The sequence below is a fragment of the Prionailurus bengalensis genome, chromosome C1 (assembly GCF_016509475.1).
Source record: "Prionailurus bengalensis isolate Pbe53 chromosome C1, Fcat_Pben_1.1_paternal_pri, whole genome shotgun sequence".
Taxonomy (NCBI): Eukaryota; Metazoa; Chordata; class Mammalia; order Carnivora; family Felidae; genus Prionailurus; species Prionailurus bengalensis.
Genome location: NC_057345.1, coordinates 222,529,057 through 222,795,065, shown reverse-complemented (window position 1 = coordinate 222,795,065; position 266,009 = coordinate 222,529,057). Strand labels below are relative to the sequence as shown.

Sequence of the window (266,009 nt, the reverse complement as noted above, 5' to 3'; positions counted from 1 at the left end):
TCTAAGAATCTTCCAGGATCTTCCCATTTGGGAGAATTATCCATAGTAAGCATGTCCAATCAATAGTCCACACTGGATTCACCAGCACTTAACCAAGAAAGTCAGCTACTTATTACCAAAAAGGCACATAAATGAATATTTATGTTTGTTGGATAGAGAGGTGGATGGATGGTTGGATTGGTGGATGGATGAGTGGATGGATGGATGGATGGATGGATGGACATGTGGGTAGATGGGTGGATAGATGGGTGGATGGATGACAAGATGGATGAACGGATGAATGGATACACGAGTGAATGGATAAATAGATGGGTGGCAAGTCGAAGTATGGATGGGTGAATGGACAGATGAATAGATACATGGCTGGGCAGAAGAATAGGTGGGTAGATGGATAATCAGAATGGTGAAAGAACTTGCCTCATAGTTCCAGAGCATACATGGGAATGGATGGCTCATTTAGAAGGTGTCTTGACCTGTGTCTAAATCCCCTCTATCTTCTGCACCCTGACAGGCTGGACGGCGTTACTCTTTACCCTGAAACCACCCCAGAAACCCCCATCGCCAAAGCTGGACTCTCTCTGTTCACTGCCATGAGGAGCAGACTGGTCATTAATAGTTTGCACACCCTTGGCCTCCAGCCCTATTAAACTATCCTCCATACCTGGTAAAAGAAATTGGAGAAACCAGAAGACAATACGTAAGGAGGCAAAAAACATTAGTAAGGGACTGGGCTTTGGGGAAAGTTCAAGTTCCCGACAGAGGGTGGAAGACAAAGCGGACCCGGGTGGCAGTTTCCAGGGAATGGCCCACGGAGATCTCAGTTGACAAGGTGGACAGACAGGCTGGCCAGATCAGTAGTGGTGGCCCACGTGGAAACACACCTCCCTCCACAACAGTGTGCGCCTGGGAGAGCAGGACTGACCCCAGAGAGGGAGGGTCTGAGCAGCCCGTCTAAAAAGGCCGGACGAGGGGTCCAGGGCTGTGGGAAGCTGTGTGCCCGCGGGAGGAGGAGAGAACCCGGCTTGCCCGCAGCATGACCCAGGACTCGGGTGATGACCCGTCGAGTCCGCTGTCACCCCCTCTGAGCCCTCCCTCACAGAAACGTGGCGCAGTGAACTCCTGATTGCCAAGTCTGGATTTCTTAGTTAAGCTGGGGAAACTGAGGCAGTTCAACTGCTCTGTGTGTACCTGCACCTTCCTGGCCTTTTGCTGTTTCCTCTGTTCCTCTGTCTCTACATGGGTCCTGATCTTCGTCAGGTTAGGTGGTAGGGGTGCTGTCTCACTCACGAGAAAGTTTTATACATTTTTTTCCATTTCTTTCGTTGAGGTGTAATTCACATAACAAAAGTTAACCATTTCCCAGCGAACAATTCGGTGCGTTCACAGCACTGTGTAGCCTCCACTCCTGTCTCGCTCGAGGACATCCCCATGCAGGGCGACTGCTCAGCCCCAGTACAGCCTCACTCCTCTGGGTCTTCTAGGCTTTGAGGCTTCTGGAACACACTTCTAGAAGCTTCTAGAACACGCTTGTAGGAGCAATTATGGCACCACGTAGCCCCACCTGCACAGGGAAAGCTGGTTATAGCAGAGACCCCACAGCAAGTGTCTACAGAAACGACCCTGAACACCCATCATTGTGCAGAGTAGTGTGCAGGCAGAAAGCTGCAGAGTCCCCTAATGGTGCAGTCTACAGTGCAGTGAACTGGGTACTAAACGCAAAAGAAAAGCCCCAAAGCCCCATAGCTGGACCTAGAAGCCCACCGGGCACTGGCAGGAGCCCCTCTGGGAGCCAGAACGGCAGGAGAGGTCTGCTGGGGCACAGACAAGGTCTGAGAGGGGCAGGGCAGGGTGGAGGGACACCCCGACGTGACGTGGGCCTCCCGTACCATCAGGGGTCATCGGGCCATTGATGAGCTCCTGGCCCCTGCTAATCACAGCTGGGGCTACTGGCTTAAGGGGATGCTGCAGACACAGAAGGGGAAGGGTGATGCTGCAAGCAGGGGGAGGAGGGGAGGGGTGATGTTACAAACAGGGGGAAGAGGGGGAGGGGTAATGCTGCAAACAGAGGGCGGAGGGGAGGGGAGGGGGTGATGCTGCAAGCAGGGGGAGGAAGGGAGGGGAGGGAGGGGCACGGAGACTCCCTGCCTTCTGAGCAACTCAGGCATCCACCTCGGTGCTTCAGCTCAAGGAAACACACATAGCACATGAGGCAGATGCTTCCCAGACCGGATCTGCACTGAACCGAAGGTCAAAGGTCAGGAGCGAGGCTGGTGTTTAGGTAAATACCCGTGAAAAGGAGTCATTAAGCAAATGAACCTAACAGTGTGTGGTGTTGCCCCCCCCACCCACCTCGTTGGGAGGTGGGAATCTGGCTTATGTCCCCAGCGGATCGACCTAAAGAGTGAGAACAGACCTTTGGGGCACAGCCTCCTTAAACTGAGGCTCACTGCGTTAATACAGAGCAGATCGGTTAAATGTTGGGAACTGGGATTCTCAGCGCGGACAAAAGGAGCCACGATGAAGACCAACGAGGCTGAGAAAAGCCTGTGACCTTGATCTGAGTTGGAAACTTCGCCATGAACTCACTATGTGCTCGGGTCACGGGGAAAACAGGTGCCCGCTCTGCCCACCGGCAAGGCTCAGAACAGCGGCCACCGAGGAGCACAGGCTCCACGCCCGGACTGTGGCCTCTAAGTTTCCCACTCGGAAGAACCGGAGTTGTGCAGAAATGACAGAGGTCTGGGGTCTGTGGCCAGAAACCTGCAGGAGGGTCCTGGACATGTCCTGTCACCGCAGTAGCAGGCAGCTCAGGGACAGGACGGGAAGCCAGCCCGGCTGGGACACCAGAGGGTGCAGCCCGGGAGAACGCCACATCCACAACTTCGCCGTCAGAGGGAGCGAGGGGAGCGCCAGTATCGTGGCAAGTGGGTAAATCCGTGGCAAGAAAGGAGCTTTTCCAGGCCTTTGGAACGCCAACCACCCCAAGGAAACCAAACCACTGAGAAGGAGACGTTTCTCCTCCTAAAAGAGAAACTAGTAAATGGTGGGCTGTAGAGCCCGCTGACTCAGGTCATGATCTCGGGGTTCATGAGTTCAAGCCCCCCTGTCAGTCTCTGTGCTGACAGCTCGGAGCCTGGAGCCTGTTTCTGATTCTGTGTCTCCCTCTCTCTGCCCCTCCCCTGCTCTCTCTCTCTCTCTCTCTCCCAAAAATAAACATTTTTTTTTTTTCAACGTTTATTTATTTTTGGGACAGAGAGAGACAGAGCATGAACGGGGGAGGGGCAGAGAGAGAGGGAGTCACAGAATCGGAAACAGGCTCCAGGCTCTGAGCCATCAGCCCAGAGCCCGACGCGGGGCTCGAACTCACGGACCGCGAGATCGTGACCTGGCTGAAGTCGGACGCTTAACCGACTGCGCCACCCAGGCGCCCCAAATAAACATTTTTTAAAAGTTTAAAAAAGAAAGAAAGAAAGAAACCCGGGTGAATGGACATTCCTGAGACTGGATGGAAAGGTCAGTCAACTGGAGTTGAGGTTGAAATGCTACCACAGGTGACTGTTCATTTTCAGGTGTGACCGTGGCATTGTGGTCTGGTCTGTCAAAGAGCTCTGCCCACAAGCTGTCTTGCTTTTCTGACGCTCACCACGCCCTGCACACACGCCCTGTGCTGCATGGTGGCCGTGGTCCCTGCCCCAGAGATGGCTCGCCCACCCCTGCCCCTTCGACGGAGGGCTTGACCTTGTGAGCCAGCCTGGCTAGTGAACTTTCCGAGCGGCTGGGCCCGTCTCTCGCGCGCTGTCCTTCCGCCCTTGGCAAAGGAGCTGCGGATCTGAGAAGGTAGTGCAGGCCTAGGGCAGGGTCCCGTCGCGCTGACGGCCCAGAGCCACGTCCCGAAGACGCTCACACCTTCCAAACCGACTCACAAACGGGCAATGAGCCTTTCTTGTTTTAATCCCCGGTGCGGGATGTTTTGTGATGCAGCGTCTTATTTTTCCATGTTTCTGATTATGAGTAGTTTGATAGTAATTTTCATTCAGGAAATTGTTGAATATTTTATTTATTTTCTCCTGGTTTTTAACTCTTCCTAAAACATTTTGTTCTCAGCTTTTACCAGCTTCACAGTTTGAGTGTTTTTTGAAGTTCAAAGAAATACAGAACGACAGACAGAAATCAGCAGTCTCAGAGAAAACCCAGCAAGCACACCGCACGCGCCCTCTGCTCTCAGAGGCAAACGCCGCATCCTCCAGACTTTGGGTCAGAAAAATCTGGAACTGAGACACAGGTAATGAGGCTCTGTCATGAGCTTCAAAAGGCAAACTGAAGGAGAGAGATCTCAGAGAACGGTGGCCTCTTTTCTTCTCCTGGAAAGGTTTCACAGAGAAAACACTTTTAAAAGATGAAGACAGGGGCACCTGGATGGCTCAATCGGTTTAGCGTCCAACTTCGGCCCAGGTCATGATCTCACAATTCGTGAGTTCGAACCCAAGCTGTTTCCGGTGAGAGGCTACTGTGAAGACGGCCAGTCTGGGCATCTTGTTCTCGTGTCCCCAGGCGGACACCGCGGCTGGAACTGCCGAGTCGTATGGGAGGGCACCTTTACACATATTTCGCACACATCACCAGGGGCGAGCCGAGCAGGGACAGGTGCTGCCCTGACCACCTCACCCTCCCGGCTCTACGATCCGAAGCAGGAGGCTGAGACGCTTCTCGGGCCGAGGGCGTCCTCCTCGCACTGGAGACGGGCAGGCAGGGCGGCAGGGCCCCTCGGGCGGGTCTCCACTTGGCCTCTGGGCGCCGTTGGGTTGGCTGTCTTCTGACCCTCACGGGAGAGGCCGCACGCACGGCCTCCTGGGACGGCCGAATGGCAGCCTCATTCTGTCCAAGGGCCGAGGAGCCCCTGACGAGTCTCTTTCCACCCGTGAGACATCCGCTGAACACCGACACCGGGCCCCAGATGGGGGACACGCGGAACAGCGGAACTGGAGGAATCACAGGCTTGTTTCTCAGCGGGGAGGGGTCTCAGGACCCCGTCAGCAAAGTAGCTTTCAGGGACAAAAACACAGCCAGCTGGACCAGGCCCCGGTCCCACGTTCGGTTCACTGCGCTCCTGGAGCAGAAAAAGGAGTTAAACACCGAGAACAAAGTGCGTTTTATTTCTGTCTGTGTCCTACCCTCCCTGCCGGCTGTAACGTTTGTCAGCATAAGCACTAAAGGTAAAATGAATGTATATTTTTAAATACATGTCTGTGGTTTCAACCCTGGCTTTGGGACGGTTCTCATGAGTCGTGTTCTCTGTAGAATGTTCCCTTGGTGAGCCCTGCTTCTAAATGCACTTCCCTCACTCCCCTACCCCGCCACACGGTGACCGGTGCCCTGCCGCACCACAACCCCTGCCCCACCACATGGTGACCCCCGCCCCGCCACGCCACGCCCCCTGCTCTTGGCTGCAGACCTGGGCTGACGGCCCACACCACAGAACAGAGAGAAGATGTCTCCATGGTGGAGACTGAGGCTGTGCGATGTGCCCTCCTCAGCCAAAACTCTCGCATCAGTAGCTCCTTGGACCTGCCTGCCTGGGCTTCCTGTGACCCACCGTGGGCCAGCACAGCCCGTCCTGGGTCAGAGTGTCCACGCACGTGATCCCAGCATCTTCAGATAAAGCCCATCTGGTGGACCAGGCATCTGACACGGTCACTTGGCCCAAGAAGAGGCCATGATGTTCTGGTCCAGCTGCCAATGTGGCTCGACCAGCCCAACGTCTGGGAGTTTCTGGAATCCCCCACTCCAGACATAAGGGCTGGGACCTTCCTGGCACCAGGGTCTGGGGGAGGTAACTGGTCGGGCCCTCAGCTCCCAGCACGCTCCACCTGGGGACCAAGGACGGCCCAGCTGGGGCATCAGGCATCTGCCCCCGGAGGACACCCGTCCCTTAACCCTCCTGTCCCTTAACACCTGCCCCATGCTAGCCCAGAGGCAAGGACAGACGTCCTGTATCCCTGACTTATCTGCCGCAGCCACGCATGAAGAGACCACGTGATGTGTTTGGAAAGGCAGCTCCATAAACCCCTGGCCCGGCTCTGGAAACGGCATGTGATGTGCCCCTGCCCAGTGGTCACTGACAGGAGCTGCCCCGAGGGACGGATTCCCAGGTGCTTCCTGTCCACCAGGCACATGGGCCCGGGGGTTCAGAGATCCGACATGGACCCAATGCCGGCCTCCCCGGGTCAGACTGCGGCACAGGGAGCTGGAAGGGACCAGGGGTCAGCACCAAGGCCACGGCCTCCCTCCTTCCGCCCTCAAGCACGTGGTGAAGACAGTGGGGCCTTCTGCCCTACAGATTCAGCCCGACTCTGCCTGGTTGGCGGCCACCTCCCCCATCCTCTGCCCTGTATCTCCTGTGGTCGGGGCTCGGGGCTCAGTCAGCTCCGGGGCTCCCCTCCCCGGACACGTGCCGAGTTGCACACCCTCGTCCAGGCCCACAACCACAGGGTTCCAGAAGGCGGGTTTCTGAGGCCGTGCTGGTGTCTGAGGCTTCCAGCTCGAACCCAGGACTGTGGGTTTTTCTTAACCTGATCAGCTGTGTGTGGGGACCGCCCTTGTCCCGCCCCTCAACATCCGGTCTCACGGACCAGGAGCCCTTCTCTGATTTCTCCAGGACTGGATGTCCAGCACTCTGCTGGGAGGACCCCTGATGTCGTGGGCGTAAATTCTGGGGACCGAGATCCCTGTCTTCTCTGGAGAAGCCCACGGCCGGGGTCAGGGAGGAAGGCCTCCAGGGGGCGTGGTCTGTGCGCCATCCCAAAGAGAAAAGTTGGTTCGCAGAAACAAAGCTCACTGTGTCGCGATCCTGCGGCATTCTGCTGGCACCTGGGCACCAGCTACTGTTTGAGCTGTAACAGAAGAGACAGAGTTTTGGGAAAACAAAATCCAATTGAACGCATGTTAAAGATCCCGTTAGCGTCATTCAGTGAATCACCAATCAGGCGGTGACCCGTCCAGCAGAATGCAAGGGCTCAGGGAGCCGCACAAGATGAAGGGGTCAGGACACTGAAGCTCTACTGGGCAGGTCACTTCCTTGAGGGGACGGCAGAGCCCCGGCAGGCAGAGGAGCTGAGGGGCACTGATCAGGGCGTTCCTGCCCGACTGGGCTAAGAGGCCAGCTGCAAGGGGGCCGAGACTGAACGGTGATGAGGGGCTTCCGGGCCTATTGCCTTGTTTTTCACAAGAGAGAGGAAAACGGAAAGGAAACATAGTCCTGACGTCTGCGACTCATGAACACCAGGGTCCCCCCCGCCCCGCCCCCGCCATCACGGCTGCAACCCCAGCACTGGGGGGGGTCACGGCCAGGACTGCTGGGCCGGCAAGGAGCACAGATCTCCTGCCCCCAACGGGAACCAGCAGGCCCCGTGGAGCTCGGAAGGCGGGAGCAATGAATCAAGCGATCTCTGTCTGAAGTGAGGCCGGACCCGTCGTCTAAAGGAAAGCCGTGGTCGGGGAGCCACGCCACTGGGTTGACTCTGCGCCCGTCAGTGAGCCCCGAGTGCCTCCTCTGTCCTCACCACTAAAAACGGCAATGACCTTAAGCTCGTATTTACACATCGGCTCACGGAGCACAAGGCCAGAGGCAGCGGTCCCGTGCTAACAGAAATGAGCCAGCAGATGGCTGTGAGGGGGCCAGTTTGCACAGCGCAGGGCGGGGAGGGCCAGTGGGAGCGCGCTCTGTGGGCCACGGGCCCTTCCCGCCAGTGGGGCCCACGAGTGCCCACGGGGCGGGTCAGACACAGAGCTCCTCTGAGGTCCTGGAGCCCGGGGTCTGACACGGCAGCCCTGCACCAGGCCAAAGAGGACGTCACTGAATTAACAGACGGTCCCGTAGGGAGCGGAAGGGTCCCCTCCGCCAGAGACGCAGGCCGGGTTCAGAACCAGCACCCAGTCCCTGCTGCCTCCTGCCTTCCCTGTGCCTGTGAGTCAGGCAGAACATGTTTATTTTACTGATTTTAAACATGTATTTATTTATTTTTGAGAGAGACAGCACAAGCCGGGGAGGGGCAGAGTGAGAGGGAGGGAGAGAATCCCAAGCAGGTCCTGCACTGTCAGCGCAGAGCTCCATGCAGGGCTCAAACCCACGACTCGGGGATCGTGACCTGAGCCAAAATCAAGAGTCGGACGCTTAGCCGACTGAGCCCCCTCCAGGCGCCCCTGTTTTACTGTTTTCTCACCTTGGGGTGCACTGAACGACGGCCAGCACCTCAACCAGTCATTCCAAAGTCCCGTGTTCTTCCCCCAGGGCCAAGGTCCCCCTCCTCCCCCTGGGGTCCGGCACAGCCTCCAAGCCGCCCCACCCCCACGCCGGGCTCAACTGACAAGTGAATAAATACAACAGCCTGGGGCGCAGGAAGAGTACGAAGTGTGGACAGGGCGAAACACTGAAACCGGCCTGGACAGCCAACGGCGACTGGCAGAGTCCAAAGCAGGTGACGTCAAACACGGAGCAGCTGATGTGTGTGAGGGTCTGAGACAGCGCGGGGGGCACACTCCAGACGGGGGAAAGTGACACGCGGGGTGACGCGGCTGTCCTCAGTGAGAAGAGAGTTGAGGGACACGGGGCCAGGGACGCTTGAGGGGCTGCCCCTCCTCCCCCCACCTCCCCCACCATCCCCACCCCTTCCCCACCCTCTACCCTCCTTCTCAACCTCTCCTCCCCTGCCCCTTCCCCATACCCTCCTCCTCACCCTCCCCTCCCCCACCCTCCCCACCCCTTCCCCACACCCTCCTCCTCACCCTCCCCTCCCCCACCCTCCCCACCCCTTCCCCACACCCTCCTCCTCACCCTCCCCTCCCCCACCCTCCCCACCCCTTCCCCACACCCTCCTCCTCACCCTCCCCTCCCCCACCCTCCCCATCTCTTACCCCACCCTCCACCCTCTTTCTCAACCTCCCTTCCCCACTCCTCCCCCCACCTCCTCCACCATCCCCACCCCTTCCCCCACCCTCTACCCTCCTTCTCAACCTCCCCTCCCCACCCCTTCCCCACACCCTCCTCCTCACCCTCCCTTCCCCCACCCTCCCCACCCCTTCCCCACACCCTCCTCCTCACCCTCCCCTCCCCCACCCTCCCCACTTCTTCCCCCACCCTCTGCCCTCCTTCTCAACCTCCCCTCCCCACCCCTTCCTCACACCCTCCTCCTCACCCTCCCTTCCCCCACCCTCCACCTCTTCCCCCACCCTCTGCCCTCCTCCTCACCCTCCCCCCACCCTCTATCCGCCTTCTCAACCTCCCTTCCCCACTCCTCCCCCACCCTCCACCTCTTCCCCCACCCTCTGCCCTCCTCCTCACCCTCCCCCCCACCCTCTACCCTCCTTCTCAACCTCCCCTCCCCACTCCCTCCCCACCTCTTCCCCCACCCTCCCCACCCCTTCCCCACACCCTCCTCCTCACCCTCCCCTCCCCGGCCCTCCCCTGACCCTCCCTTCCCCTCCCCCCCAGAGTCTCCATTTTGTTCACCCTGGAGCCCAGCTGGAGGAGAGATGAGCATCTCTCATCTGTGTATGGGACCTGGGACGGAGCCTCACACCCAGACCTGGGTCTCACCATATGACCTACAGTTGCCACTGAGTCCGAATCTCTTTTCCGATAAAACCGGGATTCCATAAAAATATGTGACAAGTACTTACACCCCACAGCTCAGGGCTCCAATCCTGACACAGAGCGATGAAATCAAAACATTACATCCGCTTGGGCAGCCCTGGCCGGCACCAGAGCTCAGAGCAGCACCTGAAGTCATTCAGCAAACCCTTTCCAGAAGCCAGATCGACCTGGTCACCGACACAACTCCGATGAAAAGAAACTAACTCTGCAATGGCCCCCGAGAAGGAGGAAAGTGAAAGAGTTCCTGCCACCTGGACCAGCTGTGGCCTCAGGGGTGTGGGACCAGCCCTGGTTCCCTGTTACTGCCCGCGTGACCTCGGGCAGGTGGCTGGCACTCTCACTGCCTCCCCTTCAGTAGCTGGAGAACCGAGAGGTCAGATTGTGTCCACCTCCCAAACGGTGGGCAATCCAACAGCACACGAGGCAGAAATCCAGCAGCCGTGTGCCCGGCCTACGAGGAGGCCTGAGGACCAAAGGAAACAGTGGCCCCAGCCCCCCGACACACACAATAGGGCGATTCAGCTCCCCTCGTCAAGAAGTGGAGTCTGTCTCCCGGCCCCTACAGCAGACCGGGGTGGGCCTGGCCTCAGCAGTCCTCCCATTCTCGCTTGCTTTTCTGTGACCACCACAAGGATGCGCTGGGACGACTCGCAGCAATCCCAGGCTGGCCTGCTGAGGACGAGGACACAGGACGGCCAGCCCAAACCAGCCTGCCCTCATGCGACTGCCCGCCGACCTCAGAAGCACGGTCAAGCCCTTCCAGGTCAGCCCAGCCTAGATCAGACCAGCAGACCCCCCTGGCCTATCTGTAAGCTTGTGAGAAATGAACAGTTTTGTGGGTGGTTTGTTACGCAGCCGTAGCTGACTGATGCATGCCTGGTGAACATCAACTGCTTCTCTCTTGCTGAGACCCGGTCAGAGGTGGCTGTCTGACAGAATGTCCTTGTCATCTCTAAACTCATCAGAATGGACACGGCTGGACTTCCGACCAGATGAGAACACCACTCAGCCCTCTGGCTTCTTGCCGCCCACAGTACATCATCAGCCCAGCGTCGACGCACCAGCACCCAGCCTGTAGCTCTGCTCCCACATACAAGCCCTTCAGTTCCTGGCCATGGAGGGCATGCACTCATCTGCAGGGCTTCTCTGGGAGGTCACACGAGGGGCACCACCATGTGAGGACCCTGACTCCTTGTTGCTGAATCTCAGAACATCCCCCACCCGCTAATTAATGGGCCCTTGAAACTATCAGCTGTGTTGCATTTGCTTAAAGTAATAAATAATAAAATCACGGCCTGACTCTTAGACACCCAGAAGATTTGTTTTGATGTTGTCAGTGCTTCCTCGACATCTTAACAGAAGCTCTCAGCGGTCTGATGCACCGGCTCCCGTTGGCCAGTCTCCTTCCCTGGATCCAGCCCTTTCAGGGGACGGACGTCGGTGGTCCGGCCAAAGGAGGCACGTCTGTGGATCTGCGCTGCGTTCCGCCCCGCGGGAAGGACAAGGACAGCACATCCCACCAGCATGTCCTGCTAAGATCTGCAGAATCAGGACAAGGCAAGAGCCAGTTTCATGGTTTCTGAGCAGCAAACACTCCTCAAAACCCCAGAAGCGCATCTTCAGTGTGGGGACCTGATTCCAGGCTCACTTCCTCTGGGATGCCACACGGCCTTTCCAATAGAGAGAGAGATGTGCCGTTCAGACCTGCGATTTGTCGGGCCAGTCCACCCGTCCAACAGTCACTGTCTGCCAAGGGTTCGGTGGGCCAGGCATGGGGTGACCACCTGGGACAGAAGCACCCCTGCTCTAGGCAGCCCTGGTAAATACGGGCAAGTGGAGAGGTTGAGTGACCCAGGGGAGTGGGCCTGGGTTTTCAAAATCCACCCCTCACAGGGTGGGGGAGCCCTGTGGTTTGCCTCCCAATATCCAAGCCCTGTTTTTTCTGGCTGCCAGCTAGGCTAGGGACACACTTCTCCCCTGCCAGTGGTGTGCTCCTGGTGAGACAGCCAGGCAGCAAGACCCATCTGGGTCTGCTGGGACACAACGGCTCTCTTCTCTGCTGGGTCTGGACAAGGAGAGGTTGGCTGAGAGCCAAAAATACCTGAGAATGTTCACCGAAAGAGGCAGAACAAATAGACCAGAAAGAAGAAAGCTGCTGTCCATGGCATTGAGCCCCTGGATCCAGCCGTTCCTGAAGGCAGCCCATGCCTACCTAGACTTTTCAGCTTGGTGACCCAACAAATTCTTTATCACTTGATTTTTTTTTTTTGAGTTGGTTTTATGTAACTTATTATCCTGACTTCTATTCCATTCTAAACAGACTCTATTTCTTTGATTCCAGCAATGTGGTAATTTGGAAATACAGTGACACCAGCACTTCCCGTTCTGAGGTTGGGACATCTGAGGATGTATTTTCAGGGGTCAGGGAGTCTGGCCGTGTGTTGATCTTGGTGATGATCTGAAGCCATAAATAACATCCTGGCTCATGCATTCTGGCTCAGTGACATTCAGTGTGGAACCTTGCCAGCTGGTTCCAGGGCTAAGTCTGGGAGGGCTTACCATCACGTCCTCACCAGTGGGGGTGGGAGGGGTTTAAACAACACACATCTACTGCTCACGGTTCTGGGGCTGGCCGCCCACGATCTAGGTGCCCACAGGGCTGCCTTCTGGCCAGGGCCAGCGTGCAGTCTACAGCCACCGGCTTCTCGCTGCGCCCTCCTGGCGGGGACGGGGTGAGGGAGCTCTGTGGGGCCCCTGGAAGGGCTCTAACCCCATCCCAGGGGCCCCACCTGCACCTGCCATCACTCTGGGGGTTAGGAGGGTGGGGGTGGGGGGCGCCCGAGCAGGGGCATCGGGGGCAGGCCGTGCACACGTGTGATTCCCGTCCGCGGTTCACCGGGCTGTGCCCCAGGCGCCGAGCTGGTCACCGGTGCTGGAGGCGGCCTCCCGCCAACACTCCACGTTCCCCACTGCTCCCCATTCGCCACGTGCCGGCTCGCGGGTCGTGGGGTCCGGCCGTGGCCGAGCCGGCATGAGGCGAGCGCTCTGCCCTGTGCCCGCTTGTCCATCCGCATCGTCTGCTTGATTTGCTCCAGGTCTCGTGCGTCCTGCGCCGGGGTGGGGGTCCTTGCAGCCGGCGGCGTGGAACGTCCTCTCCCATCCGGCTCGCCTACAGTTCGGGCGCTGTTCAACCTTGGTGCGGGGCTGCTCACCTGTCCGCGGCAGCCGGCGGTCGCGAGTCCGTGGGGTCTGTCCCTTCAGCAATGCTTCCCGCCCTCACAGCGTGAGCGCCGGCCCGCCACGCGCCCCTCCCTGCAAGCGCATTGCCGCGTGGAGACGGCGTCCGCGGGAAGGAGCCACTTGTGTGCTTCTGCAGCGAGCCTGCCCCGGCTCCCTGGACAACTGACATCACCTAGCTCTGCGGAACGTTCCAGTTTCTCTACAGCCTGAGTCGTAGCAAGTAGCATTTCTATTTCTTCCCCCAGAAAGTCGTTGGTGTCTGTACTTACAGCCACTAACTGCTTTGGAGGGGGTGCCTTGAAAGATTTATGCTGAATCAGAACAAAAACCTGATATATGAAAACAGGGGGTAAAGGGAAAATAAAGGCAGAAACGGGCAGCAGTTTGGAGCGGATGGGACCAGCCCGAAATGCAGATTTTGTAGGATGACGTCAGCATCAAAGCCTGTTCCAGCATGTTGGTGGGGTTTCCACAAGAGCAGAGGTGGGTCCTTTATCCAATACAGTGGCTGCCCAGCCCCAAACACTTCCAGACAAAGGATCATGACCAGAGCAATAAACTCCAGCATCACCACACGCGGAGCCCCCTCCTGCATCCTGTGCGTTGCACAGATGGGGAAACCGAGGCCAGGAATGCCACCAGGTTCCAAGCGCTGCATTCCCGGGGCAGCACCGGCCAGGAGTCCCGGTCAGATTTTGTGACGGAACCCAGAGGGCAGGGCTCCCTCACGGTCACCCAGCGAGAGCGGGGCCAGAAGGGGTGTCCTGGGGGCCCGCTGCCTGTCACAGCTGAGCGCCCTCCCGCATCCACTGGGCAGAGTTAAAGGAACCAGCAAAGGGCTGCCTGGGTAGTTCAGTCAGTTAAGCGTCCGACTTTGGCTCGGGTCATCATCCCCCAGTTTGTGGGTTCGAGCCCCACATTGGACTCTGTGCTGGCTGCTGGGAGCCTGGAGCTGCTTTGGATTCTGTATCTCCCTCTCTCTCTGCCCCTCCCCTGCTCTCTCTCTCTCTCTCTCAAAAATAAATAAACATTAAACATAAAATAAAATAAAATAAAAAGTAGCTATCGGAAAGTACTGGAAAATTGCCAAAAGCAGACAGGAACTGACGAGGCAGTGGTACTGGCAGAAGGCATATGTGGGTGTGTTTTCTCTTTTTCAGGGCATTGTGCCTGAGAGCATCGGCCCCGCACGGGGAGACAAAATCCTCGGTAGAAAACCCACATCCAGCTGGTGTGAAGAACCAGAGAAGGGTTGGGGGGCCGAGCGGTGGGGGGTCCCAGAAAGAGGAGCCAGAGAGGGGGCCGCGGATCTGCCGCGGCCCCCAAACACACGGTGGGGACGACAGGGAGACAGAACTCACTTGAGTCAACAAAACCCCGACACTCAGGGCAGGCCACGTGGTGCCCGTCTCCACACATGGTCCGCCCGCCCGGCTGCGATCCCAGAGGCCGCAGGAAGGGGAACCGCCAGCCGTCACCCTCAGCAAAGGAGCGAGGGGAACCCACCCCTGGCCCAGGGCTCGTCCCGAATGAGAAGAAAGGAAACTCAGCGGCAGTGAAAAGTAGAGGCAGCAATCAAGTAGAACCCAGACGCCAGGATCCACTGGGGTTGGGGGAGGGGGGCGTCACAGGTGACGGAAGAGACAGGAAGAGAGCTGCACGGTGAGTCATCAGAAGCCACCCCCAGCGAAAGTGCTGGCCCAGTGGTTGGAGTCGGAGAAGGAGGAGGGGCACGCCAGAACGCACGGCTCACACGCTGTCCCGGTGCACAGACAGCCGGCAGAGCGGTGGGCAGGGGGGTGGGGGGGTCTCGGCCCCATGCGTGGGGTCCCGGAGGAGAAGGCGGGAGGGCCCAGCATTCCCAGCAGGAATCAGCAGGGGCTTGGCCGGAAGGTGAGCACATGCTCCCAGGTAAGTTCCCCTCATGATAAAATGCCTCCTGCACCAGTTCTGTCTTGAAAACTCTCCCGGGCACACCATGTCCTCGAACCCACGACCGGTGCTGTGGGGAGAAAGTCAGTGCCCAGCTGGGCATCTGCATCAGCATGGAGCCCTCCGGGGAAGGGGTGCAGACAGACAGCCTCCGAGGGACCCGGAGATGCCGCCTGAGCACCCCACACGCCCGTCAGCCCCGGCCCAGGCCACACCTGTGCTCGGCACCCCATCTGTCCGGCCGCCCTGACCCCCTGGCCCTGGGCACAGCCCGAGCTTCGGGGAGAGCCACTGTCCTCGGGTGTCCGCCTGGGCCCTGCTCTCCACCCCCCGGGGGCCCCCTGCCGGCCCTCCCTCTATGGAGGACACCGGCCTTCACCCGGCCCCAAGAGCTCAGCCCGAATCTGGACCCCTCTCCCTCTCTAGCCCCTCTCCTGCCCTCTGCCCTGTGCAGGCGGCCCCACGGCGTCTGGAAGGTGGCCCTCAGGTGGCCCCCTGGGGGGCATCACAGCATCACAGGCACCTGGGACGGATTCTGTCTATTTACGTGGGCCCTGCCTACCCTCAGAGAGAGCAGGAAGCCTCCGGTGTGGGCTGGGGGCTGGGATGAGCCGCTCACATCCTGCAGACCCACTGACAGACCAGGAGGCCTCCCCGGGGCTGAGCGGCTTTCCTGTGGTTACACACGGGCGGCTGAAAACACCAGAAGTTCATTCTCTCAGGGTCAGGACCCCAGAATCCCGAAAGCAGGTGTGAGCAGGCCGGGCTCCCTGTGAGGCCGTGAGGGAGCTTCTGTCCCAGGCACCCCGGCAGCAGGTGCCTGTCCCTCCCCTGCGGTACAGAAATGCCTGCGGGACACTTAGTCTGTATCTGCCTTTCATCTGAACCCGCGGTCCTTACTGTCCTGTCCCCTTGTCCCCAGACCTGCCTCTCGGTCCGTCTATGGGGAGGCAGGACGCTCGGGGAGTGAGGAGGGCCTGACCACGGTCCCCACCCCTGAGGATTTCAGGGTGTGGCCCCAACAGCCCTGTGCTGGCCGTGACTGCCCCCCTACTCCAGGGAGGGAAACGGGAGTCTGAACACAAGGCGCCCCACAGAAGACCCAGGCCACTGGCATGATGTTGGTGCGGATGAGTTCCGCCCCGGCGGGCTCCCGCAGCGAGATTTGGGCGGACGAATAAGTGTGGGGGATCATAACTAGATTTAAAGAGAAACTGACATCAGGCAAACCCACGTTTCTCGGTAAGACTTTGGGGAGCTCCGGGCCTGCGGAACAAGGGCCTCTGGCGCCCGGGATCAGGACGACAGTGAGCAGGACCTGGGCCACACCGGGGGGAGCCTCTGGATGCCAGCTCCGGTCCAAGAAAAGATGAAAAATACAGAAAGAAGATCCCTAAATGGACGTGTGACCCTGTACGTTCAAGAGTGAGGCTCCTGGCCCCACTTTGAGTTACAGGCAAACACACACGTGTGCACACACACACAGACACACACCCCCTTCTTCCTCTTGGGTTGATGTCGGCCCACACTCAGCACACGTTCAGTGCTGTAACAAGGCCAGTGGTCCATGGGGTGAGGAAGCAAGCTGGCCGTTCAGACAGTACGACGTGTCCCCTGGGGGCTGACCCCTGACCGTGTCCCCCGGGGGCTGACCCCTGACCGTGTCCCCCGGGGGCTGACCCCTGACCGTATCCCCTGGGGCTGACCCCGACCTTGGCCTCTGACACCAAGCTGAGGACAGTCCCTGCGCCTGGTGGGGGGGGGGGGTGCTCAGAGTCCACCCAGGGAAGATTCCAGAAGGAGGGTCTCGCAGACCAGCACCTCAGAGCGTGAAAGCTGCCCGGAGGCAAGGAACGAGAAGAAAGGAGGGGGCTGGGTGGCGCTCATGGGGTCCCGGGCACGTGCTTGGCCACCGTGCAGCCGTAAGTTCTTGCTAAACTCCATTCATAATGGTCTAGAAAAAAATAAAGCATTTAGGAAAAAATCCCTTTCGGGTGGTTCTGGTCAGGAAATTGATAATAAAAACTCACTTTCCCACTCAAGGCCACATAATCTGCCAACTGCCCGGCCCAGCACAGCTGGAGGGGAGGCACTCGTGGGCTCTTCCTCTGTGAGCATCTCCAGGCAGGGGTTTTGTCCCCTCACCTCTCCGCGAAGCCTTGAGAAGGTCAGGAGCCTGGCGCCTGGAGCTCCCCAGGCCTGCTGTGTCCCCCATGAGGCTGGCCGGCTCAGACTTAAGTCATATAGTCTATACTGAAAATCCAGGCACATCACCTAAAAAATCCAGACTTGGGGCTTCTGTGGCCAAGGGGTCCCCAGAGCAGCAGCGAGCCTGGGCTGACCGTCCACTGCCCCTTTCCACACGGCTGGGTCTCCGTTGGCCACCAGCACTCCCAACGCTGAGCCAGGTCAGTAAAGGGGGCGTCCTGCCCACCCCCCACCACCCTTCCTTCTCAGCTCCTCCCCCAGATTCCCTCGCCTTGTCCTCCTCCTTCCACCCCTGAAATCCCCCTTGTCTGTCAAGCTCACTGTGGATGCCGCCTCCTCCATGGGGCCTCCTGGGATTTCTCTCCCCACCTCGCGCTACCACGGCTTGGAGATTTGCTTCCGTGGGGGCAAATACATCCGCACACTCATTCATTCGATGACCAATGACTGTGGCAGCCTGGAGGCCACTCTGATGAACAGGAAAACCCCGGCCCCTGGGAGCTGCGCTCCAGTGGGACAGTGGGGTGGGGTCAGAGGGACAGTTTGCTGCTTCAAATAGGGGGCCACGAAGGACCCGTATGCCTGCCCAAAGTCGGGACACCCTGAACAAGGATGCCTGCCATTGGTCCCTTAAGAAACCACAGCCTTAGCCCAAAAAAACGGCACCTGTAAGGGGACAGCACTCGGGGATGGACAGGCACCCCGCCCCACCCTGGGACTCTGTCTGCTGGTGACCACACCGCACTGTCCAAGGCACTTCTTCCCAGATGACTTTCTGACCAACAGTGGCTTCCCTTTGAGAGTCCTCTGTTTTATGTATTTTCCTGCATTTGCTGATTCACCAGGGAGGGTGTCTGGCTGGGGTCCTGGGACCCTCCATCCAGGCGGGGGTAGCTGATGCAAACACAGCAGATCACGCAGCTGAGGCTCCCGGCTGTGAGGGAGGGCCTGAGGGGGTGGGGGACACAGCTGTTTCCAGGCCCCCTACCACCATCTGTCGGCGGAGGTTCCAGAACCAAGAGGAGACGTGAGCCTTTGTGGACGTGACCCGGCAGCCACAGGGCCCCCTGCCCCACAGGCCACCACGTCCGGTGCCTTCGCCAACCACAAACACTCCAGAATGTTCGGGGCGAGAGGCCTTTCTCCTAACAAAGCGCCGCGTCGCTGCCATTCTTTGACCGTCCTGAGTGCCGCCCAGCTTCCCAGGACGGCAGCTCGCGGAGGCCTGGTCCTCACGGTTGCCGGGAGTACCCAGGGCCCTGTCTCTGGCGCTCGTCCGCCATCGCCTTGCTCCTCTATGAGCCTCCCGTCCTTTCCTCCTTTGTGTGCAAGTGGATTTTACCTTATTTGCCTGCGAACGCTCTTTGCGTATTGTAGACATCCGCCATGTTCCTGGCATTCGTTTTGCAAGTTTTTGCCGAATCCATCACTGGCCGACCGTCTCTGCCCCTGCCTCCCTGCAGCTGAAAACTGCAACTTGTTTTCACTTGACCCCCTCATCTGATTGGGGGGCGGGGGCGGGTTTGCAGGGAAGGTCTACTCAGCATGTCACAGACTGGACCTCTGGGTCATCCTGAGCCGTACGCTGCACTTGGGAAGGTCAGGGAAGAAGCAAGGGAAGCTAAGGCGTCCTCCTGGGGCAGAACGTGTTCTCCCCAAAGCCTCCCCGTAGCTCTGGCCTCCGATGACGCAAATAACACACGCTCCACACAAACACTTCACAACACGCTAAAAAAAAGAGAAAGAAAACTGCACCTGCTGACCTCGACCTTGACCTTGGCGCCTTCGTGCACCGTGTGGAGACCATGGTTGCGTAGATACCACCACATCCTCGTTAAAACAAGGGAGGCTCACACTTGTCTGCTTTTAACCTCGGACGGGCACCTCCACGTCCCCTGCGTCTCCTCCACGACGAGCACCCGGCCTGGGACACTGGGGCCTTCCCGCCCTCGCAGGCTCGGCGCAGACGGAGGCACCGGTGAGGGCTCCCGCCACCGCTCGCTTTACAAGAACACGGTCGTGGCCCAGGCACTCCTGGTCGGTCCCTCGTCGTCTCAAGCCCTGTCCCCGCTCCTGCTATTTAGTGATGCTCCAAACCAGGCTGGGTCCCCGTCCGTGTCTGTCACCCTGTGCGCCTGAGCAGCGTCTGCCTCTCCGTGTGTCTGTGTTCTGCGTGTGGTGGGCTGGGTGGCCGTACGTCCCGATACCGTCCTGGGGCCAGCCTCCTGCTCAGCGTCCCCAAGAAGCCAGGCGTGCTGTGCAAAGGCGCTGGCCACTGCAGGACACAGGACCCGAAGGAAAGCTCTCCACCTCCACGTCGGACACGCACGCAGCTTGAATTTTTTAAAACCAGCCTATTCATGAGAATATGAAAAATGACCTTGTGGGAACCCTTCGTCCTGAACATGTGGACCACTTGGGGGCATACAGAACAGCTCAGCTGATTTCTTCAGAAAGGACACTCTGTCCCTTAAATGGAGGGCACTCTGATGTCCCTTAAATGGAGGACACTCTGAGTGTCCCTTAAGAGGAGGACACTCTGTCCTTTAAACAGAGGACAATCTGACTGTCCCTTAAACAGAGGGCACTCTGTCCCTTAAACGGATATTAAATCTGACTCTGGGTCACACAGGAGCTGTGAGGATGGCCGTCCAGGGAGAGAACAACACACGGGTATATTCTTACTGTCATGTGTATGATTTTTTAAATTTTTTTTAATGTTTATTTAATTTTGAGAAAGAGACAGAGCGTGAGAGCAGGGGAGGGGCAGAGAGAGGGAGACACAGAATCCGAAGCAGCTCCAGGCTCTGAGCTGTTAGTACAGAGACCAACGCAGGGCTCGAACTCACAGACTGTGAGATCATGACCTGAGCCAAAGTCGGACGCTGATCCGACTGAGCCCCCCAGGCGCCCTCCTCCGTGTATGATTTTTAAATGAGATGCATTACAAAGAGATGGACGGACGTTTGAGATAATTATATGCACACACAGAGTTGATTAGGTACCTATGTCTGTATTTGTACGTGTAGCTATCTTGTTACAGATGCTGCTGAATCTTATTTTTAAACAACATCTGTAGGATATATAAAGTCAGCACACACAAAAAGGCTTCTTACAGAATCTTGTGTAAAACAGTGTGAGGAGCTTTTTTAAAAGAGAAAAAAAAAAGGCATACTTGTAACCATCTTACACCCAGAAAGTTGCGTATTCCTGGTCTTTCTGGGACAGTTTTTTATATCGGTTTTCAGTAACTTTCTACCTATGATTGTGCAAAAATACATGTGTGTATATACACAAAATATATATCTACAACTAAGTAGACCAGCAAAGGCTGCAAACAAATGCACACGCACACCACACGTGCACACACACATATGCACACACACGCACGCACCACACACATGCACGTGTGCACACACACACACACACATACCTCACACACACACCCCATACATACCCACACCGCACACACGCACGGCCCCCCAAGGCGTGGCCGCCCAGTGGGCTCTTGCAAGTGTCCTGATGACAGGCTGACGGCGTGTCGGCTCAGAAAGGCCCGGGTGTGGTTCCGGGAAGAACAACGGGGCCGGAACAACACGAAGCTCGACCGGTGCCCTATCACATGTGTCCTGGCTGGCGTCCAGTGTCTATCTCGCAGCGTGTTAAACGCAAACGTGTGCTGCATGGATTCCCTGAAGGGAAGGACACAGACGTCCTGCAGAATTCCACTCTCAGGTGTAGCCAGTCTCCTGGGGTGCTTCTTACCCCCCCGACAGGAGATCAGAGGTGGAGAAGGGACTGGGTTCTCGCTGGAGCCTGTTCTCTCCTGCAGTGAAGAACTTTGGTCCTCGAGGTGCCTATTTGCCTTTTCTTGTTCGCTGTTCAAACCAGGTACCACCTGGGAGCAAGAGCCTCAGAAGGAAGTCCTCTGTTTAAACTAGAACATTCCAGGATGCATGGGTCTGTGTCGGGTACACAGCCGGGGTCCACACACAGGTGTGGAGTTTCCGTTCGGTTCCTGAGCCAGTCGACAGTTCTCAGTGTCTGCCGTCCCCAGGGAAGGCAGGCCCCTCCGTCCCGGGGGCTTGGTGCTTCGTCAGCTAGAGTCACCGCGGGGATGCATGGCCAGCCGGCCCCCCTCCCCCGGCTGACACAGGGGCCTTCATCCCACAGAGTCAATGGGTCATGCACGTGCGCTCTGCTCCAGGCCCTGGTCAGGGCCCGAGGGGACGTCGAAGGGACTACTGGGCTGGGCCCGGTTCTAACCACTTGACCATCAGCCGGGAGCCCCCGCTGAATCGCTGCTGCCCTGTGTACTAGTGGGAAGGGCAGGAAACACCCGGGTCCAGGGCTTTCCCTGCCTTTCTGAGGGAAGAACGCGGGACCCCCGCTGACGGGGGCTCCCTTCACCAGCGCCCACGGGTCTCGTGTCTTCCCGAGGCAGCCCACTCGCTCAGCACGGCACCAGTCCCTCATTCTCCACGTGATCCCCTTCTCAGTCCCTAGTGAAGAACTCTCGCCCCCTGGGGGTCTGTATCACCCCTTTGCTCCGTTTCCAAACTAGGTCCTCTCTGGGGTCAGAATAAACACTACATTACATACAAAAACACAAAGGTGAAACAGCCAACTCATGGAAAGAGCCCAAATGTCCATCACCTGACGAATGGATAAAGAAGATGTGGTTTGTACACACCACGGAACACTACTTGGCAACGAGAGAGAATGAAACCCTGCCATTTGCAGCAACGTGGATGGAACTGGAGGGTATGATTATGCTGAGTGAAATAAGTCAGCCAGAGAAGGACAGATACTTTCACTCATATGTGGATCCTGGGAAACGGAACAGAAGACCATGGGGGAGGGGAAGGGGGAAATAGTTACCAACAGAGACGGAAAGCAAAACACAAGAGACTAAAATACAGAGAACACACTGAGGGCTGATGGGGGGAGGGGGGGAGGGCAAAGGGGTGAGGGGCATTGAGGAGGCACCTCTTGGGATGAGCGCTGGGTGCTGTATGAAGCGATGAACCACGGGGATCTACTCCCAAAGCCAAGAGCACCATGTACACGCTGTATGCTAGTCAACTCGACAACAAATTATATTAAAAAATAAAATAATAATAAAGTTAGCTTGTAACATAAATGCACATGAGGATCCAGTAAAGCTAAATAAATACAAATCAAAGTAAATGCAAAGGCAGAGCGTCCGGGTGGCTCAGTCGGTTAAGCATCGGACTCTTGATTTCAGCTCAGGTCACGACTCCGGGATCATGAGATCGAGCCCCACGTCGGGCCCTGTGCTGACGGTGCAGAGCCTACTTGGGATTCTGTCTCTCCCTCTCTCTTTGCCCCTCCCACGCTGTCTCTCTCGGTCTCTCTCAGAATAAATAAATAAACTTTAAAAAATAAACAAAAAATACCGCAAAGGCCACCACTCCTCACACCAGGCCCATGACCCTGCGCGATGCCCAGGCAGCCCACACTCTCGGGGGACGGCGACACCTGGGTGCCACTGTCTCCTTGCCCTCCGGCTCCCTGTCAACCCCCCGGGCTCCTCGGGAGCAGCGTCTCAAGAAAACCAAGCTGTCGGCCTCTAGTAACGCCATCCGGCAGGGAGGCAGGGAGCGAGGCCAGCAGACTCCACATTTCTGGACGGAGGACTGAGGGACACGTGTGCGCCAACAGCTACGTGCCAGGGGCCAAATTACGTCTCGGGATCTGCAGCCAGACAGAAGACAGCTCGCTGTCCCAGCAACTGACCTGAGGCCAAGTGCGCGTCACAAAGCCCATATAAGTGAGTGACGGGAGAGACCAGCGGATGAGCTCTGGAGAGACAGAGGGCGCCCACCACGGGGAAGACACCCCAGGACGCCCAGTGACTGGGCCGAGAGTCACCTGCAAAGTAAGCTCTGATGTGCCGGGCGAGCTCGCTGGCGGGAGGCAGGGCGGCATCTGGGGGCCCCTAATACGTGAGCACCACGGAGGGGGGTTGGGGTGCACACGAGAATTCAACTTCGTGGTGACTGTTTCCAGGCGGGTTTCTGGTGGCGACGCCCCGGTGCAGGGCCAGCTAGCGTTGAGTTCATCCCGCGTCCGGCTCCGGGATCTGTGTTCGCTCCGGGTCCTCCACCTGCTTTCTGGATTTCCCGCTGTCTGTCTGTCTGTCTCTCCCCCACGAGAGTCGGCAGGGCAGAGCCTCCTCGGGAGCCCTGCAGAGGAGCGCAGGGGAGAGCAGCCAGGGCTGGGCCTCCCGCTTGTACTGATGTGAACGAACGCGCCTCCGAGGGGGGTTCCTGTGGGGGGTTCCAGCCAGAAGCACGAGCAGGCGCGCTGCCCCCCCACGGACCGCCGGGGGTGGGTGCGCTCAGGTGCGTGGGCTCAGCACGACTCCCGGCTGCCGGCTCGGCTGTTCGCAGCCCTTCCGGTAAACCGCGCGTTGGTAGGTTTCCGGAACATCACAGAGGGCGCCCACGGCTGACTTTTTGCATCTGTACGGAAGCCTCGAGAAAAGCATTAAAGTGCTCACAACACCCCTCCTGACGGTCTGCGCGGCCCCACGGTCACTGTACCTGCGTCCACGGCTGGACGGTCACGGCGGCGGCCGCCACGTGATACGGCACGGTGCCCGCCGAAGGGGGTGACGTGCTGGGGGCACACGAGCCCTTCGCTTTCCCCCAACTGGGAAGACGCTGGTGTGTCTGTTCCCCGTCAGGGTGCAAGTCACGCAGTAAAGAGAGGGCCTGTCCCGAGACGTGAGTGGGGACGCAGGGCCTCGTGTTCCCGAGTTCCGACAGCTGGGACGTTCCCAGGGCCGTGTGGGGCTCAGGCAGCTGCAGGCTGGGATGCACCCTCGTTCAGAGAACCCCGGGCCCTGGACCGTCACCCCGGCTCCTCCTATAACCTGGGGCTGCAGCACGGGGCCGGCCGCCTGCGGAGACCCGGGACTGGGCGTGGCGGGCACGCCCACAGGACCCAGGCTCCGTGTGCCCTCACGGCTGACCTGAGAGCAGGAGCCAATCCAAAAGGATTGGCTGCAAGTGACATCAGTCAGCCTGCCTAGACCACTTTCTCTCAAATAGCAGGACTGACTTCTTTGCCATGTTCTGGCACATTCGGCCCCAAGTCAGGGCGATTTCAGACCAAAGGTTACCCCTTCTGGAAGTCCAGTGAGGTGGTCTGTGCCAGGCTGGCCTGGGTGGCCTCGGGGGCAGTGCAGTAACCAGGGACCGTCTGCTCCGCAGCCCAGGACACTAAGTCCGCCAGGCAACCAATGCTACAGGCTTGTCCACCACGTATCAGCTCATCATGGCCACACTCCACGGCCACCCTGTCCTGAGACCAGAGACCTCCTGGAAGCTGAGCATCAGCAACATCACAAACCCAGAAGGCAGGCTCCCTCCTGGGACCCTGCCGCTCCTCCCTCCCAGGACCCCTGACCCTCCTCCCTCTTGGGACCCCTGCCCCTCCTCCCTCCTGGGACCCTGCCCCTCCTCCCTCCTGGGACCCTGCCGCTCCTCCCTCCCAGGACCCCTGACCCTCCTCCCTCTTGGGACCCCTGCCCCTCCTCCCTCCTGGGACCCCTGCCCTCCCCCCATTGACCTCTACCCCCCTCCTCCCAGGAACCCCTGACCCCTCCTCCCCCACAGAACCCCTGCCCCATCCTGGGGACCCCTGCCCTCCACCCTCCCGGGACTCTGCCCCTCCTCCTTCCCAGGAACCCTGCCCCTCCTCCCTCCCAGGACCCTGCCCCTCCTCCCTCCCAGGGACCCCTGCCCTTCACCCTCCCAGGACCCCTGCCCCTCCTCCCTCCCGGGACCCTGCCCCTCCTCCTTCCCAGGACCCCTGCCCCTCCTCCCTCCCAGGACCCTGCCCCTCCTCCCTCTTGGGACCCCTGCCCCGCCTCCCTCCCGGGACCCTGCCCCTCCTCCCTCCCAGGGACCCCTGCCCCTCTACTCCCAGGGACCCTTGCCCTCTTCCTTCCCAGGGACCTCTAATCCCCTCCTCCCAGGAACCCCTGACCCCTCATCCCAGGAACTGCTGACTCCTCCTGGGGACTCCTGCCCTCCCCCCCATTGACCTCTACCCCACTCCTTCCAGGAACCCCTGACCCCTCCTCCCCCACAGAACCCCTGCCCCATCCTGGGGACCCCTGCTCCTCTTCCCCAGGACCCCTGTCCTCCCAGGTCCCCACCCTTGTTGGAGGCCAGCACTGAGTCACTCTCCAGAGCACAGGGGCCCTCCTCTTGGGTCCCCTACTTTCTGTTGCCAGCACAGAAGTCTCAACTTTTAATGAGACTCCCCGTCTCCTCCTGACCTTGGTTAATGGGGGCGGGGTGGGGGGGGACACAGGTCTTGATTTGCTTTCAGAAGCCCCAGTGAACACAATTGGGGCAGCCCTGCCGGGCTGAGGCAGGAGCCCCCCAGCTGACCTCCACCCACCTCTGGGCTCATGTCCCGGGGCAGGCTCTGCTGCCTGTGCCCCCAGGGCCTGCCCCAGGAGCCGGGCCCTGCCCACCTGCAGCGTGAGCCCAGAGGCCCTGGGGGTGGGGAGGGGGCTTCTCCCTCAACTTCACACCCCTGAACTCAGCCAGCAGCAGGTCAGGGAAGGAAACTCCCTCACTGCCTTCACCCCAAAGGTCACAGGGTCCCCAGGGATCCTGCCACACACCGGCTGCAGGAGGGGCTGAGGGCCAATGATCACCCTGAGGTCTGGCCAAGGCCCCCCACCTTCACAATGCTAATTCATTCGTGTCCTGCTCACTTAAATGTTTGCACACACCCACGGGCCCCAACTGTGCAGGTGTTTTACGTGCCATCCTGGGTGCTGCGGATGCTTCCAAGAGAGATCCCAACAGTGAGAGAGGAAAGGACTGGGTCCCCAGGAGAGGTCAGGCAGGCTTCTGGAAGCTTCTGGAAGGAGTGGCCAGCTGGAGCCTTGCTGGCACTCTGGTAAAGCACAACAAAATCAATTGTAGGAAGTGACATTTAAAAGATATAAAGCCCATTTTCTTTTTATGGGACCCACACAAAATTCCAGCCAAACAGCCATGGAAGCTCCTAGCCTCTTCCCTGTGATTGTCCCCAAGGTGCCACCACGGGGCCCGAAGGGAGGGCCAGGCAGAGGAGGCATCGAAGCCCGGTCCGCAAAGGTCCTGATGGCAGGGGCATCACCTGGTCCATCTCACTGTTTTCAGTCTGCGCCCTGCTCCCGCAGGTCCCCCAGCGCGTCCCGGATGTGTCCAGGTGTCCCTCCCCCTGGGCACAGTGGCCTCTGGTTCCTAGGAGGGTTCACTCCCGGAACTCGGTGCCTCCAGCTTCGAAACAAGCGTGTGTGAAGCATGATGTCAGGAGATGAGTTTTGCTAAATGTCAACTTCAAGTTCCTTCTTGTAATTTTTTAACTTGAGTGTAGTTGACAGAAGACGTCACGTCACTCTCAGGTGTACAACGCGGTGACCAGACGGCGTGGGCAGGACACCGTGCTCCCACGAGCGTAGCTCCAGGCGGTCACCGCGCGACGCTCCTCCAGCGCCACTGGCTGGGGTCCCCGCGCTGGGCCTCCCGCACCGGGACTCCTTTGCCCGGTAACCGGAAGCCTGGCCCTCCCTCTCCCCTGCGCCCGTCTCTCCAGCCCCACCCCTCCCCTCTGGCAACCACCAGGGCGTTCTCTGCATTTATGGGTCTCTTCCTGCTTTTTTTGCTTATTTGTTTTGTTTTTTAGATAACAAGTATAAGTGAAATTCTATGGTTTTTGTCTTTCTCTGGCTGATTTGTTTCACTCAGCATAATATATTCTAGGCCCACCCAGGTTGTCACAAATGACGAGGTTTCATCCCTTTTTTCTGGCTGAGTGATATTCCACTGTATATTATACACCACATCCTCTTTATCCATCGTCAGTCAATGGGCAGTTGGGCTGCTTCCATATCTTGGCCATTGTAGATAGTGCTGCTATAAACATGGGGGTGTATATATCAAATTAGTGGGTTTTGTTTTGGGGGGGGGGGGTTGTAAATACCCAATCATGGAACTTTGAGGTCATAAGGTAGTTCTATTTTCAATTTTTTGAAGAATCTCCATACTGTTTTTGGCTGTGGCTGCACCAGTTTGCATTCCCACCAACAGTGTAAGAGGGTTGCCCTTTCTCTGTGTCCCCCCCAAAACCTGCTGTTTTCTGTGCTGTTGATTTTAGCCATTCTGACAGGTGTGAGGTGACATCTCATTGTGGTTTTGATTTGTATTTCCCTGAAGATGAGTGATGTTGAGCATTTTTTCATGTGTCTATTGGCCATCTGGATGTCTTCTTTGGGGAAAGTGTTCATATCTTTTGCCCATTTTTAATGGAATTGTTTGGTTTTTGTTTTGTTTTGTGTGCTGAATTGTGTGAGTTCTTTACAGATTTTGTTTTTGTGTGTGTTTTTTTATTTTTTAATATTTTTTTATTTTTGAGAGAGAGAGAGAAAGAAAGAGATCACGAGGGGGGGGGGGGGGAGACACAGAATCCAAAGCAGTCTCCAGGCTCTGAGCTGTCAGCACAGAGCCCAACATACAGCTCAAACTCAGAACGGGGAGATCATGACCTGAGCCAAAGTCAGATGCTTAACTGACTGAGCCACGCAGGCACCCCTGCCTTAGATTTGGGATACTAACCCTTATTAGGTCAGACCCCGGAGGCTGCTCTCAGGCGTGCCTACCGACTACCTCCCTGACAGATTCGGTGTGGGGGTCCCCACGTGGGTGTTCTGAGAACCACCCTGCTCCGAGAATCAGGGATTTGAGGCTGAATCCTCCTCATGGTTAACACGCCCACTCCCTGTGCAGTCCAACCAACACAGCACAAAACGGCTAAGTGTCATCAATTTTCCCTTTGACAGAAGATGAGCAAAAGCTACACTCTGAAGCAGCCTGGAAGAATAGCCTACGATGCTGGTGTGATCAAGAAGTTTTGGGAGGAAAAGATCGAGCTGCACACAAAACAGCTGCAGAGCGAGGACATGAGGACCCGCAGGAGCGCCCTGGACAGGTGAGCTCGCTGCAGAGCACGGCCTGGGGCCGCTCGGCCATCACCATCCAGACACCGGCACTGCCCTCAGATTCAGTCACAGGAGGAGCAGCTGCAACCACGGAACACCACTCACATTGACTCAGCTTAGAACCTTGATCACTGGGCTGGGGAGGAGAATGCCCCATCCCTGCAACCCCACCCGCTAACACCTACCAGCCCACCTGCCACCACCCAGCCCTCCACTCCCCATCCCTGCAACCCTTCCTCCCTCCCCCTACCCCCTGCCCCCCATCCCCCACTCCGGAAGGTCTTACTAGAAGTTATCAAAGAAGCCTTGTCTGGCGCAGACTGATTTTCTGACCGTTCCCCACCCCCCACCAGAGCGCAGGCTAAATCATCACACTCCTTCCCACACGTTTGCAGACCCAAAGCCCCTCTTCCCTGAGATGAGGCGAGGGTTCTGTGGGTGCAGAAGAGGGTCTCCTAGGTGACCCCGAGCAGACTCAGAGGTGCCTGGTCTCAGGGACAGCTAAAAGGGCAGGTTAGCACATAATTCGCTCGTAGACAAGGGCTCAGATGGCCAGATATTCCAGAGTGACCACAGCTTTCATCCTCAAATACCCCAGCAGCTGCTGCCCTGGGCGCCCAGTTGGAAAGGAGGGTTCCCGGAGGGGCAGTGGGACCAGGTCTGGTGCTGACCTTGCCGGAGGCCCGGCTGCCATCATCCAGGACACCTCACCTGTCATCCAGCACACGTGTCCCCGACAGGCTCAGTACGGGAGGCCAGGGTGTCCCTCCTCTCTGCGTGGCTCAGCCCCCCACCTCACACACAGCCCGAACACGGGAAGAGGGAACCTCCCACTAATGCCTCCTGCCAGCCCTCGGCTCCCGCGTGAGGGCACCAACGGCCTCAGCCTGTCCTACGTGCACCTTCAGACCCTGGAAACTTCTGGGTCTTCTGCCCACAGACCCGGGTCCCCAGAATGGGCGCCGGGTCAGACAGTGAGAGTGTGGTCGGCAGTGGCTGGGTTTGTCACTGAGGGTCCGGGCTGCTCAGGGACAGACTGTGGAGTGTGACCTTCTGTGGGGGATATGGGGCTAGTTATTAGGCCGCAGACCTGGCCGGGAAGATTGTTCCCCGTCTGCTGGACAACAGCAATCCCCACAGCATCCCCATAGCCATCCTACGTGCTCCCGGGAGCCGTGTCTGGCCCTGGGCCCAGCCAGTCAGCAGCTGCGCCCTGGTGAGGGGACAGGAACATGGCCCTCACGTGACACCAGCCTAACGGCCTGCTGCTTCGAGGCACCTTCCTCATTCACGTCTCCAGCTGCTGGAACAGCATCTATGTGCACGACTCCTACCAGTTTGTCCTCCAGACCCAGAGGCGTTCGGGAGCTGGGCTCCCAGCCCACACCGCGCCCTCCAAACCCAAACCACACAGCAGGGCCAAGCCTACACACGGATATTCAGGTCTGTTCCCACCCAGTCACCCCGTGTGTCATGCTGTGGTCACAGCAATGCACCACCAGCGGGCAGGCGGGCTGGACAGGCAGCTGGGAGTACCCCGGCCGGAGCCCGTGCGAGGGCGCTGGTGAGAGGGCCCCGGCCGACCGTGGGGACTCTGTCCGGTCCCCCTGAACACATCTCCTACACAACAAACCAGGCCCACTGACAAAGGAGGAATTCAGGACATGGCTCAGTCTCTCCCAGCCTCAGAAGTTTCCAGAAGCTGCTTCCTGGACAGAGCATTTTCCCTCTCCGGGCTGGGGACCGGAGTGAGCCCCTCCGTGTTGGGCCATCGCCCCCGCCCGGGACCGGCCAGGCCTCCAAGGTGGCAGGGCTCTCTGGGACCCACAAGGTCACGGCCGCTGGCCGCCTGGAAGGGGACGGCTGCACGGGAACATGTGCGGAGGTGCCGACAGAGGCCTGGCTGCCGCCGGCCCACGGCTGACTCACAGGCCGAAATTATCATTGTCCTAGGCTCCGCGGCGAGTGGGCTCGGATGCTGGAGGGCAGGAACAAGATGCTGCAGGGCCCCCCCGAGGCCCCCACGCAGCCGTGCCTGCTGGGCCCCCAGCCTTCCCACGCACGAGACACGACGGCAGCCTGAGGCTGCGGGGCCTGAGCGCAAGCGGGAGTCGGAGGCGTTGCTCATCCCCCGTCCCCGCGGCCATGGGTCCCATCACGGCGTCATCCTCCCCCCAGCACATGGCAGGTACCCAATAAAGCCCAACATTATCAGATTACATGTTTTGTGCAAACTTTTCTTCATACCTTTAACATTTACACACATTGGAAGCTCCCGTGGTGTTTTTAGCCCCTAAGAAGCCGCAGGCACCTGTCCTGGGCTCTGGCCTCCTGCCTGCAGCCTGGAACTCAGCTCTTTCTTGCCTTTGACCAAAATACACGCGTAAACTCAACCCCAGGATGTGGCCTCGTGTGATGCTGAGTAGAGCTCTGCGCTTGTGCAGAATTCTCTTAAATACTTCATACATTAGCCACAACATCTCAGGAAACTAAAAATCCTTATTTTTATAGTTGGAAAGTTCAGGATTGGAAACTTGTGTATTCAGGGCGCCTGGGTGGCTCAGTGGGTTGAGGGTCTGACTCCTTGATTTCAGCTCAGGTCATGATCCCGGGTCATGGGGTTGAGCTCCACGTCAGGCTCACAGTTGAACATGGAGTCTGCTTAGGATTCTCTCTCTCTCTCTCTCTCTCTCTCTCACTCACTCTCTCTCTCTCTCTCTTTCTCTAAAATAAATTTGTTTTAATTTTTTTAAAAAGGAAAGGCATGTGTTTCCAAAGCCACGAAGGTTGTTAGGGTCGGGGTTCAGTGCTTGGCCGCACTTGTCCTGTCCCTTGGCACCCCAGCTATGGCTGTGACCACCCTGAGTCCTGGGGCAAGAAAACCGAGCACACGGCGGAGGCCAGGCCACCAGAGGACCTGGGCCACATCAACTGACGGGGACCCAGACTGCAGCCAGCACCCGTCCCGACGTGTGAGCCCAAAGCCCACCACCCCCGTTCTCACTGCGTCCGCCCTGCTGTCACCACTGCACTTCATCCTCAGTGACACAGGACCCCCGTTCAGAGGACGGGATCCGGTCTGTGTCCTCTCTCCAGATGTAACTGCTTACAGGGTTTGGGTTTTGTTTCGTTTGACCCTCTGATCCAGTTGGCAGGGAGACAGGATGAGCAGGACTTCACAGGTCATGGGAGACTCCCCAGAGAAAACACTGACACCTACAGCTAAGTGACACTCGGAGCCACGCAGGTTCCTCGTAGGGCACCCCCAGAGCGGAGCACAGACCAGACAGACGAGCATGAACATCCAGGAAGAAAGGTCCAGAACCTGACACCGAGCAGGGGTGTCTGGCCAAATGAACAAGTGGACAGAACCCAGCGAGTGTGCCTTTACGACACCAGCCATGTCCCTCCGGCCGTCCCCAGACTGTCTGTCATCACTTGTGACTCAGGAGATTCCACTGATAACACACTGGGGAGCGTGGGTATTAATACCCAAAATAGTTCCTGAACAGAAGTCACTCGCTGATGCTTGCAGAGCCCAGAGCTGCTGAGGGTAACTTTATCTGATGGTAAACTTAGAACGCATTTACTGTCAACGCTAGGGAGCTGGGTGTCCAGTTAGACCATTGTGGGGTGGAAGAGCCTTTTCACACAGCAGCCCTTGCTGTGAGGCTGTGCGGAACCTTCCAGAACAGCCACACCCTCCTTGCTGTCCATCACGAGCCCGTTACCCCTCCCACTAACATAGAAGCCAAGGGACACCAGGCAGTTGACCGGCCACGTCTTTGGGGTCCCCACCACTAATCACCTGGGCAAAGCTGAGCAGGTTCTGACACAGGAGGCATGGGGGGAGGTGAGCTGACCCCAGCCCCAAGGGCTTTGAGGGGTTCGGGATGGGTGGGGGCGGGGAGGGAGCAGCCACAGCCCCAAGGACCCCCCCCCAGGGGCTCAGGACAGGTCTGGTGGGGGGGCAGGTGAGCAGCCCCCAGTGGCTCAGCGTGGGTGGGGTGAGCTTGCGTGTAGAGCGAAGGAGGCGGAGCCACCCACCCTGCAGGCCCCCAGCCGGCCACTCTGCCTCCAGGCGGGTGGGGAACTGGCTGTGGGGACAGATGGTCTGCACCTTTTTGGGGTGGAGCCTCCCCGCATTCACAGTTGTCCCAGCGCCCCGAGCTGAGCTCTGGAGTTCAGTGCTAGCTACTGTACAGAAGTTTCATAGAACAGAAAAGGTTTTAAAATGAAATGCAAGGCTCACACACACCGTCCTCTGCCGCTGGCCCCGTGGCCGGGAGGGCGGTTGCCTCCCGACAGGGAGGGGCCCTGCTCCCAGGGGGGCCCCAAGGCTTGCCTGCCCCCCGTCAGGTCCCCACCCCACCCCACACGCACACCTGCCGTCGTAGGAACAGGCCCCACTCGGGGGGTGGCTGAGCAGGCCCTGGGTTTCTCTGCTCAGGCTGGAGGAGGGGAGGGGGTCCTCAGGCTTCACACTCAGGGTGTTCTCTCCCTCCAGGCGTCGCTGTCCCCACACCAGCCACCAAGCCTACCGTCCCTATATTCATTCCCTCTCCTCTCCCAGCGGTGACGAGTCACGTGGGAGGGGACGGAGGTGTTAGCTAACCTTACTGTGGTGGCTACATCACATCGTAACCGTGCATCAGATCATCGCCGGACACCCTAACTTTACAGGGTGTCACTCGCCAATGACCCGTCCGTCAATGGTGCTAGGGAAGGAGGGAGGCAGGGGGCCAGGGTCCGAGGCTGGAGGTGCCCCAGCCCCCAGGGAGGCACCAGCCCTCCTGACCCCTTGATTTTATTTTCTGTCTTTAATGTTTACTTATGTATTTTGAGAGAGAGAAGGAGAGGGAGACAGACAGAGCAAGCGAGAGTGTAGGGGAGGGGGAGAGAGAGACAGAGACAGAGACAGAGAGACAGAGAGAGAATCCCAAGCAGGTTCCAGCTGTCAGCACAGAGTCCAACGGGGGACTCGGCCCCATGACCTGAGCTGAAATCAAGAGCCAGACACTCAACCGCCTGAGCCCCAGGACACAGCTGCAGGGCAGGGGATGGGGGAGGGCAGTCAAGGGGGCCCCTCAACCCAGGGTCTGGACCGGGGTCCACAGCACACACACCTGCTGCAGAGCCGCTCACTTAGACCAGGGGGCCCTGGCCCCTCCCCCTGCGCCCACCCCTCCCCCACAGGCTGAACTCCAAGTGCCACCCCCCAGGGGCCGGGGGGGACCGGAGGAGAATGCCTCTCTGACCGGCTTCCATACCCCACGTCCTTCTCTCTGGTCTCTCTGGAAGACGCCCCGCACCGCCTGCCAGATTGGCTCACTGCCATGGCTCACGGCTCGGGGGTAACAGAATCAGAAGCACATTCAGGAAACCCTTGTGCACGGAGGGAAGCCTACTGTCCACTGTCCTCTGCAGTGACCCCCCCACAGCCCGGCCTCGAAGGGCTTGCCCCTCCCCAACACAAGCGTGGTGAACCATGCGTTTCTTCCCTACAAACTTCCAAGTGTTCCTTCTCCATTTGAGAGAGAAGACCCAGGCCACGTCTGCTGTGAGCTCAGCCAACCCTCCAGTCGCCCCTGTGTAGACCCCTCCTCTGCCCCCCCACCCGCCCGCAGCCCCACCCCAGGAGGAGGCCTGGCTCGTGCTCAGACCGGGACAAGACAGTGCAAAGGGACAAGACCGGGAGCTTGAACTTCAGCGGGTGGCCCGGGGTCAAGGGTGAGTCTCACTGTCGCGACGGGGACCGGACTGCTGGGCGAGTTCTCCCGGAACAGGTGCACCAGAGCCCGTGGATTGTGAACACACCTCCACGTGCGACCAGGTCGGTGGGGCGAGAAGTCAGCTCACCACGTGGCCCAAACAGCGGACCAACGACCTAAGTCCAGACCCTCCGGAATGTTCGGGGCGGCGGCAAGACAGACACTCCTCTTCCGCATCCACCAGGGAAGGGCCTGACTTCTTCACCTGCCCCGGTGAGGTTCCACATCTCCGAGGGTCTGTTCATGGAGGATGAGCCCGTTCGAACCCACCAGCGTTCCGCACGGCCCACAGCCCTGCCCCGACGCCCTGCCCTGCGCCCGCCCCCCCCCCCCAGGACGTGTGTCCCCGCCTCCACGGGGTTTCTGCCATCACCCAGGCCTTGCTGCCTGCCGCCGCGGCTCTGAGACCCACACTCAGAATTCTTGCCCAAGAAGGCCGGGCGTCGCTGGAAAAGGCAGCCGGGCTGACCCAGGTCCCCCCAAGCCACAGGCAGGGCCCGTGGAGGGAGCACACTGAGGGTGTCTGCGTTCCTGTCCCTGGTGAGCTCTGTCGTGGGGGGCGGCGTGGCACTGGGCTCTCACTCCCCGCGCCCGCTGTTGGCTCTCCCGTCCGGCACTCAGGCGACCTGTGCCCTTGAGCTGCTAGGATGCTCGGAACCTCCCCTCTGGCCGTGGCGAGTGACCACAAACGCCCTCCCACCGCAAACAGGTAGAAAATCAGGCAAACACAGGGCGGTTGCTTGCAGGCGCTGGGTGGCAGGCAGAAGCTGACTGTAGGCCACAGGCGGGCGGCCTGCCCTCGGGGGTGGGGCCTGGGGAAGCAGGACCCACAGGAAGACCCAGACACACCTGACTCCGCGGCCCAGTCCCAGAGCCTGGGGCCCCCGCATCCCTGTCCGAGGCTGCCTGCCCTGTGTGCGGGGCAAGCCACCGTGTCCCTGCCCTGTCCAAACGGGGGTCTCCTGGGGGTCACAGTCTGGGGATACCTGAGAAGGCCAGGCCTTAAGAATAAGAAACGTGTCCTGGAGGAAGGGCCACAGACAAAAGGACTCAGAACGGGCCCAAGGGGTGTGGGGCCAGGCCCTTATCCGTGGGGCAACACCCCGTCCCAAGGGGATCACTTCTTCCTCACTGGCCTCGTACCTACCCTGCAGGCTGGCCGTCATGTAATGTCATGGAGTGACCTCTCACACAACACGGGCAACAACAGAGCAGAGCGGAGACCAGGAAAGTACAGTGCTCCCACTGGAGCCAGAGAAAGGAACAAGTTAGGGGCAGCCCCCAGATGCCGCCCTCTCCCTCCTGGCCAGGAGGACAGAGTCTTGGGAAAGAGCTCAGTGTCTGAAATGAAAATACGCTGGTGACTCAGGAGCAGGAAAGAGGCAAATGAGCAAGAAAAGAAGGGGAGAGGGGAGGGGAGGGGAGGGGAGGGAAGGGAGGAGGAGAGGAGAGGGAGAGGAGGAGGGAGAGTAGAGGGGAGGGAGAGGGGAGGGAGAGGGGAGGGAGAGGGGAGGAGAGAGAGAGAGGAGGGAGGAGGAGAGGAGAGGAAGAGGAGGAGGGAGAGGTGAGGGGAGGGAGAGGAGAGGGAGAGGGGAGGGGAGGGAGAGGGGAGAGGGGAGGGAGGAGGAGAGGAGAGGGAGAGGAGGAGGGAGAGTAGAGGGGAAGGAGAGGGGAGGGAGAAGAGAGGAAGGAGGAGAAGGGAGGGAGAGGGGGAGAGGGGAGGGAGGGAGAGAAGAGGGAGGAGGAGGGAGAGGGAGAGGAGGAGGGAGAGTAAAGGGGAGGGGAGGGAGAGGAGAGGGGATGGAGAGGAGAGGAAGGAGGAGAGAGGAGGGAGAGGAAGGAGGAGAGGGGAGGGAGAGGAAGGAGGAGAGGGGAGGGAGAGGAAGGAAGAGAGGGGGAGAGGGGGAGAGGAGAGGGGAGGGAGAGGGGGAGAGGGGAGGGGAAGTAGGGAGGGAGGAGGAGAAGAGAGGGAGAGGAGGAGGGAGAGGAGGAGGGAGAGGAGGAGGGAGAGGAGAGGGGAGGGAAAAGGGCAGGGAGAGGGGGAGAAGAGAGGGAGAGGGGAGGGGGAGGAAGAGGGGGAGTGGGGAGAGGGGGAAAGGGGAGATGGGAGGGAGGGAGAGGGGGAGAGGGGAGGGGAGGGAGGGAGGCAGGAAGAGAAGAGAGGGAGAGGAGGAGGGAGAGGGGAGAGAGGGGGAGAGGGGAGAAGGGAGGGAGGGAGGAGGAGAGGAGAGGGGAGAGGGGAGAGAGGGAAGAAGGGAGGGATCGGCCTGAAGAGGCCGCCGGCTCCCGGGGGCAGTGCCCGGGCAGTGGCTGAGCACCCATCCACGGCGGCCCCCTCGCCATTCTCAGCTCCTGTCTGCGGTGACAGGTCTGTGCCCACAACTCCCAGCCAGCCGCGGCCTCCCAAGGAGCCTGACCTGTGGCGCACACTCATGAAGCAGAAAGCATGCGATTACGGTTCGAGTGTGTGCGGAAGGGAGCACGGTGGCCAGAAGAGTGTGGGTTCGTGCTCCCGCTGGGATCTCACACCCGCTGAGGGGCCGACAGCCTGTGGCACGCCACGGGCCCAGTCATGATCCCCAGAACGACTACAAAAGGCAGAGCACGAAGAGGCACGACTAAGAGGCCAGCAGAGGAAGTAAATTAAGGTGAAATACTAGGGGCGCCTGGGTGGCTCCTTCGGTGGAGCGTCTGACTCTTGCTTTCAGCTCAGGTCATGATCCCCGCGTCACGAGATCGAGCCCTGAGCCAGGCTCTGCGCTGACGGCTCGAGCCTGGAGGCGGCTTCGGATTCTGTCTCCCTCTCTCTGCCCCTCCCCGCTCACTGGCACACATTCTCTCTCGCTCTCTCTCTCCCTCTCTCTAAATGAATAAATAAATAAACATTTTAGAAAATGAAGTGCCAAAAAAATTCTGAAAAAAGGTAGGAGTGGAGGAACCGAGGAAGAAAAAGCAGAACAGATACAAAACAAATGCCAAGATAAGACTGTTAAGAAACAAACAAGAAAGGGGGATTCCGAGCCAACTGTATGGAAAAGTGCACACAACACAAAGGCAGAAACAAAGACGGAGGTCATCAGACTGAGATGCACGCCAGGACCCAACTCCACTTCAAGCATGGGGACCCAGGCCGCATGTCTCCGGGACAGGGGTGCGCCCGGCCGGCCAGCGTCAGAGAGCCGAGGTGCCCACGTCAGACCACGCGGCGTCCCAGGGGAAACGAGGGGCTCCGGATCGTGACAAAGGAATCATCGTGACAAAGGAATCAGCCGCCAGGAAGACCTAAAAATCCTAAATCCTGGTGAACCTGATACCCGAGTTTCAAAATGTAACAGGAAACCGGGCAGAACTGAAGGGCGGGGCTCGGACGCTTCAGCAACAGGTAAGGACTTAGAAGCACCGGCGGCCCGGCGGACAGGATGCACGTTTACAGAACTTTGCACACAACAATTGCCGAAAACACATCATTGTCGAGTGTGTGAGGCACACTTACCACGGATGTCTGCCACCATGAGTCACGAAGGAGATGCAAACCGAGGCCACACGGACATGCCACTACCCCTGCGTCGGGTCACAGAGGCGGTGACGGGCCCGGCACCCGCCGGAGGCTCCGAAATAGGGTCAGGAAGAGGGTCCGGGTCGTGGCAGCTGCGGCTAGGTGCGCAGTGCCCGCTGAGGGTGGCCCTTCTTTCTTAAAAAGCTCCGTTCTAACGCCGCTCGCCGAAGGAAAATCAGAGAGCTTCTCTTGGTTACGCTAAGGCTGTGCTTGGCGGGACCAGGCCCCTGTCAAAACCTAGCTGAAAATTAGTGGAAACGGCAAGCTTCCCGTGGGCAGCAGGGGGTGAGTAACGCCCAGGCAGCGGAGGAGAGAGGCCTGGGGATCCAGGAAGCTCAGAGTCAACGTTGGAGGAAAGGACTCGCAGCCATTTTGCTCTGAGGCCCACGGTCAGCGTCCAGTGCCTCCCCGACCCTCGGGGGAGCCCAGAGGTGGCCAGGAGCCCAGGGCGGCCGTCGCTGGAAAAGTCAAAACTCCCGGGCAGGCAGAGAAGTAACAGCTGCAGCAGAGAGGAGGGGGAGGGGGATCGCTGGGCCGCCAGGGAGGGATCAGCTGTTTGTCACACACATCGTGTTACGTATAGAATTATTTTGACTTTTACACACCACAGAAAGTCCCACTTTGCCGTGATCTAAGGAAAATGATACTGCAGCCCCAGTGCCACCAGGAAGCAGGGAGAAGAAGCGGCTCCTGAACCCTGCGTTTCTGGGAGTTAGAATGTTTCCTATCACTTTCCTAATAAAAACGGAGGGGGTGGGGCGCCTGGGTGGCTCAGTCGGTTAAGCGGCCGACTTCAGCTCAGGTCACGATCTCACGGTCCGTGAGTTCGAGCCCCGCGTCGGGCTCTGGGCTGATGGCTCGGAGCCTGGAGCCTGCTTCCGATTCTGTGTCTCCCTCTCTCTCTGCCCCTCCCCCGTTCATGCTCTGTCTCTCTCTGTCTCAAAAATAAAATAAACGTTAAGAAAGGTTTTAAAAAAAAAAAAAAACGGAGGGGGAGGTTCAGGTCACAAGTGGTAAGTGTGCGCTCTTGTGGGCGCCTGGGGACAAGCTCTTCCAGGAGGCAGGCCCACCCCTTCCCTGGTGCTTGAAGGAGGACCTAAGATCTGCCCTGGCTCTGACCCCACACTCACCCAGCCCCTTTGTGATTACAATGGTAGAGCCTTCCAGAATTTTCTGGAAAACAATGCCAGACTACATTTGCTGATGAGAAGGGCTGGAGTATAGGATAGATGTGTTTTCTGATCAAAATCAACAAATTGTCCTGACTTTTCAACTCAGAAGAAAGATGATAGAAAAGCATTTCAGATGGGACAGTTCGAAGTCAGGATTCCAGCTGATAGAGTTTGCAGAGTGGGATCGAAGCCACCTGCCAGGGCCTCGGGCAAGGGCATCTGGTACCTACAGGAGGCCAGCCGTGGCAGGGATGTGCTGGGACTGACGGTGCACTGTGGCTGCCCTCAGGGAGAGGGCCTGGGAAAGTGCCCATCCACCGCCTGCGTCCCAGTGCAGGGCATGAACTAATCAGGGTCTGTCTGGTGCAGCCCTGTCACCCCCTGCCCTGCAGGAGGTCTCCTTGAAGCCCCCCTCCGCACACACAGGGCCCTTCCTTCTTCCCCCAGCTTGAGAAGCTCACATCGCTGTGCTCAGTCCCTGGCACGCAGGAAGTGTGACTCATTCCTTCACTAGAACATTTACCAAAAATCAGGAAATTGTTCACACTTTGAGACCCCCCCACCCCCCGGCTCTGGCTGAACTAACAGTACTTGCATTTAAAATGTGTCTGCCTTTGGTTCTCTTCGAGATGTTTTAGACATTCAGTGTCTCTATTATTGATTGAGTTCCCAAAAATAGTTATTGCTACATCATACTGAATTGGGCCCAACCTGGACATTCAGGCTGTACAAGAGACAGGTGTGGAATCAGGTGGAGACTCAAGTACAGGGTCAGGTGTGGGCCCAGGTGTGGGTCAGGCGTGAACTCAGGTGCAGACTCAGTGTGGGCTCAGGTGTGGGCTCAGGTGTGAGCCCAGGTGCGGGTCAGGCATGAGCTCAGGTGCAGACTCAATGTGCGCCCAGGTGTGGGTCAGGCATGAACTCAGGGGCAGACTCAGTGTGGGCTCAGGTGTGGGTCAGGTGTGGGTCAGGTGTGGGTCAGGTGCAGACTCAATGTGGGCCCAGGTGTGGGTCAGGTGTGGGCTCAGGTGCAGTCTCAGGTGCAGACTCAGGTGTAGGCTGTCCTAGATTTGCGTCCCAGGCACGCCTTGGCATTTTAGCCGGTGTCTGTGAGCCTGCAGTCTCCCGTGATTACGAAGGTAAACAGGCGCTCAAAGGAGCTGGTGTGCCCGGATGCGGATGCCAGGATGAGGATCTGTCACAGAGCGAGTGCGTTTGCTCTCCGCATTTGCTATCGGTCTTATTAATGAAACTTAATTCTTAATGAGTTAATTATTAATAATTTAATGAAATTTAGCTATTCATAAAGACTAATGTTAATGATGTCGATGACGGATGGAGTTTGCTGGGTTTTAACAAACCGTCTGATTAAACAAATATTTAAACAGCTGCCATCAGTCGCGCCATCGCGGGGCTGCGTGTCCCGCCAGCGGCCACACGGGGGCGCCTCAGGACAGCGCGGGCGGCCAGGAGCTGGAGGCGGGGCCGGAGAAGGGGCGGGGCTGGGGTGAGGGGAGGGGAGGGGAGGGGCTGGAAGAGGGGCAGGCGTCTGGAGAAGAGGAAGGGACTGAGGGGGGTTGGGCTGGGGGCCAGGGGTCGGGGCGGTTTAGGGTGTCAGGGGCTCGAGAAGGGGCCGGGAGCTGGAGGAGGGAGCGGGAATGGAAAGGGCCCATCGCGGCCAACCGGCAGAGGGACCAGGTGGACCCTTACCTCCTGACTCTCACCAGGGCTCCCCCAGTGGGGTGGGAGGCTTCCATCCCTCAATCAATCAGAAGAGACCCTGGTTTCAGATATTAAGCTCCTCCCCAGGGCAGCCCTGGTGAGCAGGGTCCCTGAGCTGAGGGAGGTGCTCCCCAGGGGGTCCTCTGGGAAGGACAGGCCCCTCTGGCCAGCCCCTGGCAGGGTTCCCGACCCCCACCCTCGTGGGGCAGGAGGGTCTCCAGCGCCCATCCCAAAGGGACGCTGGTCCTGCCCTGGGACCCCCGCGACTGTGGGCAGAGTGTCCCTCCCTGGAGAGAGTCCAGCGGCAGATCCCACGGTGGGCACTGCCACCCCCCAGTCATTTCCAGGGAAGCCAGTGAGCTGGGCGAGGACCCATGTGTGGGGACAGGACAGGGAACCTGCCCATGTCGGACCTCCCTAACAGACTCCCGGGTAGGTGTCCACACCCAGTGTAGATGGGATGCTGGGGGGCGGGGCGGGGGGGGGGGGGTAGGGTTGGGGGGGGAGGGGGAGGGGGCGGGGTGGCAGCTGCCCCAGGACAGAGGGCTCTCACCTGGTGTGGGTCCTGCCCTCCCAGTGAGGCTCTCACCCAGTGTAGACGGGACTTGGAGGGTCTGTGTTTAGGTCTGCCCCAGGTCCCAGTGGCATCAGGTGAGGGCTCCTGTTCAGGCTGGCTGAGGTCTGTAGACCCTGTGTCCCACACAGGTTTGGCCTTCAGGGCAGGGCAGAACCTTCTGGGTTTGCTGGTATTTGAAGCCTCACCTGCACCTCTTCTCTCCCATCCAACAACGTAGTCGGTGCAGGAGCACCCTGTCCCCGTGCCTCCCCCAACATGCACCTGTAGGATCCAGGTCAGGCCAGAGGGCAACTGGGCAGAGCCCTGGACGAAGGTTACCATACACTCAGCACCCCCCCACACAAGGCAAGGCTTCCCCAGACCCTCTCATCTGACCCCCCGCTGCCCAAATCTCAGACCTCGGGGTCCCTGCAGACAACTCCCCACCTCCCTGGGGCCCCGCCTGGAGAAGGAGGGCATGGGGGCCTGACATGGTCATGCCCAATGTCATGCCTCCACCTGGCTGGGAACTGCACAGCCCAATACCCCTGCCCCTTAGAAGTGGGCCCTGTGGCCTCTGAAGACAGAAATCCAGAGTGTGGCTGACGGGAGGGTTCTGATTTCTGGCATGGATGGCCCTTCTCCCACCACAGCAGTGCTGTCACGCACGGGGTCCTGGGGCAGGTCGGGGGGCAGGGAGTTCACCACGGCTCAAGGGGGCTTTTACCTTTTCCCAGAGCGGCAGGGGTGTGGCAAGTGGTCTGCTCCAGGAGGGTCCCAGGGGTCCACACAGGAACGCGGCTCGTGCACGGCCCGCGTCCCCGTGCTCAAAGGGCAGAGCGTCCCGGCCCAGCACACCCGGCAGGGAGTCCAGAAGCCATCAGGGGAACAAGTGCTGGGCACGACCGGGTCCCTGCAGGGAGGTGCCCGCCACACCCGCCCACCTCCAACCCTTCCGGGTGCTGGCTTCCACTCAGCCCAAGAGCACTGTGGGTTTTTTTCCGTTTAACTTTTATTTTACTGGATTGTAACACTCACACAGACAAGTGCCTGGAGCACGCGTGGGCAGCTTGGCGGACAATCACGGCGTGGACATCCACGAAGCCACGACTCACATCAAGAGACAGAACACACACGGAAGTGGGAAGGGGAGGGAAGGGTAAGGACCAGCTGTCAGAGGACTCAGCTCAGGGAGGGCAGGGAGGGGGGGCAGGGGGCCCGGGGGTGCAGACAGGGGCGGGGGTCCCATTGCTCTGCGGCCTGGGCGGCCCTGCTGGAGGGGCGCAGCGGGGACTGGACGGGGGGCGTCGGCCTCACCCTGGCCGTCAGGGGCTGAACTTGTACAGGTACATAATCCACAGGATGCAGACGGTCATGGACACCCAGATCCACACTTCTTCGTAGGGGTCGAAGCAGGGCCTGCAGCAGCCGTCCTCGGGGCACAAGTCCTCCTCCCAGCCGGGCTCGGGGCAGGACCTGCCCAGCCTGGCCCGCGGCCGCCTCCTCTTCTGGGACTGGCCACGGGGGGCCAGGCCACCCCTCGGGGAGCCGCTGGCGGTGGAGCTGGGGCCCACACACTTTATGATGTTGAAGACCGAGAAGGGGATGGTGACGGAGCCCTCGCTGATGGTGACGGGTCTGCGGGCGTGGGGCCCCTGCGGGGGCTCCCGGCCAGCGACGGCGGGGCCCTGGCCGCCGCCCCCCTCCTCTTTGCCTTGGGTGACGCCCGCAGAAGCACCCTTGCCTGTGCCTTCGTCAGTAAAGATGAAGGGGAAGGTGACGGAGCCGTTGACGATGGGGAAGGAGTCCTCCTCTATGACGATGTTGGCCAAAGACGAGGGGAAAGTGACGGAGCCCTCTCCGTCATCCGTGAGGCCGACGATGTAGGACACTGGCAACCGGCTGCTCCCCGCAGGGCCCCGGTCACCCGGGTCGGTGTCAGTGGGGCTGGGGATGGAGCCCCGGCCCTTGAAGATGAAGCCTTTGAGCTGGAAGGGCCTGATGCTGTTGATGAGGAGGCCTCGGCCGTGGAAGATGGGGCTCTTGAAGTTCACCGGGAGCCCTTTGCCCTTGGGCGGGGCCGTGGGCTTGGCAGGCAAGTAGATGGAGCCCCTACCAATGACGAGCGGCCCGCGGGGGTCAGCCGCCGGGAGGGAGCCCCCCCTGGGGCCGACACCGCCCCTGGCATCGGCACCGGGCCCCCTGTCCCTGCCCGCATCCACAAGGGAGAAAGGAACCGTGACTATGTCGTCGTCGCGCTCGAAGAAGTTGCTGCTCTCGGACACGGGGTTCCTGATGAAGTCGGACACGGACAGGGGGATGCTGATAGAGTTGGGGGTGTAGCCCCGGGAGCGGTCGACCACGGGCCCGCTGCCAAGGCTGAGCAGCTGCTTGCCGGCAGCGGCCGAGGTCACGCCGTCACCCCCGTACAAGGTGTACCTGCCCTTAATGGAGCCGGGGCTCTGGACCTCAGGCCCCCAGGCCGGGTCTGGGGGCTTCTGGAAGAAGCAGACCCCCAGGTCGCAGGCCTCGCAGCGCTCGCCGAAGCAGATCTCGGGGCACTGGTCCGCGCTGAGGCCCTCCCCGTAGCACTTCTGCAGGATGAACAGAACCAGCTTGTTGAGGAAGAGCCGCACGTTCAGGAGACTCACCTGGCAGGCCCCCTGGGAGCCCGGCGGGCACAGTCGGCAGCGCTGGCCCCAGAGGCGCATCTTCACCAGCCCCAGGCAGCTGGCCGGGTGGAACCACACGTGGAAGAGGATGTGCACGTGCGCTGAGGACCAGCCCCACTGGCAGCGGCCACACTGCAGCCTGAGGAGGACAGAGGGGCCGTGAGCGGCGGGCAGGGCCGAGCGCCCGCGCCCCCTCTGGGAAGGGACAGCGGGCAGGTACACACCCCTGACCTGCAGCCCGCAGTCTGAAAAGCCAAAGGGCAAATTCTTTTCCACCAGTCTGGCGGGAAAACCCGCTCAGGGACGAAGCCCGGCCCGACACCCGTGAGGGGTCACTGCACTGCCTGCTGCGTCCTGCTGCTTTTGTTTTGGGACTCAAGACCCAGGCTTAACAGCCCTGAGGAAATGTCACCAGGAGCCAAGCACCCTGTGAGTACCTGGTGGGGGGGAGCATCGCTGTGGGTACCTGGTGGGGGGAGCACCCATGTGGGTACCTGGTGGGAGGGAGCATCCCTGTGGGTACCTGGTGGGGGGCTGGGGGAGCACCCTGTAGACACCTGGTGGGGGGAGCACCCCTGTGGATACCTGGTGGGGAGTGAGCACCCTGTGGGTACCTGGTGGGGGAAGCACCCCTATGGATACCTGGTGGGGGGAGCACCCATGTGGGTACCTGGTGGGGGGGGGAGCACCCCTGTGGGTACCTGGTGGGGGGGGAGCACCCCTGTGGACACCTGGTGGGAGGGAGCATCCCTGTGGATACCTGGTGGGGGGAGCACCCATGTGGGTACCTGGTGGGGGGAGCATCCCTGTGGATACCTGGTGGGGGGGAGCATCCCTGTGGACACCTGGTGGGGGAAGCACCCCTGTGGATACCTGGTGGGGGGTGAGCACCCTGTGGGTACCTGGTGGGGCAAGCACCCCTGTGGACACCTGGTGGGGGGTGAGCACCCCTGTGGGTACCTCGTGGGGGGTGAGCACCCCTATGGGTACCTGGTGGGTGGAGCATCCTTATGGACACCTGGTGGGGGGAGCACCCTATGGGTACCTGTGGGGAGAGTGGGGGGAGCATCTGCTATGGCTCAGCTGTGCACAGAAACATGGGGAAGCCCTGGAGGGAAGAGCCCCATCCGAGAGGAGAGGAGGTGACAGGGAAATAAAGTCGGGGCAGGGAGGGATGTCTGGAGAGCCGGGAGGGGCTGGGGGCTCCCAGCAGGACAGTGAGAGAGCCTCTTCGACGGGTCCAATCTGGCTCTAAACATGTGAGCAAGAGAGCCATGCACGGGCTGTCTGGGGCTGGTCTGGGGTCTCTGTGGCTGCACGCCCCGGGGCCAGGCAGGGGCCCCCTCTCCCAGACCCTCAGGTCCTGGACGAGTGACCACACGCGGGCATTCCCCAGACAGTGCGGTCACCGGTGAGGACGGGCTCCATGAGCATCGGCCGGCCAGCAGCACACAGCCACAGGTGGCCAGGGAGCACCCATACAGCCAGTGCCCTGGGAGCCGCACTTCCAACTTCATTCCGGTGGAATCAACATGCACGCCAAGGGCCACGTGTTGCAGAATGTAGGGCTGTGCTGTGTGACCCCGCCACTCGCTGGTGTGCCTGCACGAAAGCTGAAAACCAGCTAAACGGTGTTTATGACCCTCAACCACACGTTTCAGGCAGCTTTTTCGCTTGGCTGTGGGACAGTGACGTGTTTCTCCCAACACCTGGGAGAGCCGACAGGCACCGGACACCTGCCCCCGGGGCTTTCAGACGCCGTGTCAGAGTGTGGCTTTCCACGGAGTCCCCCTGGTGACCTGTGAGGCCCCCTCCCCCACTGAACCCCATCCCTGCAGGCCTGGCCCATCCCCACTGCTGTCATCATGCTGACAAGAAGTGGGGTTCATGCAGTGACCCTCACAACACTACGGTTCCCAACCTGGCCCTGGCCAGACACAGCCCCATCTCGGCCTGTGGCCCCTTCGGTCACAGTCATGACTCAGCTTCCCTGTCTCAGGCCCCTCTGCAGGGCAGGGTGTGACCACCATCACCTGCCCATCCCCCATTAGGCCGTCAGTGCTGCCATGGAAACCGGGAGATGCTGCAGTGACTAAGTAAGCCTCCCACGCGTGGGTGGCCGCATCACCCCACCAGCATCTGCCCCCCCACCGCGTCCGCAGGGCCCCGACGGGGGTGGCCAGCACTGCCCAGCTTGCCAGCACTGGGAAGGACAGAACAGGCTGTCCCCCAGCACCCCCACTTCCCAGAAGGGAGGACGCGCTCCGGGCCCACCTACCTGTTGGAGCCAAGAGCAGGCTGGATGCGTGCCCCTCTTCCCTGCCCACAAGGTGCCCGCCGCAGCCGGCCCGGGCCCTGGACTCAGGGCCGACCAAGGGCGGTGCTTCAACAGCTCCTGCCCCTCGCCCCCCAGCACCCCACAGGGAGCCCCCACCCTCAGCGCACCTGGAAAGCCCCCTCAGCCGGTACTGAAAACCGCCACTCTCCATGTGCCCGGAGGCCAGGTTCTCCTCAGGCAGCAGCTCCCAGGTGTCCTGGGGTTTCCTCTTGGCCATCAGCTGGGCCAAGGTGCTGGCCCACACGTCCACCCCGTCCATGCTGGCGCCGGGCTCCGCAGTGCAGTCTGCTGGCTGCACCAGCTCGGGCTCCAAGGAAGCCCTGGGATCCCACATCCTGCACCCTCACCAGCCAATCGCTGTCCTGACAGCCATCCAGTCTCCATGGCAACCGGGTTTGTCTCTGAGGAATGAGAAACAGGCCTTTTTCCTTATCCCCTTGAACATTTTTTATTACGCAAGCAATACGTTTTCATTTCAGAAAAAACGAGAAACGGACAGATTAATAAAAAGGGAAAACTGCAATACAATCAAATCGTACATGATCATCCTTGTGGTGCTGACATCCGTACGTTTTTCACACACGTGCATGTGTAAATTTTCGCATCTATTTTTCATGTACAGGAACTCATGCTAAATATGTTATCGTACAGCGTGGCCTCTTTACTCCACGACATACCGCGGCCGGCGGTCCGTACTCGTCCGTCTGGAAATATCTGACATCTTTCCAGTCCGCAGCTGAGCCCAAGTCTGTGTGCCCCGCCCCCACCCGTGCTCATTCTTTGCCATCAGAAACAAGGCTGTGAGGAACTTTACGGAACATGTATCATTGTGAATTTTCCCATGGTTTTTTTCCAAACTTTTTATTGGCTAGAAACGTAAAACGTGTACCTAAAAAAATGACTAAAACAGAATGCTTCACAAGTTGTTATAAAGATCTCGCGCGGCACCCCCAAAACTCTCTGGGTGCCCCTCCCCTGCAGAGGCTCTACGGGGAGGGGGGGGACCCCTTGGAGCTCCGCCAGCTGAAATGTTTCTTTTTGCCGCTTTGAGCTTTCTGCCAAAGGAACCCTGCAGGACACATACTGTGCGCGCATGTCTGGGCCTCTGCCCCAACCTGGGCAAGCCGCTGTCCACGCGCACGTCCCCCAGATGAAGGTCGGACATCCGTCTTCGGCTTTCAGGACCACTGCCTCCGCCCCCGGGGCCAGCGTGCTCCGTGGGCCTTCCCGGCGGCCTGAGCCTCCTCCGCTCTGACCGCCAGCCTGTCCCCAGGTCCCTGCTCTCCCCCGTGAGTGCGCTGTTTCCCATCTCCCTTCCCACCCCTCCAGGAGTTGGGATGTTGCGCTCTGGTCCTGTTGCTTTGTGGAAGGCCCTGGAGCTCCAGGGTGTGAAGCCAGCCAGCGCCTTCAGAGGGCAGAGCCCCATCCCCTGTGGGGCCCCGGACTCTGTGTCTCGCTGACCTGCACTCAGAGCAATCCTTTCCCCTTCTCGACGGCTGACGAATTCTCTGCTCGCCCAGTCTGCAGCTGATCCTGGCACGTGACTTGATGTTCCCATCATGTTTCGCATTTCTGAAACTTCTTCGATCTCTCAGTGATGTGATATCCGTCTGTCTTGCAGCAAAGGGGAATCGTGGGACAGGAGAGGAAACTATTGGGACACACTTCCAGGAAGGCTCCATAATACAGGACCAGCTGGCTGGGGAAGACCTATTCCCCATCCCACTGTCCCCGGCATCTGTTTATCGATGCAGAGATGATGACCGGCACTCCTGCAGCCCTCTTAGACCATGAGGTGACTATGGTCACCATCTGGTCCTTGATGACAGTTGGAGTCACCACATCACTTCAGCGCTGCCCACCTCTGGAATTATTGTTCAAGAGAGAAGTTCACGCCCAGATGCCGCTGTTAGCTTAGGGCACTGTTTTCTGGGTTTTCTTGGTTATCACACAGGTAATCTCAGCAATTCCACCTGATATGCTGGGGCTGCACCTATGGCCATTGTGTGTAGGTGGGCACGTGTGGTCCTGGTCACACGCCGTGCAGGGGTCCGAGGGGATGGCTGTAGCCCTGGTCCGGGGGGGGGGGGGTCCCCACAGAGATTTTCCTCTGTATGTGACCTGATTGAGCCCAGCGGCCCTGACTACTTCTGCACCGTGCTCTGCCCCGGGCCATACCACAGCCTCGTCTGCGTGGCCGACCCCACAGTTTCCTCCCCTCCAGAGACCACAACCTGCCTCTGAGTTTAGGGAAGAGTCTTGGTATCATGACTGACCCAACCCAAAATTAATCTTTTTGGTTAAGAAACTTCCTTAAACCTTTCCTAGAAGTCTGCTGAAAAGGCCTGGGTGGCCAACCCCAGGGAAACCAGCCTCATTCCACGTGCCTGGTTATCTCTCCTCCCGAACCCACGAACCGAGCCCTCTGCAACAGCTACTCACGGCCAACTAACAAGCCAGTTGGCCATAAACATCCCCCCCTTCTTTAGCAGAGGATGATGGAGGAGACTGAGTGTGCACATGGCCGACTCCGGAGGGGTGTGCCGTACCCTGAACCCGGTCGGCCGTCGCCCGCGTGGATGCAGGTCCCTCCGAGGACAGGCTCTGGAGGCTTGATCGCAACTCCCTCTGCGCCTGCCCCATCCTCTGACCTGCGCCCACCATTCTGTGACCAGCCCCACCCCCAAGGCTCGGAGGGCTCCAGAATGGGAGAGTCCAGGGGTGACGGGGCACCATTTCAAGGCTACTGCACCCACCTGACAGAGACGGCGCTCTCCTCTCCCCGACGGACCCTCTCTTGCCTGCCTGGCACTCATCTTGAGTTCAGCTTTGCGAGAAGGGGGCTGGAAGGCAGGGCCTCACCCCTGGGCAGCCCCGAGGGAGTGGATCTCAGAGCTCAGAGCATCTGTCCCCCTCTTGGCCTGGGCGTGGCCTGGGCAGGTTCCCCCAAAGCCACTCACTGCGAGGCTGGACCAGAGAAGTACCTGCTTTGGGGCAGGACAGCACAGCAAAGGAGTCTAAGCTGGAGGCCAGCTGGCTGGCTGGCTGGTTTGCTCTGTCGGCAGGACCCCACCTCGTGTGCCTGGAGGGAGAAAAGTTGAGAGACAGGCCAGGAGAGAAAATCCGAGTGGCAATAATCATGCTGGGTTCACCCCTGCCCTCCTCCAAACACCAGCAGAAGTTGTACACCTCCAGGGACACGCTGCCCGCGCAGACCCCAGCCCCCAGCAGGCGGGTGGGGCGGGCATCCTGGGCCGCAGGCAGGCAGTGGCATCTGCTCCTACAGGCTCTTCCCAGTGCCCCCAAGTTCCTTGCCCTGGCGTCCCCCCGGCTGCTGCCAGGCGGGGGCCAGTCACGTCCTCCAAGCCTCGGTGGGATGGGGGCTTGCCCTGCAAGGAGCAGAGACCACCCTGGACAAAGAAGGGACAGACCAGGGGCCTGGGGACCCATGAGGCTGTGCGTGTGTGGCTGGCACATTGGCCACAGACGTATTTGCCGGGAGTGTGTCTGCCATAACCAATCGGCCATGTGGTGATTTTGCAAGAGAAAAAATAAAAAACTGGCAAACAGTTGGTTTGACAGTGCGATTTCCTCAAACTAGTAGACAGTTAGGTTTCGTTTCTCCATCAAAATGAGCAGGTGCGTGCAGGGCAGGACAGGGCCCCTCCCTCGTCCACGTCCACATGCCGGTGGCCAGCAAGGAGCCCGAGTGGCGTCCACCATCAGAGGTCAGGGACGCGTTCACGTGAACCGTGTCTCACACACGCCTGTGAACACACAGCACACACACACACGGGAGCACGTACGCACACACACACACAAGCGCATTCGGAAATTTAAGATAAAAGTCCACATTTCAACAACAAACAGCATTCTAGAAAGTTTAGAAAGTGAGGGGACCTGGAAATCTCCTGTGACCCTCCTACCCTCACAAACACCCGACTCCCTTCATTCTTGTGCGCAGTAAATGGTGTAGTAGTTTGTTCACATTTTTAAAATTTGGTTCTTAAAATGGGCAGATAAATTAGGTGTTCTTTTTTAACTTCTGGGAAATGCTTCAAAAACAGGATAGAACAGAAAGTTTTTATTTGCAAACACTATTAACCATTTCCTGTTCCAACCTCAGAAATCGCTGTGAATCTGCTGCTGCCTCCCAGGGCCACCACCGCCTGCGTCCAGGCTGGGTGACATCACCCCAGCCTCCCTCAGAGGCGGTTTCGGGATGATCCTTCTTCCTGTGTTTTACCATAAATGGAAACCTCCCTGTGACTCGGCTGCTGGCTCGGGAAAGCGCGGGGGGATCCCCTCTCCCCCACTTTCCATCGCGCTGGCTCCTGTTCCGGCTCCCCCCACCCGCCCATCCGCCAGCCCGCCTGCACACCCTGGCGTCACCGCTGGGCACCTTGGAAACCAGGACTCCTCTCCTCGCAGGGAGGGGGCACCCCACAGGACCAGACCCCCTGGGACCAGAGTGCCTGGTGGGGGAGGGGGGCATCCCGCAGGACCAGAACCCCTAGGGGGGAGGGGGGCACCCCGCAGGACCAGACCCCCTGGGACCAGAGCGCCTGGGGGGGAGGGGGGCACCCTGCAGGACCAGACCACCTGGGGGGGAGGGGGGCACCCCGCAGGACCAGAACCCCTGGGACCAGAGCACCTGGGGGAGAGGGGGGCACCCCACAGGACCAGACCACCTGGGGGGGAGGGGCCACCCTGCAGATCCAGACCACCTGGGGGGGGTGGGGGGCACCCTGCAGGACCAGACCACCTGGGGGAGAGGGGGTCACCCCGCAGGACCAGACCCCCTGGAGGGAGGGGGGCACCCCGCAGGACCAGACCACCTGGGGGGGCAGGGGCCACCCCACAGGACCAGACCCCTGGGGGGGAGGGGGGCACCCCACAGGACCAGACTGCCTGGGGACCAGACCTCCTGGGGAGGGGGGGGACACACCGCAGGACCAGACCACCTGGGGGGGAGGGGCCACCCTGCAGAACCAGACCGCCTCGGGGGGAGGGGGGCACCCCACAGGACCAGACCACCTGGGGACCAGACCTCCTGGGGAGGGGGGGACACACCGCAGGACCAGACCACCTGGGGGGGAGGGGGGCACTCCACAGGACCAGACCCCCTGGGACCAGAGCGCCTGGGGGGGGAGGGGGGAGCCCCGCAGGACCAGACCATCTGGGACCAGACCGCCTGGGGGGGAGGGGGGCGCCCCGCAGGACCAGACCCCCTGGGACCAGACCGCCTGGGGGGGAGGGGGGCACCCCGCAGGACCAGACCATCTGGGACCAGACCGCCTGGGGGGGAGGGGGACACCCCGCAGGACCAGACCACCTGGGGGGGAGGGGCCACCCTGCAGATCCAGACCACCTGGGGGGGAGGGGCCACCCCGCAGAACCAGACCGCCTGGGGGGGAGGGGGGCACCCCGCAGGACCAGACCGCCTGGGATCAGAGCACCTGGGGGGGGAGGAGGCACCCCCCTCGCTAACAGCCCGGGGCCTCCCGAGCCTTCTCCCCTTGGTCCTGCCAGAAGCAAACAGTGGACGCGGAGCAGGTCGGACACAGGGACACGGGCACACGGCACCCAGCACGCGCAGCCCTGACAGTCTCCCGGCACAGACCACAGGCCTCCACAGAGAACGGCCGCCAGCACAGTGAGGAGCCCGCTGCAGACGCGCACACGTGCAGGAACGCGGCCAGGGTCCTGCCCCATGGGGCTCAGCCCGGCAGGCCACATGCCAGGCTCCCCCACAGCTCTCCAAGTGCAGGACGCTCAGGCCGTCCCACGGGCGACCCCGTGAGGCACTAACCATGCCACGCACGCGGTCCTTGGACAGAATGCCGCCCTCGAGAGAGCCTGGCCAGGGTACGAGGCCGGCGAGAGAGCCTACGATCTCCCAGGGACCGCACACAACACGCTCTTCACGAGAGACCCCTGACCCGGGGGTCAGGGGGCATCCCCATGCCTGCCTACTGGAGAGGGTCCGGAGGTGGGGGCAGGGAGCAGGCGACCCTGGCTGGGACCTCCCGAACCTGAAGGGGTGAAGCCAGGACACGGCGGGGAGGAGAGGGCTGGCTAGCAGGGGCCACCAGAAGGGGACAGATGGAGATGAAGACAGATGAAGACCCTGACCTTCCCCTTCCCTCCTGTCCCCAATGAAAGATGGTGGGGGAAGGGCACACACACAGTGTGTGACGGGGACACTGTGTGTGATGGGGACAGTGTGTGTGACAGGGACAGCGTGTATGATGGGGACACTGTGTGTGTCGGGAAACTATGATGGGGATACTGACAAGGACACTGTGTGTGAGGGGACAGTTAGTGTGGCGGGGACAGTGTGTGAGGGGACACTGTGTTTGGGGGAGACAGCACGAGTTTGGGGGAGAGCATGCCGACAGGTGGTAGGGAGCTCCCCTTGGGGGTACGGCACCCCAATAGTCCCTGGGGCTCCTGCCCCCTCCCCCACCTGTCCCAGCCTCTTCCACCGGCTCTGATCCGGTCACCTGCTGGTCCTGCCCACCCCAGGGTGGGGTGGAAGGCTCCCCTGGGCCCTGTCCTCAGCCCCCGCCTCCCCAGCCTTCACAGTCTCTGTGCCCCCCTCTGCCTCCATATCACCCCTGCCAACCCAGTGCCCCCAGGGTCCGAGTGCCCCTCTCAAGCTCTCCAGTGGGCCCCTGCACGCAGCCTACCGCCCCAGCGGACATCAGTGGGAAGGGGGGATAGGAGCCGAGGAGGGAGGAGAGAGGAAGTGACAGAGGGGGGACAGAGGGCGCTGGGCAAGGAGGGGCACCACACACCCTTAGGTTCTCCGGGGGCCCACTCAAGATGCGCATCCAAGCTCCTGCCCGTGGAATCACAGCCAGTGTGCCTGGGGTGCAGGGGCCCCCGGGGGGCCCGGCGACATCTTCCCCCCAGAGCACACCCCCCACACCGCCCCTCCCGGCAGGCCCTCCAGCCCCGAGCCCCACAGGGCATCGTGCCCCCCAGCGCGGAGCCTCGAGGCAGGTGCCCACAGGTCTGAGCCTTGCCGGGCACCCAGCCGTCCTTAACCTGATCTGACCCGCCTCCCCAGCCCCAGGCCAAGCGCCTGCCATCTGAGGGGAGGCCACGAGGCAGGTGTGCGGGAGACAGCTGTCCACGAGGGGTGTCCACGGGGGCTGTCCCCCAGGCCAGCCCCTGAGCCATCCGGCAGCTTCGGGTGAGCCACAGGCCCTGTGCCCAGCCTGGCCGGCAGGGCTCCCGCCCACCACGCCGCCCCCGCGGCCCGCGCCCCGGCTCTGGGAGTGGCCCTTTGCTCAGCACCGAAGCTTCCTCTGCTCGCCCTCGCCTGCAGACGCGTCTTTGATGCTCTTTTTCCACAGCTTCAGTTCTCTTTAATGTCTTCCCTTCGCCGCCGAGCCGAGTGGAGCCGGGCGGCCCGCCAGCTGTCAGGCGGGCTCTGCCTTGCCGCTCAGGCTGTGAGACCCACGCGCCCAGCCACCCGTGTCAGCCGTTTCCGCTCCCGCTCATCACCGTCGGACACAAGAGCACGGGCCAGGAAACCAGCAGCCGCCTCCAGACCCCAGGGTCCCTGGGGACCCCAGGACCACGTGCTGGGGGGCTGGGCAAGGGGGGGCTGCGTGACAGGTTGAGCCTCCAGGACTGGGTGTCCTCGGGACACTGCGTGGAGGAAGAGCCGGGGCCACTGCGGAAGGACGCGGGACCCCGCCTGGCCTGCGGCCCCTGAAGCTGGGCCAGCGGCCCCAGGGCCGGGCAAACCAAAGCCATCCCGGGGCCAGGGAGACCCCAGTCCCCGACACAGGACTGGAGGAGAGGGGTCTCACGTGGGCTCGTACAGACCCTCAGCTGCCCCAGAGTGGTGGCCTTGCAGCCCGGGGGTGGAGTGAGCCCTTGGCCGTGGAAGAGCCCCCTCCCCTCTGCCCCTGCCCCTGCCCCCCTGCCCTCTGCCCCTGCCCCTACCTCCTGCCCCCTGTCCCTGTACCCTGCCCTTAACCCCCACCCCTGCTCCTACCCCCTGCCCCCTACCCCCTGCCCCTGCCCCTTACCCCTGCCTCTGCCCTCTGCCCCTTGCCCTCTGCCCCTGTCCCCTGCCCCCTACCCCTGCCCCTTGCCCCCACCCCTCCCCTCCCTCTTGCCCCCTGCTCCCTGCCCCCTGCCCTGCTCCTACCCCCTCCCCTTGCCCCCTGACCCCTGACCTTGCTCCCTGCCCCTGCCCCCTGCTCCCTGTCCCTGCCCCACCCCTCCCCCTCCCCTTGTCCCTGCCCTCTTCCCCTGCCCCCTGCCCCCTGCTCCCTGTCCCTGCCCCAGCCCCTTCCCCCCTACCCCTGCCCCCTGTCCTTCCCCCCTGCCCCCTGTCCCCTGCCCCCCTCAGCAGTGGCAGGGTATGTGGATTCCACCCCTCAAGCGCAGGCAAGGTGGGCTGACGCCACCCTTCATTGTAGACGAGGGGTGGGGGGGGGGTGCCTGAGCCCAGACGACCTGCCCTCCCAAGGGCAGGAGGGGGGAGGACACAGGGCCCTGCAGCCTCACCAGCCTCAGCGGAAGGGCGAAGAAGCAACCACAAATAAAGGGACAAAAACTGCTGCTGGACAGACCCCACGGTGGGGGAGCGGCGGCTGGCCTTCCCTCCTCCTTCGGCCTCTCTCCCTCCCTCCACTTCTGGGTCTCTGTGGCTCCTGCGTCTCTACCCTCTCACTTCTATCTTCTATCTCTCCCCCCATCTCCCTCTCCCACCCCCCACCCCCATCTCTGTCTCTCTGTCTCCCTCTGTACCCTTCTCTCTCTCAGGCTCCCCTCCAATCTCCACCCACGTGGAGGAGGAGGAAGAGGGGGCAGGGCTGGGGCTGGGGCGGGTCTCGTCCTAACACGGGACAGTTTCCTTTCCGCTGACACTCTACCAGAGCTGTGGAGGAAGAGATTACGGAGGCAGCGGCTGCCGCTCCAGGCATGGGGACCCCACGGGCGCCCTGGCCTCTTGTCTGGGCCGTGCTGCAGCTGGGCTGGTGGCCAGGTTGGCTCTTAGGTATGTGGTCAGGGGGAAGACTTCCCGCCCATGCCCCCTGGCAGGTGAGGAGGGGGCTGGGGGGGTGGGGGGCCAGGGCCCAGAGGCCCAGCTCTGCCCCTGGCAGGGCGCTGTGTGGCTTTGGGCAGGGGAAGGGGCCTCTCTGGGCTCCAGTTTCCTGCCTGCCCACCTCACCTGGTGTCCAGTCCAATCCTCGCCCATACGCAGGCAGGAGCCTCCCAGCTCCTCCTCAGAGTCCCGTGGGACAGGCCGGATGCTCTCTGAAGGATGATGGGTCCTCAGCCCAGATGCTAACGTTCTCCTGGGGATGGGACCAGCCTCCCAGGGGGAGGACTGTCTCTGCAAGGCTCCAGGCTGGACAGCCCAGAGACACTTCTCTAATTATATCCGAGGTGCGGCCATTCAGGTGAAGACTTCTCGCCTCTCCAGCCCACCTGCCATGGGCCTGGGGCCTCTAGACAAGACTCTTGGGTGTGCAGGGGTGGGCACGGCTTGGGGGGGCATCTGCGGCAGGATCTGGCAAGGAGGCCCTGGCCCCTAGCCCCCTTTAGGGGCGTGTCTGTCGGGCAGGCCCTGGGGGCCCCCGGTCAGAGTCTGCTGGTCGGGGAGAGGGGCCCGGCTGCCCTTGTCCTCCAGGGAAGGTGGATCCCTGGGAGGGGCCGAGTCTCTTCTCTGGACCTCGCTGGGCTCAGAGGTGTGACGGCCCCTGAGCTCCCTCCCTCCCAACCCTGGGGCTGCCCGGTCCGGAGTGTTGATGCCCCTCCAAGGGGCCTCCAGGCAGCAACCACCCTGCATTTCCTCCTCAGGCTGGCCTGGCCCTCAGGTTCAAGGGAGGGAACTCAGAACAGAGGCCGGTTGTCCAAGGGCCTGTGGCCAAAAGGTGCCCCATGGGGGGGTCCTTGCGTGGGAGCCCGGGGAAGAGGGGCCGAGGGGCGGATGTCATCCCAGCATAGTCAGGCCATGACTCAGCCCTGGTGGCCGGCTACCCACCAGGACCCCTTCCCAAAGCAGGGGAAGATAAGAACGCGGCTGGGCATGCCTCCATTTCCCCACCTCAGCACTGAGCGCTCACGCTGCCGACATCACAGGCCGGGGGTCCTCCGGCTCTTCCATCGGCCTCCGGCACTGCTGGCTGGGGGGCATCTGGTTCCATGTCATCTCTTTCCCTTCCTGATTTACTCTCTGTATTTATTATTTTGGTCGTTCCCATGGGTGTCCCCCACAGCTCCTCGTGTACACGTTTTTTGTTTTGCATTTTATGAAATATCCCAAACCCAAGAGTTGGCCGAGCCCTATGCTAGCGGACAACAGTGGTAAGGGTATGTACAGGCTTTGAAACAGGCAGGCTTGAGTTCAGCATCGCTGACGAGGCACCTGCCGCTGGGGACAGGGATGCCTGCCTTATGCTGAGAATGGAGTCAGATCGTTAATGAAAACTGTCCGGCACAACCCGTGATGATGTCCTTTGAAGCCAGATTTCGCTTATGTATCTTTTCTGCTTTATAATTCTGAGAAATGCCTGAAACCTACAGCAAAGTCACAAAAGCAGGCAGCGGACCCCCTCCCCAGAGTGGCCAGCTCGCAACCCTGGCACATTTGCTTCTGTGTTAATTTGCCGGGTGAGCCATAATGAAATACCGACCCCTGGGGGCTGCGGGTCCGAGAGCAGGTGTGGGCCGGGCTGGCCCCCTCCGAAGAGGAGGGGGCATCCATTCCAGGCTCCCCCGGCTTCTGCCGTTTGCTGGCAGCCCTTGGGGTTTCTTAGCTTGGGGGTCCATCACCCCATCCCCGCTCCAGCTTCACACGGAGCTCTCGTATGTTTGCGTCCAAATTTCCCCCTTCTCACAAGGACACCAGTCATGTCGGATGAGGGACCCACAGGCTCCAGCTTATCTTAATTAATTACATGTACAATGACCCTATTTCCAAATAAGGTCACGTTCTGCAGTGCTGAGGATGAGGACTTCAACACACACACCGGGGGTCACAGCTCAGCCCACGGCGCTTTCTGAGATGTCAGACTTCTCTGCGAACACTCCAGAGGCTTCCTCCCGGGACGGTAGCCTCGACCCACGGCCCGGATGCTCCTGCACCCCAGGGCCCCCCAGGCTGGGTTATCCGGCCCTGAAGGGAGCCCAGCCGAGGACCCCCTGCTTCACTCAGATGTCTCTGTCTTGGGCTCCTTCCAACTGGGGGCCCCAGCTCTCTCTGCCACCGCCAGCCCTGCCCTTCTCTGTGTGTGCGTGTGGTGTTTGTTTTTTTAAATCAAATCTCAATTTTATTTTGGATATGGAAAGCCTTAGGATCGGGAATACAGAATTAGGAATATTTTTACTGAGGTACGAGTGACCACAACGTACTAATTTCAGGAGCACAATGAAATGATTCGCGGTGTGTATATACTGTAAAACAACGACCCCGGTAAGGCCACCAACATCTGTCACCACACACAGTCACAAAACGCGCCTCCTGTCGTGAGAACTTTCAGTCCGCGCCGTACCGCTTCCAAATGCGCAACACGGCACTGACTGTCGTCCCGGTCGCCGTGCTGCGCATCCCCGCGCCGTGACTCTCGCATTTCGCAACTGCAAGTTTATGCGCTTTGACACCCCCTCAGCTCGCCAGCACCTCCCTCCCCATCTCGGTAGCCACCGATCTGTCCCCTACGTCCGTGAGCTCGGGTCGAGTTTTAGTTTGCTTTTCGTTTTTAGATTCCACGTGGAAATGAGATCCTACGGTGTTTGTCTTTCTCCGACTGACTTACTTCACTTAGCGCAGTGCTCTCCGGCTCCGTCCATGTGGTCACAAATAGCGGGGTTTCGTTCTTTTTTTTTTTTTTTAATCGCTGAGCAACATTCCGTCGTGTACACAGCACACCTGCCTTATCCATCGTCCGTCGGCTGCTTCCATACTTTGGCTGTTGGTACAATGCTGCTGTAAACATAGAGCTGCGCATATCTTTTCAAATTAGTCTTTCTGTTCTCTGCGGATAAGAGGAATTGCCGGGTCGTAGGGTAGTTCTGTTGTTGGTTTCTTGAGGAGCCTCCACACCGTTCTCCAGAGCGGCTGCACCAGTTTGCAATCCCACCAGCAGTGCACGAGGTTGCCCTTTCTCCACGTCCTCGCCAGCACCTGTTTCTTGGGTCGTTAACGTCAGCCACTCTGACCAGTGTGGGGGGAGGCGTCTCACCATGGTTTGGATTTGTATCTCCCCGACGATGAGAGATGTGGACTATCTTTCCATGTGTCTGTGGCCCTCTGTGTGTCTTCTTTGGAAAAGTGTCTGTTCAGGTCCTCTGCCCATTTTTAATTGGATTGTTTGGGCGTTTTGCTAGCGATTTACATGAGTTTTTACGTCTTTTGGATATTATCAGATGTGTGACTTGCAAACACTTTCTCCCATCCCGTAGGTGGCCTTTCCACTGTGTTGATGGTTTTCTTTGCTGTGCAAACGCTTTTTACTTGGACGAGGCCCCATGTGTTTGTTCTCACTTTTGCTGACGGCAGAAAGGGTCCAAGCCAGGGGCGCAGGCACGCACCCCCGGGTGTGTCTGACACCTGTTTGTGGGTGATCACAGGCGTGCTGGGGCCCTTCAGGGACCCCAGGGCAAGGAGGCCAAGGCACCCTGTTTCCGTCCTGATGAGTAAGAGACCCGTGGGGGTGGCTGGAGGCCCGACAGCCCATTGCGTGACCCTTCTGACTCCACAGACAGGGTTTGCCTAAATCCAGCGCCAGCTGGGGGTGAAACGTGTGGCCCGTGGGCCGCACCGCTCTCTGTGGGAGCCTGACACACAGCCTGTCCCGCAACGCTGGGCCCCAGCGTGAGGTCTTGGGGTCCCCACCCTGCCAGGCGGGCACAGTGTTCTCTCCTGAGCCCATTCCCCAAACATCTCATTATCAAATATAAATAGACAACATTTCAGTGTTTAAGCCCAAACAATATAAGACTCACAGATGTTGGTACCGTAGGGACAAAGTGGACTCCCATCCTCTGTCCTCAGAAGTGAGTTCCACTATCGACCCTTCTCTGGGAAGGGGTTTGGGTTGACTCCCAGGCCCCATCTGGCCGTCGCTCCTGCTCCCGGAGAGCAGAGAGCCGAGGGCCCACCTAGCCCCTCTATCTCCCCAATGAGGTCTCAGCCCCGTGCTCCCTCTGGCCCACTCCCCCCTGGTGCTCCCAGGCTCCTATTCCAGGGAGCCCATCTTTCTCCATCCGGACAGGCCCCTGAGCACCCGGCTGGGATCCCCCCTATGGCCCTGCACCCCGGCCAAACAACCAGCGCCCTCGACGGTCACGCACCCTGTGACTTGAGGGAGGTGGGTGCTCCCTGGTCAGAGCTGCTCTGGAGCCTGCGACGGGCCTGCCCCCTCCCGCTTTCCCCACAGGAACACTACCCCCTCGACCTGTCTCGGGCCAGGCGTAAGCTGCCACTGTATCCGGCCCCTGCCCCTGAGTGTGCTGTGAGGACACGGGCGGGTGGGAAGGGAACGGGCCCGGCCGTGGGAGTGTGTCCCAGGAAGGAGTCTGAGGAGAAGCGGCGAAGCCATATGGCGCCCAGAGGAAGTGGGACCTGGGCAGGACCGGGAGGCTGCTGTGTAGACGCCTAGGCAGAGAGGCTGGGCCAGGGTGGACGGGGCTCCGGACAGCCCAGAGTCCCCTCCTCACCAAGTTCAGACTCCCTGGGAGGCCCACAAGGAGCCGACGAACAGAAGTGACCCAAATGGTTGCAAATTCATGTCAGATGCGGGGCAGTGAGGGTCTGAACCAGAGTCCTCGAGGGGCCCTTGTGGGGGGTGGGGGGCTTGCGGGAGTGGGCAGCCCACGCACCACGTGGACCAGAGGGAGCCCGGAGGCACGGGGCTGGGTGGGCCCCACGGATCACACGGCCTCAGACTTCGCCCTGTTGGCACTGTTCCTCCCTCGACGAGTTCCGTGAGTGGACGCGCGCTTCTCGGACAGATGCGTAAAGACAGCTGTCGGTGCCGCCAGGGTCAGCGGTCCTGCTGTCCCGCGCTGGTCGTGTGCGCCTGGGACGCACGGTTACAATAGGAGACGGGCTTACTGTGGGCGCCCCTGGTGCTGTGTCACCCCCGGGAAAGCCGGGCTGGGGTCCGTGAGCAGATGGCCAGTTCCACAAGGCAGTGGGCCTCCCGCCTGCACCAGCCACCCTCCCCCCAGTCCCGGCCTGGCCCCCTCCAGGCCTTCTGGCCTCCTCCTGGCCAGTGGGATGGGCCCTCTGCGGGGCCACAGAGATGCACGGACAGCCACCCCCCCCACGGGGCCCAGGGGACCCCAGGCTGGGCGGCCTCCTGGCCCTGACACCCAGGGGGTGCCCACCCTCATGGCCACGTGACAGCCCTGTCCCTCCATCAGTGGCCAAGGGAGACACCAGGGAGGCCAGAAGTAGAAGGTCCAGACTGGTTGGGCCAGCCTCTCTAAGCCTCGGGGCTCCCAGCGTAAAGGGGGATGGGGGGCGCCCCGCGTGCTCCCCCGAGCAGGGCCAGCGACGCACAAGGATGCTGCGGGCGTGTCAGGGCCCACCCTGCTCTCACCACCTCTGTGATCTCGCCCCACGTGAGGTGCCCAGTGGGGACGTACAGGAAGAGCTCTTGTTACCCGCGCCCCGACGGGGCTCTCTGGGCCCTGGCACCAGCCCCTTCTTCCCCGGGGCCACGGTCACTCGGCCAGCAGGACACCGTGACCGGCCTCAGGCACCCTGTCCCCAGAGGCAGAGGGACTCCAGCTGAAGGGCTGTGGCCCCGTGTGTGAGGAACCTCGCCCAGCACACGCTGTTGCTGGGGTGGAGGCCTCGCCAGGCAAGAAAAGCTCAGAGGGGCAGCCACACGGCCTCACCTCGGGACTGACGTCCCCGGTCCCCGAGCATTTGGGGAGCCGAGGGGTGGGGGACGTGCTGGGAGGGCCAGGAAACGACCCCACCGGGCCACGTCTCGGGTCTGGATGCTCCCAGGGGAGCAGAGCGCCAGGGGCCGGGAGGGGCCGGGGGCTGCAGGGGCAGGGGGCCGGGGCAGGGGGCGGCAGGGCCGGAGCTGGGTCCCGGCTTAGCAGCCCGTGGCCAGCCGCCTCCTCCCTCCGAGCCTTGGTTTCCCCGTGTGTAACTCGGGTCGTGGCGCAACCTCCCCGTGTGAGCCGACCACAAGGAAGGGGGGGCCCAGCACGTGTGGGTTTGGCCGTGACTCTGTCTCTGGAACCCTGGGAGCCTGTGACCCGTCCCCGTGTCGCCTTGACCCCGTATGGGTGCTGCTGGCGCGGTGCCTGGGCCTCGATGGAGGGGCCTCTCCCCTGCCGCGGTGAGCACGCGAGGGCGTGTACACTCACTCGGGCGCTTGTGGACGTGTGGGAGCACGAGTGCATGTGTGCGCGCGGGCCTGAGCGTGCCCGGCGTGGCGGCGTCCCTGGGCCAGAGCCCTGGCCGTCGGGTGTTCTTGCGAGGCCTCGTTTTGTGGAGAGCGGGCCGGGGCCCAGGACCGTCAGGGGCCTCCATTTCTGTCCATATCGGGGGGCAACGTCCCGGCTGGCCTCCGAGCTCCCGTCCCCAGGGTCGTGGCGGAAGACACGGAGGGACCCGCGCTGACCCCACCCAGCTCTGAGCTTGTCCTGAGACGGGCCAAAGGCTGGACCTTGAGCCTCCTGGGGGCTGGGCTTTCCGTGGGAGGCCCCCACCGGCCCCTCCCAGCCTCTCGGACACCCACCCCTCCACCCTCAGTATACACGGGACCCGGCCAGGCCCCCGATGCGCCAGCGGCCCAGGACGGTGGGGCCAGGAACGTGGGGGGTCAGGCCCTCGGACACTAGCAACCCGGAGTCAGCAAGGGAGGGGTGACGGCCTAACCACCATGGTCCAGGGAGAAACGGGGGGACCTGGGGCCTCGGGTCTCGGTGGGCTCAAAGGACAAAAGTCCCACCACAGAGCTGCCCGGGGAGAGCGCCTCGGCCTCTAGAGCGGGCCGGGAGGAGCCGCCAGGGGCTCCGCAGCGTGCGAAGGTGGGGAGAGCAGGAGGGTCTGGGAGTGCCTCCTTCCTCACCAGCTGGTCCTCTCCCCACGCCTCAGACTCCCCCTACAGGCCCTGGAGCCCCCTCACCTTCTCCCCGGCCCAGCTCACGGTGCTCGAGGGGGAGAACGCCACCTTCGTCTGCCACCTGCCCGACGTACCCGAGAGCTTCGTGCTCAACTGGTACCGCGTGAGTCCCCGCAACCAGACGGACAAGCTGGCCGCCTTCCAGGAGAACCACACCGAGCCCGGCAAGGACAGGCGCTTCCGCGTCACGCGGCTGCCCAGCGGGCAGGACTTCCACACGACCATCCTCGCCGCCCAGCTCAACGACAGCGGCATCTACCTCTGCGGGGCCATCTACCTGCCCCCCAACACGCAGATCTATGAGAGTCCACGAGCGGAGCTCACTGTGAAAGGTGCACGGCCAGGCGGCCGGGGCAGGGGGCGCGGCAGGGACCGCCCAGGCTGCACTTCCGACCCACGGGGTGACTGAAGCACCCCCACACCCGCTGCCCCTTAAGGGAAGGCGGGCCCTCAGCGGGGGCAGCAGGTGGCACTTGTCAGGGTAGGGAAAGCTTGGAAGCTCAACGGAGGTGCCGCCTGGGAGAGGCTGGTCGGTGCAGAGCTACAAGCCAGGCCCCTCAGGACTCGGAGAGGGCAGGGGAGGATGCTGGGTCCCCTCCCTGGGTCCCCCCTCCCTGGGTCCCCTCCCTGGGTCCTCCCTCCCTGGGTCCCCCCTCCCTGGGTCCCCTCCCTGGGTCCCCCCTTCCTGAGTCCCCTCCCTGGGTCTCCCCCGTTGTCCCCCCAATGTCTCCTCCCTGGGTCCCCCCATGTCCCCTCCTGGGTCCCCCCAGTGTCCCCCCATGTCTCCTCCCTGGGTCCCCCCATGTACCCTCCTTGGATCCCCCCTCCCTGGGTCCCCCCTTCCTGAGTCCCCTCCCTGGGTCCCTCCCAGTGTCCCCCCCATGTCTCCTCCCTGGGTCCCCCCGTGTACCCTCTCTGGGTCCCCCCTCCCTAGGTCCCCCCTCCCTGGGTCCCCTCCCTGGGTACTTCCCCCGTGTACCCTCTCCGGGTCCCCTCCCTGGGTCCCCTCTCCCTGGGTCCCCCCTCCCTGGGTCCCCTCTCCCTGGGTCCCCCCTCTCTGGGTCCCCCCTCCCTGGGTCCCCCCTCCCTGGGCCCTCCCTCCCTGGGTCCCCTCCCTGGGTCCCCCCAGTGTCCCCCGCCATGTCTCCTCCCTGGGTCCCCCCATGTACCCTCTCTGGGTCCCCTCCCTGGGTCCTCCCTCCCTGGGTCCCCTCCCTGGGTCCCCCCGTGTCCTCCCATGTCCCCTCCCTGGGTCCCCCTTCCCTGGGTCCCCTCCCTGGGTATGCCCCCCGTGTACCCTCTCTGGGTCCCCCCTCTTTGGGTCCCCTCCCTGGGTCCCTTCCCTGGGTACCTCCCCCGTGTACCCTCTCTTGGTCCCCTCCCTGGGTCCCCCCTCCCTGGGTCCCCTCCCTGGGTACCTCCCCCGTGTACCCTCTCTGGGTCCCCTCCCTGGGTCCCCCCCATGTCCCCCCCATGTCCCCTCCCTGGGTCCCCCCTTCCTGAGTCCCCTTCCTGGGTCCCCCCCATGTCCCCCCCATGTCCCCTCCCTGGGTCCCCCCCTCCCTGGGTACCCTCCCTGGGTACCCTCCCCGTGTACCCTCTGGGTCCCCCCTCTCTGGGTCCCCTCCCTGGGTCCCCTCCCTGGGTCCCCCCTCCCTGGGTCCCCCATTCCTGAGTCTCCTCCTTGGGTCCCTCCCAGTGTCCCCCCCATGTCTCCTCCTTGGGTCCCCCCGTGTACCCTCTCTGGGTCCCCCCTCCCTGGGTCCCCTCCCTGGGTACGTCCCCCGTGTACCCTCTCTCGGTCCCCTCCCTGGGTCCCCCCTTCCTGAGTCCCCTCCCTGGGTCCCCCCATGTCCCCTCCCTGGGTCCCCCCTCCCTGGGTCCCCCCTCCCTGGGTCCCCTCCCTGGGTCCCCCCTGGTGTTCCCCCTCATGTCTCCTCCCTGGGTCCCCCCATGCACCCTCTCTGGGTCCTCCCTCCCTGGGTCCCTTCCCTGGGTCCCCCCCGGTGTCCCCCGCCATGTCTCCTCCCTGGGTCCCCCTGTGTACCTTCTCTGGGTCCCCTCCCTGGGTCCCCCCTTCCTGAGTCCCCTCCCTGGGTCCCCCCCTGTGTCTCCTCATGTCCCCTCCCTGGGTCCCCCCTCCCTGGGTCCCCCCTCCCTGGGTCCCCCCCTGGGTCCCCCCCCATGTCCCCTCTCTGGCTCCCCTTAGTGAGTCTCTGTCCTCCTGCCCCTCCAGAGAGAGTCCTGGAGCCCCCCACGGAGAGTCCCAGCCCCCCACCCAGACTCACGGGCCAGGGCCAGGGGCTGGTCGTGGGAGTCACAAGCGTGCTGGTGGGTGTCCTGCTGTTGCTGCTGCTGACCTGGGTGCTGGCTGCGGCCTTCCCCAGGGCCACTCGAGGTAACATCGTGCCAAACCCTACTGCCGTTCCCGCAGACAGAGCCCAAGGCACAACCCACAGCCTCACCCGCCAGGGATCCCAACCCTCCCCCTCCCCCCCCACCTCCCCCCAGCGCCCTCGCAGCGAGGACCCCTCAAGGAGGGGCTGAGCCTGGAGCAGGCCTCCCAGGTTCCGGGCCCCCCTGTCCCTAACACCTTGTTTTAAGGAGGGATGGGGGGATAGGCAGCTGCCAAAGTGAGGAGAAGCCCCCCAACAGGCTGAGCCACCTACTCTGACTGCACCAAGGCCACCCCCAAACCTCAGGCCACACCTCAGTCCACAGGGCACAGTGAAAGTCATTCTAACAGCCGCTGGGCTCTGCTGTTGACAACAACCACCAGGGTGGTATGAGGCCCCCACCTCGCCCCCAGGTGCCCCTACCCTGGCCTCCCGGCGTCACGAGGACGACTGGTCACTCTGATGATGGGCGCATGTCCCTGGGGCTGGAGGGAGGTGCCGAAGTTGATTCTCCTGGAGCCACTGAGAGGGGACCCAGCCAGGGGTCAGCTCTTCCCCAGGCTCCAGGTCATGGTCTCCTGGGACAGGCACCCGGGGGGACATGTGGCCAGAGAATAGGAGGTTCCACAGGGTCCTGGACAAGACTTCCAAGATCTCCCCGCTGAGCGGGTCAGGGAGGGCAGCTGAGGTCAGGGAAGGCGGCTGGGGTTAGGGAGGACAGTGGGGTCAGGGAGGACGGCTGGGGTCAAGAAGGAGGATGGCTGGGGTCAGGGAGGGCAGCTGGGGTCATGGAAGGTGGCTGGGGTCAGGGAGGGTAGCTGGGGTCAGGGAGGGCAGCTGGGGTCGGGGAGGACGGCTGGGGTCAGGGTGGGCAGATGGGGTCAGGGAGGGCAGCTGGGGTCAGGGAGGGAGACTAGGGTCAGGGGGGAGGGCAGCTGGGGTCAGGGAGGGCAGATGGCGTCAGGAGGGAGGGCGGCTGGGGTCAGGGAGGGCAGCCAGTCTCCCCGGGGCAGCAGTACTCAACCTCAGCCAGTCTCCAGTGGGAGTTCATTTCTCCAACGATTTTCCTCCTGATACTTTCGAGAATGTGCTATGTGCTCTGTGTGCTGGCCACTGGTGGACACGTGGCAGTTCTGTGTGGCATCAGTTGGAGAGAGACTTGCTACACTGATTCACTGTGACCACCCGCCACCCCCCCCCCCCGCCACCGTGAGCTGCACCAGCCCGGGGATGGTGGTGGGTGGGTCTGGTGGGCTCCTCTCTCGGCCAGAGTTTGCAGCCCGAGACAGTAGGCGCCCGCGGCAGGACCCAAGCCGGGGGTCCTAGGTGGTCGCCAACCCGGACAACCCGCGGTCCAAGTCGGACTTTTGGTTGACAAGCAGGGACTCAGGGTCACCACGTGGGGGGCAGGGTCAGCCAGACCGCTGGGTGGGGGGGGGGGGGGAGTGGAGAGGACACTCGGCCACCTCGGGTGGAAGGCGTGGTGCCCTCCCAAGCCCCCGGGGGCAGGGACCCCTGCCACAACCGCCACCCTGAGGACCGCCGGGTCTCCTGGGCTCACTCCGGACGCTTCTTCACAGGTGCCTGTGCCTGCGGAAGCGAGGACGAGCCTCTGGTGAGTTCCCTTCCCTTGGCGCCCTGGCGCCAGAGCCCGCACCGTGCTGGGGGAGGGCCGGGGCGGCTGCAGGGCTCAGCGGGGCTGGGAACCCGCCAGGGAGTCTGAGCGCGGGGACACCGGGCCCCAGGAAGGGTCACGGAGCGCAGGCCCTGCCCGGCTTCGCTCCGGCTTGGCGTCTGCACGTGCACTGGCGCGTCCGTGTGTCTGCCGCGGGACCGCCGACGCCAGCCCTCTCCCTACAGAAGGAGGGCCCCTCTGTGGCACCCGTGTTCACCGTGGACTACGGAGAGCTGGACTTTCAGTGGCGAGAGAAGACGCCCGAGCCCCCCGCCCCCTGCGCCCCCGAACAGACCGAGTATGCCACGATCGTCTTCCCCAGCAGGCCGGGCTCCCCGGGGCCCCTGCCTCTGAGGCCCGAGGACGGACCCTGCCCTTGGCCCCTCTGACCGGCTTCCTCGGCTGGCCTGCGTCCTTCGGAGCCTCCGCCAGGAGCCCGGGCGGACCCTTCCCCGGAGGAGCGTGCCGTGGGGAGGCTGTGGGGACTGCCAGCTTGGCTCTCCTCTCGCCGCTCACGTGACCCGGGGGTAGGAGGCGTCCCCGTCCCGTGTGGCCGTGTGGCGGTGGGGAGGGGACTCGGGGCCCGAACCGGCCCACCGCTCCCCAGATCTGCTGCTCTGCACCTCCACACACGCCTCCCTGCGGGGGATGGTCTGGCGCTGCGGCTCTCCCTGACCCACCAATGCCTCCCAGGGGACCTCCAGGACATGGGCGCACAGGGCCCCCGGTTGGGGACTGTGCCGGTGAAGTGCCCCCACGGCCAAGAGATGCAGCACACGGGTGGAGGGGCACACGCATGGGGCCCGGGACCTCGTGCCCCTCCGGGCCTGGAAAAGAGCTCTTGGTGTGGGGAAGGGCAGGCCATCCGTGGGCCACCCTCATGCACAGCCCAGCCCACCAAACAGCCTGGGGGCAGGGGGGCAACAAGGGGAACGGGCCCCAGCTGGGGAGTCGCCCTCCCTTCGGTGCCCATGCATGGTGCTATTTATGGGGGCCTCCGCCCGGCACCCCCCGGGCCCACTGTCACGGCGGGGGGACAGTGGTACCCAGGCATCAGGGGCTGTCTTAGGTTCCACACACACCTCAGAGCCCCCCACCCTGTTCTATTATATTATAATTAAATACTGACGAAAACTCTAAGAAAAGCCTAGGTTCTCTCCTGGCCTTGTTGGGGCGGCAGTGGGCGGGGGGGGGGGGGGGTTTCTGCTTCAAATAGAGAACGCAGCCAGCCCTCCTCGGGCCTGGCCCTCACCCGCCTGGCTGGCGCCTTCTCTGTCCCAGGAACACACGGAGCCCCGAGGCCCCTCATCTCCATCCCCCCCATCATGCACCACGGCCCCCTCAAGAAGTCTCCCCAGACCACCTCAGCCCAGAGGCTGCGTCGGTATCTGTCCTGCTCCAGCCCTCCCCACAGGCCCCCTGCACCTGACCGTCCCTCCCAGGCAGTGTCAGTGCCCTGGGCTGGGGTCAGGCCAGGCTGTGAGCGAGTGGGTGCAGCCCCACTGGAGACACACGGCCCTTCTCAGATGCAGAGGGGAGGTCTGTTCCGTCCTCCGGGAAGAAGACACAGCACCACCATCAGGGGCCTTCAGTTCTTGTCCCTGACTGCAGTGACAAACACCCCCCAATCCTGTCCTTCCCCGTGAGCCTCGTCCAGACCTTCAGGGGCCAGGAACACAGCTGCCCCCCACCCAGCCCTCAGGGCTCACACCCTGTGCCCGCCACGCTGGGGTCCTGTCCTGGGCGGGCAGGAGCTAGAATCACCAAGTCCGGGACAAGGCGAGGACATCAGGCAAGGTCACACATGAGGGAACACACTGCCGGGAAAGGCTGCGGAGGGCACAGGCTTGCATGCCTGGAAAACCCAGTAGCTTCTGCGGAAACACGAATAGGGCAATAAGAAAATGGAGTCAGGTGGCACACACAAAATTAACCCCCAGAAATAAATGGCTTTCATACATTCAAACAGCTGCCCCCTGGAAGACAGAGTGATAGGGAATCTAAAGTTATGCCCGAGGCGTAAATTTAACAAGAAATGCGCCGACCCGCAGGAGGACAGCTTGGCCGCAGGTGTGGGCCCTCCAGGCGGGGACACGCGGTGCCACCGAGACACCACCCCCCCCCCCCAGGTTGACTGGTAGGTGTGACCATCCCAGTGAAAACCCACTGCGACTGAAAAGCTCATATGGAGAAGCAAACAAGAAGAAGAAACCTAGGAAACCAAGAGAAGGAGAGCAGCTGTATCAGACCTCCGGCTCGAAACGGTGGTGCTCACACACGAGAGGCGGGACCCTGGGAAAGGACATTCTGCAACAGAGGGCGTGAGCAGCTATTCGAAAAGCATCAGGTGGACTCCGTTCGTGTGCCAGGGACTTGCACAAATCCCAAATACAAGGGTAAGACGGAAACCCGAGCAGACGCAGAGGAAGACGGGTGAGGTCCTTCACGCTGGAGCAGGAAAGCCTCCCCACACTGGCTCGAAACCACAGCACCATTAGAGAGACTGACACATTCAACTCTACAAATTGGGGGAAACACTTTAATGTGGCAAAAGGAAAGTCAGAAGCAAACCAGGGGAAAGTATTTGCAATATTATTACACAAAAGGTTGAGACTCCAGTTATGTAAAGACCTAAAATACAGAAAGAGCAAGGCCAATGGAAAAGTGAGCAGAAGATGTGACGAGGCGGCACCACCAACTCACACGCCCACGCGCACACATACGTGCACACGCATGCACGCGAACACGCACGTAACCGCACACGCGCGCGTGTGTTCCATCTACGTATACTCAGATCCCTTAAGCAACCAAAGGATGTTCAATTTTACTCATAATAAGAAAAACGCAGATTACGACTTACAAATCACCCGCGGGCAAAACTATGACCGCGTGACAACACGGTGCTGGCGAGGACGTGGAGAGACAGCCCTAGAGCGGCTGGGGGCCACAAGGCCGGACTGGAGGACTAGGCACCAGCCAGTGGTTAGAGAAAATGTGCCCTTTGACCCCTAAGCCCCGCCTGTAGAACTCCTCCCGGGGGTGAGCCAGCCGCCAGGACCACGCGTGCCCCAAGCAGGCAGCAGGAGTGGGGGGAACCCCAGGGGCAATTCACTGCCCCCCAAAACAAGGAACTGAGCTGGGGGCTCTACTCAAAGACAAGGGAGCACTTTGAGCACGAAAATACCAATTAACATTAACATATTTTGAGTACGTTTTAAAAGAGATAAGTTCGTATTCTAAAAAAAGAAGAAGGAGGGGGAGAAAAAAGAAGACAGAGGAGCACGCAGCAGAGAGGGAAGGAAGCGGTGGCCTCACCAAGCCACCGGCCGGGCCACCCCCTGGCGGCAGCGCCACGGCTCAGACAAGAAGTGAGAGAGCGCGGGCACAGTCAGCACTTTGATGCTCGCCTTCCCGGAACACGGCCCCTGCAGCCCGCCTCCACTCATTTTTTCCGTGCCCTGCTCTGCCCCAGTCCCATGTGTCAACGGCCCTGGCTGGGGCAACTTGCCCATCCCCACCCACGCCCCACCCCCACCCCCAGCGGTTCCCCCTCTTGCCAGCCTTGCTCATCTCCTGGAGGCCGGCCTCAGGAGGACCGGTGGGGGCCTGGGCTCTTCAGATGAGGCCTGAGACCCTGGCACAGGGCACCCAGGGCGGAAGGCATGTGGCCACCCCGACAGCCCGGGGCCACCAGAGCCCCACACTTGTAGCCCCTCTGGCCGGGAGGATGACCTCTCCCACTACCTGTGCTCACCCTTCCTGGTCTGCAGAGCTGGGGGCAAGGGCTGGCCTCCTCCCGATAGGAATGCAAGGTCGTGTGGGACAGGAGGACAGGAGTCTGTGCCACACCCAGAAACCCAAGGTGGGGGCCCTGACAAAGGTCTCCTGGCGGGAGAAGAGCACAGACCCCAAAGGCAACCTGCCCAGGGGATCGGGAAGGAGGGGCTGGCGACCCTCACTCCAGGGTCCCAGTCCCAGTGCGTGGTAACCAATCCCGCGTGGACAGGGGCGTCTTTGCACCTGGTGCAGCTCCTGAGATTCTGGAGAATTCGGGATGGGGTGGGGAGATGTCTTCCTGAGGGCAATCAAGGCGGCATGGTCAGCATGATGTTGACTCCAATCGCTGGAACCCCTCAACTGCTGCTCAACCGCAGCCCCCTGGGGGCCCTGGACCCTCTGGCTCCGGTCCGGTCGCCCCACCCAATGATGGGGGCCCATGTCTGAGGCTCCTGAGCTGACCGGCTCACAGTGAGGCTGATGACATTGTCACGAGTCCACTGGCCACTTGGATGCTCTCAAGATTATACAACCATTGTCAGGCACTTTCTTCTTTCTCTTTTCTTACTGTCAGAGTGTTTATGGCTATATTTTTTTAAAATTAGTAGACATATTTTGTTTTTTGGTTTTTTTTTTCTGAAATTTATTGACAAATTGGTTTCCAGACATATTTTGTTTTAATGTTTATTTATTCTTGGGAGAGACAGAGACAGAGACAGAGCACATGCGGGGGAGGGGCAGAGAGCGAGGGAGACACAGACTCCGAAGCAGCTCCAGGCTCCGAGCTGTCAGCACAGAGCCCGACGCAGGGTTCGAACTCACAAACTGTGAGCTCACGACCTGAGCCAAAGTCGGATGCTCAACCGACTGAGCCACCCAAGCGCCCGAATTAGTAGATATATTTTAAAGCGGTTTTAGGTTTACAGAACTGAGCAGTTAAGTCTCAGTACGCCACCCCCATGCCCCCCGCACACACAGTGTCCCCGAGGTTAGCATCCCCCACTGGTGGGGCACATCTGTCCTAACTGATGAACCAGCAGTGATCTGGTACCTCACATCAGGGCTCACTCGTGGTGATGTGCACTCTGTGGGTTTGGACAGATGTACAGTGACATGTACCTACCATTATAGTATGGCACTCGCTGCCCTCACTGCCCCAAGAACCTTCCGTGCCCCACACACACCCCTCTCCTCCCCACAACCTCTGACAGCCACCCATCTTTTCACCGTCTTCCAAGGTCCGCCTTCTCCAGGATGTCATATGGAATCGCACAGTACGTAACCCTGTCACACTGGCTTCTTTCACTTAGTGACGCACCTTCGCGGTTCCTCCATGTATTTTCACGGCTCGATAGCGCGTTGCTTTTTGGCGCTGAGTGATCTCCCGCTGTCTGGATAGACCAGTTTGTCCGTTCACCTCCTCAAGGACATTGATTTCTTCCAAGGTTTGGCAATTCTGAATAAAGCCGCTATAAACACCTTGTGCAGATTTTTGTGTAGACATGGGTTTTCAACTCATTTGGATAAATACCAAGGAACACAATTGCTGGATCCCACGGCAAGAGTTTGTTCAGTTTTGTAAGAGACGGTGACGCTGTCTTCCCACGTGGCCGCCCCGCCCGCGGCAGGAGAACGCTCCTGCTGCTCCACCCCTCGCCAGCAGGCGGCGCTGTCAGCCTACCGGACCCGCCGCGCTGATAGGCTAATCGCGTCCTGCTCTTTGTTTTACTTGGTCTTCCCCATGGGGGCAATATGCTCACTTGCCATATGCTCACTTGCCAAAGCATGCAAACAAGTCTTAAAACGCCCAATGAGAAGGCAAACGGCACAGTTAAAAAAGGGGCGAAGGCTCTAAACAGACACCTCACCAAAGACGAGCTGCGGCCACTTTGGAAAACAGGCTGGGCAATTTCTTGCAAAGCGAAACTATCGATAAACCAGCAGGTATCCTGAAATGTTCCGCGGAATTCACAGGGAAAGCCATGTACTCCTGCCGTTTTCCTAGAATGCACATATTTTTTTATTTTTTATTATTTTTTTAATGTTTTATTTATTTTTGAGAGAGAGACAGAGTGCGAGCAGGGGAGGGGCAGTGAGAGAGAGGGAGACACCGAATCTGAGGCAGGCTCCAGGCTCTGGACTGTCAGCACAGAAACCGTCGCGGGGCTCGAACCCATTAACCGCGAGATCATCACCTGAGCCGAAGTCAGACAATCAACCTACTGAGCCACCCAGGTGCCCCAGTGTGCGGAGATTTTAAATTCCAGATTAACTTCTTTAATAGGATTTTTCAGGCTATTTCGTCTTTAGTAAGTTGTATTTTTCCAGGAATTGTCCATTCATATAAATGGTTCCTAGCATCTTCTTGAAACCTGTGAACATCTGTAGGGCCCTCCTCGTGTGTCCCATCTCGTTCCTGATATTGGATTTGTGGGTTTTGTGTCTTTTAGGACCAGCCCCTCGAGGGGGTTATCAGTTTTACTAGCTTTCTAAAAACCCAGCTCTGGCTCTGGCCATTCCCTCTGGTGTCTGAAGTCTCCTGTCCCTCTAGTTCTGCTGCTTCCTGAGACTTCACTTACTGCCACTTTCTAAGGTGCTGGCATCACGGTGCCTCCCCCCACCCCCGCCCCCACGGGACCCACCTGGCTCAGCTCAACTCACAGATCGCCTGCAGCACTCACACAATTAACTTCAACGTCTTTTTCCATTTTCACTGTAGCATCTTCTTTGAACCAGGGGTAATTCAGAATTGTGTTTCTCAATTTTCAGACACAAGATTGGAAAAAAAAAAAATTTTTTTTTGAGAGACACAGAGAAGCGAGGAAGGGGTAGAGGGAGAGGGAGGGACAGAATTCCAAGCTCAGCGCGGAGCCCAACGCAGGGCTCAGTCCCAGGAACCCCGAGATCACGACCTGAGCCGGAATCAAGAGACGGATGCTGAACTGACTGAGCCGCCCAGGTGCCCCCACAAGGAAGATTTTAAGTTTCCTTTTGTTTTCATTTCCAGCTCAATTTCACTGTACTTTTCAATCCTTTGAAGTCTTCTAGAGACTTGACTTCATAATCCAATATAATGTCAGTTTTCACACCTACGTGTACTCCAACAGACTGTAGATTCTGTTCTGTGCAGTGCTGTGCGTGTGTCCACTGAGTGAAGCTTCTTGGGCAAGTTGGCCAAAGCTTCTGTGTGCAGCCTGATTTTGTCTGCTCACTCTGTCAGTCATTGAGACTTGTATCTACAATTTTCTACTGTAACTGTGGATCTATGTCTCCTAGAAGTCTGGCCACTTTTGTTTCTTATTTCAAAGCATACTATGAGGTATGTACAAATGGGTCGGACCAGAGAGCCCGTCAGGAAGGCCGGCAGCGCTCCAGACGCTTGTCCCCGGGGCCGGGTGGCTTGGGGCCCGGCGGCAGGTTCTGCAGGACCTCACCAAGGGAGAACATGCAGAAGGAGATCTCCTCGTAGGAGACCCTGGCCCCACTCTCAAACAGACAAGCAAAGGTCGGGGCTCCCTTGACAGTTGGCCCGATGGATGCCAGATCAGAGTAGCCGCTGGGCCCCTCATAGATCACCCAGGGCTCCGTCCAGCTGTGGGGATCCAGGGGGGACCGGCTCAGATAGATTCCCATATGGAGCCGAGCCCTGCGCCCCACTGGGTGGGAATATAGCAGCCAGGTGGGGCTCTGAGACAGGGTAGCAGGGGGCCCGGGGACCTTCGAGGTCCAGGCCGCCATGATCCCACTGAGCCCAGGCCCCAGGCCAGGCTCTTCGGGGCTGTCCCTCCATCCCTCCATCCCACTGGGCCCCTGGGCCCCTTGGGTGTCTCCAGTACCCTCCTCTGAGGGTTCCTGGACTCCAAGACAGAGGTGTGGAGAGTAGGAGTGGCTCCCGGCACCCACTGGCCATCTACCATTCCTCAGCCTGCTAAAGAGCGGGGCAGGGAAGCCAAGGACGCTGCCCTGGCAGCCCCGGGCGGTCTCGGCCAGGGCGGGCACCAGCTCCCCGGGCAGGAAGGAGGTGCCCTCGTCCGCACTGAGCGCCTGCACGCGGCTCCCCAGGGGGCTCCGGGCGTTGCAGTACAGGATGTGGCCGGCCTGCCCGCTGTCCACCGCGGCCAGCTGGCACTCGCCCGAGCGAAGGTTGGGCACCAGGCCTCCGTGGCGCCAGGTGCGACCGTGGTCGTCACTGTAGAAGGTGAAGGCATGCGGGCTGGTCCTGCAGATCTTGCCAAAGCACTCCCGCCGGTCTACGTGGTACGTGTAGGCAGGCACCAGCAGGCGGCCTGAGCGCAGCTGGATGCCGTGGCCCGGGCCCACGGCAAATGTGGCCCAGTCTGCAGAAGAGGGACTGCTGATCATCCGAGCTGGGAGGCAGCCTTGGCCGAAGCCAGACGCCACCGCCCTGGGGGTCAGGGACGATCTGGAGCCAGTGCCTCAGATGTGGGGACAGCTCATGAGGAAATGGGGGACTGCACCCCCACCCACACTCCTGCCGCCCACTCCGAATCCCCCAGGGCTGGACAAGCCTCTCTTCGCCACTAGCGGGAGCAGGGAGCCCGGGCAGGTGGCTCCGCCAGGCTCTCCGGGCGGCAGCAGGTAGCTAGTCCCTGGGCCTGGGGGGGCAGCCCCTGCAGTGCTCAGCATGAGCCCTGCCCAGACAGAGGGGCAGCCAAGGGCAGAAGGGGTACAAGGACCTTCAGGGTGGGGTCAGGGCCTGGGCCTGGGTCGCATGGGGTAGGGTCCACAGGAACAGAGAGCTCTTCGGAGCAGCTCCATGTGTCCTGGCCAGGTCCCAAAGCCACATCCCCTCAGCTCAGCTCCCACCTACAAGGATCAGCGTGGCCCCTGGGCCAGTGTCGCCACACCAAGGTTGGGGTCGCCTCGGGGGGCAGTGGGTGGTATGGCCCTCGGGGAGGGGGCAGCAGGAGTGGAGGAAAAGCTTTAGGGTCAGGCCACCTGCCTGGCCCTGGGCTGGACAACCCCCCCCCCCCCCCCCCGGGGTCCGGGTGCTAAGAAGGAGGGGCCTCAGCGCTCAGAGCGAGAGGGGCTTGGTTAGATGAGCCTGTTCCTGCCGCCAGGAGGTGGGGGTGACCAACACCCATTCACGGGACTGAGGGGTTCGGAGGGGCGGGGGGGGGGGGGGTCAGTCCCAAGAAACGGTGTGGGGGAGTAGGCAGCCACGTGACCTGCAGAGGGACCCTTCCCCCGCCCCCGCAGTGCAGAGCCCCCCTCCCGTCTCCTGGTGAGACCCCGCCGCTCAGCAGGCCCCCTCCCAGCGCAGACCCAGCCGAGCGGACCCCACCCCGAGCGAACCCCTCCCCGCCTACCCTGCTCAGCGCCGCCCACCGCCTCCTCCGTGAGGTCCCGGGCGGCGCCCCAGCTGCGCCCCGCGTCCCGGCTGGTCACGCAGCAGAGGCGCGCGGCGTTCCTGCCCGCAGCGATCTGCGCGGCCTCTGGGGTGCGGCCCCGCACGGCGATGAAGAAGAGGAAGACGGTGGCCGTGCGCGCGTCGTGCACGGGGCAGGGGTTCATGGACCGGTGCTCCTCCAGGGCGGCCGTCCCCAGCACGCGTGCGGCGCCCCACTGCCGGAGGGGGGGCGGGGGCGGCCTCAGTTTACCCGCGCGCGGCGGCGCCCCGCCCCGGCCCTGCCCGCGGGGCGCGCCCGGCCACTCACCCGCACGGAGCCCCCCGCCAGCGTGCCCCGTCTCTGCACCAGCCGGTGCGCGTGCGCGTCGTCGGGGCTGAGCCGCTGCTCCGCGAAGGCCAGCAGGGTGGGCGCGGGGGGCACGGGCAGCAGCGCGGGCACGCGGTACGTCAGGCCGCTCCTCTCGCGCTGGAAGAGCACTGTCCGCTCGGGGACGCGCGGGGCCCCCATGCTCTGCGGGGACACCCCCGCCCCCCCCCGGGGCCCCCGGGGTCAGCGGGCGGGGCTGGCGCCCTCCCCTCCTGTGCGCCTGGATGGGGGAGGGGGCTCTGCGGGTGCGGACGCCCCCACCCACCCGCGCGCCTCCCTGTGCCCCTCCTCCTCGGAGACCGCCCTGTCCCGGGCTCCTCACCCCACGTCCACGGCCGTCCCTGCCCACCCCTCCCTCCTTGCCACTGCACCCCCAAACGTCTGCAGTCGGCCCTTCCTCCTCTCAACCGGGTCCCCCCGAGCGGGAGCTGCCTGCTCGGTGTCGGAAGCGGGGGCCCCGGCCGGAGTGCCCCTACTGCCCGCCCCGTGCCCAGGCAGGAGGCTGGCCAAGTGGACAATCCGGGCCCAACGTGTGGGACACGCAGGGGTTCAGTTTCCCCCAGTAGAGACCCCACGAGCACGGGAGCCACACAAGCACAGAGAGACACAGGTACAGACGCGCTAGACCCCAAAAATGAGACAGGGAGAGCCGGGCAGGCGGCACAGGTGCGGACACCGGTGCGCACACTCACCACGCAGGAAGGAGCCTCGGAGACAGAAGGATCTTGCATCCCACACCCACGGCCGCAGGCTTCTCGGGGAAGGTGCCCCAGCTGCTGCCACCACCCTGCTCAGACCTGGGGGTCAGGGGGCTCTTGGGAGTGGCCAGGATCCGGGGGGGGGGAGGCCTGCTGAAACCAAGAAGGGGCGAGGGGCGCCAGTGGGGCTCCTGCAGAGAAGGGGCCTGAATTCCAAGTCCCTAGCAGGCCACCTATGGGTGCCGGGGACCAGTCCCTTGGGCTCCTGAGCAAAGCTGGGGTCATGAGGAGGTCCAGCAGAGACACCCCCCACAAGATGCCCCAAATGGCTCCCACGTGTGCCTCAAGGGAGGAAGGTACACACCCCAGTGTCCAGGCCCCCAACAGCTGGACCTCACAGTGATGGGAGGAAGGTACCCACTCCCAGTGTCTGACCCCCCCCAGCTGGACCCCACAAGCTGAAGCCAGGTTGGGGAGGGGGTGGTGTGCTTGGGGGCTTCCCAGAGTGGAAGGCTAAGAGGGGGGGGGGGGGGAGGGACGGAGGGGAGGCAGCATTCCAGGCACCAGGGGGGCCCCGGCAGGAGGGGGGGAGATTCAGCAAGGAGAGAGGAGACCCTCCCCACTGCAGTCCAGGCCTCTCTTCCACAACCCCGGCCCCACCTGCCCCTGCCCCTGGGCCCCGTGCCCCTCACAGCCCCAACCCCCAAAACCTTGGCTGGATACCCGGCCCCCCTGGCCCACAAGCAGGTGACAGAGAGTGGCCTAGGGCAGACTTTCTGGAGGCAGCCCCCCTCCTAGGAGTGTGCTCCCAAGGGAGGCTCACATTTGGGGTGCACGTGGAGGCCTCTTTCTCTGACTTGCACAAGGCAAACGAGGGCTGGCCCAGCCCCCCTCCACCGCAGGGACGGGAGTGAGTGAGCAGAGAGGCCCAGGGGGCCGCAGGCAACAGGGGCAGGGGTGCCACACGCCGAACTTGGAGCAGCCAGAGGCCCACCGCCAGGCACCGGGAGGTAACTGGCACCTGAGGGCACTGAGGGGAAGGCGAGGCAGGGAGGCGGGAGAGAGCGAAACACCCCACGTCACGCTCAGAGTACCCCTCTCGGCAGATCAAGCCCCCCACACACAGGCACGGCCAGTGCGTGTCTGAGGAGACAGGATGCAGAGGGGTGACCGGTCACGGGAACGAGCACCCGCCGCAGGAGCGGCCTCGCCGGGACACACGGGAGGCCTTGCCGCTGGCTCGGCCTCCTCTCCTGAGGTCCCCCAAACAGACAGACATGTCCGCCTCAGTCCACCTCAGCCCAGGGCCACCTGCTCCCGAAAGGCTCTCGTGGGCGGCACGCAGGCCCACCCCACTGCCCGCCCCACCCCCACCACAGCCTCTGGGGCTCTGAGAGCAGCTTCCTGTGTGCTGGAAGCCCCTGGCCTGCCCCCAGTTTGCATCCAAGGGGCAGTTGTCCCCAAGCAGGAAGCAGGTGCACATGCCACGTGTCCCCAAAGGCTGAATGGACACAAGGGGACATTCTCTCCACTTGGCTCACTCCACAGGCCCTGAGACCACCTGGGCTGGTGTCGGGGAAGGCAGAGGCTCCGGGCCCACCCCACCCCCACCCTGCGGACAGAGCAGGAGAAACGGAGGTTCCCCAGACCAGCGGCTCGCGCTGCTGGCTGCACAGAGCAGGGCAGGGCCGCCGGGCCTTCGGCGCCGTCCTTGTCTAGGCCAAGCCGCGGGTTTCGGCAGAGCCCCAAAGTCCCAGGGAGACCCCCTCAAGCGAAGAGGAAGAGCAGGGCCCCGGGGGCTCCCAGATGAGCAGGTAGCAGGGGTCTGCGTGACCAGGCTAGGACGGCTGTGTCCCGACATCCTGTCTGGGCTCCCTGGAGCACTCAGGACAGCCCTCCGGACCAGCACGTCTCCTGTCCCTTGGACCAGGATCCCGGCCTGCTGCAGGGCACTTAAATGCACACACACACACACACACACACACGAAGACAGCACGAGGAGGGACGGGCTTTGCGGACAAGCGGACAGAGGGGCCCTCTTAGTTCCGTCACTGCCTTGCCGGATGGGAATCCGGTCTAACCTGCCTGTCCTGTGCCCTGTCAGGGGCAAGGACTCAATTACAAACCCTGTGCCTGGTGGAGTGTGGCCTACACGCCCGTCGGATCCTGCAGGCTGGGACGGTGCCCCTGGCGTTGAGCCCCTGCACCCTGTCTGCATCACCCAACCTCTAAATCTACCCCTGGGGCCCTTCGGCACACCTGTCACTTGGGCCAGGACCTCATCCGACGGCGGGGGGGGGGGGGGGGGGGGGGGGGGAGGCGTCCATGCGGAACCTCTGGCTGGACGGCACCCAATCCAGGCACCCACTGCCCTCTGCCCAGAGAAGGGCCACCGGGGAGAACGGAGCGCCGTTTCTGGCCCTCGGGGCTGGGGTGCGGGTGAGCAGGGAGGGGACTCACCGGGCACCGCAGGGAGGCTGAAGAGCTGGCTGTGGGGCAGCAACAGGAGCGCCTGCTTCTCCGAGCCCCTGAGCAGCGCAGAGACAGAGACCGGCCCGCTGTGTGGGCGGGGGCGGGAGCTGGCTGGATCCCAGGGCCGCGTCAGGACCCAGGACCCAGGACCCTCCCGCCAGCTGTGCGACTAAAGCCTGTGCAGCCAGGAGAGCAGGTGGAGGTTTAGAAGGGCACCCCGGGGAGGGGTCCGGCGTCACGACAGGGCCACACGGCATTCCTCTCTGCTGCTCAGCTCTCTCCACCCTGGAGTGTAGGGGCTCAGCCTCCAGCAAAGGGCCACGGCGGACCTCTGAGCTGGACCCTGATATCCGCTGCCCGCAAGCCTCGCCAGAGACACCTGCCGTGCGTAGCCGAGTGAGCGCTCAGACCCCCGGCCACACACCATGACCCCCACACCGCCTCGGGGGTGCCGGGCCCTCTGGCTCTCACCGGACCCCAGCCCCGCGTCCATGCTGGGGAGCCAGCTCAGGCCCGGCGGGCCAGCACCCCACCCCCTTCCTAGCCCAGCCACCTTGCCACGCTGGCCCCCTCCACGAGGGCCCACTTCCCGGGGGGCCGCTGCCCGGGCCGGGGCTCCAGGGGAGCCCTCAGCATCCCAGCCGCCATCCGTGGAAAGGCCTTGGGGCCGTCCTGCTCAGGAGACTCTCTGAGGGCTCCTCAGACACTCCATCCCCTGCCCCTCCCTCTGACATGGTGTCACCTGCAGGAGCCCGAGACCTGAGCTCTACTGCCACCCTCTTGTCCCCCCGACCTTCATCCCCCATTCTTCCCGAAGCCCTTCCTTCCCCCTCATCTCCTCATTCAGGCACAAGACCCGACAGGTAAAGCATCCCGTGGAGGAAACTCAAACTTCCCCCAAGGAGTAACGACAGTCTGGGCGAAGAGCTCTGGGGGCCCAGACCGCCCAGACCACCCAGACCAGTGTGAGCTCAACCCCCGACTCACGCCTGCGCAGACGGACCACGGAATGACCCACGGAGCCGCCGACAGTTACCCTCACCTAATTACCACGTTCCATCCTCCATCCAAGGAAGAGCCCAAGCCTCATTTCTACAACACACAGCGTGTGTGTACGCGGAAGGTTTCCTTAAGGCCCGTGTGTGACCGCGTGCCCGCCTCTCCACGGGATGACGAGGCTCCCCTTTCTGAATATTCCATCCTAACCCTAAATGAAAGGAACCCAGCCACCCTTGCTCGAGGGTCACGGCTTTGGAAGTTATTTCCCGTGATCTCCTTCTCTGCTGCAAATAAAGTTTTCTTCGTGTGCTAACTCACCTGGTGGAGTTTCTATGTGTGACTCACCAAGGAGGGAACTCACGTCAGGTGTTACAACAGGACTTGGAAGGGAAACCGAGCTCTGGGGAAATTATGACATCATAAGATGTCCACGTAGGGATGATGAACCTGCCGGGACTGTTCGGGTCCCCGGGGGGGCACCTGGGGAGCGGGTGGGAGGCGACCCCGATGCCGGCCAGGCCACTGGGCAGGAAGGATGTCCCTAGCCGGCAGCCTGCGCCCAGACGGAAGCCCAGAGATCTGCCGTGGAAGGAACGGGAAGACGGGGAAGGAGTCGGGACAGCCTCCCCACCTCTCAGGGCTCCACTCACACCATCTCGCTCCCCGTGTCCCCCAAGTCTGGGCCTGATGCAGTCTGATGGGCCCCCCACGGAGCCTCCGAGTCACGTGGGCAAAGTGCCCACGTTCAGCAGGGCCGTCTAACCTCCATACCCACTGGGGCCTTGGAAGGAGGAGACTCTTGGACAGGCCTCCTTCCCTCTGCGTAAGGATTTGGGATTCGGGTACTTCATGGGTTGTTTTTATTTTTTTAACAATACCAAGGAGTGCTTAGAAAATAATTTACCGTTTGGAAAACTTTTATTCATAGAGATTTTCTAAGTAAGCCATTCATAATCTTTCACGTGTATTCATCTGAAAACCAGCTGTTTTTCATGTGTGACAATGATCTTTCCTCTAGAAACAGAACAAGAGATCTATGGGTTTTGTTTTGTTTTCTGGTGTGTTTTTTTTTTTTTTTTTTTTTTATTGAAGTGTAGTTGACATATGACACTATATTAGCTTCAGGTTGGGACACAATTATATGCATCACAAAATGTTCACGCCCGCCTGCAAACAACATTATCACAGGACTGACTGCATTCTGTGCTGTGCCCCTCACCCTCATTGCTATTTATTCCCTAACTGGACGTTTGTGCCTCTTAATCCCTCCACCTGGTCACCCATCCTCCCCGACCCCATAATGTTTTAGTGAGACGCCAGCAGGTTTTTAACAAAACATGGAGATTTTACATGAAAACCTGTATTTCCAGCTTCTCCTGAAAAATCAGCCCACAGCTGGCCATCACTGCCCCCCTGCCCCCACCCTGACCCTAGAATCATAAAGGCGTTGAAATCCCCCTCCCAAAGGGATTTTCTGCCTGGCTCTGTGCTCCCCACTTTATTGGCTGCAGACCCAAGCATTTTAAATATCCCTTTTGAATGGATTTCCTGAGCAGATGGTTTTCTGTGTTTTTTTGTTACAGACCACATGCACTTTACCTTGTAATAAATACTCCCGAATTTCCTTCCAAAGAGACAGAACCAGTTTACATTCCTGCCAACCTCAAAGGCAAAAGCAAACCTCATTGAATTCCTACTATAACTTTGCGTTCTTGATGGGCGTGCTGAGAACAGACCCCCTTCTGTGGTCCTGGCACCGGGGACAAGATGAGGCACGTCTGTCCTCACCCTGGACGGGCACGCTGGCCCAAGCCAACTGGTGGAGGCTGTCTGACGCCCAGGGCACCCAATTTGAGTCTGTCTTCAAATGGGGGTAATATTTTCGTTTCTTTGTGTGGCTATAGTTTCTTACCTATAAATCCCTCACTCTCCCTTCTGGGACTGTTACCCATGTGCTGCCTAACCTGCATCTGGTCTCCCTTCCGTTCCCCCAGGACGTCCCTCCACGGTCCCCACTGCCCCTGGCTCTCTGCAGTGTCCGTTCTGGTCTTTACTGTCTCTGTGCAGTTTTGGGGAAGTCAGGTTTTCAGTTTCTGATATCCTGTTTTACTCTCAAAAATCTCTGCAATATGTCCTCTAATCTCACTGAAAATTCATTATTCTTAAATTTCCCATTAAATTGATGTCCAAGGTAGTTGCTGCCTGTTCTGATGGCTGGGGGTCTCTGCGAAATGCTGACCCCCTGAAAAGTGCGGCCACGCCCCCTCCCCAGGTTGCCCACCCCCCCACTCCCGGCCAGGCAACTGGGGACTTCAGGCGGAGGAACCTGGCGTGGAAGGAAGAAGACCCCCGGCACCCGGCAGACAGGCCAGGCTGAGCCTCCCGGCTGAGCATGTGAGAGCAGTTCTGGTTCTTGGCTGCCCCAGGCACCCCGCTTCTCTCGGGACACGGGGCATCTGGTTCCAGTGTGCACCCCGCCCTAAGCACTGGGCCCCGGGGCAGCCAGGGATCCTGTCCGGCTAGGCAGGGGGTCCTCAGTCCCTCCCCACGGGTGGCAAACAGGGGTGCCTGGAAGCCGCCCCCCTCTGGCGCTGCATCCGAGGGGGTCTCCGGCACAAGGGAGGGTGCCACCAGCCGCGGGGGCTCCTCCGGCAGACACTCCGGGGGGCTGTCCCAACAGGGAGCTGCAGGACTAACCGCCCCCCCGCTTGTGCTCCGGCCAAACCATGCGTCTTATACACAGTTGGAACATTTCTCAACCTAAAGCCATTCTTCAGCTGGACAGAAACCTCATACAGCCAAAGAGATGGGAAGCTGAACATTCCAGACTCGCTGCCTCATACCAGTTTCCTGGGCCTGTTATCCAAGTGCCGCCTGTGGGTGCGGCACAAGTGCCTCTGTGACCGGCAAGTTCAGGGAGCCACTCTGGGCTCCCTCGGGGACCCATGGCCCTGCTGCCCAAGCCCCTCTGGGTTCTCTGAGTTCCAGTTCTTCTGATGGTTCATGTGTCCAGTGGATCCTTCCACCGGCCGTGCTGGCATGCGCTCTGATGGGCCGGGTGTCCGTGTGTGTTCCTTCCTGGGATGGTGTACTGACGTCTAATTAAACACGTGAGCGTATTCTGTTGAACAGGTTCATGCCCTCAGACCAGGTGTCCCTACTGTCCGAGATCGGGGCCCTCACCGAAAAGGCCCCTCCAAAGGATGGATCCCTGGTGGGCGCCTTCACAGGGGTCTTCACCCTAAAGAGGGGCTGCTGCGGAGTTCCCCCCACCCCCCCCCCCGCCCCCGCATGAACTGGGGCCACAGCCTCCCCGCCATGGCAGGAGGGGGCTGCAGTCACACGGGGGGGCCCGACCCCGTCCCTCTATTCCTCCAGGAGGGGGATGTTCTTGGGGGGCTTCCCCGGGAACTGGCGGGCGTACAGGTGGGCCATGTACTGGAGCTCGGGCGTCACCATCCTCAGGCACATCTGCCGCGTCTGGTTGTCCAGGTCCCGCCGGAGGTTGTAGCCCATGATGTCGGCCACGCCCGACTGGTAGGGGCGCAGCCGGCGGTCGGTGATCTGCGACCCGGTCTTGGCCTCGCCGTCCTGCAGGCACCGCGCCGCGAGCTCCCGCCGCCGCGCCCGCAGCCGGGCCACCTCGGAGCGCAGGCGCCGCGGGCCCAGCTCGGCGCCCACGCGGGCCCACAGGGTGCGGTTAAAGTGCTCGTAGAGGCGCCAGTCGAGGGCGCACCAGCGCCGGGCGCGCGCGCGGGCCTCGGGCGACAGGCCGGCGACGCTGCGCCGGCTGCGCGAGTTGAGCGGGAAGGCCACCACGTCGTCCAGCCGCCAGCGCAGCAGGTGGCGCAGCAGCACCAGGGACTCGTCCAAGTGCTCGGCGATGAGCACCAGCTGGAAGCGCCGCTCCACGTCGGCGAGGCGCGCGCGCACGTACGCCTCGTCGGCCGGCGCGTCGTTGTCGAAGCCCAGGTCGAACCACATGCCGTTCCGGGCGGGGGCGTTGCGCAGGCCCACGCCGCGGTGGTAGTAGGTGCGCGGGGCGGCCAGGAAGGCGTCCAGGCTGCCCGCCGCCCGGAAGGCGGGCACGTCTTTCCTGTAGTACGCGAAGGCGGACTCCAGCTGGAAGACGGGGTTTCTGAGGATGGAGAAGTAGAAAGTGTCTTCGGGCATGACCTTCTGCACCTGTTTGGAGACATGACGGGAAGGGCTGGTGACTCCTCTGCCGGGGCACCCGGGGCCGCCTCGCTCCCCTGCCCGCACCCTCCGCCGCCGTTGTCCAGAAGGATCCGAAAGACCTCGACGGGGGCCCCGCCCCCTCTCGTCCCCCCCCCCCTCCTTGTCCCCCCCCCTGCTAAGCCTTCCGAAAGCAGGTCAGGGAAGCTGGCGGGAGGAAGTGACGACCTTTAAACGGAGATCCGAGGGGTGCCTGGGTGGCTCAGTGGGTTGAGCGTCCGACTTCGGCTCAGGCCATGATCTCATGGCTCCTGAGTTGGAGCCCCACGTGGGGCTCTGTGCTGACAGCTGGGAGCCTAGAACCTGCTTCCGATTCTGTGTCTCCCTGTCTCTCTGCCCCTCCCCTGCTCACACTCTGCCTTTCTCTCTTCCTCTCTCTCAAAGATAAACCTTAAGAAAAAAAATTTAAATACCCGGAGGAGGAGGAGCTATGAAGAGTGCCCCCTCAAAAGGGGGCAGCATGTGCAAAGGTCCTGGGGAGGGAGAGGTCGGTGGGTTTGGGGACCAAGAGTGGGAGTCCAGAGACGCAGATGGAGAGGGCGGCAGGCCACGAGGGTGCCCACATCCGACTCCAAAAGCAATTGCAGGCACCCGTCAGCAGGGGAGGGGAGCAAGGTGTGTGGCAGGCCTCGTCCGGCCCCGTGCGAGGCTCCGGCGAGGTCTGCACGCACGCACACTCAGAGCCTTAGTCTCTCCAGCGTCCAGGCCACCCCCACCCCCCACCCCATGGTCACACCTCAAAGCCACAAAGTGCCTGGAGCTGCATCTCACCCCCTGCACCTCTGCCCTCCTCCGCACGCCTCGCACCTCCGGCAGGTTGAACCTCAGGTGGTTGCACATGATGTTGAAATGCCGCTGCGGGCCGGGGGACTCCAGGCCCTCCACGTAGCGCGCCAGGAAGAGCCAGGGGTAGCCCAGGTGAAAGCGAGAGCCGGCGGGTAGCGCCACCGACAGGTTGTGCGTCTCCGCAAAGCGGAAGAGGATGTTGAGCACCGTGCTGCTGGCGGTCTTGTGCGTCTTGAGGAACATGACGTTGATAACGGGTGGCCCCTCGGCCTGGCCCCAGAGCAGGCTGGGGGGAGAGCATAGCCAATGTCAACCAGGGAGGGCCCACGGACCCCCACCCCCGCCCAGAGAGACCCCCAACCCCACAACCTGGAGACCCTCAGACCATCCACCACCGAGCTTTCCCTAACCCAAGATCCCCTAACCCACACTTTCCCTACAGTAACACCAAAACCTGTGCCCCCCACCCACCAGAGACCCCAACCCTGCAACCCCAGAGGGCCCACTGGCACGGGCCTGACTGCTCCCTAAGTGGCACATCATCTGTCCCCCCACATCCCACAGCTCAGTCCCCAGGCCCTGGCACCCTTTCTTTTGCCTCCCAACTTTGTTTGGTTCTCAGGGCACCCAGCATGGCTCTGGCCCTGCGGACTGGACACCACATCCAGCATTTCTTGGCTGGCCCTTCATGCCTGGACTGAACAGCCTGACTGCAGGGCCAGAGTGGACACTGGTGGCCTCTCTCGTGATCCCACGACAGCACCTCCCAGCTGTGACTCCAGCCTGGAGAGTGGGCACCTTCCGTGCCCAAGTGCGTGACGGGTAAGAATAACCCAGGATAGTGGGGGAGGGGGGCAGACGGGATCCAGAAGCTGTGCCAGCCCTGGGTACAATGCGGGAGCCAGCAGAGACCCGGGCAGCTTGGGTGCCCCTTGGGGAGATCCAACCAGAGGTGGTAGGGTCAGGGAGAAGAGGCCCGGAGCCACAAGACCTCCCAGTGGCCAGCCCTGGACCTGGGTGACCACCCCTGAAGACCTGGCGTCACAGAGGACGAACCACTGGCAGGCAGGCAGGGGAACAGGGGCCTGGCCGTCCCAGACCTACCGCAGGCCCTGGCCCTGCCTCCCAGCACCTGGTCACCCTCTGCACACAGCGGCTCTGCCCGACACCCAGGCCCGCCCCCGTCCTCCCCAAGCCCTCCCCAGAGGCTGGGCAGCTCACTGTCCACAGGAGACACTGGGAGGGCTCCAGAGGGCTATAGGATCCCTGAAAGGAATGGTCACCAGCCAGTGCTGGATGCCACCCAGAGGTGGACAGCCTGGGGTCTCAGGCACGACTCTGGGAGGAGGCAGTGTCCGAACCATGGGGCACCCAACACAGAACTCACGGTTCGAACAGCCTGATGTCCCTGTGCAGGAAGCCAGCCAGCAGGAACACGATCAGGGCCAGAAGGAGAATGGCCTGGAAGCACCTGTGGGGCAGAGCGAGCCCTTCAGCCCCCCTCAGGGGCATGGGAGGGGCCGGCACCACCCCCTCCACCCCCCACCCCTGTCATCTGTGTATCAGCTCCTATCGAGTACCTACCTGCGCCCACCCCATGGGGCCTCTGGGGTGGGGGCTGAGACCCAGGAAGGGCCTGAATCATCAAAGTCTACCCCCTCTTGGCCCCGTACTGCACCCTTCTGCTGCTCAGAAGCCAGGAGAAGCTGGGGAGGGGGGCAGCGAGAGGGGCCAGCTGATGAGTCCTCGACAGGGATCCTTGGGAGTCCGGCCTGCCATAGACCCCTGAGCTCACACCCCCACGGGCGCATCAAGAGAGGGTCTGAGAGGTGGGACGTCCTGATTTTCCACCACTGGGGGAGGGGAAGGGCCCCACAAGAGAAGAGCGGCGTGGGAGGGAGGAGAGAGAGAGCAGCAGGGCAGGGGCACGTTTGGAAGGTGGGGGGAGCAAATCTGTTGCATATGAAATGTCCTGGGACACCCAAGCAGAGATGCCAGCCCGTGGCTGGAAAAGGAGTCCGGAATTGCTGGGGCTGTGCCACACATCTGCACATCAGGATAAAAATGCCATGTAACTTAGCGCCCCAGTCAGAAAACAATGGTGGATTCTCCTCACCAATCCAGAAGTCTGGAGAGGGGAGGCTGCTGCTTCTGGCAGACTTAGCCCCACCACATTGAGGATGTGGACATCTCTCCCTCTCCCGGCTTGTAGCCTCATGGTCACAAGATGGCTGCCAAGCTCCAGACATCACATCAACATTTGGATCAGCAAGAAGGGAGAAGGGGCAGGGCCAGCCATGATAGAGGCAGACGCCTTCTTAAAGCCCTTAGCAAAATTCCACCTCCACCTTGTTGGCCAAAATTCAGTCACATGGTCACCTCCAGCTGCAAGGGGTTGCTGAGAAAGCATTACTCAGTGTTTACAGCCTCTGTAGCGGGGGGACAGGGAGAAGGTGGTGGGTGTCTATACGGCTATATTTCTGTAAATCTCTGGGAATGGTGGGCTGCAGCCTGGGCCCGAGCTGGGCTTGCCCTCGGAGGCAGACACATCTCTGGAGGAAATACAAGAGGCTGCCTCACACGTGACCTGGCTAGTGGCCCAGGACCCAGGTGGCCAGGCCAGCAGCAAGGTGGCCCAGAGCCACCCGGAAGTCAGGCCTCTGTTCACCGCAGCACTCAGGTGACAGCACTTGACGTCAGGTTCTGCGTACAGAATTCGCGACCCAGGTGGCCCCAGACACAGAGCTGCAGCCGGCCACCCGTAGGCATGCCGCAACGTGGCGGGAAAACCGTCTTCAGGGCCTCACTGGGCCCTGGTCTGCAATTATGTTCCTGACATCAGACCGATAAATGCCTGTTCTGGTGCCTGTTAATGCTTTCAGCCCCTGTGCACTAAAACTGTCCATTTGCATCGAGGTATTTTCAGCCGCAGTTGATAGCGAGCTGTCCCGCTGTCTCTGCACAGCCAAAAACAGCCTGGACCTCCTCACTCGACGGGGACGGCACCTTGCAGACAGGAGCTAAGGCAGGGAGAGGCCGGGGTCTCTTCTTCCACTCGAGACAGCCGGAGTCAGGGTCCTTTCAGAGCCACCAAGAGGGGCTGCAGCCTCTTCCGAGCTCTGCCCGTCACGCCTGGCCTGTAGCCCGGCCGTCTGATGGGAGACACACGTGGTTTAGTGGTGGTTGACTAGATTAGCTCCGTGCCCTGACCTGTCGGAGAGAGGACCCCAGTGTCCCCTCCTGGGCTTTGCCAACGACAGCACAGAGCTTGGGACTCTGAACTCCAAGAGGGGCGAGCCGGGAGGAGCCGCCCAGCCCAGATCCTCGACTCCAGGACAGGCGGCTGCCTGGCCCCTGTCTGCAGATGTGGCCGGGAAGATTTCACAGCCGTCCTTCCAGGCTGTTCCCAGCTCCTCAGCCTTCCCCCAGAGTGCCCTCCTCACCCACCTGCTTCCCTATACACAAGGGAACTAGCTCCCCAGGCCTCCCCTTGGACGAGACCTGTGCTCAGAGGCTGAGCCTCATACTTCCCCGGGCTTGAAAGGAAAAAGACAAAGGAGGTCTCTTCCTGGAGCCTAACTGGGGGGCCTGAGTGTCCCCAACAGGTTGTGCCTGGGTCGGCAGACTGTCCCAGGGGCTCCCTGGAGGGGTAGCCGGTACCCAAAAGGCCTCTGAGCAGGGGAAGCGGAGGGCGTGGCGGTGGCCAGAGGGGGCGCGGGGGGAGGGGGCTCTGCCGTGTGGGCCCTCGGCCTTGAAGGAGGTCAGCTCACAGGTTATGAGGGAACTGGGTGCCACATCTGGACTCAAAGAGCTTAGCATCTGGAGAGCACATAGGGAGGAACTTCCTGCTCAGACTGGGGCTTTCACATAAGGCTCCACAGGGTACACAGGGGTGTGACAAGCTGGGAACGGGGGCGGGGGGGGGGGCACTGCACTCCTCGGAGGAGAAGTGGCTATATCCACGCGTGGCCCACCAGTCAGGGCCCCCTGGCCCCGAGGCTGAAACAGGAGCAAAGAGGAGGCCCTCACCCCCGCTCGGCAGTGGCCGGCACACCCCCATCCTGGGACAAAGGAGGTGACCAGATTTCTGCATCAAACACGCTCAAAGTTTAACATAATTCCCAGAAGAGAATCTTTAATAAGTCAATTCTAGAGTTCCAAGGGAAGCAAGTCACACAGTAATAGCCAGGGACATTCTAAGCAGTAATTATAAGGGACACGGGGTCTCCACTGCAAGGCACAGAAAACCACTCTCTCTGAAGCTCCTTGGTGTTAGTGCAGGACAGGAGCCCAGGGGAGGGGTGGGGGGTGAGGGAGCTTTCCAGGGAGGGAAGCGAGGGAGGCAGCGGTGGATGGCATGAGCAGCTGGCTAGCTAGCTCTGGAAAAGGCTTATGCCGGATTTCCCTCACCCCACGGATGAGAATAAATTCCAAACGGGTGACATTTAAATGTGGCAGGTGTGGAGAGCCCAAGGCTGTCCCTCCCTCCCTGTCACTGGTGTCCTGACTGGTGTCCTGACTGGCACCGCCTCCTGGGACCTCTGGATTAAAATGCACAGAGCCTGTGCCCAGCCAGGTTGTGACCAGCAATTCATCCTGTAGTCACCACGGATCCCCTTATCCCAGCACCCGACGTGCTCTACCCCGTGGTGTCCCCATGGGTCATCGCTGGTAGCCACTGGGCAGAGGGAAGTCACAAGCCTCGCCCAGGGCCCCACGCTAGGATGCAAAAGAGGCCTGTGACCCAGAGCTGCGTTAACCAGAGGGCCACGCTGTCCCCGCCCACAGAGCCATCGCTGTGGCCCAGCCAGGGAACAGACAGGGAAGAAACGCATCAGTGACCTCCCAGATGGAGAGGGGTGGGGACTCCAAGGGGAGGACACGGCCGGGGTCAAGAGCGGAGAGGTGCCCAGCGGAGCCCTCAGTGGACAGGGCAGAACTTGGGGGACACCAGAAGCCCAGGAAGGGAGATGGGGGGGGGGGGGCGTTGGTGCAAGTTTGGAAAGAGGGACATCGTTACAACGCTGCCACGCCACGGGAAGCACTGTGTCCGTCCGTCCTCCGTCTGCATGTCCAAGGTCTGTACCCTTCAATCAGACGGTCAACCTGGACGCTCTCAACACATTCTGGCTGTCTCCATGACGTCGGTCCTGTGCCTCCCGTTGTATTTATTTTGATTTGCTAGTTTTTCTTGCCACTGGAAATGAAACATTCGTCCAAGTCCCATTTCTGGGTGCTTATCACTAGAACATTCTTTGTACATCGTGGCTGTCACTTCCAGTCTCTCTCCCATGCTGCCCATTTACTGGGCGCCACTGTTTCATTCCAGAAGCCTGGTGCCCCTGGTGCTGCATCCATGCTGGCTGGGACACAGGACACTCCAGCCCTGTCCTGCTCGCCTCCTGGCCTGGGCCTGGAGCCAGCCCCATCTCCAAGAAACCCTGGTCCCACTGGTAGGGACGGTCTTTAGGGACCATAATCTGGGGGCTGGGGTGCTCACTGCTCAGGGAAGGTCGTAGTTTCAGGGGCAACAAAGCTAGAACGGCACATGTCGAGGCAGAATCGCTCACAAGCTCACACTGACAGGTCCGCTGTGATTCAAGACTGCAGCTTTTTGAACAAACCTCCTCCTGCTGCCTCTTGCGTCCCCTTTCCCGCACAGGAGTGTGGTCTCACGGGAGACGGCCGAATTAGAGTAGCCCATCATTACTCGTTGGCTCCATCCACGCTGCGCACACACCAGTGCTGACCATTTCTTGGCATACCCTGTCCCCTTCCCACAAAAGAAGCGACAAGCTTTCCCAGCTCTAGAAGGCCTCACTGTGGTCCCAGGGCTCCAGGGTCCTGGGGTTCCTGCACAGCAGTCATGCCATTTCTCTGGAACCCGTGAGGCCTTCCCGGGGGCGGGGGGGTTGCCCTCGTACCTGAGTGTGGATGAAACCACAGTGGTTTTACAGCCCATATACACTCTAACGCCCACTGGGCAAGGCCCACACGGGATACTACCCAGGCTGGTCTCTACCCTCGCGATCTCACAGACCCCACTGTGCCGCCACATAAACTCCCTTCTGCAAACACGGTGTGTTTGCTGGTCCCTTGCAGAGGAGCTGAATGAAGCTCTGTCACACGCTGACCATCTGTTCGAAATTCTCCCCTTTGGCCTTGAGGCGACAAGAACTGGCCTGTTTCTCACAGCTGTCCGACTAGAACAAACAGTCCTCAGAGAAATCCGTGTGCTTCTCAAGAGAGGCTCTTCTTTTGCCAAAAGAACCTGTGGCCCAAACGCCCACGGGGGCCGCCGGGTCACGGTTCTGGAGCCGCCAGGGTGCCAGGTGGCCCACCCTCAGGGCCGCGGGTGGGCGGGATTTGCTGCCAAGCGCCAGATGGGGAGCCGGGAGCCCCTCTGTGGCCTGTGTGTCTGACACACAGACGTGCGTTCTCTACGGAGAGCCCAGTGGCTGCACGACGTTAAACGGGTGAATTGTTTGCTATGTGAATTACGTGCCAATAAAACTGTTTAAAGTGATAGAAAAACCTATTTAAAAATATTTTCAAAGTGTTCAGATGCCAAAAAAAACTTTTTTGAAAGCCAGTAATTGTGGGAACAAATAAATATAGCTGGAAATGATTACCACGTGACAGTGCTCCCAAGTGCCTTAGCTGAAAGGGGCTTCCTACATCCCCCCCCCCCCCCCCCAGTGCCTGCCGCTCAGGCACAAAGGTCTCTGTGGACCTCCCTTGCCTTGGGGGCTTGGCCTGGGCTGCTCACAGGACAACTCCCAGGGTCTCAACCTTCCTGCCTCGGAATGCCTGGGGTGGGGCTCAGTGCCCAGCATCCAGGTGGTGGGCCTGCTGCCCGCCTCGGGAACATGAAAGGCTGGTGTCCCGTGGCATCCGGGGGGCCAACAGGCTCTCGGTCAGGCTTTGCTCTTAGAGGCCACAGAGTCCCAGCAAGCGGTACCAGAACCCCTGCAGCAGAGGCCCGAGAGCCAGTGCCGTCTGCCAGACGTGGCCCTGGTCCAGTCCCGGGGGGCATCCGTGGGAGAGCTCAAGGCCCCAGGCCCCTGAGCCCCAGGTGGGTCTGCTCCCAGGTCCCTCAGGGAGAAGTCCCAGGCATGTGGGTAAGAACCAACACAAGTCTCAAATCATGGATAAAAACAGTATTGGCACATCCCACCTCCAGTTCAGGAGCTTCTGGTCTGGCGAGCTTGCTTACTATGAGGGAGACTCACAGGGGGACTGACGGAAATGGGTTTTTTATATCCGGATTACTCGTTCCCACCCTCCCCCACACCCCACACCCCCCCACACACACCTACACACATATACACACCCACACACACCCACACCTGCTGTTCCAGCTGACCAGTTCCTTATAAACACACACTCGCCTCAGTGGGACTGAAGAAGGACATAGAGCCAAATGCCTGATGGTCATCCAGTAGTCAGCCAGTTTCAGCCGAAATCTAGAAAAAACAGGACTGACCCTAATCCGGGGAGCTGACTTTCAGCCCCACAGAATGCACAGGAGGCCCCGGGCTACACCCAGCCACCTGCCCGGCCACACTCTGTTCCATCTCAGTGGTCCCACGGCCCGAGGGAAGCAGGAGAACCGGCTGGAAAGACCCAGCACCCTCCCCCCTCACCTGTACACACAACCGTCAAGTGTTACAAAGCCCTCCGTCTGTCCTCTGGGCCTCCGGACCCAATGGGCTGCCTTAGAACACCTTCTCCCTCAGCCCATCTGGGGCTCCAACCCAGGGCTCGCATGTAGGATCCAAGGTTGTCACACAAAGCCGCCCCCCCTGCCAAATCCCTGCTCGTGGTGCATCCGTCATCTTTCACCTGGCCCTCACTGAGCCCCTTGTACCACTGTAGGTACAAGGACAAGCTGAGGGCATCAGGTACAGTCGGAGCATCTCATCAGTGGGGGCCAAGGACAGGATGGATGTTACTCAGGGCTCCCTGCCCACAGCCAAGCACTTGCCTGAAAGGCTGGTCTCTGCTGCCCCTGGGAGCGGCACCAGCACAAGGCCGGGGGGGCAGGGCCACCCCAGGTCTCCCAGGTCAGCACAGCTTCCTCTGCTGAAGACACCATCAACGCCAGGGTGGGTAGAGCACAGAGCCATCCATACAAAGAAGAACCAAGAAGAAACAGGGATGGGCTGCCAGACACCCAAACCCAACATCTCCCGAATAATATGGGCCACCCTCCACCCAAGGGCTTCTTCTAGAAGAAGAAAAGAAGGCCACATTGTAACCGTCCGCAAGACGTGACAGAGAAACATGGCCACAGATGGGACGGGATGGGACGGGACGGGTTAGGATGGGTTAGGATAGACAGAGCAGGACTGAACAGACACAGAATAAAATAAGACCGATGTAGGGGAGAAAAAGAACAAACTGAGTAGACTAAAATAAACATTGAGCAGGACAGACCAGACCAGAAAACACCTGAGAGGGTCGCCCGGGTTGTTTCGACACCTGTTTGCAGAGCGACGCATGAAGTGTGTCCTGGGCGCTGGTGCTGCACCTGGGTCACCTTCCCCAGGTGGGGAGGTGGGCACTCGGCCCCTCCGCCTCAGCTGGGTGCTGTCCTGACTCCCTCCCCGGCGCTCTGAGGCCAAGGAGCCCCCGGGGAGCCCCTCCCCACGACAGCACGGCCCCCGGCCCCTCCACGCCCTGTCCATCGCCTGTTGACAAGGACGGCACACGCCCTGGCCCAGCAACCTTGCCGCAGCAGGGCCTGGTGCCCGAGCCGTCCTCAGCCTGAGCGTCCCAGCTCCTCACGCCCAGAGCCCATCGGGCCGGCCACTAGAACGCCACTCTGTGACAGGCCATCCGGTCACACAGCTGGAGCCTCGCCCACCCTGGCCTGCACCTTCCCTCCTCGGGGAGGGGGGGGGGGTGCGTGAAGGCCCCACCCCCACTGCAGTACCCCCTCCCCAGGGACCCAGAGTCTGCCTTGGGGGCCCCGCAGGGGGCAAGACCCAGGAGCCCTGCCGCCTCAGTGGCCCAGGGCAGGCACTGTCCATCCCCACCAGCAGAGGCGTGAGATCCTCCCAGGGTCCCGGGGGCGGGGGGGGTGGGGGGGGGTGGGGGGTGGGAACGGGAGGAGCAGCGGGTGGGCAGGGCATTCACCTCCTGGTCCCTCCAGAGCTCCCAGGATGGCCTCCAGGGGAGAGGTGGCCTCCTGTGCTGGCCACCCGAGCCCACATCCACTGGGGCACCGTGGAGGTGGTGGGGCTGCAGCCCTGCCCTCCAGGACCCTGCAGGGTGGGCGACCACCAGGTGTGACCCTGGGAGGGCTGGCGGTCACCACCTTCACTGCAGAGGTCAAATGTGTCTCCCGGATGGCTGCTCCAGAGGGCACCAGCAGCCCATAATGCTGGGAAAATACGAGACAATTCGCAAAGCACTCCCGGTTTGTCCCTCCCAGAAGTTTCTGTGGCTCTGAGAAGCCCTGGGGCAGACCTGGCCTGGCCCTCAAGGGGTGCCAGACCAGGAGGCTGGGAGCCAAGCCACTCCCATGGCCAGGTGTAGGGAGGACATGACCCTCCTCCCAGCCCACCCCTGCTCGGGACCGGGCCTGGAGGCCAGGACAGACAGCCCAGCAGGGCACCAGCCACAGAGGTCACGGTGGCCCCATCACAAAGCCGCACAGTCCCACACCAAACAGTGCCTTCTGGAAGGCGTGGGCCTGACTCACCCTGAGAACAGCATCTTCCAGTTGGTTTATTCCTTGGTCCACTAGTGGACTGGGAACCCGTGAGGGCCACCGTCCCCAGCCCTCCAGCAGGAGGCCACACCTGGAGAGGACACCTTGTCTTGCCCGGCAGCCAGCTCAGAGGACACCCACCCAGCACTCGGTCAGGGTGACGGCTGCAGACAGGCCAGCACACGGACCACGTGGCGACAGACCGTAGGGCTCCACAACAGCTTTGGGGCATAAGCCAGGCTTTTCCCAAAAGCACCGGTGACTCCTGACAGAGTGAACCCCACCTGACCACACACTGGGGGCGGCACGCTCTGGACACGGTGAGGAGGTGCTGCACCCTCCCCCCGGGCTCCACTGACCCTCTCCATTCCCCCCTTCGCAGCCACCACAGGTGGGTACCAGCAGACTATTCCCAGGTCCCCCTGCATCGTCCCCCTCACTCTCAGAACTGGCCCCAAGCCCTGGAGCCACAGCCTCCTGCGAGGTCAACCCCCACAGGGTCACACAGCCCCCCTACGGGGACACACACACACACACACACACACACACCCCACAGGCAGGACCGGAGGTTCGGCACTCCAGGGGATACTCAATCCCCAGAAACAGAGCTGGGCCTCAAACCAGAAACGCAGGTTTTCAGGAGCACCCCCCCCCCCAAGCAACTCTGAGGCAGGACCTGGAAGATCTGGGCTTTCACCCCAACAGCTGCCAGGCAGATTGTGCCACCTGGGGCCGGGGTCCCCGCTGGGGATGCCACCCAAGCCAGAGGGTGCCCCAAAGAGGAGGGTCTGTGCCTTAACCCATCACAGTCCACTCGCTGAGACCACAAGCCCCCCTGGAGGGGAAGATCATGTCTCTGCTCGAGACGGCTCCTCCGACCACCAGGGCCCCTGGGCACCCGCCCAGCCAAGTTTCCCCAGGGTTTATCCCCTCCCTGTGCCCAGGGCCACAGGGTACCTCGCCAGGCAAGCCTGCCTGGGACTGTCCCTCTGTCCCCAGGGCCATGGCTCAGTTTACCCGTCAACCAGCCAAGCCTGCTGGCCGAACAGAGAGGGGCCTCTGGACATGTGCACAATCCGAGGAAAGCAAACAAGTCGAAGGCTGTGAAGACAGTGAGCGAGCGTGTCCGAGTGACCCAGGCAGCCCCTTCCTCCCGGGGCTCTGAGTGGACCCGTAAGCCTGGGACACCCAGCACAGCCGCCGCCCAAACCTGTGCCAGGACGGCCACCTGGAACCACAACACACTGCCCTGCTGTCCCACCAGGCGTCCTGCTCCGGGGGGCTCCCCCTGGGGCCCCTCGCCTTCCCTGTGCGCCAGAGGCCGGGCAGCCAGTGGGACCTGGGCTTGGCCTCCGGCTGATAGAGTGACGTCCCCACTTCATGCTTCCTCCTCAGGGTGGTGACCACATCCACCTCCACGGAGAGGGGGACACCCGGACCTTCCGTGTGTCAGCTGGCCCCTGGGGACCCGCTGTCCTCACCCGAGGAAAGAGTTGGTCATGCCCACGTCCGGGGCCCATGGGGAGAGCGCCCAGAGGCACTGGCATTTCCCCAAAGCGTGTGGGATGAGACAGAGAATGAAAATGCAAAGCATTTCCAGACACACCCATCCCCCCTCCGAACCTGAACTGTCAAAAAAAACACAACTCCCTCTGTTTATACAAAGGGAAACATAGCACTTACTACCCTGAGCCGGCAGGGCCGGGCGCCTGCACCTGAGGGGGCCTTGCTCTAAGTGCCTCAGACCCTCCAGCGAGCACCCTAAAACATACATGCAGATATCTGGCCCTGGAGTGTCCGAGGCTCAGGCTGGAACTCCCCCAACGCCAGGAAGTTCCTGCTGCACACAGGGGCCTGGCCATGGGAAGGGGGGGACAAGGACAAAGCCAGGAGGTCCCAGACCCCCAGCAGCCGCCCACCCAGGCCTTCACTCCAGACACCAAACCGTCATCCCCTTGGCCCCGAGCCCCACGTCCCCACAGAGGCCGGGACCAGCGCCGGGCCTGGGAAGACAGGGAGGGGTCACTCACGGCCTGAAATGAAGAGTGAGTTCAGGGCAGTTATTCTTGAGAAATAGCCCCAAATATAGTGACTTCCTTCTAAAGACAAACACAGAACAGCTCATTTCTGCCAGTCCCTGGAATATGCAGGGACTAGAGACGTGTTTTGTGTCTCTGTGCCGACCCCAGCGCACCCCAACTCACCTCTGCATGCCACCTGGCGGGGACAGCATGCTGGCTGGGGCCCACGCAATGGCGGTGGGCAGGTGGCGGTCCAGGCGGAGGGAGGCCAGCCGTTAGCCCCTGGGCACAGACACTGGGCAGGGTGCGGTACGTGCAGAGTGTGAACTTTACTCCCACGGGAGCTGACCTGGCTCAGGTGCGAGGCCACGCCCTGCAGCCCAAGTCGGAAGAGCTTAAGGTTCAGTTCTCAGAAAGAACCGGACTTTTCCCTGGGGCCCAGCTGGCACAGGGAGCCTAGGGCTCCTTCCGTGGGCCTCCCCGCCAGGCCAGCCCCCCAGGGCTCCCACCTGCTCACCCGGCCCCGTGCCCAGGGTCCCTCGGCCCCGGGTCGCCAGGGAGCCATAGGCACCTTCAAGGGCCTCTGGACTCAGGGCTGAGAATGAAGTGGACAAGGTGGAGGCTGAGGGTCCGCGAACCCTCTCGGGGTGGATCTGGGAAGCAGGGGATCAAATTCAAGACCTGTTTTCCTCCTTCTACTCCTTCAAAGCTTGCTTTATACCAGGAGAAAGCCGACTGGCTTTTACGTCTTGGGATGGAAACAACTGCGGAATGGGGACCTTGGAGTGCAAGAGAGAAATACTGGATTTAACCGCATGCAAATTTGTCTCTTCATCCAGGAAGTAAATAAATAAGCTTCAAAGACAAACAGACCAGGGGAAACGTCTGCAGTGCTCAACCGAGTGTTAAGTCCATAAGAAAAGGACAAAACCCCCATAACAGCACACGAGGTGGCGCTCCGGGGCTTGCTGGCCAGCGAGGGAGGGGCTGGGCATCGGAGCCAGGCCCGTGACCCACCTTCCCACACGGCCCCCTTTCTGTGACTGGTCCCCAGACACAATCTGGGGACTGAGTCCTGATCCCCAGATTGGTCCGGGCTGGCCAGCGGCCTCCCTGCCCTGGCCGGTGGCTGGCATGGTGGGTGCCACAGGACAGAAATAAGGTGGGTGGGCCGGGGGCCTGGAGGAGGAGAGGGGTGCCGTGGGCGGGGGCCGGGCTCAGGACACTCCCACGTCCCCTGGTGCCCGCGGGAGTACCTCCCCACCATGCTCAGCGGTCACACAGGAGCTCCCAGGGGCTGCGGCTCAGAGGGCAGGGAGTCTCACCCCCAGAACAGCCCTGGACTAAAGTGGGTGGGGAGGATGAGGCCAGTGTCCACCGCCCACGGAGCTCCAGGAGGACGCATCACATGGGGGAGCGGGAGCCAAGCACCCAGTATGTCATTTCCACCAAGGCGGGTGGGGGGGGGGGTGAAGCGAAAAAGGCAGAAGAAACACAGACAATATAGCCTTCCACTTCCAACTTGCCGATGTGTGTCAAACACCCCCTGAAACTCGGCAGCTCCCCAGCAAGGGCTGTGCTCGAGCTCATGGGCCCCAGGGGCTGTCTGCCCACCCTGCTGCTTCGGGCGGGGGGTTTGTCCTGGGCCCCAGCAGGATCTCTTCCAGGAGGACCCCAGGAGGCCAGGGCACACCTCACGCACCCCCCACCCCCATTGCAACCCAGCCCCTCCCATCTCACTGACCAGCGGAGCCATGTGGCCAAGCCCAGGGTCATTGGGAAGGGCGTGGGGCCACTGCAAAACCACAGCCCACGCAGGGAGTAGGAGTGATCAGTGGGATATCCTGTGCAACGCCCCCAGCCCCAGCCCAGGTGACAGATGTCACTGGATGGGGACAAGACAGCCTGTGACCCCCCCCCCCCCACCGTGGCCTCACGGAGGGCCCCAGGCCCTGGACAGACTGTGGGCACTCCTCCCTCAGCCCCCTCCCCACACCAGGGAGCCCAGGGAAAGGTGTGTTCTGGTCACTGAGCCTGGTCCAGAGATGCCCAGCCGTCCCCCAGTGCAGGGTCTCCTCTGCTTCCCTGGGGTCACCCCTCCCTGGGCCCGCTGTCCAGGAAGAGCCACAGTGGGGCAGGTAAACCAGGCAAAGAGCCACGGCTACAGCTGCAGAGTGCCACTCATCCAAGCTGGCAGGGCCCCAGGCCCCCATCGGGGAAAGAAACTTTGTGGCTGCCTGAGGGCAGCTGTCTGTCCACTCGCAGATGGAAAGGCGCCCCAGCATGGACACAGGGCCAGGACACTCCAGCACAGGGGTGGGGGTGCGAAGAGCCGCACATGGGAACATCTCAGTGCCCAGACCACTCTTCCCCACCTGCTGGGACCTTCAGGCTCTGTGAACATTTCTCTTCCTCCTGATCTACTGCTTCTGTAACCCTAAGCCTCACCAGCGCCCGGGGGGCACAGCGGCTGCCCCTCGCAAGGCCAGATTCTCTGACACTTGCTGATGAGGTCACTGTGCCAAGCCCCATGAGAAGCACCCTGAGTGACCAGAGAAACCACAAAGCCGCCAGTCCTAAAGACCTGGCCCAGCTGGCCCAGTGACTGGGACCAGGCTCCGGGCAGCTGGGCTCGGGCAGTGACTGGAGCAGTGACTGGGGCTGGGCTCCGGGTGGCAGAGCCCAGGGACGCTGGATCCAGGGGTGATACAGCTGGAGGCACTTGGAGTCTAAGCCACGAACCCCAGGAGGGCCCTGAGGGGTGCAGGGCAAGGCCTGCCCACCAGGGGCTGGGAGGCCACAGAGAGGGAGGGAAGCAAAGACTCGACAGGGGTGGGAGGAGAATGAAGGATGGGGGGCTGGCTGTCAGGTGCAGCTGAGCCGAGGAGGACAGGGCAAGGACTGGCCACGCCATCGGGAGGGTGAAGCAAAACCAACTCTGAGCTGCTGAGGTCAGCGGGGCTCTGGGAGAGGAGACGCCCTCGAGGGCTGCCACAGACAAGGCCACCTGGGGACACAGGGCAGGGAGGGGACAGCACCAGGGCACGACCCTGCCCCACAGCTGCATCAGGAGGCTGTGAACGCAGGAGAGCTGGCTGATCCTGGACCACGATCCCTTTCTTTGACCCTCTGAGGCCCAGAGGTCAGGTAGACCAGGAGGCCCCGATCTAGGTGGTGGGCTTCCTGTCCAGCCCCCACAGAGGCCCCCTTGTGGGGCAGACGTCTCCCTGTGCCCTCTGCCCTGTGGCCGGGTGACCCCACAGGCAGGACTGAGGATGCCCAGTCTCAGAGTGGGAGGCCTGCCACCCCTCGCCTGCGATGCAGCCCCCAGGCCCAGTGTCCATCCTGAGGAGGGCCCAGGACAGAGGAGCACCGTGTCACCCACCGAGGCTGTCCAGAGGAGGCCCAGAGGGCCACACGGATGTGGGCCCCCAGAGATGCTCAGGCTGGCATCGCCGGCATCAGAGATGCTTGGCTGGACGGCACAGCCCGCTGCCTATCCAGCTGCCAATGGGGCCCAGATGCCCCACTGCCTCCCTCCCCCGCTCACCTATGCCTGTAACCCAAGGTCATGACTCTGATGGCATGTGGTGGACAAATCCCCCACCTGGACACACCCTGCAGCCTCCACATCCCTCCCTCCAATGGGTCATGGGGGGCCTCCTTGCTTCACCTCTAAGGGGAACACTCCCTTTCCACCCCGCCGCCTAAACCTCGGACGTCGTCACCCGGAAGTCTGGGAGTCACGTCCACGATCCCTGCACTTACAGATGGTGGGGCCCAGGGCACCCCATCCAGTTGGGGTCCCAGCTCCCTGAATCAAGGCAGGCAGAGTGGGCTGAGGTGGGAGGCTCAGGGCCCTTCACTGAACCACCCAGTTCGGACTCGGGCTGGGGGAGCAGAAGGGGACAAAGCAAGGGGACACTGCGGCAGTGATGGCCCCAGCCCCAGGGACCGGAGGAAGGAACCATGTGTGACGCATGGGGCCTGGCCCGGGGCCCCTAGAGAGCAGGGTCTGTGGCTCCTGCCTACTCACAAAGAGGACTCAAGGGAAGGCTGGGAGAGGATAAGGGCCCCACACCCAGAGGGCCCGGAGGTTACCTCCAGGCTGCCTGGCCAGAGGACCCCTGCCCACCCTGCCCTGCAGGCCTGCTCCACGGCAGGAACCATCGTGCAGGGCTCCGCCTCCAGCAGCGTGGCCGTGGCCGTGGCTCCTGCTTCTGTGCTGAGCACGTGCTCTGGGAACTCGGGGAAATGGATGGACCACACCCTCTTTGCCAGCCCAGACAGGGGGCTCGGGGCCAGGACCTCAGCCTGCTGACCAGCCTCCTGCCAGTGTCCACGGAGCAGGCCCTCCGAGCCTGAGTCAAGAGCATCTCCAGACCCGAGGGCAAGGGTATTGTCACCCAAGCACCCCCGCCACCAGTTCTCTGCTTCTGAGGCCAGCCCTGCTGCCCGTCCACCTCAGACCCTCTGCAACCCATTTCCCTTGCCGGCCCACGGGCCCACGGCCACAGAACCCAGAAGGTGGCTCTGGGCACCGCACGTTCCGCCCAGAAACGGAGGGACACGGCCTGACTGGGCCACTGCTCCAAAGAACACCTATTTGCACAGCCACGGACCAGAGCCAGCAGGGAGGGGAGCCCGGAAACAGACTACCCAGATAGTTCCTTCTTAATGCACCCCTGCAGAGGAGCTATTCCAGAAACTTCGCCCTGACTCTGGCTGTCCCCCCAGGGCAGGCGTCAGGATAAGCCCAATGCTCGCTGGAGGCCTCCCCCGAGGGCCATGGTCAGCGCAAGCCTGCCAGGGAGGTCCAGCCAGCATGTTCCTCCTCACCGCCCCGGGGGGCCAGGCTGTGTCCCCACCACCCACGTGGCCTTTGGGGCCTGAAACTTTGGCAGGACAAGACCCAGCCTGCTCTCCCCAGACCCCTGAGGTCCAAAGGACCTCAAAGCCTAGGATGGCTTGGCAGCAGCAGGGCTGGTGAGACTGGCCAAGTAGATCCCCTGTCCCTCTGGGGGTCAGGGAGGAGACGGGGCTGGACCTGGGACTGCGTCCAGGGTAAGCACTGTCCTCGTCAGAGGGTTGAGGTCAGAGGCCAGGCATATTGTGCAACAGCCTGTCACCTCCTCCTCTGCACAGGGTCAGCATCCTGACGGACACGTGGGGGCCTGAGGGCCACATGGCCCCCAAACTCTTCATCTGAGCCCCTGGGGTCCACAGTCAGGAAGCCAGCTCTCCCCAAGGAGGGCTCTGCTCCCTGCAGGCCTGGGGAAGGCTGCCCAGGCCCCAGCCACGTCCCTGGGGTTGAGGGGCAGGCAGCCCCCTGGCTCCCCACCATTCTGACAAGCAGCTCCCTGGGTGGAGACCCCCAGGCCCACTCCCTCCCTCCCTCACCCAGCAGCTCAGGCCCTTCCTGCGCTCCCTGGGGCCCCTCCAGATGGGGCCCTTGGTGGCCATCAGCCATGAGCAGTGAGAGGTCCTGGTCCCTCTTGAATAACCACTTCTCTCGTTGCACCAGTGTAGAGGTTTTGAGGTAAAAATCACAAGCTTTTCCTAATCCAAATACAAAAGCCACCCCTCACCACCCCAGGCATGCTGGGAGATTATCCTCGGCAGGAGCCCCACCTGCTGTGGCCCCGTCCCAGGAGGAGCCGTCCTGTCCTGTCTGCAGACAGGCTTTGTGCTGCTGACACTCCCGACAGCCCGGCCTCCTGCCTCTTTTCACATAATGTTTAGTGTGACCACATCGCCACGCGGGGCAGAACAGCATGGAATCCACCGTGCCCTGCTGTGCGCCCCACCGGTCTTCACGGTGGCCGCCGGAGAGGTTGCTCCCCGCAGGCGTGAAGGCACGTGACCGGCTCCCCTGGGGTCTGGGGTCCTGTCCAGACAGCACAGGTCCTTGTCACCTTGAGACACATGTCATCCACCCAGGCGGGACAGGGCTTCATCACGTCCCTGCTGGGTGTGCGAAGGTTCAGGAACCCGTCTGGTGGAGCACACATTTACCACCATAAACACGGGTTTGCACCAGCAAGCCCCCTGTCCCACGTCCCGCTTTGCAGGCTGTGTTGTGTTCCGCGGACTCTAAGACACCATCAGCCTTAAGACAACACAGAGGAAAGCTGGAGGGGGCGTCCGTGAGACACACCAGCCAGCCCCTACTGTCAGACAGTCGAGAGGTGAACAGCATTGAGTGTCCCGTATCTGCTCTCTGAGCTCCCGGAGCGGGTGCCTGGTGGCCGGCGGGCACCAGGCCTCATGCTCGTCGTGCCCACCGCCACTGGGTAACACGGGCAGGAAATGCCTAGCACAGGCCTCTCTCCCGCAGCCCGGTCCCTGCCACCTCCCCCACCCAGGCTGCCAGGCAAAGCAGCCCCAGCCTCCAGTCCAGAAACAGGGAGAAACGTGACAGCTGCACACCTGGCTGCAGAGGGTTGAAGGCTGAGCCCAAGAACTGTGAGACCATGACCTGAGCAGCTGACCCCGGACGGGTGGGGACAGAGCAGGGCCATCAAGCACCCATGGGATCTGTCCTGTGTGGTGGAAGCCTCGGCTGCCCGTGGGCACCCAGCCAGGGGCATGGGACGGTGGCCACGGCCACAGGGTCAGGGCTGGCTCTTGGGGCTGGCAGGGCAGGAGGGGTAACTCGACAGTTGGAGTGGCCCAGGGCGCCAGGCCCGGTCAGGCACCAGAACCCAGGAGAGGCCACCGGTGCGGAAGGGAACTCTCGTCTTAAATCCTGGCAGGTGGGTCACCTGGGGGGCTCAGTCAGTTAAATGTCTGACTCCTGGTTTCGGTTCAGGTCATGGTCTCATGGTTCGTGGGTTCAAGCCCCACATAGGCTCTAAACTGAGAGTGGGGAGCCTGCCTGGGATTCTCTCCCTCCCTCTCTGTCTCTCCCCTGCTTTCTCAAAAATAAACTTAAATAAAAAATAGATACGTAAGCCAATCAATCCTGGCAGAGAGCAGGCGGGAGCAGTTGGGGACAGAGGAGGTGGGCCACCCACCAGGAGGTGGGTGCCTGTGTATGTGTGTGCCCACATGTATGCATGTGTGCACCGTGTGTGCAGAGGCCTGTCTGTGGATTGTGAATTGTGCAGGGCGGGCCCCACGAGTGAACCACGGGGCCAAAGGTGCACCACTTCCCATTCTGACATCTGAGGGCCAGCTCATCCTCAGGGACAGGGAGGTTCCTCCTGCCACCTGCTCCCTATGACCCCCAGTCAGTGGGCCACTTCTCAAAGCCCCACCCCTACACTAGCAGAAAACACCTAAAATCTTAAGCCTTTTCATATTTCGTGCATTATTTTTTAATTTTTTTTAAGTGTTTTTATTTACTTTTGAGACAGAGAGAGAGCATGAACAGGGGAGGAGCAGAGAGGGAGACACAGAATCCGAAGCAGGCTCCAGGCTCTGAGCTGTCAGCACAGAGCCCGACACGGGGCTCGAATTCATGGACTGTGAGATCATGACCTGAGCCAAAGTCGGACACCCAACCGACTGAGCCCCCCAGGCGTCCCTTTCGTGCATTATTTTAATTCTCACAGTGAAGCCGCTTGGTCATACGACCATCCCTGAAAGTCATTTTGGAGCCACAAAAGCCCTCACTGTATGTCACTAACATGAACTGATTCCGTCTGACAACTTAGGAAACCCACGTGAGGCCAAGCCCATGGGCCCAGGAGGTGGGGTCTTAGGTTACTCGGAGCGATGAGGACAGGGGAAGGGGTCAGGCCTGGGGTCACTCTGTCGGCCCCCATGTTCCAGCACTTAGGGAACAGGGCACACAGAGGCACCTCACCGCAGCCTTTATGAGATTATTTTCCAGTAAAAGAAACAAGGAGAGTGTCGTGATTAATTCCCATTTTTACTGGAAGTTCATGATGGCCAGAAAGCGAAAACATACCCAACCTCAGACCTCCACAGCCCCAGGAGGCCCCAGGGCAACAGCAACTAGCAGGCCAGGGCCGCGGAAGCAGTGTGCCCGGGCCTGGCCCCTGGCCTCACCGACCTTTGATGCAGAAGACCAGACACATCACAGCAAACCACCGAGACGAAAAACTAATGGCTGACCTCTGACAATGGTCTTGCCAATGCACAGACCTTCCAGAAAATGGAGGAACGATGCCTTCCAGGGTGGAGACCATCCCTGTCACTCTGGCTCAAAGGTGACCCTGGTGACCCGGGACGGACCCCACACAGAGCTCATCACCTCTGCCGGGGGCTCACGCCACATGGGGGACAGGACCACCCACGTCACCTCCCACGGCTGCAGCCGGTCTCCGGAGTGGGCAGAACTGCTCGCCCACCGGCCTACCCGGCACGTGCAGCAGGAGGCCATCTCCCAACCTGCAGAGGGCTGGAGGGCGTCCGCACAGAGGCTCAGCAGCACAGCCGGGAGGGACCCGCCCCCACCCCGCCCCCACCCCGCCCCCAGCCAGCCCTGCAGGCCCACTGCGACCAGGACAGCAAGACCAGAACAGGACCAAGGCCCCTCCCATGTCTCCCACTGGCCCCAGCGGGCCCCGTCAGGCCTGGGCAGGTAGTGTCTTGTAGGGGTTCAGGATGCCCTTGGGGTCCAAGAGGGCCTTGAGCTGCTGCATGAGCCGCAGGGCCTCGGGCGGCTTGCTGTAGCCGAGGACGCCCCTCTTCTTGAAGCCCAGGCCGTGCTCTGCGCTGACGCTGCCCCGCTGCTCGGCCGTCCACTCGTACACATAGGGCTCCAGGGCGCCCAGCACCAAAGGGCTGAAGGCCTCTGACGTCACGTTGAGGTGCAGGTTCCCATCCCCTGCAAGGACAGGGGCTCTGGGTCAGGCAGGGCAGGCTGAGACCCCTTCCTCGGTACCCCCAGTCCTGCCCCTGCCCTCACGCCCGCTTCCTGCCCTTACGCCACTGGCCGCTGACCTGCAGTGACAGAAGTGGCCTGCTGGTGACCGCTCCTGTCTTCTGGGAGGTCTCTCTGAGTCCTCCCCTCTGTCCTCGTGGCCCTCTCTGAGGGCTCCCAGCCAAGAGTCACTGGCCACCTGTCCAGCTGGTGAGAGCACCCGTGGCGGTCCCCAGACCCACCTCTCCCATGGTGCCAGGAAAGCCCCATCCCCGCCCAGCCAACGCCTGCCACAAAGTCCTGGCTCCCAGCTTCCCCCTCAGGTCTGCTGGGGCCCGGCGCTCTCTGGCCTCACTGAGACATCCAGATGCGCCCTGGCTCTGCCTCTGCCCACACGCACCCCCGTCGGGGGTCCCAAAGCAACGACGAGACACAGGATTAACCCGAGACAATGGGGGCAGGAGAGGGGGCTGCAGTCTGGCCGGAGGAGAGCCTGGTGCGCCCACCTCCGTGGGGCTGAGGGGAGGAAAGGGACAACACAGAGCAGCCGCCAGCGCCCAGAGGCAGGAGGGAGGCGGACTTGCCCGCCATGAGGCCCTTACCCAGGAGGTAAACGTTCATTTGCTGGTGTGACTGCCATGCAAAGCCAGCATGGGAGCCACCGCAGATGCGCAGAACAGGAGGCCCCCGTCCCAGACTCGGAGGTCAGGAAGGTGGAAAGGGCCGAGCAGAGCAGACAGTGCGTGGGGCCCAGGGAGGGTTGCCGCCCACCCTGAGACACAGGGAGCCGGGGCGCCAGCAGGAGGGGCCCCTAGAGGCTAGAGCAGCAAACCCCAGGCAGCACAGGGGGCACAGGGGGCGGGGCTGCCGATGACCCAGAGCTTCTCACGCCCCACCTCCCTCCCTCCGGGTCTGTCAGGGGTAGGGAGCAGAGCAGGTACCCTCTCCCACCAAAGTGGTCCCACGGACGCACTCAGGGCAAAGGCACCAGAGCCCCACCAGGGAGCTGCCCGGGAAAGCCGGTCCATGCACACTGCCCGGGTATGCTCGGCCACAGCCAGAATTCACACCACCTCAGTGCTCCCGCGGACCTTGAGCTAAGAACGCGAAGATTAAAGAGGTTCCAGCTCGGGGACCTGGGTCCCCACCCCCACTCCTTCTCCCTGCACAAGGAAGTCACCCAAATAATTCCCACAAAGCCCTAAATACAGGAGCCCACAACAAAAATGACCTGCACACAAGGAAGCAACCACCATGAGCAGGAGCCAGCAGAGAACAAGGCACAGACTTCTGACACTGTAACTTCCAGAAACTGAACACAATCGTGTCATATGTTAAGAGTAAGAGATAAAAAAGTATAAAGAGATAAAAAGTAAGAGATAAAGAGTATAAAACACTGACCAGGCGAAGTTCTTAAATATCTAAGTCAATTTTCTAGAAACAGAAACTACGAATCACTGAAACAACAGTCAATGAACGGCTTCAAGGCACACGACTCACGGCAAGAGGTTAATGAGAACGTGAATCAAACATGGGAGCTTGATGCAGCACCGGTCAGAGATGGGGACAGCAGGGGACACGGGGGGACACGGGGGAGACAGGGCCGGGAGATTGGGGGACATGGGGAAGTCAGAGCCGGGAACAGCAGGAGAGACACGGGGACCACAGGCTGCAGCCCCGGGGACACCAGGGGACATGGGGGGGGGGGGGGGACACGGAGGAGTCAGAGCCAGGAGACCGGGGGACACAGGGAGTCAGATGTGAAGAGAGAAGGGGAGTGCAATTTCTAAAACCAGAGCCCAAAAGACTGCAGGCAGGACGTGCAAACGTTCACCCAGACAGACCAATGACCCCAAAGCACCCCAAAGACAAAGGGAAAGAGAACACAACAGACTCCCTTTGTGGGGGGAGGGCAGCATTCTCACGGGGAGCTGACTTTGCAACAACACGCGAGTCACAGACGGCAGGACGCCTTCACCCTGCAGACAGGACGGAGCCGTCAACCAGACGCGGGTGTGTGAGTCCACTGGAAAAGACCTTCACAACAAAATCAATACGTTGTCAGGCAAATACAATCTGTGATGTTCTGTCACCTACTGCCCCACACTAGTGGACTGAGATTCGGGGAGAGGCTGTGACACAAGACTGAAGAAGGACCGCAGGCCGGCTGAGCCCGGACAAACACGGAGCACACGAGATAACATCATCTCTTTTCTCAGAAAAGAAAACTGAAATAGATCCCAAGAAACTGTGCGTGAACCAGGAGAGGACAATGACAATGAAAGTCACGGGTCTCAAGGTCCTTGCACCGTGTCAGTTGGGGATGTCGGAGAAGCAGAGCTGACAGGGTGTGGGCCCACATACAGATGGGGAGCAAGGTCTGAAGGGAGGGGGTCACACAACTGAAGGGCCTGGCGGGGCGGGCCAGCAGGCAGCTTGGGTCCAAAGGCGGTGTGGAGGCAGAAGTCCCTCCTCCTCTGGGGACCTCAGTCTCTCCAAGGCCCTCAACTGATTAGATGGGGCCCAGTCACATTACGGAGAGTAATCTGCTCTGCTTACTGCTGATTTAAATATTAACATTATCCAAAAACCACCTTCACGGTGACATTGGGGCTGGTGTTTGGCCGCAGCCTAGCCACATCGACACAGAATTAACCACTCCATCGTGTTTAGAAGGAGGAGAATGATGACACTGATCAACTTCAAACTCCGACAAGCTAAGGATGCACGTGGCATCTGAGGCTGGTACAGAGAACAGACACACACACACGATTCCCTAATTTATAAATGGGACAGGTTCAAACGAGGAAACAGAGTAGGCAAGAGAAGGCAGTAAGTTAGAGAAGAGAAACGCAGGACGGGAGGCCCACAGTAAGAGTGGGAGTCCCGGAGCCCAGCGGCTCCAGCAACGTGAGTGACGGCAGCAGAAGGGCCACTCTGAGCCAAAGAAAACTGAGAACGAGCAGATCCAAGAAAAGCTCTCTGCCCTCCCCGTCTGCTGAGAGCAAGACACACACAGGCCAGGGTGTCGCCCCCGCCCCCGGAAAGGAGAGCCAAGCCCCGGGCGGCCGTGGGCCCTGACCGGCCAGCCGGACCGCAGGGGTCTGCGCGGCGAGCCCACCGTCCCTCCAGTGCCTGGTGTGCACACCCACGTCCCCGCACTTTGCCGTCAGAAGCCCAAAGTCGCCTGCCTTGCCTGGGACCTCTCTAAAGACGCAGTATCCTTTGTCACGATGCTGCATAAGCCCCGGTTCTAACCGCCTGAGCCACTCACCACTTAGCCTCCCTGGCGTAGGCCCGATGCAAAGCCAGTGAACCTGCATGGTCTAACGTTCAGGCCCAGCCCAAGAACCTAGGAGGGCAGAGGGGACAGCTACGCTTTCTCTCCCCTCCATGGAGTAAACAACATGCTCGAGTTTAAAAGCAACGAACGTTTATTTGTGTGTCTCGTGTCAGAAAGTGGTCCAGGTTCATTCTTCTGCATGACGCTGTCCAGTTTTCCCGGCACCACTTGCTGAAGAGACTGTCTTCATTTCACTGGATACTCTTTCCTGCTTTGTCAAAGATTAGTTGGCCACACATCTGTGGGTCCAATTCTGGGTTCTCTATTCTGTTCCATTGATCTATGTGTCTGTTTTTGTGCCAGTACCATACTGTCTTGATGATTACAACTTCGTAGTAGGGACTAAAGTCTAGATGAGACCTATCAAAACCCTAGAGGAGAAAACAGGCAACAACCTGTTTGACCTCTGCCGCAGCAATTTCTTACTCAACATGTCTCCAGAGGCAACGGAAACAAAAGCAAACATGATCTATTGGGACCTCACCAAGATAAAAAGCTTCTGCACAGCAAAGGAAACAATCAACAAAACTAAAAGGCCACCGATGAAATGGGAAAAGATATTTGTAAATGACATATCAGATAAAGGGTAGGTATCCAAAATCTATAAAGAACTTATCAAACTCCACACCCGAAAAACAAATAATCCAGTGAAGAAATGGGCAGAAGACCTGAATAGACACTTCTCCAAAGAAGACATCCAGATGGCCAACAGACACATAAAAAGATGTTCAACACCACTCATCATCAGGGAAATACAAATCAAAGCCACACTGAGATACCACCTCACACCAGTCAGGGTGGCTAAAATTAACAACTCGGGCAAAACAGATGTTGGCAAGGATGCAGAGAAAGAGGATCTCTTTTGCATTGTTGGTGGAAATGCAAGCTGGTGCAGCCACTCTGGAAAACAGTATGGAGGTTCCTCAAAAAATTAAAACTAGATCTACCCTATGACCCAGCAATAGCACTGCTAGGAATTTACCCAAGGGATACAGGAGTGCTGATGCATAGGGGCACTTGTACCCCAATGTTTATAGCAGCACTCTCAACAATAGCCAAATTATGGAAAGTGCCTAAATGTCCATCAAGTGATGAATGGATAAAGAAATTGTGGTTTATATACACAATGGAATACTACATGGCAATGAGAAAGAATGAAATCTGGCCATTTGCAGCAACGTGGATGGAACTGGAAGATATCATGCTAAATGAAATAAGTCAGTCAGAAAAGGACAGACATCGTATGTTTTCACTCATATGTGGATCTTGAGAAACTGAACAGAAGACCATGGGGGAGGGGAAGGGAAAAAAATAGATACAGAGAGGGAGGGAGGCGAAACATAAGAGACTCTAAAATACAGAGAACAAACTGAAGGTGGATGGGGGGTGGGGGAGAGGGGAGGGTGGGTGATGGGCATTGAGGAGGCACCTCTTGGGATGAGCACTGGGTGTTGTATGTAAGCGATGAACCATGAGAATCAACCCCCAAAACCAAGAGCACCCTGTAAACACTGTATATTAGCCAACTTGACAATAAGTTATATTAAAAAATAAATAGTAAAATAAATAAACAAAAATTTTAAAAATAAAATAAAAAATAAAAATAAACCCACAAGGTTTTCAGCATTGAAAAACAAAATAATAATAAACAAAATAAAATAAAATAAAACAACAAGTGGCAAACCGTGGAACAAAGAAGCCCCAACTCCTTGTCATCTACTAGACACGTCTAAGCCATAAGGATGGAAAACGGTCGAAAGTCCTGGGAAGAAACACATCGTGTCAGGAAAACAACTAAATGCAAGGAAGCCTGTGTCACTGCACAGTATCAGTCAAGGCAGGCTCCCAGGACAGAGCGATTCCGGGGCCCAAAGAGCCCACCTACCAGGTGACAAAAGAGCCCACCTACCAGAATGACCGATGTGACCTCCCTCCATCTTCACCACTCACAGAGTGACAGAGCCTGCGGCCGCTATGAGGCTTTCTAACCCCCGCTCAGTACGCAGCACCCAGGCACGACCCAGCGCTCACACAGCAGGTCTGTGTGCACAAACACTGGCCCCCTGACCACGGAGAACACGCTCTCCACGAGGACTCGGGAAATGTCAGGAAACCGGGCCACTACCCGAGGGGCACACACGGTGTGACCAGGCTCGCAGGCTTCTATGCAACAAACAACAAGTCAGAAATTTTAACAACAGCTAGAAAACTCTTGTACGTTTGGGAATTTACAAACACATTTCTGCCTAACTGATGGGTCAGAGAAAAGAGAACGGGAATCAGAAAGTACGAGGGAGGCTGGCCAGCGTCCACAGAGGAGGCTCTCAGAGCTGAGTGGGGCCGGCCTCACCCTCTGCCCTGTCCACTCCCCGGAGCCCGGGGCGGAGGTCAGGACGGCAGGCAGCCCAGAAACCAAAGGGCAGGAGAGGGCGAGGAGGGCCGGCGGGCAGCAGCGGAGCCGGGAGCCCAGATGCCCAGCAGGCGGCACAAAGCGCCCAACTCTGGCTCCCTGGCGCACCCTCCTGGCCGAGCACACAGACGCCGGGGCTCCTGGGCCGGCGTGAGCAGGTGCTGGCCTCACGGACCCTCAGACATCACGTGGAGTCTGACAGGACCACACACAGAGACACTACTTAAGACAGTCACCCCTGGGGTCCGCGAGACTGGTGTGCAGAGAGAAACCTAAATACTTATGCTAGAAAAGAAAAAAGGCTGAAAATCAGGCAGAGTACTTGACTTACAGTCAGAAGAGCCGCTGGGCAGGCTCAGTGGAGAAGGGAAGGAGGGAATAAAGGTAACAACAGAAAAAAAGAGAAAACGAGGTGCAGCGGAAAGGATCAAAGGAGGACGCGGTAGGACCGACAAGCGTGAGAAACAAGAGGGAGGCGGCAAAGAGGAAACCCCATCGGGACGGAAACCGGGGCCACCCGCGAGGGCCGACCCGACAGAGGAGCAGGAGCGGGATCAACAACTTTGTGCCAACACGGCCGAGATTTACAAGAAACGGACAAACTCCCAGAAAGCAAACTTGGCAAGAGCACTCAGCCAGGACGGCCCCACAGCTGGTAAGGACACGGGTCCGCGCTCAGCCCCCCGCCACCTAAAACACAATACGCCTCCGGCCCTGAAACTTCGCTGTCAGCTCCCAGGGGACAGTCAAGGAGGCGGTAACGCCAACCACTCAGACCCCGCTGGGCCCAGAGGGAGAGGCCAACGCCCAGCTCGGACACAGCGAAGGGACCCTACAGGATGGCCAGGCCCGGAAGGCCACCGGAAGAACCCCGTGCAGAACAGAGGCACGTGGACCACGCAGGGCGCAGAGGGCCGGGCCGAGCCGGGCTCACCCGCGGGTCACAGCCCCCCTGCAGGAGAGGGTCTAGGGTGCACCACCCCACGACCACAGGAAAACATGCCCGGGTTGCATCCGCAGACACAGAAGCAGCTTTCCACAAATTCAACACCCCCCTCGACTCACAGAGTGGGGGCCCGACTCCACCTCTGGCCGTGACGCCATCTCCGTCGGCAGCAGGAGCCGCTGTCAGTGCCCCTCGAGGAGCGGGCTCTGGCCCGGGGGCTCCAGCTGCACGTCCTTGCCCCCGGCCCTAGGTGAAGATGCCCTCCGTGCCCATCCCCCAGCCCCCGTTTGGGAGCCCACCGCGCAGACGGGGCTTCCTCCAGGCTTCCTCCCTGAACGCTAGGTGTGCGAGCCCCGTGCCTTTGCCCGCCAGCGTTCCCGTTCAGTGGTCTGACAAACCAGAGAGTGGTCCGAGTTAGCAGCACCCCCTCCTGTGGTTTACACATCTGCGTCCTGATGAAGAAATGGTCCCCACTGCGAGGTCATCATGCTCTCGGGTCCTCTCCTTCACGAGGGAGAGTCTGAGCCACGCGGACAGCGCCACGGGGGTGTGGGTGGTGGCTGCCCCCAGCCCCTGGCCATTCTCACCATCCTCAACGCTGGACAACCTACCCCCCGCCCCGCGCACTCTGGGGCCACCAGCCGGCACCACATGCCCTGCCTCCAAACCACAAACCAGGTCCTTTCCAAAATACCCAAAGATCCATGAAGACAATTAGGGTTCTCCCAGGTCCCAGGTTCCCCCGTCACTGCTGACCCCGGCGCAGCTCACCCAGGTGGCCGTAGCCCACCACGTGCTTGGCCCGCGGGCCGAGGCGCGCGCGCAGGTCAGTCACAAGGTCGTAGAGCCTCTCGGTGGGCAGGGAGAGGTCGTACTTGTACACGTAGCCATCCCGGCTCAGCGCCTCCGAGATCCTCTCCCTGAGGGCCCACAGCGCCTAGGATGGACAGAAAACAGGCAGAGTCAAGGGCTGCCGCGAAGGGTGTCTATGCTGATGGCAGTCAAAACGCTGGGGCCTGGGGGGACTGGGACAGTCATGAGGGAGCTTTCCGGGTGACGGAAGCGTTCTTGTGGTGATAGGCACAGGGATTTGATCCAAGAGCCAGTACCAGATGGGGCCCCAGAACGTGGCCATGGCTCGCTCAAGGACACTGCAGGTGACAGGGTGGGAGCTGGTTGGGGCTACCGGCAGGCAAGGAGCCAAGTGAAGGCAGGGTTGGGACAGGGAAGACCCTGCAGACGGAGGGGACAGGGCCACAGGGATATGCGGGCTGTGGGGGACCCATCACATCACTGCCCTTCCAGATAAATCCATCCACGGGTCACTGCCTAGGCTTGCTGACCTGTCACCAGGGACACCTGAAGTCCTCACGATGGAGCAGAGGACAGACAGCGCCGAGCAGAGGACAGACAGCGCCAAGCAGGCCATCGCTCGGATGCAGGGTGGTCGCTGTCCTGCCCCCCACATGTCCCCCGGATCCAGGAAGCGTCATGGCAAAATTTCTACAAGTAAGGACTCGTGCCCTGGCTTTTTCACATGATCACAGTGCCAGGACCGCCCCCAAAGGAAGAACAACAACCCCTCACTCCCGTGGACCCCTCGCCACCCCGGATCCCTCACCACCAGACAGTGTCCCGGCCTCCCCAATTCTGTCATCGGCGTTAGGGGTCACTCCGAGGTCACTCTGCCTCCGACCCTCAGCAGCTCCCACCACCACCTGCCTCACACGCACAGAACCCGGCAATGACTCCACACAGCCCGCTATGCTGCTGGACCGCGAGCTGGAGCACTGCAGGGCAGTCCGGCTGCCCACGGGCTCCTCCATTCACACCCACCACACCCTTCCGTGGCCACAGACCTGCCCTCCCCCCCGCCGCCGCCTGCCCACCCTGCCCACCCTGCCCACCCCGCTTCGGGGCCCTGGAGGATGGCTCCTGCCTCTGTCCTATCTTTGCTCAAATGCCCCTGTGTGGATGTCCCCCCCACCCCCCCGTGTCGTGCCCTGCCCACCCGGCACTGCCCAGCTCCTCCGTTTGAGAACACAGCTGTGAAGCCAGCAGTCCAGACGGGGCAGGGACCAGTGTGGGCACACGTGGCGGCCCCGTGGCCGCTGCCCCCACAGGACAAGCGGCGGCGACCCCACCCCAGCGGCCGGCTCTCGGGACTCGCTCTGAGCAGAAGCAGGGAGCACTGACTTTCCTGCTGTCCTCCCGCTGCTCAAGCCTCGGTCGGCGGAGCGGAAATGCCCGCGTGTGCAGGACAGGGTGGGAGCCTCTGTTCTCACGGCCCCCAGGGCCTGCACTCCCACCACGGACGGACACTGCATTCAGGAAGAAGTAAGGGCGTGGAAACACCAGAAAAGAAATAGCTATGCCTGTCGGCAGGCAGAGAACAGCACTGAGCCGATCCGGAGACTGAAGGATTGGCCCACGTTTCCTGCGCTGGCGCTGGCTGCGTGACACTGCGGGGGAAGCACAAGACGCCCCTGCCTGGGTCTCCCTCAGTGATGACATCACCCAGTGGAGACGATGGGGCCATAGAGGTGGGAAGACGGTCAAGTGCCCTGAGACCCTTCGTCAGGAGAGGGGCTGAGGCACTGACAAGGTCTGACCCCTTTGCTAAACATACAAATAACTAAAGAGAAAGGTTCAGCGATAAGGCGGAGAAAGGAACCCACTGAGCAGACCATAAGGGCCAGCCTGAGACCCGCCCCACTCACCCGCACGGCCTCTGCCCCCGCCCCTGGGCAGCCCCAGCCCTCCCACCACCCGGCTCCCGCGGCTGCTCCCACACAGCGCCCCAGGGACCACGGAGCACAAACTGGGGAGGACGGCACACAGCACCCCAGTCCCGCAGTGACGGTAACGGTGACGATGGCTCCCACAGCCGTGGCTTCCTTCTCCCTCCTTTAGCCTCAGAGCTGAATGATCTCTGGTGGCAACGTCAATGCCCTCTCCTAGGAAAATGTAGCCCTTGAGACTGGCTCAGTTCCAGGCACACCTTCCCATGTCCCCCGGCAGCTCTTTCTGCCTTTTTTTTTTAATGTTTATTTATTTTTGTGAGACAGAGAGAGAGAGAAGGTGTAGGGGAGGGGCAGAGAGAGAGGGCGACACAGAATCTGAAGCAGGCTCCAGGCTCCGAGCTGTCAGCACAGAACCCAACGCGGGGCTCGAACTCACGAACCAGGAGATGGTGCCCTGAGCCGAAGTCAGACTTTCAACCCGACTGAGCCACCCAGGTGCCCCATCTTTCTGCTTTTGTTTAAGATACTGATGATAGGGACACCTGAGTGGCTCAGTCTGCTGAGTGTCCAACTTCAGCTCAGGTCATGATCTCACGATTCACGAGTTCAAGCCCCACATCGGCCTCGCTGCTGTCAGCACAGAGCCTGCTTCAGATCCTCTGTCCTCCTCTCTCTGTGCCTCCTCCACTTGTGCTCTTTCAAAAATAAAGAAAACATTTAAAAAATAAAATAAAATAACACAGAATACGACTGATAAAGACAAAGACCCAAAAGTGTGCTTCCAGAGAGCGAGGGACACCTGCCCACATCCGGATAGCGCACACCCTGAGCCGGACACACGGCACCGTGCAGACGTCCTGCACCAGTTCAGCACGACAGAAGCAGGGAGGGGCCAGCGGCACACGCACCTTGACTTTCATGTGGTCTGTGGCCACGGTCCCATCCGTCACCAGGCCGGAGCTCAGCACCTGCTCCAGGAAGTCATTCAGCTTCTCAGCATCATGGCCTGCTCTGGAGCCTGAGGTCTCGATCAGAACATAGAAAGGACTCTCTGGAAGGCACAGAAAGCAGGATGAGCAGAGGCGAGGCCGGCAGACAGACAGTCAGGATGGGCCTGGGCTGAGCATCTCCGACAGCCCTGTGGGGCCATCGGGCAGGCAGCTCACACAGCAGAAAGCCTCTGCTCAGTTTAGAAATAGGTCCTTCGGGGTGCCTGGGGGGCAAGTCGGGTAAGTGTCCCACTTCAGTTTGGGTCACGATCTCACAGCTCATGGGTTCGAGCCCCACATCAGGATCTGTGCTGACAGCTCAGGACCTGGAGCTGCTTGGGATTCTGTGCCTCCCTCTCTCTCTGCCCCTCCCCTGCTTGCACTCTCTCCCTCTCTCAAAAAAATAAACATTAAAAAAATTATTAAAAAATAAATAAAAACAGGTCTTTCATGGGGCGCCTGGGGGGCTCAGTCAAGGAGCACGTGACTCTGGATCGTGGGGTTGAGCTCAATCCACGCTGGGTGTAGAGATCACTAAAAACAATAAACTTCTGGGGCGCCTGGGTGGCGCAGTCGGTTAAGCGTCCGACTTCAGCCAGGTCACGATCTCGCGGTCCGTGAGTTCGAGCCCCGCGTCAGGCTCTGGGCTGATGGCTCAGAGCCTGGAGCCTGTTTCTGATTCTGTGTCTCCCTCTCTCTCTGCCCCTCCCCAGTTCATGCTCTGTCTTGCTCTGTCCCAAAAATAAATAAACGTTGAAAAAAAAATATTAAAAAAAAACAATAAACTTGTAAAAATAATCATAAAATAAAATAAACAAAAAACAGGTCTTTCACTGGAAGAGAGACCACGCTCCCCAGAAACACATGAACTACCACATGACACCATGAAACCCTCAGCACTGGCGCCTGGATGGGGCCCCTCTTACAAAACCACACACGGTGGGGAGACCCCCATGCCCATGTGGCCCACTGTGCCCGCAATGCTCAGCAGTTCGTGCAAAAAATGCACACTAGGGGCACTTGGGTAGGGGGCTCAGTGGAGCCTTAATTTCAACTCAGGTCATGTTCCCAGAGTCATGGGGTCAAGCCCCACATCAGGTTCCACACTCAGCACGGAGCCTAGTTGAGATTCTCTCTCTCCCTCTCCCTCTGCCCCTCTTCCCTGTATATACACACCCATGATCTCTCTCTCTCAAAAAAGAAAAACGCATACCTTTTACCCAAGATATCTTTTTTGAAGTTTAAAAAAAGGTACGTTAGTAACTATAAGAAAACGTTAAGCTTGTTTTTTCAAGGCTACTGTAAGTTTATCTTTACACTTGTTGAAATCACAAATAAACTCACTGAACCGCCTTTTCTTTCAGTACTACATTGTCCCTTCCAGGAAAACACGACAAGTTGGTCCTACTGTAAACAGAACAGTGTTTTCCAGAAAGTGGCTTTTTCCACGCTGAAATGCACATTCTGCTCTTAAATTTCTCACACGTCATAGAAAACACGGAGAGCTTTTACATTTCTATTGGCTCCTTTTCCAATTACAAAAGTAAAACATGATTATGAAAGGAGTCTTAGGGGCCCCTCGGTGGCTCAGTCGGTTGAGCGTCCAACTCTGGCTCAGGTCATGATCTCAAGGTTCATGGGTTTAAGCCCTGCATCAGGCTCTGCGCTAACAACATGGGGCTTGCTTGGGATTCTCTCCCTGCTTCCTGGCCCCTCCATGCGTGCCCTCTCTCTCTCTCAAAATTAAATCGTTAATTGATGAACTTTTAAAATTTAGAGCATAAAGATCTTTCCATATTTATGACTATTCTGAACTAAGTTGTGTCCCCCAAATTCCCACAGTGAAGCCCTAACCCACCCCCAACATGACTATATTTAGAGACGGGGCCTTTTGGGAGGTAATTAAAGCTAACTTAGGTCATAAGAGTGGGGCCCTGACCCCACAGGGCTGGTGCCCTCGTAAGAAGAGGGAGGGGCACCAGGAACCCCACCACCACCACCACCACCACCAGGAAAGGCCACGTGAGCACAGAGCTCCGGGCCGCCTGCAAGCCAGGACGAGGGCCCTCGCCAGAACCAGCCCTGCGGCCTTGCAGTGCCACCATCTGTTAGGGCAGATCTCAGAGGTGAAAATACCAGGATCTACAGGTTCCGAGGCACAGACACTTTCTGCAACGTGATATCGGCGTCCTGTGTGCTGGTCTGGAATGAACCGGCTGGGATCTGTCACGGACAGATACTCCTCTGAGTCGAAGAGAAGTGTTTCTGACGAGTGCACCTGGGTTCTCAAAGGCCCCGGCGCTCTGGCACAACAGGCAGCACCGATGGGACCCGCACTGGGGGCTCATTTAAAACGCGCATAAAGGAATTCTGCACTCAGCCAGTTGTGGCGATGCCAGGGCCACGAACACACCGACCTGTCCAGGTTCCTGCCACACCTTCCCAGGTTGTGGGCAGGACTGATGGCCTGCGAGCCTCCCCTGCGACCCAGGGCCCGGAGGGGGTGCCGCCCACCAGCTGGGATCAGTACCTTGCACGGGGCTGGCGAGGCGAAGGTGACGCGTGACCAGCCACATGCACTCGGCATCCATGAACTCGTATGCGGACAGGATCTCACCCAGCAGCCCCTTGCAGGTGCTGAAGGTCTGCAGGACCTCAGAGAAGCCCGGACAACCTGCAAAGGGTCAGAGCCTCAGGCCCCAGAGCCCACGGCCCCCGACACCCACCCCGTCCCCCCTTACCGTGGCCGCGCTGACCCCAACCCCAGGGGAGGGCGCTGGGCGAGCTGGGCAGCCTCGGGAAGGTGGTGGGAAGCAGAGGGGCCGAGACGTAATGAGAACGCAGGGCTAGTGGTTGGGAACGGCTTCGTTGTAGCTCTCTTCCCACAACCAGCACTCGGCTTTCCGTGGGGAATTCATCTGGGGCTTCAAGACACAGCCAGGCCCAGCACAGGCCCGGGTAGCTCGCCCGCCGGCGGCTGGAGGCGACCCTGCGACAGGAGGGGTGGGATGCACGCAGCCTTTCAGAGGTGAGGCAGGGAGAGTCTGCGGGGGGCGGGGAAGTGTGTCCTGCACAGCTCGAGGCTGGCAGGTGCCTGCTCTGCACATCCAAGGAGCACATGGAGGTGCCACGGCGGGGACAACAGGGCATGTGGGGGTTCGGCAGCACATGGAGCACCGCGACGGGAGCGCTCATAAATGGAGATCAGACGGGAAGAGACTGCCCAGACGTGACAGGATTGTGAAAGGGTGGAAAACACGGCAGAGCGAGAGCACACACTGGAAAGTTGTGTCGTGGGTTCAGTGACAGCCCTGAGGGACAGGAAGACAGGAATCTTCTAGAACTGGTGAGACATCAAGCCACAGGTGCAGGAAGCTCACGAGACCTACACACAACGCGCCCCAAATCACAGAAGACCAAAGACAAAAAGAAGACCTTTAAAGTGACCACAGAACAGAGCGCCAGAGTCCCCGGAAGCCACAGTGGCGGAGGGCAGCAGGCCTCCCCGTGACCACCAGCACGAGCCACAGGCCACGCAGTGACGCTCGACAGGAGGAACAAAAACAAACCCAACGTGCTTGTGGACCAGTGACAGTGTCGTCACGGGGGGGGGGGGGGGGACGAAGTCACTGAAGACACAGCGGGGGACAGAGGACGCGTCACGAGGAGTGTGTCCCAGGTGGAAGGCCCGACGTAGGAGGCATGCTGAGAGCCGACGGGGACGAGCAGCGACAGGGCAGGCGGTGCGTCCCCACAGGCGTGACTGATTCCGCCACAGTAATGAACACACAAGAAATGACACGATCTCCCCCAGCATCTTCCAGCATAAGCTACTTAAACAGCGGACCAAACGGATGGAAGAGACGAGCAAAGCCCCAGTTGTGTTACAGAATAAAGTGTGCTCTGCACCAAGACAGGACAGGGTCCGCTCCAGACCTTGCTCTGGGAACCAAGAAGGCCAGGTCCTGACCCCTCTGGGAACAGAGAGCGAAACTGGGAGAGGCAGGAGCGGCCTCCCGAAGGGCTCCCACCCCTGCACCAAGGGCAGGGCAGCCGGAGGAGGTGCGGCTCTGAGCCGGCGGCCGGCCCACCTACCGAGGAAAGCCACGCTCACAGCCCTGGGCTTGGGCGGACACAAGATGGACACGGCCGTGATGACCCCCAGCGTGCCCTCGGACCCGATGAAGAGCTGCTTCAGATCGTAGCCCGTGTTGTCCTTCCGCAGGGTGCTCAGGCAGTTCAGGACCGTGCCGTCCGCGAGAACCTAATGGGCGAAAGAAGTAGGCTCAGCCCTCGGTCCCAGCAGGTGCCCCTCCCCTCCCACCACAATGCTCGGTGGGGCCGGGGGGGGGGGGGGGTGCTGCAGCCCAGCACCGCCTCAGAAAGCAGAGCCAGGCACAGGCCCCACCACACCCCGGAGTGTTCGGGAACGCGGGGCCCGGCGTTACTTAATCAGGCTGAAGGAAAGACTCATCCCCCCAAAGCCAGCAGACCCCCGAGGGAGGCAGAGAAGGGGGCGCAGCCAGGTGCAGCTGAGGTGGCATCGGGCCCACCGCCCCCCCCCCCCCCCCCGTGTCTCGACCTCACCCTGCACCACCCCAGCTGTCCCTGCAACCTGCAGAGCGGCCCAGCAGCCCAGCCAGGACGGGGCTCCCGCGGACCTCACAGGGGAGCACAGTCCGTGCTGGGAGACGGCCAGGAGGGCCGGGGGGACACAGGACGGCGGACGGCGCCCCCCAGCTCACCGCTTCCAGGCCTAGGACGGTCCCATGAAGTGAGCCGTAGCGCAGAAACCGCAGGCCGCCTGCATTGGTGGCCACATTTCCCCCGATGTGGCAGCTGCCCTTGGCCCCCAGGTCCAGGGGCATGATGAAGCCCCTCTCCTCCACGTGACGGCTGAGATCCTCCAGGACACAGCCCGCCTGGCACACCAGGGTCCCTGCCGGGCGGGAGGAGATAACTCGGGGCGGGGAGGGGCTCCCGGCCCCGCAGGAGCAAGGACTCATGGCGGGGGGGGAGGGGGGCCCACAGGGGTCAGCCACCCGGGAGCCGTCCCCCCCACAGAATCCAGGCAAGGAAAAGGTGTATGTCCCCCCAAACCAGAGAAGAAAACCCTCATGTACGCTCACCCTCGTGTGGGAGGGACAAGAGAGAGCAGTGCTCTTAGGAGGGGGTCCCTGGCTGGCAGGGGACCCCCACCAGGGACATGTGACGAACCTGACGACAGTTTGTGCTTTGGGTGCTGCCGGCAGGGAGCAGGACAGGTGCTGTGCCCAGGGCCCCCACCACAGATGTGTCCTGCTGGACAGACAAGCCACCGGGCCACTGGGGCCGCTGGGCGGGAAGGGTCTGCACGCTGGCTTGTGCCTCAGACGGGGCACCGCATCCACAAGGGCAGACAGGGCCATCTTGGCCAGAAAAATGCCAGGGTCACAGGGACTCACAGCCCTCCCCTTCACCACAAACCCCCAGCACAGGCCCCCGAGTGACCAGCTGAATGATTCCCCAGGGCACACACACACCCAGAGGGCCAGGCGCACAGAGCGGGGGCCCCCGGGGCCCCGCCGCAGGCCAGCAATCAAGGCACCCCGGGCAGGGTAGGCTTACCGGACATGTCGTGGAAGCTGATGACCTGGTTCATCAGGGCGGTGGACAAGATGACCTCATCGAAGACGGGCACGCTGCCCCCCACCATGCCTGTGTTTCCCCCCTGCGGGTTCACGGCCAGGTTTCTCTCGTGACAGTGCCTGAGACGTGCACAGGGGGCATCAGGGCCCCCCGTCACGCACAGCGTCATCCCTGCAGGACAGCACGCAGGCCAACACCCGGCTGTGAGGCCACTAAACCTTGCTTCCGTACCCTCTCTTGTTGGCCGCGGCCCAGATGGGGGAGCCTCCTGGGTCCCCACGTGGGACGAGTCTGAGGAGGCCCGTGTCTGTCACAGACTGCACGGAGCGCGAGGCTGGCACTTTCCCAGATGCCAGACAGGGTGGCACGCGAGGGCGCCCCTCTTCGAACAAAGCGCCAGTGCCAGCTGCACCCCTGCTGCTCCCCAAGAGCCACTCAGTTCCCAGCCCCCGGGCTCCTTCCCCCCCACCCCACCACGCTCCACACACGTCCACGTCACTGTGGCACTTCATCCACGGCCAGGCTCCAACTCCGCAAAGGCCTAAGCAAGCGGAGGGCCCACAAGGGTGTGGCTTTGCAGGAGCGCACCTGCCCGCGGGAGGCAGTCCGCGCACGCACATCACGTGGGCCGCCCTGGCAGGTGGAGAGCCCCCGCGGTGGGCTGACGGTGAGTGTGCGTGGGCCCACATGCACTCACGGAGGCCATTCCGAAGCCGCAGTTACGTGAGTGTAAAGGTGCACGGCCCCGCTGCGTGCTCTCTGGCAGCTCCGGGAGGCCAGTGAGCTGCAGAGAACTGTGAGGCGCACCCCCTCACGCACTGGACGTGGCGTGGAAGAGTCCGCGCTGGGGGCACGACGCGAAGTGAGTCAGACGCAGGAAGGCAAACACTGTATGATCTCACATGTGGAACCCAGAAAACCAAACGAACAGAAACAGGCCCACGGAGGACAGAAGGCTGCCAGCTGGGGGTGCGCAGATGCAGAGGCACAAGGTCACGGTTATAACGTACATCGGTCCCGGGAAGGAGGCACCCACGGGAAGTCAGGAACGCTGCAGGGACCTTATGGGGACCACACGTAGTCACGAGACCACCTGCTAACGGGTAAAACTATCAAACCACGGTGTCATCCCCCACAGGCCAACAGGACACTGCACGTCGATTACACTCCAACCTCAAAAACCGGCGTGGGAGAATAATTAGCATCTAGAAACAGGTGCGGACACGGCCAAACGGGGCAGGGGGAGAAGGCGTCACATCACAGATACAACGCAGTAACAGTCAGAAACCACACCAGGGCAGATGAAACAGAATGTCATCGGCGGTTACTTCTGGAGGGAAAACACTGGTTGCTTTTGCAATATTTTCCTTTATGGTTGTCTATGTTTTCCAACTGTTCTAGAACAGACATGACGGTTTACTGACATAAAGCCATCAAAGAACGCCGTTTGCACGGCAAGGCCAATCCGCCGCCTGATGTCCGCAACCGCCCCCCCCCCCACCCCGCCCCAGTCAGCTCCAGTCCGCGGGTGAGGCCCCTGCCCGGGGCGGGCTCCATACCTGAGGATGTGGGACACCTCCTCTGTCGTCCGCGGCCTCAGCAGCAGCACACTGCTCCCTGCAACGCCAAGGAGCACGTCACACACGGAGGGCAGTGTCAGTGTACCCTCCGAGCGACACTCCTCTGGGGGGGCAACCCGCAGGGGCACCATTACCAACAAGCCCACAGACCTCAAGAACGAGAGCGGGGTGTCAAAAATGGGTCCCATCTCAGCCCGCAGGGGGGTGGAGGAGACCCCAGCATCCACGTCCAGGCCCGGACCCAGGGCAAGGGGCGCCCGCCAGGCTCGTGATTCCCTAACTGTAACTCTCCTGTGCGGAGACACTTGAGACTCCAAGTCTCCCATCGCTGCCCACACCTCCACCGCCAGTGCGAGCTCGGGGACGGTCTGCCAGAAGAGGCTCAGTCCATCCCTCGTCCACCCCTCCACCTGCCATTATTAGCTGACTTTCCACCCACAGAGGGGCTGCCCTTCCCTCTCACATACTTATTCGATCATATCCGTGGGGCCTCGTGGGCTCTTACTGGATGCACCAGCTTACACACCAGCCCTCTGCTGCCATGACTGGTCTGACGCCCAGATGTGGCAGCAGGAGCCCCTCCAGGCCAGCCCATCGGTGTTCCTGACCACTGCCTCCCCCAGATGGTCAAGCTCCTCTCTGCCCCTTTGGCTTTGTTAAAAGTACGGAAGTAGGTGAGGGGGCTTCAGAAAGGCAGGAGGCACGCTTCACACGGGATCCTCCCATCAGTGACTTTTCACAGAGCCTCACCATCTGGCTGTAGTTTTTATCTTACTCCTTTTTTTTTAGGAAGGAGTAAGTTTTTTGGGTTTTGTTTGTTTCTTTTGTTTTCTTGAGGGAACTCAGGCACACATAGGGGAGAGGGGCAGAGGGGGAGAGAATCCCAAGCAGGCTCCTCATTCGGCATGGAGCCAGACGAGGGGCTCAGTCCCACAACCCTGGGATCACAACCTGAGCCGAAGTCAAGAGGACGCTCAACTGACGGAGCCACCCAGGAGCCCCAGGAAAAAGTAAGTTCTGAATATTTATTATCCTTGTTTTATTTTATTTATTTTATTTTTTTTTATTTATTTTATTTTTTATTATTTTATTTTATTTTATTTCATTTTATTTTATTTTATTTTATGTTTTATTTTTGAGAGAGGGGCTGACAGAGCTCGAGCAAGGGAGGGGCAGAGAGAGAGGGAGACACAGAATCCAAAGCAGGCTCCAGGCTCCGAGCTGTCAGCACAGAGCCCGACGTGGGGCTCGAACTAACAAGCCGTGAGATCATGACCCAAGCCGAAGTCAGACGCTCAACCGACTGAGCCCCCCAGGCACCCTTTATTATCCTTGTTTTAAACGTAATTTAATTATATATCTATGTAACTTAATTTTTAGTAATGGCTGTTTTACAACTGGTCTGCAACAAAATTCTAAGAGTTTTTTTTAAGTAGGCCTCATGCCTAGTGTGGAGCAAACACAGGGCGTGACCTCTCAACCCTGAGATGAGGACCTGAGCTGAGATCAAGAGTTGGATGCTTAACCGACTGAGCCACCCAGGTGCCCCTCTAACAACTGTTTGATAACTGGCTGTCCAGAGCCAGGACAGGCCAGCTCCGGCACACCACTGCCCCAAGGCTCCAGGAGACCCTGGGATTACGGGACCACCTGATGACACAGGCCAGAGGGAGGCAGCCGTGGAGATGCTGCTGGCTTATTTCCGCGTTTTCTCTCGGAACGTGTGGGAGGAACCCAGGAAGGCATCTTCAGGCAGACTGCCACCAAGGTTCACTTAAATTCAGCTGTGTCCCCGTCTCCCCTCTTCCTCATCTGTGTGGAGACTCATGGGTTGAGGGCTTCACTGAGAGGCACAGAAAGGGCGAAAGCAGGAAAGGCTTTGCTGCAGAGGGAACAGAGCCAAAGCTCTGGAGGCGATGGGACAGGGAGGAGTAGAGGCTGAAACCCTCGGCCCTTCTGGCCATCCGCTCTCATCCTTGGGCTGGAGGAAGCAGAGTGGGCGGGGAACAGACACCTTTCCTTGGTCCAACCAGCATAACTAGTAGTAGGCTCAGGCAGAGCTCCCCTACCCGCCCGGCTGCCACTGTCCCCCTCCAGGGAGTTTGTGACTCAACACTCCACCCCCACCCCGGGGAGAAGAGTGCCCTGAGCAGGGGTGGCGAGCAGAGTCAGGATCCGAAAGGGGATCAGGGTGATGGAGGAAACACAGGATTACCAAATCATCCAAATAAGTGCCCATCAGGGCAGAAGAGAGGGTGTTTCCCCATGTGGGCCCCTCTGCCCGTGCCGGCAACGGGAGGGGGTAGCAAGCTTCCCCAGAGCCTTCCACCTGGACCCTCCGTGCCATCAGCACCTCCCAGACGCTGTCCTCAGCTTCCTTCACACTCCGCTCAGGGAGGATTCTTTTCTGTTCTAATTCTTTCATTCTTTTTTCTATTTTCTGTTTCTCTAGCAGCTCATTGTTGTGAGTTACCTCCTTGAATTGGAGAAGACACATGGTTCCTACACCTTCGTAACATGCTAGTCTCATCCACCAAGGCCGTGAGCTCTGTATCTGTAAGATGCGTGTGCTTTTTCGCTCCGTTTAGCTGTTCAGCCTGCACGTCTGCAAGTCCCTCCGTCCGTTGAGAGCCACAACCGGCTGAGCTCAGCGAAGGCCCTCGTCGACGCCAGATCCGTGGGGCTGCCGTCTTGGCATCTTCTGTGCCGGGGTCACGTCCGGGATTCTGAAAGCCCCTTCTCATTCGGTTGTCATCAAACAAACCATGTCTGCCCCCCAGCCCTGATCCTTTGGGACAGCACAGTCCAGGGACCCTGGTCACCCGTGAAGACCCTGCAGGCTTCAGTCACCTACTGCAGGGATCCCAACGGTGTCTGTGTGCCCACCCTGTGTGTCGGGGCCTGCTGAGGGCACGGAGAATGAAAACAGGCAAGATGTCCCACTCTCAGAACATTTACCTCCTAACGGGAGAGGAAATGCTCTAATATGTCAACAGCAGGCACCCACAGAGAGAACAGAAAATCATCAAAGACACGGCTGGGGACATGGCCCAGGACTGCAGGAAAGGGTGTCTGAGTGGAAGAGGCCCCAGAACTGCCCAAGCCAGCAAAAGCCGCACACGGGTCAGGGCAGCACAGCATCCAGCCCGCCGTCCGCCAGCAGCGCCCTCACCCAGCGGAGAGCCACGGTCGGCCCAAGTTCTCGCTGGGGCAGCCGTTTCCTGCGGCTTCTGAGCCTTCCTGCCACCTTCTCCTTCCACCATCCCGACTCCCCGGCAGAAGCTGGCTCCTCTCCCGCACTCTGGATGCCACCGGGCTTGCGGGACGGAAGGCACCCGCCTGACGCACGGCCCCTCCCGGGTGTGGGAGACCTCCCTCCGCGAACGCACGTCACCCACCACAGCAGACAGACCCCAGGGCTCCCAACTGCCCCACAACAGACATGGCCCCAAGGGCTCCCAGCTGGCCATCAGCAAACCCGGGACTCTTCTTTCCACACGCACACCTGGCACCCGAGCCCATCTCTCCTGACGGCCCCTCGAAGACTCACGCTGTCCTCTGGGCTTCCCTGACTGGGCCGTGGAAGCCTGTGCCCCACGCGGCAGCCACGGTCAGGCCACGGGCCCCTCTCTTCCTAGGGCCTCCTAGTAGCTCCCCATCGGCTCGGGGGAGAAGCCAGGACCCACACGGCCCTAGAGGTCTCGACGACCTAGCCCCTTGCTCTCTGACCTCCCCTCCCTTCCCCAACCCACTGCAGCTGCACACAGGTCTCACGACCCCACAAACACGCCAAGCGTGGCCTTGCCGAGGGCTTTGCACTGGCAATTCCGGCCCCGGAACACCCTTGCAGGTGGCTTCCCGAAGCCCCGAGAAAACCGCCTGTGCTGGCCTCCCGGGCCCTCACGGCCACCTGGCGTGCAGCCCACCCCATTCGTGCCCCTGTCCCTCAGGTCAGCCTCCTGTACGTCTTCACATTTGGGACCCCCAGACCCGCACTCGGTGAGGCGCTCACTAAATCTCTGGGGTTCACCTCTGAGCAAGTGACCTAACGTTTGGGCGAGATATTTAATGACAGCTTCCGTTTCAAATAAAGACTATGCTCTAAAAAATTATGAAGCTCTGGGGTGCCGGGGTGGTTCAGTCAGTCAAGTGTCCAGCTCTTGATTTCAGCTCAGATCATGATCTCACCGTCACGGATTCGAGCCCTGCATTGGGCTCTGCACTGACACCGTGGAACCTGCTTGGGACTCTCTCTCTCCCTCTCCCCCCCACCCCTCCCCTGCGTGCATGCTCTCTCTCACAATAAATAAACCTTTAAAAAGAATCACGAAGCCCTAATCAGCATTTACTGGCTGTATCTTCTACACAACTCCAAGATTAAAATGTTAAAGTGTAGTTTAGTTTAGAGCTGCTTTCTCCCCCAAAGAAAGCCACGTCAAGGGCTATTTCGAGAAAAATTCAACAAACTATTTCAGCGGACACCCACCGCGTGGACGCTCGGAGGTGGGCTGGCTGCAGTGCCAGCCTCCCGGGTCAGGGTCTCGGCAGCGGGGGGTCCCCCACGCAGGCACACACCATGTGCAGCCTTGCAGACGGACAGGCCGTCCAGCGTGAGGCCCCTAGGAAGGGCCCCCAGGGGACAGCCCGCCCTTGCCCAGGTTGGGGAGGCACATGGTCTCCATCCCAGGCACCACTTCCACCCGCTCTGGAGGTCCGGAAGGAAGACACCCCAAGCCTCGAGCACCAAGCACACTGGGTTCTTACCTCCAAGGTGGGAGCCCATCCCCCGTTTACGGGCAGTGGAGCTCAGGTCCATCTGGCCAAGGGCCAGCCAGGCAGTGGTGCCAAGCCAGGACGGGGGCCCGGCCCAGCTGAGCCCGGGGTGGACAGCACTCTGTCCTGCTTCCAGGAGCAGTGCACGTGAGCCTGCAGACCCTGTGCGGGTGAGGGGCTCTCGGTGGGGCCACGTCAGCCCTGTGGGGTCCCCACTTAGCAGGCAGGGTGGGGCTGGGAGCCCTGCCACTCTCAGGCGCTTGGCCCGTAAAGAACAGGCCAAGGACTTCTTGTGTCTCCGGCCTCCTCACAGGAGCCGCCTACGTTGCCTGAGCCCACACCCTAATCCCACTCGCTCAAGACCACGCACCAGTTCAAGACGCACAGCATTTCCCAGCTGCTGTGGACCCTCCTCAGAGTTCTTCCCACCAATAGCACAGCCCTTGCAGGGGCTAAGTCCAGGCCCAGCCTGCAGACAGGGCTGCCCAGCCCATCCAGGCATTACTTATTTAAATACATTACTTTGGTATATAGCAACCCAGGCCTTCCTAAAGAAGGAAGAAAGATACACAACCTAACCTTACACCTTAAAGAGCTGGAAAAAGAGCAGCAAATAAAACCCCAAACCAGCAGAAGACAGGAAATAATAAAGGTTAGGGCAGAAATCAATGCTATATAAACCCCCCAAAAAAACAAACAAACAAACAAAAAAAACCCAGAAGAATAGATCAATGAAACCAGAAGCTGGTTCTTTGAAAGAATTAACAAAATTGATAAATCACTAGCCAGTTTGATCAAAAAGGGAAAGGACCCAAATACATAAAATCAAGAATGAAAGAGGAGAGATCAAACCAACACAGCAGAAATCAATACATTACTTCATAGGGCACCTGGGGGGCTCAGTCACTTGGGTGTCAGACTTCAGCTCAGGTCGTGATCTCACAGTTCGTGAGTTCGAGCCCCAAGATAGGCTCTGTGCTGACAGCTCAGAGCCTAGAGCCTGCTTCGGATTCTGTGTCTCCCTCTCTCTCTGCCCCGTCCCTACTCATGCTGTGTGTGTGTGTGTGTGTGTGTGTGTGTGTGTGTGTGTCTCAAAAATAAACGAACATTTGAAAGAATAAAAAACTATAAACAAATACATTACTTCATTGTAAACTGGTTGTCTCCTAGGTCTCTTCAATACTACAGCAAGGACGTCGTGATGGGTTTTGATCATTGTCTGAGTAGACGGGTTACGTTACCGCTGAAAGCATTTCAGGAGAGAAGAGACTTACAAATTCTTTCTCGTGGGAAGGGTGTGCTGGGTCTGGACGGACGAGAACCACCAAGCAGGTGCCCAGGCGTGTGCTGGTGCGGACAAGTGTGGTGAGAGGAGGGAGGCAGGGGTGGCCAAACAGCAGCCCCACACCTTGTCCCAGCGACATGCCAGGGGCAGAGTGTCCACGTCCTGTCCCTCAGAACCTGTGCACCTGACCTCATCTGGATAAGGGTGTTTGCACACGTAATTAGACCAAGGATCTAGAGACGAAATCATCCTGGATTTGGGGGGATGACAGGGGTCCTTACAAGAGAAGCAGAGGGAGACCTGAGACACAGACACACACGGGGAGAAGCCACGTGAGGATGGAGCCGGAGACCCACGGAAGCCGTCACAACCCAGGGACGCCCGGGGCCACCAGGAGCTGGACAAGGCAGAAAGGAGCCTGCGCCAGGGCCTCTGGAGGGAGCACGGCCCTGCCCACGCCTTGATCAGACAGACTACATCCTGTTGTAAACCGCCCAGTGTGTGGCTGTTAGGGCAGCTGCAGGGACCGGCACACCCCCCTCAGAGCAGCCAGGGGACACTGCTTTTATTCACAGATGTCACATACCACCAATAAACCTCTATGAATTTTGTTCTCAGAACACTTTAAAACCACAATACAGCTTTTCTTCAGTGTAAGAAAGGCTACGTGGGGGCACCTGCGTGTCTTAGGTGGTTAAGGGTCCGACTTCAGCTCACGTCATGATCTCACGGTTTGCAGGTTCAAGCCCCGCGTCGGGCTCTGTGCTGACAGCTCGGAGCCTGGAGCCTGCTTCGGATTCTGTGTCCCCCTCTCTCTCTGCCCCTTCCCCTGTTCGTGCTCGGTCTCTCTCTCTCTCTCAAAAAGTAAAAAAAAAAAAAAAAAAAATTAAAAAAAAGAAGGCACATGTGACAGTCACCCCGTGGTCCTCTACCCAGAGCTCAGTGCTATCGTCTCCCCTCTCACTGCTAGCGCACACCGCCGTCCCCCTGAGGGACACCGTGTGCACAGACCCTCACTCACCTCGGACGGTTCGAAGCCAGTCCACATTTGAAGCCTCCAGCACCTCTGGGTCTGTGATGACCCTGCCGGGGACGATGCGTTCAAAGGCTGCCAGGTCTTCCCCAGACACCACGGAGAATGGCAGCCGCCTCACAGGGTAGCGCTCCTGGGTCAGCATCACCTCCGGGGCCCGGGGGGACGTGGAAAAGCCACTTCTGTAGACCCGGGGGCTGGTGGCCGTGGCTCCCCACGGGCTGCCCAGCCTGGGGATCCTGGACGCCCCTGCCCATGTCCTGTGCTGCACAGAGGCTCCCAGAGTGCTCGCCGCCTGCCGCCAGAAGCGCCCCCCAGGCTGCACCAGATGGGGTGCCATCGCCCTTGCCCTACAAAAGCAAGGGATGGGACCTGTGACTCTGAAACACTAGGACCTGGGAAGAGGAAAGCACCTGCCCGGAGAGGAGCCGGAGGCGTCCAAGTCCGGGCCAGGCCCAGGAACAGACCTGCTGTCCAGGGGGTCAGCGGTCCGAGAGCAGGGGCGCTGCCCTCGATCCTGACCCGGGCTGTTTTCCTGCAGGACCCCCCTCTCGGGATTCCCTGAGCTGCACACCTGGCTGGGAGCCAGCTGCGCCACCCTGACAGTCTGACATTTGCCGTCACAAAGCTGTCTTTTGGCCCCCTCGCCCTTCAGGACTAAACCAGGACTGAAGACACGAAAAGGGTGGAAGCCACTGAGTACAACTGACAATGGTTGGAATGGTACGTTCCATTCCATACGTGTTCCATACGTGTACGTTACCAAGTGTAAAAAGTGTAGAAAAGGAAAGGGCGGGGTAGGGAAGCTTCTCCGGCTGCCCGCCGAGCTGCAGGCGACTTTCGACGTGTACAGGGAGCCCCCAGACCTACCCAGGCGAGGGGACAGGGGACGGGGACGCGCCCCTCTTCTGGAGCTCAGACAACCTGAACCGGCGCGCGTGCCAGCGCTGCCCGCGGGGTTCACCAGTGCAGTGCGACCTGGGGAAGATGAGCGCGCCTCTCCGAGCCTCCCCGCCGCACACGCGCCACCGCCAAGGGCCGAAGAACGAGCGCGCGGGCTAGAGCCGCGGCCGGGAGTCGGGCCCGCGCACCCACGTGACGGCACGTAACCCGGCGGGCTCGCACTCGAGAACGGCCTCGGCGCGCGACGCCCCCAGCCCGCCGCCCCGACTCACGGCCCTTCAGCCACAGACCCCCGGCGGCCGCGCGCACGCACTCACGTCCACGTCTCCGTCCCGCCCCTGCCGCCACCGCCGCCGCAGGCCTTGCGCCGCCAGAGCCACGGCCGACTGAGCCTGCGCACCGGCGTCCCTCCGATCCCGCCCTGGGCCCCGCCCCCGCGTCTTCTAGGCCCCGCCTCCCGCGAGACGGGCGCCCTCCAAGCCCTGCCCCCAGGCCTGCGGTGCACCGGGGTGCGTGCCCGGGTCCTCTGCGCATCGCGGGCAGAAGGCTTTGAACCGCGTTCGGCACGCCTTGCAGTGCTCCCCCCACACCCTCCCACCCCTTCCCAAGGCCAGGTCTTACCGTGGCCCGCCCTGACTGTCCCTTCTCTCTTCCTACTGCAGGGCACCGACCAGGGAACTCTGCCTTCCGCCAGGGGTCTCTAGTTCCCCCTCAGGGAACTCTGCCCCTCCCAGGGATCTCTGGTTTCCCCCCAGGGAACTCTGCCCCCCCCCCCCCCACAGGGGTCTCTGGCTCTCCCCAGGGAACTCTGCCCCCCATCAGGGGTCTCTGACTCCCACCAGGGAAGTCTGCCCCCCCCAGGAGTCTCTGGTTCCCCCCAAGGGAGCTCTGCCCCCCCCCCAGGGGTCTCTGGTTCCCCCCAGGAGCTCTGCCCCCTCAGGGGTCTCTGGCTCCCCCCAGGAAACTGCCCCCCCAGGGAACTCTGCCCCCCCCCCGCCAAGTCTCTGACTCCCCCCAGAGAACTCTGCCCCCCAAGTCTCTGGCTCCCCCCAGGGAACTCTGATCCCAAGTCTCTGCACCCCACCCCCACCCCCAGGGAATTCTGGCTCCCAAGCGCCCAACGCCCTGCCCCTACCGCACCTCCAGCCAGAGGGCAGACACTTCTGCAAGTTGGGCACGCATTACAGGCAGAACCCAAGAAGCTCAGAAAGCTGCCTGCGCACACACAGCCTGAACATTTTCCTGAACAAAGGACCAGGCCTGGGACTCAAGTGAGGCGACCTCGGAGGGACCGCACTGGGGCTGGGGGACCGGAAAACCACACCCAGGCAGGGAAGTGGTGGCAGCCTGGCCTGGCGGCTGCCTCTTACAACCCCTCCAGGTTTCTGCCTGCCACCCAGCTCTGACATGCCCTTTGACCACTGGTCTGTGGGGCCTGTTAGGCCAGGCCACCTGAGAAAGACAATGGCAGTGGGGGGGAGGAAGAGGAAGCTCCTGGCCTGATGGATACTCCCTGCAGCATCACCCCAGCAGCCTGGCGCCAGGTCCCAGCCTCGCCAAATTCCCTCACGGGTGGCCAGGCCAGCTGAGCAAGACCCTGTCCTGGGACAGGAGTCCCGGCTCAGCGGGGCACCCCTTCCCAAACATCTTACCCGCCAGCCAAGCAGCCCGCCCTCCTCAGGGCTCTGAGTCCTAATCAGTGCCCCTCCTCCAAGCTGCCAACCCCAGAAACCCCCAGACTTAGGAGTGGTAGCCGCCTCCTGCAACCATCGTCCCGTCACCGTCGCTAAAGTGGCTTCTGCCTTCCTGACACAGTACCTGGTACCAGGGTGGGGCTCATCCCCCACGCACCCCCCTGGCTCCCAGCCATCCTACTGAGGCATGTCCACTGGTTGTCGGGCTCATCCAATTCCATATGCCAGTGGCAGAGCAGACGGCGGCATGTTCTGCGGAAGGGTAAGATCACGAAGACGTCCGGCCCACGTGGCTGTAGGGCGGGTGTTCACAGAACCCTAAGGTGCACAGCTGGCTTTGCCACATAGAGTGGATCCTGATGGCCTTGCAAACTGGCAGAGAACAAGCACTTGCCAGGTCAGTGACGGCATGCCACGCGCCGAGAGGGCAGCGGCAGCAATGCTGCATCTGGGTGCACCACCTGTGTCTTCAATCAACCATACTCCTTACAACCTGCCCGCCTCCTTACAGGTGTGCTAAGGACACCACCACTGCACCCTCTCATCGAGGATACATTCTGCCTTTGGATTGCCGTCCTGACCAGGGAGACGACGTTCCAGAGACTTCCACCTGCCCGTCCCTACCATGACGGCCCTTGCTCCAAGGTCAGTGTGGAATCCGTGTGGGAGTCCTGCCAGTTCTCAAGTCTCTTTGCATGGCACATTCAGGTCCTGGGACGATAATCACAGGGATCTGTGGACCCACTCAGACAAGTGTCACCACTTGATCAAGGTAGCCCTCCCGGACCTCTGAGACTTAGTAACAATTCAGAGCCAGTGAAGATTACCACCCCCACCCAAAAACACTGGTGTTCCCTTCTCCTAGGCAGTCACCACAACAGGTGGCTGCAGGTTCCTTTAGGAATGCCCAAAGGAAATCCATGCACGTGGCAGCATTCCAGGCCCTTCCTCCAGAATCTCATGCTCCCCTCAAGCAAGGACTCTGGGTGTGCTGAGAGGCTGTGCCTCTCCATCATGGTGACCAAGCTAGGTTTCGGTGCCCTGACCATTAACTCTCCTCAAGGAAATGTCCTAAGAACTATTTAGTTCCCAAAGGGGTCTTGACATCTATGCAGATCTCAAGGGCAAGCCTTCTGTTCCAGGGAAAGTGCTTTATGCTTCTATGAAATAGCCACTCCAAGTATTCTACACTGACATTTCTTGTGAGCTTAGGGATCAGCTTCTGACACCACGTAACAGCTGAGGCCCAGGGTCCTGCCCAGGCCCGTGGTCAGGGAAACTCCTCTGCTCCCATTCACTGCCCATCCCTTTAAAATTCTACGGAGGGGTGCCTGGGTGGCTCAGTCGGTTGAGCGTCCAGCTTTGGCTCATGTCATGATCTCATAGTTCGTGAGCTCAAGCCCTGCATCAGGCTCTGCATTGACAGCAGGGACTCTGCTTGGGATTCTCTCTCTCTTTCTCTCTCTCTGCCCCCCTCCCCCCATTTGTGTTATCTCTCTCAAAAAAAAAAAAAAATTCCACGGAGAATACACTTACCATCTCTGGCCACAATGTAGAAGTTTTCACATTTCCTGGAATGACTCATCCTCAAACGTTTATTCCAAAAAATACTTTATTTATTAAACAATATATCCATAATCTATAACATGATCCAAAAATACAGATATACATCTTTACATTATTTAATAAAAAGATTTACAATATTATCTTTCCTTTACAAAGGGGACATAGATAATTCCTTGAAAATAAAATGTAACATTCATGTTAAAGCTGCATCATCTTTTTGGATGAAATGTGGTCAAAGTGAACACCACAAAATACATTTGTAGAAAGAAAGAAACTTCATAGACTTCTCTCCTGAATGAGAACGTTTTTCTTAGGCTTCCTGTTTTAAAATTCCTCTCAGCACAGGTAGCGAAGACCAGCCACGGCTCACTAGCAATTGAGGAAAACCTTCAGTCTCCAAGGCCCATGATTAAGTGTCTATTCAGGCTCCGGCCACACGGCGGGGGGGGGGGGGGGGGGGGCCGCGGCTGCTGTTCGGACAGCGTGACAACTCGAAGCCTTCCCTGCCAAGGGCTGCCAGCCACAAGTCATGAGGCAGAGAGCCGCGCGGCCGCCCGGGGACAGGACTGGCACCCAGCTGCCCAGTGTCGTCCACAGCCCAGCAAACTGCCAGCTGCCCAGTGTCCCCACGCAGCCCAGCAAACCGCCAGCATTCCTGTGGCTGTGTCTTCAGCATTTGCTGCCCTGGGAAGACTCGAAGCCACCAGGCTCCCGTGACCCTGGCCAGTCCCATTTCATATCCACTCGTCCAGGGCCCCAGCCTGTGCAGTGGAGACGCTCACCCCAGCCAGCAGCTCCACCAGCGCAGCCACAGATGGCGGGGGCGGGGGGGGGGGGGGAGGGTTGGGGTTCAGTTTATAAGTGCAGCATGTGTCCTCCTGTGGGAAAATGAGAGGCTGTCTGTCGAGCTGCTGACTGATAATCTAGCACTGAGAATGAGGAACGTGCAGATTCTCCTCAAACAAGGTACTCCTTCCCTTACACGGGAACCCCGCGGCCGCGGAGGGCCCGCACCCTTGGCTCAGATACAGCTGCAAGAGGGACCGCTGGACCCCCTCAACCCAAGGAACAGGGCTCTGCAGCCCCCTCTGGGTCCGATCCAGCGCCTGGGAGGCAGACGGGGTCTGGTAGGAATCACCCCAGGATGAAGGCGGCTGGCCTCAAGCAGCAAGCAGTCCTCGGGACCAGGGCCACGCCAGGTGGCAGAACATTCTTCCCCAAGCAAAGCGCTGCTGTCGAGTGTCGTTCTGACTTGCAGAGTGTTGTTCACAGTTGGGAAGGACAACCGATCGGTCTTGACCCAAACAGCATTCCAGGGAATCTTCCTAATCCACTCATGTCCTCTGTTTTCTCCAAAGCTAAACGTGTGTTATTTGGAGATATCAATGTAACTGACAAAAGTAAACACCAGAAACAGGCAGGGACAGAAACCTAAAGAGAAGAGGTGACAGCAGAGACGCCATCAGACTTTACACATAAGCTTCATATGGAAGTCGGCCATCTCTCCTGTCATGCTCGAGGCCCCGGAAACCAGGCATCGAGTGTACCTAACCAGCCATCGGCCTATGTGCACGGTCACCCGTCTTTCCGCGATGGCAGCGGCCGCGAGTGTTCTGAGAGGCAGTGCAAATATTAAACTAGCTTCCAAAGAATCACCACAAACTCACTGTACTTACCTACCCTCTCCACAAAAACTGGTAAGAGTGAAGCAGACAATTTTCCACAATTTATTCCCCACAATCTTTAAACACCTGTGTTAACAAAAAGCTAAGTTCCTAAATACAGACGAGCCTCGGTTTTGGCTGCAGTGCAGACTGAGGGGCTCGTGCGGGCCGGTGCTCAACCCGAAGCCCCCACCCCTTCTTTCGGAGAAGCAGGAAGGCATCGGTTCTGGGAAAGCCTGTCAGGCCCGGCGACCCCCTACCCTCCCCACGCAGCCCAGGCGCACATGCCGAGCCGACCCCACCTGCAGTCGCCTGGAAGCAAGTCCCGCCACTCGGCCTGCTCCAGGAAGGACACAGGACGGCGCATCTGCTGTGGGCTCACCCTCCGAGAACCACGGACGCGGGTCCCGGCTGGACACTCACTGCCCTCTGACGTCAAAGCTAACAGTCAGCGCTCCTCTAGGGACAACGAGCTGAGCTGGCGCGAGGCGGCCCGTGCATGACACGGCTCCCCGAGATTCTCTACGTGGCATCTCCTGGCCTTGCTGACATACTAGAAACAGGAGGACACGTGCAGTGAACAAGCCATCGGAGGAAGCGGGGCACTGTTCCAGAAGGCCTCCTGATAAAGAGGAGACTCCTATTCACCTAGGAACTTCCCATCTCGACCCTGCCTCCTGCGTTTCTTCTCATGCCTCCAGGACAGAGACCGGCTCTCCCTTCGGGGCTCCTCGGAGCCCTCTAAGTGGGTGCTGAGGGGTCTCGGGGTCCACAGATGCTCCCAGAAGTCATGACGCACACCACCACAGACGGACCTCAACCGGAGGTACACGACTTCCCCCAACTGTTACCAGAACCACGGTTCAAAAACTGGTTTGGTAAGTGCAGACTGAAGGGAAAACGCGCTCCGGTTTCCCAGCCTCATTCCAGAACCGCCGCGGCGCAGACTCACAGGTGGCCTCACGTAACCGTGGTCCCCTCTGACGTGAGCTGCTTACCAGTGTGCAACACGGCAGGTTTAAAATCAGCCGGGCCTCGCCAGACCGGACTCGCCTCACGTGCACGCAGACTGCCATCTTCGCACTGTTACGACAGTTCCAGCTTCACAGTAAAACATCAGGGGTTCCCAGAGCGACGGCACACCAGCCGTCGGTCAGGCGTCTCACGGGCGGCTCACGGCAACGACAGCCCGCCTGCTGATGACGGGCCGTTCACTCCAGCAGGTAAAGCCCTCACGGAGGGAACTGGGAGTCCAGACGAACAAGGCAGCGCACAGTGCAGCGGGGCCCTCCCGCTCCAGGGACAGCCCCACCGTCCCAGGCAGGTCACCGAGACACGGAGGACGCCTTCCAGCAACGCCTCGCCAGCTTCCGGGCACACGCCTTGCGGGGACAGATGTGCCGCGGTGGCGCCGGGACGGTCGGACCACACAGGCTCACACCCCAGCTGCAGAGCGACGGCAGTGCAGCAGGGTGGGAAGGTCCCCACCGCACCGGCCCGCGGAAGGCTCGGCCACTCGGTGCACCTGCCGTGCCCGGGGCCGGGCCCCGTACGAGAAGTCTCGAGAATGAAGTCACTGTGGCAAGTCCCTGTGAGATCGCTCCTCGTGCAAACAGGGCTCAGGTGGATTCTTGCTTGTCTCAGGAAATACCCAGACTTACAACTGGCCGCTGAGTTGTTAAGTATCATTCAAAACAAGGTAGTTTTAAAATGAAGAGAAAATATTGCAACACGAAGAAAGGAATACATTAACTCGCTCTTCCAGCCCAGGTAGCAGCCTCACTTCCTCCTCCTCCTCTCCTGAACGCACCTTGGACAGAACCTGAGGAGAGAGGCACAGTGATCGGCCTGTGCGTGAGGAGGCCCACCCCGCCCCCCAGGTCTCCAGGGACGGTGGCCGTGTCACCGAAACCACGCCGGCAGAGAGCACACGGCTCTCCCACCGGACGCCCCGGCAAGGGGAGACCCCCAGCAAGTCGCTGTGGCCAGCGTGTGTTTCCAAGGTGACAGAAACGAGTCAACGAGCAAGACTGTCTGTACGAACGAATACGCCTCTTGACCCAGTTTCTTGGCCCTCCCTGTGAGACAACGTGGCCACCGGGGACCAAAGTGGAGGCGACACCCACAGTCACATCAGCAGACCAAGCACGGTGGAGGATGAACCAGCGCGCTCCAGCAGGTGGGGCAGGCCGAGAGGGCCCTGGAACCCGCATGGTTGGCGAGTGCTCCCCGGGGACCCTGGGCAGGCAGGCTCAGCGCCTCAGATACCGGGGGCCGCTCCTGGTCACGCCTGGACCACGGCAGCTGTCAGTGACACCAGGGGACCTTCCAGCTGCTCCCGATGCACGTGACTGTGCCCCCCCAGGCCCCCGGCCGCCCCGTTCCCCAGTGTCGGGTCTGTGCCAGTGAGCGAGCACTGAGCGCGCCCCCGGCCCTGCCCCCGAGGAAGCAAGGCTCCAGCGGCAAATGCACTCACGCAGGCTCATGCCACAAGAGCATGTCAGAACAAATCTCACTTAATAGGGAAGAAGCCTGAACAGTTTGTGATTCTGGAAAGACCCCAGAGAAACCCTGAGTTAGACAACAGGGGGGGAGCCCCACCCTGCCTCCCTGCCTCTGCCCACGGGGCACAGACCCCCTGCAGCTCGACCCTCCCAAGAGGCAAAACCGTCTTCCAATGCCCACTGACTCTTCCACCCGGAAGTTCCACCAACAACTCAAACCCACATTGGAACCCGAATCACGTGTCCCTGCCCCCCACCCCAGCAGGAGGCCCGCAGCTCCCCACCCGGGTGCCCGTGCCCCAGCTGCAGAGCACGGTCAAGGGCTGCGCAGTCACTGCTCAGACTTCCTGAGGCGACCCGGGGCTGGGACGCACATGGGGCCAGGCACGTGAGCACCCCCTCAGCCACTGCCCACTGAGCCCTGGGGACAGCACAGCCTGTCCTTCAGGGGTCTGTCACCACCCCCATCCACATACACGCGAACACGGAGGACAATCTCCGAGCCTGCATTTTAGAACTGAGACCCACTTCACCCACGGGTAAATAAAACCCGCTTTTTCCTTAAATTAACTCTCGGGAACGACACCGAAGCCACCAGCGGGCACACGGACCAGGGACAGAAGCTGCCCCCGCACCCTGCACCCCTCCCCAGGTGAACACAAGCCCCAAGGCAGGTCACCGGCCTCACCCAGGTTCGGATTTAATGCTTGTGCTCTTTGTCTTTCCCCAAATCTCCTCGGGAAAGAACTCGTTTCACAGTTTCTACCTCAATCAAAAGCTTCCGAATAGCTGTTCCTTAGAAGCTTAACAAAAATAGGGGAGCACCATGCAAACATCCTGAGAGACCGGACCCAGGCGAGGGGCGCAGATGTCCCTCTACCAGCTCAGCCCCAGGAAGCAGGACCCGCGGACTGCCCGTGGCCACAGCCTGGGCCTGGTGGGGGCAGCACTCATGACGCCCCACAGGCAGGGAGAGGCCGAGCAGAGCCCATACTGACCATTTTCCTTTGGGTTTTGTGGTCAGATCCACGCAGGCGAAGTGAAACCACTCGATAGGACACTGCAAGGCAGAGGGGAGAGCTGCAGTCAGGACTCCATGTGCCCCCCCCCCCCCGCACCCCCACACCCCCGGCCCTAGGTGCAGGGCCCTGCCCGAGGCCTGTGCACGGCGCCCACACTCACGTCCGGGTTGTCACAGCCTATCATCTCCCCGTAGGACACCTGGTGGCACAGGCAGTAGGTGGGCTCATTTGGGTCCACGGGCATGTCCAGCACGTCAGAGGGGTGCACGGACAAGATGGTGTCAGTGAACTCAGACCTGCGGGGAAACCACAGCAGTGAGCAGCAGGTGTGGGGGGAGAAGGGACCGGCCCCTTCGTACCAGACAAGATGGGGCACAAAGGCACCCCAGAGGGCGTGAGGGGACGCACTTACTACCCACTCTGGGGTCGTGAATCCATCCCTGTCTCCTGCCTCCAACCTGCTCCCTGGGCTCCCCACCCACCCCGCCCCAAGTCCCCCCATCCCCAGCCTCTCAGGGGCCCTCTCCCCTGGGGGCAGGCAAACACCCCTACTCACCAGCCACCAGCTGACGACACCTGAGAATCCTGGACCCCAACCCAACCCAGCACACCTGGTGCCAGTCCTCCACCCCACACATGCTCACAGCACCTTCACCCCAAAACCTACAAACCACCAGCTGCCCTTCCCATCCCTGGAGCAGTAGGTCTAGGGAGCCCCTCCAGCCCCCTACTGCCCACCCCCCAGTGGGGCCGCTTCTGACCATGTGCCGCTGTCAACTGCCCACCCCCCTGAAGCGGGCCTGTCGCCCCCCACCTTCCGCAGCCCCCCTTGGTCACTAACCAGTGGCCCAGCCAGAGTCTGGCCTGTCCGTGCTCCCCTCTGTGTCAGCTGGGCCTATCCCCCTCACTCCCCACAACTCCCCCCCACCACCGGCCAGAGTCCAGCTGGCCCGTGCTCCCCTCTGTGTCAGCTGGGGCCTATCCCCCCCACTCCCCACAGCACCCCCGGCCAGAGTCCAGCTGGCCCGTGCTCCCCTCTGTGTCAGCTGGGGCCTATCCCCCCCACTCCCCACAGCACCCCCGGCCAGAGTCCGGCCGGCCCGTGCTCCCCTCCATGCCGGCTGGGGCCTATCCCCCCCACTCCCCACAGCACCCCTGGCCAGAGTCCGGCCGGCCCGTGCTCCCCTCCATGCCGGCTGGGGCCTATCCCCCCCACTCCCCACAGCACCCCCGGCCAGGGTCTGGCTGGCCTGTGCTCCCCTCCGTGTCAGCGGCCCACAGCTCTGCGGCCAAGCAGATGTGAGAGCCGGAGCAAGCGTTCACCTGCCTCAGAGCAGGGAGGGCTGGGGGTTCAGGCTTCTACGTGTTTCGGCAGCTTTCAAACAAACCTACCAGCTACGGGGCAGTGTGGACAGTACGCTCCTACTAGCACAGAAAGGCAATCTTCCCTATCTCACCCTGCAGAATCAAGAACACACATGTGACTCGGGTATATCTGCTATGGAAACACCGCAAGTTCACACCAGGAACTTGGTGACAGGGATGCCGCGAAGCCGTGGCAGACCACGTTTCCACACGCCGACCAAGAGTCCGGTTCCCGAAGGCAACCACCAACCCCTTTGTCCCATACTGCCCGTCTAAGGACACACTGTGCCTCTGCCATCAGATACCCAGAGCCAGCTGTGCACGCCACACTGCCCCCTGCAGATAGCACTGTCCTCCCTACCGGCCCCCCCACGGCACGGTCCTCCCTACCACCCCCCCCATAGCGCTGTCCTCCCTACCACCCCCCCCCCACGGCACTGTCCTCCCTACCGGCCCCCCAACGGCGCTGTCCTCCCTACCAGCCCCCCCACCCCCCCCCACAGCGCTGTCCTCCCTACCACCCCCTCCCACGGCGCTGTCCTCCCTACCAGCCCCCCCACCCCCCCCACAGCACTGTCCTCCCTACCACCCCCTCCCACGGCGCTGTCCTCCCTACCAGCCCCCCCACCCCCCCAGCGACAGTGTCCTCTTTGCCAGTGCCGCCTCTGGCCTGAGTGCTGCTCGCTGGAGGCAGTGCTGCCCGTGAGGGCCCCAAGGCCCGTCTAAGCCTCTTCTCTTTGTAAGTGACCTGCTCTCTGTCTCTGGGAACAGGCAGGACTTTCTCTGTTTATCCGAAATCCGTGTGCATCACAAAAAGGTGTCCCGTCCACATGCTTTCAAAACGTTTCAGGCAACTCTCCAGACTAGGACGTGGTTTCCTCTGTTTTCCGCCAAACCTCGATTTCTCAAGCTGGCCTCTGACACCGTGTCTCACCCCCTGCTGGATCGGTGGGGTTTCCTCCCCGAGACTCACCTGGAGGACCGGTGCCAACCTGCGGTGGGGTCACCCCCAAACGCCCCAGGGCACGCGCCTTCCGTGTGCCGACCGCACTTCGGCGGCCCTGTGCGTTCTGCTTGCGAAGCTGGACTGAGCTCTCACACCGCGAGCTGACATCTGACCTGAGCACCTGTCCCCCAGGCTCAAGGGCGCCACCCAACCGGCGAGGAGGCCTGGGATCGCCCCTGGTCACCTCCTCTCCGGTCTCACCTGAGGGGGCTCTGGGGTGGGCGGGTGAAGGGCTGCCAGGAGGTCTTTCCCACCTGCCAGGCAGGCTGGAGACCCCGTATCGGCCGTGCTGGCCACCTCACTCCAACACTACTGGGCACAACAAGTGTCCTCCGAGCCGATTTCCCGGGACATCGCAGGCATCCCTCACCAGGCACTGCCAGGGATCCCCCCTCCCGTGCCTAAACCGCCAACTGCCCGATGTGCTTTCCAAGCACGAATCAGAGCCAGACTTCAGGGCAGGCCCGGTGCCCCTCACACACCCCTCACGTCAGCGGCCCCCGTGGCCCGTCCTGACCTCCGTACAGTGCTGCTCGGGGGCCCGAGAAGGGATTCGCACGGACGGGCCGAGCCCGGCCGGACCCGCCCAGGCGCTCTGCACACGTCGCCACCCGACGTGCCCCGCTCCTCCTCTGCAGCCAGCCCAGCACAAAGGGCCAGCTACCCGCCTCCTCGACGCCATCAGACGGCGGTCAGCAACGCACACGCCGTCACGGCTCTGCCGAGGGAAAAGCCACGCGCCCAGCCATCTCAAGTGTGTCCACACAGGTGGCGGCGAGACTCGTGCGTCACCGTGAGGTCTGCGGCACAGGCAGGTGTACCCCCGCCAGGGAAGCTCTAACCGCGCCTGAGAGCTGGGGCCTCGTTCCCTGTGAGGGACCCGTGGGGAGGCGGCCAACGAGAGCGCCTGCTGTCTCCAGAAAAGGCCACCACGCCTTTCGGTTCTGAGCAGCGTGGAGCAGGAAGACTCGGAGCCCTGCCGCCACGAGTCAAAAAACCAAACCCAACAAGTTGCTAAAACCACATTTTCCAGACACCAGAAAGCTGTGGCGTGACAAGGCCCAGACGCCCTAAGGCCAAGGGAAGGGCAGTGGCCAAGTGGGCAGGCCATCTGTGTCCCGGGCTTAGCGGAGGGCTGCCCACCCTCTGGGGGCCACACAGAGCCAGCACGGCCACCGACACGTGAGAGCTCTATATGTGGGGCAGCCGTGACCCCACAGTCATTCGCTGAACCTGGGGGCGGCACAGAGGCTGCAGAGCGGCAGAGCGGCAGAAAGGCTGAGCGCTGAGCCATATTCTCGGGGGAAGGGCCCACCTCTGTACAGCGGCCCGTCCTCCACACCTCCACCAACCCCAGGAACAACACAGGCAGGAGACAAGAAAGGAAAGCCAGGGCGCGGACTAGCCACACAGGCGCCTTTCAGGAGGGGGAAATAAACCCTGGGTCCCCCACTGAGAACTGGGGGGGTGAGGGGGTCTTCCATCGTGAGACCTTTGACATCAGAGGGGACAGGGGACAGGGCCCAGGTAGAGTGGCCGCCGGCCTCCAGCCTGCTCCATTTGCCTGGACTGAGAGCAAAATGAACTCCTTCTGGGGAATGGCAGAAATCTCACCCTCCGGGTTCCTCTTATACCTAAAGTCAGACAGACAACAAAAAAAACTACAGGACGGGAAAAAGAGCAGGAAAATGTGAGTGAAAATCACGAAAAAGCTAATAGAAGCAGAGCCACAAATGACCCGACGTGCAAATGAGCAGACAAGGGCTTGAAGCAGCTGTTACAAAGAAAATCTGAATAATGTGACTGCAAACAAGGAGACTCTCCAAAGAGGAACTAAAATCTGTACAAAAAGGAACCAAAGGGTGTTCGAGAATGGAGAACGCCACGTACGAGACGTCCTGCTGCGGGTCTCGTCCACCCGGAACTGACTTGGCCTGACCGCTCATGTGTCAGCCAGTCGAAGGAGACCCACCAAGGCCCGGGCCCTTTCGATCCCGTCTGCGGGCCGTGTTTTCGGCCCAGCCTCAGGTGCCCCACCAGACCTCCAGAACGCTGGCGCAAGCGGGAGCACACGTGAAAGCGCCCCCGGTCACAGATGGAACAAATCCACCGAGCATGGGAGGAGACCCCCCATGATGATGCTGAGAGAGGATGTACTGACATCTGTCAGCGAGATCTAGACTCCAGGAAACGCCGGGAGTCACACAGGCTGGGCTCCGCAGAAGGAAAGCTGTGAAGAAAAGAAAGGGACGGAGAAAAACTGACGCGTGAGAGAGACTACAGGGCTCGTCTAAAGGAGAAAAGAAAAAACCTTCCGTTTCTGACCAGGATATAACAACAGGCACCAAACGTGCCCCCCACCATGAACAGGGAGAAAACCGGACGGAACACGCGACAGCTCTTCAGACGCTGACCGCGGGCAGCACAGGACGGCGGCCCGAGAGAAGGTAACCGAGGCGAGCCCTGCAATCGTGTCGGCTTCCTGCTGGAGGCACTTCCCACACTCCAGTCCACCGAGACGAAAACCAAACGCAGCATGGAGGTCTAGAACTGAGGGAAAAACCAAAGTTCCAGGAGGGCAGGGCTGCTGGCATGTGGTGGCAGGCTGCTAGAAAGGAGGAAGTAAGAGAATGTGCTCCCCAAATCTGCAGAGGGACCCCTTTAAGTTTTCAGCAAAAAACTAAGCTGTGCACAGGTGAGAGCCCCTGAGTCCTGGAAGAGGGTGCAGGGCGGCTGGCAGCCGAACTCGCCAGAGCTCACACACAGGCTCGTCACACTTGCTCCACGCGGCCAGCAAGGAGAGGCCTCGCTAAACACAAACAGCATTCGGAAGAGAACGCAGAAGGGCTAACCCTTAGCAGTACAGCTTAACCAACCCTACAGTAAGGCTACCCTAACCTAGGCGTTGGTGGTCTGTTTCTGTAAATAACGTTGTATTGAAACACAGCCACATATTTTCTGTGGATGCTTTTGATATAAAATAGCAGAACTGAGTGGTCACAGCAAAGACAACACGGCCTATAAGCTTAAAATGTTTACCATCTAGCCCTTTAAGAAGAGAGGGTTTTTGGAGCACCTGAGTGGCTCAGTCGGTTAAGCGTCCGACTTGGGTTCAGGTCATGATCTCACGGCTCATGGGTTCAAGCCCCGCATCAGGCTCTGTGCTGACAGCTCAGAGCCTGGAGCCTGTTTCGGATTCTGTGTCTCCCTCTCTCTCTGCCCCTCCCCTGCTCGCACTCCGTGTCTCTCAAATAAAATAAACAAATAAACATTAAGAAAAACAGATTTTTTTTTTTTTTTTTTTTACAAAGGTTAAACATGTGCCTGCAAAGGATCAAGTTGATCCGCAGGTAATTAACCTACTGACCAAAAAATTCGAAAATAAATTCAATACCTGTTGAACGAAGACAACAAAATCTGGACACTCAACAGCACACATTCACATTGTCCATCATCCCATAAAAAAATCACTAGATGTGTGAAGAAGTAGGAAAATGTGACTTCAACCAGGAGAAAAATTAGTCAGAAACAGACTACGCATTACGCATGGACAGCTTTTTGTACCTCACTCGTGCCTTAATAAATTGGGGGTTTTTTAGCATGCTTTTCTTTTCTTTTTTCATTTTAGAGAGAAAGAGCATGAGAAGAGAAGGGTGGAGGAGAGAGAGACAGAACCTCAAGCAAGCTCTACTCTCAGCACGGAGCCCAACACGGGGCTCTATCCCACAACCCTGAGAGCATGACCTGAGCTGAAATCAAGAGTCAGACACGCAACCAACTGAGCACCCAGGTGTCCCAATAAATAGGTTTTTAAAAAAAGAAAGAAAACACCCCTGGAAATGACAGAATCAGAAAAGAAGATCTTTCAGAAAGCTATCATAAATGTGTATGCTCAAGGAGAAAGGAAAACATAAATGTAATAAGGGAACCGTTGAATAGTACTTAAGTAAATACGGTATAAATAGAACTTCTTTAAAAAAAAATCTCTTAAATGAAAGATTCACTAAAAGAAGATTAAGCTAGACACTAAGGAAGAAGACCTGAAGACAAAGTAATAGAAACTATCCAAACAGAAGCACAGGAAGAAAAACGTTGAGAAAAAAAAAACCACCACCACCGACAGCAACAAACGAGCTGAGCCTCAGTGAACTGCCGGAAAATATCATGCCAGCATACATGTAATTGAAGGTCCACAAAAAGCCAAAAGGGAAGCAGAACTGTCTGAAGAACGTCTGAAAATTTTCCCAATTTCATACAAACTACAAACCAGTAGTTCTAAGAAGTTCTCAATGAGGTCTAAGCCAAATATATACAAAAGATCCACACCGGGACAGATCATAATTAGGTTGTTAAAAATCAAATTGCCGAATGGATATCTTAGAAGCAGCAAAAACAAATAAAGCCACGTACATTCAGAAGATCAAAGAAAAGCCTTTCTCGTCAGAATCCGTGCAAGATAGAGGATACCAGGGAAGGAAATATCTTTAGTGCTGGGAAAAGTCAACTAAAATTCTGAGTCCAACAGAAATATCCTTTAAAAAAAAGAGATAAAACAGACATTTCCAGACAAGAAAATTTTGAGAAAACACCTCAGCCTCAGCAGACCCACAGTGTAGAACAACGTTGAAGGCAGTTCTTTAGCAGGAGAGAGATGACAGCAGAGGGAAATCCTCACGTCCGTAAAGAAATACAGGCAGCGGAAACGGTACGTACATGGAGTGACAATAAAACCCTTCCTCGTGTTTTATCGTCTGTTTAACATAATCAGTGGTTTAGACCTAAAATAATAACAATATGTTGTGAGGCAAATTATCACGTGTAGAAGCAGAACTTTTGACGATGGCACAGAAGGCACGAGGAAAAAAAAGTCGTGTGGGTTCTTACATTACACACAAAACAGGGTAATATCATTAGAAGTTCACTGTGGTAAGTCAATGAACAGGGAAGACACACTAGAACAGTCCTTAAAACAGAATACCAAAACATGTACTCAAAAAAATACATACGGAGCGCCTGGGTGGCTCAGTTGGTTGAGCGTCCAACTTCGGCTCAGGTCATGATCTCACAGTTCATGAGTTCAGGCCCCGCGTGCGGCTCTGTGCTGATGGCTCAGAGCCTGGAGCCTGCTTTGGATTCTGCATCTCCCTCTCCCTCTATTCCTCCTCCACTCGCACTCTGTCTCTCTCTCTCAAAAATAGATAAAGATTTTAAAATAAAATTTTCTAATACATGATTAATCTAAAAGAAGACACTAAACTAAGAGACGCACAAGCGGACAACTACCAGCAGAAGGTAAGTTCAAATCCAATCATATGGGTAATGACGCTAAATCTGAGTACTCTAAACATTGCAGTGAAAAGGGAGACACTGTCAGACTAGATAAAAAAAAAAAGCGAGACTCAACTTCGCTGCCTTCAGGAAACCCACTTGAGGGGCGCCTGGGTGGCTCAGTCAGTGGAGTGTCCAACTCTTCATTTCTGCTCAGGTCACGATCTCATAGTTCATGCAATCAAGCCCTGTGTTGTACTCTGTGTTGATGGTGCAAAACCTGCTTGGGATTCTCTCTCTCTCTCTCTCTCTCTCTCTCTCTCTCTCTCTCTCCCTCCCTCCCTCCCTCCCTCCCTCCCTCCCCTGTTCGTGCTCTCTCTCAAAATAAATAAATAAACTTAAAAAAATAAACCCACTCTAAATACAAAAGCATAGGGGCGCCCGGGTGGCTCAGCCGGTTAAGCGTCCGACTTCGGCTCACGTCATGATCTCACGGTTTGTGAGTTCGAGCCCTGCATCAGGCTCTGTGCTGACAGCTCAGAGCCTGGAGTCTGCTTCAGATTCTGTGTCTCCCTCTCTCTGCTCCTCTTCCACTCACACTCTATTTCAAAAATAAATAAAAAGTTAAAAAAAGTTAAAAAGAATAAAATAAAAAATAAATACAAAAGCATAAATGTGTTGAAAGTAAAAGAATGAAAAAGGAAAAAGATACACCATGCGAAAAGTCATCATAAGACAAATGGAATAACTATCATAATATCAGACCACGTAGACTTCAAAACAAAGAATATTACAAGGGAAAAAGGAGGAAATTTCATAACAATGAAGAGTCAGTTATTTTTAGAAAAAACTAAATGCATATGTACCAACAAATAACAGACTTTCAAAATATGTGAAGCAAAGCTGACAGAAGAAACAGAAAAATCCACAGCTTGAGTTAGAGACTGTAAGATGTTTGTCTCCGTAATTCATCAAGTGAGTAAACAGAGTGTCAGGAAGGACACAGAAGACCAACAGGACTCCCAACCAAGTTATCCGACTAACAGCTACAGAACATGCCGCCACCAACAGAAAACACGATATTCTTCTCAAGGGCATATGGAATGTACAGCAAGACCGGACCATAAACCATAATACAAGTCTTCATCGACTTCAGAGAATTTCAATTATACAGCGTGCTCTGATGACAGCAGAAATATTAGAAACTGAAATCACAAAGTTACCTGGAAAATCCCAAATTACTTGGAAGCTGAAAACATACTTCTACATAAAATATAAGTCAAAGAAAAATCAGAGGAAATTTTAAAATATTTTGAAGGAAATAAAAATAAAATATACCTAAATTTATGGGACATGCTAACAGTAATTAGACTTAATAGTTTAAAAAAAAACTATAGCTGTAAGTGCTTATATTAGAAAAGGAAAATATGAAAATCACTGATCTTAGTTACTTCCAGCTTAAAAAGCCAGAAAAAGAAAAGTAAATCCAAATAGCAGGAAAGAAAAAATAAAAATACAAGCGGAAATCAATGACAAAGAAAACAAACAACAGAGAAAATATAAAAACCGATGAAACCGTGAAGCACCTGGATGGCACAAACATCCAATTCTTGATTTTGGCTCAGGTCATGATCTCACGCTTTGTGAGATCAAGTCCCGCATCAGGCTCTGCACTGACGTCACAGAGCCTGCTTGGGATTCTCTCTCCTCCTCTCTCTCCACCCCTCCCTCGCTTGCACCCTCTCCCAAAATAAATAAATAAAACATTAAAAAAAAAAAAAAAAAAAGTCAATGAAACCAAAAGCTAATTCTCTGAAAAGATCAAGACAAAATGAGAGAAGACATGAATTATCAATATTAGGTCTGAAAGAGGAATCATCAGTACAAAATCCTACAACAAAAAGACAATCATGTAGTATTATGACCAACCTGATATCAATAAATCTGACAACTTATATGAAACAACCAATTCCTTGAAAGACACAGATTACCAAAACCGACTCAAGAAGAAATAGAAAGGTTGAAGAGTTCCATAACTTGAAAGTGAAAACAGCAGTAAACTGTAAACTTAAAGTATTTTATTGTATGTAAACCATTCCTTAATAAAGTTAACTTAAAAGAGAAAAAAATAAAAGGGTGCCTGGGTGGCTCAGGCAGTTAAGTGTCCGACTTTGGCTCAAAGTCATGATCTTGCAGTTCATGGGTTCAAGCTCCGCACTGGGCTCTGTGCTGACAGCTCAGCCCCTGGAGCCTGTTTCGGATTCTGTGTCTCCCTCTCTCTCTGCCCCTCCCCCATTTGCGCTCTCTCTCTCTCTCTCTCTCTCTCTCTCTCTCTCTCTCTCAAAAATAAACAAACAATAATATAAACAAATAAATAAAAGGGAAAAAAATAAGGTTAAACTATAGCATCCAGGAACACACACACGGGACAGAACTACAAAGAATGGAAACAAACACCACGTAAGTCTGGGTCGTAGGTCCCCGGGGCAGAGGGAGGAGGTTACAGCTTCCACAGAGCCATGAAAGCACTTTTGGCTGAGGTCAATCACTGACCAGGATGTGCCTCAGAGGAATTCGTTAAACTACCTGCTTCTTCTGCATTTATTTACTGCAAGATGGTATTCAGGGTGTTTCTTAAAAGTTTAAACAGAACCAAAACTTCTCCCGTTTTTTGTCAAGAATGGACTGTCCTGAGATCTCCCCGTAACCGTCAGAACCATCTCCCCAGAAGCTACTCAGCTCTCTACCGTTTTCTCTGAGTCTAAATGTCACTTCTGTGAAGCAATACAAGAGCGAGGGGGGTGGGGGGAGCAGGTGGGAGAAAGCTTTAAATGAAATATGCTGAAATTCAAGGTAAATGACACATCTGTTTAATAAATACAGTCATGCAACTTAATGATGAATATATCCAAAATATATATTTATACATAAAACAACGAACAGCTATATATTTAGCTGAAGTGTGGCTCAGCCTGAAATGTCGGTAAATGTTATAGTGTCACTCAAAAGGCAGGACACACAGGGGCTCAGAGCGTGGGTTTTGGAGTCACACCGCTCTGTGCGAACCCGGCTCCCCGCACACCAGCTGTAAAACCTCGGCCGGTCACTCTCCCCAGGAGCCCCGTCAGGCTGCCGAGCGCAGGTGGAACCGCACCCACAGCGGGCACGCAGGGAGCGCCTCCTCGCTGTTAGCGGCCACTGGTGCTCCTAGATGCTAAGTAAATACTAGCGCTAAGTAACCTCTGGGGAGAAAGAGACAAGGAAAAGAGCCTCTCACCCTCCTTTATGCTTCTTTTTCTTTGGAGTGTCTTCTTCTGAGGTCCTCCTGCCACGACCTCGGGAGCCTCTTTTTTCTTTCTGACCTCGACCTTCTGAAAGACCATAAACACCCCAATTATCTGCACAGAATTCACTGAAGCAGGACAAGATTTACTCAAACGTGATATTTACCATAATGTTCCTAATACATTTATCAGACAAAACTCTTCAAAACTCCGTACGTAACGGTAACAAAATGAAGAAAAATTAACAGACTTGCTTTTTAACCCTCGTCCTCCGGAGCTTTCAAAGTCACTGCCCTCCATCTTGTCCTTCAGGTCTGCTTCGAAGCGTGCCAGGTCTGCATCGAGCCTTCGAATGTGTTTATCCACCTACAGAAAAGGATGCTCGCAAGTCATTTAAAAATGGAAGCAGGACATCTCAGTAATCACAAACACACTGGAAATCAACCAGGACGTACATTCTTGGATTCAGTTGAGTCTTCAATTAACAGAGCGCTATAGAACAAGGCCCGCCATCCCAGTTTATGTGGGGGTCTTTGTCCCCACATGCTTTGACACCTCAACAGAGTAACTGCCACTCAGGAAAACCGTGAAGGCAGACAGTAATGAGACACGGGGCTGTGAAACGCAATGGAATGGGGGCGAAGACATAAAAATCTGAAGAACGTACAGATTTCAGAGTACAGGTTCTCACAGAAAATGCCTCCGATGCCTTAGGTATTTAGACCAAGACAGTAGAAAGAAGAGAGAGAGGGCAATGGGGTCAAAGCTCGGGGATGAGACAGTTACCTGGCCCCACAGAAGAGACCTACAGACGCTGCCAAGACCTGACAAGGAGCCGGCGGGCTCGCAACACTCAGCCAATGCCACGTGCCACAGTCCACAAGAAGGACTTGTCGGGGCACCCAGAGGGTGCCTTCCGGCAGACAGGGCAGCACCCCCCCCCCCCCCGCCACCCCCTCTTCCCGCAGAACAGGGCGGGGCCCACCCCTCCTCACCATCTCATAGGTCTGCATGGCCAGCTGCACCTTATCATCACTGTACTCCTTACACTTGCTGTAGGCGCTCTGGATCTTCTGCAGGTGCTCCACACGCTGGTCTGGAGAAAGCGTCTTCACCGTGGAGATATACTCCGCAGCCAGGATGTCGATCTCTGCCTTCTTATCTGATGGGGAAATGGGGGAGAAGCTAGTCCCCGCAGGGGGTTCCAGAACAAGCCCAGCAGTGCCGGTTCCAGTGACGGTGGCTGACCGAACTCCGAATTACTGCTGGTAGGAGCACAGTGGGCACGGCCTTCTGCAGGGAGCCTGGCGCGGGGGGGGGGGGGGGGGGGGGCACAGACGCCACAGCCAGGGCAGCGTACCCAGGAAGTTACAGCGCACAACCAGGCACAATCGTGGTCCAGGTGAGCACACATACCGGCCCCACCGACTCTCAACGCCCCCGAGTAACAAATTATGTGCTCATTCAGCCACAACCTGCCTACTGCCCTCAAGTCCACACCCGAAAGATTTAGGATCCATATGGGAAAACACCCATAAATGCAGAAAACAGGAAACAAGGCAAATGTGCGATCTATAGTAAGACGGATCAATAAACTGTGGCCCAATCACATGGAATGCTACCCAGCACCAAATAGCACAGCTGTCACCCATAGCAATGTGTATTAATCCCACAAAAGGTGGCACTGAGCAAGAAAAGCCAGACACAGGGGCACCTGGGTGGCTCAGTTGGTTAAGTGTCCAACTTTGGCTCAGGTCATGATCTCACAGCTCGTGGTTCCAGCCCTGCATCCGGCTTCTGTGCTGACAGCTCAGAGCCTGGAGCCTGCTCCAGATTCTGTGTCTCCCTCTCTCTGTTCATGCTCTATCTCTCTCAAAAATAAATAAACATTTTTTAAAAATTTAAAAAAAAAAAAGAAAAGCCAGACACAGAGAACAACATACCGTGAGATTCCACTGATAATTAGGGGTGGACTGATACAACTCTGAAATCTCCGGTTTAGCGAGGTGAGAAACCTACTGTTGCAGGAGGAAAGCTCGGGGTGCCAGCCCCTTGGGGGGAGGGGTAGCATGCTCAGCAGGGTTACACGTGCCCCAGGCTCCAGAGGCTTCATTGCTCCATCTAGGCAGAGGTTCGTAAGTTGGTATTTGTTAGACAATTTCTAAACATATGCTTATTCCTGGATGTAAATGCCATATTTCGCAATAAAAAAAGTCTCTGTATTTGCTAGTAGGGAGACTGTACCTCAGTAAAAAACCACAGCTATCCTGATCTTACAAAAACTGTGCCAGGCACAATGAATGAAAAATCACCCATACCCAAGTACGTTGCCACAAAACACAAAACCTCAAGGACAAAGAAGCAGCAGAAGCTGCTAAACAGGAAAAAGACCACATATATAAAGGATGAGGAATCCAAACAGCATCACATTTCTCAAGGGCAATGTGGAAGCTGGGAGACAAGGCAGCAGTGCCTTCCACATTCTGAGGGAAAAGATGGTCAATATGGAATTCTATACCCAGCCAAACCGTTCATCAAACAGGAGACCAGAACAAACACATTTTCAGACATATAACATCATAAGAAATCTACCTTCCCGTGTACCCTTTTCCAGGAAACTACTGGAGGAAAGGCTGCAATAAAACAAGGGAGCAGATCAAGAAAGAGAATGTTTACAACAAAGCATTCAGGGTCCTGCATTGAAGATGAGCAGAGGCAGAGCCTGTGCAGCAGGCCTAGAAACAACCAGCCCAGGTATAGCCTGCAGGACAGGAAGCCCCAGGGGAAAAGGCTGCGTTTGGAGAGCAAACTCAGAAACGGCAGATAACCTAGTGTAACAGACACACGGAAAATGTGGAACATGTATGAAATGTGGAAAACAAAGCAATTATGAACTCCCAGAAAAACAGAAGTTATTCAAAACAGGTCACACAAGCACAGCATGTAACATGGCCCAGCTGCAAACCACCCAGTCAAGAGTCCTGAAGGAAACAGCATCCCTGTTGTACTGCAGGTTCAGATTCTAACCCACTACACCAGGAGGTGGCTGGGTGGGCGGGGGCGGTGCAGGAGCTGGGCAGGTGCAACTGCGGAAGCAAACCTTCATATTCCACAGTAACAGAATAAACCCCAAAGCAAAAGGGAGATAAGTAAGAAATAGCAAAAACATGATGTTTAGAAACAGGGAGTTAAACACCAGAACATCAGAAAGTGCTCTTTTTAAACTATATACACACAGTTTAAAAACAAAAAATAATTTTTTTAATGTTTTATTTTATTTTTGGGAGAGGCGGGAAGGGCAGGGAGAGGGAGACAGAGGATCTGCGCTGACAGCAGAGGCCGATGCAGGGCTCAAACACTCGAACCATGAGATGATGACCTGAGCCAAAGTCGGACATTCAACTGACCGAGCCGCCCAAGTGCCCCGAAAAACATAAAGTCTTTTAAAGGAAAAGAAAGATGACAAACATTCTGATTGCAAGAGACAGATAATGGTCATAAAAATGATACATGAAGGGACACCTGGGTGGCTCAGTCAATTAAGCAACTGAATCTTGATTTCGGCTCAGGTCATAATCTCAATTTGTGAGTTCAACCCTTGCATCAGGCTCCATGCTGACAGTGCAGAGCCTGCTTGGGATTCTCTCTCTCCCTGTCTCTCTCTCTCTGCCCTTCCCCAGTCGCCCACATGCTCTCTCTAAATAAATAAATAAACTTAAAAAAGTGTTACGTGAAGGTATGTTAAAACCCAAGAAACTAAGTATAATTTTTTTAATGTTTTATTTATATTCGAGAGAGACAAAGCGTGAGTGAGGGAGGGGCAGAGAGAGGAAGACACAGAATCCAAAGCAGCTCCAGACTCTGAGTTGTTAGCACAGAGCCTGATGCGGGGCTTGAACTCACAAGCCATGAGATCATGACCTGAGCCAAAGTCAGATGCTTGACCGACTGAGCCCCCCCCAGGCGCCCCTAAGTCTAATTTTAAAGTGTCAGCACACTCCATAAGACACCACACAATGCCCAAAGTTTAAGGCTAGGCTGCAGCCCCACTGTCTTGGGTCCCCTGGGAGACCAGTGCCACCCCAGTATCTTGGAGCCCCCTCTCCCCAACTGTCAGAGCACACCACCGGCTGTACTGTAAGGCCTGGACCCACCTTCCGTCCTCTGGTCCAGCTCTCTCATGAGCTGGAAGTTCCTCTGCAGCTCACAAGGAAGGTTCTCGATACCTGAAACACAGAGACATGTACTTCTAGGGAGCAGGACAAAATCTGCCTTCCAGACTTTATACCTAAAATCTACAAAAAATAAGCTCACGTCGTTTCCTGTTTCTGTTAGGATTTGGGGAGGAAAAGGATTAAGGTATCTTTTGGGGAACGGGTACCAAACACTGATAACAGACTCACAGGCTTCAGATGTTGTTGGAAGCTGGAGAAATTAGAGGGACTTATCCTGGAGCTGCGAGCAGAGGTGGGGAAGTGGCCCGTGTGACTGTCCACCCCACACCCCCCAGTCACTCCTCCCCTCTCAATACCTCACCACAGTGAGTAAGACCGAAACCCTGGGGTCTCTTTGATCTTCCCCCCCGATTGACTGTGAAAACCCATTCACGGGGTAGAACATCAAGCAAGGATGGATATGGTCTCTCCGGGCTACACAAGACATCAGGCACTGACCACGGGGCTGCTGGGCACCTGAAGGGCTGCTACTACAACCGAGGCACTGAGCTCTTCATTCGCTTGTTTAATTACTTCCAAGTTAAACAGACCATGCTGAATAGCGTGGGTGGAGGACCCCACCCCACACTGCTTTCCCCTCTGCACTGCAATCCTCCTACTCCAGGACAACCTTCCAGCCTGCCTGCACGGCCTCAACAGGCCCCTAACTGGCTCCCATGCTCAGTCCTAACCCCCTCCACTGTCTTCAGCTGACAGTGATTGTTGTAGGGCTAAATCCGGTCTTTACAAAGCTGCTGCTTAATGCTGCCCGGCTCAGCCAGACAATGGCACAAACTCCCTCCACAGCCTCTAGGCTCACCACACCCTCCCATGGACCTCCCCGCTCTGTCCTACCCTGGGCTCTGCAGGACAGTGCCACCTCAGTGCTCTAGCAACCTGCTGGGGTCCTTCATGGCCCTTCTTCGGCTGTGAGCTTTTAAAAAAATCTGTCTGCCCCATGTGAAAGTAAGTTCCAGGAGAAGGAGGACAGAGTCTGCTTCCCTGGCACACAAGCAAGTAGGCATGTCCATCCTGAGCTTTCACACAGGTGCCCAGAGCATGATGGAACTCACGATCCTCAAACCCTCCAAATGGGGCCCACTGGGAAGGTACCAGGACAGAGAAGAGCAAGCCCCAGCAGATGGGTTCAGCAGATGAGTTCATCGTGGTTCTGTAATGAGTGCTGCAGGGAAGAGCCTCCTCCCCTCCAGGGTGCTCTCCCACCTAGGACACCGCCCCCCGCCCGCCATCGCTCACGCTTGGCCTGGGAGGTCCCCACCGTCTCCCCCAGAGCAGGGGTTCACTTCCAACTGCTCCTGCTAGAGCTGCAGGTCGGGTTCCCAAGCAGCCAGGTACCAGGGACCGCGTATATTCCCACTGCAATACAGCTCTCCAGCTCCCCTCCACCAGCCCCGCCCACCCCCTCCCGCCAGGCCATCCCCTAGCCAGAGCCAGATCAGCAAGAGTGCATGACCTTGACAAGCTACTTAGCCTCTGCAGCCTGCATTTCCCCATCTGTGAAATGAGGGAAATAACCATCTGCTCAGGAGTTCTTAGGAAGCTCCAACCTGTGCTACATGTGGACAGAACGACGCCTGCAGGAAGCGCCTCACAGACGTCTGCCCGTGGTGCCGATCACTGCCCTGAACACCTGCGAGTCCCCCTCCTCCGTCCCCGGCCACGCAGAAACACAGGCACCCGAGGACACTCTCCAGCCAGTATCGTCTCCCCCAACTCCCAGGTCACTGCACGAGCAGGCACAGAAACACGGCCGGAATCCCGCCCACCCCCCGCCCAGGCTCGGTCCAGCGTCCGAGGGGATACGGGCTCAGGGCTCAACCACCCGCGCCAGTCAACTGGGTGGGAGCGGGGACGGGGCGGGGGACGGGGCCAAGACAGCGGAGGGGGGTCGGGAAGGGCGGAGCGGGGCCCTGAGCTAGGCCTCTCCCAAGAGAGACTGAGGGCCGGGAGGGCGGTACGCCGCTGAGGGCAGGGGCGGGGCCTAGCATGGGAGGGGCGGGACCGTGACACGCAAGCCACGCCCCACGCTAACCGGCCCCGCCCCTCCGTGACGCACCTGGAATTGGCGCGGCCGTGACGGTGGGACCCTGCGCCGCGCCCCCCGCGCGCATCTCCTTACGGCCCCGCCCCGCCCCGCGCGCGCCCCCGCCACCCCCGCCGCCTCCGGACTGCCCTCGCCACCCCCACGAGTCCTCGGGGTCCGCACGCAGCGCCTGGTGTCCGTGGGGAACCGTGAGGGGGGTACCCTGTGCGGGCGCCGGGCTCGGGGGCCGCGAGGGACGCTTACTGTCCAGGTAGTGCTCCAAGTACATGGCGGTCGCCATCTTCGTCCGCGGCCGCGCTCTAGGTCTGCGCGGGCGGGCGGTGCCGCGAGGGGCGGAGGCGGGGCCGGCGCGTTCACTATTAATGAGCCTCGGGTGTTGATTGGCCCTCGCGTAGGGGGCGGGGGTGCTATCTGGGCACGCCCCCTGGCTTCCGGTCGGCAGGCTGCGCGCGGCGCCGCGCGGGAGCAGGTTTTGGCCTGGCGCCGGGCGGGGCAGGGGACCCGGCCCGGAGGCGGGGTCGGGGGCGCCGCGCACCCTGGACGCCCGCACCTGTCCGCGCGGCCCCGGACCCCCGGGCCCCCGTCCCCCGCCTGGCGGCAGCGCCGGCGCATAACAGGTGCGGGTCGGCTGTGACGAGTGTGGTACGGCGAGCGCGCGCGGTGTCGCCAGCGTCCGGCAGGGCGGTGGGCGACGCACGTGCAGGTAGAGCGCGGGCTCGCCACGTCGGCCGCTGTGCTGGGGAGAAGGGGCCCGGGCCCCGGAGTTTCCAGGGTGCCCTCCCGCAAGTTAGCACACCCTGACCAGGGGAGTTTCGTTATTCGGGATGCGTGTATAAACATGTAGCCCCCTCGTGACTCCCCCCTAAACCTGTCAAACACTAACGAATTTCCATTTGTTACGTTTGCTGAAAAAATTCAAGTCGTACAGGAATTTCGAGTTTCCCCACCTCCTAAGGGTACAGATCTCTGTCTTATTCACCTTTGAATCCGAATGTCAGCAGGTTGGGTGCATCCCTTCTGGTCCCCTTTCTGTGCTTGATGAAAAAATGCACGTAATTGGACACTACCGACCTTTTTTTTTTTAATGTTTATTTATTTTTGAGACAGAAAGAGACAGATCATGAACGGGGGAGGGTCAGAGAGAGAGGGAGACACAGAATCGGAAACAGGCTCCAGGCTCTGAGCTGTCAGCACAGAGCCGGACGTGGGGCCTGAACCCACTGACCGACCGCAAGATCATGACCTGAGCCAAAGTTGGATGCTTAACTGACTGAGCCACCCAGGCGCCCCACTACCGACCTTTTTTGTTTTAAATGGCCATGGTTGGTTTTTTGTTGTTTTTTTTTTTAACTAAATAGACTTTATCTTTTAGAGTAGTTTTAAGTTTACAGAAAAATTGACAAAAGTTCCTATATACCTTTTATCCTTAAACACATACACGTGCGTGTACACACAGCCCTGATATAATTTGCATTACTGTGGTACATTTATTATAACTGATGAGGGGCGCCTGGGTGGCCCAGTCCGTTAAGTGTCAGACTTCAGCTCAGGTCATGATTTCATGGTTCCTGAGTTCAAGCCCCCAGTCAGGCTCTGTGCTGACGGTGCAGGGCTCACTTCAGATTCTCTCTCTCTCTCTCTCAAAAATAAACTTTTAAAAAAATTAAATAATATTGATACATTACTATTAAAGTCCATAGTTAACATTAGGGTTCACTCTATTGAACATTCCATAGGTTTTGACAAATGTATGACGTGTATAATATACAGAATTGTTTCTCTGCCCTAAAAATCCTGTGCTCCACCTTTCCAGCTCTCTCCCCACTCCCCATAACCCCTAGCAAACACTGATCTTACTGCATAGTTTTCCCTTTCCCAAAATGTCATATAGTTGGAATCACACAGTATGTAGCCTTTTCAGATTGGCTTATTTCACTTAGCAACATGCATTTAAGTTTCTTCCATGCTTTTTTTTTTTTAATGTTTGTTTATTTTTGACAGAGACAGAAACAGATCTCAAGTGGGGGCTGGGCAGAGAAAGAGGGAGACACAGAATCGTAAGCAGGCTCCAGGCTCCGAGCTGTCAGCACAGAGCCTGACGTGGGGCTCGAACTCAGGAAACGGAAGATCGTGACCTGAGCTGAATTCAGATGCTTAACTGACCGAGCCACACATGTGCCCCACCTCCATGCTTTTTTGTGATTTGACAGCTCATTTCTTATTAACGCTGAGTAATATTTCATTGTCTGGGTGTACCATAGTTTACCCATTCACCTACTGAAAGAGATCTTGGTTGCTTCCAAGTTTTGGAAATTATGAATAAAGCTAGTATAGTCATTTTTTTTAAATTTACATCCAAGTTAGCACATGGTGCAACAATGGTTTCAGAAGTAGATTCCTTAATGCCCCTTACCCATTTAGCCCATCCCCCCTCCCACAACCCCTCCAGTAACCCTCTGTTTGTTCTCCATATTTAAGAGTCTCTTGTTTTGTCCCCATCCCTGTTTTTATATAGTTTTTTTTTTTTGCTTCCCTTCCCTTATGTTCATCTTTTTTGTCTCTCAAAGTCCTCACATGAGTGAAGTCATATGATATTTGTCTTTCTCTAATTTCGCTTACCATAATACCCTCTAGTTTCATCCATGTAGTTGCAAATGGCAAGATTTCAGTCTAGTAGTGCAATTGCTGGGTCATAGGATAGTTCTATTTTTAATTTTTTGAGGAAACTCCATACTGTTTTCCATAGTGGCTGCACCAGTTTGCATTCCCATAGTATAATCACTTGTATACAGGTTTTTGTGTGGACATGTTTTCAATTCCTTTTGTTAAATACAAAGAAGTGTAAGATTGTCTACGTTTGTAGAAACTACCAAACTGTCTTCCAAAGTGGTCGTATCATTTTGCATTTCCATCAGCAATGAATGAGAGTTCCTGTTGCCCCGTATCGTCACTAGCACCTGGTGTCATAAGTGTTCCAGATTTGGGCCATTCTAACAGGTGTGTAGAAATAGTTCTTTGTTTTTTTGCAATTCCCTAATGACATGATTTTGAGCACTTGTTCACACATATATTTGCCATCTGTATATCTTCCTTTGTGAGGTGTCTGTTCATAAATTTTGCCCATTTTTTAAATTGGGCTGTTGGTTTTCTTACTGGTGAATCATACTATCCATTTTTCTACTATTTACATCTCTAACTTAATACTCTTTGCAAACATCTGGCCGTGTTTTACTCAATTCGACTTCATTTTGTTGACTAGATATATTTTCATTGGTGTACCACATTTTAACAATAGATGTTTAATATTTTGATTGTTTTCAATTTTTCATTACCATAAATAATGCCCTGTTGAACATTTATTCATATGGCTGTATGTATCTGTGTGTTCCAGTTATTTATTCCTGCATAATAAACTACCTGAAAACAGTGGCTTAAAGGAACCATTTTATTATCACTTATAATTTTTATGAGTCACACATTGCAGCAGGGCTCAAGCAGGGGATTCTTTTTTCTATGGGAGACTGTAGAGATCACTGGGATGGCTGGAAGGTGGCATTCAACTGGCATTATGGACCAGGGCACTTACATAGGCCCTCTCCAGCATAGCTGTCCCACGTGGTAGTACTTCGCACATGGCCATGCAGGGCTTCCCGAGACCTCCAGGCCTCCGTAGAAGCTGCAATACTTGCGAATGCCCCTTGGAAGTCCCAAGACACCTCACTACATTTTATTGGTCAAATTGTTGGGGCCAACTCCGATTTGAGGGGAAGGGAATTAAACACACCTCTCAATGGGAGGAGTAGCAATGGTTGTGGACAGCTCTAATTTACACACTGTCCTATTAGCCCTTTAGGATAAATTCTTAGAAATGGAATTGCTAGCTCAAAAACTATTGCGTGTTCTAAGTGTTGATACTTCTAAATGAATTGCCCAAGGGAAAATAATACCAACTGACACTCCACTAAGCATGTTTCTACACTTTTTGGCCATGATCTCGTGTTTCAAGAGTTCGAGCCTGGCGTCAGGGTCTGTGCGAACAGCTCACAGCCTGGAGCCTGCTTCAGATTCTGTGTCTCCCTCTCTCTCTGCCCCTCCCCTGCTCATGCTCCGTCTCTCTCTTAAGAATTAAAAAAAAAAGTAACTTCTTCCAGATAACCATTTGTCTTCTTTCGTTCACGTGATAAAGCTGATGAATTCTCTTACAGAGACCCTGTTTTAGAAACTATCAGAGATGACTCCCTTACTGTCTACTGTTACTGCAACGTACTTAAGAGCAGGCTTCTCAATCTCAGCACTGTTGACACCTTGGGCCAGAAAACTCTTTGCTGTGGAGGTGGGGGTGGGGAGGGGGGCTGTGCTGTGCCCTGTAGGATGCTTAACAGCATCCCTGGCTTCTACTCACTAGATAGCACTTTCCCAAGTTGTGACCATCACAATGTCCCCTAATTGAGAAACAGTCGGGGGGCATTTTGGGCAAGAGTAAGCTACTCTGACATAAAGAAACCCTACCAAGATCCACTGGCTTGGAAAAGACAGAATTTTATTTCTTATGTAACAGTCCCAATGTAGAGTCCAGGATGTGGCAACCATGCTCCCTGGGGTCACTCAGGGGCCCAGATTCCTCCAAGCATGGTGTCTCCCCCAGGGAGCTTTGTCATCATCAGCAGAGGCAAGGCTGGGTTGCAACAAGAGGGAGCAGTGGGCAAAGGGAGAGCACTGTTTGCTGTCTCAAGGAGCACACACCGTATCTACTCACATTTATTTATTTTTTAAATGTTTATTTGGGGGGGAGGCAGAGAGAGAGGGACCAAGGATCTGAAGAAGGCTCTTGTTGACAACACTCACGAACTGTGAGCTCATGACCTGGGCCAAAATCAGACGCTTAACCAACTGAGCCACCCAGGTGCCCCCCCTACTCACATTTAATTGGCAGTTACCTGGCCACACCTAACTGCAAGTGGGGCTGGGAAAAAGAGTCCGGTAAGGCACTGATGTGCCCAGCAGTCTTCTGGAAGTAGGTGAGTGCCATGGACCGAATATCCCCCCAAACTCATAGGATGACTCCTACCCCACAGTGTGACTGTATTTGGAAAAGTAATTAAGAGGAGGAAGAGATGCCAGAGATCTCTCTCCACACCTGTGGTAGAAAGACTGGTGCCATCTGAGCCTCCCGGTCTGTGGTGTTTCAATATGGTAGCCGAGCTAACACAGTGAGAGGGTCTTTGCTCCACAGCACCAGTGTCTGACACAATCCTGCGAGGTGGAAGGTACAACACACCTGAGAAGGCAACAGTAAAAGGGTTTTAGTGATTTTTTTTTTTAAGGTTTTATTTTTAAGTAACCTCTACACCCAATGTAGGGCTCGAACTCACAACCCTGAGATCAAGTCGCACACTCCACCAACTGTGAGCCAGCCAGGCTCCCCAAGTCTTTTTGTTTTTTAATGGACAATCGCAAACACATTAAGAGTAGAGAGGACCTAAGAAGCTCTGTGTGCCCATCAGCCAGTGTCACCAACTCTCAACTTACAACCCATGTTATCTCACCTCTGTCTCCAAGCACACTTAGACCCGGAAGTGCATAACGTCGTCCATGAAGTGGATGACCTGTGCCCACCTACAAGGCCTCCATGGTCTGGGGAAGAGGACTCACTGCTTCAGGACAGACCATGCTGAAAATCAGGCCCGAGACCTGACTCCCCCACCATGGCAGAGCAGAAAGGAGACCGATGTCCAGAGCCAATGGTGCCCCTCTGCCCACCGCAGGGCTATGAGATCAGCACTGGATGCAAGAAGAGGCGGAAGTCACCCTGTGACCATGAGGGAAAAGTAGAACTAAAATGTGGACCTGGCCTTCAACATCACCTAGCAAAGGAAGCAGTTCTCAGCTGCCTAACTCTGAACTTCGAGTTATATGAGATAATGAAACATCCTGGTGATTTCAGCCACAGTGAGGCTGGGATTCTGGCACGGGCAGTTACAGTCATCCTGATATTTGAGAGGCGTGACATGTTCTTAGCGATGGAAGCAAAACCGTTTGCTGTACCTTAACAACATCACCGTGCTTGTGCCAGGTTAGCCGTTTCTGCAGTCAAAAGGGCACCCCCACCAGCACCCGGCACACAAGACCCTCAACAGCCAGGCTCCTCCATTTCCGCCGGCAGCCAGGAAGTCCCTGCATTCACGTTCCTCCCCGGCAGCCTGGTGAGCTCATCCTGCAGACGTGGCACAAGGCTACCCTGGGCCCTGCCGACCCCGCGAAGGTTCTCGTCCCCACTCTAATCCTTTTCACACTTTCGAAGGCAAGGAGATGGACATTTTAGAAAAGGAGACACCAAACAAATGGATGTTACTTCCCCACCCCGAACATTAAGCACCAGCCTTTGTATCAGTGAGCTCCTCCTAGGCCATGCTGCAGTAACAAGGGATCCCAGGATCAGGGACAGGGAATCCCGCTGGCTTAACTCCTGCCGTGCCATGGGCTGCAGGGGCTGCAGGCCTGCTCTCTGGGATCAGCACGAACAAAGACTCATAACCATGCAAAAACTCTTTTGGCACCGGGGGCAAAGAGGGGATGGATGAACCACACACCAGCTTTTAAAGCTTCTGCCTCAGAGTGTGCGTGTCATCTCTGATTACAGCAGCGTTGGAAGTCATACGCTGAAGATCGACATCGAGGAATGAGGCAAACGATTTGGAATGATGATATAATCTATCACCTTTTCCAGAACCGAAAACCAAATCAGGGAAAGGTCAGTTGGGGAAACATAAAGTTATTCCAGGTGTCTTGGGTAAGAGCGGCATCAGGGTCTTGTACAAACCCGAAGACCTGGGGGGAAAAGTCAGGGAGATCGCGACCGAGGACGTGGGTGGTGCGGGGAAGCCTCGGCAGTCTCCTGGGCTGCAGCAGGGAAGCCTGTGCTCCAGAAGGCTCGCTAGAAAATCCTACCTGCAACTGCCTCCGATCCTCAATCTCTAATCCAGTTATGGAGGCTATTCCGGGAAACGTGGCCCCCAGCTGATTACCACCCGAGCTTCTGTGTCCTGCTCCCCATGTGACGGCACCTGGGCAGGGCCCCCGGCAAGCGAGCAGGTGGCGAGGGCGGGATCCCGACGGTGGTACAGCGCCCTCACCAGGCAAGGCCGGCGGACTCCCCAGGAGCACAGTCTCACCTGAAGCACCCCAAACGGCCCGGGTGTCCCTAACATGACAACAGCACACAGGAGAGAGCGCTTTCCGGACGCGAGGAGCTCCTCTCCACCCTGAAGCTACCCCCCCACCCTTGCCGTCGCCCCACGGCAGGAGTCGGGCACAAGGCGGCGGAACAGCTGCCCCCGTCCCTCTCCCGAGAGCCCGCCTGTGTCTTCTGAAGCGCACCCCGGGCCTCAGGAACAGCGACAACGCCACCGCTTCCCCGCGACTGTCGCGGAACTACACGGCCGCCACGGGACAGCTCAGTCCGTCCGCGGCACGGCCCGCAGCCCTGGGCCACAGCGGCCGCAGCCAGGGCCGGGAGACTGGGACTCCGCCGGAAGGGGCAGTGTCCGACCAGAGCGCCTTCGCCCCACCCCCGGGCCAGCAGCCAATCCCAGCGTGCGGCAGTGAAGACGGCCCACCTTAGTCAATCCCAGAGCGCGCGCGGGCGGCGCTCCGCTGACGCAGATATTGCAGCAGTCCCGCCACGCGCCGCGGCTACCGGTTCTTCCCAGAGCGCACTGCGACCGCGCCCCTTTCAGCCAATCACAGCGCGCGCCGCGGACGCCCGCCAATGGGCGCTCTGAAAGGCGGGGCGGCCCGGGACCGCGGCGGGTGGCGGGAAGGCGCCGCGATGGCGGGCCGGCGCGGAGCCCTCATCGTGCTGGAGGGCGTGGATCGCGCGGGAAAGAGCACGCAGAGCCGCAAGCTGGTGGCCACGCTGTGCGCCTCGGGCCACCGTGCCGAGCTGCTCCGCTTCCCGGGTGGGTGTGGCGCCGGCGGGGCGGACGGTGCGCGGTCCCGCTCGGTCTGGTGTTTGTGCGGCTCCGTGGGTCTGTAGTGGACGTACGACCCGGCGGCCCTCTCTAAAGCGGGGTCGTGACGCGGTCGTACACTCAGGAGACTGGTGTCGCGAGGTGACGACCCGATCTGTCACCCCCGGCAGTGTCCTGGCGCTGATGTGTAGTCCGTACCCCAGTGTCTGCTTTTGGTTTTCTGGATAGCTGTTTGCTCTCGGGGGGGGGGGGGGGGGTGGTATGGGATATTTTTAGTTTGTAAGGTAAAACTTTTGATCTCCAAAGTGCTTACGAAAATTTCGTCAGTGCTTACGTTATCCAAAAACACCTTAAGGCCTACGAAACGGGTAGGGAAATGAGCGTAAAATGCTTTTTTGAATACCGTTCTAATCAGTCTGCAAATCTTATGAATACTTCTTTCGAGATAACTACTTTGTGCCCTCATTTCCTTTTCTTAAAGCATTTTTCCCCCCATCGTGTGTGCACGCTGCTGCCCTTTCTCAGGGAAGCTCCTTTGGCTTCAGGGGGAGGTGTGAACCTGTGTACACACGTGGTACCGTAAAACAAAGTTCGACTTGAGTGTGGCACCGGAAGCTCAGCCCCAGCTATATTCTACTTCAGGTGGAGAGTCTGTCCTCACTTTTGTGTCACCCCCTCTTCTCTTTTTTTAGAAAGATCAACTGAAATTGGCAAACTTCTGAGTTCCTACTTGGAAAAGAAGAGCGAGGTGGAAGATCACTCGGTGCACCTGCTTTTCTCCGCGAACCGCTGGGAGCAAGTGTAAAAACAACCTTTGTGCCGCCCCTTCCTGGTGTGGTGCTTCCTTCTTGAGCCTGGGTGAACGGCAGCTCTTGATTCTGAAGGGTGTTGGCAGGAACGCCAGTAATGACACTTTTAAAAGTGTCAGGCTCGTCCCCCGTGACCCGAGGTCTTAGAGCTCCATAGTTCCCAAAGAGCACTGATTAGTGCTTTTCCTTCCTCCTGCCCTGCCACCTTTCTGTTATTAATAGACATTATTTAGGCTAGGTTTAGGTATACAGAAAAGCTGGTGAAAAGGTCAGTTCCTCCATACCCCTGTCCCTACCCCCTCCTCCATTTCTCATGTTATTGGTTAGATCAGCCAGTTAACTTGTTTCAGTGGGTGAACTGATGTTGACACATTAGTAACTGAAGTTCACAGTTTACCTTCTCCCGCCCCTTTCGTTTTGCCTCCTCTTACTCAGCCTCTTCCCTCAATGTGTAACTTTTACACAGTGCCTGTGGGGTATGCTTTTAGGTGCTTTTGTTTCCATTTACATACACCTGTGTTGTTGGCCTTGTTTTGTTTTCTAACATAAATAAATGGGATCCTCCCATACAAACCGCCTCCTAACTTGCTTCCTAATTCTGGCCCGCAGAGCTCTGACTTCCCTGTCGCTCTGGGGAACTTTTCAGAAAGGCTACTCCACAGTAGATGCAGCTAGATGCCTGCTGACGGCTTTGCGCTGTCCCCCCTTATGAGCAAGCCTACGCTGCTTTCTTCTGGATCATCTGTGTCTTACTTGGAAAGGTCTTCCCACTCCAAGTATTAGAAGAAAGTGAGATCATTTTTATAAACTTTAATACATCTGGAATTCATGGACATAATTGGTCTGACTTTGCTTTTTGTGGCTTTGTAGAAAAATAAGTCCACTTAGAAATGAAAACTAATGCTGACTCCACTTCCTAGTGAGTGATCTTGTCCCTGGCACACAGGTCTGCATGTGGCACCACTCCTCCTTCAGGTCACTCCAGCCACTCCCATTTGCTCAGTCAGATGTGAAAGTCCTTGGGTGACCGGTCAGATGCCGGGTTCACATCTGGCACCGTTGCCCACCCGTTGTGTGACCGTGGTCGCGCGCAGCCCCTCTCAGCCACAGCTGCCTCATCAGCATCGTGGCCGTGGTGGCCCCTCTTGTAGATCCGGGTGAGGATCAAGTCCAGCTGGGCGGCAGGCCTGGGAATGAGTGCCCGGTTAACCTGAGCTGTTCTGAAGCACTTCTGTGAAGAAACTGCTGATTTCCTCCAGCCCTTCAATTGTCCATCTTTTTGCTCTGCTTCTTAATGGACTCAATTGCTGGTTCCCAGAGATACTTGTCTTCTGGCTTCTGTACAGTCCGGGGGCACAGACTGGGTGGCACTGCCCTCACAGAAGGGAAGTGCCCTGCACTTCCTTCCCCGTCTCTTTGCCAAAACCCACCAGTCCTCCAGGGGCACCTTCCCACTCCATGCAGGAATTCATTCCTGGAAATTAGGGATTTCTTTTACTTCCCATAGCAATTTAGCCATTTTCTACTCCTTTCTGTGCCTGTCTACCTGAGATCTCAGGGCTGGGGGCTGACTAGCCATCATCCAGTCAAGGACACCCTTGGCCACCTGTCCATCCTCGTCCTCATCCTTCAGGCTCAAGGCCACAAGCGTCATCGTATCTCCTCCTGGCCTCATCTGCTCCTTTGCCCTCCTGGGTTCTTCTTTTCAGCAGGGCAGCCTGGCCCCTCTGCACCCCCACCCAGACAGCCCCAAGCCTCCCTTTGCTCATCTGTCTTTATCACTTGTGTCTGTGGTGCTTTAGTGGACTCGTCTTTTCTACGTTGGGCTTTGCCGGGAACGCTCCTGTGGCATCTTCTAAAGAGAAGATCCAGGAGTGCCTGGGTGGCTCAGTCGGTTGGGCGACCAACTTCAGCTCAGGTCGTGATCTCATGGTCTATGGGTTCAAGCCCCGTGTCAGGCTCTGTGCTGACAGCTCAGAGCCTGGAGCCTGCTTCGGGTTCTGTGTCTCCCTCTCTCTCTTCTCCCCACTCTGTGTTCTATCAAAAATAAATAAACATGGGGCGCCTGGGTGGCTCAGTCGGTTAAGTGTCTGACTTCGGCTCAGGTCATGATCTCACGGTCCGTGAGTTCGAGCCCTGCGTTGGGCTCTGTGCTGACAGCTCGGAGCCTGGAGCCTGTTTCAGATTCTGTGTCTCCCTCTCTCTCCGCCCCTCCCCTCTTCATGCTCTGTCTCTCTCTGTCTCAAAAATAAATAAACGTTAAAAAAATTTTTTTAAGTAAGTAAATAAAAGATTTTTTTTAAAGCGAAGATCCAGATCTTTTCTGAACAAAAATAAAGTTACAAATCACTGCCCAGTAATCCCTTCATTGCATGGGTTTCTGAACTGGTGAGTTATATTCTCTGGACCTGTGAAGCCAGGACCGTGGTTCAGAAGCACTCTGTTTTTTAGGCCATTAATTAAGAAGAAGTTGAGCCAAGGCATCACCCTCGTTGTTGACAGATACGCATTTTCTGGTGTCGCCTTCACCAGTGCCAAGGAGGTGAGTGTCTCCTGGCCCCCAGTGTGACCGTGGCAGGTACAGACTCCGTGTGTTCATAAAATGCCTTCTAGGACTGCTAGGGTCCCTCTCTTTGCTGGGTTAAGTGGCTCTTTATCGGGAGGAAGAGCACCCAGATTGTTGTCAGAACTCTGTGTTGCTCGGATAGCATATTAGCGCCTCCATTCCATGGTGGGTGTCTGGGTGTTTTCTATTAATTTTCCTCCCCACCGCCCCCACCCTCCCCCCAGTGCCATGTACTTGTCGTTCTGCGGGGAGAACGGCAGTGACCATGCTGCCCGTTTGTTCTGCTTTTTATTTAGAAATGTTCACATAAGCACCAGCAGAGAAGACGATAACCACTAGCACCATCGCCTGCCTCAGAACCTTCTGGTCTCTGAGCTGACCCACCGGGCACGTCACTAGCTCCTTGGTGAACATTTCAGTTCACATCCCAAAATAACTTCTCACTAACATAATGTCACCTTAGCAAAGAGGAGCCCTTTCCTGACGCCATCATTCAGTCACGTGCTCAGTCGCCAGTTCTTTCGGGAACTGCTTGATTGGTCTTGTGTTTTCACACATAGATTGAATCAGAATCCCTTTCAGGGCCGTACTTGAAGTGAGATCCTTTTGCTGTCTCAGACACACATTAGCTTGTTTTTCCCCCTTTGTTAGGAATTTTTAAACCAAAAATTCGACCCCATCATGGCTTCTTTCTCTAACTGTTGGGTTCTCTGTCGCCAGAATTTTTCCCTGGACTGGTGCAAGCAGCCGGACGTGGGCCTCCCGAAGCCGGACCTCGTGGTGTTCCTTCAGTTACGGCTGGCAGAGGCCGCCACCCGGGGAGAGTTTGGCCGTGAACGCTATGAGAATGGGAACTTCCAGGAGCGGGCGCTGCGTCGCTTCCATCAGCTGATGGCGGATAAGACTCTGAACTGGAAGGTGAGGGTGTCTCCCGGTGTCGCCACCAGAAAGCACCTCAGTCCTCCTGCTGAGCCGAGACACCTGGCGGGCCTGGGGCTCCTCCAGGGCTTCTGTGCACAGCAGACCCTGGTCCTTTGTGGGTTGTGCACAACTAGGGAATTTGGTGCCTGGCGGGTGAGTCAGAGAGAGTTTACTAGATGGCAGCTCTCAGAGTGCAGTCCCGTGTGGTCAGGGCTCCTCTGCTGGCATCATGCCACCCACAAGTCACACCTCGCTTCGCCTTTTTTTTTTTTTTTCTGGGTTTTGTTTTAATTTTTGTTTTTTAATGATTATTTTTGAGAGGGAGAGAAAGTGCACTCAGGGGAGAGGCAGAGAGAAAGGGAGACACAGAATCCGAAGCAGGCTCTAGGCTCTGAGCTGTCAGCACAGAGCCCGACGTGGGGCTCGAACGTACAAACTGCAAGATCATGACCTGAGCCGAAGTCAAATGCTTAACTGACCTGACCGAGCCACCCGGGCGCCCCTAAGGTTATTTATTTTGAAAGACAGCACGAGCAGGGGAGGGGCAGAGAGAAAGGGGAGACAGCATCCCCAGCAGGCTCCTCACTGTCGGCGCCGGCCTCATCGTGAGACTATCCCACGAACCGTGAGATCATGACCTGGGCCGGAGCCAAATGTCAGACCCTCAACCAACGAGCCACTCGGGCACCCCCGCCTTCCATTTGTAACCTCAGAGTAGCACTCTGGCTTGCTGTGTCTGTTCCACCTCTGATCTCGAAAGTCCTAGCTGGCAGGTTTGGGCGCGGCCCTCTGTTCTGCCTCCACACCTGGGAGTCCTTTGCTCCCTCCGAGCCCTGTCCCAGCAGTTCCAGCCCCGGAAGGGGCCTTTCTTCCTTTCCTCTTGTGAGGATGTCCTCCTCTCACCCGCAGGCTCACACCCATGCAGCTCAGCCCCTGTCTACCTAGGCCTGGTGCCCCTCAGCCCTGCTCCCTCCGCCTCAGTGCACCGCTCCCGTTCACCTGGCCCATTTCCCCCTCCCCGTGGACACCAAAGCGGCCCCTTCCCCACTGCTCCCCGGGCCCACCCTTATCCCTGTGTGGTCAGAGGCTGCCCCGGGAAGGAGAATGTTGGTTTTCTTTACCATCAACAAGCTCCACTGCTGAGAGGGGCTGCATCCCTGCTGTGCTGTGGGAGGTCTAAGGGAGTCGCTTTGGCTCCCAGTGCTTTGGCTCCCAGTTCGGCCGTCTTCTCTGGTTCCTGCTGCTCCCTCGAGCTGCCTGTCTGTGGCCTCATCCTGTCCCCCACACAGAATTCTGCCTCTCTTGTCAGGGTGCTTTCTCCTGCTGTGCAAGGACAGCGTTCCTGTGAGAATGGCAGTAAGGGAAAGTGGCTTAAAGCAAAGAAGCGATTAGCGTTAATTTATATGGAACATTTCTGAATGTTCCCAGACCCAGAAAATCACCTCTCCTAGGCCCTTGTGACCCATCTTGCTAACGAGTGCCCATAACCCATGGATGTGAAGTCCAGACACTCGCAGACACAGAGCTCTGGCGGCAGGGCGCAGGGACGTGGAGGGCCGTCCCGGGGAAAGAGCCCAGCGGGCCTCCTTGCTGTAAAACCAACGCTGAGCGCCCTTTCCGCCCTTTCCAGTAAAGCGAAAATCCTTGTTGGTTTCTTTTGGTTAGCGAAACAGGTACTAACATCGGTCTTTGACACAGACTTTTGCAAAGCAGGGGACACCATTCCATTCCTGTTCAACGTGCCCGCGTCAGAGCTGGGGGTGTGAGCAGCGTGTTTCTTTCTACAAATGGAAGCTCCAGATAAAATCCCTTTTAAGTTTGTTTAATATCAATAAGCTTTTAAACTCATTTTTATACTGATTGATTATATCGTATGCAGAAGTTCCAAAGTTCTGTTCCATTTCTGTTTTTCTTTTGTCAATCAGTTCTACATGGTTTAAGTTATTCTGAATTTAGAACACTTTTCAGAATCTGCAAGGAATAAGACAGAAATGTCTGCGATCAGGAATGTGAGTGGAGAGGAAACCGTTTCCTACCGACCAGCGCTGGTGCCCTTGTCCTTCCCGACCTCCTGAGTTTTCATCTTGTGTCGCTTCCTTTAGTCTTAAGAACATTCTGTAATGTTCCCTGTAGGGTGGGTCTCCTGGCATAGAATTCTCAGCTTTTGTTTATCTGAAAATTAACGTTTTTAGCATTATTTTTGAGAAGTTTTTAAGCAAATAACAAGAAGTTACAACTTGCAAGTATAGTATATAAAACTCTCTCCAAGGACCATTCGAGAATGAATTTGTACCCAACACCTGCCCCCTGCCATGTACTGTCAGATTTGGGACTTAACACCATTGGGTCCCCAGGCCCATTTGGGTTACCCCCCATTCGGGTTCCCACTCACGTCCTTTTTAAAAAATGACTCCGTGTACAGTCACGTGTCTGGCCTTAGCCTGTGACTTTCATGACTCTGACACTTCGGAAGTTTCACAGCAGTTGTGGTAGTGAGTCTCAGATGGCCTCTCCTGTTTGCCCACGACTGGATTCAGGTCGTGCGTTTCTGGCAGGGTAGCATTAGCGGGCTGTCGGCTTCCCAGTGCACCCTGCCATGTCATGTGGGGTTTCGGCTTGTCCCATTTCTGGTGATGCTTGCTTTGTCGGGCATTTATACTGAAGTGTAGCTGACACACACTGTTAAGGTTAGTGTGCACCACAGTGATGGGACCCGCATGTGCCACTGGCTGTGGTCCCCAGGCTGGGCCTTCCACATCGTGACTCCACCCCGTAACCGGGAGCCTGGCCCTCCCTCTCCCCGGCACCCCCCACCCCTTCCCCTCTGGCAACCACCAGTGCGATCTTTGCATCTATGCGTCTCTTCCTGCTTTTTGTTTGTTTGTTTAGATTCCACGTACACGTGAAATCATACGGTGTCTGTCTCTGGCTTACTTCACTTAGCCTGCCACCCCCTGGGCTCACCTGTGTCCCTGCATACGGCGGGAGCTCCTTCCGCCCTTCGGCTGAGCGATGTCCCACTGTGCGCGTACCGGTGACGTTCACCTCCAGGGTGCTTGCCGGGCCCCACTGCGAGGGGACTCTCCGTCTGTAACTAATGCGTGTTTTGTGATGAGATTCTTCAAAACCACCAAAGAGTCTCATCGCTCATCATGTTTTCAGTTCACCTTTACGTCTGTATCTGAACAGACCCGTGTTTCCCTGCTTTACCACCAGCAGTCTGTTCCACCGAGGCCTGGCCCGCGGGACCCCCCTCCCCACGGCTCCTGTTACACTTCTGCTCCCCAGCACGTGAACATTTTCTGGATTTGTCCTGTATTTTTCCAGCCCAGCTCTAGAATCGGTTGCCTCCCCAGGTGTCCCTGGTTGCTTTTTGTGGCGAAAGGTACTTCTAGATCCGTGTCCAGGGACCCAGGGCGCTTGTTGGTGCTGTGCTGTTCCCAGGCCCTCAGAGGACTAGAGATGTAGAAGTTTCTGTGCGATATGCCATGTGTGAGTTTATACAGTGTGTGTATGTGTGTGTGTGTGGTACACGTGTGCGGTTTTCCCGTGTGTGTTTATACATGTGTGGTACGCCTGTGTGTGTTTACATGTATGGGGGGGTACACCCGTGTGCGAGCTCATACGTGTGTGAGACATGCCCGTATGCCAGTTCACACCTGGCATGCAGGGTGCAGAATGCAGTCTGGAAGGCCTTCAGGAGGGTGTCACCGGTGTGGGCTCTCGGGCTGTGTAGGAGGTCATTCCGACTCCTGCAACCAGACCTCACGAAATCGTTCCACAGCCGAGTGGGTCTGTGCTCCCAGGAGCCCGGCTGTGTCAGGACAAAACCGTCTCCCCAGGCCTGACTTCTTGCAGAACTTGCCCGAGTTCCGCTCAGCGACCGGGCAGGGCTGCGGCCGGGTGGGCCCTGCAATCCCTGCGCGTGCTCTGAGCTGGACTGGTCGGGGTGGGGAGGCGAGGGGAGGGGGCTGATGGGGAGCAGGACTGGGTGTTTCTCCTGTGTCGGGGCCACGGGAGGAGTGCGGGACGCCTTGGTCCTCAGGACACGAGCAAAGCCACGACCAGAGGTCAGAGGGGAGGGTGAAGGACCCCGGCGGCGTGGGGTGCCCCTCCGGATTAACCGTCCTCTCTCTCCCTGCCTCCCCTGTGGGAACAGATGGTCGACGCCTCCAAAAGCATCGAAGATGTCCACAAGGAGATCCACGCCCTCTCCGTGGACACCATCCGGGCCGTCACGCAGAGGCCGCTGGGGGAGCTGTGGAAGTAGACGCGCAGCGCCCCTCGTCGGTGGCCCCTCGGGGCGGAGCTGCTGGGGAGGTGGACGACCCGACGCCGTGCGCATGCGTGGACCAGCGCCGGCAGCCGCAGGCCAGCCCGTTGTGAGGTGGCGGGGCGCGGAGACCCCGTGCGCGCAGGCTTCCTCCGCCCGCTTTTACCCCGAGAGCCCGGTAAATTACTGTTTTCTCTTCCGGAGGTACCGCATCCGCGCGGTTTCATTGAAACGGCAGTCAGCTGAAACTCTCCTGAATCTTTTCTAGGAACTAATAAAAATGATTTGGGGAACGTCCTGCGGGGCAGTCGTCTCCTTAGCAGCCGTGGGCGTGAGGGAGAGGCGGGTCGTAGCGGGCCAGCCCCGGCCGGGCCTTCGGGATTCCTGCCCGGCGTTGCCGGCAGCCGCCGCTGGGCCCTGAGCACCTGCGTGCCGGCCCGTCGTAAGCTGCTGTGCGTGGTCTGAGGGCACGAAGAGAATCGGGGCTGAGGGCAGTGCAGCGGGGGCCCCCATCCAGAGGGACTGCGGCCGAGGTGTGGTATCTGGGTGACCACTACGTTGTAAGAGGTGACGAGAGGACCCTGGGCAGCACCTGCCGGTGGCCTCAAGGGTCCTGCGCAGCGGCAGCGCCCAGGGCCACACTTGCCTGTGCTGGGCAGGGTCGTGCTTGTCTGGGTTCTTGTCTGTGGTCCCCGGGCCGGGGGCGCAGGCCCGGACGTGCCCAAGGCAGCCGGGCCCTGCGTCCTGGTCCTCAGGGGGCATCTCAAAGGGGACGGAGGAAATGATGGGTTCTGTGTCCTTTGCTTGCTGAGGGGCCTGGGGACAGCACGGTGTCAGCCTCAGGCCTCTGTCCATCAGAAGGTGCTGGTTCTGTCCACTCAGACCGCGCCGCACCCTTGAGGTCACCATTGGGTAACAAGAGCTGTTGGGAACAGGGATAGACTGTGGAGTGCCGGGTGTCCCCCCGCGCCCCCCAGTGGTGGCCTGGCCTGGCCTCACCATCGTTAGCTGCCTTTGTGCTCTTTGACAGAATCGAGGCCTCGTGCCCTGTGATGAAAACAGTCACTGCCCCCCCCAACTGGGGGCCCCTGGGTGGTCAGTCCATTGAGCATCCAACTCTTGGTTTTGGCCATCATCGCACAGTTGGTGGGATCGAGCCCTGTGTTGGGCTCTGTGCTGACAGCATGGAGCCTGGTTGGGATTCCCTCTCTCTCCCTCTCTCTTCCTCCCTCTTCCTCCCTCTCCCTCCCTCTCCCTCCCTCTCCCTCCCTCTCCCTCTCTCTCCCTCCCTCTCCCTCTCCCTCTCCCTCTCTCTCTGCCCCTCCCCAACTTGCTTGCACATGCACACTTTCTCTCAAAATAAGTAATAGTAGACTTAAGAAGCTCCCAAACCAGCATCCCATGTGCCTCCCGTTGCCGTGGGGCAGGCCAGGGTGACTGACACCTAGTGAGAGGTGGGGACTGTCGGCAGGTGGAGTGGGTGGTGGGCGGAGGCTGTGCCCAGAACACCCAGGCCACGATGGCGGCTGAGGCGACCTCTCAGCTGCAGACAGCTGCACCCCAGGCTAGAACTCAAGCCGTGGGGAGCCACCTGCTCAGCGCCGGCCGTGGTGGGGTTGGAGGTGGACAGGAATTCGGGAAGAGAAGGGCTGGAGTGAGGCAGAAATGGTCTGACAGATTCCAACTTTCTCCAGGAAATGCGGTGGGTCTTCAAACATCTGGCCAGGTGGCAGGGGCAGGCCTGACCAAGGAGGGGTGGGTAGGGGGGGACAGGGTCCAGAGCACCCTTCTCTCCGGTGGCTTCCGGTCTCTCCCTAAAGACGACTGTCAGGCGCTGGGTGGGGCACCCGCATGGCAAGGGGACCGGAGAAAGCCCACGGTGCTGTCACAGGGTCTCTGGTGGGGAGGCGGCAGTCCTGGTCAGGGGAGTGGGCGGCAGCAGGAGGGCTCAGAGGGCGCGCCCTCGCTGGCACGCGGGATGGAGGGAGGGCCCCACCCCGGGGAGCACAGGTGGCTTCTGGGAGACGGGAGGAGGTAGGCCAGCATGGGCCCGGGCCTCCAGCCAGAAGCAGCCTTGCAGAAGCCTTCTCGGGGCCCCTGGGAAGAAGGTGGCTGCTGCTTCGACTGTTCCAGCTCAAGCTACTCCGGGTGTCCCCTAGAGGACGTGGCGCAGGCTCCCGGACTTCCTCACCTGGGGAGCTTTTGTCTGCCTTCGTCCCCTGGCAGCTGCCGTGGATGGCAGGTGGGGGCGCTGTGTGACTCGTGCCGAGGTGACCGGACGAGGCCAGTGGGCTCAGCCCACCTGGAAGGACACTGCTTTCAGAAATCAAACCAAGGATGGGGCGCCTGGGTGGCTCAGTCGGTTAAGCGGCCGACTTCGGCTCAGGTCATGATCTTGCATTGCCGTTTTTGAGTTCAAGCCCCACATCAGGCTCTGTGCTGACAGCTCAGAGCCTGGAGCTGCTTCAGAGTCTGTGTCTCCGTCTCTCTCTGCTCCTCCCCCACTCACACTGTCTCTCTCTCAAAAATAAAGTAAACATTAAGAATCAAACCAAGGCTTAACACCACGCGCCACTCTCCACAGCCTCTCTTGTCAAAGGAGGAGCCGCTGTGCGTCGTCCTAAAATCGAGTTCCTTGTCTTTCACTCTGGGGACCACGAGGCCGAGGGCAGCATCACAGCCCACGAGCTGGTGGGGGCAGGACGGGCTCCTCGTGCGCCGCTCTAGGGACGAGAGCTGCCCGCACCTGCCGGCTACCAGAGCCCCACCCCGAGGATCTTTCTGTGGCTTCGTGAGCCCAGGAAATGCTCTCATCACAGCACCTAGACCTCCAGTAGAAATCAAGACACAGACAACAAAGTGTTTTCTACTGAAATGGTTATTATTTGCCATTAAGAATTGCAAACTACGCTACGAGGAATGAACATTTTCTTCAGTAAGCCTTTTTCAAAACACACAAAACAAAGCTCCCCGTGGGTCAGGCCATCGCCCGCGCCCCCGGTTCGTACCGACGGCAGGGCTGCGGCAGCGCCCCGCGCCCCCAGCCCGCGGCAGCGGCGGCACATGTGTGGTCCAGAGGGTTGCAGCCAGCCCTCCCGGCTCCCCAGGCTCTACCTCACGGATGGGGTGCAGGACAGATGGCCCACACGAGCAGGGACACGGAGCCCTGGCGACACGTCCTGGCAAGCCCCGGCGGGCCCGGCGCAGTCTGGGCCCGGAACACGGGGGCTGAAGGCTACAGGTGCTGACGTTAGAGCCGAGAAGGGTCTGGAGACGTCTCCAACTGGTGCAGAAGGATGGGGCGCCAGTCTCGCACCATCAAGCCTTAGGCTTTACCCTCTGGCCCCAAACCACCTAAAACCTCACCACGAGGCAACCCCGAGAAGGACAGGGAGCCGGAGGAAGGGCCTGGGGGCCCCAGGGCAGCCCCCTCCCCACCCCTCGACCCAGATCCGACCCAGGGGAAGCCGGCGACGGGAAAGCAGCAGCATGGCGGGGGGAGGGGGGGTGTCTTCGACGCCAGGACCCACAGAGGAGACGTGAGGAAGGCACACCCCACTCGGGCGTGACCTGCAGCTCCGAGGCGTGTCCCTGTCCTAGCGAGTCACATGCACGGTGACATCTTTGGATTTCCACCACGCCCCACCACTCTGCTACTTTTCCTCCCAAATCAAGGAGAAGCCTCGCCGTTGACTCTTCCGGCCCGGTTTCCCCCCGAGGTAGCCCTTGAGAAAGCACGGTGGCAGGGCGGAGGCCACGGAGCAGGCAGGGGCCGAGGCTGAGTCCACAGGCGTCCCGCCGCACACGCCTGCCCTGCAGGTCTTCCGAGGCGGACAGGACAGAAATTCACGTCCTTGTGACTTCAAACAGGATTTTAATTCCAAAGCAAACCCAGAACCGAGCGCCCAGGAGGAAGCAAGGCAGAGGCGACGCGCCAGCGCGGGGCCGGCAGTGTGGCAGGGAGAGCTCTCGCGAGTGTGACGGGCCCTGCTCTCGGGGGCTCCCGGCCCGGCCGCGCTGGGCTTCCCTCGGTGGCTCCTGGCTTGCGCCTTGTTGCCCAGACAGACCCTCTGGGCCGGAGCAGCAGCAGGGTTCACGGGGGGGCTCCGTGTGAGGGCAGAGGCGGCACGGGGCGCGGGCGCTCAGCGGACGGGCAGGCTGGATGGATGAAATGCGGTGGCACCAAGCGCCCCAGGGCGGGTCTGGGCTCTCGAAGGTGCCCCCAGTGAGGGCCAGTGGAAACCGTCCCCCAGCTCCGGGATTTTCAAAGAGACAGGATTTCAAAGTCTTCATCTTCTGAGTCAAAGAATCTTTCCAGTCGCTCTACGTCAGAAGAATCTAGGAGAAACGAGCCAACACCTCATCAGGTGCCTGGCGTGGGACACCTGGGGCGTGGGGACGAAGCGACCAGCGCCTGTGTGCGCACTGCCCGCCGCACCCTGCCTCTGGCCGGTTTGCCCTGGGTGCAGCAGCCCAGAGGACACCGGGCCGCTGCGGGTCTCGGCTGGCCCGGAGCCTCAACCAGGGGAGAGCGGGCCAGAGAGTCCCTGAGGCTCATCTGAGGAGAACACGCTTCTCGTTGGAGCAGAGAGAGAGGCTGGGGGCTGGGTGGGCAGGGATTCCCGTCCCGGGGTTGGGGGGGGGGGGGGGCAGGCAGCACTCCCTTCTGGGTTCTGTCAGACAGTGGACTCCGTCATCAGCCACCAGGATCTTCTCAGAGGAACAAGGACACGAGCCCCGTCATCGTCACGGAGACAGACGGCTTGAGGAACCGGATGTGCTCCCGGCCTTCCTGCCGAGGCCGGGTTTTTGGTACGCTGCAGGCTGACTGACGTCGGAGACGCGGAGGGCCTGAGCGAGGGAGGTGGCCTGGGCCTAGAGCCCGTGAGCAGCAGGAAACGGGCGTCCAGCTGCGGCCTGCCGTCCCAGAGCTGGCGCCGTGCCGTCTCGGAGACACAGCATGTCCTGGCTCTGACGAAACCCAGGGGCCGCGTGAGCACCCCCGGGCACTGCGCATGAGGCGAGGGACAGCCCGCTTGGGGCAGGGGACGGGCTGCCGGGCAGCACCCCTGGTCCCACACACACGAGCGGTCACATCTGGGGTCATACAAATCTTAAAGGCCAAAGGCAACCGGAGAAGCAGAGAGACGGGGACAGAACGTCACACAGACCACAGGACGGCGCACCTGACACGTGGCCCCGTGGCCCCCCACACTCACCTAAGGACAGGTTCAGGACGTCGGGGCAGGCCAGGTGGGAAGGCTGCTGTTCCACCAGCTCGAACATGGGCAGGGCGCCCCCGAGCAGCGACAGCTGTCAGCAGACACGGCCGGCCGTCAGAGACGGCCCCAGCGCCCCCGCTCACCAGGCAGAGGGAACTGGGGACAAGAAAGGGGCGGCAGCCTCCGTACAAGAGGCTCTCGACCCTCTGCTGAGGCAGGTGCCGCCGCCCCTCGGGCATCCACGTGTCATCAGGTCTCCGGCCACATGGGGGGCGGCAAGCGTGAGGCTGGCGAGCAGCCTCGGGGGCAAATCCCACTTACCGCCTCCCTTCACCGACACGACAGCGGCGAGCCAGAAACCGAGGCGCACGAGCAAGGTCCGAGGCCGACGCCACAGCCACGACCACGCGAGGGCCACGGCACGCTGCAAGGTGGGACCCCAGACCGGAGACGGCCTTCCCCCCTGCCCCGCAGGCGGGGGACCCGCTACCCACCTTTCTGACGCGCTGGCACCAGTCGTCAAAGTCCTCCTCGGTCTGACAGAAAAACCCCTGCAAGAGAACAACGGTGAGCAGCACGCGGCAAGGCGCGAGAGCGGGGCCCACTCAGACGCCGTGTGGACCGCGAAGTGGCGTCCACCCTCCTCTGGAGGCTCTGCCCCAACTGACCAGACACAGAGGCCGTGCACATTTTAACGGCCTGGCCGGCAGCAAAGGCCCCTGGGACCCACCACGTGCGGCCCAAGTGGGCCTCCCCCGCCCAGCGGCACCTCAACGCGGGGAGCCCTGGGTCCCACGGAGCCAGTGAGGACGACGCACTGTTATAGCCACGTGCACAGAGCGCCAACCCTGCTGACGAGTTACGAGAAACTCCAGGCGCCAGCAGAATCACAGGTTTTTACCACGAACAGGAGCACGGGCAGCACCCTGCAGGGAAACGGTCTAGTTTCTCCTAAGGAGCCCACATGCAGCACCCTTCCTATCAGGCAAGGACACGGCGTCCACGGAGCTGGCTGTCCAGGTGGCTCGGGTACCGAGCACTTCACGCAGCTGCGTACTTCGGGCTAGCCAGACGGGAACTCAACCCTCCACGCTCCAGCCACGTCCCGCCACCCTCAGGCATCCTCCCCGGGGCCACCAACCTCAGGACATGACACAAGACCCACAGACCCTGCGTCCAGGTGTCTGTTTCAGGACCGATCTGCCTCATCTGTGACTCAATCGCCCCCCGAGGGACATCATTACTTGCAGGCATCTTGGGCCTCGCTCCCCATCAAGTACATTTTGAGGGCACACAAGTTCAGAGAAATCACCACCCCAGATCCCAGCCTTGGAATCAAGAGAGAAGGAAACTGATTCTTAAGGACGATCTCACAGGCACAGAAGTCCAGAAACTTGAAAGTCAACCCAAAAAGCCCACAGAGGTGGTGCAGGGCAGTGGGCTGGGCAGGCCGCCGCTGCCGCCGCTGTGTTACAGGGGCTCACTCACTCTCACTGCGCTCTGGCTCACACCGAGGCCGTGAGGGACGCGCAGGGCCACGCAGGACGACGGCCTCTGGCGGGTGTGAGTAGCTCATGGACACCGTTAACCCTTTTGTGCCCTCTGCATTCTAAACCAACACGTTGGGGAAAAAAAAATCACGAGAATCTGAAGCCTTTCCGAAACTTCCATTCTAAAACAGCGGGACTGAGCACAGGACGACTCAGAACTCCAGCCCACGTGGCCAGAGAAGGCGGGACGGGGTGGGGGCGCACCACGGCAATGGACGGGTCGAGCTCCCTGACGCCCATCCTGCTCGGAGGGTGCTGGCAGTGGAAGCTCTCGTCCGGGATGAAGCAGCTGTCCGCAAACTCCACTGCGGGCTGCGTCGTGTGCGGGTCCAGGTAGATGAGCTCCTCGCCTGCGTCAGAGGACAGAAGTCAGCAGACGGGGAGCAGCCCGGGGTCCCATTTCAGACCCGCTGCACCGAGACCCACCTGGCTGGGTGTATCAGGCCGGGAGAGCCGGTGGCCGCAGACGGGGCGGGAACCAGCCCACTGGGGAGGCCGGCACCGGCCAAGAGGGGACACAGACCACCCGCGGGAACGGGACACCCGGCTCGAGCCGACGCCCTAAGGACGTGCAGCCTGCCCCCTCTTCCTCAGCTTCGGGCCCGCCTGAGCATCCCGCACACCCACCACTCACCGACGTAGCCGATGAAGTAATGGGCGCTGTTGGGCTTGCCTCCGATCACGCCCAGGGACTGGGGCATCATGAAGCAGTGCTGCGGGACACAGGGGAGGCGGGGCGGCTCAGCATGCTGTGCGGCAGCACAAGCCACGCGACCGCCAGCCTGTGTGTCCAGGGGGCAGCCCCCTTCCCTGCCGGCCCCAGGCCCGAGGGCGGGACGCGGGAAGGAGAGCCGGCAGACGTGGTCCCACAGAGCTTTGCCACGAAGGAATCCGCGGTCGCGTCCGGGGAAGTTCCGTGGGGGCAGTGGGCCTGCGGAAGGGGGACGCGGGCGCAGGGAGGAGGTACGGACTGGGCTCGGTGGCCCGTGCACAGGGCAGACAGGCGTGGGGAGGGGGGTGGGGGGAGCGGTGCCCCGAGGCTGGGTGCTGGCGGAGACCGGAGGCAGGGGGAGCAGAGGCGCAGCGGCCAGTGCAGAGGCGGTCAGGACTGCCGGGAGCGGGGCCAGCAGTCCGCAGGGTGCCAGCATGGCCACGACAGCAGGGCTTTAGCAACAAGCGGCATCTCGAGCCCCCTGCTGGTGGGCGAGAAGACGCCGGCCCCCACCCACCTTCAGAGTCTCCACGTAGGCCTCGTTGATGTCCGTGAGCCCCAGGCGCAGGGGGATGAGAAGCACCAGGGGTCTCCACAGTGCCAGCCTGTTGCTGACCTCGGCTCCCGCGGGGAAGCCGTTACAGTGCCGGCCGGGATCCGCAGGAAGCGCGGCGGCCCCCGCGCACGGAAGACCGCCCCTGCACAACCTTCCTGAAAGATGGAGACGGGCTTTCAAGGGCCGAACAGGGGCAGGCGGACGGTAACCCGACAAAAACAGGTACACAATCATCTGGTCTTAGGAAAAGGGGACAAAAAGCCAAGGGCTTAAACACAATTCAAACTTGGAAAATACGACGATTAATCCTGCCACCCACAGAGAAAAAAACAGAATCAAACGTTTTCTATGCACGTCCGATAGACAGTTGTTACTGTGAAGTAAAGTGTCCCGTGAAACCGTACAAGCAAACACAGCCGTGCGCCCAGCGACGACGGCTCCATGGAGGCACGGGGCCCCTCAGCAACGAGATGCTTTCCCTCCCTCATGAACGCTGCTATCTGCCGTCTACACCTGCTGGTGATCCCTAACCGACGTGCTAACAAGGGGGCTGGCTGGTCGTGTGGACGGGGATGCTCCAGCAGCACCCGGTCCGTGGTTTCTGAACACCTTTCCCCACTACACGGAACCGGGGCTCCTCAAGGAAACCACCGACCCCAGGCCTGGGGCGGAGAGAGTGCAAGATGAGCCTGAATCTAGTTAACGCCCAAATGGAGGACTGGACGATGACGATGACAGAGCACGTCAGGAAACAGCACGGACCTGAAGGGGTGTCCACTCACCGTACTTGGAACAATGAGTAAGGACCATAACGTGTAATGCATAACCCGCTGAATAAAAAGAGAATCCACAAGTCCAGTGACTCACAACGTTTCCAAATCGAAATAAGGAGAAAGGGGCGCCTGGGTGGCTCAGTTAAATGAGGAGAAGGAAGGCAGAGAGGGCTCTTCTCGAGAAGGCCAGCCAGTGAGCCGGCCGGGGAACGTGGAGGAAGGATGGTTACAGAGCCACCGGTCCAGGCAAAAATCCTCAGAGCACACTCTGCATCACCCTCAGATCTCAGCGATCGCAGAAGCAGAGACGCGGCCAAGCAGGTGCCCTCAGGAGGCACCGCTGCTGGGCAGAACCTCCCCGGCGGCGCTCTACCGGTGGCCCCGGGGTCTGCTCGTGGGCAAATGTTTACTCAGATCCGAGTGCGAGGAAGCAAATACACTGAGTGTGGGGCGCTGTACCAAACCGGCCCGGGTTCTTCAACAGGTCAGTGCTATGAAAACCCAGGAAAATAAACCAAGGGGGCAAACCGTCAGATCAGAGGAGACCGCGAGGCCCCGGACCACAGGCCAGGGCTGCGGAGCGGCGGGAAAGTGGCTGTGTCAGAGCACCCCGACTGGGGATGCAGGAGGGAGGTTGATGGCTGAACGAACCCGGGATTGGAATTTCTCAAAACGCGTAGTTGGGCCGTTGGGTGGCTCAGTCGGTTAAGCGTCCGATTCTTGACTTCGGCTCAGGTCATGATCCCAGGGACTCTGCACTGAACGCAGAGGGAGCCTGCTTGGGACTTTTTCCCTCCCTCTCTGCCCCTCCCCTGCTGGTGCTCATGCTGTCTCTTACTTTAAAAATACATACTTGGAAGATGAAAGAACGGGTGAGGAAGGGATTCAACTTTCTTTTCATCTCTGGCTAATCCTTGTTTAATATTGTGATTTATTGTAAGAAACACGTATTTGGTTTTCCAGCAGAGCTCCTAAAACCCTTTAATTTTCCTAAGTGATGAGGCCCACACAGGTGTCTTTCGTTGTACGAATGAGGTGACTTCCCCAAAGCTTCTACGGGTGGGCTGGAACTTCCAGTCCCACACCTGACCTCTGGGGAGAGGGGCTGGGGCGGAATCGATCCCCAACGGCCAATGATTCCATCAGCCGTGCCTGTGTAACAAAGCCTGTGTAGAGACCCAAAAGGACCGGGTTCGGTGAGCTTCTGGGTGGGTGAGCGCGTGGAGATTCGGGCAGAGTGGTGCTCCCGGAGAGGGCACGGAGGCTCCACACCCCTTCCAGCCGGCTGTTCCTGAGCTGCGTCCCTTCCAACACTCCGGGAATCTACTAAGTGAGTTCTGAGAGACGCTCAAGCAAGTTCACCGAACCCAAAGAAGGGGTGGTCAGAACCTCCCATCTACAGCCCAGAAGCACAGGCCACAAGCTGGTCTTGGCGCTGGGGTCTGGAGGGGCATCGTCTTGTGGAACCGAGCCCTCGGCCCACAGGGTCTGACGCTGCCTCAGCTCAGTGTCCAACTGGGTTACAACGTAGCATAGTTACACCCAGCTGGTGTCGCAGAACTGCTTGGTGTGGGGGGTGCAAGCCCACGTAACAGAACTGATGTCAGAATCTTACCATCTAATTTCTGAAAGCAGATTTCTGGGCTTTTCCCATTTTCTTTTTTTAATATTTATTTTACAGAGACTGCAAGTGGGGGAGCGGCAGAAAGAGGAAGGAAGGAAGGAAGGAAGGAAGGAAGGAAGGAAGGAAGGAAGGAAGGACGGACAGAAGATCTGGCAGGCTCTGCGCTCACAGCACTGAGTTCAACGTGGGGCTCGAACTCGTGAACCTTGAGATCATGACCTGAGCCAAAGTCAGGTCATGACGAAACAGAGCCACACACGTGCCCCTTCCCGTTTTCTCTTGATAAAGTTACCTGGTGATGTGTTATTGCTATTTTGAAAAAGCCAGCTCCAGAATTTATTAGTTCTACAATTCCTTCTTTTAAATCATTAATCATCAATTGGTCTTTATTAACACCACTCTTCCTGGATTTCTTCAGCTAATTTTGTTGTTCTTTCCCTAACTTCTTGAGTATATGCTCGCTTCGTGTGTTTTCACTTTTTAGTATCTGGCAAGCAGTACTGCAGATACAGGCTCTTCCTGAGTTTAGAATGCATCAGATTCTGATACGGAGCCTGGAAACTTCACTTCTTTTGATCCAAAAGCTAAGGCCGGTTTCAAATTTCTAGGTAGTATCGTGTCTTCTGTTTAGTCTCCATTAGTTTGTACACATGGACACTTCAAACAGGTATGTTCTGTGGCCAGAATCTAGAGTTTAATGTGTATCCGCTAACCTCTCCTACGGTGTGATCGGGCCGCTCCGTGACCCCATGTTCCGTATATTCAACCTGTCACCTAGTCTGTTTACTGTTCTGTGACACTTTCCTGATCCACTGCATCTTCATCACTAGCACAGAATCTCACGTGGATGGGCTCAAGAGAGGACGGGAGCAGGGCCTGTCACTGCTGCACTCTGGGGACCCACCAAGGCTGCATGTGGCCCAAACACTGCAAACGTCCTGCTGTTAACAAACAACGGGTTTTCGTTTGTACCAGGCACCCGCTGGCAATTCTGTCGTGCCGCTCTAACATCCTTACCATGTAAAAGCCCCCTGTGTTTCTATCAGTGACAACAGCGGAACGCTGCCTGGGCCCCCAGCTCACAAGCCAGGCCACTGCCTCGGAATGCCGACCTGTCTCCGCCAGCATCTCCTGTGGCAGAAGGGGGACAGCCAGGCCAGCAGGATCACCTTTCTTCAAAGGCAGCTTCTTATCATCGTCAATTGGGTGCTTATAAAAGTGTCTCTTTATCTCTGCAGCTTGGAAGTGTCACCAGGAACACGCATATCTGAACAACTCTTGGTTAAAAAGTCGGAGGTCTCCGGTTCTACAGATAACACCTGCTCTGGAGCAGGGAAGCTTTCCTCCCGTTCCTTCACGGTCACCTGTCCTTGCCTCCTGAAAATTCTATCCACAGCCACCTCTGTTTTATCTCTGCCACCAGGGTCTTTCCGCCACATGCTTTCTCCGGTGCGCTCGAGTTTAGTTTTCCTTCATTCGTGCGCAACACCAGATTGTCTTTGTCAATCTGTAATTCCCCAGATCCAGAGACTTCCCACTGTCTGCTTGTTCACGAGGGTCTAAACCCACTGACGGCAAGCACTGGCAGGGGCAGAGGCTGCTCTGGGTGTCCTGGCCGGCCCCCCAAGGAGGGTGGGCAGGTGGGTGGGGACATCCCAACCAGCAAGGCCTCCCCTCGCCCAGCACACTTCCCCTGAAGAGGAGGGAAGGTGGGAAGCCCGCGCTTTCCCTGGGGAGGGGCTCTGGGGGTGCTTCCGGCTGACCACTCCCGAAGCGGCTCTGAAAACTAGGTCGGCCCTTGCTCGGCCACTGCTGGTTCTCCACCACTTGCTTTGCTGAATCAGAGCTTTCCCTCCTGTGCCCACGACCTCAGCCCCCATGACTACAAAGAGGCTGCCCTCAGGCCTTTGCTGCAGCCCACGGGGCCTCCCCTGGGGCTCCTAAAACCAAAAGCATCAGCACAGCCATTGGGAAGCACCTCCGTCTACTCCACGCACCCCTCACCCCTCAGGTCTCTGCACTTCTTCAGCCCCAGTGTCCTTGTGGGTTGGGTTCTGATGCTGTCCTTCCTCAGTCGTCCCCGTGACCAGCATACAGCGCTTCTGACTCAGGAGGGGAGGACCACGGGGCCCTGATCACGGCAGGGCGGCCACACTCACCCCGCTTAGGAACCCTCCCCAGAACAGACCCATGTCGTCCTCAGACAAACCCCGGATCCGCACCTCGTCTCCAGCAGCGCTGCCGCGGGCAACCTGAGACCCTGAGAGCCGGGAGCCAGCGTCCAGCCACGTGGCTGAGTCTCCTCCAGGCACCAGCCAGCACCCTCCCCACCGAGGAACGGAGGTTCCGGACAGCAGCCCGTCCCTCACCCCTCCTGGCACCGCACCAGGGAGCCAGCCTCGCTCGTCTGAGGGCAGGTTGGGAGGCTGACTGGGTAGACCCTGAGGTAAGCGGTTCCCCCAACAACGGGGCCAAAAAAACCCTGATGTGTATTGGGGAGTGAACAGACAACAGATGGTTGTGACGTTTCACTGACGGAAGAGGCCGCTGTTGACGCCTGTAAGGACCGCTCTCAAAAAACGAGACACACACTGGGAGGGGCCGTCTATCCGCCAACAGGAACCATTTCCAAGTGAGAAAACCAAGTGTCGTTTCCCTCATTCTCTGTGCGTTTCCATAGTTTCCAACGTGTCACAGACATTTCTAGAAACAGAATGCGAGGAGAAGGCAGAGGGAAAAGATACATGTCCTTCTGTGGGGGCCCCGGTCGGCCAGCCCTCAGGGGACACAGGGTCGGTGAGCTGGGAGGGCGGGCCGGGCAGAGGGCCGCTGCCTGCCGGAGGCCCGACCCTGGCTCCCCCGACACCTCACGGACGCCGTCCCCCGGCTGAAGAGGAGAAGGGTCAGTCGGCAGCGGGGAGCGGCGGTGCCTCAGGCCCGGGTGCGCTTGTGGCGGGGGCCCCCCACCCGCCGTCACAGCACAAGACCTCCTCCCGCAGATCAGCTGGCTCACAAGGCTCTTTCTTACGTGACAATCTTCAACAAGACCGGAGGGAGGGAGGGCTGGGAAACCGTGGGGAAAAGGCGTTCCCGAGGAAAAAAACTAAGACGTTCGAAGAGTTTTGTCGGCTTGGTAGCACGAGAGGATGTCAGCTCCAAATTCAAAACTCACTCTCTAGAGGCTACCTGCCAGATGGAGCCGTTTGCCTCCTGGACTACCACTTCAGCATGCCTGGACGCCTCCAGGTTTCCCGTGGATCCTTCCAGAGGGAGGGACAGAGCTACGCTCCCCTTTCCTGCTGCACGCTGGCCCGAGACGGCGCAGCGGAAAGCCATTCCTGCCTTTCCTTGCGGCGCACGGATGCCCGCGAGGGGCTGACCCAGCACACCGGAACGCTTCCCTTGCAACGAGGACACAAAACAGCACGGGCACTAAGGGACCCAACCCAGCTCTACAGAGAATCCAGGCCCTCCCCCGAGCCTGGTGTGTGCTCAAAGAGAACAAGGGGTCCCCTGGCCTGCGCATGGGGCGCCGACCTGCACGCCAGGCGGGGGGGGGGGGGCGCCCATCGTGGGCCAGGGAGCCGCCCCCGAGGCCCACCAGCCACAGCCCCGCACGCCCATTCACTTACTGATGTCCTCCATCACCACCGTGTTGTCCATCGCTACGTGGACTGCCAAGGCGCTCCACGTGTCGAAGACAGCAAGCTTCCTGACGGAAAAGGGGAGAACACACCAGTAAGCCTTCACGATCAAAGACATCTCACTTGTGCGGGGCAGGTGAAGGAAAGAGCGTCAAATGCTCTAGCGGTTTCTGCGAATGAGAAAGATGACGACCGAGATGGTCAGCACCGCAGGCGGGAGGAAGGCCGAGGCTGCGGCCCGCTTGTTCCCACCTGGGCCCAGCGCACCCTCCATCACCCGCAGCCTCCACCTGCGGACACAGTCCCCGCGCCAGAGCCCTGCACGGCATCACCTCCTGACCCAGCTACACGTGGAAAGGGAACTGGGGCGCAAGCCCCGCCTCAGGCACCGGGGGTGTGGCCGACCCAGGCGGGCCCAGCACCCCGCTTCTCCCAGCACCTGCACACGCAGCTCCAAAAGTGCCGGACTGACCAGCACTCGGGTCCTCCCACAGACATCTGGTTTCACAACTGCGAACAGCCGCGGAAAAGAACCGAGGCCAAAGACAAGATTCTGAAGAAACCCAGAGAGCAACCGAAGGTGCAGCAGGAAGGCGGGCGAGTGCACCCTGGGTGCTGGGTGACGGGGAGGGGCCGCCCAGGTGACAGGGAGGACCTGGTGTGTCTGGGGACGCACGTGGAAGGCACAGGGCAGCCATACAGAGCCGCTCCCGATGGGAGGCCAGAGTAGAGGCCGGGGGAGCGCATGCAACACGCCACTGGCTGCCTCCCTCTCACGTCTGCCGAGGGCCAGGTGCGGGCCCGAAACCCACGGACGCACAAGACACAGAGCAGCCCCTCGTGAGGCTGACGTTCCGAAGAAGCGTGTGGGCAGCAGGCGCCGTGGAGAAGCACGGAGCAGCAGTGGGGGCACTTCCAGGGCAGGTGCAGAGTGCCTGGGAGCGAGCACAGGGTGGGCAGTGGAGGCAGGGCCCCGCGTGTGCTCACCGCTTTCCCTGGACTCGGCTGGGAAGCCCCAGGACGGTTCCGAGCAGAGAAGGGGCAGGTGGTCAACTTGCACTTTGTGAAAGCGTCACCTACTGCTATTTCCACAGAGACTCGAGAATGACAGAGAGAAAAGGAAGACCGAGGAGGAGGCAAAAGACAGGGCTTGGGCCAGGGTAAGGACAGGGAAGCAGTGACCCCTGGTTAGAGTCTGGACACACTGGGACGGGGTATGCCGAGAAAGAGTCTGGCAGGATCTCAGTCGTTGGCCTGAGTTCTGGAAGGAAGGACAGCACTGCCGTTCCCTGTAGAGGAACAGGCTGGGGAGGGGGGGGCAGGGGGGGCCGGCTTTGAGTTCTGGCTGTTAGGTTGACCTGCCCCTCAGACACCTAAGGGGTGATGCTGAGGAAGCATGTGGACCTGGGCCTGGAGGCTGGGCACGTGGCTCTGGGAGCCGGCTGCGTGCACACAGCAGCTGAGGCCAGTGCTGACAGGGAGAGAGCGGCCAAGGGCCCAGGCCGGCCCTGTGGTGCTCCCCGATGGGGCGAAGCGGCCGCAATGGAGGCATCGACAGGGACCAGAGAGCGTGACCGTGCGGCCCAGGGTTTCCAAGAGAGAACACCTGCATCGAGGGCCACCTGCTGGACAGCAGAGTAAACAGAGGACCCAAACCTGGCCTTCAGATCTAACCACTAGACTGACAGCAACCTCGAAGGAGCTCTTCAGAGCAGCAGCGGGGACGCGGAGCGAGGGAACAGCTGAGACAGGGAGAGTCCACATGCAGAGCCCACGGACAGATCCCGTGTCCAGACACGCAGAGCACGTGGAGAGCACCCACGCCAACCAGCACACCGCACAGACCACACACACAGGCCACGCAGAGAACACCTGCAAAGCACGCACACCACACAGACAGCACACCACACTCACGCGGACCACACAGCCACGGCACACATGGGCCACGTGCACCGCGGACCACAAAGACAGACCGTACGCACGGAGCACACCAGCAGAGTCACGTACAGACCACACACGCTGACCGCACAAACAGGCCAGGCACACGGGCCACACAGACTGACCACGCCCACGCACCATGCAGGGAGACTGACCGTCCGCAGACTAGGCTCCCGAGGCACGCGGGGCTGGGCCCAGGGCCCTTGAGGGCATGTGGTGGGGGCTGAGCAAATGGGGGGCTGGGGAAGAACACAGATGGCGGGCGGGCGCGGGGCTCAGCTAGGAGGCGGACGTGCGAGAGAAGGCAGCACCTGGGTTCCTCCAACCCAGGAAACGTGACCAGGGCAGCCGGGCAGAGCTGGCAGCCCGTCGCCACAACGAGGAGGAGCGGGCTTGGGCCGAAGGACAAGGGCCGGTTCAGACCCGCTGAGCGAGGAGCCTGGGAAGAGCCCAGGGGGTGGGCAGCACGTGCACGAGTCAGGACGTGGAGGGAAAGCCGCAGCTGCAGACACGGGGCCCCAGGAAGGGGCAGAGCCCCACGGTGCCCACGCCACACTGCCGTCGCTCCAGACCAGCGTCAACCTCCCAGACCCTCAGAAAGCACCAGTGGGTGGTCCGGGTGACACACACGGGCCCCACCCAAAGTGCACCATCTGGGTGAAGATGTTCATTTATCGGGAAACAGAAACTCCACACAGGAGACCACTTGGTGCAGCTGCCCGTGAGGGGAAAAGGGGAAGACCCCCCCACGGCCTTCAGCGAGCGAGACTCAGCGGAGTCTCGCGCTCCACTACACCCCAGGACACGGGAGGGACAGAGCTTGGCACGTACTTGAGCACCTGGGCGACCGTGTTGGGCCCGTACCACTGGCCGATGGACTTGCCCTCGCCGACTCCCATTTGTGCTGCAGGAAACAAGACGGGATGAGTGACGGGCACCGCAGCCCTCCCCCCCACCCCCCACCCCCCCGAAGCGGCAGCAGCAACGCTCCACAGGAAGCCCGCACGGGTGCTCCCACCCCGGCCTCCAGCGGGCCCTCCCCACGCACACCAGGACGCTTCCTCGCGAGAGGCGCGGAGGCCACGCCAGGGCTGCCCTTCACTACGAGCCAGGACCCCAGCCCCTCGGTGAGGAGCAGGAGGGCCGGGTCTCTCAGAGCTCTGCCTCTCCCCTGCCCCGCGGGAGAACACGAATCAACACAAGGAGCACTCGGACCCCGCGAAGGGCGCAGAGCGGGACGAACCCTCGGGGGCAGGGTCCGGCTTTCACAGCCCCGCCGGTTATGGGCCGGAGTGACCTACATACAGCCTCACGCCTCGCACACCCCACAGCAGCGCGGCTCTCGGGGGACCCCGCACATCCGCAGCCTCCCACCTATCTGGTGAATGGAGTAGTAACTGTCCTTTCTGTCGATGAACGCGTTGAGCACGCTGAAGTAGCCGTCCGGCTGCCTCTTCCGCTGCGTCCACCGCCAATCTACCAGAGACACGCAGAGGTCAGCGGTACCCAAATAGCAGAGAGAGGCCTTTACGCTTCTAGAACACCCAAGCCACAGAGGATACCCTTCCCTGAACCTTCCTGACGTTAACAAATTCTCCAAGCTTCCGAATACGCATGAGCTAACCCACCGGAACAAATCCACGCAGAAGACAGACGTGGTTTCAGTGACTTTCTAAAGAGTTTTTGAAAGACAAACGCTCATCAGTATCCTTTACAGTCACTTTTTCGAGCTGACGAAACCCAGGGGGTCACTCAAGAAAACCCTGAACCCCAGTTTCTGCTCCACCAGTGATCACTCTGGGTGACCTCACCCCACAGTCCCCTTTGCTGAGAACGCTGCCGTCCCTGCGCCATGACTCACCTCGGCCTAAATGCCGGCACACCAGGGCCTGGGCAAAGATCATCTGTCCACACCGCAGCATACAGCCCCAGCCTGTGTCCGAGGTGGGGCCGGTCCCCCCTGGCAGGGCAGACAGACAGACAGGCCTCGCTGTCAGAGGGCCCGGTGGGCCAGGAGGCCACCGGCGGGAGGCCCGGACGCCACCTCAGCTGCACCCCAGGTGACAGGCCATTTAGAGCCTGCTCATGCCAAGGGCACATTTAGTGGGCAGTGACGCACCCCGCCATCCTCTCAAGATGGGTGAAATATGTGAACGAGTCAGTCGCAGAGAATTAAGAGTGTGTGGAACACATGAAAAGAGGAAGCCTCGTGAGTAATCTAGGAAACCTGAAGCTGAATCAGGAGCCATTTTCCAAGCCCCAGAAGGGCAGAGACGCAGGTGCTGCGAGAGCGGGCAGGGGCACGTCGGCCGCAGGGCAGGAGCAGAACCGGGGGGTCAGCAACAACCCCGTGCCCTGGCAGCGGGCCCGCCCCGGGGCACAGAGGGTGTGGCCACCAGGCAGCGCAGCTCTGCGTGCCCTCCGGGATGGGCCCTGGCACGCCAGGAGACACCTGTACGTCCTATCCACCCGCAATTCCACAGGGAGGTGCTGGAGGAGCAGAGATGCCAGGGTCGCCCCAGCTGGCTCCACTGTCCCCGCCCAGGTCACCTCAGAGCCTCGCACAGCCCCTCCCACGAAGCCTCTTGGGCTTTCAGAGCGCAGCGCCCCAGACAGACCAATCCTCTCCGCGTAGCCAGGGCAGGAAAGAGACCACGGTGGCCCTCACAGGCAGGCCGCGTCCTTCTCGATGACTTCACCAAACCGCACAAGGCTCCTCTCGGCCTGTCCTTCTGTGCCCAGACCGCAGACCCGCAGGACAGCGGGGTCCTGCCAGCACCGCCAGGCACCCCCACCCCGCCTCAATCCCAGGGCGCAGCCGACAGGGCTCATCAGACAGTGGTGTGTGGTGGCACAGGCCTCGGGTCCGCACTCTGCAACGCTCCCCGACAGGCACCATGGCTCGGCCACACGCACCTCACTCCAGGGACGCAGGAAACCGCGTCTGGGTGAGGGGCCTGAGACCAGCCACCCGTTGGCCTTCTGGTGCCCCACCACCTCCAGTGTCGGGTTCTCCAAACGGCAAAGGCCAGGCCGAGCCCTGGTGCCCAACCTGTCCACCCTCAGGGTCCCGACGACGAAGGGTCACTCTCAGCGGGACGTACGGTCGTGCTACATATGTAGGCACATATGTATGCACGCTGCCCCTCAGCTCTCCCACGGCTAAGTGTGGAACACATCGGAAAAGGTGACGGGGGCGGGGGTGAGGGGGGCGCCTGGGTGGTTCAGTTGGTAAAACGTCGGACTTTGGCTCAGGTCATGAGGTCATGGTTCATGGGACTGAGCCCCGTGTTGGGCTCTGCGCTGACAGAATGGAGCCTGCTTGGGATATTCTCTCTCTGTCTCCCTCCCTCCCTCCCTCCCTCCCTCTCTCTCTCAAAATAAATAAACTTCAAAAAAATTTTAAAAAGTGTCGGATACAGGGCAATGGCTTCCACACATGCTGGCCCCACAGCAGGAAGCAAACTGTCACCACCACGGCACGGGACAACACTCAGACACACAAACTAGATCCTCCTGGATTGACACGCTGTGCGCTATGGTAACACACCAATTCGTGTCCCCTTCTGTTCTGCATTTTTAAATGCCGGTTGTGACTCATTATCCGGATCTCAGGTCCCAGGAAGAAACCTTGACTTGCACACCGACAATCCCTGCCCTCGGAAGAATCAGGAGTCCTGGCTTTGGCCCCTGACTCTGCCACACCAGGTGCGAGCCCTCAGCCGGCTTATATTTAGTTCAGGTTGCTACAACAGTTAAAACGAAGTGACAAATAACTGGCCTCCTGAGGTTAACTGTCAAGTTTCCCTCCTCATACGACGTACGTATTGTCACAGGTTGTAACAGACAGAGCACTTACCAATGGCTGGGAAGTTTTTCCTGTATGTAAACCAAAGTCTGGACGCCACGTCGGACAAGATCTCATCCTTTTCTAGGGATTATTTAAAAGAAGAAAACACAGCCTTAACTTGGTAGATCACGTGTCACAGAAACTTAGCAGGTAACTATTATTACCACAAAACGCTTTTTGTAGACTGAGCCCCGTGAGCACAGCAGGCCTCACCATGGCTGATACCTGTGGAAATGCTGTATTTTCTACCCAGTATCCACACAGGCTCTGAGGTCTCCGGGAAATCTTCAAATTCGGCAAATCGAAGAGTGTCGTAGGTCAGAGTAGCTATTGAAACCAAACACACAGTGATCCCATTTTTATGATTCCAGAGAACAGCATCAGAGACAATCTCTAGCATTTCTGTATAAGGAGCTAGGTGGAATTCTGCATCTCCGCAGGGTCGTGCCAGCTATCTGCCCCCCCCCCCCCGCCCCCCTCCCGGCCTGAGCCTCACCTTCCAGCAGACACGTAGGTGAGGCCCACTGGGCTAGGCCCAGGGCAGGGAAGAACTTAATTCTTTTTTTTTTTTTCTGAGAGTTTTTTGTCTTTTTTTGTGTGGGTTTTTTTTTTTGTTTTTTTGTTTTTTTCCGAGAGAGAGACACAGAGAGTGAGAGAGACAGAGGGGGAGAGAGAATCCCAAGCAGGCTACACATTCAGCGTGGAGCCCAATGCTGGGCTTGGTCCCGTGCTGAGGCCATGACCTGAGCCAAAATCTAGACTCAGGTGCCCCATTAAGTACTTGTTTTAAATTTAAACCTACAGGACAAAAGTAGCCCTGGCATCTCAGTGCACACGGGGGCCTGCAGACTGAACAGACGGTGGAGTAAATGTCCCCTAGGAGCATGTGTCCAGATGCCGTGGGTGAAGGCAGGCACTTCAGGGGCAAGAAAACAAGCTCCTGGACGACGAAGCCAGATGCAGAGGGCGGGACACAGACTCCCAGAAAAGGACCCAGAGGCCCCTGCAAGCTGTTTCCACTTCACTGACGCTCTGAGAACAAGGCCACCGGCTCCCACCTGCTAAGGAGGTTGCCGTGTGTGGAGCTAGCAAGTCCTGAGCACCACTTAATAGCGTGTTGCTTCAGCTAAGAAACTAGAGAGGCCCAGGGTCCCTCTCTGTCCTTGGACCCGGCTGAGGAAACCCTGTGCACACAGTCTGCAGACCCGGCAGAGCACAGATGGACACCCGCGAGGCAAGGTGCACAGTAGGTCCCGGGCCCCCCAACTCTGTGGCTGCTCCTCATGGAACAAAAATGCACAGCTCTCATCTGCTAGCTCCCAAGCCTCAGTGGCACCTAGTCACTTGTACCCTTCACCTGCAGCTTCCCCAAATCTTTGGAAAATCTATCATAATAGTTTCTCCCACATCTGAATTTACTTTTTGACAACAGCCCCACCTTTTGGTAACAACGATATATTGATTTTTAAAACCCCAAGACTACAAAAATATTATAAAAAATCATGTGCAGCTTCACACCCAGCGGTGAATCTCCTTCCAGAAGTCTACGTGTGGACCCACAAAGGAACTACACCACACCCCTGATTTCCTCCTCTCGGTTCTGGACAACAACGTGGTCAGTCCACACAGACACAGAGCTCCAGCAAATGTCTACCAGTCTCACGGTGTCCCGCTGCACAGATGTCCATGCCCTGAGCGCTCAAGCGCCCGGTTTCCCGCGTGAACGTCCCAGCCTATCGGTCTGTGCTGTGTGCGATCCCCTGGGGGTGTCGGGGGTGTGGCGCTGGCAGTGGGGGTTCAAATCCCAGCTCAGGCACTCACAGCTTCTAAGTTCTTTGGGCTCCTTGACCTCCTGGTGTAGCAATTTCCTTGCCCACAATATGGGGGGGGGGGGGGTAGGGGGGAAAGGAACAGGATGCTCTCGCAGTGTGACTGCAAAGTGTCCGTGAAATCCTCCCCGCGAGGCGCTCACACAGAAGCTGGCAGACTGAAGGGCTCCGAGGTCAGCTGGCATCACTAATATCGAGGACGAGGACGCAGACCTGCAGGCTCAAAGGCGCGCAACTGTACTCCCCCCACGAGGCGAGGCTGCGCTGGAGGCGCGCTAATGGGGCTGGCCGTCACGGGGCTGGCCGCCAGTGCTCCGCCAACAGAGACATCCACAGCAACAGAAGACCCCGTGCTGGCTACTTAAAGAATCCCCTGGCTGTCAGGAACCCAGACCCAGCCCTGCCTTTTTTTCCCACCCCAAATCAGATGGCATCAGAACAGTCTTGCGCTTCCAGAGAAGCCTCGCCGCCCAGAGCGCCTGAGCTGGACGCAGGCACCGGGGCGTCACTCGCTGGGCTTCGGGCACATGCAGGGGCCCCGCTCGGTGCGTGTGACTTGCCCACGCTTCCACCGTGAGGAAGAGCCCCAGCCCAAGGCTACCTCCCCCTCCTTTGTTAGGGACGATTCTGGTCTCCGCACACAACTGCAAACGCTATGCGGGAACGGACTCGCGTTCCACCTTCTCACGGGGCTGTAAACACCGCCATGCCTGTTACCTCTCTCTCTCTCATCAGGACCTCTGGGCCGTAACCCACGCGGACACTCAGCTATTCTCAAGGAGAAAGGAGGCAAACAGCTTGTCTGGTCTCAAGCGACCCCACCACAGGACCACACTCTCATCCTGCCCTACTAACGTCTGAGGTCCTCCTACGGCCGCAGCCTTCAACTACGGGTGACTTGGGTGAAGGGGTCTCTGACAACCCTGAGAGCTACCGAGTACTCCGGGCGGCATCTCCCCCGTGCACCGCGTCAGGGGTGCGGCACACGTCAAAGGCCGCCACTCCGCGTGAAAGCCGGGGCCCCTCTGAAGTTGAGAGGTTTTCATCAATGAGGTGGCAAAACGCAAAGCAGGTGTACTTCTTAGGTTTACTAGCAAAGTTTATAGGCAACCACGCCAACTTCAGAGGGAAAGGAGTAAGAGGCGTTCCTTTAACACCGGTCACCAAATTTCGTCCCAGAGCTAACAAAATTATGGGTTGCATGCCCTCAGATCCTTTACTGCCCCAGCCAAAAGCAAGCAAGGAGCCAGACACTTGAAGGGAATGAACTACACCAGGGAGTGACCCCAGCTCTTGCCAGATCAGCAGGAGCCTTGAAGCGAGGGCACACGTTATCTGCGGGTCCCCAGAGAGCGCTGCCGTGCCCCTGTTCCCCATGTCCCCTCACACCACTGTTTCTCCTGCTCCTGCCCCTCCAGTGCCCGCCCCGGGGGGGTGCAAGTCACATCCCGTCCGCCTCTGGAACCAGCTGCAGACACACTGCCCCCAGCGCACCGCGGCGTCCTCAGACAGGGACCGTGGTCACCTCCCGGTCCTGGGGGGACACTGCCTGTCGAACACACTCCCCGCCGTGTGGAACCAGAAGGCTCACCCTCACTTGGTGGTGACCCTTCTCTGCCTTGGTCCTCTCATCGGCAAAACAGGGACGGTGTGAGGAGGAAACCTGAAAGGCTCTGTGCCACAAGGGGCGACAGGAAGCGAGGTTCAGGGCGGGTCCCCTGAGAGCGACCGAGCCGGCCACGCTGGCAATGCCACAGCCAGGAACAAGAAGCCCCCACGCTCTGTAACTGAGTTGTGGCCCCCAGGGCCATGTGAGCAGGAAGCTGGCCTGGAACACGACCCGCAGGAGCACGAAACTGCATCTAAGGCCCAAACCTCCCTCACAGACGCAGGGCCGTGCTCAGAGCGCAGATGCCAGCCACTGCGACGAGTCCCATGGACCTGCGGCAGTTCAGCCCAGGAACGCAACCGAAGGACCCCTGGTCCCCGTGCGGCCACCAGAGTCCTGCCCGGCAATCCCCCCTGCCCCGGAGGATGGGACCCGCCTGGTGTCCCCACAGCCCGGCACCCTCACGGCGCCTGGACCATACCAGCAAGCTCCTGGCCCTTCCAGATTGTACTCTCCAACAAAGACAATGTTTTCCTAAATCCATGCACGTCCGAAGTTCAACTTTGTAGCTGCTGGAAGATTTGGTTCTGGGCACAGAGAGCCCACCTGCTGGCTGCAGGATGCACGCCCGGGTCCCCTGACCATGGAGTGGGGACACAGCCACTGGCTCTGTCCAGGGCGGGTGGGGACACAGGCTGGTGCCAGGTCCCAGCAACATGTGCGGCACCCAGCCGTGGTTTTCAGCACCCCCTCTTCCTCTCTTTCATATCCTCTTGGACCTCACATTTCATGGGATGGAACTAAATCTCCCTTCCCCTCAGAGAACACTTTTGCCGTTCGTGTTAATTTGGTCAAAACACATATTAATGACCCTGCAGAACGGAAAATGTTACAGGACACCCGTTCAGAAAACAGTTCAATAGACAAACCAGCACTTTCCTCCTTTAAAACTCAGCTCGCAACGCCTGAACAAAGTGGCCAACACGGGAGGCCACTCGTCTACCAACTCCGCTCACACCGGCCGGCGGCCTCTGCCTCCTTCCCAGAGAGGCTGCGGCAAATTGATGCGCCCTCTATCTAATTTCATCACCATCCCGTGTGATCTCAATCCTGTGTGAAGCAGTTCACATACCTTCCACGTTAAAAAGGGTCAAATCCCGAAAAGACCGCCAGTCTCCCGACTCCCAGGAAATGACTAACCCCCACTAAGGTGACGCGCAGGACGAGAAGGGCTGACAGGTGCCATTCGCCGTGAGAAAGGGGCTCCTTCAGAGGCACTTGCCTTCAGTTGGTCACCTGAGTCCCAGACACTTGATTTTCCACATTTTCCTCCCTGATCACATCCGGAAGAAGGAGCAGAAAACCCTTTAATAGCATGCTAATTCCATCAGGAAAGAAATGTTCTGATTTATGTTATTAATTTGACAGAAAAATAGGGAACTGTGCTCAACGAATGTCACCAATTTCTCTCCGCTTAGTACCAATCACACTGTAACCCAACCAGGGAGAAATACAAAATACACGCACCACTAGCTCCTTTCAAACTTATTATAAAGCATCACGTTTCAAAGACATTTCCCCAAAATACCTACAGCTTCTGAGAGATCACGTTTTATAAACAAAATCAAAAGAAGCGTTCTCCCTTTCCTTTAAAAATGTTTATGCTAAGCAGCACCTGGGCGGCTCAGCCCCGACTTCAGCTCAGGTCATGATCTCATGGTTCGTGAGTTCGAGTCCCACATCAGGCTCTGTGCTGACAGCTCGGAGCCTGGAGCTGCTTCGGATTCTGTCTCCCTCTCTCTCTGCTCCTTCCCCGCTTGTGTTCTGCCTCTCCATCTCTCTCAAAGGCTCTTAAAAATAAACATTAAAAAAAAAATGTTTACAGTTAAATCTTTTTTTTTAATTTAAAAAAAATTTTTTTTAACGTTTTATTTATTTTTGAGACAGAGACAGAGCATGAACGGGGGAGGGGCAAAAAGAGAGGGAGACACAGAATCGGAAGCGGGCTCCAGGCTCTAAGCCATCAGCCCAGAGCCCGACGCGGGCCTCGAACCCACGGACCGCGAGATCGTGACCCGAGCCGAAGTCAGACGCTTAACCGACTGAGCCACCCAGGCGCCCCGTTTAATTTTTAATTTTAGAGACAGAGAGAGTGAGAAAGCAGAGGAGGGGCAGAGAGAGAGGGAGACAGTCTCAAGCAGACTCCACGCTGTTACCACAGAGCCTGATATGGGGCTCAAACCCATGAACTGTAAGATCACAACCTGAGCCCAAACCAAGAGTCGGATGCTCGACCGACTGAGCCACCCAGGCACCCCAGAAAATGTCTGTTTAAAATAGCAGGTTTGCAAGTGGTTACTTTCTAAAATCCCAAATAGTTTACATGAAGATGTTGGCAGTTCAATTCTGAATAGAAGGAAGAGACAGGAAAAGTACCCGGAACGTTAGCGACACCAAGAACTAGAAAATAACGCGCTCATGAGCACACCAGACAGAAGGCCACTCTGAACCCTGCTGCCCCGCAGGGATCAGCAGCCCCTTCTCGCCGTTTACACCTTCGTGTTACAACGGGCTAGCTTTACGTGGCAAACTCTCCAAACCGAAGTCCTTGCAGTGCAGAGTGGGAAAGTGTCACAGATTCAAGCTCTGCTTCAATTACCAGCCACGCACCAGACACAGCGCGAAGGCCTGCGCGCACAAGGTGCCGGCTCTGTCCTCAGGGGACGGGCGGTGCAGCTCTCTAACCGCTGGCACCGGTCGGTTCCCTGAACCCAGAGCGTGTCTTGACACAAGTGCTGGGGGCTCAGGGGAGAACACGACGGGCCCGCAGCCAGCCTGCCGCCTTCTGGACCCCTATGCCCCGGCCGGCAGCCCTGGGCACCCCTCCTAGGCCCCTTCTTTTTCCTTCTCTTCAGACCATCAGCAACTCCTCCAAAGTGGCTTCCCACACACTTGAACCTCTAGTCCAGGCCCACGCCCTCAGCTCCAGGCCGGGGACCCAAACCTCCCCGGACGTCGCAAAGCAGATGTCGAACAATAGTCAACACGTACAAAGCCAAACTCCCAACAGCTTCCCCACCGGCACCACTCCCAAGGTCCTCCCCAGCAGTTTCTCAGCTCAGGCCACAAACCTCAGCGCCACCTTCGACTCCTTCCTCTCGTCCCGTCCTACCGCCCATCACCTCCAACCCACAGACGGTCCTGTTGTCTCAAGCCTCCAACACATCCAGAATTTGACCCAACTAAGTAAGGTCCGCTGGGCTTCCTTGCAACAGGCTCCCAACCAGAGTGTCCCTAGCAGAGCGTCCCTACTGGAGCCTCCCTACCGGCCTCCTGGCTTCTGCCCTTGCCCCTCTCAGCACGAGCAGCATTCCCGGACGGAAGAGCCAGAGTGAGTGTGTGCAACACATTTCCCGTCACGGTACTCCTCCACTCAAAACCTCCCAAAGAGTCACCAACTTGCTTAGAATAAACAGCCCAGTCCTGTACCTGGGCCCAATTCGTCTCTCTGCCTTCAGCTCCTAAGCTCTCATCCCACCTGCTGCACCCCGGCCACACTGGGCCACCTGCCCTTCCTCCTACGCTGCTTTTGGGTCTCAGTTAAAACTTACCTCTGTCTGCAGAGACACCCTGCCCATGACTCCAACCCTCCTGGCCCACATCCCGCTCCCACGTGAGCCACATGGCTTTTGTCTATTCTGTTCACTTCGCTAGCCAGGGCCTAGAACAATGCCCAACACAAACCTCTCACTCAACAATAAATGTAGTTTATCAAATGGATCACTGTAAAAACAGAACCACCAGGAATTGCGTAAGATTTGGTCAAAGAAGGCAGAATCCGTAAGGACTCCAGGGATCAGGGGAGACTGGGTCGTTAATCATCCCTAAAAGGATGCACAACATCACATCAGGAAAAAAAACCCTCCACTGCAGCTTACAGATACCACAGGTACTTTTATCAGCATCAACAGAGGCCCTCAAATGCGAACACCTTCTGGTACTTTGAAACAGCTTTGGTGTTTTCCCTGGAGATGACTTCAGGGAACCACCACGTGGCTACCCCTAACTTTAACCTGCTGATTTTCACGTGCATGGCAATACAACCAGCATTAAACCATGTTTTCCCCCTTAACCAACTCTCCCATGTCAAAGGTCTACAGTTTCTGGGCAGGGCTAACTTCAAGAAAGTGGATAAATAATTCTATTCCTTTCTCCACCCTGTGCCCCCTGCCCCCAGCAAACAGTAAAACACTCTCTGACACTTCTTTTTAAAACAAACCTCACAAAAAATAACCTCTTTAACCTGCTCTTTTGGGAATCTGGGCAACAGTCTCCACCACAACTTAACGCGTTTATTATTTTTTTTTAATGTTTTTATTTATTCTTGAGACAGAGAGAGCGCGCGCGCGCGAGCGACGGAGGGGCAGAGAGAGGAAGACACACAATCCAAAGCAGGCTGCAGGCTCCAGGCTCCGAGCTGTCAGCACAGAAGCACAGAGCCTGACACGGGGCTCGAACCCACAACCCTGAGATCATGACCTGAGCTGAAGTTGCAGGCTTAACTGAGCCTCCCCAACACATTTAAAGGACAAGATGCTACAAATCATTGAAATACTGGCCATACACGTTTGCATTCATTTCCAAACTGAGATTTCAGTAAGTTTTTGTTGCCATTGCCAGAAAAAAGACAGAGCAAACAATGCCATCCAGGATGACAGGTGGGATGAAACCAGGTGGGATGAAACCAGGTGGGGGAGGGGAGCGGTGCTTGAAGGCCAATCACTCCCTATAATGAACGAAAACGCTAAGACTGCCCTGGAAATGCTTTCAAGGCTACTGAACAAAGACCCAAAATAGCTTGCCAGCAAAAATGAAGGGACGGTCTCTCCTCTGAACAGAAGCACGATGAGACAGACCAAAACACCACATATGCGGATATTCGCACATGTACGTGTACACACGGATAATACACACACCCTCCCGCTCGGCCACATACTTTGCATTAGGACCCCAAGAAGTTAAGTTATGATGAGATGAATTCAGGTGCTCTCTTCAACCACGGAAAGGAAGCTGGCATGATCTACTGGTCACTGAACTTAAAAAAGAAGAAGAAGAAAAAGAAGAAGAAGCGCGTGCCGTGAGTATGTTTCTGGCCTCCAGAGAGTTCAAGAGTCTCCTCCACTTCTTAATTCCCCGGGCATGGGGAGCGGGTGGGGGAAGACAAGGCATTCTCCGGCCGCAGTTTCTAGAGCCAGCTCCGCCCGACCCCCAGCAAGCGCCCGACACCGAAGCGGTGTCCCGTCTGGGACGCCACGCCGCCCCTTCTCGTCCGAGCTGGCCTTGGGCCTGTCGCCGGGCGCCCGGGCGGGACCGAGAAGGCGCCGAGACACGCAAACACCCGCTGTCACATCCGCGCCGGCCTTCCCACGGACGCCGTCCCCGCCCCGCTCCGCGTGAAGGCCAGCTCCGCCCCGCGGCCCCGCGCCCAGCCCTCACGCCCGCCGAGGCCGGGCGACACCCCGGCGGCCGAGGGGCCAGGAGAGCGCCGCCCGCGGGTAGCCCAGCGCTCGCTCGGGCCCTCACCTGCGTCCATCTTCCCTCTCCGGCCGCCGACTGAGAGCGGCGTCGCTCCGACGGTTCCGCAGCGCGACGCGACGGGCCGCTGCCGGGGCCAATCCGGGCCTAGCGGGAGCGGGCGGGGCCGGAAGTGAGGGTGGAAGCGCACGTCCGCCATCTTGGCGTACGGCGGGGCCCAAAGCCGAGGGCTGGGCCCGCGCGCTCGGCTCCCTGGCGGCCTGCGCCGTTCGCTCCGGGGACCTCGGCAGCGACCCGTTGGGCTGGCGGAAGCAGACGCGGGCGGGCGGCGGGACCCCGGGGTGGGGGGGCGCGTCAGCCCGCCGTGCGCCCGGGCCGCCGGCGCGGCCATCTTGCCGTACGGACCGGCCGGCGCGCCATGCTGCCGTACGGGGCCACCGGCCCGGGGCGCCCCCGCCCACCCTCGACGCCTGGAGCCTCGGGCTGCGCCCCGCCTGGTGCTGGGGAACCCTGGCACGCCGAGGCCCGGCCTGGGGGCCGGGCGGCCGGGCGGCCGGGCGCGCGCCGCCATCTTGCCGTACGGGAGCCGCGGGGGCCGGCTCCCACGTCCCGCAGCCGTGTCGCCGCGCGCCCTCCCCTCGGGGCGGTCCCGCTCGCGGCGCGGCGAGGCGAGGGCCGGAGCCTGGCGGCGGCGCGGCGGCCTGAGGCCCGAGATGGTGATCTGCTGCGCGGCCGCGAACTGCTCCAACCGGCAGGGCAAGGGGGAGAAGCGCGCCGTCTCCTTCCACAGGTAACGGGGCCCCGCCCGCCACCGCCCGGCCGGCCGCCCGCGCGGCCCGGCCGGCCACGCCCCCGCCCGGCCCGGCCCGGCCCGGCCCGGCACCGCGGGGAAACTGAGGCCGCGCGTGCCGGCCCGAGGCGGGCGGCCCTCGGTGCGCCGGGCCTCGGGGCCGGTCCCGCGAGTGAGTCAGCGCGGGGCGCTGTGTGACCTTGGCCCGGGCCGCCGTCTCTGGGCCGGGCGTCTCGGGCCACCGCGGCCACCCCGGCGCCCACCGGCGGCCGCTCTGCGGCCACCGGCCTTTCGCCCTTCCGCCACCGGGCACCTACCCCACGCCGACGTGGAGGCCGCCCGGCGCCCACCTTACGGCCGCCACCACCCTCTCTCACCTCCGCCCCGCGGCCACCCTGCGCTCCATTGATTCGGGCTGGCCCCGCCGGTTTCCAGACAGTGTGTCCTGGAGACGCTCTTAGCTTAGTTGTCCTCTTGCGTTTGCTGTGACTTTTGTGCTCTTTCGATCGCGAGGGACCCTGCCTTGAGGCGAGTGATCAGGACTGGGACCGAGCAGATGCAAGTTGTGCCTCGAGGACTGACACGCGCTGCCACACGCTCTGCCAGCAGCAGGGTCCCGGCGGTCGCGCCGAGAGGTGGCCCTGCCGCGCTCAGGTGCGTCCCTGGACAGTCGTGCTGGCTGCATCCTGCGCACCAGCAGGGCGAGGCCCGCTGTTCACAGGGGGGGCTTCCCCGGCCCGCTCTTGGACCCGGCGCTCCTGGCCGCTTCTTCCTGGCCGGGCCTGGCCCCCCTCTCTGAGGGATTCTGGAAATGGGCCGCTCTCAGCCCCTCGACTCGCTCCCTGGAAAGCCTCCGCGCAGACACTTGTGTTTCCTGTTTTAAAAACTTGAATCCCGTTGGTTGCCGGTAGTTTCGTTGGGAATTCTCAGGGGTTTGTTTTCTTCAGTTGTTACAATCTATCAAAAGAGCTGATAGCAGATTGTTTTAGAGGTCAGCCATCGTGCTTTCTGGAGTTTTGCTCAGACCCTGTGTCCGGAAAGTTTTGATACTGCTTTCACAGATGAGGCAAATCAGTGCAGAGTCGCTTCTCTTGGCCGGCATCCATAGTGGTCTTCGCTGGTAAGGGCAAAGGGTATGGGGACCAGGGTCTTGGGGAAATGGGCTCACAAAGCATTGAGGAAGTGTGGAAGGTCGCGTTGCATGGGACTTCCTGGGGCGCGTTAGTATCTGCTTGGCCCTGGCCCCGGTCCTGGTCCACAGTGGCCTCAGGTGGGGCAGAGACGGCCCTTGGGAGGAACCACCCACCCCACCCCCAGGGCAGAGTTTGGTCCGACTTTTGTAAATAGGGATCTTGTCTAACAATGAGAAGAAACGACTGCTAAGTGTTTTAGTGTTTTCTAGGAGTTAGTTGCTTTCGCTCCGGCCATGGAAATGTAGTAGAAACCCAGGACTGCAGCTTTGAATTATCCTCAGTTGCTGGAGTCACAGCTCTAGCTGTGAGGGTCGGGCATCAGGCAGACCGTCTGGGATGCTCTCCTGACCCCTTGCTGGCCAGCGCCTGACCTGGCCCCTAACTAGGAGACCAGCCGTCCCTGTTTTCGCACCTGGCATCCTGCCTCCGAGGCACACCAGGAGGGCAGTTGTGCTGTGCGATTCTAGGAACTATTCCCAGGGCTTCCCCAAGCCTTTCCTGTAGTCGGACGCCCTCCTGTGCGATCTCTCCGAGCATTCTGTGTCCCTACGGGACATTCACCACAGCCTGGGAGGAGTCACCTCCGTTCTCTGCCCTACAAACCGCGAGCTCCTTGTGGGCAGGTGGGGAGGCTGGCTGGCTTCTGTCTCACAATCACTTACGAGCAGAAGGTGTCCCTTACGTTTTTACTTAAGTTTTAAATGAGTAAAGTCAACGCGGCATTGGGTATTTGCAAAACCACTTGTTTTGCTTTCGTGATTGATAAATTTAGGAGGAGACGTTTAGCTCTTTTTTTCTAATTCTCTGTCATTCTTCCTGCAGGTTCCCCTTGAAGGACTCAAAGCGTCTGATCCAGTGGTTAAAAGCTGTTCAGAGGGACAACTGGACCCCCACCAAGTACTCTTTTCTCTGCAGTGAACATTTCACCAAAGACAGCTTCTCCAAGAGGCTGGAGGACCAGCATCGCCTGCTCAAGCCCACGGCCGTCCCCTCCATCTTCCACCTGCCTGAGAAGAAGAGGAGCGCCGGAGGCCATGGCCGCACGAGGAGGAAGGACACCAGAAAGGCCTCGGGGGGCCTGAGGGGACACGCGAGCGGGGCGGACGGAAAAGGAGCCGCAGGTGTGTCGTCGTCCTCAGGTGCAAACCCGATGGCCAAGCCCGGGGCCCGGAAGGTGAAGCAGGCCGCGCCGCAGGGTGAGACCGCCCCCGGGGCCGCCCAGGAAGCCGCCGGTCGGGAGCGGGCGCCGCAGGCCCCAGCAGGAACTCCGGCCGATGGCTCGGCCGCCGCCGCCAGCGGTCAGGGCGAAGCAGAGGCGTCTGCAGTAGACGCCGGCGGTGAGAGCGCCGCCGCGCCCGACGGAGGCCTGGTGGACAAGAGCGGCATTTCCGTGGATGACTTTACCCCGCCAGGGTCTGGGGCCTGCAAGTTCATTGGCTCACTTCATTCTTACAGTTTCTCCTCCAAGCACGCGCGCGAGAGGGCGTCTGTGCCCCGAGAGCCCGTTGACCGAAAGAGGCCGAAGAGAGACGTGGAGCCCGGCTGCAGCGGGACCAGCCTGGGGCCCGACAAGGGCTTGGCCCAGAGCCCCCCGAGTTCGTCGCTCACGGCGACGCCTCAGAAGCCCTCCCAGAGCCCCTCCGCCCCTCCGACGGACGTCACCCCGAAGCCGGCGGCGGAAGCCGTGCAGAGCGAGCACAGTGACGCCAGCCCCATGTCCATCAACGAGGTCATCCTGTCGGCGTCGGGGGCCTGCAGGCTCATCGACTCGCTGCACTCCTACTGTTTCTCGTCCCGCCAGAACAAGAGCCAGGTGTGCTGCCTGCGGGAGCAGGTGGAGAAGAAGAACGGCGAGCTGAAGACCCTGCGGCAGCGCGTCAGCCGCTCCGACAGCCAGGTGCGCAAGCTGCAGGAGAAGCTGGACGAGCTGCGGAGAGCGAGCTTCCCCTACCTGAGCAGCCTGCTGCCCCTGAGCCGCGGTCAGTACCGGCCTCGCGGCCCCCGCGCCGCCCGGCCGTGGGAGGGGGTTCTCGCCGCGTGGCCGCCGGGCCCCGGGCACCCGCGCGTCTCGGGAGGAGGCCTCGATCGGAGCTGCCCTGGGAGACGGAGAGCCGGGTTAGGACCCTGCCTCGCGCCAGGGCACCCGAAGGGCGTCTGTGGCTCCGAGGGTTCGGCCAATGGGAAGGGAGGCCTGTGCCGTCTGCTGGGGGAGCCAGAACCCCCAGTGCGTGGCTTCCCGCCGGCCGGGGGTGGGGGTGGGGCATCCGCTCCTGCACCCCTCACACGAACCACGGTTCCAGACGAGTTGACCTCTTGACGTGAGTGCAGTAGGCTCAGCAAGCTGTTGGAAAAGCGGTAGGAGACTCTTAAAATCGTGGGGAGTTTCTTTCCATTAGTGTTTTGAGGAATATCCTTGAAGTTAAATCGTTTTGAACGCCAAGTTACTTTAGTGCGCCTGCTCGTGCTTTCTTTCAAAATAAAAAAACCTTAGGGGCGCCTGGGTGGCTCAGTCGGTTAAGCAGCCGACTTTGGCTCAGGTCATGATCTCACGGTCCATGAGTTCGAGCCCGGCATCGGGCTCTGTGCTGACCGCTCAGGGCCTGGGGCTGCTTCGGATTCTGTGTCTCCCTCTCTCTCTGCCCCTCCCCTGCTCGCTCTCTCTCTCTCTCAAAAGTAAATAAACATTAAAAAAAAAATTTAAACATCTATTCAAGTAGAATATATTCTGTCTTATAAAAATTAAGATGCTACGGAAATAAGGGGGCTTCAGAAGTGGTGAAAAATCCTATTTCTCACTTATCTCTGACTTCTGGTCCTTGTTAAAATTTCCTGTATGATATTTTAGATTATCGTCTGTGTTGTCACATACGTGTCTTTCAACCTATAGGTACAGGCAGGTGGGATATATATTTTGTAAGCTTCTCAGCTATGTTTCTACTTTTCACCTTACCTTTCTACTTAGTACTTGTAAAAAACTGCTTTCTAGATATTCTCTACATTTTGAGTGTTACGTATTTTACCTGTTAAGTATACATGGAAAACATTTTCCTACTTGTTGTTCATGCGATCTGGATCAATATTTGTCTTCCTGGGCGTAACGAACACTTCTTTGGGAAGAGGCTCCTAACGTGACGGGCTGGGACATCCTGGATCCCAGGGCAGCAGCCGCGCACAATATGAAACCAAAGCAAGAAAACAGGCCCATCCTGTGCAAAGTGCACGCTGGGGGAGGGACAGCCCCAGCTGAGGGTCAGCGATGTGCTTACTGGTGGAGGTAGACCCGCTCACTACTTTACGGTACCTTCTCCTCCTGGCCAGACTCCCAGGGGCCGTCACTGTTTCGGGTCTTTCCTTTGCTCCATTGAGCAAGGCCGCCTTGTTTCCGCTTCATTAATCCTCACTTCTTTCTGCTTTCTCCACTGTTACTTGGTTTTCTTGGTGGTTCTGGCTCCTGGGGGGAAGAGGGTGTTTCCGGATGCCTGCAGGTGGAGGTGTGTCCGTCCCATTGGCGCGAGAGGATTTGTCTCTTGCAGCTCTCATCGCTGGTCGTTTCTAAATAGTTTCTAATTTCAGTCTGTGTTCCCTCTTTGAGTTATTTAGAAGGGCGTCGACATTTTTCAAGTTGGGGGAGGGGAGCTAATTTTGTTGTAGGTTTTTTTTTTTTTTTTTTTTGGTGGTTTTAAATATTCCATTTCTTTCTTTCTTTCAAAATGTGTGTTTTTAATTCCAGCGTAGCTGACATACAGGGTTGCACGAGTTTCAGATGCACGGGGCAGTGGTTCCCTAATCGTGTACTTTCTCCGCGCATCAGGACGAGTGTCCTGTCAATCCCCTCCCCGTTTCTCCCAGCCCTCAACCTCCTCCCCTTTGTTGTGATTATTTTTAAACTTTATTGCTTTAAGGTCATATTTGGTTTTTGGCCCCTTTCAGGATTTCGTTGTGGCTTAATATGCAGCTTGTTGTCGTGACTGTTTCGCTGTGGTTTGAGAAGAATGTATCCTCCCCACTTGTTGGTTCCATGGCTCTCTGTCTCACTGAGCCTCCGTGTGGCTTGTTAACAGGTCTGTGTCCTGACTCACCGAATCCCTTATCTCGGGGACAGAAGGGTGACGTGCCCATCCTTCCTGGGCATCTGCTTGGTGCTGCCATGCGTCCCGCGGCCCTGTGTGAGACGCCCAAGTGGTCCTGACTGTTACCACCACGGAATGCCCCTTTCTGTCCCAATTGGAGTATTCTTTACCTGCTTACCTTTGAAAGCTTTTTATATTCCTCTATCTTTTAGCTATATTTTAACCCAATCTGAGAGTGTTTGCATTTTTTTAATAAATTTTTTTAAACGTTTATTTATCTTTGAGAGAGAGGGAGTGAGAGTGCAAGTTGGGGAGGGGCAGAGAGCCACAGAATCTGGAGCAGCCTCCAGGCTCTGAGCTGTCAGCACAGAGCCTGACATGGGGCTCGAACCCACGAACCATGAGATCGCGCCCTGAGCTGACTGAGCCACCCAGGCACCCTGTCTTTCCTTCCTTTAGAGTAATCCATTTATAATTGTGATTATTGATAAGTTGGAATCTGTGCTTGTCGTTTATGTTTTAATTTGTTAGGCTTTTTCGTTTCTTTTTCTGTGCTTCTGGTGGATGTCTCTCGGCTTTCGAAGCTAACTGTTGAAGCCCATCTTCCTGTGGTGCTTAGAGCTTGGGCTGCTGGGTTCCACAGCCCAGCGCCTCCACGCTTCTGTCCCGTCCCCCTCCCCCGCCCACCCGGACTGTGTGTGTCCTCTACTCCCGTACTCAGGTCTCCTGTCCAGGGGCCTAGGGGCCGTAATGAGGTGCAGGCACACGGTTGGTGGGTCACTTCACTCACCACCGTTTGTCGTTTGCTTCCTTTCCAGAAAGAGTTAATGGTGTTTTTGTAAGTCCTACCCTCGTAAGATTTTGAGAGGGGTTGAGTTTGAAATGCTGATGCCAGGAAACCATCCATTCTCTCAGAGCTGCCCGTGTGTGCGTGTGTGTGCGTGTGTGTGCGTGTGTGCCTGCCTCAGGATGAGGTCAGGGGTATTTAAAGCCACGATTGAATGGGGTTTCCTGGAGAAGCTGTAGCTGGGGAGGGGGAAGGAGGCAGGCCCGGCCCGGGAGCCGGCTGTTTGCGGAGATGCGGCTGAAGAGGGCCAAAGAGGGCCCCGGAAAGGGAGAGTGAAGGAGGGAGCGTGGAGTCACGACAGCCCAGGGGGGAGATGAGGGTAAGCAGCTGGGCTGGACCCAGCTCTGATCAGAGTGGGGAAAAGATGGCTGGGCTCAGCCACATGGGGTCACTGGTGACCGCGGTGTCCTTGGAGCAGTGGGAACACTGCCGGGTCGGTCTAGAGCGGGTGAAAGGCAGCACTGGGGCACTTTAAGAGGGTTGGCCGTGAAGGAGTGGACTGTGGGCAGAAACCCCGGGGAACGTGGCTCCAGGGGAGAGTTGTGTTTGTGAAGTGGGGGTCAGCAAGCAGGTGTCCGTGCTGCCTGTGGGTGGGATGCAGAGCAGGAGTCGTGGGGCCCAGGAAGGAGTGTGCTGGGCCCTGGGGAGGTGCCCGGAGAGGGGGCTGGTGGACAGGGTGTCCCAGCGCCTCTGCCCAGTGCTCCCTGGGGGGTGGGGCTGGTCGCTGGTTGGCAGGGGAGGGGAGGGTGCGGGAGGTGTTGGGGGGCGGCAGTGGGAGGGACAGCGGGCACCCTGGCTTCGTCTCCAAGGAGACGTGCCTGGAGCCCCCCACTCAAAATGTCTTCTCTCTTAATGGTTTCCCTCCCAGGCTGTCGTGAGTTTGTTGGTCAACGAAGGAAACTTCTTAGGGATTTTATGTCGAAGAGGCATACGCGTATTTATTCCGCCCGATGTCTTTAGCCAGGCAAGCCCTTTATTTTTGGGCAGATTACCTCCAGCGGGGCAGCTGGGCCAGGGGTCTGCAGGTTCTGGGTTCAGAGCCCTCCAGGAGGCGGGTGCTGATTGGCCTTCTCACAGGGTGTCCGTGTCCGCAGGGAGGACTTTCTCCCTCCTCCACCCGCCTCCCGCTGCTGTTTCTAGCCTCCAGGAGGACTTCTGTGAGCCCAGCTGTTCGTCCTTACCAGTTGGGAACTGACATCGATACATCGTTACCAGCCATCTTCCCATAGAGGTTTACTATCTTGTACTTGGATTTTTTCTTTTTTTTTTTTTTTTTCTAATTTTGAGACAGAAAGCAGGAGTCAGGGAGGGGCAGAGAGACGGGAAGAGAGAGAGAATCCCAAGCAGGCTCTGTACTGTCAGCACAGAGCCCGACACGGGGCCCAAATTCACAGACCATCAGATCATGGCCCGAGTGGGCCCTGAGCCGCCCAGACACCCCTTGGATTTTGACAAGTGGGTGCCTGCGGTGATCCTGTGCGGTGCCGCGCAGAAGAGTCATGTCCCTCAGCATCCCTGCTCTTCTCGTGGTCACCCCATCCCTTCCCAGCCCTGGCACCACCGGCCTTCCTGGTGTTTCTGTAGTGTGGGTTTTTCCAGAGTGTTCCGTGGTTGGAGTACACGGATGCCGTGGAATCGCAGGCACAGCTTTTTCAGGGTGGCCTCCCTCACTCAGCGGTACGTGTGCTTCAGGCTCCTCTCTGTGGCTCAGTAGCGCATCGTCTCACCTTTTTTTTTTGCACTGACTTAGAATGTCCACAACAAGGGCCGCCTGGTAGCTCAGTGGCTCGAGCGTTGGACCTCTGACTTAGGCTCAGGTCGCGATGTCACAGCTTGGCTCCGTGCAGACCGCACAGAACCTGTTTGGGACTCTCTCTCTCCCTCTCTCTGCCCCTCACCTGCTTGTTCTCTCTCTCTCTCTCTCAAATAAATCAACTTAAAAATGCATACGTACATAGCAGCGATTTACCGCTTTTAGGTGTGGAGTTCAGGGGCGTTAAACGCGTTCTCCTGGTCGTGCAGCCACCACTATCCATCCCCCAGAACTCACGTTAATCTGAAGCTTGACACGTGTGAAAGCGTAACGGTCCTGTCTCCCCTCCCCGCCGTTCCGATGTCTGCTGTGTGACGTTGTCGGCTCCCAGCGCCTCCTGGAAGAGGAATCTGGCATGTTGCGCCGAACGTGACGCGGATACGTTGTGGCGTGTGGCAGAATTTGATGCCAGCGGAACCATCCCGTTGCCCTGCGCAGACGCACTGTATTTTGCTCATCCGTTCATCTGTCAGGAGACGTGGGTTGCTTCCACGGTTTCACTGTCGAGAGTGATGCTGCTGTGAGCGAATCTCTCTTCGAGACCCTACTTCCACTTCTTTTCGGCATACACCCAGAAGTGGAATCGCTGGATCACGCGGTATTTTGCGTTTAATTTTTTCGAGGCGCTCCAGTACTGTTTTCGACACCGGCTTTAACAGTGTGCATTCCCACCCACGGAGCATGGCCTCCAGACTCCGCATTCTCGCCATGGCTTGCTGTCTTCTGTTTTCTTGATTCCCGCCGTCCTAGGGCGTGTCGTGGTTCGCATCGGCATTTCCCTGGTGATCAGCGGTGATCAGTGATGAGCATCTTGTCCTGTGCTCGGTGGCCACTTGTGTGTATCTTGGGAGAAGAGCCTCGTTTGCCCATTTTTGAGTCTGGTTGGTTGTCTTCCCACTGCTGAGTTTGAAGACTTCTCTGTACATTGGGGACCTCAATCTCTGATCAGAAGTATGATTTGCAAATATCTTCTCCTATTCTTTGGGGCACCGTTTTATTCTACGCATAGTGCCTTTTGATGTACAATTTTATTTTCACGAAGTCATATTTGTCTATTTCTTTCATTACATGTGCCTTTAGTGTCCTATCCAGGAAATCATTGCCAAGTCCATGGTCGTGAAGCTTTTGTGCTGTTTTCTTCTAAGAGTTTTACTGTTTTAGATCCTTGATCTACGTTGAGTGAGTTTTTGTTTATGGTGTAAGGATCCAACTTCATTCTTTTGCATGAGGACGTCCAGTTTTCCCAGCACCATTTGTTGATAACGTTCTTTCTCCATTGAATGGTCGTGGCACCTTGTCAAAATCAGTTGACCATATACAAACAAGGGTTTGTTTCTGGATGCTCTACGTTGCATTGGTTTCTACGTCTGTTTTTATGCTAATACCACACTGTTTTTATTACTGTGGCTTCGTAGTAAGTGCGGAAATCAGGAACTGATTCCTCCAGTTTTGTTCTCCTCCAGGATTGTTTTCTTCGCTGTTCTGGGTCCCTGAGATTCCGCGTGAATTCTGTCTACAGGCAGTGTCCTTGGGATGTCCATCGGGATTGCATTGAATCTGCAACTTTGTTTGAGTAATATCAACACTGTGACAACATTAAGCCTCACATGAACAGAGGATGTGTGTCCATATATCTCTGATTACATGGATGTCCAGTCCCAGCACTGTTTGTCAAGAAGACTCTTCTCCATATAGTTGCCTTTGCTCTTTTGTCGAAAATCAGATTCATGAATTTGTGTGAATCTTATTTTTTTTTAACGTTTATTTTTGGGAGAGTGACAGAGTGCAAGTGGGGGAGGGGCAGAGAGAGAGGGAGACACAGAATCTGAAGCAGGTTCCGGGCTCCAAGCTGTCGGCACAGAGTCTGACGTGGGGCTCAAACCCATGAACCGTGAGATCATGATCCGAGCCGAAGTCGGACGCTTAACCAACTGAACCACACAGGCATCCCTAATATTTATTTATTTGAGTAATTTCTACACCCAACATGGGACTTGAACTCACTACCCTGAGATCAAGAGTCACGTGCTCTTGGGGCGCCTGGGTGGCGCAGTCGGTTAAGCGTCCGACTTCAGCCAGGTCACGATCTCGCGGTCCGGGAGTTCGAACCCCGCGTCAGGCTCTGGGCTGATGGCTCGGAGCCTGGAGCCTGTTTCCGATTCTGTGTCTCCCTCTCTCTCTGACCCTCCCCCGTTCATGCTCTGTTTCTCTCTGTCCCAAAAATAAATAAATGTTGAAAAAAAAAAATTTTTTTTTTTAAAAAAGAGTCACGTGCTCTTCTGACTGAGCCAGCCCCTGTGTGTGAATCTGTCTCTGGACCCTGTTGTGTCACTTGATCTGTGTACCTGTTGTTCTGTCAGTCCCGTGCTGTAGTGGTTACTGTAGCTTTTAGTGAGTCTTGAAACAGGACTGCGAGTTCTCCAGCTTTATTCTTTTCCATGAGTATTGTGTTGGCCGTTCTGGGTCTTTTGGCTTGAGAATCAGCTGGTCGATTTCCACAAAATAGCTTGCCGGGATTTTGATATTGGGATTGTGTTGAATCTATAGATCAATATGGGAAGAATTGACATCTTAACAATACTGAGTCTTCCTGTGTATCAACCCGTTTATTTAGATCTTTTATTTCTTTCATCAAAGTTTCATATTCCAGGTTTTTTGTGGGTTTCTGTTTTGTTTTGTTTCTGCTGGTGTGTAGGGAAACAATTGACTTTTGCATGTTAACCTTGTGTCCTGCAACCTTGCTGCTTACTAATTCCTGGAGTTTTTTGTGAGTTCTCTGGGATTTTCTACATGGACAGTCATGTCATCTGCAAACACAGATGGTTGTTTTGTTTTTGTTTTGGTTTTTTTCTGTCCCAATCTGTATACCTTTTATTTTCTCTTTTTTATTACATCAAGTAGGACTTCCAGTGCAATGCTGACTGTGAGTGGTGCTGAGCTTAGTAGGAAAGCTTTTGTTTTCCCACCATTAAGCATGATGTTAGCTGTAGGGTCTTGTTAACGATGTTGTTTATTATTCCTAATAATAATATTTGTTCCTAGATTATTGAATAGAACTTTTATCAGGAATGGGTGTTGGGTGTTATCATGGTGAATAACTCATTTATTTATATTTTTGGATTCAGTTTACTAAATGCTTGTTAAAAATTTTTGTGTCTCTGTTCATGAGAGATACCCATCTGTAGTTTCCTTTCTTGTATGTCTTTGTCTGGTGTTGGTGTCAGGGAAGGGCTCACCTCACAGAATAAGTTGACACTCTGCTTCTACCTTCTGTAAGAGATTGGAGACAACTGGTATTAACTGTTTCCTGAATTCTGTGGTGGAATTCACTGATAAGCCCATGTAGGCCTGGGGCTTTGTTTCGGAAGGTCATTAATTATTGATTCAGTTTCTTTGATGGATGTAGGCCTATTCAGATTCTTAGTTCCCTTGGTGAATTTTGGCAGTATGTGTCTTTCCAGAAATGCATCATTTCACCTGAGTTACCAAATCTGTGGGCATAGCGTTTTTCATAGTAACCCTGATTGACCTTTTCATGTTCAGAGGATTGGTAGTGATGGCCCTCTTTTATTTATAATATTGACATTTTATGTCTTCTCTTTCTGTCTCTCTGTTCTTAGTTAACTGGGCTAGATGTTTATCCGTGTTATGGATCCTCTAAAAAACCTTTGATGTTGTTGATTTTATTGTTTGTTGTCTTTATTTTCCTGTTTTCAATTTCATCGGTGTCTCTTTTTTTTCTGCTTGCTTTCAACAACTTAATTGTTCTTCTCTTCCTACTTCCCTAAGGTGAACACTTAGATTATCAATTTTAGATCTTTCTTCTTGTCTACTGTACTCACTCAGTGCCATAAATTTGCCTCTAAAGATTGCGTTTACTGCACTGCACAAAATTTGATAAGGTATATTTTTCATTCTATTTACTTCGAATATTTTTTTATTTCTCTTGAGGCCTCCTTCTTGACTCACCTGTTACTTAGAAGTGTCTTGTTTAATCTACAAATATTTGGGGATTTTTCAACTACACTGCTGTTCCTGATTTCCAGTTTAATTCCATTGTGGTCTCAGAGCATACTTTGTATGATTTCTACTCTGTTAAATTTGTTATGTTTTATGGTCAAGAATGTGGTCTGTCTTGGTGAATGTTCCATGTGAGCTGGAGAAGATTAAGTGTTCTGCTGTTGTTGGATGAAGCAGCATCCTAACCTAGCCTCACGCTGACCTGTTAGGGTTCTCCAGAGAAACAGAACCAGCAGGATGTATACATACGCGTACACGACAGGAAATTTATCACAGGAATTGGCTCCCGTGGTTAAGAATGACAAAATTGGAGAACCAGGAAGGCTGAAGGCATAGTCTAGTCCCTGTCCAAAAGCCTGAGAATTGTTGGGGGATGGAGGGGCGGCGGGAGGGCATGAGTCCTGGACCAGCACTGATGTCCCAGGATCACAGACCTCCCAGCTCTAACCGCAAAGTCACCTTTCCTCTGCCTTTTTGCTCTATTCAAGCCTTCAGTGCCCACCCACCTAGGGGAGGGCCCTCCACTTTACTCAGTTCACAGGCTCCTATCTTCCCTAAACACCCTCGCAGGCACACACATGAGTAATGTCTTACCAGCTTTCTGGGCGTCTCTTAGCTGCATCAGACCGACATGTGACATTACCTAGCTCGGTAGCGTACGGACGTCACTTCCATCCAGCTGATTGATGCCGCCCTTGAGTTTGGCCAAGTCCTTCCTGATTTTCTGCTGCCGGATGTGTGCATTTCTGACAGAGGAGTGTCAAAGCCTCCAACTGTAACCGTGGATTTGTGTGTTTCTTGTTACAGATCTGTCCGTTTGTCTCGTGTGTTTGAATGCTCCCTTGTTAGGAACATAGACATTAGGGATTATTATGTCCTTTTAGAGTATTGACTCCTTTGTTATTATGTAACGTTCCTCTTTGTCGTCGCTGATAATTTTTCTGATCCTAACGTCTGTTTTGTTCTGAAGTTAGCATTGCTCCTCCAGCTTCCTGTTGATTTGTGTCAGTGGGATAGATGTTTCTCTGTCCCTTTCCTTTGGTCTATCTTTATACTTAAAGTGGGTTTCTTATGGACAACATATAGTTGGGTGTTTTCTAGTCTCCTGACTGTCTTCTCCCTCCCGTTCACATTTGAAGTGATAATTGTTGCAGTGGGACTAAGCGCTCAAATTTGTGACTGCTTCCCATTTCTGTTCTCCCCTTTTCCACCTTCTCTGGCCTCGATTGAGCATTTTGTGTGATTTCATTGTGTCCCTTCCTCAGCACACTGACTTGACTTCTCGCCGCACCTCTGTTCGTGGGGGCCCTGGGGTTTTCGCCCCACGTTTACAACTCAAGTACATCCACTTTCACACATTGCCGCGTCCCCGGTAGCGCAGGCGCCTGAGACCTGGGTGTCCCCGTCACCCCCGTGTCATCCCTTATAAAACCGGGACTCTGTTTCACTTGCACGTGTGCTGGGCTCACTACCATTAATCTGAACACATTCATCTGTTGGGTGAATTAAGAAAAAGGAAAGATTTTATCTTTCACATATTCCTTCCCCAGTGCTCTTGTCTGTACAGACTCAGGTTTCCAACCTGTTTCATCGTTCTCCCTGAAGAACTAATATTTCTTATAGGGCATGTCTACCAAGGAATCCCCTCCAGTTTTGTTTGAAAAAGTTTTTGTCTTTAGTTCTTCTTTACTTTTTTTTAGTTTTTGTTTGTTTGTTTGTTTGTTTGTTTAGAGAGGGAGGGAGACAGAGTGTGAGCCAGGGACAGACAGAGAGAGAGGGAGACACAGAATCCCAAGCAGGCTCCAGGCTCTGAGCTATTGGCACAGAGCCCGACGTGGGGCTCAAACTCACGAACCTTGAGATCATGACCTGAGCCGAAGTCGGACGCTTAACCAACTGAGCCATCCAGGCACCCAGAAATCAGTGTTTTGGTTTTTTTTTTTTTTTTTAATTTTTTAATGTTTATTTATTTTTTAGAGAGAAAAACAGAAAAGTCGGGGGAGGGGCAGAGAGAGAGGGAGACACAGAATCCAAAGCAGACTCCGGGCTCCAGGCTGTCAGCACAGAGGCTGATGGGGGGCTCAAACCCATAGACTGTGAGATCATGATCCGAGCTAAAGTCGGACGCTTAACCTACTGAGCCACCCAGGCACCCCAGTTCTTTTTTACTTTTGATGGACAGTTTCTTTTTCTTTTCTTTTTTTTTTTCTTCTTATGTTTTCATTTTATTCATTTCCAGAGAGAGTGCACGCATTCCAGAGAGAGTGGGGGAGGGGCAGTGAGAAGGACAGACCGAATCCCAAGCAGGCTCTGCACCAGCAGCACAGAGCCCGATGTGGGGCTTGAACCCACGAACTGTGAGAGCATGATCTGAGCCAAGATCAAGAGTCAGAGGCTCAACTGACTGAGCCCTCCAGGGGCCTTTTTTTTTTTTTTTTAATTTTTTTTTTTCAACGTTTATTTATTTTTGGGACAGAGAGAGACAGAGCATGAACGGGGGAGGGGCAGAGAGAGAGGGAGACACAGAATCGGAAACAGGCTCCAGGCTCTGAGCCATCAGCCCAGAGCCCGACGTGGGGCTCGAACTCACGGACCGCGAGATAGTGACCTGGCTGAAGTCGGACACTTAACCGACTGCGCCACCCAGGCGCCCCTCCAGGGGCCTTTTAAGTTTTCATTTTAATCCCAACTACCGTAGAGTGTTGTGTTTGAAGGACGGTGTCTCTGGGCATGGAATTCTACTCTTGTTGCCTGCACAAGATGCCCTCTGTGATTCTTCCCCATTTTGTTCTCTAGGTAAGAGTTCTTTGCTCTGGCTTCTTTCAAGACTCTCCATCTTTGGTTTTCTGCAGTTTGAATATGAAATGCGCAAGTGTAGGGTTTTTGGTATTTGCTGTGATTGGTGTCCTCTGAGCTTCCTGGGTCTGTGGTTTGGTGTCTGTCATTAATTTTGAAAACTTCTCAGCTACTACTTCATGTATTTCTCCTACTTTCTCCCTCTGTCCTCTGGCTGTCATTGCCATGATGCATGCACATATCTTTTGTAATTGTCCCCAACCCCCCAGTGTTGTGTGCGTTCCGCTCTCTGCATCTCACTGTGGAACGTCTCTGCTGCCTGCCTTCGAGCTCGCTGGCTCTCTCCTGGACCTCAGGCACCCCAGGTTTCGCCTGTCTCGCGCTGGTTTGGATGTGCAGCCTTTCCTTCGGACCCTTGTTAGCTTCCTGTCCACTTACAGAGCTCAGTTCATGCACGCTGTCTGCTCTTTCTGCTAGAACCTGAGCAGATGGATCATAGTTATTTTAAATTCCGAGTCTCAGGATTCCAGAACCTCTGCCTTATCGGAGTCAGGTTCCGATGTTGTCTCTTCAGACTGAATTTTTTCTTGCCTTTAGCATGGCTTATAATCGTTCTAAAAGGTGGCCATGGTAATGGAACCTGAGCCGCCAAGTTGGCCTGCCTGGCAGGTGGGTTGTGTCTGATCTCTCCTGCATCAGGCTCAGATTCCTCTGCTGTCTTTACGCTTCGTCTCCACTGTGGTCCTGGGGCTTGTCTGCCGGACTCCCTCCCAGCCCCTGCATCTGCGGCTTTTTCTGCTCTGATCCCCTCACCTGCTGGAGCCCTGAGGAGGGCGTGGCGGAAGGGGACACTCTGCAGTCAGCTTTTTGTGGGGTTCCTCTTCTGTGGCCTGTGTTTCTGGGCTGTGACCTTCCCGTTCTTGTCCTCTTGGAGTGGGGGCGGCGGGGGGGAGGCCGTAGGAGCTCGTGGGGGAAGCCGTCCCCAGCAGAGTAAAGCTCAGGTGACATCTGCACTGCACAACAGCCCTTTCCTTTGGAGCATGCTCTGAGCTCCGGTCAGAACTTTCTCTCCCCTTCCAGTGCCAGAGAGAGACCAGGGGATATTTTTCCTTGGCTTCTCACAGTGAGAATTTGGTGGGTTCCTGGAAATGAGACCCGAGGGAGCGTGGGGCCCCCAGGAAACTGTCTCCTGCTCGTCTGCGTTCAGCTCCAGCCTCTTGCCCAGTTGTCATCCAGCGTCCCTGTCAGCTCACATCTGCCCCGGGTGAGCATGTCCCTTCAAGTTCTGGGAGACTGGGACCTCACTTCTGATGGGTCCAGGCAGTCACTGATTTTCAGTTCGTTCCATGTTTTTCTTGTTGTAAAGACAGGAAATAGGGCTTCTAAGCTCTTTACGGGTCAGAGTTGAACCGTGAATCTCCCTCCTCTGTTATTTGGTTATTGTTAATATGTAGGAAAGCTAACTTTAAAAACAAACCATCTTATCAAAGTCACTTATTCTAATAGTTTTTCAGTTGAGGCTTTGGAGTTAACTAGGTAATCAACCATAATACTCGCAAATAATAACTACTTGGTCTCCTTTTGTGTCTTTCTGTATTTTACAGGAACGTTTGCCCTATTTCCTGTCCTTTCTTTTTTCCCTGTGTGCGCGAACACCTTTTCATCTGACGGGTCATAAAGTGAGGGCCTTGCCACCATCTCAAAAGAACAGCTTCCCCTGAGGCGCCGGGCAGGTGCGGTACGAGCGGTCACGGGGCCAGGACAGTGTCTGCTCCGCCGGGACGGCCAGCGCCAGCCAGGCGACGGCGGCCTGGGCCCTCTCTCTCTCGAGCTTTGCAGCCGGTGTCGGAAACACTGCCGTCTGCTAACACAAAGCAGAGGGAGGGTGGGAGGCGCCAGGAAGGCGTCCGTCCCCAGCGAGCGTGTCTGCTTGTTTCCTGTCGCTGGGGTCCTGGGCCCGTCTGCTGACACCTTTGCCAGGAGGCACAGCAGTCTCGAGCACCCGTGTCAGAGCCAAGATGAGGGTCCACCGGCCCGCTGGGAGATAGATGCAAGGGACGCATCAGGAGTTTCCAGGGTGACTTACAGAAACAGCTTCTGCCATGTGCCTGGCTCCGCCCGCTTCCCCGTTGGAGGGATGGGTTCCCTCCGTGGCCCCTGGGGGAGGCAGTGCAGGGCCGAGGCCCCACTCCTCACTCCCTGGCAGGTCCCACCTTCCTAAGCCCCGGAATGATCTCCTCCCAGATCCCAGTTCGGTCACCTCCGGGTGTCCTTGTCCTCTCCCGGCTGGAACTACACTTCCCAGAATGCACTCTTCGGCTTGGCACTCCCTTCCTGCCAAGCTGTTAGTAACCAGGTGCAAACGTTTCCGTCAGTTGGCAGAGAACAACCTTGAAGAACCTTGACGGTGTCTGGAGTTCAGAAAACTTAGTGATGGGTAAGCCTGCTTTTGCTGTCTTGGGCCAACAAACGAAAATTTAAATTTCATGGAGAAGATTTAAATTTTTGTTTTTGCATTTCGGTTGAGGTTTTAATAAAAGAAGAAAAAAATGAAACTAAAAGCCTGTCTGATTTACTTGAAGAGGTAGAAAGTGGCAAATAGGCTTAAGTCCCTTACTTCTTATGCTCATTTGTTTGACTTTCAAGTTTATCTTACTTTCATTTTTCTAATGAAGTATGATTTACATGGAGTGAAAGACACCAGTCTGAAGGATGTGATTGGATGGATTTTGACATATTTCACGTAACTTGACATTTGGATCTTAGAATTGCCCTGTTGGTCGTCCCCTGCACCGCTTCATTGAAAACAGGAGGAGACACGGTGGCGGCAGGGCCGTGCGCAGGGGTGCAGGTGCCGAGGACCTGGCTCACCCCGTGCTGGGGGGCGGCGTCCGGGGGCACTAGACCTGGCAGGAGGCGTGGAATCCCCCTGCCCACCACCGGCAGGTTAGTGCCTGCCCCGTCATCCTTACTCGATTAAAATTCGTCACAGCCGAGAGCAACTTGCCAGGAAGCCAGGAGAACTACGCTTGAAGAACCTAATTCAGAGCAGTTAGGTTCTCCGTGGCAGAATCCCACGCCTCCTGGGGCTGGAGGTTTGGTGGACGTGCGTGCTGGTCGTGGACCCTGGGCGAGGCGACCCAGAGTCTCCTGACATTGACTTAATGGCACGCACCTTCCACGCAGGTTCTAACTTTTGCTGCTCAAAATGGTGTTTCTTTGAAGAGTCATTCCAGAAACTTTGCGTTGCCAAAGAAACACTGCTTCCTTCCACTTGAATGTGACGCGTCAGAGGAGCTTCTGCAGGTCCATCAGGCGACTTCTGTGGGCCTCAGAAACCACTGGTGTCTGGGTGTGTCTTGTCTCCCCAAGGGCTTGCTGAGCCTCCTGTACGGAGGCTCTGTGTGACCTACTGTGCACCCTCCTGCCGCTGCAAAGCCCACTGAACGGGTTTACACAGAACTGGTTAGAGGCAGAAGTTAGACCCTCAGCTGTCTCTCCCACTTGCTCTCCTGAAGACACCCTCTCACCCCGGGTCCCGGTGCTGTGACCCTGCTGAGCCCACCCCTCTGGGGGTTTTGACCTGTCCTGGGGTGATGTCCACCCTTGGCCCCGACCCCCCTCCAGGCTGCCAGCCTGGGACACCGGCCCCTGCTGGACTTTCCCCCTGACCCGCACCCGTCCACCTATCCCTGTTCTCCTCCACTCTTCCTGGCCCGCATCACCTCTTAAGCCCCTCTTCCCATTTTGTGGTTCCGGCGATTCTGTCCTCCGGGCTTCCAGTATGAGTCCCCTCAGCCCACCTCCCTGGTCCCCACCCTGGGCAGGCTGTCCCTCTGTGTCACCTCACCCAGCCGTAGTCACTCACTCCAGCCCCTCCCCCCGGTCCCCTGTCCCCTGCCCGAGCCCCCACAGCACAGCACCTGCGCTCTGGCCTGCAGTCGTCGTCACCAAGGAAAGAGGGAACGGGCCAGACCCGTGCTAGCAGACCACCTGGGGTGCTGCTGTCTTGTCCCAAGGCCCTGCATCAGCACCCCAGAGGTAGAGAGGGTGCAGTCCAGGGCTGCTGGGATGGGCCAGGCTCCGCCTGCGTCTGCCTGCATTAGCTGGGTGGGCGGTCACAGTCCCCCGTCCCCCACCCTCCACAAGGTCTCAGAGCACCTTTTCCACCTGTGTGCTGTTCCTGTCTTCTCTCCCCCCTCCCCCTCCCTCCCTCCCTCCCTCTCTCACTCCCCCTCCCCCCCCCCTTCTGGTGTCACTTTGTCGGAATTGCTTGTGCAGACACCTCTCTTGCCTACTGGCAAGTGAGGGCTGACACAGAAAGCCCCCAGATCCTCCGAGAATCACCTTCAGTGGTTCCAGGGCCAGCACCTGCGGGGGGAGGAGGCCCAGCAGACCCCCGGGCCCCTGCAGGGGTGTCGGGAGGATGTCCACATGCCCGGGCCCTGACCACTGACTCACACTGTAAGCTGCAGTTGTCATTCAAACGCATCTTCAGAAATTGGGGTATTTTACCCCCAGGTCAGTAGTTCTAGATTTTCTTAAAACACCAAAACAATCTGCAAGAGAAGGCTGTCTCCCTGTGGGCAGCAGTCGGCCAGCACAGACCAGAGGCCCTGGGAGGCTAGGCTGCCCCCTGAAGTGCCAGCTGAGGTTGGAGTCACCTGGCCACTCATGAACCTGTGCTGTGGTGACAGTAAACAGGTCCTGGGAAGGCGTTCCCAGGCTCGGATTGTTTTTTCTTTTCATGTTTGTTTGCTTTGCGGAAGTTTCAAATCTGAATGTTTTCACTGAGGTACAGTTAATGTAAGTAAAACAGCCCTTGGGTGTCCCTCCGTGACTCCTATGTGACGCCATCATCCAGAGTCCCCGGATCTCCACGCCCTCCTGCCCCAGCCCCCACCCCACACCCATTTACCTATTCTAGAATTTCATGCAGATAGAAACGCAGATTGCGTACATGGTCTCTTTTGTGGCATGACATTTTTCAGGGAAATCTGATCATGTTTTCATAGCCTTGCTGCACTGTGGTCGGACGACATGGTGGGGACTCTCTTTACTTTCTGACCATTTACGAGGTCAGTTTTCGTGAGGCTTGGAGAGGAGATTCTGCAGTCTCGGGCGCGGAGCACAGCGTCGCGCGCTCAGAACTAGCTCTCTAGTCGTGTGGAGCGAGCCCTCCGTGCCGTGCTGTTCTCTCGGACCCACGCGAACCACGGTTCCTGCTGGTTTCTTCCTGTGAGCATCTGTGTGTCGTCAGTAGTTTCTGCTTTGTCACGGCTGCCGCTGGTCGCCTGCGTCTTCCTGACCGCGCGGTCTTCGCCGGGACCGGGACCCTGAGCGCTCTGGAGAGCCGTGCTCTGTCTGTTCTAACGCGTCTTGGGTGGAAGTTCATGTTCCCTCACCACGGGAGCACGATGCCAGCTTTCCCTTGGGCCCGCCTTTGCCTGGCTCTGAAATGCCTTTCTGAGTGATTCTGTCTGGTGAATCTCTCCTTTGCAGCAAGAGTCGAAGGTCTTGCTCTGTGATCCAGTGTGAAAACCTTGTCCTTTTCATAGGTGAGTTCCGGTACGTGTGGCTTTAGCTCTGCCTTATTTTTTATATTGTACCTTGACGTATGTTTTTAGAGTAAAACCTTCCCCACTTGGTCTGTGTTTGGCTTGCCTGCCTCCGTGACGTCGCCACTCGGGGGTAGACCTCGGGCATGGTCAGGGCGGCCACCGCCTGGGACCAGTTCTCCTGGGGAACGCTTCCGTGACTTTCTGGGAATCCCTTTGCTGTCACTTCCCTGTGGCTGCCTGGCGAAGGCTGTCCTTTGGTGGTGTCCTCAGAATGCGCTGTAGCAGAGATCCCTGAGTGTTAGTGTAGAGACCATCCATCACGGCGCCGTCCAACAGGAGCACAGCGTGAGCTCGGACATGGTTTGAAATTGTCCTGTAGCACACTGAGAAGGTAAAGAGAGGGCCGCCTGGCTGGCTCAGTCAGTGAGCGTACGACTCTTGATCTCAGGGTTGGGAGTTCAAGTCCCACGATTGGCCTGGAACCTGCTTAAAAATAAAAAGGTAAAGAGAAACAGGTGAAGTGAACTTTAATGCTATATTTTATTTAACCCAATATTATCTGAAACGTTATTTCAGTACATAACCATCGGAACCTAAAAGTTACTGAGATGTCTGAAGTCCTTTTTGTGCTGAGTTTTTGAAATCCGTGTGTGTCTTAGCCTTAAAGCACATCTCAGTGGACCAGCGCCTCCAGATGTCCACGTGGGGCCGTGAGCGGCTGTGTCAGACACACCTGTGGCAGCTACAAAATCCGTGACGCTCACTCTCCCCGTGCATCTTGTAAGTGTGGCACTAGCATCTGCCGGACGCTGCTGTGGAGGAACCGTTGGTCCGCTCTGGGCCTCTGCGGGCTCGCCTGTTGTCGCGTTTCATATGAGTGGAATCAGGGTGCATGGTCTTTTTCTTGGTTCATCCACGTGGTAGCATTTGTCAGTGCTTCAGTCCTTTTAAGTTTATTTACGAGAGAGAGCACGCACGCGCAGGAGGGGGCAAAGAGAGGGATGGAGGGAGGGAGAGAGAGAGAGAGAGAGTGTGTGATTGGTTGATTGATTCCCAAGCAGGCCCTGTGCTGTCACTGCAGAGCCCGACGTGGGGCTCTGTCCCACGAATCATGAGATCGTGACCTGAGCTGAAATCAAGAGTCAGACGCTTAACGGACTGAGCCCCCAGGTCCCCTCTTCATTCCTTTTTATGACGGATACTGTTCCTCCGTCTGGCTCTGCCACGTCGTGCTCACCCACTCGTCAGCCGGAAGCCGCTGGGAGGTTTCCGCATCCAGCAGCTGTGAACAGCAGCCACGCGGACGCGTGTCGTCCTCTCACAGGAGGACACCCAGCCGTGGGACTCGCGCCCGGCCCAGGTCCCCCCTCCCCTCTCCCCCTCCCCCTTCCCCCGCCCCCGCCATAGTCTCTCCCCCTCCCCCACCCTCGCCCCCCACCTGTCTTTGCACAGGCTGCACGTTGCACACGCCCCCAGCCCAAGTCTCCAAACCTCTTGACTTTGTTTTCGTTTTACTCTTCTCGTTGTCCTCTGTAGCGCGTCTGCCGTGAGTCCCATGCTGTCCTCGTCCACCTCCACTCCCAGCTTCTTGATGCGTCTCTCCCGACTTCTTTCTGCTGGAGTTTCACCTCTCCTGCTCTCCTGCCGCTTCTCTCCCACATTCTTGCATTTCTTCCTGGAGGTGGTTGCTTCACCGCGCACAGAGCCGTGTGCACAGAGTGGGCACGCAGAGCCGCGTGTACAGACCCATGTGCGCAGACCCATGGGCACAGAGCCGTGTGCGCAGACTGGGTACAGACCCGTGCGTGCAGACTTGTGTGCAGAGCCTACACTGACAGCCTCCTCTGGGCCCTGGTGGGGGTCAGTGCTCCTTCAGTCTTCGGGCTCTAGGCCCCACGTCCACTCTCAGGCTCTCGCGGTTGGCACAGTCTGACGGGAATGCAGGATGCTCATGAAGCGGGGGGGGCGGGGGGTCCTGTGTCCCTGAAGGTCAGTGGCACCCGCCAGGGGCCCGGCTCCTTTCCTGCTGCTTGTGAACACGGGCAGGGTCCCAGGGCCACCCCAGCCCCCACACAGCCCTCCTGCGCATTTTGGTGGCCGTGGGTTGTGTCTGTGACCTGACTTCCCTGAGAGCCAAGGCCAGGGAAAGGTTTTCAATTATCTCTGTTGTCGTTTTTTATTCCTTTCTGAAAGAGGTGATAATGCTCACCTACCAACCCTGTTCCCTCAGAGAGATCCCCAGAGAGATTTTGAGGCAAGAAAGAGCATAACCCAGCTCTCTCTGTCTGTCCGTCTGTCTATCCCCATCTCTGGGTCCTTCCCTGTCTCTCTGTCTGTCCATCTGTCTGTCCCCATCTCTGGGTCCTTCCTGTCTGTCTCTATGTCTGTGTCTGTCTGTCTCCCCCCAGTCTCTGGGTCTTCCCCCATCTCTGGGTCCTTCCGTGTTTGTCTCTCTGTGTCTGTCTGTCTGTCTCCCTCCGTCTCTGGGTCCTTCCCGGTCTGTCTCTCTGTCTGTCCTTCCCCTGTCTCTGGGTCCTTCCCTGTCTCTGTGTCTGTCCGTCTGTCTCCCTCCATCTCTGGGTCCTTTCCTGTCTGTCTCTCTGTGTCTGTCCGTCTGCCTCCCTCCGTCTCTGGGTCCTTCCCGGTCTGTCTCTCTGTCTGTCTCCCTCCGTCTCTGGGTCCTTCCCGGTCTGTCTCTCTGTCTGTCCTTCCCCTGTCTCTGGGTCCTTCCCTGTCTCTGTGTCTGTCCGTCTGTCTCCCTCCATCTCTGGGTCCTTTCCTGTCTGTCTCTCTGTGTCTGTCCGTCTGCCTCCCTCCGTCTCTGGGTCCTTCCCGGTCTGTCTCTCTGTCTGTCTCCCTCCGTCTCTGGGTCCTTCCCGGTCTGTCTCTCTGTCTGTCCTTCCCCTGTCTCTGGGTCCTTCCCTGTCTCTGTGTCTGTCCGTCTGCCTCCCTCCGTCTCTGGGTCCTTCCCTGTCTGTCTCTCTGTGTCTGTCCGTCTGCCTCCCTCCGTCTCTGGGTCCTTCCCTGTCTGTCTCCCTCCCCCTCATCCCAGGCGCACGGGGCCTGGCTGCAGTTCCACCACCACCACCCTAGGCTATGTGCCCAGGGGAAGGGCCACGCTCACCAGCCCAGGCGGGCACTGCTCTCACTCAGAGGGGACTGGACCAGCAGGTGGGGCCTGGACAGCGGCTCCAAGTGCTGCCCTGGACGCGACACAGGGTCCACTGGACAGAGAGCATCTCAGAGGCTGTGGCTGGCTGGCTGGCTGGCTGGCTGGCTGAAAAACAGCGATTTCTGTTTATTCTGAGAACCGCAGGCCCAAACCATCCGAGCTTTGCTCTCCCCTTGTCTCCCTGATGCCTTGAACCTCGGGCGCTGCTCGCCAGCCCTGCATCCCAGACATCAGTGCGTGCAGCTGGCTCTCCCTGCAGGGCAGCCCTGGGATCTGGCCCTTTCCACCGGCGACACGGGGCCCAGGCCGCCCTCTTCCGCCACCAGGCACATGCTGCCCCCGCGTCTCCCACTCAGACCTCCCCAGGGTCCTCCAGGATCTGGCCCGGCTGGCCCTGGGGAAGCCTCCGTGTCCCGGAGCGGCCACAGGCCCTCTCCCACCGCGGCCTCTGCACGCGTCTCAGGGAGCCGTCCTCCGCCCTCGAAGTTTCAAGCTCAAATGCCACACAGCCCCACCCCCTTTCGGCTTGTCGCCTCTTTTGCCACACATTCAGCATCCTTTTCTTATTTCTTGGTGGACTGCTCTCTTCCCTCGGGACACCGGTGTCCCTGTGAGCAGGGTGTTTGTCTGCTCTGTCCCGCTCCAGACCTTTGACTATGAAGCTTTTATTCCTGGTCTCCACCATAGGTGGTAGCCGAAGTCCCGACTTCACTCTTCTCTTGTCGTCTAACTACGAAAGTCTTATGGCCATGCTCACTCCCAGCTGTCCACAGGCCATCTGCAGAGGCCGGGAGGAGCCGGCCAGCTGGGGGAAGGAGCGGCCCCACCCCTCCCCGGCCACCTGAGTCTGCCCGGGTGGGCTCCCACGGTGGAGGGGCGACCCGCCGTTTTCCACCCACAGCTGCTCCCACTTCTTGCCGCCAGCCTGGCGCAGGGCAGCCCTCCTCCGCGGGTCCCGTCTTCCTTGGACTTGGCCTCAGCCCCGCCCACCCCCAGGCCCTCTTGCTGTCTCCCCCGTGTGGGAGCTGCGTCTGACAAGATGACATTTGCTGTCTCTCCCCGGCTTGACGGCCAGCTGGTGCGCGTTCATGGAGGCACCAGCTCTGCTGTCTGCGCGAGGGCGTGCTCCCTCACCGAGCGTGGACACGGAGCCCACTGACCGCCTCTTCCCTCTGTCCTCAGAGCCCCCCACGATGAACCCAGTGGTGGAGCCGCTGTCCTGGATGCTGGGCACCTGGCTGTCCGACCCGCCGGGAGCCGGCACCTTCCCGACGCTGCAGCCCTTCCGGTACCTGGAGGAGGTGTACATCTCCCACGTGGGCCAGCCCGTGCTGAACTTCTCGTAAGTGTGCCCCCGACCGCGTGCAAGAGCAGGTCCGGGCCGGGGACGGAGCGGCGGGCGCCGGGTGGGAAGACACAAAGGAACTTGGTTGTATTTCGGAGACGCGCCCTCTCCCTGCCCCGAATCTGGTCGCACAGTGGGTAACGAGGTGCTTTCTCGTGGTCACGTTTCTGAAGACGCGCGGCTGACCACAAAGCCTCAGGCGTGTTGATGCAAACACACCATCAGTGGTGCCGGCACTCAGTTAAGTTCCCTGTGCCTGCCGCGGTCCTGTATGGAGACCAGCCACCCCCGTGTCACTGAGAATAAAATGACGAACATGCCTTTCCCAGAATTCCCCCCTGAGCTCAGCCGTGTGAGGTCTCAGAGAAGCGGTTAGTATTGTGGTTCTCAGATTCGTGCCACACAGCCAAGCGCACGGCCTTTGAGGTCCTCTGTCAGCACCCTGACTTCGTGCCTGCTGTGTCCTATGTGGGGGTTGGTGGGACCCCCGAGCATGATAATAGCTCCCAAGAGGCAAAGCCTGGGGTGAGGGTGGGATTTGACTGTGCTCGTGGGGTGCGTGGGACCGAAAAGCACGGAGGGGCCTTGCGGGAGGCGTGTGCCTAAACTGTGGAGACCGAGTTTCTGTCATCAAGGTCACTGTCGGTCGTGATGGTCGGGAAGATGGGGACACAGACAAGAGCGAGGGCGGGTGGCACCTGGAGGAGCGGCTTCTGGGTTGGAGACAGAAAGTCCTGACGTACCTGGCAGCCGGGCCACACACGTGGTCTCTCGTGTCTCTTGGGCCGTGTCTTTTATGTGTCTCTGCATTTTCCACATGAACAAGAAGCTGTTTATTTTACATTTGGTGGGTGGGGGCTTCATACAGTGAGACGGGCACGTGCACGCAGCCTGGCCCTGTCTCGGGGGTATCCGCTACCTGGGCCTTCACCCTCCTGCCCGCTAGGTTCAACGCCTTCCACCCAGACACGCACAAGCCCATGCACAGGGAGTGTGGCTTCATCCGCCTCAAGCCCGACACCAACAAGGTGGCCTTCGTCAGCGCCCAGAACACAGGTACTGTCCCTGGACGGCCCGCCCCCTGCCCGCATGCCAGTAGAGGGGTGGCCAGCGCCAGAGGTGGCATCTGCGTCCCGCCTGCCACTCTGCAAGTGCCCTCTGGGAAGCATCAGGCCTTCGGACAGGCCCGGCGGGGCTGGCGGGAGGGAGCTGGTGGCAGGGGCTGCGGGTCCCCTTTTCCCCTGAGCTGCACACGGGTGTTTCCTGTAGGCTGGGGCTGCGTGGAGGGAACCAGACCAGGAGGCCCACACGTGGCCCGAGGTTCTCTAGAAGTCCGCACTGCCCCCAGTGCCAGGCCACCCTAAGATAGCTCATAGGGTTGATTAATTGGAAATTACTCAAATCACACCTGCTTGACCTTTAACCTTGCTCACTGGTCCAAGTGAGGCTCACTTCCTAGAAGCAGGTGGACAGTCAGAACCAGCCCGACTTGGGGTGGGCCTGCCCAAGGCAGTAGTGAGCTGGAGGTCGGGGGGCAGCGAACGGCCGGGAGGGGGATGCCTCCTGGCCTTTTTCATGGGGCCGAGGGCAGGGCCAGGGTCAGGGCACCCCCGGAGAGAATGACCCTCCACAGACCCCCCCCCCCCCCGCCCTGGCTATAAGACGACCCGTGAGTCTTTCCCCCTCGACGCCTGGGAGTCTCTGTGCTGGCCAGGGGGACAGGTCGTTGCCTCGATGGCTTCAAAGTTCAGACCTGTTGAAGCCTGGGGTGCAAAGGCCGGTGGTGGGAGCAGCGGCGTAGGAAGCCGCGGGCGGGACACTGAGGACTGGCGGTCCCACAGGCATCGTGGAGGTGGAGGAGGGCGAGGTGAACGGGCAGGAGCTATGCATCACGTCCCACTCCGTCGCCAGGATCTCCTTCGCCAAGGAGCCCCACGTGGAGCAGGTGAGTCCACACTGCAGTCCCCTCGCGGGTGCCCTCGCCACCATCACACCCTTGGGCCAGGGTCACGGCCCATCCCTTCGCCTAAAGTCTGCCTTTCTGCTTGACCGAGCCTGTCTGCCCGTGCTTTCTCATGCCCACGTGGGGGTGTGCCACCATTCAGACACCTGGTCCCTGGCCAGTGGGCGGGGGCCTCGGGTTTGCCGTTTTTCTGGCACACACATCCTTCTGCGTTTGTGCTGTCCGCTTTGGCGAGATTTCTCCCGATTGAATTGCTGGGTCAGAGGCACATTTTAAATTGTGACAGATTCCATTAAATTGCTTTTCTTGACCACTGCGTTCCCACCAGCATTGCGTGAGGGCACCCGGCTCGCTGCTCCTTCATCAGCGCTGCTCGCAGACTTACTGGCCCTCGCAAGTCTGATGGATCAAAGACGGCATCTCGGCTGTGTTTACGTTGAACTCGTGGATGCAGGGAGCGTCCCCACGTCTCCTCTCATACTTGATGTTCGCGGTCCTTGCCTGTGTTGTGTGCGTTGTCATTTACGGGAGCTTTCTGTGTGCGTGGCTGGTACCCCCGTGTCTGCTGCTTATGTGACACAGTCCCCATTTGGTGGCACGTGGTAGTTTGGCTTGTCCTGTGCTCCACCACCTGTTGTGAGCTTTCCTGTCGCTCCCTCCAGGGGTCTTTCCCTCCATGGCGTCTGGATTTGCGTTCTGGCTCTGGGAGGTGTTTCTGCTCAGATGATCAAAGTATCCAAGCATCCCTCCCTTCCCCACGCTCTTGTAGCTTTTCACACTCAGACCCTAGTCCGTCCCAGGTTTGTTTTCCCATGATGCCGTGTACAGACACGTGGTGACCAGTGCCCCACAGACCTGAAGTGTCCTGCCTGGCTCGGACCCGTCCCACAGATGGGAGAGGAAGTGTCCGTCTGTCTGTCCGCCTCCTCACTGATAGTAATTTAAAATTGTTCAATAACATAGGTTCCCGATACTCTTTTCTCTAAGTTTCCTTGGTGAATTCTTCAGCACTTCCTCTTCTGCATGAGCCGTATGTGCTGGGCTGCACAAGTGCACGAATGAATCCCGGGAGAAGCGGCCTCCTCGTCTACAGCGGCACACAGCGGCTCGGGGCTGTGTTGCCATGGTTTCAGGTCTAGTTTGTGCTCTTTCGGGGGCACCAAGTTTCTTTCTTTATAATCTTGTGTAATTACATAGGTGTTGGACATTTCATGGCAGGTGACGTCGTGGTCCTCTCTAGCGTTCGTGGCTGTACCGACGGCATGTGGCTTCGCCTTCTGATTGCTGTTGGTGGTGGGAGGGCTCTGGTTTCTGTCCACCTGTGCTGAACTGGGACGTGTCTGTCACGTCTGACAGCTGGTTCTTGGGCACAACCCTGACCGAGCAGAGACGTGTGTTGGCGCTCACCCCGTGAGGGGCTCGCGGGCTGGTCGGGTAAGGACATCCTGTTTCTACTATGTTTTTACTGTGGTAAGAATTATATTCAGGAAGGGGTTTTGAGTTTCATCAAATGCTTTTGCAGCCTCTTTTGGGAGGATTCTGTGTTTTTTCTCATTGAAGCTGTTGACGCGGTGAATCAGAATAATAACTTCTAAGTGTTGAGGCGTGCCTGCTTTTTGAGGGTAGCTCCTACTTGCGTGATTTTCAGGAATTATTATCCATTTGGGTATCAGTTTTTCACAGAGTGAGCTGGGAGCTTTTTAGTGGTTTCCGTTCCCTGACAAGGAGGGAGCCCCATGGAAATTGCCTGTTCCTGGTGGGTGTCCAGGGGACAGCATCTGGGCCCAGCCTGGGCGGCCCCTGCTTCCCTCCCTGCTTGCCCGACCCTCTCCCTCGTTGCTCCGTTGGCAGCCTCCCCTCACGGTTCCCGGGAAAGGTGCCCTTTCTTCTAGGTTTTCAAGTTTGAGGAAGAAGTGACACTTACTGGTCTCTCTCTGCCATTCTGTGTCCACCTTACATCTCTGATCTTTTGCGTATGACCGTTTTCTCTTTTTCTTGCCCGTACTTGCCAGAGGTTACTTATTTTATCAGGGTTTTATGGAGGTGGGGGGAGCTTTATTTTTGCTGGAGAACTGACTTTGGGCTTTAGGAAACAGAGGAGCCCCTCTCTGCAGGACAGAGGAGGTGAGGTGAAGCCTGTGGGGGCAGGGCCAGAGGAAAGCTCAGCCCCGCAGAGCGACCCGGCCGACCGAAGGCTGGTGGGTGCCGGGGTTGGCCTCCCCGCTGGCTCGACATGGACAGAACCTGGAAGTGAGAAGCTCACACTTGGGGCCAGAAGAAGGGAGGGGAGCGGGGACTGGAAGTATGTGTCTGTCCTCCCAGCAGCTGGCAGGCGGAACGCCTGGCTTCTGCAGACCCCTGGGAGTGGCAGGTGTCGGGACAGGTCCCTGCCTGTCTGCTACTGAAGCCCAACCCCGTCCTCACCCTTCTCTGTTACTTGCCATCTGTGTTTGGTCGTTCAGGACTCCACACTGTCCACACGGCTCTGAGACAGTGGGTCTAGCCCCTGCCCTCATCTGACACTGAGGATCAGAGAGGCCCTGCCTTCCAGAAACTGCCTGCGTCCTGAGGTGCTGACTTGTGCGGTCAGGCTGCTCTGACGGCCAGTGAGGCTGAGCAGTGTCCATCCCTGCCTGCTTGGTCCCTCCTTTTGGGACGTCCTGACCCGGCCCTCTGACCCGCGTCCACTGTGTCTGTCCCGCCGGCTTCATCCCCATATAATTTCTTCGTCCCCATATAATTTGGATATAAGCTCCTTGTCAGTTACTTGTGGTGCCAGTATCCGTTCCTGTCTGTATCACTTCCTCCTCTTACTAAACTTTAATTATATGTGGTTCAATTTCCCAGGCTCTCCTTTCTGGATTGGTTTTGGTGTTTCTTAATTAAGCGGTCTTCCCTGAACACTGTCAGAAAATACGTATTCTATGTATTTTTTTCCGGAAGCATTACAGCTTGACTTAAAACCTCCCCTTCAGCTCATCAACGCACCTGGACTTTTGTGCAGATAAAAGGCTCGCTGTCCCAGCCCCAGCCGGAAAGGCCTGCGTCGCCCTCCCCGTCCAGGCAACCTGCCTGTCTGCCACCCCCCTCCCCGTCCAGGCGCCCTGCCTGTCCACCCTGGGCCAGTCCGCTGTGTTTTAATTATTAGAGATTACTAGAATTTTCTTTTTTTTTTTACTTAAAAAAAATCAACACTTTTGAAGTATAGTTACGTAGAATTAGCACATACACTTGAGGTGTCCATGCCCGTAAGTCAAGACCATAATAGCCCGGCCCCCCAGCCCCTGCCCCCCAACCAGGGCCAGATTTCTGTTGCCACAGACTAGCTGTGCGACTTCTGGGACCCCTTATGAATGGAACCATCCAGTATTTACTCCTTTCGTTCAGGGAAACACTTGTGAGATTCGTTCCTGCTATTGCTCGTAGCGGAAGCTTGGGTGTTCTGATGCCCAGGGCACGTCTGTCACAGCTTTGTCTGCTCTCTTTGACGGACGTGGGTTGGTTTGTTTCCAGCTCTGGGCCGTCACGAGCGCCTGTGTGCTCCTGCACGCAGACACGTGGTTTCACTTCTCGGGTGACGACCTCGGCCTGCCACCGCCCGGTCCCGTAGCGAGCGCCAGGCTTACTGGTGCCCAGCGCGACCGCACCACGGTCCCCGGGCCACCCTCTCTGCGGCACTGGTCCTCGAGTGGCCGCAGACGGCATTCCCTGTGCTGATAAACACACCCCCGGATGCCTGACGGGGTCGCACCCTCCTGGTGCCCGTTTCTCATCTGTGAAGCCAGCGCCCGCATCCTGTGCCCCTGTCGCCCAGCTCTGAAGGTTACGCGTTCTGGACGCAAGGTCTGCACGTTGACACGGTAACAGCGTTCCAGCTGATGACTTAGCTTTTCGTTTCGTTAACAAAGTGTCTTACTTTTCACGTTCTGTTACCAGTCTTGTCTTTTACGGTTTGTCCTTTTAATGCCCTTTCGTAAGTTGTTTTGCCCAAGCCAGGCAGCAGAGGTGAGTAACTTGCATTTTCTCCAAGAATTTTTATGGTTTTCTGTTTCACTTTAAGGTTTATGATTTTGGAATTGATGTTTTTTTGTTGTTTTTTTTTTTTTTCCTTAATGTTTATTTATTTTTGAGAAAGAGAGACAGAGCACGAGTGGGGGAGGAACAGAGAGAGAGGGAGACACAGAATCTGAAGCAGACTCCTGTTTCTGAGCTGTCAGCACAGACTCAGGGCTCGAACCCACGAACCGCATGATCATGACCTGAGCTAAAGTCAGACACTTAGCCAAGCCACCCAGGCGCCCCTGCTATATTATTCTCTTAGCGTGATTCATTATAGGAACAGTTTTTCAGATGTTGAACCAACCTTATATCCTTCAGGTAAACCCCACCTGATTGTAATGATTTATCATTTTTAGTTATTGCTGAATTTTTGTGTTGCTTAAGTACATAAATTGGAGAAGTTTTGCTTCATATTATTTTTTATTCTAATCATCCTGAGTTTAATTTCCTCCTGTTTTTTGATTTCTTAAATGGGAAGCTTGCATCATTGATATCTAACCCATTTTTAGTTTGTAACACTTGAAACTATGAATTTTCCTGTAAGCCCTGCTTCAGCTGCCTCCCGCAGGTATTAGTAGAGTGTGTTCTTACGACCTCCTAGCTCAAAATATTTTCTCTAGTGACTTTCTTCTTGGAACTGGATTATTTGGAAGGTATGCTACTACTTTCCAAATATTTAAGGATTTTCTACTTATCGTATTGCTAGTGACTTCTAATTCAACTCTGTAAAGCCCAGAGAACGTGTTCTTAGAGTTACTTTATGCCACAATGTGTGCTATAACTTGGTGAATATACCATACACAGTCCAGATGAGTAAGAAGTCGACAGTTGTGGGGTGCAGCGGACCTGACACTGTTAGGTCAGGTCGCTTGATGGCGTCATTCAGATTTCTAGCATACAACTGAACTTTTTGGGGGAGGGAGTCTGGTTCTATCTGATTGCAGACAGGTGTTAAACTCTCCAACAATGATTGAGGCTAATTCTCTCCTTTACTTCCGCCTGCTTTTGCTTCACAACTTTGAAGCTCTGTTATTAAATGCATACGTATGATATTTCATGTTTATGACATGTTACCCTTGGTAACTTGCGTGTACCTTGAAGTTGGAGAGTAACACAACCATACCTGCTCTCCGGTGGTGGTTGTCTATGTGCCGTGTCTGTCTTCCTACCTTTCTGCATTGAACCTCTTTGTCTGCATTCAGAGTACATCTCTTGTAGGCTTGCTTTTTTTGTCAAAAAACTCTATACTTTAACTGCAATGTTGAGTCCACTTATATTTAAGAACAATATTACTAGTATGGTTGGTGTAAGACCGCCACCTTGATTTGTTTTTTTGTGCTTTCTTGTTTTTGTTCCTTTACTGCATTCTCTTGGGTTAAATATATTTGGCATTCTGTCGTATTCTGTTAGGGTTTTTTTTATGTTTGTTTATTTATTTATTTTTTAGAGAGAGAGAGTGAGGGGGGGCCAGAGAGAGAATCCCAAGCAGGCTCCGCATGGCCTGTGCAGAGCCCAACACAGGCTGTAACCCACGAACCACGAGATCATGACCTGAACTGAAACCAAGAGTCAGAGGGTTCACTGAGCCACCCAGGTGCCCCCCCGCCCCGCTTTTTCTTATTGAAATATAGTTGACACAAGACGTCACGTCACTCTCAGGTGTACAACGCGGTGACCGGACGGCGTGGGCAGGACGCCGTGCTCCCACGAGCGGAGCTCCCGGCTGTCACCGCGCGACGCTCCTCCAGTGCCACTGGCTGCGGTCCCCGCGCTGGGCCTCCCGCGCCGGGACTCCTTCGCCCCATAATCGGGAAGCCTTGCCCTCCCTCTCCCCTGCGCCCGTCTCTCCAGCCCCGCCCCTCCCCTCTGGCAACCACCAGGGCGTTCTCTGCATTTATGGGTCTCTTCCTGCTTTTTTTTGCTTATTTCGTTTTTTAGATAACACATATAAGTAAAATTCTATGGTTTCTGTCTTCCTTTGGCTGATCTGTTTCACTCATGCTAGGCCCACCCACGTGGTCACAAATGACGAGGTCTCATCGTTTCTATGGCTGTTAGCTTCTCAACTGTGTCTCCCTCGTTTTTTTAGTGGTTGCTCGGAGGCTACCGTGACATTTGCCCCTTCACACTGGTTGTGGATAATCCGGCTTCACAGCTGATGCTTCCTTCTTCCCGCTCTGCAGTCCCACTGACCGTTTCTTCTGTACGGTGTCGTCACACCCGTAACATGTCTGTGTAAACATTGATGTCAAAAGTACACACACACACACACACACACCATAAATCTTCACGGTACTGTTCTTTTTGCTTTAAATAGTTGATTTGCAGGGAAATTACAGTGAGGGGAAATGGTACCCTCTTCTCATCACCCACTGCTTTTCTCTGTGTGCTGCTCTCCTCTCCTTCCTGCGGCCCTGCGTCTCCAGCGGCATCGTCTCCCTTCATCCTCAAGGCCCACGTCAGTGGCCCTTCTCACAGCATAGTCTGCGCTCAGCAAGTCTCTTGGGACTATTTCACTCCCGAACTTTGTTTTTTCTTTTTTTTTTTTTTTTTTTAACTGTGGGGTGAAATACATGTAACAAACTTTAGCATCTTGACCGTTTTTCTTTTTTTTTTTTTAATTTTTTTTTTCAACGTTTTTATTTATTTTTGGGACAGAGAGAGACAAAGCATGAACGGGGGAGGGGCAGAGAGAGAGGGAGACACAGAATCGGAAACAGGCTCCAGGCTCTGAGCCATCAGCCCAGAGCCCGACGCGGGGCTCGAACTCCCGGACCGCGAGATCGTGACCTGGCTGAAGTCGGACGCCTAACCGACTGCGCCACCCAGGCGCCCCTTGACCGTTTTTCAAGTAGTTGTCTCACGTTTATGTATTTGTTTGAGAGAGAGAGAGAGTGCACATGCGCACGCCAGCACGGGAGGGGCAGCGGGGATGGGTAGAGAATCCCAAGCAGGCTCCACACTGTCAGCACAGAGCCCGACACAGGGCTCGATCCCACAAACCGTGAGATCACGACCTGAGCCAAAATCGAGAGTCAGACATTTAACTGACTGAGCCACCCGGGCGCCCCACATCCTACCTGTGTTTACGGACGTGCGTCCGTGGTGTTAAGTATATTCGTGCAGTCGAGCAGCCATCACCACCGCGCATCCCCAGGACACTTGGGTTTCCTAAGACTGAAGCTCTATGCCCCGTGAGTCACGACTCCCCATTGTCTCCCCCTACAGCCCCTGGTGCCCCGTGTCCCACTCGGTGCGCTATGAGCCTGACGACTCCAGGGACCTCGTCCAAGCAGAGTCACACCCTGTGTGTCTCTTGTTACTGGCTTATTGTACGTAGCGCAACGTGCCCAGGGTTCGTGCGTGTTGTGGATATTGCCGAACTTCCTTCTTCGGGCCGAGTACTACTCTGTTGTGTGTATGTGGTACATTTTGCTCATCCGTTCCTCCGTGGCGGACGCCAGGGCCGCCTGCACCTTGTAGCGGCTGGAATGCGGTTACCGTGGGTGCACAGACATCTGCAGGACGCCGCTTTCGGTTCTTCTGAGCGTGGACCCGAAAGCGGGCTGGCGGGGTCGCGCGGCAGTCCCGTTTCTGGTTTTGTGAGGAAGCCCACGCCGAGCCCCACGGCGGCTGTGCGGGAGGCCCCCTCCTCCACGTCCTCACCCTCCGGCTGCTCGAGCTGTTGGGGCGGCAGCCGGACTTCTGTTACCAGAGACGCGACCGGCCGATGTTTCTCTCGTTGCGCGAGTTGTTTTTACTGTTTGGTGTCTTTGGACGCATACAGATTTGTAATTTTCCTGAATTACGGTTTGTCTGTTTTTTCTGTTGTTGGCTCTGCATTCAGAGTCACATCCAAACATCGCCAAGTCCCGCGCAGTGAAGCGTTTGTGCTGTTTTCTTCTAAGGGTTTTATTGTTTTAGCTGTGACATTGAAGTCTCTGACTCGCTTTGAGTTAGTTTTTGTGTGTGGGGCTAGGGAAGCGTCCAGCCTCGTTCTTCCGCGTGTGGACGTCCAGTTTTCCCAGCGCTATTTGTTACAAAGACCGTCCTTCCCACATAGAGTGGTCTTGGCGGCTGCGTTGAAAATTGACCGCGTATGTGAGGGCTTGTTTCTGAGGCCTCTGTTCTGGTGCATCGTCTGTATGTCTGTCTGTATGCCAGTGCCGCGCTATTGTGAAATCAAGAGGTGTGTGTCTTCCAGTTTTGTTCTTCCTTTTCAGGATTTTTGTTGGCTATTCCGGGTCCCTGAGAATTCCATGTGACTCTTAGGATGGATTTTTCTGTTTCTACAAAACATATTGTTGGGGTTTTGATAGGGATTTCGTTAGTTTTGTAGATCCCTGGGCAGTATTGATATCTTACTGATACTGAGTCGTCTAATCCATGAACGTGGGATGGGCATCCCTTTATTTATGTTTACTGTTTTGGGGTGGCTTTTTTATTTGTTTGTTTTTGGTTTTGGTGTAGACTGCCTGTGCGCAGGAACCACCCAAGACGTAAACTGAAGGTCTCCTCAGGTCTTTACTGAGCCTTTCCCTGGGCGTGTGCAGGCACACTCTGACCTCCCCGTATATGCCCTGGTTTGTCCGAGTCGCTGATGTGTGGTTCCCCAAAGGGGAAAAGGAAAAGAAGTGGGGAAAGGGGTGCCGGCCCTTCAGGTCTCCCGTGGGCCTGGGCTGGTCTCCTGGAACTCTGGGGACTGTAAGATCGAGTTTTTCATATTTGGGGATTTTCAGACATCATTTCTTCAACTGTTCTCCTGCTCAGTTATTCCTGTTTTCCCCTCGGAACTGCTGTTAAACGTATGTCAAGCCATTTAATCTTGTGCCACACGTCCCCGAGGCTGTTCATTCTTCAGTCTGTTTTCTCCATATTACTCAGTTTGGATATTTTAAAAGTTGTACTGGGGCTCCCGGGTGGCTCAGTCGGTTAAACGTCCGACTTCGGCCCAGGTCATGATCTCACGGTTCGTGGTTTGAGCCCCATGTCGGGCTCTGTGCTGACAGCTCGGAGCCTGGAGCCTGTTTCGGATTCTGTGTTTCCCTCTCTCTCTGCCCCTCCCCCGCTCGCTCACACACACTGTCTCTCTCGAAAACAAATAAGTGTTTAAAAAATTTTAAGATTTTGTTTTATTCTTAAAGTTCACGTATTTTTGAGAAAGAGCACACACGTGCAGAAGTAGGGGAGGTGCAGAGAGAGGGAGAGAGAGAATCCCAAGCGGACTCCACGCCGTCGGCAGAGTCCTGCTCGGGGCTCGAACTCACAAACGGCGAGATCGTGGCCTGAGCTACAATCAAGAGCTGGACGCTCAACCGACTGAGCCGTCCGGGTGCCCCTAAAGATTGTATTTTTAAGAAATCTCTACCCCCAACATGGTGTTCGAACTACCAACCCGGAGATCGAGAGTCACACGCTCCCACTGAGCCAGCCGGGCGCCCCCAATTTGGATATTTTTATCGACCCATTTTCAATTTCACCAAGTCTCTCTTCTGTCTCCACTTAAGCTATTAAGTGAGTTTTTCATCTTTCTGTCTTTGTGCCTTCTCTCAAAGTGACCTCTCTTCCTGGCTTCCTCTCTCCCTCACCTCCCCCTCGGCCCACTCCGGCAACCCCCTCTCCTTGTCGCCCGCGAGCAGCAGGGCAGGGGTCTGGTTACAGTCGTGGAGCAGCTGCGTGTCTACGGCCGTGAGACAGATACTGCCCCCCGGACCCACTGTGAACTCCTCACCCGTTCACGGAGACACGGAAGCAGCCTTCGTGTGCACCGACGGGTAGAGCGAGTATGTGTGCGATGTGCACCCACACACACGCGCACGAGGAACGTGAGAATTTTAAAATGATTAAATCCTGTCATCTGCCACATGGATAAAACCCCGAGGGGATCGTGCTAAAGTAAAATAAGGCAGGAAAAGAAACAATGCTGGTTGTTGCCTAGGGGCGGAGGGATGGCAGGTTGTAGGTCAAGGGCACAGGCGTCCAGTTAGAAGAGGAGTGAGTCGTGGGGACGTGATGCCCAGCATGGTGTCGGCAGTTTCTACCGTGTTGTATACAGTAGATCTCACAGATCGCACACCCCGTACGCAGAAAGTAAGTGTGTGAGGTGATGGGGGTCAGCTAGCACCAGAGACACCTGTGTCCAGTCCACACTTGTGCACCTACACAGTGTCGTGTGTCTCAGCAAGCTGGGGGCGCTGGGGGCGAGCGTGCGTGTGCTTGGATTCTCGGTCGTGCGGACTGGCGACTGGCGGCAGGCCACCGAGGAATGACGACAGGCCTGGCTGAAGGGTAGCTGTCGGCTCGCCGGGATTCCCGCGGCTGTGAAGCTCGGCCCCTGTCACCTCCGCAGCCTCCGCCACACCTCCACCTCAAACCTGCTCCACGGCGAGCACGGTAACCACTGTGGCTTCCTGATTTCTTTGTTTTAGGAACTAACACACAGTGAAAGCCATCTTCCTCCTGAATTTCCTTTTCCACCTTTTCTCTACTGAACAAAACAAGGAAAAACATGCTTTTAGAAAGCATTAAGACATCAAGAAATTCTCACAGCGCGCCTCCCGCCGCAGCGTGCTTCCCTGCGGTGGGCGCAGTCTAGGGAAGATGGGCACCCTTGGCTAAGAGAACAGCTGGCGTTTGTCAAGAGGGACTCTTCTGCACCTCCAGAGGCTCGTGGGCCCTCGGCCCGGCTGCGTGCACGGGAGCCGGGCTCCCCGCAGTCTGAGCGTGCTGTCTGTGATCACCGGGCCGCCTGGACCGGCTCCGCTTTGAAGCTGTCGAAGCTAGCGGCTCCTTCCAGCCTCCCGTTCCTCAAATGAGGATCTGTCTGTGGCCCAGATGGGCCTTCGATGATGCCTTCGCTGTCGTGGCCGACTTGGGATGAACACGGAATTACTCTGAGCGAGCTTACCAGATTGCTATCTACGGGCAGAGGCCGTGGGAACCACCGAGCAAGGCAGCGTGCGGCCTGCCTCGACTTTACATCTTTCCAGCGACTGGCAGTGGGGGGGGACGAGAAACGTCCTCCGAGGGCCTCCAGTTCCAAAGGAACCTGACGGGCGACTCTCGGGGCCTGTGCGCTGGTGCTACCGTTGCTGGCTTTGGCTCCGAGTGCTCCGCTGTGACCGCTGTCATCTCCGCGACAGGCTGACAGCACTCCGGAGGCCACACGGCACGTGCCGGAGGTGCCCGACCTGACCAGAGCCCAGTGAGTGTGCTCTGGGGGCGGTGGGCGCAGGGGGGCCCCTCGCTCCCCAGCCCCGCATCCTTCCTGGACTGGCGGTCGGGCTGTGCTCCCCAGGCCTGCCTCCTGTCTCCTGCTCGCCTGCTGCCCGTCGCCACGCTGCTTACGCTGGAATAGGATGGCCGTCGCAGGTTTGGCACGAAGAGGCAGAGGTGAGGGGAGGCCACACTTGGATCACTGCACTGTGAGGCGGGCTGCGGGGGGCCGTGTGGTATTTCCAGAAGCCCCTCCAGCCATGCAGAGACAGCCGTTCAGAAAAGGCCAGTTGTCCTCAGGTGTTAGATGTTTTGAGGAGCCTCTCACGGGCTCAGAGTAAATAAGCAGCAGCCTCGCTCTTTTCCGTGGCTCACAAGGCAGTGCCTCACCTGCACGTCCCTGTGCAGCGTGGTCCCGGGCACTCAGCCGAGGGCACCGCAAGACCACATGTCTCCACCTGTGTCCCCTGAGAAGTGGTCTCAAAGGTTAAAGCCAGCCTTATTTTTTTTTTTTTTTAATTTTTTTTGAGAGACAGAGACACAGAGCATGAGCAGGGGAGGGGCAGAGAGAGACGGAGACACAGAATCCAAAGCAGCTCCAGGCTCCGAGCTGTCGGCACAGAGCCCGACGCGGGGCTCGAACACACTGACCACGAGATCATGACCCGAGCTGAAGTCGGACGCTTAACCGACTGAGCCACCCAGGTGCCCCAAGCCTTGTTTATTTTTAAATGAAATTCCAGAAGAAATCTCATAGAATTACAGACGCTGACACGGTGAGACGAAGCTTACGTGCCACATGAGGCCCCCCGGTTGTGTATCTGTCTGTGTGTCCTGTTCTGGGTGCTCCGCTCCCCCGTGCCTGCCTCTTGTGCTCTCCCGGCCTCCCGAGTGTTGTTGTCTGCCCTGTGGTGACCGCCACCGGGGGGACTTTGCAGATGGGCGAGGTTCCCAAGCTCCAGCGCTGGAGCCTGGGTGCAGCCTGGGACTGCGTGGCCAGCACCCCCGGGCGGCAGCTGCTGACGCTGGGGACACATTCCGAGTTGCGGGATATGGGACGCGGACTCTGTGCGTCTCCCCTTGCCCTGTCGTCTTTTTACTTTGCTTTTTATCTTCCACCACTCTTTTTCTGAATGACGGCAAAAGGAATCTTTTTTCTTCTCACAAGGAAATACGAGTGTTTCCTGTCACTTTAGCAGGAGTCAGAGATTTCCTCACAGGTGACCTCGGAAATCTTTCCTTGTACTCGAAGACAGAGATGAACATCCTTTGCAGGGAGCAGGTGTGTGTCCCGCCTTAGAACATACCAATACCTTTGGCTAAAAGGGAGCCCGGGAGCTTCGTTCACTGGACGCCTCCCGCGGCTGGCGCCCTTCAGTCACAAGTTAGAGTCTGGGAGACCAGACTGAAACCGTGTCTGACACAGCGGCGTGTGACTCGAATATAGGGAAGGTATTTTCAAACACATCGCCATCTGAGGCATTTTTCGTACCCCTCCCATGAGCCGGACGTGGGTCAGCCCCTTCCCACGCTCCCCCGTTCACAGAAGCAAAGCGTGCTGCTGCCTCAGTTTCCCCACTCGCGCGCTCCCACGCCTCGCTGCACGTGGCCACCCACGTGCCTGCTCTCGCCCTGCCCTTCGTTTGCCCCTGCTTCTCCGTGCGGGGGGCCCTCTGGTCTTCTGTTTAAGGGGATACGAAATCTGTGGAGTTTCTTTTGTCCAAAGACGTCTTTGTTTCGCCTCCAGTTTTGAAGAGAACACCTTGGGTGGCGGTTCTGTCATTTCTCTGTGGTGCCGTCCCGCTGTGTCCTGGCGCCCGCCCTGCCCCTGCCCCTGCCCCTGCCCCCGGGGCTCCAGCTCTCCCGGGGCAGCCGGTGTTAGGCCCGGATGCACTTTGCATGCGAGTCTTACAGCTGCGACCTGCTCACATCTGGCCGTGTCGTTCTGTCCTGTGTGCTGGGGTTTCCGCCACACGTGTGAGCTGTGACTTTCCGTCCGTCCGTCCGTCTGTCCTCACGGTCCAGCGGGCGTTTTCTCCCAGCCGCTTTCCAGCTGCGACTCTTCTGCCAAGTCCACCTTGGGGGCTTTAATTTTCATCATCACATTTTGCAGTTACAGAACTTTCTTCCACCTTATTCTTTCTGGCACATCCGATTCTCCGCTGAAATTGTCCGCAGGGAATACCGTGTGGTCTCCTGACCCGGGCGGTATCGGCACCCCACCCCCGCCCCGGGGTGCCGGTCCTGCTCTTACCTCCTTTGCTAAGCCAGTTCTTCTCTCCTTCCCTCTCGGACTCCAGACCCTGTGTGTGGAAACCTCAGGTGCCATGAGGCTCTGTGTGGGGCTGTCTCCCACCGAGGGGTGTTGTGGGGCGGACCCCGCCCGTTGCAGGCTGAGTCGCTTCGAAGCTGGCCTTCCCTGTCCCGTAGCCGGTTAACTCTCGGTGCTGGGGGCGGCCCAAAGTCCGCGGTGCTTCCACAGCCTCTCCTCCTCGGCGGGCGTGGAATTGCAGAGTGCTCCACGCAGCACCGCGCCACGAATCGGAGCTGCCGTCCCCTCGGGGTCCGGGCAGCCGCTCACGGCAGGCACACGACTCGGGTGAAGGGCCGCCCCGAGCTGGGTCTCCACACGCCCTCTCTCCGGGACCTTTGTCCCGGCTTCGGAGTGGTTCCCTGATGCCTTTAAGTGGACTTTCTGAAATGCGGCTTTTCTGGTTTTTCGGAGCCGGGTGGTCAGTTACAGAGCGGTTGGCTGCGGCCTGCGGCAAAGGTCCTATTTCGTACGTTTGCGGCCCCCGGCGCGTCCGGAACACCCGGAAGGTCCCGGCCGCGGGGCTGTGTCTCAGCCGTTGCGTGTTCCACGCTCTCGGGCAAACGTTCCAGGCGGGTAGCATTTTCTCACCGGCCGCCGTACTTTGTTCTAATTCGTGGTTCCAAAAGTGCTCGTACTGAGCTTTCCGAGAACGCGTGTTACGTCAGTTCGAGTCGTGGGCGTGAAAGTGAACAGTGACAAAGCAGGAAAGAGAAGGATGGCTGGCTTCTAAGTAGGCTGGGGTGAGACCAAGCCCCACACTTGCCTGTTGGTCTTTGGGGACAGCCCAGGGGCAGAGGGAGGGGCCGGAGCAGAGGTCAGGACGCCTTGACCCCGGCACGCCCCGTGGCGGCTGTGGGCCCCGTGTCCACCCCCCCCCACGCCCCCCACCTGCTGGCGGGGACACCACGAGGCCCACGGGCCCCTGACGACGGAGGCGGCAAGTTGCGGCCTGTGCCACACGCTTGGCCTGTGGCAGGGTCGCCCTTGGAAGACGGAACTAAGGGGTTTGCGTTTGTTTTGTCCTGCTCAGATCACCCGAAAATTCCGGCTGAATTCTGACGGCAAACTCGAACAGACGGTCTCCATGGCAACCACTACCCAGCCCATGACTCAGCATCTTCACGTCACCTACAAGAAGGTGACCCCGTGACCCCGAGCGTGTGTTGTGACCCTTCGGCTTCCCCGTGGACGCCCGCAGCAGGTGTGGGTGTGGCCGCAGGTCTCCGTGGGCTCCCGCGTGTTGCCACGTGTTCCTGTAACGGCGTAGAAAAACCAAATAAAAGGCCTTTATTTTTATGACGGAGCATTTTGAATATTGTCTCTCGTGTAGACTGTGCGTTTCTTCCATCTGCCGGTGGCTGCTTGTTTTCCAGTCTTTTCCCTAAAAAATTAAGGAGTGACTCTCGTGTTCCCTCACCTTTTCTTCTGGTAGTTTTGGCAAGATCTAAAATACCTATAAATCTTCAGTGGGGGAGCCGGTGATAAGCCGACGACCAACGCATCACAAAGGGGATCAGTTACTTTATGACTTTAGAGCTGACGGTCTCGGGGCCCCATCTGCACAGGTGAAGGGCCTTCCCGCGGCCGTGAGTCCCTCACACCCCCCGCCGTTCTGTGCGGACCGCTGCTCTCATCTCTGTGTGTGTTGTGCAGTCTCCCAGCCACCCAGCCGTCCCCCTCCCAGGGCTTCGTCCCTTCTCCCTTCTTTTCGCTGGAGTATTTTTAAACAAATTCCCGGCGTTTCCACCAACTGCTTTAGTGTGCGTATCAAAGCAAAACAAACCGTTTGCTTCTTCCTGACACCCCACCTTAAAAGCCCAGCCCTGAAGTGGGGCCCACGTGAAGGGAGGTGGTGCCCTAGCCCCAGGGAGAGGAGGACCAAGCCTCGCCCACCCCCCCACCCCGGGCTTGGGGACAAAGGCGGCACCAGGTGAGGTGGCCAGTACCTAGGAGCTCAGGAGGGACCAGGACTGGTGACCCAGGTACCAAGGGGCCAGGGAGGTTGCTGCAGGCCAAGTAAATCCAGGGCAGGAGACTCGTATGAAGTCATCCTGAGGTGAAGTCCCCTCTAGCTGCGTGTGAAACCAGACAGTTGAGGTGCTTCCCGAACATGGCAGGACAGGGACGGCGTGGACGCTCCCCGGCAGGGCCAAAACCCGAAGGCGGCAGAGGCCCGCTCTTTGGCTCCGGGCCTGCCCGGAGGCCCGCAGGGTGGAGGCCCTGCCTTCCCGGCTTTGCTGGACGCAGCCCACACGCGGCTCCCTGGGACGCGCTCCTGTGCGCATCATAATGCATGAGATTATATGCACTTCTCTGGGGTCTCTGCGGCTGGAATCACACCAGCGGCTCCACCCGCGTGGGGCGTGGGTCTCTGCCGAGACTCCGGGCCACTTCACCCTCCAAAGTCTAGGGGGAAGTAGCAGAGCCCCTCTGGTTAGGATTTCAGCATCTGGGCTTTGGGGAAAACAAACATTGGGACTTTAGCACCGGAGGCCCCGGAAGCCGGCAGGGCGGCCTCCACCCGCGGCCCTCCCGCCCAGAGCTGCTTGCGGGGTGAGCTCGGAGCCCAGGACCAGAAGCAAACATCCGGCACGGTCTGGTCCCTCCCCCGTGCTGTTTGGGAACGGGGTCCCTAAGCCCGGAAGGTGTTCCCCAGGCTGAACTGGGGGTGTGTCTGTCTTGTTCCTCCGTCCCTTCTGTCCCCGTGGATGGAAGTTCTCACTGGACTGTGTCTGCCCAGAACTTCTGTCGCCACTCCGGCAGTCACCTGTCCAACTGCCGCCCTTTGCTGATGCTAAAATTAAGAGGCCCCAGTGGTGGGGGGCTGACCCCATCTCTCACCGGGGAGTCCGCCACCATGGGGGATCTCTTCCTGAGCCAGCCCCACGGTCAGCGCTGCAGACTGGCCGCCTTACCACTGTGGTCATTTCTTTATTTATACATTTACGTCATCTCCACGCCAACATGGGGCTCGAACTCACAGTCCCCCGATCAGCAGGCATGCTCCTCCCAGCAGCCGGGCACTTTTTCCTTTTTCACAGAGCCATTGTATTTTATCGGGTCTGGCATATTTTGTATTTAACAAAATAGAGGAGCCAAAACTGCAAACCGGTCAGCAGTGTCCTGATGGGAAGAGGGGCTCCGCTCCCTCCGACCCTTCCCACCCGACTGGAGCTGAGCGGCATGGAGCAAGCACGGCTGCTGACAGCGGGTAGGACCCGGGTCCTGCGACTCCTGCCTTCTGCGTGTGTTCAGGGGCATCTGTGGGTCAGGGAGACCCCAGGTAGGAGCTGAGGAGTCAGCTCCTGGATAGATCAGAGATCCCAGCGGATGCCCGCCTTGGACGCCATGCCTGCCTCCCTCCTTCCCCTTCTGTGACTCGTTCGTGCCTGCGGTGCTGGGTGGACAGAAAGGAAAACCAGTTGCAGCCGTCAGAGGGGGAGGCTGAGACTCCTGCAGGTGTCAACGGGGCGCCTCCCGCCACATTCCCCAGCGGCCCTGCCACCACCCACACAAACAGGAGAAGGAAAGGCAGGGATTCCAGGGACAAGCCAGACGTTGGGATCCCAGGCTCTCCTGGGAAACTGAGGAGACTATGAAAATTTCTGGGGCATTTCCAAGGAGACAGCGTCTTCAGAAGAGCCTGGAAACTCCTATTCTGACAGCCTGGGGTGGCGGAGGCACAGAGCCATAGTCCGTATCGCAGAGCTGCCGACCACCTCCAGGCCTCTCTGCGCTCAACCCAGCCACCCGCGACCTACCCGCTGGCTCAGGCCTGACATTTCCCCTCCACATCCTCGTCCCCTCCTACAAGGCTCTCAGAGGCCCTGGTCTAAAAGGCCAGTCAGTGCCATGGACAGAGTAGCCTGTCTGAGAAGGAAATCGTAGGGGAAATGCATGAGATCATGGATGGGGAAGCACCACAGCAGGAGACATTCTGTCTAGTGTTGTAGTCTCTGGAGTGGGGATGGGCGGCGGAGAACCACTCGCTTCCTATCGCAGGGGCCCCCTCGGCACCGCTGTCAGGCGGGAGGGGTGGGAGCTGTTGGGAGTGGGGAACACCCCACGGACACACTGCCTGCCCACTCCCTGGCCCCTGTAGCTCCAGCCATCTGGACCACTAAATCCCCAGGCTCTTCTACAGCCCCCAGGGCAGGGCTGGGAAGAGAGGGACAAGTCCTGCCACCACTAGGGCCAGAGCATGGTCCCCGGGACACCTGACCCCCTCTCTTGAAGGACTGGCTACATGACAGTCAGAGAGCTGCACGGACCTCACACTGTTCTCTTCCTGGAGCCGTGGCGTGAGCGGCAGATGGGAGAGAGAGAGGAATGGAAAGGCTTGTCAGAGACCCGGAGAGAGGCATTCAGAGGCGGAAGGGACAGGCCTCCCCACTAACTGCTTTATTTTAAGTAATCTCTGTGCCTAACACGGGGCTCCAGATATCAACCCCAAGGGGCACCTGGGTGGCTCCGTCGGTTAAGCATCCGACTCTTGATTTCAGCTCAGGTCATGATCTCGCGGTTCATGAGATCAAGCCCCAAGTCGGGGTCTGCACTGACAGCGCAGCCTGCTTGGGAATCTCTTTCTCCCTTTCTGCCCCTCCACCGTGCACGTGCGCACACACACACACTTTCTCTCTCTCTCTCTCTCTCTCTCTCTCTCTCAAAATAAACATTTAAAAAACAAAATATCGGCCCTGGGATGAGTCACATGCTGTCCCGACTGATCCGGCCAGGCACCCCAACAGCAGTCACTCCTGCGCTGGGGGATGAATTGTCAGGAAGAAACTCCTTCCGCGTGCAGCAGGCTGAGCCTGGTCGCCCTGTAGTAACTTCCCAGCAGAAAGCCGGCCGCCATTTGCGTCAGAAAGCCCTAGCACCTCGAGTGGAGGCCCACACCCAAGGCTCCTCTGCTCCTCCTGCTGCCCGGAACCTGTGATTCGGGCCAAAGGGGGCGGGAGGTGCTCAGAGGACAGGAGGTCGTGGGTGGGAGGTCAAAGGTGGCAGGAGGTGCTCAGAGGCCAGAGCGCACAGCTGTGTCCCGTGGCCTCCGCTCTGGTGGCGGGGTGCTCAGAGGCCGCAGGCCCACTGCCCTGCTTCCCGCCTGCGCGGGCAGAGCCAGAAATGGAGTTACACTTCATGGTCTCGGCACCGCCGTGGCCCGTTTGAGGTCGCCACGCAGTCGGCACCTTCCCCGTGGCCGCCTCAGCACAGGGGACTCACATTCGTGTTTACGGGGAAAGGCGTAGCATCCGTGCCGTCTCCAGTTCGCTCTCTAGGAGCGGAGAACTTTTCACCTAAACTCTCTGATCTTACCTCTTCTGAGGTGAAAAATCTTGGTTCTTTGCAATATTAGTTGCTTTAGTCTCCAGGTACGTAGCGTTTTCAGAGGAGTAACACTGTGACAACGGACGGAGCCTGCCGTCTGCAGTTTTTCCTTTCGGTTTTGCCCCTTCCCCGCAGAGAGAGCGAGTCCAGGTACAGTCGAACTGGACTCCTCGGTTTCCCTGGTGCTTCCGGCACCGGCTCGCCACACGAGCTCCCTGCGTAACTCTCTGATTGACTCCGCAAGGTGGCTCTGCTTACGCAAAACCCCCGACGTGACTTTACTGCCAGGACCGTAAAATAGGGCCCACTTGCCCGCCCGCAGCTGCAGGTGCTTCTGGGGCAGCCAGGCCACGGCTCACCAAGCGGGTCCCCTCCCGCCGGACGCCCACCCCGCTTCCGGTCTTCGGCGGGCCTAACGATGCCCCCACCAGTAACCTGCCGCTTTGGGTTTCTGCCGGCGCACGCAGGCGGGACGTCCAGGAGGGGGGCTGCCAGCCCAAGGCCAGCGGCACAGGGGACCCGACCCCTGGCGGCGGTGCCCTCCACCCCCACGGCTGTGGGAGGCCGCTTGCCCCACCAGCCGGGCGCTCGTCAGGGAACGGGAGCTGGGCTAGCTGGGGTTTGCATTTCTCTCATTTTATTTTTTTCTTCTGGGTTTTTGTAGCTGATGCACTCTTGAATTTGGAATATTAATCCTGACATGAACGTTCAGTTACAGTTTTTTTATTGAGGGAAAACACACTGTTATGACATAAAGTTCGCCATTTTAACCAGTAACTAAAGTACGGTTTGGCGGCATTTAGTACCTTCATCCTCCTGGGCAACCGTGACCTCTGCCCTCTCCCAAACCATCCTTGTCGTCCCAGAAGGAAGCCCCCGACCACGTGATGGTCACTTCCGTCCCCCGACCCCTAGCCCTGGCGCCCACTACTCTTTTCTGTCTCAAGTTACAAGTATTTTTGAAAATGTTAAATGCCTTTTTATCCACTATGCATTTTGTCTTTCATCGTTCCTGAATTGTACGTCTTACTTAGGAAGGTTTTGTCTGTTCCCCAGTTACGGAGAAAATTACCCATTTCTTCCAGTACTTATTTCACGTTTTTCACTTAGGTCTTTGATCCACTTGGAATTTGTCCCCGTGTATATTGTGACCTCGGGCCCCATCTCGTCTCTTCCCCCACCTTACTCGCGGACTCAGTTCTGCAGGCACTGGGGTCTGGCTCTGGCTGTCCCAGGTCCCCCGGACTGCCTGCCTGCACTTGGCCTCGTGCTCACGGTTCCGTGACAGACGCCACACCGGGCTCAGCTACAGGCGGGCTTCTCCCTCACCTTTCTCCTTTTTAAGATTCATTCTGGGAGCGCCTGGGTGGCTCAGTCGGTTAAGCGTCTGACTTTGGCTCGGGTCACGATCTCGCGGTCCGGGAGTTCGAGCGCCGCGTCGGGCTCTGGGCTGATGGCTCAGAGCCTGGAGCCCGCTTCCGATTCTGTGTCTCCCTCTCTCTCTCTGCCCCTCCCCCGTTCATGCTCTGTCTCTGTCTCAAAAATAAACATTTAAAAAAAAATTTAAAAAAAAAAGATTCATTCTGGCTGTACTTTTTTTCATTTTTAGAATTTTTTAAAAAAAAATTTTTTTTTCAACGTTTATTTATTTTTGGGACAGAGAGAGACAGAGCTTGAACGGGGGAGGGGCAGAGAGAGAGGGAGACACAGAATCGGAAACAGGCTCCAGGCTCCGAGCCATCAGCCCAGAGCCCGACGCGGGGCTCGAACTCCCGGACCGCGAGATCGTGACCTGGCTGAAGTCGGACGCTCAACCGACTGCGCCACCCAGGCGCCCCTCATTTTTAGAATTTTTTAACATTTTATTTCTTTTTGAGAGAGAGACCGAGCACGAGCAGGGGAGGGGCAGAGAGAGAGGGAGACACAGAAACCCAAGCAGGCTCCAGGCTCCGAGCCGTCAGCACAGAGCCCGACGTGGGGCTTGAATCCACGAACCATGAGATCGTGACCTGAGCTAAAGTTGGACGCTCAACCAACTGAGCTACCCAGGCGCCCCTACTTTTGCTTTTTAAGAAAATTTCCTCCCATTAAAATTAGCTTGTTCGGGGGCGCCTGGGTGGCTCAGTCGGTTTAAGCATCTGACTTTGGCTCAGGTCACGATCTCACGGTTCGTGAGTTCAAGCCCCGCGTCGGTCTCTATGCTGATGGCGCGGAGCCTGGAGCCTGCTTGGGATTCTGTGTCTCCCTCTCTCTCTTTGCCCCTCCCCTGCTCGTGCTCTGTCTCTGTCTCTCAAAAATAAAATAAACCTTAAAAAAATTTTTTTAATCAGCTTGTTTAAATCTAGAAAAAAAAATGCCATTCTGATATGTCTACAAGGATGCATTAAATTTGTAAATTTGCTTATGAAGAATTGTCTTCTTTGTGGGTGGATTTCCTCTCCGGAACATGGTGCCTCCGTCTGCTCAAGTCCGTGTGGGGTCTTGAAGGCACACGAGCCTTCCGCACACAGGCTCTCTCACTGTTGGGTTCATGCAGAGGAGTCTCATCTATTTGTTGCTGTTGGAAACAGAGCCTCTCTCCTACTGCGTCCTGTAACAGGTGTGTGAAGACAGCCCCCGTCTGATCTCCCTGCGGTTTCGGACCCTGCTGCTGTCCTGTGCTGCCAGCCTGCCCCAGGATTGGGTCCAGGGGGTGAGGGAGGAAGCTGGGGCAGGCCCAGCAGGCAACGAAGACCTGACCGGCATCGCCTGCCCCCGTCACGGGCACCAGGGCGAGAGGAGGGCAGGCAGGGCTTGGAGGAAGCAGCATCCTTACAGCCAGCCGACTCCCACCCTGTGCCGCTTCCCTGGGAGGCTGGATGGGAGGGCCGGGCCAGCTGACTTCAGCCTTCCTCTGGCTCGGCCATACGTTGTACAGAAAGGGAAACCCAGACCAAGGGAGACTGAGTGGCAGAATCCAGCACCGTGTGCCTGTGGCCTGAGCAGGAGTCGGGCCCCCATGGGGAGAATGTCCGTTCACCAGAAAGCCGGGGGTACGGACTGCCCGGAGCCGGCCCTGAGGTGGACACACAGCAGCCAGGCCTCTGGGCCCAGGGGGAGCCCGGGAAGGGGCACGGAGGCCTCGGTCGGCAAAGCAAGGGGAGGAGAACGGCCGGGCTGGACTGAGGAGTCATGCAGGGCGGGACCGCTGAGCATTTGTTCCTGGTGTGTGTGTGCGTGTGTGCCCGTGACGCCGTGCATGCACGAATGTGTCCGTGTGGAGCTCCCTGTCACGGTGCGTGGCAGCAGAGGCCGCCCTAATCAGGGAGCGTGCTGGGATGCTTCCACACTTGTGTTTTCTCACCTGCCTCCTGTCCCGTCCCTGGGCGGCAGGGCAGGGCAGAGGCACCAAGAAAGCAGATGGGTCACCTCCGTTGCCATGAAACTTTATTGGGACTGAACACACACACACCAGCCTTCTTGTTCACAGGCTCCTGTGCTCTCAGGTCAGGCGTGCCAGCTTGGAGCCCACACCCCTGGTCCCAACACAGCCTCCCTGCCATGGGAGGGGGACACGCGCTCCCTCCAGAAATGGATTAAGCAACCAGCACATGAGCTCTATGCCCTGTTTACAAGGTCAGTAAGACCCCACGGCTCCTCCAGCCTTGGCCAGGCCAGGGTCTCCTTCCAACTGAATGTGCAGGGCCCACGGCCCAGCTCACGTCCTGACGTGGTCACCCTTCACGGACGGGACCCGGGCATCAAGTGACAGCCTGGCGTTCCCAGCCCCCTTCCTTTGGGACCTGGATGGTGACCCTGGCTTCATGGCTCCAGATGGAAGAGGACAGGGAGGGGTTCCAAGGGAAAGCACTGAAACCCAGCTCCAGGCCAGGGAGGCCCCCCTGCTCCCCTTCTAGAGGGCCAGGGTCTGTGGACGAGGGGCTCAGGGCAGGGCCTCCGGCACCGAGGCGGGGCTCTGAGGATCGGAGCGTTCCCAGCCTGGTTGGGGAGGACGTTGGCGCTTTCGAGGGCCGGGGGTCTCCTGGGTCGGAGAGCCTGGCTTCGGCCTCTGCCCGAGCCAGCGGCTCATCTCTCTGGCAACAGCACGAAGAAGGCGGCCTTCAGGAAGCGGCCGAAGCTGCAGAGTGCGGCCACCAGCCAGTGTGAGCGGAAGCCGGGCTCGGTGCTGACCACACACTTGAGGACATCGGTCTGGGAGGGAAGAGGGCACAGTTAGAGGGCAGGGCACCTCACATGGATGTCCGCCGACACCCACGAGGGGGTGCGCGAGGCCGTTAGGGAAGGCCCGTGGTCCACTCCGGACGGAAGACCCGCGTGGGGCCGACCCGGCCACGAGAAGCGAAGGGAGGATGTAGGTGGAGGCAGGGAGCGGCCAGCCGATGGGAGAAGCCTGCGGTGCCCACGTGAGGACTCCACCGCCAGCCCCGTGGCCACTACCTGCAGCCACGTCCCCGCAACCCCCGGCCTCCTTCTGCCTTGGCCCTGTGGAGCCTGGGGTGCCAGGAAACGCCAAACCCAGCTTCAGACTCTCCCTTCGAACAGGAGTGGACACAGCTTTCCAGAACCCCAGGGAACGGCCACTATTTCTTCCTATTCCTGCTAAGAAATGAAGTATTTTCTCTACAGTCCAGACTTGGACCGTGGTGGTCACGGCCTTGCTGGCTCCACGGAGAGGAAGCAGGAGGGACAGAGGCCCCTGGGTCCCTGCTGAGGGACACCCACAGCCACAAGTCACCCTGGAGGCGGTGTCCCTCCGCCTGCCTCCCACAGCGCCAACTTCAGATGAGCCTCCGGCCCCAGAACCGCCCGACCTCGGCCTTCGGCTCCGACCTCTGCCATCCACAGCCGGCCTCGCACACCCTTGCCCGCCATCCGTTTTACAGAGGAGAAGACTGAGATCTCCTGTGGGAGCCTGGCCAGGGCTGGGCGGGCGGCTGGGGCGCGGGGACTGATGGGAAGGACGCCTGCACGCATCCCTGCGGGCTGGGCCGATGTGCCCCACCTCTCCTGGACAGAGGGGTCACGGCTGCAAACCAGCTTCTGCCCTGCGGGGGACTCCCGGACAGCAGGACTTTAGCCCTAGAGGTGGGGGGAGGCTCCGGCCTTGGAGGGAGCTGGGCCTCACCCCTGCCCCACCCAGCAACCCCTTCCCGGGACCTCAGGTGCCCCTCACCCATCCGCCGCGCCTCCGCAGCCAGGGCGCCAGGGTCTTGCGTACGAACTCCCCGAGGCAGTCGACGATAGCGTGGACCATGGCGGGCTGGGCCTGCCGCACACAGTCTACGGCCAGCCCCGCAGCCACTGAGTACAGGGACACCACCTTGCCCCACGTGATGCCTGCAGGGAGAGAGACAGACGCCGGTCAGCAGAAGACCACCCAAACCCTGGCTCCAGTCCAGCCCTCGGGGTCGCAGGAAGGGCCTCTCTGAGCCACGCCCCCTGCCATCCTCCCACTGATGACTGGGGTGGGCACCCAGGGCGCCAGCCTCCACCCCACCTGGACGGGCGCCCTGCCAGCTGACCGCCAGGCACGAGCCCCAGCCGCCCTCCATCACAGGTCAGTCCTGCCACCCTCACGGGCAGTTCTCAGGTGGAGATTCTCGAAGCCCCCGTTATCCGCCCGCACACCTGTGCCAGCGCCCGGGACAACCTCACACGGCCCACCGTCTGCCGGAGGAGGCGTTAAGACAGCAAGGCAGTTCAGTGAGGAGGAAACGGAGGCCAGGGGCACGGGTGGCCAAGTGACCTGGAGCTGCACGCTGTGTCCAGTAAGTGGCGTCAAGCCACACCTGCCCCGGGCGCGTCCGGTCTCCCGAATGGCCGTGTGAAGGCACCGGACGTTCCCTACACGAAGAAGCTGAGGCCCGCGCGGGGGGTGACCCTCCCCAGACCACAGAGCTCCTGAGCAGTGGCGCCAAGATGGGGCCGCCCGGGAGGAAAAGGCCGATGAACGGAGTCTGAGAAAGAATGCCCGAAATTCTAGGGTGTGGGCTTCCTTAATGTATAAAGAGAGTTTACAACTCAGCCAGAACAAAGAGAAACCTTTCAAAAGTATGAACGCAGAATAAACAGCTGCTTCACGGAAGAAAAGATACAAATACGTGAAACATCTGAAAAATGCCCACCTCACAAATAACCACAGAAAGGCCAATGAAAACAAGATATAGATTGCAATCTGTCAGATTAAAACTTTATTGTTTTTAAGTTTATTTATTTTGGGGGGAGGGGCAGAGAGAGAGAGAGAGAGAGAGAGAGAGAGATTGAGAATCTCAAGCAGGCTCCACGCTGTCAATGCAGAGCCCGACGTGCGTCTTGATCTCATGACCGGGAGATCACAACCTGAGCGGGTGTCAGGAGTCGAATGCTTAAGCAGCTGAGCCACCCAGCCTCCCCTCTTTCTTACCTCTCTTAATCTTCCTCCTCCCCGAACCCACCGTCCTTAATTCTCCGACTAACGAACACAAAGCACTTGGAAGAGCACTGCTGTAACATGTGGGGGGCACTTTATTTTCTGTGGCTGTATTACCGTTGTCATTGTAATTATAATTATTAGTCATTCCTCTTTGTACCAAAATTTCCTCATGCTCATTAAAATATCAATTATAAAAGATACCATGAGAAAACATCGAATATGTCGAAGAATCTTTAAAACAGATTGTAGCAGGGGAGGATTATGGTTACCTGGATATAACCGAGGAAGTGTCATACGACCCAGGGGAAAAATAAAACAATGGCCAGACAGATCATCCCTTGGGATCTAGTGTGTCCCCTGTCCAGATTTATTATAACACTGAACAGGTCTGAACAGTGACTCTGGAAGCTGAGGAGAGGGTGTGCTCTGTGCAGAGTCACAGGATATAGCCCCTAAAGCCGAGGACCAGGTAGATACCCCAGGCTGGAAACTCTGACAGCTTCAGACTTGTGCACCCAGCAAACTTCTGACCCATGGCACGGATTGGACCAGTCAGGAAGCAAACGGGAGGGCCCCGGGGTCCCAGAAACCAAGGCCCGGATACCATGCCCGCCTCCCTGCCAGGCTACGAGAGTCACAGCCCTCCAGCCTCCCAACACGAGGGGCCCCTCTACAAGTAAAGATTCTTCACAAACAGCAGAAAACTACAATTACTCTGGTCTAGCGAGTACATGTGAGTACATTATCGACTCTCCTCTTTCGTCTTTTTAAGTTTACTTGTTTATTTTGGAAAGAGAAAGAAAGCGTGAGTGGGGGAGGGGAAGAAAGAGAGGAAGAGAGAGAGAATCCCAAGCAGGCTCCGCACCGTCAGCACAGAGCCTGATGCGGGGGTCGAGCTCATGAACCGTGAGACCGTGACCTGAGCCGAAATCAAGAGTCGGACGCTTAACCGACTGAGCCCCCCAGGCGCCCCTCTATTTATTCATTTTTAAAGTAAGCTCTAGCCCCAACACAGAGCTTGAACTCATGACTCCAAGATCAAGAGCTGCACATTCTACCGACTGAGCCACCCCAGCGCCCCTGTCAGATTAAATCCAGGTGAGTCTGCACCTTGTCACCCTGACGGGAAAGACAGCCACCATCACGGCAGGAATTAGCCTGAGGACGCGGCATCTGCGGACGGTGGTGCTGCCGGGTCAACGCACCTTCGCGGAGCAGCCGGTGCATAGACCGGCTCCCACCCACCCTTGCTCACCCGTGTTCGCGGCACCCCTGCTCACAATCGCCAAAAGGTGGAAGCGACAAAAGAGCCATCAACTGTGAGCGGAAGCGCAAACTGTGGTCCGTCCGTGCCAGGGAACACGACAGCCACGGAAAGGGATGGGGCGTCGGGGAGCCTCGGAAACACGGCGCTCAGGGGAAGCCACAGACTCAAGAGGCCGCATACGCTGTATGAATCTGTTACGCACAACGTCCAGAACAGGTAAATCCGTGGAGACAGACGCAGGTCGGCGGTTGCTGGGGGCCGGGGGAGGGGCGGGGAGGGGGCGCTCAAGGGGCTCCAGGTGTCCTGGGCGATGAAAACAGAGGTGTTAGTTGCACGCACTGTGAATGCACTAACGGCCACTCGATTGTACGCTTTACAACGGTTCATTGTTCTGTAAGTTTCATCTCAATAAAGAGAAAAATTTTAAACCCCATAAATCGGACCACATCATTCCCCTGCGTAAAAACCTCCCATTACTGTTACTTTGCATCTCTTTCTAAAGAAATTCAAGTTACGGGGCCCCGTGGCCAGCTCCCAGCCTGTGGAGCCTGTGACTCTTGAGCTCAGGGGTGTGAGTTCGAGCCCCACGCTGGGTGTAGAGATGACTTAAAAATAAATCCAAGTCTGAAATCTCATGTGAGCCCCCACCCCCCTCTAGGCCCCATTCCCACCACCCCGGCCCCGCGTGTGCTCTTCCTGCCTCTTCCCTGCTGTCGGCAGTGCTCCCCAGCTCCACAGGCCAGGCCCTGAGGGTGCCAGCTCGTGGTGATAGCACTCCCCCCTATGCCCGTCCCGCTCACGTGGTGCCCTTGGCACCTGACAGGCCCCCCTCCCTGCCGGGACGCAGGTGAAGGGACTGACACGCGAGGGTCGGGGTGACTGCCACGGGATGCAGGAGGTGAACACCACGTTCTGTGGTGCCCCACGTGGAGACAGGTGCTCACTGTGGCGAGCTCCATGTGATGGCTGTATTTTCAGGTCTGGAGAGAAAAGCCAGGGATGGTAATAAGTTACCCTAAATTACAGTGGCACTTAATGCACTCACCGCCTCTGTCTCGCCCTAACACATTTTCAGGCCCCCAAAGGACGCCCTCACCACGGGCAGTCAGGCCCCTTCCCCACCCCTGCACGCAGACCCGTCTTCTGCCTTGGCGGATCTCCCTCCTGTAGGTGTTCCCTGTGGAAGGGCTCACACACGACACTCCGTTCTGCGTCTGGCTGCTTGCACCGGGCACAACGTCCCCAAGGTTCATCCACGTGGTACCTGTCAGCATGTCTCCCTTTCTGTGGCCGAATGACATTCCCCTGTGCAAAGAGACCACGTTCTGCTCATCCATCCATCAGATGACGAACGTCTGGGTTGCCTGTGAACAGCACTGCTCTGAACGTCTGCGTAGACGTGTGCTTCCATTTTTCACGGGTGGACGCCCAGGAGCAGGACCGGTGTGCCCCGCGGTAACGCCACTTGAGTTAAACCTCTAGAGAGGCCGACCGTCTTCCACGGCAGCCGAGCCACACTGGGGCCCCACCAGCAGCTAATGAGGTTTCGACTGTTCACGTCCCCACCGTGGCGTGTGCACCTGCCTCTGATCCCAGCCATCCTGGTGGGCGGGCGCTGGGGCCTCGCGGTGGTGGCTCTTCCCTGGTTGGCTGATGAGAGCACTTTTCACGGGCCATCTGTACATCTTCCTTGGAAAAGCGTCTACTCAGATTCTTCGCTTCTTTTAGGTTGGGTGGTCTTTTTAGTACTGTTTTCTAAGAGTTGGTTATCTTTTCTATTTTCTGATCTCTTTGTGGTAAAATATTTTGCTCTCGTCCTAGGAAGAAAAAACTGAAAACCCTGCCAACTTCTAACCAGGGAGAGAAAAACCAGTTTTTCCCCTGAAGGGAGCTGAGCAGACAAAGGGCAGGGACAGAGGCACGGCCACCCAGGGGATGCCTCCACAGGTCCTGCCCTGTAGTCCTCAAGCTGCCGCATCCGGGGCCACAGCCCTGACTGGGCCTGCACCCCACGGGGGCCTGCCAAGGGGAGGAGGGGGTGCGAGGTGCAGCGGGAGGGTCCGTGTGAGCAAGGAAGGGCCGCGGGAAGACGGACGGGGCTGGCGAGCACCTCAAGGCTGGACCTCACGGCTGCGGCCGACCCAGTGGCGAAAGGGTCTAAGGACCTGAGACGTAGGATGGACCAGGGACCAAGGGGAAGCCTTGGGCGGCAAGCGGGGTGGTGAGAGGCGCACCCACAGCTGGTGAGGGGGTGGCCGGAGAGCCAGGCAGCAGCAGAGGGCCAGCCCTGCAACCCCACCTCCGTGCAGCCCTGCTCTTTTCAGGTGGCTCTGAGGTTCAGAGAAGCTAAGAAACCAGTTGCAGGTCACAGAACCGCAGCCGATGAGGGGCAGCTGCCGCAGAGCCCACAGGGGCGGGTCAGGTGTGGAGGCTGCCCCCAGAAGGGGATGGGGCCGGCAGGGGCCAGGGCCGAACGTGCTTGAACACGAGGGGGTATATTCCGCCCCAGTCTCCGGTGAAAACCACAAGACTAACTGACCTCTGCAAGTGGATCGAGCCTCCGGGCTTCTGTGCCCGTTCTTCCCTGCCCCTCCCCTGTCCTCGTGGTCCCAGTCGTTCCGAACACCTCCCTGAGCAAGGCTGGGCAGGTGGAGTGGTCCCTCTGTCCCCTGTCCCCTGCCCACATAGCAGCCACCACCCAGGAGCCTAGCCCAGCCTTCCCGCTCAGACCCACAGCCAGCAGCAGAGCAGAGCCGCATTCTCAGAGATAAGCCTTCCTTTTAAAGCCAGACCTCGGCTCATAAACCAGCCGCCCGCCAGCCTGGAGTCAGACACAGGCGGCCACCCACGCGCCAGCCATCAGGCCCAGGACACAGGAGCCCAGGGAGGGGGAGGGGGATCCTCAGCCCAGGATCTCCCCTGGGCCCCACCTCCTTCCTGGGCCCCACCTGCTTCCTTCTTCCTTCTCCACAACGTGCCCTCCCAGCCCACCCCTGCAGGTTGCCACAGCCCAGCACCGCCCTCCACCCCCCCCCCCGCCCCGCCCCACCCCAGGTCAGGACAGTTAGAACATTCTGAAGGAAATTGGCCCTCCCACCAGCCCATCCAGGCACCTGCCTCATGACGTCCTAGCCTTACTGACTCCTATCTGGGAGGTCAGTGCTGACCTGGTGGTGGCCCTGGAGGAAGCTAGATTCTACGGTTGGCTGTCCCATGTCCCTGGCCGTCCTGCGTCCCTGGCTGTCCTGTGTCCCTGGCCGTCCCGTGTCCCTGGCTGTCCTGCGTTCCTAGCCGTCCCGTGTCCCTGGCTGTCCCGCGTTCCTAGCTGTCCTGTGTCCCTGGCCGTCCCATGTCCCTGGCCATCCCTGGCTGTCCTGCATCCCCACCGCACTGGCCACAACTGAGGGAAGCCTATGCCCACCAGGAGCTGGTAGAGCCTCCTTGGGGGAGGATACCGGAAGTCGACGTGTGGTCACCCCAGAGGGTGGGGTCAGCTGGGCTAGGGGTTCATCTCTGATGGGATGAAGCAGCCCTCTGCTTTATCTCTTTTCCCTGCAGGGTGTGGGCTGCATCTGCGGGTGGTGGGGACCGTGGCTCCCCCCGCAGCCTCCACCCTAAAGCCCTGCTCTGCTGCTGTCCCAACCATCCCATGGATGAGGAAACCCAGGCCAAGGTCACATAGCTGGTCAGCAACAGAGCCAGGACTGCCTCCCAGAGGAGGGTGCGAGGCCTCCCTGCTGCCTGGGGCCCTTCCTCCTGCAGTGGAATGCCTTCCAGAAAGCCCCAGAGGGAGGGTGGCCCTCTCCACTAGCCACATGACTGCTCACCTCACTCCCCACTCCAGCTGGGATGCAGCCTCTGGAACACTCTGGCTCCCAGGCCCCCAAGCTTTCCCCCGCGGAGGGCCAGGGCAGGCTGTCCCCTGGCCCCGGTGCCGGGGAAATACCCACGGGATGTGCTGAGGCAGGAGGTGCTGGTTGGGGCTGGGGCTCTGGTTACCTAGACGCACAGCCTGGCACCTGTTATACAAGGATACAGGGACGGACTCACAGAGTGTGGGTGCCAGGACAGGACGTGGTGTCACAGGTGGGGATATGAGGTCCGTGGACGGCAGGGAGCCCAGCAGGGTTCCAAGGAGAGGACATGGGGACAGGAGAAGGTTTAGGGGGACGAGCCCCATCGCCTCCAGTGAGTCTGGGGGTAGCAGCAGGAGCTGAACTCAGAGGTGAGGGCACAGAGAGGAGGTGGCAGGAGCACACGTCACCTGCGCACAGTTGGGGCATCAGGAGACGCCCAGGGGAGTGCGGGTCAGCCAGCTGAGACAGGTGTGGTGCTCTTCCCCAGAGACTGCCCAGGGAGCCTCTGCTCCGGGGCTCCTGCCCTCATGGATCTTCCCTCCATGTGGGGCCGCCCCGCAAGGAGCCTCTGACCAACACGATCCGGCAGAGTGACACCGTACCTGCAGAGGCTGCATCCCGAGAGCCTGGCAGTCCCATCCGGGATGCTGGGGACACTCCCCTTGGGGACCCGGTACCACGCCGTGAGAAGCCCACAGGCCACACGCAGGACACGCTGCCCCCCCTCTAAGTCGACAGCCAGCACCGACTGGCAATCTGGGACACGCGGCCCAGACGAGACTTCAGGTCACTGCCACCCCAGCCGATGCCCAGTCAGAGCCTCGTAGAGGCCTGGCACCAGCTGCCCAGCAGGCCCACCGTCCTCACAACCGGGGGAGGCACTGCACGTCACCGTTCGAGTCAAGGTTCTGGGCTCTTTTGTGCAGCAAGAAAGTACACGTGACCACCAGGCGGCTCCAGGGCTGTGGGGGCCGCTTCCTGCAGGCCCCAGTGCTGAAGGCCCTGCCCCCCGGCCCACCCCAGCCCTGTGGGCGCCCTGGGGGAGGGGGCACCCAGGCCTACCTGCGGAGAAGATCTGTGCTGCCACGGCCAGGAAGGCGTCGGTCACCACTGTCTCAGACTGCAGGGAGATGTTCAGCTGACGAGCCACGTTGCGGTAGATACTGGGCCGGATCAGCTCCAGCTCATCTCCTGTGCAGTCACACAGCGGGGTCAGAGGTGGTCCGTGCCTGCACGACCCTAGTCCCAACCGTCACACGGGCCTGGGACCAGCTCACTCCTCACGGCCTGCAGCTGGCACCGAACATGCCTGATCCCCGACTGGATTCAGCCCGTCAAATTCCCACCCTGACTTGGCCCCACCACGGCTCCTGGGAACAGGAGACCAAGGAGGTACCCTGGGAACCCCCAGACCCACCTCCGCGTCCCGCCCCTCCGACAAGCCAGCCCCCCCCCCCCCCACTCCCACCCAGGGCCAAGCCTGCTGGGCCGGTGTGGTGGGAATCCCAAGGAGGAACAAGGGCCGTGCCTGATGGGTGACTCATGGCTCACAGTGAGCTGCCCGGGCGGCAGGCGGACTGGGCAGGCAGCCAGAGCCCGACACGGGCAGGGGCTGTGCCAACGACCCCACGCAGATGGGCCCCTGGCTGCCGCCTCCGAGGGGCATCCTCGCTCAGGCCCTGCTCTGTGAACCGAGAAGCTGAGCCCCAAGCCGCCGACACCGCCCAGGCTCAAACCTGGGCTCCTGGTGCCAAGCGGGTGTGTCTGGACGGGCGGCCACGTTGGGCAGAGAAAATGCCCTCTCAGCAGCCCTGCCCGCGGCCTGCGCTCGCTGCGGCGCCCCTGGCAGTGACGCGCTGGGAATCCCGCACGGCCCTCCGACCGGCGTCCCCCAGCCCAGGCACTTCTGCAGCCAAGGCCAACGGGGAAATGCCGGGGACTGGCCAGCACGGAGCCACAGGGGTGTCTGCGTCATTCCCGAGGCCAGCCGCACTCCGTCTAATGAACTAAGATCTCGATGCAGAGCACAAACCGGCGAGGCTGGCGGGCAGCTGGAGGAGGTGGCATGGAAATCCCCAGGGCCGGCCTGGCCGTTCCCACACAGACCTCAGGGCCGCTGGGGGCCGGCCCCAAGACACGGACCACAGGGACGCGACCCATTCTTCTTCCTGTGTGCCGTTGCCCCGGGAGCTAGGCGTCTGTGCCGAGGAGGGGCTGAGGGGCGTGCTGGGGGGCAGGGGGGCAGCGCCGGCCGTGAAGGGGCTAGTGCGGAGCGGCACCAAGAGCAGAACGCAGCAAACGGACAAGAAGAAGAGCACCCTGGGGGGCCAGGCCACCTCCTCCCTCCGGATTTCACCCGGCAGGGCTGAGTCCCAGCCACCGGACATAGCCTGGTGCCGGGGAAGGGCCTCGAAGGCCCTGCTCCTGAGATGGCTGGTGCTGGGCACCCAAGCCCAGGCCGGAAATGCCGGGGCTCTCAGGATGGGACACAGAGGACTGAGGGCACAGGAACCAGCCTGGTCAGACTGGGAGAGGCCGAAGCAAAGTTCTTCAGACGAGTTCAGACAATAGGCACTCTGGGCCCAGGGCAGAGGCAGCGCCCAGCTCCCGCTCACAGACAAGGAGACAGAGGCTGGAGGTTGGGGGGCTGCAGGGCAGGCCAGGACGGAGGCAAGACTTCCTTCTGGCTCCCCCAGGGAGGCCAAGGAACCACCTTCTCCAGGGCCCTCTAGAATGCTCCACCAGTGTCATCCCCACAGGCCAGCTGAAGAAACGGCTTGTGGGTGGCCGACCTCATGGGAGTCTAGGCCCTCTGGACCCTGCCTGGTTCCCCAAACCCCACTGGCTCTCCCCTCCCCTGAGGCCGCGGAGGGCTACCACCCTTCCTGGCAGCCTTGTCTGACGCCCCAGGGAATCTGTGTGTCTCCCCACACCCCAGGTCTACACAGCTCTGCTCTGAGTCCACACAAAACAGGGACAAGCAGACACCGGTGTCAGCCGGAGAAGAGGCAGCGTCCTCTCACACAGCACTTCCCCGCGAGCCTGGACCCACACTCTGCGCGCAGAGCCGCACCATCAGGCCTCCATCCCCTGCCCATGTGCCCACCGCCAGCAACCAGTAAGCGAGCTCAGTCCCTGGGGGAAGTACACTGAATCAGCTGGGCTGGTCCCCCTCTGGGGTGTAGACCCTGGAGAAGGTGGAAACAGTTACTGGGCTGCGTGTGACCGCACGCCCCCCCATAAGTGCCCCCAGGTGTCTATACACACGGGCTGGCCCCTTGGTGGCTCTGAGCCTCTGAGCCTCTTTTGCAGGGAGCCCTACCAGGCCTCCACATCAAGGGGAAAGAGCAGCGGGGATTTCAGGCAGCAGCCCCAAAGACCTACTTTCCAAAACAAACATCGGGACACGTGGTCCCACAAAGGATTTCTGTGCCCAGCTCAGTACAAGGGTCACTCTGGAAGTTTAGCCACCAAAACACTGTTGTTTCCCAGAGATTTCTAGTCTTTGTGAACAGAATGTCTCAGATCTGGGCGGAGCTGGCATGCCGGGGAGCTCTGCGGCGGGTGGGCCGGAGAGCCCAGGGGCTAAAGAGGGGAGTGTGGGTGGGCCCGTCTAGCGAAGCAAGGCTATTCCGGCCCTCCTCCTCCTCCCCTCCCGGCCCGCCCCCTGTCCGCCCCCAAGGGAAACTTCGGCCTAGCAGCGGGGGGCTTCTCCCGGACACCCCTTGGCCTAGCAACGGGGGTCTCCCCCGGGGCACCCCCTCGGCCCAGAATTGGGGGGCTTCTCCCGGGCACCCTCGGGCCAGCAACGGGGGTCGCCCCCGAGACACCCCTCGGGCCAGCAGCGGGGGGCTTCTCCCGGGCACCCGCCCGCCCGGGCCCGCACTCACCCAGGCGCAGCAGCACCGCGCACACCTCCGCCAGGCGGCCTCCGGGGGCGGGAGCGGCGCGTTCGGGCGCGTTCCAGGCGAGGCCGGCGCGCAGCAGTCGCGCATGCACGAACTCCCGGCCGAGCGCCTTGGCCTGGGCCACCAGCTCCTTGTCGGTGGGCGAGCGGTCAAAGGCGTCCATGATCTCGGCGGCGAAGACCGAGGAGCGCCGCAGCACCTCCATGGCGGGGACGCGGGCCAGGGGCGCGGCACCTGCGGGGAGCCCGGCTCAGCGCCCCGGCCTGGCCGGCGGCGGGGAGGGCGCGCGCGGGGAGGGGGCGCGCGGGGAGGGGGCGCGGCGGGGAGGGGTTGGAGGGGCGCGGCCGGCCGCGAGGGGCCGTTCGTTCTGGTGAAGGGGGGAGGGACAAATCTTTGAAATCACGGTGCCACGCTCTTTGAGATTCCGGGTTCCATCACAAGGCTCCCCAGGGTGCCCGCGCCAGAAGGACCGCTGCGAGGTGGCGATGCGCCCCTGGGGCCCCGCCTCGGAGGCGCGGCGTCCCCCGCGCCCGTCCCCGGCCGTCGCCCCGCTCACCTCCCCCGCGGCATGGCGCGGGCGCGGGGCCGGGGAGGGGGCTCTGGCCTCAGCGTCTGCGGGCCGCGGGCCCCGCCGGCCTCGGTCCTTCCCCCCGCAGCGGCGGGGACGCGCGCCCGCCCCTCGCCCCGCAGGTCCGCGCTCGCGGGGGCGCACGGCGCGGCTCTCCGCCGGCGAGAGGCGAGGCTTGGGGCTTCGCCTTCTAAGGAAAAGGCAGCCCCCGGGGCGGAGCCGCGGCCCGGCCTCCCCGCCGCCTCCCGGCTTAAGGAGGACCGAGCGAGTTCGCCGCCACCGGCGCCACCGGGCAGGACCTGGAGCTGCGGCCCCCGCGCGGGCCCCTGGCTTCGCACCCAGTGCGTTTTCTTACTGGTTCCCAGACGTTCTCCATGTGCCCCGGGGACGTGCCCCTGGGCTGACACGTGGCCTTGCGCTGTAGATAGACGCTTGGCCGCGTAGCGCATTGAAGACCCTACAAAAATCTTGTGGCGCTGGGGGGGTGGGCGGGGGGGTTGCTGTTGCTTACAAGGAACTGGAGTGATTCTCAGCCAAGTCCAATTTGTCTTTCCCTCTCTTTTTTTTTATTAAAAAAATGTTTTTAACTTTGTTTATCTTGAGAGAGACAGAGCGTGAGGGGGGGAGGGACAGAGAGAGAGAGAGAGAGAGAGAGAGAGAGAGAGAGAATCCCAAGCAGGCTCCTGGCCCCTCCCTTTCAGTGCAGAGCCTGATGCGGGGGTGGAACTCACCAAAGGGTGAGACGCTTAACCCAAGGAGCCATCCAGGCGCCCCTGTCTTTTCTCGTAAGGTTGGTGTTTTTTCTCGTAAGGTTGGTGTTTTTTCATTAGGATAGTCTCCTACGTTTCCTTTTCATAGCATAAATGTTTTACCGGTGACATCGGTGGATCACAGATCAGTTCTTGTGAAGGGCATCCTAGGGACCAGACAGAGCTCTTTTTTGTATTTTCATATGAATATCCAGTTGACCCAACATCATTTCCTGAAAAGACCATCCTTTTCCTCTTGATTTGGACAAGAGCCCCCATCATAAATCAAGTAATGGTGTATGTGATGACCTGTTCTAGATGCTCTTACGTCCCACTGGTCAATTCCTCTATCCTTGAACCAACACCACACAGTTCAAACAACAAGATTAACCAACCTGCCCTAACTCACATACATAGGGCACGTCATCCAATAGCTGTAGAGTACATGTTTCTAACACGTGCACATGGAATGTTAATCAAAATAGACCACATCCTGGGCCATAAAACCTCAACAAATTTCAAAGGATTGAAACCATGCAAGTGTGTCCTCCTTGAATTAAATTAAAACTCAATGTCAACAAAACAATTAGAAAGCCTCCAAGTGCTTGGTATTTAAACCTTACACTTCTAGATAATTAAGGATCTAATGGTAAATCACAAGGGAAACTGTAAAATATTTTGAAGTGAAAATATGACCTGTCAAACACTGAGGGGCGCAGGTACAGCAGTGCTTGGAGGAAAACTTGTAGCTTTAGGAGAAAGGTGGAAAATTAA

The 266,009-nt window shown here is 58.4% G+C and overlaps 11 protein-coding genes and 1 long non-coding RNA gene across 19 annotated transcripts; 4 read left to right on the top strand and 8 right to left on the bottom strand.

Annotated features, from left to right (window-relative positions):
* Positions 1–18,666: 18,666 nt before the first annotated feature.
* FAM240C (family with sequence similarity 240 member C) lies at positions 18,667–30,234 on the top strand. Its single transcript, XM_043573465.1, has 3 exons — positions 18,667–18,675; positions 27,906–28,051; positions 30,015–30,234. Exons 2-3 carry the CDS (start codon positions 27,906–27,908, stop codon positions 30,142–30,144), a joined length of 276 nt encoding a protein of 91 aa, XP_043429400.1. The 5' UTR covers positions 18,667–18,675; the 3' UTR covers positions 30,145–30,234.
* Positions 30,235–41,828: 11,594 nt separating this feature from the next.
* On the bottom strand, positions 41,829–46,194 carry RTP5 (receptor transporter protein 5 (putative)). The gene is made up of 2 exons (XM_043578458.1): positions 45,956–46,194; positions 41,829–43,649 (listed from the first exon to the last, which is right to left on the bottom strand). Exons 1-2 carry the CDS (start codon positions 46,180–46,182, stop codon positions 42,164–42,166), a joined length of 1,713 nt encoding a protein of 570 aa, XP_043434393.1. The 5' UTR covers positions 46,183–46,194; the 3' UTR covers positions 41,829–42,163.
* A 6,962-nt stretch (positions 46,195–53,156) lies between these two features.
* On the top strand, positions 53,157–67,183 carry PDCD1 (programmed cell death 1). Its single transcript, XM_043578457.1, has 5 exons — positions 53,157–54,873; positions 61,945–62,304; positions 64,209–64,370; positions 65,949–65,983; positions 66,229–67,183. The coding sequence occupies exons 1-5, from the start codon at positions 54,798–54,800 to the stop codon at positions 66,430–66,432; spliced, it is 837 nt and encodes a 278-aa protein (XP_043434392.1). The 5' UTR covers positions 53,157–54,797; the 3' UTR covers positions 66,433–67,183.
* Positions 67,184–72,730: 5,547 nt separating this feature from the next.
* NEU4 (neuraminidase 4) lies at positions 72,731–76,389 on the bottom strand. Its single transcript, XM_043578456.1, has 4 exons — positions 76,251–76,389; positions 75,499–75,702; positions 75,151–75,406; positions 72,731–74,157 (listed from the first exon to the last, which is right to left on the bottom strand). The coding sequence occupies exons 1-4, from the start codon at positions 76,287–76,289 to the stop codon at positions 73,172–73,174; spliced, it is 1,485 nt and encodes a 494-aa protein (XP_043434391.1). The 5' UTR covers positions 76,290–76,389; the 3' UTR covers positions 72,731–73,171.
* Positions 76,390–80,626: 4,237 nt separating this feature from the next.
* GAL3ST2 (galactose-3-O-sulfotransferase 2) lies at positions 80,627–98,149 on the bottom strand. The gene is made up of 4 exons (XM_043578455.1): positions 96,672–98,149; positions 86,137–86,220; positions 84,771–85,035; positions 80,627–83,912 (listed from the first exon to the last, which is right to left on the bottom strand). The coding sequence occupies exons 1-4, from the start codon at positions 96,698–96,700 to the stop codon at positions 83,094–83,096; spliced, it is 1,197 nt and encodes a 398-aa protein (XP_043434390.1). The 5' UTR covers positions 96,701–98,149; the 3' UTR covers positions 80,627–83,093.
* Positions 98,150–104,345: 6,196 nt separating this feature from the next.
* On the bottom strand, positions 104,346–131,373 carry D2HGDH (D-2-hydroxyglutarate dehydrogenase). Of its 2 annotated transcripts, none has more exons than XM_043578454.1 (10): positions 131,273–131,373; positions 130,041–130,402; positions 122,941–122,998; positions 121,361–121,500; positions 120,499–120,692; positions 119,849–120,017; positions 118,284–118,427; positions 115,673–115,815; positions 112,792–112,957; positions 104,346–105,285 (listed from the first exon to the last, which is right to left on the bottom strand). In XM_043578454.1, exons 2-10 carry the CDS (start codon positions 130,390–130,392, stop codon positions 105,026–105,028), a joined length of 1,626 nt encoding a protein of 541 aa, XP_043434389.1. In that variant the 5' UTR covers positions 130,393–130,402; positions 131,273–131,373; the 3' UTR covers positions 104,346–105,025. The 2 variants fall into 2 exon arrangements, with proteins under 2 accessions (XP_043434389.1, XP_043434388.1); XM_043578453.1 differs by lacking the exon at positions 131,273–131,373 and adding an exon at positions 130,923–131,164.
* Positions 131,374–134,243: 2,870 nt separating this feature from the next.
* On the bottom strand, positions 134,244–157,105 carry ING5 (inhibitor of growth family member 5). 2 transcript variants are annotated; one of them, XM_043578451.1, is made up of 8 exons: positions 156,851–157,102; positions 154,483–154,554; positions 151,324–151,490; positions 150,583–150,694; positions 150,322–150,415; positions 139,566–139,701; positions 139,382–139,443; positions 134,244–137,701 (listed from the first exon to the last, which is right to left on the bottom strand). In XM_043578451.1, exons 1-8 carry the CDS (start codon positions 156,885–156,887, stop codon positions 137,659–137,661), a joined length of 723 nt encoding a protein of 240 aa, XP_043434386.1. In that variant the 5' UTR covers positions 156,888–157,102; the 3' UTR covers positions 134,244–137,658. The 2 variants fall into 2 exon arrangements, with proteins under 2 accessions (XP_043434386.1, XP_043434387.1); XM_043578452.1 differs by lacking the exon at positions 154,483–154,554 and having other exon boundaries at positions 156,851–157,105.
* Positions 157,106–164,270: 7,165 nt separating this feature from the next.
* On the top strand, positions 164,271–173,443 carry DTYMK (deoxythymidylate kinase). The gene is made up of 5 exons (XM_043578449.1): positions 164,271–164,565; positions 165,270–165,378; positions 167,838–167,928; positions 168,673–168,870; positions 173,033–173,443. Exons 1-5 carry the CDS (start codon positions 164,376–164,378, stop codon positions 173,141–173,143), a joined length of 699 nt encoding a protein of 232 aa, XP_043434384.1. The 5' UTR covers positions 164,271–164,375; the 3' UTR covers positions 173,144–173,443.
* Positions 170,682–171,946, bottom strand: LOC122482018. Its single transcript, XR_006296980.1, has 2 exons — positions 171,838–171,946; positions 170,682–171,045 (listed from the first exon to the last, which is right to left on the bottom strand). It is a non-coding gene; the product is annotated as an uncharacterized LOC122482018 (long non-coding RNA).
* A 2,563-nt stretch (positions 173,444–176,006) lies between the features above and the next one.
* Positions 176,007–202,559, bottom strand: ATG4B (autophagy related 4B cysteine peptidase). Of its 2 annotated transcripts, XM_043578448.1 has the most exons (14): positions 202,037–202,133; positions 201,450–201,543; positions 193,241–193,342; positions 193,025–193,096; positions 191,027–191,125; positions 190,540–190,641; positions 189,997–190,069; positions 187,216–187,295; positions 181,148–181,341; positions 180,553–180,631; positions 180,123–180,268; positions 178,863–178,919; positions 178,366–178,459; positions 176,007–177,484 (listed from the first exon to the last, which is right to left on the bottom strand). In XM_043578448.1, the coding sequence occupies exons 2-14, from the start codon at positions 201,454–201,456 to the stop codon at positions 177,411–177,413; spliced, it is 1,179 nt and encodes a 392-aa protein (XP_043434383.1). In that variant the 5' UTR covers positions 201,457–201,543; positions 202,037–202,133; the 3' UTR covers positions 176,007–177,410. The 2 variants fall into 2 exon arrangements, with proteins under 2 accessions (XP_043434383.1, XP_043434382.1); XM_043578447.1 differs by lacking the exon at positions 201,450–201,543 and having other exon boundaries at positions 202,037–202,559.
* A 106-nt stretch (positions 202,560–202,665) lies between these two features.
* THAP4 (THAP domain containing 4) lies at positions 202,666–244,442 on the top strand. 3 transcript variants are annotated; one of them, XM_043578445.1, is made up of 6 exons: positions 202,666–202,778; positions 204,794–205,950; positions 227,433–227,592; positions 228,542–228,651; positions 229,437–229,540; positions 244,177–244,442. In XM_043578445.1, exons 1-6 carry the CDS (start codon positions 202,702–202,704, stop codon positions 244,294–244,296), a joined length of 1,728 nt encoding a protein of 575 aa, XP_043434380.1. In that variant the 5' UTR covers positions 202,666–202,701; the 3' UTR covers positions 244,297–244,442. The 3 variants fall into 3 exon arrangements, with proteins under 3 accessions (XP_043434380.1, XP_043434379.1, XP_043434381.1); XM_043578444.1 differs by lacking the exon at positions 202,666–202,778 and adding an exon at positions 203,034–203,432; XM_043578446.1 differs by lacking the exons at positions 202,666–202,778; positions 204,794–205,950 and adding an exon at positions 219,716–219,954.
* Positions 244,443–251,883: 7,441 nt separating this feature from the next.
* BOK (BCL2 family apoptosis regulator BOK) lies at positions 251,884–264,647 on the bottom strand. Of its 3 annotated transcripts, XM_043578441.1 has the most exons (6): positions 264,475–264,647; positions 263,901–264,152; positions 261,073–261,201; positions 256,334–256,456; positions 253,648–253,811; positions 251,884–252,665 (listed from the first exon to the last, which is right to left on the bottom strand). In XM_043578441.1, the coding sequence occupies exons 2-6, from the start codon at positions 264,121–264,123 to the stop codon at positions 252,540–252,542; spliced, it is 765 nt and encodes a 254-aa protein (XP_043434376.1). In that variant the 5' UTR covers positions 264,124–264,152; positions 264,475–264,647; the 3' UTR covers positions 251,884–252,539. The 3 variants fall into 3 exon arrangements, with proteins under 3 accessions (XP_043434376.1, XP_043434377.1, XP_043434378.1); XM_043578442.1 differs by lacking the exon at positions 256,334–256,456 and having other exon boundaries at positions 264,475–264,643; XM_043578443.1 differs by lacking the exons at positions 256,334–256,456; positions 264,475–264,647 and having other exon boundaries at positions 263,901–264,468.
* Between the last annotated feature and the right edge of the window lie 1,362 nt (positions 264,648–266,009).

Excerpts from the sequence above, each read along its gene's own strand:
- FAM240C (XM_043573465.1), top strand. The coding sequence starts at position 27,906 with ATGAGCAAAAGCTACACTCTGAAGCAGCCTGGAAGAATAGCCTACGAT. Across the intron at positions 28,052-30,014 it reads CGCAGGAGCGCCCTGGACAG|GCTCCGCGGCGAGTGGGCTC; the intron begins GTGAGCTCGCTG and ends TCATTGTCCTAG.
- RTP5 (XM_043578458.1), bottom strand. The coding sequence starts at position 46,182 with ATGTGGGATCCCAGGGCTTCCTTGGAGCCCGAGCTGGTGCAGCCAGCA. Across the intron at positions 43,650-45,955 it reads CGGCTGAGGGGGCTTTCCAG|GCTGCAGTGTGGCCGCTGCC; the intron begins GTGCGCTGAGGG and ends TGTCCTCCTCAG.
- PDCD1 (XM_043578457.1), top strand. The coding sequence starts at position 54,798 with ATGGGGACCCCACGGGCGCCCTGGCCTCTTGTCTGGGCCGTGCTGCAG. Across the intron at positions 54,874-61,944 it reads GTGGCCAGGTTGGCTCTTAG|ACTCCCCCTACAGGCCCTGG; the intron begins GTATGTGGTCAG and ends CCCACGCCTCAG. Across the intron at positions 65,984-66,228 it reads GAAGCGAGGACGAGCCTCTG|AAGGAGGGCCCCTCTGTGGC; the intron begins GTGAGTTCCCTT and ends CTCTCCCTACAG.
- NEU4 (XM_043578456.1), bottom strand. The coding sequence starts at position 76,289 with ATGCAAGATCCTTCTGTCTCCGAGGCTCCTTCCTGCGTG. Across the intron at positions 75,407-75,498 it reads TGGCGGGGGGCTCCGTGCGG|TGGGGCGCCGCACGCGTGCT; the intron begins GTGAGTGGCCGG and ends CCCCTCCGGCAG. Across the intron at positions 74,158-75,150 it reads GGTGGGCGGCGCTGAGCAGG|ACTGGGCCACATTTGCCGTG; the intron begins GTAGGCGGGGAG and ends CCTCTTCTGCAG.
- GAL3ST2 (XM_043578455.1), bottom strand. The coding sequence starts at position 96,700 with ATGCTGTCCCCGCCAGGTGGCATGCAGAG. Across the intron at positions 85,036-86,136 it reads GACATCAGGCTGTTCGAACC|CCTGCTCTGGGGCCAGGCCG; the intron begins GTGAGTTCTGTG and ends CTCTCCCCCCAG. Across the intron at positions 83,913-84,770 it reads TGAGGTTCAACCTGCCGGAG|GTGCAGAAGGTCATGCCCGA; the intron begins GTGCGAGGCGTG and ends GTCTCCAAACAG.
- D2HGDH (XM_043578454.1), bottom strand. The coding sequence starts at position 130,392 with ATGGCACCCCATCTGGTGCAGCCTGGGGGGCGCTTCTGGCGGCAGGCG. Across the intron at positions 118,428-119,848 it reads TGTGAGCGTGGCTTTCCTCG|GTTGTCCGGGCTTCTCTGAG; the intron begins GTAGGTGGGCCG and ends GACCCTTTGCAG. Across the intron at positions 105,286-112,791 it reads GGTGGGCTACGGCCACCTGG|GGGATGGGAACCTGCACCTC; the intron begins GTGAGCTGCGCC and ends CTGTCCTTGCAG.
- ING5 (XM_043578451.1), bottom strand. The coding sequence starts at position 156,887 with ATGGCGACCGCCATGTACTTGGAGCACTACCTGGACA. Across the intron at positions 150,695-151,323 it reads CCATGCAGACCTATGAGATG|GTGGATAAACACATTCGAAG; the intron begins GTGAGGAGGGGT and ends CCTTTTCTGTAG. Across the intron at positions 150,416-150,582 it reads CGGAGGACGAGGGTTAAAAA|AAGGTCGAGGTCAGAAAGAA; the intron begins GCAAGTCTGTTA and ends ATGGTCTTTCAG.
- DTYMK (XM_043578449.1), top strand. The coding sequence starts at position 164,376 with ATGGGCGCTCTGAAAGGCGGGGCGGCCCGGGACCGCGGCGGGTGGCGG. Across the intron at positions 164,566-165,269 it reads CGAGCTGCTCCGCTTCCCGG|AAAGATCAACTGAAATTGGC; the intron begins GTGGGTGTGGCG and ends CTCTTTTTTTAG. Across the intron at positions 165,379-167,837 it reads GCGAACCGCTGGGAGCAAGT|GCCATTAATTAAGAAGAAGT; the intron begins GTAAAAACAACC and ends TCTGTTTTTTAG.
- ATG4B (XM_043578447.1), bottom strand. The coding sequence starts at position 202,559 with ATGGCGGCGCGCGCCCGGCCGCCCGGCCGCCCGGCCCCCAGGCCGGGC. Across the intron at positions 180,632-181,147 it reads CCTACGTGGAGACTCTGAAG|CACTGCTTCATGATGCCCCA; the intron begins GTGGGTGGGGGC and ends TGTGTCCCGCAG. Across the intron at positions 180,269-180,552 it reads TTACTTCATCGGCTACGTCG|GCGAGGAGCTCATCTACCTG; the intron begins GTGAGTGGTGGG and ends CCTCTGACGCAG.
- THAP4 (XM_043578444.1), top strand. The coding sequence starts at position 203,335 with ATGCAAGTTGTGCCTCGAGGACTGACACGCGCTGCCACACGCTCTGCC. Across the intron at positions 203,433-204,793 it reads GGTGGCCCTGCCGCGCTCAG|GTTCCCCTTGAAGGACTCAA; the intron begins GTGCGTCCCTGG and ends TTCTTCCTGCAG. Across the intron at positions 228,652-229,436 it reads CGTCAGCGCCCAGAACACAG|GCATCGTGGAGGTGGAGGAG; the intron begins GTACTGTCCCTG and ends GCGGTCCCACAG.
- BOK (XM_043578441.1), bottom strand. The coding sequence starts at position 264,123 with ATGGAGGTGCTGCGGCGCTCCTCGGTCTTCGCCGCCGAGATCATGGAC. Across the intron at positions 253,812-256,333 it reads GCGTAACAGATTCATACAGC|GCATCACGTGGGGCAAGGTG; the intron begins GTATGCGGCCTC and ends CTCTCCCTGCAG. Across the intron at positions 252,666-253,647 it reads TGCGGAGGCGCGGCGGATGG|ACCGATGTCCTCAAGTGTGT; the intron begins GTGAGGGGCACC and ends CTTCCCTCCCAG.